Genomic DNA, 288,358 nt, shown 5'->3' with positions numbered 1-288,358 from the left:
GGTATAGTGCCTGTGTATAGTGCCTGTGTATAGTGCCTGTGTATAGTACCTTTGTATAGTGCCTGGGTATAGTACCTGTGTATAGTGCCTGTGTATAGTACCTGGGTATAGTGCCTGTGTATAGTACATGTGTATAGTACCTGTGTATAGTGCCTGGGTATAGTACCTGTGTATAGTGCTGTGTTATAGTACCTGTGTATATGCCTGTGTATAGTACCTGTGTATAGTACCTGTGTATAGTGCATGTGTATAGTGCATGTATATAGTACCTGTGTATAGTACCTGTGTATAGTACCTGTGTATAGTGCCTGTGTATAGTACCTGTGTATATGCCTGTGTATAGTACCTGTGTATAGTGCATGTGTATAGTACCTGTGTATAGTACCTGTGTATAGTGCCTGTGTATAGTGCCTGTGTATAGTACCTGTGTATAGTACCTGTGTATAGTGCCTGTGTATAGTACCTGTGTATATTGCCTGTGTATAGTACCTGTGTATAGTGCATGTGTATAGTACCTGTGTATAGTGCCTGTGTATAGTACCTGTGTATAGTGCCTGTGTATAGTGCCTGTGTATATTGCCTGTGTATAGTGCCTGTGTATAGTGCATGTGTATAGTGCCTGTGTATAGTACCTGTGTATATTGCCTGTGTATAGTACCTGTGTATAGTGCATGTGTATAGTGCCTGTGTATAGTGCCTGTGTATAGTGCCTGTGATAGTACCTGTGTATAGTGCCTGTGTATAGTACCTTGGTATAGTACCTGGGTATAGTACCTGTGTATAGTGCCTGGGTATAGTGCCTTGGTATAGTGCCTGTGTATAGTGCTGGGTATAGTGCCTGGGTATTAGTACCTGTGTATAGTGCCTGTGTATAGTGCCTGTGTATAGTGCCTGGGTATAGTGCCTGGGTATAGTGCTGTGTATAGTGCCTGGGTATAGTGCCTGGGTATAGTACCTGTGTATAGTGCTTGTATATAGTGCCTGTGTATAGTGCCTGTGTATAGTGCCTGTGTATAGTGCCTGTGTATAGTGCCTGGGTATAGTGCCTGTGTATAGTGCCTGGGTATAGTGCCTGGGTATAGTACCGTGTATAGTGCCTGTGTATAGTGCCTGTGTATAGTGCCTGTGTATAGTTGCCTGTGTATAGTGCCTGTGTATAGTGCCTGGGTATAGTGCCTGGGTATAGTGCCTGGGTATAGTGCCTGGGTATAGTACCTGTGTATTCAGTGTGCCTGTGTATAGTGCCTGTGTATAGTGCCTGTGTATAGTGCCTGGCGTATAGTACTGTGTATAGTACCTGTGTATAGTGCCTGTGTATAGCCTGGTATAGTACCTGTGTATAGTGCCTGGGTATAGTACCTGGGTATAGTGCCTGTGTATAGTACCTGGGTATAGTGCCTGTGTATAGTGCCTGTGTATAGTACCAGGGTGTAGTACCTGGGTATAGTACCTGTGTAAAGTGCCTGGGTATAGTGCCTGTGTATAGTACCTGGTTATAGTACCTGTGTATAGACCTGGGTATAGTACCTGTGTATAGTGCCTGTGTATAGTACCTGGGTATTGTTACCTGTGTATAGCCCTGTGTATAGTACCTGGTTAGTGCTGGTATAGTGCCTGTGTATAGTACCTATGTATAGTACCTGGGTATAGTGCCTGTGTATAGTGCCCGTGTATAGTACCTGTGTATAGTGCCTGTGTATAGTGCCCGTGTATAGTGCCAGGGTGTAGTACCTGGTATAGTACCTGTGTAAAGTCCCTGGGTATAGTGCCTGTGTATAGTACCTGTGTATAGACCTGGGTATAGTACCTGTGTATAGTAATGTGTATAGTGCCTGTGTATAGTACCTGGGTCTAGTACCTGTGTATAGCGCTGTGTATAGTGCCTGTGTATAGTACCTGGGTATAGTGCCTTGGGTATAGTGCCTGTGAATAGTACCTATGTATAGTACCTGGGTATAGTACCTGGGTATTTTTAACCTGTGTATAGTGCCGGGTATAGTGCCCGTGTATAGTACCTGGGTAATAGTACCTGGATATAGTGCATGTGTATAGTACCTGTGTATGTACCTGGGTATAGTGCCTGTGTATAGTACCTGGTTATAGTACCCGTGTATAGTGCCTGTGTATAGTACCTGGTTATAGTAGCTGTGTATAGTGCCTGGGTATAGTACCTGTGTATAGTAAATGTGTATAGTGCCTGTGAAAAGTACCTGTGTATAGTACCTTGTATAGTGCCTGGGTATAGTACCTGGGTATAGTACCTGTGTATAGTACCTGTGTATAGTACCTGTGTATAGTGCCCGTGTATAGTACCTGTGTATAGTTCCTGTGTACTGTATAGTACCTATGTATAGTGCCCTTGTATAGTACCTGTGTATAGTGCCTGTGTACTGTATAGTACCTGAGTATAGTGCCCGTGTATAGTACCTGTGTATAGTGCCTCTGTATAGTACCTGGGTATAGTGCCTGTGTATAGTGCCTGTGTATAGTGCCCGGGTATAGTGCCTGTGTATAGTACCTGTGTATAGTACCCGTGTATAGTGCCCGGGTATAGTGCCTGTGTATAGTACCTGTGTATAGTACCTGTGTATAGTGCCTGTGTATAGTGCCTGTGTAAATTGCCTGTGTATAGTACCTGTGTATAGTGCCTGTGTATAGTACCTGTGTATATTGCCTGTGTATAGTACCTGTGTATAGTACCTGTGTATAGTACCTGCGTATAGTACCTGTGTATAGTGCCTGTGTATAGTGCCTGTGTATAGTACCTGTGTATAGTGCCTGTGTATAGTACCTGTGTATAGTGCCTGTGTATAGTGCCTGTGTATAGTACCTGTGTATAGTACCTGTGTATAGTACCTGTGTATAGTACCTGTGTATATTGCCTGTGTATAGTACCTGTGTATAGTGCCTGTGTATAGTACCTGTGTTTAGTGCCTGTGTATAGTACCTGTGTATATTGCTTGTGTATAGTGCCTGGGTATAGTGCCTGGGTATAGTGCATGTGTATAGTGCTGTGTATAGTGCCTGTGTATAGTACCTTTGTATAGTGCCTGGTATAGTACCTGTATAGTGCCTGTGTATGTACCTGGGTATAGTGCCTGTGTATAGTACATGTGTATAGTACCTGTGTATAGTGCCTGGGTATAGTACCTGTGTATAGTGCCTGTGGTATAGTACCTGTGTATATTGCCTGTGTATAGACCTGTGTATAGTACTGTGTATAGTGCATGTGTATAGTACCTGTGTATAGTACCTGTGTATAGTGCCTGTGTATAGTACCTGTGTATATTGCCTGTGTATAGTACCTGTGTATAGTGCATTGTGTATAGTGCCTGTGTATAGTGCCTGTGTATAGTACCTGTGTATAGTACCTGTGTATAGTACCTGTGTATAGTGCATGTGTATAGTGCCTGTGTATAGTGCCTGGGTATAGTACCTGTGTATAGTACCTGTGTATAGTGCCTGTGTATAGTGCCTGGGTATAGTACCTGTGTATAGTGCCTGGGTATAGTACCTGTGTATAGTACCTGTGTATAGTGCCTGTGTATAGTGCCTGGGTATAGTACCTGTGTATAGTGCCTGGGTATAGTACCTGGGTATAGTACCTGTGTATAGTACCTGGGTATAGTGCCTGTGTATAGTACCAGGGTGTAGTACCTGGGTATAGTACCTGTGTAAAGTGCCTGGGTATAGTGCCTGTGTATAGTACCTGGTTATAGTACCTGTGTATAGACCTGGGTATAGTACCTGTGTATAGTGCCTGTGTATAGTACCTGGGTATTGTACCTGTGTATAGCGCCTGTGTATAGTACCTGGGTATAGTGCTTGGGTATAGTGCCTGTGTATAGTACCTATGTATAGTACCTGGGTATAGTGCCTGTGTATAGTGCCCGTGTATAGTACCTGTGTATAGTACCTGTGTATAGTGCCCGTGTATAGTGCCCGTGTATAGTGCCAGGGTGTAGTACCTGGGTATAGTACCTGTGTAAAGTGCCTGGGTATAGTGCCTGTGTATAGTACCTGTGTATAGACCTGGGTATAGTACCTGTGTATAGTAAATGTGTATAGTGCCTGTGTATAGTACCTGGGTCTAGTACCTGTGTATAGCGCTTGTGTATAGTGCCTGCGTATAGTACCTGGGTATAGTGCTTGGGTATAGTGCCTGTGAATAGTACCTATGTATAGTACCTGGGTATAGTACCTGTGTATAGTACCTGGGTATAGTGCCTGGGTATAGTGCCCGTGTATAGTACCTGGGAATAGTACCTGGATATAGTGCATGTGTATAGTACCTGTGTATAGTACCTGGGTATAGTGCCTGTGTATAGTACCTGGTTATAGTACCCGTGTATAGTGCCTGTGTATAGTACCTGGTTATAGTAGCTGTGTATAGTGCCTGGGTATAGTACCTGTGTATAGTAAATGTGTATAGTGCCTGTGAAAAGTACCTGTGTATAGTACCTTTGTATAGTGCCTGGGTATAGTACCTGGGTATAGTACCTGTGTATAGTACCTGTGTATAGTGCCCGTGTATAGTACCTGTGTATAGTGCCTGTGTACTGTATAGTACCTGTGTATAGTGCCCTTGTATAGTACCTGTGTATAGTGCCTGTGTACTGTATAGTACCTGTGTATAGTGCCTGTGTATAGTACCTGTGTATAGTGCCTGTGTATAGTACCTGGGTATAGTGCCTGTGTATAGTGCCTGTGTATAGTGCCTGTGTATAGTGCCTGTGTATAGTGCCTGTGTATAGTGCCTGTGTATAGTGCCTGTGTATAGTGCCTGTGTATAGTACCTGTGTATAGTACCTGTGTATAGTACCTGTGTATAGTGCCTCTGTATAGTACCTGTGTATAGTGCCTCTGTATAGTACCTGGGTATAGTGCCTCTGTATAGTACCTGGGTATAGTGCCTGTGTATAGTGCCTGTGTATAGTGCCTGTGTATAGTGCCTGTGTATAGTACCTGTGTATAGTACCTGTGTATAGTGCCTGGGTATAGTACCTGGGTATAGTGCCTGGGTATAGTGCCTGGGTATAGTGCCCGTGTATAGTACCTGTGTATAGTGCACGGGTATAGTACCTGGGTATAGTGTCTGTGTATAGTACCTGTGTATAGTGCCTGGGTATAGTGTCTGTGTATAGTGCCTGTGTATAGTGCCTGGGTATAGTACCTGGGTATAGTGCCTGGGTATAGTACCTGTGTATAGTGCCTGTGTATAGTACCTAGTTATAGTACCTGTGTATAGTGGCTGGGTATAGTACCTGTGTATAGTAAATGTGTATAGTGCCTGTGTATAGTACCTGGGTATAGCACCTGTGTATAGCGCCTGTGTATAGTGCCTGTGTAGAGTACCTGGGTATAGTACCTGGGTATAGTGCTTGGGTATAGTGCCTGTGTATAGTACCTGTGTATAGTGCCTTTGTATAGTACCTGGGTATACTACCCGGGTATAGTGCCTGTGTATAGTGCCTGTGTATAGTACCTGGGTATAGTGCCTGTGTATAGTACCTGTGTATAGTGCCTGTGTATAGTGCCTGGGTATAGTGCCTGTGTATAGTACCTGGGTATAGTGCCTGTGTATAGTGCCCATGTATAGTACCTGGGTATAGTGCCCGTGTATAGAACCTGTGTATAGTACCTGTGTATAGTGCCTGGGTATAGTACCTGTGTATTGTGCCTGGGTATAGTACCTGTGTATAGTTCCTGGGTATAGTACCTTTATATAGAACCTGTGTATAGTACCTGTGTATAGTGCCTGAGTATAGCACCTGTGTATAGCGCCTTTGTATAGTGCCTGTGTATAGTACCTGGGTATAGTGCTTGGGTATAGTGCCTGTGTATAGTACCTATGTATAGTACCTGGGTATAGTACCTGGGTATAGTGCCTGTGTATAGTGCCTGTGTATAGTGCCTGGGTATAGTACCTGGGTATAGTACCTGGGTATAGTGCCTGTGTATAGTGCCCATGTATAGTACCAGGGTGTAGTACCTGGGTATAGTACCTGTGTAAAGTGCCTGTGTATAATACCTGGTTATAGTACCTGTGTATAGACCTGGGTATAGTACCTGTGTATAGTAAATGTGTATAGTGCCTGTGTATAGTACCTGGGTATAGTACCTGTGTATAGCGCCTGTGTATAGTGCCTGTGTATAGTACCTGGGTATAGTGCTTGGGTATAGTGCCTGTGTATAGTACCTATGTATAGTACCTGGGTATAGTACCTGGGTATTTTACCTGGGTATAGTACCTGTGTATAGTGCCTGTGTATAGTGCCTGGGTATAGTACCTGGGTATAGTACCTGGGTATAGTTCTTGTGTATAGTACCTGGGTATAGTGCCTGTGTATAGTACCTGTGTATAGTACCTGTGTATAGTGCCTGTGTATAGTGCCTGTGTATAGTGCCTGTGTATAGTAAATGTGTATAGTGCCTGTGTATAGTACCTGTATATAGTACCTGTGTATAGTGTGTAAATGTGTATAGTGCCTGTGTATAGTGCCTGTGTATAGTACCTGTATATAGTACCTGTGTATAGTGCCTGTGTATAGTGCCTGTGTATAGTGCCTGTGTATAGTACCTGTGTATAGTGCCTGTGTATAGTGCCTGTGTATAGTGCCTGTGTATAGTGCCTGTTTATATTGCCTGTGTATAGTACCTGTGTATAGTACCTGTGTATATTGCCTGTGTATAGTACCTGTGTATAGTACCTGTGTATAGTGCCTGTGTATAGTGCCTGTGTATAGTGCCTGTGTATAGTAAATGTGTATAGTGCCTGTGTATAGTGCCTGTGTATAGTACCTGGGTATAGTGCCTGTGTATAGTGCCTGGGTATAGTGCCTGTGTATAGTGCCTGTGTATAGTGCCTGTGTATAGTGCCTGTGTATAGTACCTGTGTATAGTGCCTGTGTATAGTACCCGTGTATAGTACCTGTGTATAGCACCCGTGTATAGTGCCCGGGTATAGTGCCTGTGTATAGTACCTGTGTATAGTACCTGTGTATAGTGCCTGTGTATAGTACCTGTGTAAATTGCCTGTGTATAGTACCCGTGTATAGTACCTGTGTATAGTACCCGTGTATAGTGCCCGGGTATAGTGCCTGTGTATAGTACCTGTGTATAGTACCTGTGTATAGTGCCTGTGTATAGTACCTGTGTATATTGCCTGTGTATAGTACCTGTGTATAGTGCCTGTGTATAGTACCTGTGTATATTGCCTGTGTATAGTACCTGTGTATAGTACCTGTGTATAGTACCTGTGTATATTGCCTGTGTATAGTGCCTGTGTATAGTACCTGTGTATAGTGCCTGTGTATAGTACCTGTGTATAGTGCCTGTGTATAGTACCTGTGTATAGTACCTGTGTATAGTACCTGTGTATATTGCTTGTGTATAGTGCCTGGGTATAGTGCCTGGGTATAGTGCCTGTGTATAGTGCCTGTGTATAGTGCCTGTGTATAGTACCTGTGTATAGTACCTTTGTATAGTGCCTGGGTATAGTACCTGTGTATAGTGCCTGTGTATAGTACCTGGGTATAGTGCCTGTGTATAGTACATGTGTATAGTACCAGTGTATAGTGCCTGGGTATAGTACCTGTGTATAGTGCCTGTGTATAGTACCTGTGTATATTGCCTGTGTATAGTACCTGTGTATAGTACCTGTGTATAGTGCCTGGGTATAGTGCCTGTGTATAGTGCCTGGGTATAGTACCTGGGTATAATACCCGTGTATAGTGCCTGGGTATAGTACCTGTGTATAGTGCCTGTGTATAGTGCCTGTGTATAGTGCCTGTGTATAGTGCCTGGGTATAGTGCCTGGGTATAGTGCCTGTGTATAGTGCCTGGGTATAGTGCCTGGGTATAGTGCCTGTGTATAGTGCCTGTGTATAGTGCCTGTGTTTAGTTCCTGGGTATAGTACCTGTGTATAGTGCCTGGGGTATAGTGCCTGGGTATACTGGTAGGCCTGGTAGTACCTTTAGTGCCTGGGTATAGTACCTGGGTATAGTGCCTGTGTATAGTGCCTGTGTATAGTACCTGGGTATAGTACCTGTGTATAGTGCCTGGGTATAGTACCTGTGTATAGTGCCTGGGTATAGTACCTGGGTATAGTACCTGTGTATAGTGCCTGTGTATAGTGCTTGGGTATAGTGCCTGTGTATAGTGCCTGGGTATAGTGCCTGGGTATAGTACCTGTGTATAGTGCCTGGGTATAGTACCTGGGTATAGTGCCTGTGTATAGTGCCTGTGTATAGTACCTGGGTATAGTACCTGTGTATAGTGCCTGTGTATAGTGCCTGGGTATAGTACCTGTGTATAGTACCTGTGTATAGTGCCTGGGTATAGTACCTGTGTATAGTACCTGTGTATAGTGCCTGTGTATAGTGCCTGGGTATAGTACCTGTGTATAGTACCTGTGTATAGTACCTGTGTATAGTGCCTGTGTATAGTACCTGGGTATAGTGCCTGTGTATAGTACCTGGGTATAGTACCTGGGTATAGTACCTGGGTATAGTGCCTGTGTATAGTGCCTGTGTATAGTACCTGTGTATAGTGCCTGTGTATAGTGCCTGTGTATAGTACCTGTGTATAGTGCCTGTGTATAGTACCTGGGTATAGTGCCTGTGTATAGTACCTGGGTATAGTACCTGTGTATAGTACCTGTGTATAGTACCTGTGTATAGTGCCTGTGTATAGTACCTGGGTATAGTGCCTGGGTATAGTACCTGGGTATAGTACCTGGGTATAGTACCTGGGTATAGTACCTGGGTATAGTGCCTGTGTATAGTACCTGTGTATAGTACCTGGGTATAGTGCCTGTGTATAGTACCTGGGTATAGTACCTGGGTATAGTACCTGGGTATAGTGCCTGTGTATAGTACCTGGGTATAGTGCCTGGGTATAGTGCCTGGGTATAGTGCCTGTGTATAGTACCTGGGTATAGTGCCTGGGTATAGTACCTGGGTATAGTACCTGGGTATAGTGCCTGTGTATAGTACCTGGGTATAGTGCCTGGGTATAGTGCCTGTGTATAGTGCCTGGGTATAGTGCCTGTGTATAGTGCCTGGGTATAGTACCTGGGTATAGTGCCTGTGTATAGTACCTGGGTATAGTGCCTGGGTATAGTACCTGGGTATAGTACCTGGGTATAGTGCCTGTGTATAGTACCTGTGTATAGTGCCTGTGTATAGTACCTGTGTATAGTGCCTGTGGGAGTGGGATAAAATCTGTAGCAAAAGTTGGTTCTGAGGTAAAGTTCACAGTCTGCAGATTCTTCTTTTCAGTCATCATTTCTGCACTTGCTTCAGTTTGTAATGTCTCCCAAGCCCTGTCTGCATCTGTGCTTTGATTGGTCAGTTTTACTGTCTGTCAAGAAAGATGTGCTCTGGTTGGACAATCCACAAGAAGATCCAATCAGATTTGGAAAACAGCGCAGAAATGCAGTGTGGTTTTTTTATTGTTTGTTTTTTTTAATGTGCCCAGCAGGTTTGGGGAGGCCTAGCCTCGAACCTTATTGAAAATCTGCCTATGCTCCCAGCATTAGAAAATGGAGGAGGCTCCACCCACTCTCTAATTCAGCAGCCCGGAATACTGTTCCACTGCCTCAGGTAAGTGCTGCTGTTCATAGTAAGATTGTGAGGCCTGTCTGTCTGGGACATGAACCTGGTGTTCTGCAATATGGTGATTTCTCAGGGGCCTGATTACAGCCTGTCTTATTAGAAGCAGATAAGGTACATGTAGGTGTCCTGTTCTGCAGTATACTGAGCTCTGGCTAATTGCTTATTCACCTGAAACCAGTAGCCCTAATGGATATAGGTAACTGGGCTTGCAGGCAATGTGTTCCTATGCTGACCTGCAGTATACTGAGCTCTGGCTAATTACTTGCTTACCTGGAACCAGTAGCCCTAATGGATATAGGTAACTGGGCTTGCAGGCAATGTGTTCCTATGCTGACCTGCAGTATACTGAGCTCTGGCTAATTGCTTATTCACCTGAAACCAGTAGCCCTAATGGATATAGGTAACTGGGCTTGCAGGTAAGGTGTTCCTATGCTGACCTGCAGTATACTGAGCTCTGGCTAATTACTTGCTTACCTGGAACCAGTAGCCCTAATGGATATAGGTAACTGGGCTTGCAGGTAATGTGTTCCTATGCTGACCTGCAGTATACTGAGCTCTGGCTAATTACTTACTCAGCTGAAACCAGTAGCCCTAATGGATATAGGTAACTGGGCTTGCAGGTAATGTGTTCCTATGCTGACCTGCAGTATACTGAGCTCTGGCTAATTACTTACTCAGCTGAAACCAGTAGCCCTAATGGATATAGGTAACTGGGCTTGCAGGTAATGTGTTCCTATGCTGACCTGCAGTATACTGAGCTCTGGCTAATTGTTTACTCACCTGGAACCAGTAGCCCTAATGGATATAGGTAACTGGGCTTGCAGGTAATGTGTTCCTATGCTGACCTGCAGTATACTGAGCTCTGGCTAATTACTTACTCAGCTGAAACCAGTAGCCCTAATGGATATAGGTAACTGGGCTTGCAGGCAATGTGTTCTTATGCTGACCTGCAGTATACTGAGCTCTGGCTAATTGCTTACTCACCTGAAACCAGTAGCCCTAATGGATATAGCATACCCCCCAACTGTCCCGCTTTTCGCGGGACAGTCCCGCTTTTTATGGCGCATCCCGCTGTCCCGGATAGTTCCATGAATGTCCCGCATTGCGGGACATTCATGGAACTATCCAGCACAGCGGGATGCGCTGGCTGTAGCCGGATGTTCACGCTTCGACTCCGGCTTCTTTATGCCTCTCCTTGCGCTGCGCGACAGTCCCTTTTATAAGGTTGCGCCTGTGGGTGTGACGTCATTACGCACGGGGCGCAACCTTATAAAAGGGCCTGTCGCGCAGCGCAAGGAGAGGCATAAAGAAATGGAGTCGAATCGCCTATGGGAGGTACAGGGGGGGAAATGTGTATTGTGGGCTACTGTGTATAGGGGGCACTGTGTATAGGGGGCTACTGTGTATAGGGGGCTACTGTGTATAGGGGGCTACTGTGTATAGGGGGCACTGTGTATTGGGGGGCTACTGTGTATGGGGGCTACTGTGTATAGGGGGAACTGTGTATTGGGGGGACACTGTGTATAGGGGGCACTGTGTATTGGGGGCTAGTGTGTATAGGGGCACTGTGTATGGGGGGGCTACTGTGTATGGGGGGGCTACTGTGTATGGGGGGCTACTGTGTATGGGGGGCTACTGTGTATGGGGGGCTACTGTGTATGGGGGGCTACTGTGTATGGGGGCTACTGTGTATGGGGGGCTACTGTGTATTGGGGGCTACTGTGTATAGTGGGCTACTGTGTATGGGGGGCTACTGTGTATGGGGGGCTACTGTGTATGGGGGGGGCTACTGTGTATGGGGGGGCTACTGTGTATGGGGGGGCTACTGTGTATGGGGGGCTACTGTGTATGGGGGGGCTACTGTGTATAGGGGGCACTGTGTATTGTGGGCTACTGTGTATGGGGGGCTACTGTGTATGGGGGGCACTGTGTATTGGGGCCACTGTGTATTGGGGGCTACTGTGTATGGGGGGCAAAACTGGTACATAGTTATAACTGACTGCCTTCTCTCTATATTTGTATTTTATATGTAGGAGTTGCTATATTGTTTTCCTTAGGTAGTACAGTATGAGGGAATAGCACATTTTCGTCTGCTCCCGCCTTTTGATCTATATAAAAGGAGTATTTTTTTTTTAAATGGGGTGTGGTAATTGGGGCGTGGCCACAAAAGGGGGCGTGGTCAAAAATTTGCCGCGCTGCGCGCGCCGAATCTTTTTGTCCCTCTTTTCATTTTTCAAATGTTGGGAGGTATGATATAGGTAACTGGGCTTGCAGGCAAGGTGTTCCTATGCTGTCTTGCATTGAGGCAGTGTAAAGAATGTGTATTCAGACATCTGGTCACTGGATGTTTTAGGAATTGTCCTAGGCAAGGGCTAGTTGTGTGCCTAGTATGGTAGGATTGTCGGTTTATCAATATTATTTTTTTAAGCTGCAGTTTCAGGTAATTGAGTCCGACAACCAGTAGAGTATCAGACTGGCCTGTGTTCTGATGCTACAGATGCATAGCTATAGATATCCATTGCTTGTTAGCCAGACCTATATAGGCACTTCTGGCAGTGGGATTTGCCAGTATGAATGGTACAGACTGAAAGCTGCTTATTCATGATACAGGACTTGTTGTGTGTGTGCAGACCAGATAGGTAACTGGTTTAGACTTCAGATGATGGAAGCATCTGGTGAGTGGTGGCTCTTGCCTCTTCTTATATATCAGAGCCCTCCTGAGCCACCAGCAGTAGTGGAATCTGCTTCTTGAAGCTACATTCCAGTTTATTTTACCTTTGCCTCTGGCTATAATGTCTAGAACCTTAGTAACTTGTCGTATCATAGGCTTCACCTTGCTTAAGGTGTTACAGTTGTTACATGGCAGTTCTGCCCAAGCTTTTACCTTCATTGTAGGTTTTCATTTTGAAGATAGATATAATTCTTAAGTTGCTAGTAATGCTATTTTGTGGAGCTCCCAACAGGATGTTTGGAGGAGTTTTGTCATTCAAGACTGATCTTTTCACAGTGTTGTTACCCTGCCTGCATATGTTGTACCTAGGTTGCACAGTTAAAGGGCTCTCTGTCCAGATAACTTTCGATATAGGCCACTTGGTGGTTTTTTTTCTTGTTCATGGGGTTTTAACTCTTTTACTGCCAAGCACGTATGGCATACGTGCTGGCAGTAAAAGGGCTTAAACGCCAACGACGTGTCTCATACGTCGTTGGTGTTTAAGCGCTGCCCTCTGCAGCGGCGGCATGTGCCGCCGCTGCAGAGGGCTTCTAACAATGACAGCCCCCCTGGGCAATGTGCCAGGGGGGCTGTCATCAGGGTCCTGCGAGCCGATCGCAGGACCCTCCAGGAAGCAGCAGACGCGATCGCATCGCGTCTGCTGCTTCCTGCTTCCTCCCTCTCCCCCAACGCCGGCCCAAATGAGGAAGGAGGCGATCGGTCTTCAGGAACAGGTAAGGAGTTTTTTTTTTTCTTGCATTTACACACTTTTACACACTTATACACACATTTACATACATTTATACACACTTACATACATTTACACACACTTACAGCACACATTTTAGCATTTTTTTTTTTTTTTTCATTTTTCACACTTTTATACACTTATTTACACTCATATACACACTTACACACTATCACACAACTTTTACACATGTACACACATGTATACACAAACACTTTGGTTTTTTTTTTGTTTTGCTTTTTTGTTTTTTTTTTCATTTTACCACTTTGTTTTTATTTTCTTTTACCTAAAAACTGTTTATTTTGACAGCGTAACTATTGGATCAGATATTCTGGCCATTAATTACACTGTCATGTAACTTATTTTGTTGTTTCACTGATTTGCACAATTTTTGTGGTTTTATCACATTTTATCCCTATATAAGTGTTCCTGATCTGTTTTTAGCGTAGCTTTGCCAGGTGTAACTTTGGTGTACAAAAATAACTTTACCTATTTTGAATTCATCAGAATGTGTACTTTCCAAAAATATATGATTTTCTGGGGGTCACTGTATAGTTAGGGGGGGTTACTGCACATAATACACTGACAGGGGGCTCTGTGTGCAAAAGCTGAGTTGGCAGGCGAGAAATCCTTATGCGCTATTTTCATTTTGGGTTCAGTACATACCGCAGACTTTGGTATATCTATGCATATTGGGCATCAAACTGTTCAGTAGGCCTCTGGTGTTCCTATTTGGGGTGACTTGCCTTTGTACGCAAGAAATTGTGTGAGATAAATGCGGCAAATTGCAACATTTTTAGGCGATTTTCTGAAATGTCATAAAAACCGATAACTTTAGGAAAGCTTTGCGGCTTGGTACTTTGGTGTAGAAAGGACTCTTTACCCTTGTTGGATTTGTCAGAATGTGTACTTTCCAAAAATATATGGTTTTGTGGGGGTCTCTGTATAGTTAGGGGAAGTTTTGGCACATAATACACTGACAGGGGGCTCTGTGTGCAAAAGCTGAGCTGGCAGGCGAGAAATCCTTATGCGCTATTTTCATTTAGGGTTCAGTACATACCGCAGACTTTGGTATATCTATGCATATTGGGCATCAAACTGTTCAGTAGGCCTCTGGTGTTCCTATTTGGGGTGACTTGCCTTTGTACGCAAGAAATTGTGTGAGATAAATGCGACAAATTGCAACATTTTTAGGCGATTTTCTGAAATGTCATAAAAACCAATAACTTTAGGAAAGCTCTGCAGATTGGTACTTTGGTGTAGAAAGGACTCTTTACCCTTGTTGGATTTGTCAGAATGTGTACTTTCCAAAAATATATGGTTTTGTGGGGGATCTGTATAGTTAGGGGAAGTTTTGGCACATAATACACTGACAGGGGGCTCTGTGTGCAAAAGCTGAGTTGGCAGGCGAGAAATCCTTATGCGCTATTTTCATTTTGGGTTCAGTACATACCGCAGACTTTGGTATATCTATGCATATTGGGCATCAAACTGTTCAGTAGGCCTCTGGTGTTCCTATTTGGGGTGACTTGCCTTTGTACGCAAGAAATTGTGTGAGATAAATGCGGCAAATTGCAACATTTTTAGGCGATTTTCTGAAATGTCATAAAAACCGATAACTTTAGGAAAGCTTTGCGGCTTGGTACTTTGGTGTAGAAAGGACTCTTTACCCTTGTTGGATTTGTCAGAATGTGTACTTTCCAAAAATATATGGTTTTGTGGGGGATCTGTATAGTTAGGGGAAGTTTTGGCACATAATACACTGACAGGGGGCTCTGTGTGCAAAAGCTGAGCTGGCAGGCGAGAAATCCTTATGCGCTATTTTCATTTAGGGTTCAGTACATACCGCAGACTTTGGTATATCTATGCATATTGGGCATCAAACTGTTCAGTAGGCCTCTGGTGTTCCTATTTGGGGTGATTTGTCTTTATCTGATCTTTATCAAGAAATTGTGAGAGATAAATGCGGCAAATTGCAACATTTTTATGCGATTTTCGAAATGTCATATAAATCTGCAAACTTAGGAAAGCTTTACAGCTTGGTACTTTGTAGCAATAAGAAATATTTACCCATTATAGATTCGGGGGGATGTGTATTTTCCAAAAATATATGGCTTTCTGGGGTGAATGTACTTTTTTTGTAGCTTTATCTCACATATAATGATGTAAATGTGTTGATTTTGCAGGAGCTGAAATGACAGAAATGACAGTATATATGGGGGTATGTTCACATTCGGGCCCCTACATGCCACATACTTGGGTAAACCTATACATATTGGGCATCAAACTGTTCAGTGGACCCCTGGTGTTCAAATTCAGGGTGTTTTATCTTGGTACCTAATGCTATGTGGGAGATAAGATGCTGCAAAGTGGAAGCTTTGAGGGGATTTTTGGAAATGTCATCAAAATTGCTAACTTTAGAAAAGCTGTGCGGCTTGGTACTTTGGAGTAGAAAGACATGGGTACCCATTTTAGATTCGGGGGAATGTGTACTTTCCAAAAATATATGACTTTCTGGGGTGAGCATACTTTTTTTACTAGCTTTATTCCACATATAATGATGTAAATGTGTTGATTTTGCAGAAGCTGAAATGACAGAAATGACAGTTCATATGGGGTATGTTCACATTGGGGCCCCTACATGCCACATACTTAGGTAAACCTATACATATTGGGCATCAAACTGTTCAGTGGACCCCTGGCGTTCAAATTCAGGGTGTTTTATCTTGGTACCTAATGCTATGTGGGAGATAAGATGCTTCAAAGTGGAAGCTTTGAGGGGATTTTTGGAAATGTCATCAAAATTGCTAACTTTAGAAAAGCTGTGCAGCTTGGTACTTTGGAGTAGAAAGACATGGGTACCCATTTTAGATTCGGGGGAATGTGTACTTTCCAAAAATATATGACTTTCTGGGGTGAGCGTACTTTTTACTAGCTTCATCCCACATATAATGATGTAAATGTATTGATTTTGCAGAAGCTGAAATGACAGAAATGACAGTTCATATGGGGTATGTTCACATTGGGGCCCCTACATGCCACATACTTAGGTAAACCTATACATATTGGGCATCAAACTGTTCAGTGGACCCCAGGCATTCATATTTAGGGTGTTTTATTTGGTTACTTTATGACCTGTAGGAGATAAGATACTATAGACTGGAAGCTTTGAAGCGATTTTTAAAAAAAATCACAAATTTTGATAAAAACCAATAACTTTAGGAAAGCATTGCGACTTGATAGTTTGGAGTAGACAGACAGCTGTGCCTATTCTGTATTCCCCAGAATCTGTTCTTTCCAAAAATGTACAATTTTCTGGGATAAACCTTCTGTTAGTGGAATTTTGGCCTTGAAATCCAAAGTATGCAGTTTTTTTGGAGCAGTGCTTTGGGAATTTGGTAGTGTACTGCTGGGAGTTTTTGACCTATACAAGTGAGAAATCTCCATAAAACTATATATATTTGGTATTGGCACGTTCAGGAGACATGGGACTTTCCAAATCAGTTGTATATTCGTGCATAAAATAATTTTTGTTTCTAGTATGTGTGATTATATTATGGAAAATTTGATATTTTTTGCATTTTTAGACATTTAGAAGCCTATATCTTGTTACAGAATTGGAATTACACAAAAATTCTACCATATTTTGAAAGCTTAGGTTGTTCTGAAAAAAACGATATATTGTTTTCCTTGGTAAACTAAAAGTCCCCCCGAGGAAAGGCCCCTAAAGTGAAACAGTACAAAATGTTCAAAAACTGTCTGGCAATACAAGTTTCGCTTTGACCAAAATGGCTGGCAGTAAAAGGGTTAACAGTATGTGATGCTCTGTAATGGTTTTTCTTATGAAGCTCGGTCACTCCAGTACTGGGGTTTAGAATACATTCTGGGGTCAATTACAGTTGGTCATCTGTCCCAATAAAGCCCAATATGATTGATTAGCAGCCATTCTGACATTGCTGGTATAACCAAAAATTTAATCCAGTCCCAGGATCAGCTTGATTTATGTTTTTTTTATCGTATAGGATGGCTGATTTTGTAAGGTGTACATGTTCTTATAGGTACTGTAGGATGAAGGCAGAATGGCTTTTTGTGCATGGGTCTGGGCATCTGCCTAGGTGCTACAGCCTGTTTCATGGCTCATGTGATTGCCTTTTAAGCATCTCCGGGGTTATTTTATTTTGGACAAAGTAGACCTTTCTCAAGGTTGCTATGGTCTGTCATCCAACAATTTTTCTTTGTCATATATAGTTGGTCTGGGTGCCATGGGGCTTATCTTGCTGGAAATGACGCTAGTACTGGGGTTTCCATTGTTATTCCCACACATAGGATTCTACACTGTGTAGATGCTACTCACCCCAGGTGCCTGTGATTTTGTTCTTTGGGATCAGTTTCAGTTAGAACAGATCTGATTGATAGACAGATGTCTACCTTCAGTATTATTGTACATACCTCATGTGTATCTCATAGTGCCCTGTATGCCTTGTTAAAATGTCTATAGGATCATACATATTCAAGGCCTGTGTTGGGGTTCTCCCTTCTACTAAGTGTCTCTTACAAGTGCCGTGTGATCTGCACTGAAACTAAACATACATGTGGTTTATACCTCCTTGTGAGTAGGGAGTAAGTATTTCACACTTCATTGGTGTTACCATATGCAGCTGTGTCGTGATGTCTCTTACTTCTGTAAGTGTCAGGCTGTTATGTTTAATGGACTCTCTTTCAGGGCGTCACCTTTGACAATATTTACCCTATGTTTTCCTCTTTCTGGTGGTTTGCTAGTACCTCTTATTCTGGGGTATAGGGTCTATACTGTAGGATTATTCTTATCTTAGTCTTATTCTGGCTTCCACTTGAATTTGTTGTGTTATGTTCACTTAGAGATTATATATTTTGTTAGGTTTTTGTTAACAATTTTCTTGATTGCATTATACTGAGGGCTATAAGTGAGAATACATAAGGACTCAGGATAATTTTTGTATGCTTTACTTTGACTAGGGCTAACTTCATTTTGTTGTATTTCTTTACTACTTGAAGGAAAAAGGAAACTCTTGGTATTTTCGGTTCTATACCTTTTAAAGAGATTAGACCTTTTAGTAGCTGCTGCTCTCTTAAATGCTTCATGTAAGATTTTCGACATAACCTCTATTTTTGAGTCTATAGAAAAGATCTTATGATTTTTGTAAACAATCTTTTTCCTTGGAACAAACGCACCTTAGGCATGAGTGACTATATGGAATGTTGTGTATCAGGTGTTGGTGGTGACAAGATTTTGCATTTAACAGTGTATTCACAGAACAATCTTTCCTGGAAACTGTGTTGGTAATATGCCCATTATCAATAATATAAATAGTGTGATATCTAAATAGTTAATGGAGTTTACATTAATCTCTGAGGTGAATTTTAGATTATAATTATTAGTATTTATAGTTGTGATGAAATCAGTGAACTGATGCCAGACCATATTAGAATGATATTGTCTATGAAACCACCATAATACTAAATATGATTGAAATGTATATTATCCTCATTATAAATATGTTGTTTCTCAAACCAACCTAAAAGAAAAGCTGGCAAATGAGGGGGCAAATTTAGCACCCATAGCCATTCTGCAGCATTTCAAATAATATTTCTTAGCAAAATAAAAGAAATTGTGAGTTAATAGGTACTGGATAAACTGTAAGATAAACCTGATGAAATTGTTTTCGTACGTGCTATAGTGAAGTAAGTGATATTCTAAGGCCTAATTTGTGAGGTATACAGGAATATAATGAAACCACGTTAATAGAGGCCCATTTAAAGTTGTCTTTTTGCCACTGAATGTTAAGTACATGTAACAAATGACCACTATCTCTCAGATAGCTTGGGAGTCTTAGAACTAAGGGTTGCAAAAAATGGTCTATGTATTCACAGAGCTTTTCTCCTATAGAGCCAATGCCAGCAATAATCGGTTGCCCTAGGGGTGGCCTTTCTTTTTTTTATATATTTTTGGTAGGTAGTAGAAGATAGCTATTTTGGGTGTGTCAGTTTTAAGAAATGAAATTAGTTTTTCATCAATAATATTAAATTTAAGAACTTCTTGTAATAGTATGTCTAATTGTGATTCAAAGGGAATTGGATTTTTTTTTCCAATATCTTATAAGCTTCTTTATCAGAGAGTAGTCTATGTGCTTCAGTATAACAATTTGACCCCCTTTATCTGCTCTTCTTTTTACAATATCTTTATCATTCTCTAAGTTTTTGAAAGCTCTTTTTTCTTTTTGTGTAAGGTTATCTTTATTTAAGCAGAAAGGGATTTTTTTTTACATTAAATTTTCATGTATTAATGTTAATTCTAATTCTACATTTCTTTGAAACCTATTTATTGTATGATTTCTTATGTGTACTGGATAAAAATTAGATTTGGATTTAAATTTATCTTTAGTCATAGTTTGGCTAACTCCAAATCTTTGGTAAATTCTGTTTTTCTGCCCCAATGTCCTGCTGAGGGTACCATATCTAATAATAATATATATATTTAATTAACGTATTCTTTAAAACCCTAATAAAGTACAATAAATACCTTCCACTATTTCAGCAACTAAATCTGGACTCCTGCGCTTAATATCTGACCATATCCGCTGGAGAAGTCTGAGGTCCATTCGGAGGGCAAAACGATGTTCCAACCTCCGCATCAGCCTGCGGAGGATTGCCCTCTTCCTTTCATGGACCCCTACAATCCCCAGCGGCTGCCTGTAATAGGATTCGCGCAGGAGGTAGCGGCAGATGTAGCGCCTCTCCTCCGGTCAGAGCTCTGATACCCCAGGCATGTTGGCTCTCTGTGTCACTGCAGGCTCTGAGACAAAATGGCCGCAAGTTGCACCTATCACCCTATAGTACCATGATAATGCCATTATTTTCGTACACATACTTGAATAAATCACACTGCAAAGTCCATATTTTATTGCCAAAAGCACATTAACTGTACTTTTCTATAATTACCACCTGCCTCAAGTAGGTGTTAATTTTCGCTTAGCCTAATGCGATATTTCGCGCGCCTAAGTGTTTGTGAATCATGCGTTAGTATTCTTCTCTGCGCGCTAATTAACGCATGCGTTAAAATTACTGCATGTGGTTGCGCGAAAATTAACACATACAATGTGCGACTTAACGCACGCAGTAATACTGTAGTGAATCGCGCACTGTGTTCCTATGCCGACCTGCAGTATGCTGAGCTCTGGCTACTTGCTTATTCACCTGACCTGCAGTATACTGAGCTCTGGCTAATTGCTTACTCAGCTGAAACCAGTAGCCCTAATGGATATCCCTCGCAACCCTGGCCCTCACGTTTTCTCTGCCTAACCTCCTCCTTTGAACTCCAGCAGTGGACAAATGCTCCGACTCATAAGGATGGCCACTTTCTGGATTTAGTCTTTACTAAAAATCTGTCCCTGTCTGATTTTAACAGTGTCCCCTTCCCCTTCTCTGACCATCACCTGGTTACATTTTATGTGTCTCACTCTCCTTCCCAACCTGCTCCTTCCCCCACTGTATTAATTAGAAATACATGCGACGTAGATCTCCCGGCCTTAGCTTCCTCTTTCAGGTCCAGTCTCTCCTCCTTTGATGAGATATCTGACCCTGATACCCTGGTTAGCAAGTGCAACAGTATACTTGCCTCCACCATTGACCTATTTGCGCCCCATCAGCCTAAGCGTACTTGGGTGCAAAACCCACGCCCCTGGCTGAATGTGAGCACCAAATTCTTACGCTCCTGTACGAGGTCTGCGGAACGTATGTGGAGGAAATCCCGTACGCAAGCAGACTTTATCCATTATAAATTCCTATTGGCCTGCCTCAATTCTGCCCTGTCGAAGGCTAAACAGGAATACTATAACACCCTTATAAATAACAATAAATCCAATCCGCGACGCCTGTTTTCTATTTTCAATACCCTTCTGCGTCCCTCACAGACCGCATTACCTCACCCTATGCACTCTCCCCAGGACTTTGCTGATTTCTTCATGAACAAAGTGGAGTCCATCCGCAATCAGATTCCCCCCTCTACTAATACGAACCAGCTCCTCCTTCTTCAGCCCCCCTCTGCATGTCTTAACTCTTTTGGTCCCGTAACTGTCTCCGAAGTCTCCCACCTTCTTTTGTCGGCCCCGCTCACCACTTGCTCTCTTGACCCTATGCCTTCCTCTCTGCTTAAACACTGCATTCCTGAACTTACTCCGGCTCTTACTTACATCTTTAACTCTTGTCTGACCTCTGGAAGCTTCCCCTCTTCCTTCAAACAGGCCTGTGTCAAGCCCATCCTAAAAAAGGCCACGCTGGACCAGTCCTGTCTCTCTAACTACTGTCCTGTCTCGCTTCTACCGCTTGCCTCCAAAATCTTAGAGCATATTGTCTTCTCCCGTATTACTAACTTTCTCAATGACCATAATTTATTAGACCCCCTGCAATCTGGTTTTCGGCCTGCGCACTCTACTGAGACAGCGTTGTGCAGAGTTACAAACGATCTTCAGGTTGCCAAAGCCAAAGGTCACTTTTCCATACTAATCCTCCTAGATCTATCGGCTGCGTTTGATACGGTTGACCACTCCCTCCTGATGCAAATTCTGCATTCGATTGGTCTCCGCAGTCAGGCTGCATCCTGGATCTCTTCTTATCTCTCTAACCGGTCATTCACTGTCTCCTATGCTAATAAAACCTCATCTCCAGTTCCTCTAAATGTGGGGGTACCTCAAGGCTCTGTACTTGGGCCGTTGTTGTTCTCCCTCTACACGCTGTCTTTTGGAGATCTTATCCGTTCATTTGGCTTCAAATACCATCTGTATGCTGATGATATCCAAATTTATCTGTCGACCCCTCCATTAACAGCTGAAACTGAGACTCAAATCTCTAACTGCCTCCTGGCCATCTCTAACTGGATGAACCAACGCCACCTCAAACTCAACCTAACAAAAACTGAACTAATGATCTTTTCGCCTAAGCCTGGTCCTACCCCCCCTTTTCTATCTGTATTGATGGCACCCTCATCAACCCCGTCGATTCGGCGCGTTGTTTGGGGGTGATCTTTGACTCCAGTCTCTCCTTTTCTAACCACATTAACACCACTGTCAAAACCTGTCACTTTTTCTTACACAATATTGCCAAAATTCGTCCCTTTCTTTCTACTGCAACAGCTAGGCTGCTCATGCATGCTCTCATCCTGTCACGACTGGACTACTGCAACCTGCTATTAACCGGCCTCCCTAACTTCCATCTTTCCCCCCTACAGTCTATATTAAACACTGCTGCCAGAATTCTCTTCCTCTCACCCAGGAGAGTTCAAGCCCTTCCCCTGCTAAAGTCCTTATCATGGCTTCCTATTAAACAAAGAATATCTTACAAACTTCTTCTCCTAACCTTCAAAGCCCCCCATTCCTCTGCTCCTCACTACATCTCGTCCCTTGTGTCTCCGAATGTTCCCGGCCGACTCCTTTGTTCCTCGCAGAGCAATCATTTGGTTGCGCCCCCCACTACTACTGCGGTTTCCCGCCTTAAACCTTTCTGCCCTGCTGCCCCTTACATTTGGAATGCCCTCCCTGATTGCCTCCGGAGAGAATCCTCCCCCAGTCTTTATAAAACTAAGGTTAAAGACTACCTTTTGGAGCACTCGCCCAGCACCTGATCTGGGAACTGGCACTTATATTGTAGTGTCACCCACTGTGACCTACAGCACTTATATTTGCCTATTTGTGTCTGTTAGTTACCCTCCCATATAGATTGTAAGCTCTACGGGGCAGGGACCTCCTTCCTCTTGTGTCCTCGACTCTTAACTTATTGCAACTGTATCTTGTATTTATTTGTATTTATTGTTATACTTTGTATTTATTTATTATCTTAATAACCCCCTGTTTGTATTAATGTATTCTACTGTACAGCGCTGCGTACACAAGTAGCGCTTTATAAATAAAGATATACATACATACATACATACATATAGGTAACTGGGCTTGCAGGTAATGTGTTCCTATTCTGACCTGTAGTATATTGAGCTCTGGATAATTGCTTATTCACTCATTATATATTTGTTAGGTTTTTGTTAACAATTTTCTTGATTGCATTATACTGAGGGCTATAAGTGAGAATACATGATAAGGACTCAGGATAATTTTTGTATGCTTTACTTTGACTAGGGCTAATTTTATTTTGTTGTATTTCTTTACTACTTGAAGGAAAAAGGAAACTCTTGGTATTTTCGGTTCTATACCTATTAAAGAGATTAGACCTTTTAGTAGCTGCTGCTCTCTTAAATGCTTCATGTAAGATTTTGGACATAACCTCTATTTTTGATTCTATAGAAAAGATCTTATAATTTTTGTAAACAATCTTTTTCCTTGGAACAAACGCACCTTAGGCATGAGTGACTATATGGAATGTTGTGTATCAGGTGTTGGTGGTGACAAGATTTCGCATTTAATAGTGACTTAGCAGAACAATCTTTCCTGAAAACTGTGTTGGTAATATGCCCATTATCAATAATATAAATAGTGTGATATCTAAATAGTTAATGGAGTTTACATTACTGAGCTCTGGCTAATTGCTTGCTCACCTGGAACCAGTAGCCCTAATGGATATAGGTAACTGGGCTTGCAGATAACGTGTTCCTATGCTGACCTGCAGTATACTGAGCTCTAGCTAATTGCTTATTCACTTGAAACCAGTAGCCCTAATGGATATAGGTAACTGGGCTTGTAGGTAATGTGTTCCTATGCTGACCTGCAGTATACTGAGCTCTAGCTAATTGCTTATTCACTTGACACCAGTAGCCCTAAGGGTTATATATATCTGGGCTTGCAGGCAAGGTGTTCCTATGCTGTCTTGCATTGAGGCAATGTAGACCATATCTATTTAGATATCTGGTCACTGGATGTTTTAGGAATTTTCCTAGGCAAGGGCTAGTTGTGTGCCTAGTATGGTAGGATTGTTGGTTTATCAGTATTATTTTTTAAGCTGCAGTTTCAGGTAATTCAGTCTGTCAACCAGTACAGTATTAGACATTGGGAATGTTATTGTATGGCCTGCGTTCTGATAGTACAGATGCATAGCTATAGATATCCATTGCTTGTTAATTAGACTGACCCATATAAGCACTTCTGGCAGTGAGATTTGCCTGTATGGATGGTACAGACTGAAAGCTGCTTGTTCATGATACAGGGATTTTTGTGTTTTTGCATACCAGATAGGTAACTGGTTTAGACTTGATGATGGAAGCATCTGGTGAGTGGTGACCCTTGCCTCTTCTTATATATCAGAGCCCTCCTGAGCCGCCATCAGTATTAGAATCTGCTTCTTGCAGCTACATTCCTGTTTATTTTACCTTATGTATTGCCTCTGGCTATAATGTCTAGAACCTTAGTAACTTGTCGTATCATAGTCTTCACCTTGCTTAAGGTGTTATTATTATTAACATTTATTTATAAAGCGCCAACATATCCCGCAGCGCTGTACAATAAGTGGGTTCCATACATTGGACATACAGAGTAACTTTTAGGGCTCTGGCACACGGGGGAGATTAGTCGCCCGCGATAAAACTCCCTGTTCGCGGGCGACTAATCTCCCCGAGTTGCCTACCCCTGCCATCCCACCGGCGAACATGTAAGTCGCCGGCGGCATGGAAGACGCGGCGGCGCGATTTCGCGCAAATCGCCGAAAAAGACTCGCGAGTCTTTTTCGGCGATTCCCTGAAATTGCCCGCCGCGTCTGCCATCCCGCCGGGACGCGGCGGGCAATTTCAGGGAATCGCCGAAAAAGACTCGCGAGTCTTTTTCGGCGATTTGCGCAAAATCGCGCCGCCGCGTCTTCCATACCGCCGTCGACTTACATGTTCGCCGGTGGGATGGCAGGGGTAGGCAACTCGGGGAGATTAGTCGCCCGCGAACAGGGAGTTTTATCGCGGGCGACTAATCTCCCCCGTGTGCCAGAGCCCTTAAAGCAATCAATAACCGATACAAGAGGTGAAGAGAGCCCTGCCAAAAAGAGCTTACAATCTACAAGGAGAAAGGGCTGAGACACAAGGTGTGGGAATGGGCATGACCAGAGTTGTGAGAGGTGGGGCACAGGGTATTGCTAAACTATATTAGGGTAAGCTTCTCTAAATAAATGTGTTTTTAGAGATCTCTTGAAGGCAGAGAGATTGGGAGAAAGTCTGATAGTTTGTGGGAGCGAATTCCAGAGAAGGGGGGCAGCCCTTGCAAAGTCTTGAATGCGAGCGTGTGAGGGGGGAATGAGAGAGGAGTTGAGGAGCAGGTCAGTAGAGGAGCGTAACAAGCGGGTTGGATGGTACCTAGAGATGAGTTCAGAGATGTAGGGTAGGGCGGAGTTATGGACTGCTTTAAATGTGAGGGTCATTAGTTTGAATTTTATCCTGGATTGTAGGGGAAGCCAGTGCAGGGATTGGCAGAGCGGCATGGCAGAGGGATTGGCAGAGCGGCACGGCAGAGGAGGAGCAGTTGGAGAGGTGTATGAGCCGGACAGCAGTATTCATTATGGACTGGAGAGGGGACAGTCTTTGGAGGGGAAGGCCAATTAATAGGGAGTTACAGTAGTCCAGGCGAGATATTATAAGAGAGTTTATAAGAATTTTGGCAGAAACTTGGGTGATGAAGGATCGTATTTTGGAGATATTTCTTAGGTGAAAGTGACATGATTTGATAAGTGATTGGATATGAGGAGTGAAGGACAGGGCAGAATCAAGGATAACCCCAAGGCACCGACCGGGCCTGGGAAGATGGGGTGATGGTAGCATTGTTAACTGTTATAGATACCTTGGGAACAATGTGAGCGTTGGATGGGGGAAAGAGAACCAGTTCAGTTTTAGAGAGGTTTAATTTAAGGTAATGTTGGGACATCCAAGTGGATATAGCGGCCAGGCAGGAAGAGACGCAAGTTAGAAGCTCTGGGTTGAGATCAGGAGAGGAAAGATAGATCTGAGTATCGTCAGCATAGAGGTGGTACTGAAAGCCAAAAGAACTGATTAGTTTGCCAAGTGAGGAGGTATAGAGAGAAAATAGTAAGGGGCCCAGCACAGAGCCTTGGGGAACCCCGACAGAAAGAGGCAGGTGAGAAGGTGATTCCCCATTATAAGAGACACTGAAGGATCGATCTGAGAGAAAAGATGAAAACCAGGATAAGGCAGTGTCACGAAGGCCAAGAGAGCAGAGAGTCTGAAGGAGAAGAGGGTGATCCACAGTGTCAAAAGCAGCAGAGAGATCGAGAAGTATTAGTAGCGTGTAGTGTTTTTTGCCTTTAGCCGAAAGGAGGTCATTTGTTAGTCGGGTTAGAGCAGTTTCGGTGGAGTGTTGTTGTCTAAAACCAGATTGTAGGGGATCCAGGAGGTTATTGTCAGAGAGGAATAGCATCACTCGGTTGTAAACTAGGCGCTCAAGCAGTTTGGAGATGAATGGGAGCAGAGAAATAGGTCGGAGGTTAGTAGGATTGGAGGGATCAAGGGAGGGTTTTTTCAGAATAGGGGTTACAAGTGCATGTTTCAGTTGGGAGGGAAAGATTCCAGTAGAGAGCGAGAGATTGAATAGATGAGTTAAGGATTTGATAAGATAGGGGTTGGCATTACGTAGAAGTTTGGTAGGAATGGGATCAAGCGGGCAGGTAGTAAGGTGGGAGGAAGACAACAGTTTTGAGACTTCCTCTTCAGTCACTGGGGAGAAGGAGCCAAGAAGAGACTGGGTATCATGTAGGGAGGGAGGGGAATGGTTATGGGGATTAAGTTGTGCAATGTCACTTCGGATGGTGTCAATTTTATTTTTAAAGTGGTCTGTGATAGCTTGAGCAGTGACTGAAGCACACGGAGGGGGTGGAGAAGGGGACAGCAGAGAGTTAAAGTGAGAGAAGAGTTGTGCAGGTTTTTTAGAGAGGGAATTAATGAGTGCAGTGAAGTAGGTTTGTTTAGCTTGGCAGAGGGTGGTATTATAGGAGAGCAGAGCAGATTTGTAGCTGCAGAAATCTGAGCAGTGTGCCAGGGTTGGAGCGGTTTGGGCCTCATGCATTTTGTCTTGGCAGGAGCAAGCTCATTAAGGGCAGTGGCGAGTGTGCTGTAGTAGACAGAGGTAGCCTGATTAGGACAAGAGACAGTTTGGATGTTAGAATGAGTCAAAGGAAGAAGAGAGATGTGACGTGTTTATGGATTGCAGGTCTTGGTATGTGTATGTTTGGGGGACAGCAGAGGGTGTAAAGGGAGTTAGTGAGAATTGAAATGTGAGCAGATTGTGATCAGAGAGGGGGAAAGGGGAGTTGGTGAAGTTGGAGGTAGAACAACATTTTGTAAATATAAGATCCAGGGAGTTTCCATTAGAGTGAGAGGGGGAGTCAGAGCACAGAGATACCCCAAAGGAGGATGTTAGTGAAAGGAGTTTAGAGGTAGCAGGGGCATTAGGATTGTTAACAGGTATGTTAAAGTCACCTAGTACAATGGATGGGGAGTCAGAGGAAAGGAAGTAAGAAAGCCAGGCAGAAAAGTTGTCAAAGAATTGTGAGGTCGGTCCAGGAGGTCGGTATATGGGTGCAATGCAAAGCGAAGCAGGGGAGAAGAGCCTAATAGAGTGAACCTCAAATGAGGAAAATAAAAGAGAAGGAGGAGGTGGAAGGACTTTAAATGAATAGCGGGGGGAGAGAAGGAGTCCTACCCCACCCCTGCCCTGTTTCCAGGTCTGGGAGTGTGAGTAAGGTATAGCCCCCCAAAGGGCAGAGCAGCAGGTGAGGCAGTGTCAGTAGGGGAAAGCCAGGTCTCAGTTATTGCAAATAAGTTAAGTGATTTAGCGATGAAAAGGCCCCAGCTTTTATCTTTATTGTAGGTTCAAATTTTGAAGAGATTATTGTTAGGTCGCTGGCAATGCTATTTTGTGGAACTCCCAACAGGATGTTTGGAGGAGTTTTGTCTGTTCATTCAAGACTGATCTTTTCACAGTGTTGTTATCCTCTCTGCATATGTTGTACCTAGGTTGCATGGTTAAAGGGCTCTCTGTCAAGGTAACTTCTCATATAGGCCACTCGTGGGTTTTTTTCTTGTTCATGGGTTTTTCACAGTATGTGATGCTCTATAAGGGTTTTTCTTATGAAGCTCGGTCACTCCAGGACTGGGGTTTAGAATACATGCTGGGGTCGATTACACTTGATCATCTGTCCCAATAAAGCTCCAGTATGATGGGCTAGCAGCCATTCTGACATTGCTGGTATTACCAAGAATTTAATCCAGTCCCAGGATAAGCTTGATTTATGGTGGAAGACCAATCATGTTGTAATTGCCTAGACAAAACCTTTACACAGACTTGGAGTATTTCAAATAAATGATGATTATTGTCAACTTCTTCAAAAATTGGTTTTGCCACCCAGAGCCTTTCTCTGTTTTGGGAACACTATTTTAAAGCGTTTCTGACAAATCTTTTAAAATTATTTTTATCATTTATTATTTCAGCCAGGACAGAATGTGCTGGGTGTTTGGCATCAATCCAACAAGCTTCTTCTCCTCAGGTGATCTTCTATATTTATCAAGTAGAAGATCAACATTTTGATTGCAGGTTTGTGCACTCCACCATAGATAATTGGTTATGGCACTAATCCAATGTTATATAACCTTAGTTTAATTGGATGACAAATTGTGAATAGTTAAAAATACCTGGATTACAGGTATATCTCATATTAGAGAAGAAAATGGTATCCACCATTAGGCACATTTTATCAAAAATAAGTTACATTTATATATTTATACAGAACAGGAGACATCATACTCATAGTTTAACTCTTTTACTGCCAAGCACGTATCTCATACGTGCTGGCAGTAAAAGGGCTTAAACGCCAACGACGTGTCTCATACGTCGTTGGCCTTTAAGCGCTGCTCTCTGCAGCGGCGGCATGTGCCGCCGCTGCAGAGAGCTTCTAACAATGACAGCCCCCCCTGGGCAATGTGCCAGGGGGGCTGTCATGAGGGTCCTGCGATCGATCGGGTTGCAGGACCCTCCAGGAAGCAGCAGATGCGATCACATCGCGTCTGCTGCTTCCTGCTTCCTCCTTCCCCCCCAGCGCCGGCCCAACTGAGCAAGGAGCGATCGGGTCTTCAGGACTTTTATTTTTCTTGCATTTACACACCATTTACACACTTAGACACACATTTACATACATTTATACACAATTACATTCATTTACACACACTTACAGCACACATTTTAGCATTTTTTTTTTTGGTTTTTTTTTTTTTTTCATTTTTCACACTTTTATACACTTATTTACACTCATATACACACTTACACACTATCACACAACTTTTACACATGTACACACATGTATACACAAACACTTTGGTTTTTTTTTTGTTTTGCTTTTTTGTTTTTTTTTTTTCATTTTACCACTTTGTTTTTATTTTCTTTTACCTAAAAACTGTTTATTTTGACAGCGTGACTATTGGATCAGATATTCTGGCCACTAATTACACTGTCATGTAACTTATTTTGTTGTTTCACAGATTTGCACAATTTTTGTGGTTTTATCACATTTTATCCCTCTATAAGTGTTCCTGATCTGTTTTTAGCGTAGCTTTGCCAGGTGTAACTTTGGTGTACAAAAATAACTTTGCCTATTTTGAATTCATCAGAATGTGTACTTTCCAAAAATATATGGTTTTCTGGGGGTCACTGTATAGTTAGGGGAAGTTTTGGCACATAATACACTGACAGGGGGCTCTGTGTGCAAAAGCTGAGCTGGCAGGCGAGAAATCCTTAAGCGCTATTTTCATTTTGGGTTCAGTACATACCGCAGACTTTGGTATATCTATGCATATTGGGCATCAAACTGTTCAGTAGGCCTCTGGTGTTCCTTTTTGGGGTGATTTGTCTTTATCTGATCTTTATCAAGAAATTGTGAGAGATAAATGCAGCAAATTGCAACATTTTTATGCGATTTTCGAAATGTCATATAAATCTGCAAACTTAGGAAAGCTTTACAGCTTGGTACTTTGAAGCAAGAAGATTACCCATTATAGATTCAGGGGGATGTGTACTTTCCAAAAATATATGGCTTTCTGGGGTGAATGTACTTTTTTTGTAGCATTATCCCACATAAAGGATGTAAATGTGTTGATTTTGCAGGAGCTGAAATGATAGATCATATGGGGGTATGTTCCCATTGGGGCCCCTACATGCCACATACTTAGGTAAACCTATACATATTGGGCATCAAACTGTTCAGTGGACCCCTGGCGTTCAAATTTAGGGTGTTTTATCTTGGTACCTAACACTATGTGGGAGATAAGATGCTTCAAAGTGGAAGCTTTGAGGGGATTTTTGGAAATGTCATCAAAATTGCTAACTTTAGAAAAGCTGTGCGGCTTGGTACTTTGGAGTAGAAAGACATGGGTACCCATTTTAGATTCAGGGGAATGTGTACTTTCCAAAAATATATGACTTCCGGGGGGGTAAGCGTACTTTTTTGTAGCTTTATCCCACATATAATGATGTAAATGTGTTGATTTTGCAGGAGCTGAAATGACAGAAATGACAGTATATATGGGGGTATGTTCACATTGGGGCCTCTACATGCCACATACTTAGGTAAACCTATACATATTGGGCATCAAACTGTTCAGTGGACCCCAGGCATTCATATTTAGGGTGTTTTATTTGGTTTCTTTATGACCTGTAGGAGATAAGATACTATAGGCTGGAAGCTTTGAAGCGATTTTTTAAAAAAATCACAAATTTTGATAAAAACCAATAACTTTAGGAAAGCATTGCGACTTGATAGTTTGGAGTAGACACACAGTTGTGCCTATTCTGTATTCCCCAGAATCTGTTCTTTCCAAAAATGTACAATTTTCTGGGATAAACCTTCTGTTAGTGGAATTTTGGCCTTGAAATCCAAAGTATGCAGTTTTTTGGAGCAGTGCTTTGGGAATTTGGTAATGTACTGCTGGGAGTTTTTGACCTATACAAGTGAGAAATCTCCATAAAACTATATATATTTGGTATTGGCATGTTCAGGAGACATGGGACTTTCCAAATCAGTTGTATATTTGTGCATAAAATAATTTTTGTTTCTAGTATGTGTGATTATATTATGGAAAATTTGATTTTTTTTGCATTTTTAGACATTTAGAAGCCTATATCTTGTTACAGAATTGGAATTACACAAAAATTCTACCATATTTTGAAAGCTTAGGTTGTTCTGAAAAAAACGATATATAGTTTCCTTGGTAAACTAAAAGTCCCCCCGAGGAAAGGCCCCTAAAGTGAAACAGTGCAAAATGTTCAAAAACTGTCTGGCAATACAAGTTCCGCTTTGTCCAAAACGGCTGGCAGTAAAAGGGTATTATTGCATGCGTTAAGACGCATATCGCTAAATAACGCATGATCGCATTGCTTTAATTTGCACATAGAAATAATACTAACGCATGATTCACAAAAACATATAAGCGTTAGATGCGCTAAATATCGCATTAATCTGTGCGAATATTAACACCTACTTGGGGGAGGCAGTACTTAAAGAAAATTGCGGTTCATTGCTTTTGGCAACACAGTGGGATTTATTCAAGTATGTGTTGGCCTTAATATCTTATAAGCTTCTTTATCAGAGAGTTGTCTATGTGCTTCAGTGAAATAATCTTTTTTTATTTAGTATAACAATTTGACCCCCTTTATCTGCTCTTCTTATTACAATATCTTTATCGTTCTTTAAGTTTTTTTAAAGCTCTTTTTTCTTTTTGTCTACGGTTATCTTTCCTTTTAGCAGAAAGAGATTTATGTTTACATTTCAAATTTTCATGTAGTAATGTTAGTTCTAATTCTACATTTCTTTGAAACATATTTATGGTATGATCTGTGATGTGTACTGGATAAAAATTAGATTTTGATCTAAATTTATCTTTAGACATAGTTTGGCTAACTCCAACTCTTCCTGCATTAGGATCAACTTCTCTCTGTAATTGCTCAAGTTGTAAAACCATTTTCATTTCATGGAAACTGGACACATTAGGCTGTAGAAAGATGGGGTTAGCTTTGTTAGTTCCATTTTTCTCTTTGTCAACTTCATCAATATTATCATCAGAAAAATATTTTCTCAATAATAATTTGCGTACAAATCTATTAATGTCAAAAAGATCAAAGTCTTTAACTGGGCAAAAAGTGAGACCTTTTTCTAGGATGCTTGTTTCTTCTGGACATAGGATTTTCTCAGAGAGATTCAGAACCATTTTCTCCTTCTTTCTCTCAGGGGGAATTTCGATGTCCTGGTGTCTTCCTCTTCCTCTCCAGATTAGTTTTTTCCATTTGGACCAAGTGCTTTGTCCATTTTTTTGCAGAAGATGTAGATTTGGATCTCATGTCATCCTCAGAGAAGATTTCTTTCATATGTGTTTCTCTAGTAACCTGTAAAGAAAGAGGAGAGGAGGAGCAGCCACTGGTATCTGATTCATTGTTACTTTCAAAACTGTCAGTACCCGAAAAGCTGACTCTTTTGTCTTTAGTTGTTTTCAAGATAGATTTATGTGCAAAGTTTCTATTTTTTCCAGTATCTCTTTTGTTTATCCATAAACTGTGTCAAGTTGTAAATAGTATTCATATCATAGTCCTTTTTTTATCTTTCTTAAATCTGTTGGTCTTTTTATCCATTATTTCTTTTTCCATTTTATCAATTTTTTTAGTTAGGGTGTCAGAAAATGTTAAATAATCAGAGTGTTCTATAAAGTCAATAAGAGTTTCTTTTAGTTTGGAAATGTGTACTTTAATTTTTCATATACCTGTTGTTTTTTATCAACCAAAAGATTTGTTAATCTCAAGGAACATTCTGACAGAATTTTATTCCATTGCTCCATAAATTCAAGATCAAAAGAAGTGAAGTAGGATATTTTTTTATCTTAATCCTGAGGCCGCTAGGGATCATATGTAGAGATATGTATTTTTCAATGGTAGCTATCTCCCACCATGAACGTAGTTCTTTAAGGGATAATGGGCCCGATTCACTAAAGTCCGAAATAAGGAGTGCTATTTATAGCATGCGTTAAAAATCTTATCACTTCTTATTTTTCGCTCGATTCACTAAAAGGACACTTGTCATAATTAAGAAGCGATGTTCTTGGCGTTATTTATCTTGCGACATGTTTTCAAGCAATATATTACGCAGCGCACAACATATTACGCAGCACGTTGCTTGAAAATATGTCGGCGCAAGATAAATAACGCCAAGAACATCGCTTCTTAATTATGACAAGTGTCCTTTTAGTGAATCGAGCGAAAAATAAGAAGTGATAAGATTTTTAACGCATGCTATAAATAGCACTCCTTATTTCGGACTTTAGTGAATCAGGCCCAATGTCTCTAATGAGTTCAAGTATTCACACAATGTGGGAACAGAGTTATATGGCTCTTGTGAGAAAATTCTATCAAATTTTTGTTTCCGAGTGGCATTTTCCATAATTAAGCAATAAGAGATCAACAAAGAAAGATGTATATGTATATGCAAAAAGATACACTTAATAATAAACCCTGTATAATAAGAGAAAATCTTAGAATATGCCTCATGGTTAGAATATCAAATACAGGTATAGAACCCATTATCCAGAATGCTCTGGACCAAGGGTATTCCGGATAAGGGGTCTTTCTGTAATTTGGATCTCCATATCTTAAGTCTACTAAAGAATCAATAAAACATGAATTAAACCCTATGGGATTGTTTTGAATCCAATAAGGATTATTTATATCTTAGTTGGGATCAAGTACAGGTACTGTTTTATTATTACAGAGAAAAGGGAATCATTTAACCATGAAATAAACCCAATAGGGCTGTTCTGCCCCAATAAGGGGTAATTATATCTTAGTTGGGATCAAGTACAGGTACTGTTTTATTATTACAGAGAAAAGGGAATCATTTAACCATTAAATAAACCCAATAGGGCTGTTCTGCCCCAATAAGGGGTAATTATATCTTAGTTGGGATCAAGTACAGGTACTGTTTTATTATTACAGAGAAAAAGGAAATCAGTTTTAAAATTCTGAATTATTTGATTAAAATGGAGTCTATGGGAGACAGGCATTCCATAATTCGGAGCCTTCTGGATAACGGGTTTCCAGATAAGGAATCCCATACCTGTAAAGTAATGTAAAGTGTTCAAAAATAGCTGCCAGAAAATAAAGTAAAAAAGTTATTAGAAAGTAAAAAAAAAAGTGAAAGGTAAAAATAGTGAGCACTATTTAATATAGTACAGAAAGACTTATTTAGTGTGATGACATGCACGCTCAGGCGCCATTTTAATTAGGAATATATGTATGTAGACAGATTATAAATCAATAATTGCACTCACCAATAGTTTGAGGCATCCGGGTGTATATACCCCAGATCTTATGTGTTAGAAGCAGTTCAAATCTTGATCTGTTATAAGTAAGTTTATATAGCTATAGGCTATGATCAAGCTGAAAAATTATATAACATCCATAGTAACACAAAAAGTCATCACAGCTATAGCAAATGATGTAGAAATCTTACTCTTGGTTAAGGTGGGTCCGGGTGCTCATGTCCCAGACCTTCAGCTTAAGGATCCAATCAAACATATCAAATCAAACACTACATTAATTGTAATACTAGATATGTATGTATGTACTGTATATCTTTATTTATAAAGTGCTACTTATGTACGCAGCGCTGTACAGTAGAATCCATTAATACTAACAGGGGGTTATTAAGATAATAATAGATAAATACACAGTATAACAATAAATACAAATAAATGCAAGATACAGTTGCAATAAGTTAAGAGGATGGAGGTCCCTGCCCCGTAGAGCTTACAATCTAGATGGGAGGGTAACTTACAGACACAAATAGGCAAATATAAGTGTTGTACATCATAGCGGGTGTCATTACAATAGAAGTGCTAGTTCCCAGATCAGGTACTGGGTGAGTGCTCCAAAATGTGATCTACTTACCTGTAAAAAATGCAACAAACAATATAAAGGTCAAACGAGTACTGAAAGAACATATCCAAGATCTTAAACATTACAAATGAAAAATACAATACAGCAGTAGCTAAACATTTTTCTGAATGTTCTAGCAGATTCCATCATACCTAACAGTAGTAGGAATTGACAAAGTGACTCCAGACTCTTGTGGAGGAAACACAACTAATATGAGAGATACCTGTAATCCAACATACATAGCCTTTTTTAACTATTCACAATTTGTCATATAATTAAACTTAATTGTATGTACATTGTGATTGGCCAATGCTTGGTAGATGCAATTGGCTACTTTGGCTTTAAATACTGTGTGTCCTAAAATTGTAATTCAGCCTATGATTAAGTACCCTCTAGGTAGGAAACGTGTAAGGCTTCTTTTTGGCTTTTTATGTATGAATTAAATAAACTTTAAACAATTTTATTAACAATAAGCTGCTTTTGATATTTTTGTGGAAAACCGGATGTGCCTACCAGCATTTATCTACTTGTTATTTCCTATCAAATTGGCCATTATTTTGCTTTTTGGTTTTGAAGGAGTTGAAAACCACACTGGATATAGATAATTTTGGCGAATATGTTGAGTATCTGCCTGGATGAATTCTTGATGAACGCTGAAGCAATTTTTGGCCACTCCTGTGTGGACATCCATTTACAAAACACTTGGGCATTATGATCAATTAGAACTGAAAAAATGCAATTGAAAGATATGCAATAAAATTGATGCACTAGTGTTATCATACTACAGCTGTCAAGGAAAAGTGGAAACAAGATTATGGTCACAAGTAATCATAGTCCAAGCATAAGAAAGTCTCTGAAACACCAACTGCACAAATACAATTTGTATCACACTGTGTTGCTATAGATGATCTTCTTTACTGGAGAGATAACTATTTGGCCTATTGTGGTGAGACAGTGAGAAGGAGAAGGAAAGACATTTTGGGATTTAACTGCCAATAGATTAGCCACAATAGTGCAAGCTAGAACACTATATTTATTGTGCAGAAAGCTTTACCATACCTGAGTAACAGCCCTAGAAGCCCCCTCTGTTTGTTTAAGATAGCAGCTGCCATTTTAGCTTGGTCTCAATAGCTTACATGCCGAATCTCTCTCTCTATATAAAAAATGTATGCTGAATCTCTTTCTCTGTAAAAAAATCATGCTGAATCTCACTCTCTCTCTCTCTCTCTCTAACAAAGAATACACATGGACACCATTAAGTGGGGTGGAGTTTGGCTACAGCTTTATTAGAGGATACATCATCAATAGTCCTTGCCATGTATTTCACCTTAACCAAACTTTTAACAAACTGTATAGCTGTTTTATAACAGAATGCTAGCCACTGGGAATGAAGTGGGCATGTGGAAGACATCAAATAACACCATAGATTAAATGGCCAAGGACTATCACCCGCCATTTGCTGTTACAAACTACTAACACATTTTTTTAAACAATAAGAATAAACAGTGCTTTATTGAAATTTATATATGTAGCTGACTGAACTTAAATGTCATAAGACAAATGTGCCTGAAACAGGGAGGTGGGGAAGGAGAGGAGGCTCCGGACACCCCAGGCAGAAGGAGGGGGGCACAGTGCGGGCGTGAGTAATGCGGGTGCTTTTTCACTGGAAAACAAACTGGTTGAGTTAACCCTATTATGCACGGAGGGAATTGAGTAGTTACTTTGCTCCACAGTCCCTTCACGCTTTCATTAGGCATTTCAGGGCTGTCTAAAAAAATGTATGCTGAATGTCTCTCTCTCTGTAAAAAAATGTTGTCTCTCTCTCTCTCTCTCTCTCTCTAAAATAATTATGCTGAATCTCTCTCTCTATTAAACATTAATGCTGAGCCTCTATCACTCTTTCAAATCAAATGAGCTTTAAGGGCGGGACCAAATACATTTAGCATTGCCAAAGCAGGTAGAGGGTGTAATGGGTCGGGTTAGGGGGTCAGTATATGGAAATTGTGGGGTTTAAGGGCTGGGCTTATGGGGTCAGTATATGGGGACAGGGGAAAGTCCTGTCTCTCTCAGTCTATGAGTGTCAGTTATGTATTGTGCTGCCATTGTTACTGTCAGTGTCTCTTCTCCCAGTAGGATGCGGAGTTACTCTCTCTCTCTCTATGTAAAAAAAGTATGCTGAATCTCTCATCAAAATTTCACCATAAGCATCACCATATGCAGTAATTACTTGGTAACACATAGGGCCACTGTCAAATATAATAGACTCGAGTCTAACTGTTTTATAACAGAATGCCGGCCACTGGGAATGCAGTGGGCATGTGGAAGACATCAAATAACACCATAGATTAAATGGCCAAGGACTATCACCTGCCATTTGCTGTGACAAAATATTTACACTTTTTTTTTAAACAATAAGAATAAACAGTGCTTTACTGGAATTTATATATGTAGCTGACTGAAATTATATGTCATAAGACAAATATGCCTGAAATAGGGAGGTGGGGAAGGAGAGGTGGCTCCGGACACCCCAGGCAGAAGGAGGGGGGGCGCAGTGCGGGAGTGAGTAATGCGGGTGCTTTTTCACTGGAAAACAAACTGGTTGAGTTAACCCTATTATGCACAGAGGGAATTGAGTAGTTACTTTGCTCCACAGTCCCTTCACGCTTTCATTAGGCATTTCAGTGAAGTCTAAAAAAATGTATGCTGAATCTCTCTCTTTCTCTCTGTAAAAAAATGTCTCTCTTCTCTCTCTAAAATAATTATGCTGAATCTCTCTCTCTATAAAACATTAATGCTGAGTCTCTATCACTCTTTCAAATCAAATGAGCTTTAATGGCGGGACCAAATACATTTAGCATTGCCAAAGCAGGTAGAGGGTATAATGGGTGGAGTTAGGGGGTCAGTATATGGAAATTGGGGGGTTTAAGGGGTGGGGTTATGGGGTCAGTATATGGGGACAGGGGAAAGTCATGTTTCTCTCAGTCTATGACTGTCAGTGTCTCTTCTCCCAGTAGGATGTGGAGTTACTCTCTCTCTTTCTCTGTAAAAAAAGTATGCTGAATCTCTCACCAAAATTTCACCATAAGCATCACCATATGCAGTAATTACATGGTAACACATAGGGCCACTGTCAAATATAATAGACTCAAGTCTAAATGTTTTATAACAGAATGCCAGCCACTGGGAATGCAGTGGGCATGTGGAAGACATCAAATAACACCATAGATTAAATGGCCAAGGACTATCACCTGCCATTTGTTGTGACAAAATATTTACACTTTTTTTTTAACAATAAGAATAAACAGTGCTTTACTGGAATTTATATATGTAGCTGACCAAACTTAAATGTCATAAGACAAATATGCCTGAAACAGGGAGGTGGGGTGAGTAAGGCAGCTGCTTTTTCACAGGAAAATGAGCTGGGTGAATTAACCCTATTATGCACAGAGGGAATTGAGTAGTAACTTGGCTCTACAGTCCCTTTGCACTTTCATTAGGCATTTCAGCACTTTCTAAACAAATGTATGCTGAATCTCTCTCTCTCTCTCTCTCTGTAAAAAAAAATTGTCTTGCAAAACTTCAGGGAAAATCCATCATGAAAAAATTTGTTGCGCATCAAAAAAGTCACGGTCACATAAAAAAATTACGGTTGTGTCAAAAATAGGTGCGTGACAAAAAACTTGACAAATGTGTTTTGCTGATTTTCCTGCCGTTTCACGAATTTTCCTGCCATTTCACAAATTTTTCAGCAAAACAGGATAGGTTTGCTCATCACTAACTGGTACTTGTTCATAGGCAGTGAATAAGTTATATGCTATTGTTTCTCCTACTTCATGTACTTTCCCAAGTTGCACCACTCCTGCTTCTTTTCATAAGAGCATGTTTAGCAATGCAAACAATTTCTGAATTTGTTTTTATATCTTCAGTGATGAAGCCTTCAGGAACCTCCTTTTTAAAAGGGTCTAGGGGGTCAGAAATGATTGCCTTTCACTGTATATAATGTATTTGAAGCTAAAGTTTCCACTTTCTCTCACTGTATTTAATCTATTTTAGGTGTCACTTCTTCAGCCCCTCACTTTATCATGTCTTTAGCATCTGGAGTTATTCTTTATAGAAGTCAATGTACCATTATTTACAAGTGAATATTGCCTGTATATATCTATGCTTTAGAAAAACCTAAAGCCACCATAAATTATTGAGAGGCAGTATAGGCAGATTTACCTGTGCACGCACTCACTAGAATTCAGGACAGTACCATGGAGTTCCTTGGAGTTCAGGTAACTGAATTTTAGCAGAGGTGTCAAAGAGTTGCCATATTGTAACCTGCCCATTGTTCTTCTGATTGGCTGCTGGCGGGGAGGGAGGGGGTGAAATCACTTCAAATTGTAGCACAGCAGTAAAGAGAGCCTGAAGTTTATCAAAGCAGAATTCACATGGCTGAGGGCACCCGGAAAACTAAGAAAATGGCTAGCACCATGTCAAATGTCAAAACTAAATATAAAAAAATAACTTTGCTCTTTTAAAAAACAAATGTACAATGTATATTAGCTATTTAAGGACTCTTTAATGAACTGATATTACTATTTTATATATTATTATTTAATATTTACCACTTCTTGGTGGGTGAATATTCTCAGTATTTTCATAACTACTTTAGATATGTGGCCGATATGTTTCTGATTTGACAAGTACAATTAACAAATTACAAGAATTTTTAGAGTACATACCACTACAAAATTTACTTTAGAATTCCATCCCACTACATTGCATTTCCTTGATGTTGATATAATTTATGAGAATAATGAATTTATTACCACTGTATATCGAAATAATTTTGTATAGTCAAAAAGTTTTTATCCCCTGGGTCTATTGACCGGTTTACCAAAAAGCCAGTTTTTGCGGGTACGTCGCATAACCTCCAATGATGTACTATATGATAGTGAGGCAGATAAAATGATGCTCAAATTTGTGGGAAAGGGTTATGATGTGGCATCCCTTAAGGCAATTAAAGAGCAGGTGAAATCTTTCCCAAGGGAGGAATTACTACTGGAGAAGGCAAAAAATAAGAATAAAAAATGTCAACAACCTGTATTTGTAACCACCTATGATAACAATGCCGGATTAATTAAAAAAATCAGTGTTAGAATATTGGGGTGTTCTGAAAGCAGACCCTAAGCTGGGAAAATTGTTTAATAATCCCCCAATGTTTTTATATAAGAAAGGAAAAACAGTGGGTGATTTGGTAAAAAATTGGAACATGTTAAAATAAGGGAGGGTCAGGACACTAAGGGGTTGATTTACTAACCCACGAATCCGAATCCGAATTGGAAAAATTCTGATTGGAAAACGAACATTTTGCGACTTTTTCGTATTTTTTCATAGCCGTTACGACTTTTTCGTAAATTGTCGCAAATTTTTTGTAGCCGTTACAATTTGCTCGTATCTTGTTGCGACTTTTTCATATTGAGCGCTCGTAAACTGCGGCCAAAACTTTCAGACTTTCAGATTTTGGAAGCCTCCCATAGGACTCAATAGCACTCTGCAGCTCCAACCCGGCCCAAGGAAAGTCTCCCATAGGGCTCAATGGCACTCTGCAGCTCCAACTCGGCCCAAGGAAAGCCTCCCACAGGGCTCAATGGCACTCTGCAGCTCCAACCCGGCCCAAGGGAAGTCTCCCATAGGGCTCAATGGCACTCTGCAGCTCCAACCCGGCCCAAGGGAAGTCTCCCATAGGGCTCAATGGCACTCTGCAGCTCCAACCCGGCCCAAGGGAAGTCTCCCATAGGACTCAATGGCACTCTGCAGCTCCAACCTGGCCCAAGGAAAGCCTCCCATAGGGCTCAATGGCACTCTGCAGCTCCAACCCGGCCCAAGGAAAGTCTCCCGTAGGGCTCAATGGCACTCTGCAGCTCCAACCCGGCCCAAGGAAAGTCTCCCATAGGGCTCAATGGCACTCTGCAGCTCCAACCCGGCCCAAGGAAAGCCTCCCATAGGGCTCAATGGCACTCTGCAGCTCCAACACGGCCCAAGGAAAGTCTCCCGTAGGGCTCAATGGCACTCTGCAGCTCCAACCCGGCCCAAGGAAAGTCTCCCATAGGGCTCAATGGCACTCTGCAGCTCCAACCCGGCCCAAGGAAAGCCTCCCATAGGGCTCAATGGCACTCTGCAGCTCCAACCCGGCCCAAGGAAAGCCTCCCATAGGGCTCAATGGCACTCTGCAGCTCCAACCCGGCCCAAGGAAAGCCTCCCATAGGGCTCAATGGCACTCTGCAGCTCCAACCCGGCCCAAGGAAAGTCTCCCATAGGGCTCAATGGCACTCTGCAGCTCCAACCTGGCCCAAGGAAAGTCTCCCATAGGGCTCAATGGCACTCTGCAGCTCCAACCTGGCCCAAGGAAAGTCTCCCATAGGGCTCAATGGCACTCTGCAGCTCCAACCCGGCCCAAGGAAAGTCTCCCATAGGGCTCAATGGCACTCTGCAGCTCCAACCTGGCCCAAGGAAAGTCTCCCATAGGGCTCAATGGCACTCTGCAGCTCCAACCCGGCCCAAGGAAAGTCTCCCATAGGGCTCAATGGCACTCTGCAGCTCCAACCCGGCCCAAGGAAAGTCTCCCATAGGGCTCAATGGCACTCTACAGCTCCAACCCGGCCCAAGGAAAGTATCCCATAGGACTCAATGGCACTCTGCAGTTCCAACCCGGCCCAAGGTAAGTCTCCCATAGGGCTCAATGGCACTCTGCAGCTCCAACCTGGCCCAAGAAAAGTCACGATACTGAAGCATGAATGAATCCGAAACTTTCGTACACGGTGCGAAGGCTACAAAAAAGTCGCGACAATTCGCGCAAGTCGTAACGGCTACGAAAAAGTCGCGTCATTTTGCGAAAAAGTCGTAACGGCTACGAAAAAATCGCGACAATTTCCGAAAAACTCGCAAAATACCGATCATTACGAAAAAAACCCCATTCGGACGCTTTTCGGACGTTCGTGGATTAGTAAATGTGCCCCTAAGAGAATTCTCTTACAAAAAGAGTGTTATTGGATCTGGGCCTTAAAAACTAAACATCCTAGAGGTCTGAATGAAATATGCATTATGTCATGCTTTTTATGACTTTATGATGGGATTATGCTCGTTAATTATGTATATCCTTTTCTGCAGATATAATAAATTTTGAATGAGGAATTGTGCAAGTACTTCAGGGACAGGTAACCCTTCTTTTCATTGTCTAGGGTTAGTTATTTGGGAACATTTGTTGCCTTTAGACCCTGGGGATTGGTTGTTGTGTACAATGTTATACAAGGTTACTTGTGTGGTTAATATTAAGTAACAATAATATGTGCCAAATGTTGTACAGTACCTTCTGGGAAAATGCTTCAAGTTAATGTAAATAGGGATGTATATAAGGACATATTTTCAAGATTTTTCTAATTTTTTACAGAATTGATTGCTACCATGGATTTGATTTTTTCATGGATTTTTGATTAATGGACTACTGCTCTTTCCTACTGAAAAATGTCATGAATCACATTTTTGCACATTTTATTGTTTTTTTTAAAGAAACAAGCTTTAAGGGGTTACTATTTGATCTTGTTGATTGCACTAGTTTGTATGCTTGATGAAGGGGTACGCCCCCGAAACGTTGCTGTTTTTGCTTGAAAAAACAAAGGGGGGCTCAGTAGAAGATCAACATTTCGATTGCAGGTTTGTGTGCTCCACCATAGATAATTGGTTATGGCACTATTCCAATGTTAAATAACCTTACATTTTTCTTTTATTGCTTGCAGCAAGAAGCTTCTAGTGTAAATTCTTGCACAATGCCACACATTGAATTGGTGATCATTTTTTTATATTTTGTTTCCATTAATTTATGTTGGGAGCTGTGTCTATCAGGTGCAACAATTTTAACTTTTACTTTTTAACGAGATTATGTAGACATTTGGTAAAAGCTTCACAATCTATTTGTCCAGAAGATTTTCCAAAACCAAACTGTTCAATATTGAAGACAATTGTTTTCTTAGCTATTATGTCCATCACGGTATATGTACCAAATTTTGCAGAATGACCATGGCTATTAAATTGGCCATCACCTGTCAATACCATTGGTTTGTTCATCAATTTTTTTTTTACATCATCCTTTTCCTTTTTCCATTGATGAGCCATTGCTGGGAAGATGTATTTTCTCTGGATAAAAAGTTGTATGTGAGATGAATGGAATATTCAACAACTTAAAAATATCATTGATTTGTGATAAGTAGCACCACTACGAATAACAGGGGCAGCAATTTCAAGATTTCCTATTGCAGTTTTACCAAAGGAGGGCTGTGAGTTCCATATCAGAGAATTATGACCATCTAAACTTGTTAGTCGAACACTTAACATACTGCCATCCAAAGATTTGTTTTATCTCAACTATTGGAGCCTGGCACGGTGGGTCAATTTTGTGTTGGCAGCACACTAGATGCAATAGATCATTCAATTTATCTTCGTAAATAATAATTTTTTATTTTATTTTATTACTTTGGCTTCAAGTGTCTGTTTCTCCTCTGTTTGAAATGTATCATTTTTACTACTATTTCCACCTGATGATAGTTCTTGAACATAAAATATAGATTTTTTTGCTTCTATAACTGATGGAGACAACTTAACAAGTGATTCTTTTAAAGGAACAGTAACATCAAAAAAAAAGGGTGTGTTTGCCTCAGAAAGACTACTATAGTTTAAATAAGTAAGCTGCTGTGTAGACATGGGGGCAGCCATTCAAGCTGGAAGAAAGGAGAAAAGGCACAGGTTACATAGCAGATAACTAGTAAAAAAGGGGGTTTATCTGTTATCTGCTAAGTAACCTGTGCCTTTTCTCCTTTGAATGGCTGCCCCCATGGCTACACAGCAGCTTACTTATTTAAACTATAGTAGTCTTTCTGAGGCAAACACACCAGTTGTAGCAATGCAGGGCAACAGTACATTATATTGTAATTACTTTTATACACTTTCATTTTTTGGTGTTACTGTTCCTTTAAACTGGCAGAAATTTCCCCTCTAATTGGTGAAATTACACACTGGATATAGATAAATTTGGTGAATATGTGGTGAGTATCTGTCTGGATGAATTCTTGATGAACGCTGAAGGAATTTTTGGCCACTCCTGTGTGGACATCCATTTACAAAACACTTGATCATTATGATGAATTAGAACTGAAAAAAGGCAATTGAAAGATATGCAATAAGAGATGCACTAGTGTTATCATACTACAGCTGTCAAGGAAAAGTGGGAACAAAATTTTGGTCACAAGTAATCATAGTCCAAGCAAAAGAAAGTCACAAATAGTCTCTGAAACTCCAACTGCACAAATACAATTTAGGACACTGTGTTGATATAGATGATCTCATTTAATAGAGAGATAATTATTTGGCCTATTGTAGTGAGACAGTGAGAGAAGACAGGAGAAGGAAATACATTTTGGGATTTTACTGCCAATAGATTAGCCACAATAGTACAAGCTAGAATGCTATATTTATTCTGCAGAAAGCTTTACCATACCTGAGTAACAGCCCTAGAAGCTTACTCTGTTTATTTAAGATAGCAGCAGCCATTTTAGCTTGATCTCAATAGCTTACATGCCGAATCTCACTCTCTATAAAAATGTATGTTGAATCTCTCTTTGTAAAAAATGTATGCTGACTCTCTCTCTCAAAGAATACACATGGACACCATTAAGTGGGGTGGAGTTTGGCTACAGATTTATTATAGGATCCAAAATCGATAGTTCTTGCCATGTATTTCACCTTTACCAAACATTTAACAAACTGTATAGCTGTTTTATAACAGAATACCAGCTACTGGGAACACAGTGGGCATGTGGAAGACATCAAATAACACCATAGATTAAATGGCCAAGGACTATCACCCGCCATTTGTTTTGACAAACTAATTACACTTTTTTTACAATCAGAATAAACAGTGCTTTACTGGAATTTATATATGTAGCTGACCGAACTTAAATGGCATAAGACAAATATGCCTGAAACAGGGAGGTGGGGAAGGAGAGGAGGCTCTGGATACCCCAGGCAGAAGGAGCGGGAGTAAAGCGGGTGCTTTTTCACTGGAAATCAAACTGGGTGAGTTAACCCTATTATGCACGGAGGGAATTGAGTAGTAACTTGGCTCCACAGTCCCTTCACGCTTTCATTAAGCATTTCAGCGCTTTCTAAAAAAAGTATTCTAAATCTCTCTCTCTATAAAACATTTATGCTGAGTCTCTCTCTCTCTCTCCTTCAAATCAAATCAAATCAAATCAAATGAGCTTTATTGGCAGTACCAAATACATTTAGCATTGCCAAAGCAGGTAGAGGGTGTAATGGGTGGGGTTAGGGGGTCAGTATATGGAAATTGGGGGATTTAAGGGGTGGGGTTATGGGGTCAGTATATGGGGACAGGGGAAAGTCCTGTCTCTCAGTCTATGACAGTCTGTTATGTATTGTGTTGCCATTGCTACTGTGGTGTCTCTTCTTCCAGTAGGATGCAGAGTTTTCTCTCTTCTATAGATGGGAAGTCTGGGATGTGATGGGAGAGTCTCTGGGAGTGGGTGTCTCTCAGTGCTGAGTATTTGGGGCAGTGTAGCAGGAAGGGGGCCTCATCCTCTACTGCCTCCTGGTCATACCGCTGGCACAGCCGGCTCTCCCTGGGTCTGTAGGTTTGTCGGTGCCGTCCCAGTTCAAACTCTAGGCTGTGGGCATTCAGTCTGTACTAGCTCAGGATCTGTCTGTCTTTGGGGTTCTGTAGCTTTTCCAGGTATGGGGCCAGTCTGTATTCCCTCCCTAGTGATTGGTAGATAACAAGCTTCTGGGAGTTTGTTATCTCATCTCTCCAATCACAGACATATTGCTCCTTAGATTGGTTTGTAGTGTTAGTGTTTGTATTACTTGACCTTTTGTCAGTTGGTGGGAGGCTTGGGTGGGCAGGGTATAGATGAGTTCCTTAGGGGCACAGGGCTTTCCCGAGGTCTCATTGTGCAAAAAGGCTTTATGATGGTAGGTCATGGCGTTACTGTGTGTAAGTGTGCCCAGTATGAGAGCGCCCTCTTCTGTATGACAAACAGTAGGGGAAATCTGCCCAGCTCAGCCTGACAGGCACTGTTTGAGGTGCTGCTTTGGACCTGGAGGAGGTGCTTGCAGAATTCCAGATGGAATATTTCTGTTGGGCTAGAGTCCCATTTGGGTTGGTCTGGGTAGGTGTAAAAAAATTTATGCTGAATCTCTTTCTCTGTAAAAAAAAATTATGCTGAATCTCTCACTAAAATTTCACTATAAGCATCATCACATGCAGTAATTACATGGGTGCCACTGTCAAATATGATAAACTTGAGTTTAACACGATGGCACAAATTTATTAAAATTTAGATCCCCACTCTTGGGATAGCAAGGAGCAAACAAATCATGGAGCTTTGGGTAGTAAATGAGCTCCCTAAGGTTATATTGAGAAACCATCCTCGTAGTTGCTGTACTTCAGCTCCCAAAATGTTTTAACTGTTAATAAGCTGGAGATCATTTTTTTTCATAACAACATTGGCTACATTAATGGAAGATGCATTATAGATCATTTTTGAACATTAGTAAATGGTCTTCCGGTGGGAGTTGTAGTCTGCTAAACTATAATTTTAGGGAACCTGTTACCCACACTTGTGTAAAGTAAATGTCCATTTCAAATTAAACATGCAACCTAAATTATTTTTATTTGATCCATAAACTCTTATAAAGAAATGTAAAAGTCTCAGCTGTCATATATTGCCTTCCCTGCCTCTATGCATCAGGCAGTTACAGTCACTTTACAATGGGCATTTCCTAAATGTCACTGCACTCCTCACATTCCCCTTCCCTCCTCACCATCTATAACTGTGTAGCCTAGGCATTGGCATGGCAATTGGTCCCCCATTCTGGCGCATAAACAAGATTTTGGGATCATTCAAAGCTTGCCTTAATAACAGTGTGCACAAAATGGTGGCTCACTGTATGAGCTAATTGTGGATTATAAGACTGAAGGAAGCTCTAAATAATTATTTAGTGTAAGAAGTATTTATTTTGCTTGAAAAACACAATAGAAACAAATTTGGAATTTATTTATTGGGTTGACAGTTATAGTTACATAGTTACATAGTTACATAGGGTTGAAAAAAGACCTGTGTCCATCAAGTTCAACCCATCCAAGTAAACCCAGCACACCTAACCCACACCTACCAATCTATACTCACATACATAAACTATAAATACAACCACTAGTACTAACTGTAGATATTAGTATCACAATAGCCTTGGATATTCTGATTGATCAAGAACTCATCCAGGCCCCTCTTAAAGGCATTAACAGAATCTGCCATTACCACATCACTAGGAAGGGCATTCCATAACCTCACTGCCCTCACCGTGAGGAACCCCCTACCCAACATCCCCCGGCAGGGCATTCCCCAACCTCACTGCCCTCACCGTGAAAAACCACCTACGCTGCTTCAAATGGAAGCTCCGTTCCTCTAATCTAAAGGGGTGACCTCTGGTGCGTTGATTGTTTTTATGGGAAAAAAGAACATCCCCCAACTGCCTATAATCCCCTCTAATGTACTTGTACAGAGTAATCATGTCCCCTCGCAAGCGCCTCTTTTCCAGAGAAAACAACCCCAACCTCGACAGTCTAACCTCATAGTTTAAATCTTCCATCCCCTTAACCAGTTTAGTTGCACGTCTCTGCACTCTCTCCACTCTCTCCAGCTCATTAATATCCTTCTTAAGGACTGGAGCCCAAAACTGCCCCCCATACTCAAGGTGAGGCCTTACCAGGGACCTATAAAGGGGCAAAATTATGTTCTCATCCCTTGAGTCAATGCCCTTTTTTATACAAGACAGCACTTTATTTGCTTTAGTAGCCACAGAATGACACTGCCTGGAATTAGACAACTTGTTATCAACAAAAACCCCTAGATCCTTCTCCATTAAGGATACCCCCAACACACTACCATTCAGTAGATAGTTTGCGTTTATATTATTTCTACCAAAGTGCATAACTTTGCACTTATCAACATTGAACCTCATTTTCCAGTTTGCTGCCCAGTTATCTAATTTTGTCAAATCGCTCTGCAAAGCGGCAGCATCCTGCATGGAACTTATAGTTTTGCACAATTTAGTGTCATCAGCAAAAATAGAAACAATACTGTCTATGCCCACCTCCAGGTCATTAATAAACAAGTTAAACAGCAAAGGCCCAAGGACTGACCCCTGCGGTACTCCACTAACCACACTGGTCCAATTAGAAAATGTTCCATTTACAACCACTCTTTGTACTCTATCCTTCAGCCAGTTCTCTATCCAATTACAAATATTATGTTCTAGGCCAATATTCCTTAATTTGATCATTAACCTTCTGTGAGGTACTGTATCAAACGCTTTAGCAAAGTCCAAGTAGATGACATCAACTGCCCTTCCAGCATCAAGGTTCCTACTCACCTCCTCATGTTATGGGCAAATTGTTTCAACAGGCATGGAGTCACAGTGAATATCCACATTTTGGCATTGGCTAATTGTTTAGCGAAATTTCCATAAAAATCTGTCACGCGTCAAATAAAAAGGTTGTGAATGGGCGCGGTCGGGTCAAAAATAGGCGCAGTCACGTAAAAAAAAAAGATTTAGAACTAGTGAGTAAAGAGGGACATTGCCCTTTGTATCCCAAAAAGAGTTTTTTTTACAAGTACATTGACAGGGTTCATGTAACAGGGTTCTGTATAAATTATATTAACACCGTAAAAGTCACAAAAATTATTATACACTGTCCATTGAATATCTTAGCAGCCACATAGTGGCTCACTCACTAGTTCTAAATCTTTTTTTAATGACACTCAAATGAGAGTTCCTATAATACACATGCATAACAAAAACAAGAAATTGGAAAAATCCAAAGAATTTGCACCAGTAAAACCAGAATACAAAATGGTAACAGGTATAGGACCCCTTTTCCAGAAACCAATTATATATACAACTATAATTCTAAATTTTTATAAATAATTCCTTTTTTTTTTCTTTAAGAATTAAACAGCACCTTGTACTTGTTTCTAACTTAGATATCATTAATCTTTATTGAAGGTAAAACCATCCTATTGGGTTTATTTCATGCTTAAACTATTTAAATTGACTTAAAAGTATGGGGGATCCAAATTATGGAAAGATCCCTTATTTAGAGGTCCCCAGGTCCTAATCGTTCTGTATAACAGTTCCATACCTGTACATAATAGCTACAAATACAACTTTGGAAAAAAAATTCCCAGAAATAATGAATAAACCAAACTCAGATTTCAAACAAGACTACCCAAGGTGGGTGATTACAATAAGGGACACATTTACTAAGCTATTCTGAGATAAAGACAAATTTTTCATACTTCTAGATAATTTCAAGATTTAAGAATGGGTTTTTGCCAGAACTCAATTTTAAATATTCAAAATTATTTAGGAAGACATATTCAAGTTATACATAATTTAGAGAGATGAAGATTTTTTTTTTCAAAGAAATTCTATTTACTTTCACAAGTCACCCCCCCTCACTCCTAATATTACTTTCTAAATGCCTTGGACTGAGAAAAGAAATCTATATCACTCCTATTGCATAATGCAAAATGTCTTGTTGTTTTACTTTTCTCCACTGCTAAGGATTTTTTTTTATCTGGCCCAAATGTTCCCTTATTCTTTCCTGTAGTGATTTATTAGTACAATCCACATACTGCTTCTGACTTCAAACAGGTAACTAGATAAATGACTGTAGAGGTATTACAATTGATGCCGTCCCTGATCTTAAAGGTCTTATTTGTAACAGTTGATTTAAATTCTTTAGAAATTTTTTATATGTTGACAATTTACACACCTATGAATACCACATTTAAAGCACGCTGAAGTCTGAAGAAAATTATTTTTATTTACTGCAAAGGCTTCCCCAGAGGCATCACAAATGATAATGGGAACACTTTTATATGGAATGCCTTGGTGAGTTTTTATAACATATTTATCAAAATGTGAGTTTAGAGCTTAAAATATGAAAACTCCCCCATGTTCTATTCATTCCTATAGGATTTTTAGAAGCGTATTTATCAATGGGTGAAATTTAGAACTCACCATTCGATTAATACACTTTAAAAAACTGAAAGGAATGAAAAGAATATTGGGTGAATTTTTATGTATTAAGCTCTAAATTCACATTTTTATAAATCTACCCCTTACTGGCACATTCATTAAAGTATGATTGAAGTTTGGGATTCATTAAAGATTCAGCATTGTGACTTTCCTTGGACTGGGTTGGAGCTGCAGAGTGCCATTGAGCCCTATGGGAGACTTCCCTTGGGCCGGGTTGGAGCTGCAGAGTGCCATTGATCCCTATGGGAGACTTCCCTTGGGCTGGGTTGGAGCTGCAGAGTGCCATTGAGTCCTATGGGAGACTTTCCTTGGGCCGGGTTGGAGCTGCAGAGTGCCATTGAGCCCTATGGGAGACTTTCCTTGGGCCGGGTTGGAGCTGCAGAGTGCCATTGAGCCCTATGGGAGACTTTCCTTGGGCCGGGTTGGAGCTGCAGAGTGCCATTGAGCCCTATGGGTGACTTTCCTTGGGCCGGGTTGGAGCTGCAGAGTGCCATTGAGCCCTATGGGAGACTTTCCTTGGGCCGGGTTGGAGCTGCAGAGTGCCATTGAGTCCTATGGGAGACTTTCCTTGGGCCGGGTTGGAGCTGCAGAGTGCCATTGAGCCCTATGGGAGACTTTCCTTGGGCCGGGTTGGAGCTGCAGAGTGCCATTGAGCCCTATGGGAGACTTTCCTTGGGCCGGGTTGGAGAAGCAGAGTGCCATTGAGCCCTATGGGTGACTTTCCTTGGACCGGGTTGGAGCTGCAGAGTGCCATTGAGCCCTATGGGAGACTTTCCTTGGGCCGGGTTGGAGCTGCAGAGTGCCATTGAGCCCTATGGGTGACTTTCCTTGGGCCGGGTTGGAGCTGCAGAGTGCCATTGAGCCCTATGGGTGACTTTCCTTGGACTGGGTTGGAGCTGCAGAGTGCCATTGAGCCCTATGGGAGACTTCCCTTGGGCCGGGTTGGAGCTGCAGAGTGCCATTGATCCCTATGGGAGACTTCCCTTGGGCTGGGTTGGAGCTGCAGAGTGCCATTGAGCCCTATGGGAGACTTTCCTTGGGCCGGGTTGGAGCTGCAGAGTGCCATTGAGCCCTATGGGTGACTTTCCTTGGGCCGGGTTGGAGCTGCAGAGTGCCATTGAGCCCTATGGGTGACTTTCCTTGGGCCGGGTTGGAGCTGCAGTGTGCCATTGAGCCCTATGGGAGACTTTCCTTGGGCCGGGTTGGAGCTGCAGAGTGCCATTGAGCCCTATGGGTGACTTTCCTTGGGCCGGGTTGGAGCTGCAGAGTGCCATTGAGCCCTATGGGAGACTTTCCTTGGGCCGGGTTGGAGCTGCAGTGTGCCATTGAGCCCTATGGGTGACTTTCCTTGGGCCGGGTTGGAGCTGCAGTGTGCCATTGAGCCCTATGGGAGACTTCCCTTGGGCCGGGTTGGAGCTGCAGAGTGCCATTGAGCCCTATGGGAGACTTTCCTTGGGCCTGGTTGGAGCTGCAGAGTGCCATTGAGCCCTATGGGAGACTTCCCTTGGCCGGGTTGGAGCTGCAGAGTGCCATTGAGCCCTATGGGAGACTTTCCTTGGGCCGGGTTGGAGCTGCAGAGTGCCATTGAGCCCTATGGGAGACTTTCCTTGGGCCGGGTTGGAGCTGCAGAGTGCCATTGAGCCCTATGGGAGACTTTCCTTGGGCCGGGTTGGAGCTGCAGAGTGCCATTGAGCCCTATGGGAGACTTTCCTTGGGCCGGGTTGGAGCTGCAGAGTGCCATTGAGCCCTATGGGAGACTTTCCTTGGGCCGGGTTGGAGCTGCAGAGTGCCATTGAGCCCTATGGGAGGCTTTCCTTGGGCCGGGTTGGAGCTGCAGAGTGCCATTGAGCCCTATGGGAGACTTTCCTTGGGCCGGGTTGGAGCTGCAGAGTGCCATTGAGCCCTATAGGAGGCTTCAAAAAAACATGCACAGAAGGATCAAAGTCAGAAACGTTTTCCTGCCATTTATGATCGCTCGGATACAAAAATTTTGTGACTTTCCGATCACCAATATGATAATATCATGACTATTATGATTTTTTCGTAAGCATTTTCATGACATTTTTGATCATCCCCATTTTGGGATTCAAACTCATACTTTGATGAATCTGCCCCCTAGTGTCTATATATGTGAAAATAGGTGATTCATTATCCACAATATAGTGAACCACATCATATGAATTTTAAAAAAGAAAACCATAGATATAAAGGTACAGTATATACACATATATTTTGCAGGTAGTAAATGTTCCTTGAATATTCCATGTCATTCCTCTCTCCGTGCCCATACTGGGTGCTAAATATAAAAGAAAACTATAAATACATATACTGCACAAGGACATGGGTCATTATATAAAAATAATACTAAGGTTATTACCTGAGCTGGATATCACATCTGTTGGTGTAGTACTTGTCTTGAGAGTAGAGAGAGCTGAACATAAAAGAAAAAATATAAATACATAATGGATGGGGCATATTGATCAGTCTTTTTTATTTTCTACAATTTAATTTTTTTTTGTGTTAAAAGTCATGCATTTGAATAACTGTTACAAACTATGAATGTAAAACTTTGATGTAAAAGCTTGCAAGGTCATAAAAAACTCAATGGGAGCTTTCACAATTCTAACTAATAGTATTTTAGTATTTAGTATTTTATTCGATCATGTTTTTTTCATTCAGATTTTTTCTAAAATAAGGTGACTTTTGTATTTCTTTACGTTTAATAGTTGCTCCAGTGAAAGACTTATTTTAACTTTTTTATTCTTGTACATTATTTTTATTTTATGTTTTGGAATTATTCTAGTTTCTCTCTGGTAAATTTACATAAACATGTATTCTTGGTCAGGGAATATTTTCTGGCACATGTATGTATTGAAAAAAACTTGAAAACTCAATAATTTAAAAAAAATTGAAAACAACTGGAATACAGCAAAACTACATTCTAAAATTCATTTTCAATACTTTCAACTACTATAGTTCTCAAAAACATAAATTAAAAACTCCCACAGGCTTATACATGAACTAGCCAGAATTTGAATGCTGTTTTTTTTTTTTTTTTTAGTTTTTTTGCACTTAATAAATCTCGTAAATTTGAGTGTCAGAAATTCAAATTTGTGATTTTTTTACAGAAAAAACTAGAATTGCAGTAAAAAGTAGAATTTGAATTTTCATGTAAATTTGCCCCTTACTCATTTTTAACTTGTGTGTGTAATTTTACTTACCAGAACCTTATTATAGAAAAAGGTTTACTGTGCAACAAAACAGCTAAAAATCTGAATGTGATAATTCCCCAGCTAAAACTTGCCGAGATCAAGTAGAAGCCAATGAAAGGTATCCCTTTCCTGCAGGATCCTTCTTTTGCTTCAAAAATGTATAGGTTTTGGATTTTTGATGCTTTTTTGTGAGAATTCAAAAAAGTAGAGGTTTCAGCGCCACAATTCAAAAACTTTTCTGTGACTTTTTCCCATCATAGATTTTTCAGTTTGACATTTTTAAAGATAAAAAAATTCAAATAAACCCATTTCCATGAATGTCTGACATTTATCTAAAAATCTGAACTAAATAAGCATGTGGGAAAAAGTCACAGAAAAGTCATAAAAACTGTGACTTTTTGTATTGTTGAACAAAAGTCAGCGTCAAAAACCCAAAAACCTCTAAAGATTCGAAGTAAAGAAAGATCTTGCAGTTGTAAGCATATGCCATTGACTTCTATATGATCTCAAAAAGTGTTTTTGGATTCGGAAGAGTTTTGAAAAGTTGCAACTAGTGATGAATGAATCTGTCCCGTTTTGGCCAAAAAATTGCGCAATGACTGTAATATTTGTGAAAAATCCGTAAAGTACGTTTGATGCACAAATTTTTTGGAACATTTTTTCCATGACTACCCCTTTTTTTGCTCTTATTTTGATGTCACCACACCTATTTTGATGTGACAACCACAACTTTTTTTTACCTGCAACTAATATTTCCAGGGCAAATTTTCATGGGAGTTTTATGAAACAATTCGCCAATGGCAAAATGCAGAAATTTGCTGCAATCTATACCTGGCAAAAAAAAATTCACTCAGCATTAGTTGCAACTTGTTTTTTGGCTACTTTTAGTGCTAAAAAAATCTGCATGATTTTGTTGTACGTGGCACAATTTTTCATACACTGCATGACTTTTTCGTACGCTTGCACGAAAAAATCGGAAAGGTTTTAGCTCTGTTTACAATTGTACAGTACAAAAATTCTGTGACTTTTGGATCGCCAATATGATATCGTGACTAATACGATTTTTTAAATTTTCGTTTCCAATCTGAGTATTTCCCATTCGGAATTTGAACTCGTGATTTGATAAATCTGCCCCATAATCAAATATATAATCATCTTGTAGTAAGATACACATTTACTGTAAGGGCTCAGTTAGGAAATCTATATTGGTCATCCTTGTCTAAAACAAGACACATCATAATAATACGTATGTAATAATGTACAGTCATATCCTTTAAAACGTGGGCAGTCGGTAGGGTAGTCTCCCAGAAGGTCACCCAAACATTATATACTTGTATGTTCACTTGTGCTAGGGCCAAAAATAGTGAAAGCAAAGTAAAACCAAGCTGAATAAAATCAAAATATGAAATTTCAGGGATGATTTCTCAACAGTCGAGTTTGATTTCTTTTTCTCCATTTTTTGTGTTAAAAAACTTGAAATCAAGTTATGGTAGAAAACTCAAATGTGTGGTATTTAATTAAGTGCAAAAAAACCCAAAAACTCCAATGTAAAACTTTGCCATCAAAAAGTTGGTGAGTTTCTATAGAAGTCAATGGTCATAGGCAAAGTTTAGCCACATGTTCAATTCGATGTTATGAGTTTTGTTCAAATTTATAAATTAAAAAATTTGAGTATTTGAGGGTTTTTTTATTTGCACGAGTATCACATTAATAAATAAGTGAGCATTCGATGGGAGTGTGAGTTTAATCTATTTAGAAAAACAAATTCAAATTCACAAAGGTGTAGTAACCAAGCTCTGACACATCTGGCTCATGTCATGATATGTATCTTACTACAAGCTTTTTGATTTTATAGATTGCAGTTCTCATATTGATAATGATATATGCGTTACACCTATACATCATATTCTTGATGGGGGCTCATATAACACACTGTTTAATGTTTTTGTTTTATCACAGATTGCTTCAGTTGTATTTAGGTAGATATTTTTGTTTCAGATCACTTGATTGTTGGGGTGGGTTTGTATCAGGTAAAATATAAGGGAAATATAAATGCAGATACTGTGCAAAGATAAGGTTGATTAAAAAGAATTTAATATAAGGTGATTACCAGTGCCGGATGTCGCAGCTGATGACGTGCTACTTGTGTTTAGAGTAGAGAGAGCTGAAAATAACAGAAAACTATTAATACATACCGTATATTGCACAAGAACATCATTACAAGAGTTATTAACAGCACAGAGTTCCTCTAGTTGTCACGGATAAAGAGATTATTTAAGCTTTTTAATTCTTATACTTCTTAATTTGTGATCTGGAAGATATTTGAGTTTCTCTGTCGCAAATCTGCAACTTACAGCTTCAGTTTCAAATCTGGGTCACTGATATTGATGAGCGAATTTTCGCATTTGTTCATTGCGCATAAAAAAATTGAAATCCCACCAAAATAGGTGCGGTCATGTCAAATTGGTCACGTAAAAATGAGAGAGGTTGCGTCAAAATAGGCACAATTGTGCAAAAAACCCGCGTGACGCAAACTGGTTCCGCACACATTTTTTGGTAGTTTTGTGAATTCTTTGGCAAAGCCAAATGAGAAAGATTGGCTCATCACTACTCACTGATCTCAGCAACAAAAAAGACTTATTTTTGAAAATGTTTCCTTTGCTATTTTTATTTTTTTGCTTGGTCTACTAAGGCCTTCTATTCTGACTTCATAACCACTGGCACATGTAGGAGCTGTTTGGCCATAAAGTTATTTTTACCAATCATAAAGCAGACTTACTGCCTAATTATCTGGTTTAATCATCATACACAGCTACGTGCACCACAGACCACTGAAAGTTGACCCAATCTCTTTTAACCTTCTTGACTCTCCCTAAGTGTTAGGGTTTACACAGAGCCCGGTTGCAGGAATGAGCACCGAAGTGTGGAAGCCTGAGTGGGCTGTCTAATTAGCGCGGAAACACAGCGGTTAATAGCCGAGCACTGCCGCGTGAAATAGCCAAGTGCAGCGCGTGAAATAGCGGAATGGGAGCCAAACAGAGGGAAGGAATCAGGGTAACTGGCAATGGAGTAACAGTTACTCTCTAACAGGAGCCAAACAACATGCAGCAACTTGTAACTACAAGTAACAAATTGCACTGGCATCTTGCCAATGAGTGGGAGGGCTACATATAGCCTCTCCTCCTGATTGGCCAGTTGCATCCCAGCACCTTAACTCCTGCAGTGCTGGACAGAAAGGTGCCTAACACTAAGGGACTAAGAATCAATGAAATGTTTACTAAAATTTAAACTGGGAAATTCAGAAGAATTTCCAGCAGTTTGAAAGATCTGTGAGTGTGAGCAGTGCTTTGAGAAGTCATTCTCAGGGTGTTAGCTTTCCTTCTATCTCCATTCTAGTGAACAACCTTGGGCAGCCTGGTATGAATTGGATGTTTGGTTTATTTGCTATTTCTGGTCATTTTCTTTCTATTTTGTATGTGTAGATGTGGAGTAAATTTTTGGTCTCTAGTTTTACTGGCAATTATTATTTAGTCTTTTTCCATTACTTCTGTTTTGCATTTGTTCAGCTATAGGAATTTATTTGCGAGAATAAGAAAACTCATTTCTGCATCCTATACAATGGCCCTTGGCTATAGCTTTAATATTAAACCCCTCTATATAAATGACAGGAGATTTATTATCAACTGTATATTGATCCATGTGATGTGAAGTTTAAAAAACAATATTGAGTGATAAACATGCAAGAAAGATATAAATATTTATAATATTATATATACTTTACAAGGGCATGGGATATGTAAAAAAAAATACATATAAAGTTATTACCAGTGCCGGATGTCCCAGCTGCTGCTAGAGTTGCTGTATTGACTGCTGAGCATAAAAGAAAAAAGTAATAATAATTAGGATAAGCGAATCTGTCCCATTTAGTTTTGCCGAAAAAGTCACGAAACGTTAGAAAAATCTGCGAAATGGCCAAAAATCTGTGAAATGTGTTTGGTGTGTGACTTTTTCGTCACCCGCATCTTTTTTTTTTTTTACGCCGGAACAAATTTTTTCGTTGTAAAATTTTCTCGTGTTTCAGGGAATCAGGGCAGTAAATCCTGTGAGCTTTAGGGTTCTGATGCTCTGACAGGCTTGTGGCTAATCTGTAGGGATTCCTCACAGTATCTTATTCCTAATTTTCCTACTTTCACTTCATATATTGCTCAAGTACAAAGAAAATAAAAAAGAAATATAAGGTTATTACCAGTGCCGGATGTCCCAGCTGTTGATGTAGCGCTTGTCACTGAAGCAGTGAGTGCTGAACAAAAAAGAAAAATATAAATACAGATATTGCACAAGGACATATGTAAAACAATTAAAATGTCTAAAAAATCTTAAACCTCCTTAAGTTGCACCTAAAGGGAATTATTGTATCTTTTTAACTTCTATCTGTCTATGGAAAATTTACAATGTGTTAAGTGTTATCTGGGCCAAAAAGCTTGAATTAAGGAGAAAAAACCATACTAACATTGATAAATAATCCTCTTAAGGGCTGATTTATCAAAGTTTTTCATAATTTGTGAAAAAGCAAACAAAAAACCCAACAAGAATAGACAATACAAAAAATATTCTTCAGACCCCCAAAGTCAGTACTTATTGCAGTGAAATTTTTAAAAAGTCACCAGAAGAAACTGTACAAGTTAAAACTAGTGAGTTTGTATAAAAGTCAACTATTGAGATTTTCAGCCACATTGAACATGAACATGAAAATGTTGTTCTCAACTTTTTTTCTTATTATTTACCGTACAATTTTCTAAAATCTATTGCTTTCTAGTGATTGGCAAAATTATTCACCAGGCATGGATTCATAGCGAATTTCCATGTTTTGTCTTTGGCGGATTTTTTCACTTAGCGGGGAAGATAATTTGCCATAGAGAAATTTACTGCAAGACAAACTATTTTCACCTGCGTCAAAATAAATTGGCACACATAAAAAAGACAATTATTTTGACAGTCGTCATTTTTGCCGTTTCACAAAATTTTTTGGTAATTATTTTTAAGGATTTGCAAATTTTTTGTGAAGCTAAATGGGACAGATTCGCTCATCACTGGACCTTGCAAACACAACTGTCACTTTCATTTCAATGCACCAAAGCACCTTACTCTTCTTTGGATACGCCAATGATTTGCAGCCTTTTGAGCCCAGATATTTTCTTATTTCAGCCAAGAAATCAGGGCAGTAAATCTTGTGAGCTTTAGGGTTCTGATGCTCTGACATGTCTGTGGCTAATCTGTAGGGATTCCCCACAGTATCTTATTCCTAATTTTCCTATTTTCACTTCATATATTTCTCAAGAACAAAGAAAATGCTAAATAAATATAAGGTTATTACCAGTGCCGGATGTCCCAGCTGTTGATGTAGCGCTTGTCACTGGAGCAGTGAGTGTTGAACGAAAAAGAAAAATATAAATACAGATATTGCATAAGGACAAATGTAAATAAACAATAAAAATGTCTAGAAAATGTTAAACGTTCCTTCAGTTGCACCTTAAGAGAATTATTGTATCTTTTTAACTTGTATCTGTCTATGGAAAATTTAAAATGTCCAACTTTAAGCGCTATCTTGGCCAAAAGCTTGAATAAAGGAAAAATTACTAACACTGATAAATAATCCTCTTAAGGGCTGATTTATCAAAGTTTTTTTCATAATTCATGAAAAAGCAAGCAAAAAAAAACAACAACAAGAATAGACAATACAAAAAATATTCTTCAGACCCCCAAAGTCCGTACTTATTGCAGTAAAAAAAAATTTAAAAAGTCACCAGAAGAAACTGTGCAAGTTAAAGCTAGTGAGTTTGTATAAAAGTCAACTATTGAGATTTTCAGCCATATTGAAAATGAACATGAAAATGTTGTTCTCAGCTTTTTTTCTTATTATTTACTGTACAATTTTCTAAAATCTACTTCTTTCTAGTGATTAGAAATTATTCACCAGGCATGGATTCATAGCGAATTTCCATGTTTTGTCTTTGGCGGATTTTTTCACTTAATGGGCAAGAAAATTAGCTGCAAGACAAAATATTGTTGCCTGCATCAAAAAATAAATTTGCTCACATCAAAAAACAGATAATTATTTTGACACTTGTCATTTTCCCCATTTTACAAAATTTTGGGGTTTTAAGGGTTTGCAAATTTTTTGCCGAAACTAAATGGGGACAGATTTAACCCTTTCCCTGGCAACGATGTACGGCGCTGCAGGGAAAGGCTTTATGTGCTTACAGGCGTGCCTTTTGGCATGTACTTTTTACTAGCTTTATCCCACATATAATGATGTAAATGTGTTGATTTTGCAGGAGCTGAAATGACAGAAATGATAGATCATATGGGGGTATGTTCACATTGGGGCCCCTACATGCCACATACTTAGCTAAACCTATACATATTGGGCATCAAACTGTTCAATGGACCCCTGGCGTTCATATTTAGGGTGTTTTATTTGGTTACTTTATGACCTGTAGGAGATAAGATACTATAGACTGGAAGCTTTGAAGCGATTTTTTAAAAACATCACAAATTTTTATAAAAACCTATAATTTTAGGAAAGCATTGTGACTTGATAGTTTGGAGTAGACAGACGGTTCTACCTATTCTGTATTCACCAGAATCTGTTCTTTCCAGAAATATGTAATTTTCTGGGATAAACCTTCTGTTAGTGGAAGTTTTGGCCTTGAAATGTAAAGTACGCAGCTTTCTGGAGCAGTGCTTTGGAAATTTGGTAGTGTACTGCTGGGAGTTTTTGACCTATACAAGTGAGAAATCTCCATAAAACTATATATATTTGGCATTGGCACATTCAGGAGACATGGGACTTTCCAAATCAGTTGTATTGTTGAGCATAAAAGAATTATTGTTTCTGGTATGTGTGTTTATATTATTTATATTATTAACATTTTTTAGACATTTAGAGGCCTATATCTTGTTACAGAATTGGAATTACACTAAAATTCTACCATATTTTGAAAGCTTAGATTGTCCTGAAAAAAAACCAATATATTGTTTTCCTGGGTAAACTAAAAGTCCCCCTGAGGAAAGGCCCCTAAAGTGCATAATGTTCAAAAACTGTCTGGCAGTAGAAGTTCCACTTTGTTCCAAAACAACTGGCAGTGAAAGGGTTAGTCATCACTAGACCTTGCAAACACAACTGTCACTTTCATTTCTCTGCACCAAAGCACCTTACTCTTCTTTGCAGACACCAATGGTTTGCAGCCTTTTCAGCCCAGATATTTGGGGAATCAGGGAAGTAAATCCTGTGAGCTTTAGGGTTCTGATGCTCTAACATGTTTGTGGCTAATCTGTAGGAATCCCCGCCAGGATCGTATTCCTAATTTTCCTATTTTCACTTCATATATTGCTCAAGTACAAAGAAAATGAAATATAACTATAAGGTTATTACCAGTGCTGGATGTCCCAGCTGTTGATATAGCGCTTGTCACTGGAGCAGTGAGTGCTGAACAAAAACAGAAAAATATAAAAACATATATTGCACAAGGACATATGTAAATTAACAAATAGAATAAATGAAAAGTGCTAAATGTTCCTTCAGTTGCACCTAAAGAGAATTATTGTATCTTTTTAACTTGTATCTGTCTTTAGAAAATCTGGGTCAAAAACTTAAATTAAGGAAAAATAATACTAACATTGATAAAACAAAACAATCCTTTTAAGGGCTAATTTATTAAAAGTCAAGTTGCCAATTTTTTCACAATTTGAGAAAAAGCACCGCAACCCCCCCCCCAAAAATAGACAATATAAAAAATATTCTTCAGTCAGTATTTATTACTGTAAAACCAGAAAAAACTCTGCAAGTAAAATACAAGTTTGTATAACAGGCAACATTTGAGATTTTTTTAGCCACATTTAAAAGGACCATGAAAATATTATTCTCCCTGAAGTGCAATTTTTTACTTTTTTTAATATTGTACAATCTTGCAAAATCTACTACAGGTATGGGATCCCTTATCCGGAAACCCGTTATCCAGAAAGTTCCAAATTACGGAATGCCCGTCTCCCATAGACTCCATTTTAATCAAATAATTCAGAATTTTAAAACTGATTTTCTTTTTCTTTGTATTAATAAAACAGTACCTGTAATTGATCCCAACTAAGATATAATTACCCCTTATTGGGGCAGAACAGCCCCATTGGGTTTATTTAATGGTTAAATGATTCCCTTTTCTCTGTAATAATAAAACAGTACCTGTACTTGATCCCAACTAAGATATAATTACCCCTTATTGGGGCAGAACAGCCCTATTGGGTTTATTTAATGGTAAAATGATTCCCTTTTCTCTGTAATAATAAAACAGTACCTGTACTTGATCCCAACTAAGATATAATTACCCCTTATTGGGGGCAGAACAGCCCTATTGGGTTTATTTCATGGTTAAATGATTCCCTTTTCTCTGTAATAATAAAACAGTACCTGTACTTGATCCCAACTAAGATATAATTACCCCTTATTGGGGCAGAACAGCCCTATTGGGTTTATTTCATGGTTAAATGATTCCCCTTTCTCTGTAATAATAAAACAGTACCTGTACTTGATCCCAACTAAGATATAATTACCCCTTATTGGGGGCAGAACAGCCCTATTGGGTTTATTTAATGGTTAAATGATTCCCTTTTCTCTGTAATAATAAAACAGTACCTGTACTTGATCCCAACTAAGATATAATTAATCATTATTGGATGCAAAACAATCCTATTGGGTTTATTTAATGTTTTATTGATTTTTTAGTAGACTTAAGGTATGGAGATCCAGAATACGGAAAGCCCCCTTATCCGGAATACCCTTGGTCCCGAGCATTCTGGATAACGGGTCCTATAGCTGTACTTGATTTGCAGCCCAGATGTTTTCTTATTTCAGCTTAGAAATCAGGGCAGTAAATCCTGTGAGCTTTAGGGTTCTGATGCTCTGACAGGCTTGTGGCTAATCTGTAGGGATTCCCCACAGTATCTTATTCCCACCTTATTGTCACTTTATATATCGCTCAAGTACAAAATAAATATAAGGTTATTACCGGTGCCGGATGTCCCAGCTGCTGACATACCGCTTGTCACTGGAGCAGTGAGTGCTAAACAAAAAAGAAAAATATTAAGACATATATTGCACAAGGACATATGTAAATAAACAATTAGAATGTATTAACCCTGTAAGTGCCATAGATCATAGAATCTATGTTCTGTGGATAAAAGGTCTGAAGTTTCACAGACTGTAGATTCTACAGTCTGCTGCACTTCTGGCTTTGGGAGCGTAAGAGTGGATTTTATAGCCGCTCCTTCATTCTCTGCTCATTCCCCAGTTGCCCCTGTGGCACGATCACTCAGGGGAAAAGGTAGGCAGGTGGTTACTACATGCCTGTCCTTTTCTGCTCTCCTGCCTCCTTCACAGTGTGTCCATTCACACGCACACAAAATGTACACAACACGCATATTGCCTTTTTTTGCCATTTTTGTACACACACACAATATTGAGTTTTTAGGGGTTTTTTGGCTTAAGTTTTTTTTATTGCCATTGCGGATAGTGTATTCACTAACCGGACTGCACAATACCTTTTAGTATATTATTTTGGTGCTTTTTTTCTATTTTTTGCATTTTCAGTTATGCATAGGTGGTGGTGTTCGCTTGATTTTTTCCGTAACCTTATTTGCCTAAGCCAAGATACTCAAACTGTGATTCTGACTGCAGATTACACTAGGTGGAAAAAAACATTGATTTTAGTGATTTTATTGCATTTCTCTTTGTTCTTGGTTACTTATCTTTGTCTATGGAAATTTTGTCTGCTATATATTGATTTGGGTGCCTCTGTACCCCACATAGTTTGGTAAATCTATGCATATAGGGCATCAAACTGTTCAGTAGACCCCTGACATTCATAGAGTGTTTAGAGTGTTTTATATTGCTATGTTACACAATGTGGGGTACATCATGGGGTAAAATGCAAGCTTTGTGATGATTTGCAGAAATTTCATAAAAACTGTTATGTTTGGCATAGCTTTGTAGTTTGCAGAAGAAATATGTATTTACCCATTTTTCTTTTGTCAGAATGTGTACTTTCAGAAAATGTATGATTTTTCTATGGTCTCTGTACTGTCTTATGGCACATAATATACATGCCGGGAGCTTATATTACAATGTATGCACTTTGAATGCACTAACTTTTAGGGTCTCTAAATGCAAAAAGCATCCGTGATCCTATGCACAATGGGCATCAAACTGTTCATTGCACCCTTGGCTTTCATATTTAGGATGTATTTTCTTGGTACCAAATGTGGGCGATAAGGTGCTTGAAAGTGGAAGGTTTGATGCCATTTTCAGGCATTTCATCACAACTGCCAATTTTTGGAAAGCATTGCGACTCTGTAGTTTGGAGTAGAAAGACATGAGGGCCCATTTTTAATTCACTTGAATGTGTACTTTCCAAATATATATGGTTTTGTAGGGTCAATGCATTTGTGTTTTTACCCCACAAAAATTCAGTAAATGTGTAGAATTTTGAGTAGCTAAAAAGATCTTTCGGGCAACCCTTGGCTTTCATATTTAGGATGTTTTTTCTTGGTACCTAATGTTATGTGAGAGATATGATGCTTGAAAGTGGAAGCTTTGTGGCCATTTTTTAGAATTTCCATAATTGTATATAGCAACTGCTAAATTCAGGAAAGTATTGCTGTTTGGTACTTAGGAGTTTGAAGACATGGTTACCCATTTTGGATTCGGCAGAATGTGTACTTTTCAAAAACATATGGTTTCCTGGAGTAAACATAATGTTCCAGGATTTTTGGATTTTTGCTGTAATGCCATTTGGGTAATTTACTGCTGGGAGTTTTTGATCTATAGAAGTCAGCAATCTCCTTAAAACTATATATCTCAGGTATTGGCACATTCAGGAGACACGAGGCTTTCCAAATCATTTGAATTTTTGTCCATAGAATAAAATATGTTTGTGGTATAAATTCCTATATCATGAAAAGTTTGCCTACCTAAATTGAACCCCCCCAGTAAATGTCCCTAAAATGAGAGGGTACAAAATGTTTATAAAACATCTGCCACTGGGGGGAACCAAAATGTGAATTTTTGCTGGCACTCAAAGGGTTAAAAGTGCTAAATGGTCCTTGAGTTGTTGCACCTATTGAAAATTATTCTATATCTTTAACTTGTATCCATCTTTGACAAATTTAAAAAATACACCTTCAAACGCTCTGAGTAAAAAAAACTTGAATTAAGGAAAAAAATACTAATATTGATAAATAAGAGGATTTATTAATATTAGTATTGGCAGGTTTTTTTCACAGAATAGGTGCAAATATTTGATGCACAATTTTTTTTAACACAAGCAACAATTTTTTGTGTCATTTTTCCAAGTTTTTAAAATTTTTCACCATGTTTTGTGAATTTTTCTGCAATGCTAAATAGGACAGATTCGCTCATCTCTAATTTTTAGATTTTTAGCCATATTGAAAATGAACATGAAAATGTTATTCTCTCTGAAGTGTAATTTTTTTTTTTACTTCTTCAATATTTATTGCACAATTTTCTAAAATCTAATTCTTGATTTGCAGACTTTAGAGCCCAGATATTTTTTTACTTCAGCTTTAGTTCTGATGATCTGACAGGCTCGTGGCTAGTCTGTAGGGATACCCCACAGTCTCATTCCTAATTTTCCTATTTTTACTTCATATATTGCTCAAGTACAAAGAAGATGAATGTCCCTGGGCACGTGCAGGTTCAGTAGCCAGACAGATCTTCAGTGAAAATATTGTGCTTTATTTTTTATCACATGCAGAAAAATCAGTTTATGCAATACAAACATTTACCAGCAGGGGGACAACCATAACCCTGCACACACATTCCTGGAGCTCTAGAACTGCCTCTTACAAAGGCTTAACACAGACTCCCAAAAGAAACCAGTCTGCAGTTTTATAGCCTCCAAACTGCTCTATGCTGCCCCTGGTGGTCAGCATCAACTCTATAAATATTCATTCAGAGAGGCAACCCACCCTTTTAGGAAGTGGCTTCTCTGAGAGCTCCAGGTAAGTGCTTTATTAAACTTTACTTTATGCATGCAATTGCAATGTTCTGTATAGAAAACAAAGTAGTTTTATGCACACACATTTATATACACTTGTGGAAAACATAGCTATATATAAGCAGCTGTTTCAGCACCATTTAAAACATACTTCCAGCACAGCTGAGGCACACGTTTCAAACAAAGTAGGCCTCAGTTTGTTGTTTCTACTTTTAACACATATATACCACATATACATATACACAGATTATACATATAGCTATTTACACAAATAATAAATTACTGAATTAATGAATTATATATAAATTAATATATATAATATAAATTCACTCCATCACAATGAAATATAACTATAAGGTTATTACCAGGGCCGGATGTCCCAGCTGTTGATGTAGCGCTTGTCACTGGAGCAGTGAGTGCTGAACAAAATAGAAAAATATAATTACATATATTGCACAAGGACATATGTAAATTAACAATTAGAATATGTAAAAAGTCATACATGTTCCTTGAGTTGCACCTAAAGAGAATTATTGTATCTTTTTCACTTGTATCTGTCTTTAGAAAATGTTAAGTGATATCTGGGTCAAAAAATTAAATTCAGGAAAAAAATACTAACATTGGGCGTCTATTTTTCTCAATATGTTTAAGTTTTTAAAAAAAAATTTAATTTTTCGGCGAAGCTAAATGGGACAGATTTGCTCATCTCGTTTGAGATTTTTAGACATATTGAAAATGAACATAAAAATTTTATTCTTCCTGAAGTGCAATTGTTTTACTCCAATATTCATTGCACAATTTTCTAAAATCTACTACAGGTATAGGACCCATTATCCAGAATGCTTGGGACCAAGGGTATTCTGGATAAGGGGTCTTTCTGTAATTTGGATCTCCATAACTTAAGTCTACTAAAAAATCAATAAAATATTAAACCCAATAGGATTGTTTTGCATCTAATAAGTATTATTTAAATTTAGTTAGGATCAAGTACAGGTACTGTTTTATTATTACAGAGAAAAGGGAATCATTTAACCATGAAATAAACCCAATAGGGCTGTTCTGCCCCCAATAAGGGGTAATTATATCTTAGTTGGGATCAAGTACAGGTACTGTTTTATTATTACAGAGAAAAGGGAATCATTTAACCATGAAATAAACCCAATAGGGCTGTTCTGCCCCCAATAAGGGGTAATTATATCTTAGTTGGGATCAAGTACAGGTACTGTTTTATTATTACAGAGAAAAGGGAATCATTTAACCATGAAATAAACCCAATAGGGCTGTTCTGCCCCCAATAAGGGGTAATTATATCTTAGTTGGGATCAAGTACAGGTACTGTTTTATTATTACAGAGAAAAGGGAATCATTTAACCATTAAATAAACCCAATAGGGCTGTTCTGCCCCCAATAAGGGGTAATTATATCTTAGTTGGGATCAAGTACAGGTACTGTTTTATTATTACAGAGAAAAGAGAATCATTTAACCATTAAATAAACCCAATAGGGCTGTTCTGCCCCAATAAGGGGTAATTATATCTTAGTTGGGATCAAGTACAGGTACTGTTTTATTATTACAGAGAAAAGAGAATCATTTAACCATTAAATAAACCCAATAGGGCTGTTCTGCCCCAATAAGGGGTAATTATATCTTAGTTGGGATCAAGTACAGGTACTGTTTTATTATTACAGAGAAAAGGGAATCATTTAACCATTAAATAAACCCAATAGGGCTGTTCTGCCCCCAATAAGGGGTAATTATATCTTAGTTGGGATCAAGTACAGGTACTGTTTTATTATTACAGAGAAAAGAGAATCATTTAACCATTAAATAAACCCAATAGGGCTGTTCTGCCCCAATAAGGGGTAATTATATCTTAGTTGGGATCAAGTACAGGTACTGTTTTATTATTACAGAGAAAAGGGAATCATTTAACCATGAAATAAACCCAATAGGGCTGTTCTGACCCCAATAAGGGGTAATTATATCTTAGTTGGAATCAAGTACAGGTACTGTTTTATTACTTCAGAGAAAAAGGGAATCAGTTTAAAAATTCTGAATTATTTGATTAAAATGGAGTCTATGGGAGACGTGCTTTCCGTAACTCGGAGCTTTCTGGATAACGGGTTTCCGGATAAGGGGTCCGATACCTGTACAAATATAGGACCCATTATCCAGAGTGCTTGGGACCAAGGGTATTCTGGATAAGGGGTCTTTCTGTAATTTGGATCTCCATACCTTAAGTCTACTTAAGAATTAATAAAACATTAAACCCTATGGGATTGTTTTGCATCCAATAAGGATTATTTATATCTTAGTTGGGATCAATTACAGGTACTGTTTTATTATTACAGAGAAAAAGGAAATCAGTTTTAAAATTCTGAATTGATTAAATTGAGTCTATGGGAGACAGGCATTCCATAATTCAGAGCTTTCTGGATAACAGGTTTCCAGATAAGGGAAATAATACCTGTACTTGGTTTGAAGTCATTTGAGCCCAAATATTGTTTTACTTCAGCTTTAGGGTTTTGATGGTCTATCATGTTTGTGGCTAATCTGTAGGGATTCCCCACAGTATCTTATTCCTAATTTTCCTATTTTAACTTCATATATTGCTCAAGTACAAAGAAGTTGAAATATAACTATAAGGTTATTACCAGTGCTGGATGTCCCAGCTGTTGATGTAGCGCTTGTCACTGGAGCAGTGAGTGTTGAACATAAAAGAAAATATAAATACATATATGGCACAAGGACATATGTCAATTAACAATAGGACTATAATAAAAGTGCTAAATATTCCTTGAGTTGCACCTAAAGCAAATTATTGTATCTTTTTAACTTATATCTGTGTTTAAAAAATGTACAATGTACAAGTGCTTTAAGTGCTATCTGGGTCAAAAAATTTAACTAAGGCAAGAAATACTAACATTGATAAATAATTTTTTAAGGGCTGATTTATCAAAATTCAAGTTGCCAACTTTTTCACAATTCAAGAAAAAACATGGCAAAAATATACAAAAATATTCTACAAACCCCCAACAAATTCAGTATTAAAGTAAAATCAGCAAAGAGTAACAAGAAAAACTCTGCAAGTTAAAGCTAGTTAGTTTGTCTAAAAGCCAACATTTGAGTACTGATAAGCAAAATTTTTTGGCAGGCATGGATTTGCATTGAATTTTGCCATGGGCTGGTTTTTTCACAGACTAGGCATAAAAATTTGGTGCAAAAAAAAATTTTTTTTTACACGAGCATCAATTTTCTTTGTACAATTTTACAAAGTCTACTACATGATTTGCAGCCCAGATGTTTTCCTATTTCAGCCTAGAAATCAGGGCGGTAAATCCTGTGAGCTTTAGGGTTCTGATGATCTGACAGGCTTGTGGCTAATCTGTAGGGATTCCCCACAGTATCTTATTCCCACTTTATTGTCACTTTATATATCGCTCAAGTACAAAATAAATATAAGGTTATTACCGGTGCCGGATGTCCCCGCTGCTGACGTACCGCTTGTCACTGGAGTAGTGAGTGCTGATCATAAAATAAAAATATTAATACATATATTGCACAAGGACATATGTAAATAAACTATTATAATGTATTAACCCTGTAAGTGTCACAGATCGTAGAATCTATGTTCTGTGGATAAAAGAACTGAAGTTCCACAGACTGTAGATTCTACGGTCTGCTGCACTTCTGGCTTTGGGAGCGTAGGAGCAGTTATTAAAGCCGCTCCTTCATTCCCCACTCATTCCCCAGCCCCTAGACAACAAGGCGGGGAACAATCACTCAGGGGCCCCATAGGAAAAGGTAGGCAGGTAGTTACTACATGCCTATCTTTTTCTGCTCTGCCGCCTCCCCCCCAGTGTGTGCACTCACACACGGATCCTGCAAAGAAGAGGTTCGTCCAGTTCCTGGGTCCCTCCTGCGTCCCTCCTGCGATCTTCAGCCTGCTTCTCCCCAGGTTATTGTCACTTATACACACATACATTTTGGGGGGGTTTACACATAATAGCACTCACACTGACTTTCACACGCACACACATGTACACAACACACATTTTGCCATTTTTGTACACAACACACATTTTGCCATTTTTTGCCATTTTTGTATACACGCACACATTTTTGGGTTTTTTGCATTCATTTTTTTTATTGCCATTGCGGATAGCCTATTCTCTAACCGCACCGTACAATACCTTTAGTATATTTTCGTGCTTTTTTTAATTGCATTTTCAGTTATGCAGAGGTGGTGTTGTTCACTTGATTTTGTCTGTAATCTAATTTGCCTAAGACAAGATACTCATACTGTGATTCTGACTGCACATTACACTAGGTGAAAAAAAACATTGATTTTAGTGATTTTATTGCATTTCTCATTGTTCTTGGTTACTTGTATTTGTCCATGGAAATTTTGTCTGCTAAATATTGATTTGGGTGCCCCTGTACCCCACATAGTTTGGTAAATCTATGCATATTGGGTATCAAACTGTTCAGTAGACCCCTGACATTCTACTGTGTTTAGAGTGTTTTATATTGCTATATGCAATATGCAATTATGCAATGTGGGGTACATCATGGGGTAAAATGCAAACTTTGTGATGATTTGCAGAAATTTCATAAAAACTGTTATGTTTGGCATAGATTTGTAGTTTGCAGTAGAAATATGTATTTACCCATTTTTCTTTTGTCAGGATGTGTACTTTCAGAAAATGTATGTTTTTTTTTTATAGGGTCTTCGTACTGTTAGGGGGGTCTTATGGCACATAATATACATGCCGGGAGCTTATTTTGCAATGTATGCACTAACTAACTTTTAGGGTCTCTCAATGCAAGAAACATCAGTGATCCTATGCACAATGGGCATCAAACTGTTCAGTGGACTTTTGGCTTTCATACTTAGGGGCTGATTTACTAACCCACGAATCCGACCCGAATTGGAAAAGTTCCGACTTGAAAACAAACATTTTGCGACTTTTTCGTATGTTTTGCGATTTTTTCGGCGTCTTTACGAATTTTTCGTTACCAATACGATTTTTGCGTAAAAACGTGAGTTTTTCGTAGCCTTTACGAAAGTTGCGTAAAATCTTGCGATTTTTCCGTAGCGTTAAAACTTTCGCGTAAGTTTTAACGCTACGAAAAAAGCGCAACTTTTTGCGCAAGTTTTAACGCTACGAAAAATCGCAAGATTTTACGCAACTTTCGTAATGGCTACGAAAAACTCGCGTTTTTACGCAAAAATCGTATTGGTAACGGAAAATTCGTGAAGACGCCGAAAAAAATCACAAAAAATACGAAAAAATCGCAAAATACCGATCTTTACGAAAAAAACGCAATCGGACTCATTTCGACCCGTTCGTGGGTTAGTAAATCAGCCCCTTAGGGTCTGATTTACTAATCCACGAATCCGAATCCGAATGGGAAAAATTCGGATTGGAAAACAAACATTTTGTGACTTTTTCATATTTTTTTGCGAGTTTTTCATAGCCGTTACGACTTGCGCGAATTGTCACGACTTTTCTATAGCCACTACAAATTTCGTGAATTGTCGCAACTTTTTCATAGCCATTATGACTTAAGTGAATTGTTGCGACTTTTTCATTGCCAGTACGACTTTCGCGAATTGTCGCGACTTTCATATTGAGCTCTCGAAAAAGTCGCAAAATACCGATCATTACGAAAAAAACGCATTCAGACGCTTTTCAGATACTTTCACATTTCAGATACTTTGGTGATCCTATGCACAATGGGCATCAAACTGTTCAGCGGACCCTTGGCTTTCATATTTAGGATGTTTTTTCTTGGTACCTAATGTTATGTGAGATATGATGCTTGAAAGTGGAAGCTTTGTGGCCATTTTTTAGCAACTGCTAAATTCAGTAAAGCATTACTGTTTGGTACTTCGGAGTTGGAAGACATAGTTACCCATTTTAGATTTGGCAGAATGTGTACTTTTCAAAAATATATGGTTTCCTGGGGTAAACCTAATGTTCCAGGATTTTTAGCTTTGGAACCTAAAGTATGCCGGAGTTTTTGATCTATAGAAGTCAGAAATCTCCATAAAACTACACATCTCAGGTATTGGCACGTTCAGGAGACATGAGGCTTTCCAAATCAGTTGAATTTTTGTCCATAAAATAAAATATGTTTGTGGTATAAATTCTTATCATGAAAAAAATATTATTTTTATTTTGAAAAAAACCTCACATTTGGAAAGCTTTGGTTCCTCTAAAAAAAAAAGACAAATAGTTTGCCTACCTAAACTTAAACCCCCCCCCCCTCAGTAAATGCCCCTAAAATGAGAGAGCACAAAATGTTTATAAAACATCTGCCACTGAGGGGAAACAAAATGCGATTTTTTGCTGACACAAAAAAATGTTAAAAGTGCTAAATGTTCCTTGAGTTGCACCTATTGAGAATTATTCTATATCTTTAACTTGTATCCATCTTTGACAAATTTAAAATATACACCTTCAAACGCGAGTAAAAAAAATCTTGAATTAAGGAAAAAATGCTAATATTGATTATCATTAGTATTTTTTTCTTTCATTCAAGTTTAAAAGTTTTTAGTTCATAGTTTTTAAGGGCTGATTTATCAAAATTCAACTTTTTCAATTTTTTCACCATTCTTGAAAAAGCACAGCAAATAAATATATACAAAAATATTCTGCAAACCCCCAAGAACTTCAGTATTTTTTACAGTAAAATCAGCAAAAAGTCACTAGAAAAAAACTCTGCTAGTAAGTTTGTAAAAAAGCCAACGTTTAAGTACTGATAAGCAACATTTTTCAGCATGCATGGATTTTCGTTGAATTTCACAATTGGTAAATTTTTTTTGTAGAATGGGTGCAAAAATTTCATGCACAAATTATTTTTTGTAACAAGAGCAACAATTTTTTGTGTCATTTTTCCAAGTTTCGCAAATTTTTTGGCGGAGCTAAATGGGAAAGATTCGCTAATCTCGAGTTTTTAGATTTTTAGCTATATTGAAGATGAACATGAAAATGTTTTTCTCCCTGAAGTGTTATTACTAGTAGTTTTTACTACTTCAATATTTATTGTACAATTTTCTAAAATCTACTTCTTGATTTACAGGTGTTTGCAGATATCTTGATGATCTTGATGATCTGACATGTTTATGGCTAATCTGTAGGGATTCCCCACAGTATCTTATTCCTAATTTTCCTATTTTTACTTCATATATTGCTCAAGTACAAAGAAGATGAAATATAACTATAAGGTTATTACCAGTGCCGGATGTCCCAGCTGTTGATGTAGCGCTTGTCACTGGAGCATTGAGTGCTGAACAAAAAAGAAAAATATAGTTATATATATTGCACAAGGACATATGTATATTGACAATTAGAATATATAAAAAGTCATAAATGTTCCTTGAGTTGCACCTAAAGGGAATTATTGTATCTTTTTAACTTGTATCTGTCTTCAAAAAATTTACAATGTACAACTTTAAGTTCTATCTGTGTCAAAAAATTAAAATGAGGGAAAAAAATAATAACATTGATAAATTATTCTTTTAAGGGCTGATTTATCAAAATTTAAGTTGCCAACATTTTCACAATTCAAGAAAATGCATGGCAAAAAATATACAAAAATAGAAACCCCCAACAAATTCAGTATTAAAGTAAAATCGGCAAAAAATCACCAGAAAAAACTCTGCAAGTAAAAGCTAGTAAGTTTATAGAAAAGCCAACATTTGATTTCTGTTAAGCAAAATTTTCATCAGGCATGGATTAGCATTGAATTTCGCCATCGCCAGATTTTTTCACAGAATGGGCATAAAAATTTGATGCACAAATTTTTTTTTACACGAGCAACAATTTTGAATGCATAATTTTTCCGCGTTTTGCAAATTGTGCCATATCTTGAATTTTTTCAAAGTTTTGTGAATTTTTCGGTGAAGCTAAATAAGGACAGATTTGCTCATCTCATTTGAGATTTGTAGCCATATTGAAAATGAACATGAAAATGTTATTCTTCCTGAGGTTAGTGCTGGGCGGTATACCGATTTAACCGGTATACCGTTTTTTTTTTTAAAAAAACGATATGAATTTTAAACATACCGCAATACCGGTATGCGTGCCTCCTGCTATTTTTTTCCAAGTATATCCGGGTTGCGCCCGTGCGTAAGTGACGTCAGCGCGCATGTGACGTCAGCACGCATGCGACGTCGCTAGGACGCATCGCTGGAGCTGGAGGAACCACAAGCTGAGTAAGTTGTGCTGAAGTTGTGGTTGGGGGGGGGCTCTGGCCACCAATATTATGTATTTTTTATTTATATACCGTCAAATACCGTGATGCCGATATAATTTTGAAAAATACCGTGATATAAATTTTTGGTCATACGCCCAGCTCTACCTGAGGTGCAATTTTTTTACTCCAATATTTATTGCACAATTTTCTAAAATCTACTACTTGATTAGTAGTTGTTTGAGCCCAGATATTTTTTTACTTCAGCTTTAGGGTTCTGATGATCTACAGAAAGGTTATTACCAGTGCTGGATGTCCCAGCTGTTGATCTAGCGCTTGTCACTGGAGCAGTGAGTGCTGAATAAAAAAGAAAAATATAAATACAGATATTGCACAAGGACATATGTAAATTAAAAGTGCTAAATGTTCCTTGAGTTGCACCTAAAGAGAATTATTGTATCTTTTTAATTTGTATCTGTCTTTAAAAAATTTACAATGTACAACTTTAAGTTCTATCTGGGTCAAAAAATTGAATTAAGGAAAAAAAATACTAACAGTGATAAATAATCCTTTTAAGGGCTGATTTATCAAAACTCAAGTTGCCAATTTTTTCACAATTTGGGAAAAAGCACGGCCAAAAAACCAATAGACAATATAAGAAATTTTCTTAAGATGTTCAAAGTCAGTATTTATTATAATAAAACCAGAAAGACCCTGCAAGTAAAAGCTAGAGAGCTTGGATTAAAGGCACCATTTGAGATTTTCAGCCACATTAAAATGGAACATGAAAATGTTATTCTCCCTGAAGTGCAATTTCTTTTACTTTTTCAATATTTATTGTACAGTTTTCTAATATCTAATAATTGACTTGCAGCCATTTGTGCCCAGATATTTGCTTATTTCAGCCTAGAAATCAGGGCAGTAAATCCTGTGAGCTTTAGGGTTCTGATGATCTGATATATTTGTGGCTAATCTGTAGGGATTCCCCACAGTATCTTATTCCTAATTTTCCTATTTTCACTTCATATATTGCTCAAGTACAAAGAAGATGAAATATAACTATAAGGTTATTACCAGTGCCGGATGTCCCCGCTGTTGATGTAGCGCTTGTCACTGGAGCAGTGAGTGCTGAACAAAAAAGAAAAATATAAATACAGATATTGCACAAGGACTTAAGTAAAGAAACAATTAAAATGTCTTAAAAGTGTTAAACGTTTCTTGAGTTGCACCTAAAGAGAATATTGTATCTTTTTATTCCTCTTAAAGAAGAATGAAAGGTTAATATAAATTAAAAGTAAGTCTAAAGGCATTCTTTGTAAGTGCTTACTGCATATCTAAATTCCCAGATCCCTGCTTGCTTCTCTGAGATATGGTGCTGGCATCCTACAGCAGTGTGAAGCCTACAGTGACATCCTGAAATCTCCCCCCCCTTCCTGTAGGTGCCAGCGGCAGCCTTCCTATTCTCTGAGCATGTGTCTAACTTGATCCTGTCTCCTGTTCTGAGCTACACATGCCCACCAGCCAATCAGAAGCAGATCTGCCAGAGGGGAGGGGGGGAGGGAATGAAACACATGTGCAGTATGAAGCAAGGAGGGAAAGGAAGGGAGAAGACCTTTTTAGAGATGGCTGCCTGTTCTAGAAAATGTGAAGTGTGACAATATTTGATTAGGTGAGCCAAAAGTGTGGTGTTACTAAACAATAGGAGGGCTATTGGCCACTATGCTTTTGACATTTTGACTTGCATTCTCCTTTAAGGGCTGATTTATCAAAATTCAAGTTGCCAATTTTTTCACAATTCGAGAAAAAGCACGGCAAAAAGACATTAAATGTAAAGGCATTAAAATGTATGAAAAGTGCTAAATGTTCCTTGAGTTGTCCAACCTAAACAGAGTTATTTTAGCTTTTAATTTTTACAACTCATATACATTATCTTTATTTAATTTTTTGAAATTGTTTGAGTTTTTTATTGGCAAATTGCTACCTGGGTCATTAATCCTAGCAACCAAAAATGTAGTCTCGCTTAGAGAATGTTTCTTTTTTTGTTGTTGTTGCTTGTTCTACTGAGGGCATCTTTCATTCTGACTTCCAAGCGACTGGCACATGTAGCCATTGTTTCAGTATAAATAACATTTAAAATAATCTTAACTACTTTAAAGAAGACTTTACTATTTACTGCATAATCGTCAGTTTTAATCACAAAATCATGTTTAAATAACGTAACTAAGGAATTTCTGATGAAATAAACAAAAAAATCCATACATTTCATGCATTGTACATGATTTGACAACATTTAAATTTTCAAATTTTCTGCAAAATCTTGTTTATGTAACTTAACTGCAAGAAATAAACTAAGGGGCCCATTTACTAATGTTCAGATTTTATTAGTTTTTCCTAGCTCTTTTTTTTGCACAAAAAACATGAATTATAATATTTTCTGTAATCCATGAAGAATTTGTGATTTATTAAACAAAAAATCTATGAATGAAAAAAATCCCCAAACCTCATCAATTAAAAGCTGTTAATAAAGCCAATAATTAAGCAAACTGTAATGATCGATCTTTGCTCTGTGGTTTTCATTTATTGGCAACACATGAAATTCTAATGAAAATAATTTTGTAGTACAGGTATAGGACCCGTTATCCAGAATGCTCGGGACCAAGGGTATTCCGGATAAGGGGTCTTTCCGTAATTTGGATCTCCATACCTTAAGTCTGCTAAAAAAAAAAATCAATAAAACGTTAATTAAACCCAATAGGGCTGTTCTGCCCCCAATAAGGGGTAATTATATCTTAGTTGGGATCAAGTACAGGTACTGTTTTATTATTACAGAGAAAAGGGAATCATTTAACCATTAAATAAACCCAATAGGGCTGTTCTGCCCCAATAAGGGGTAATTATATCTTAGTTGGGATCAAGTACAGATACTGTTTTATTATTACAGAGAAAAGGGAATCATTTAACCATTAAATAAACCCAATAGGGCTGTTCTGCCCCCAATAAGGGGTAATTATATCTTAGTTGGGATCAAGTACAGGTACTGTTTTATTATTACAGAGAAAAGGGAATCATTTAACCATTACATAAACCCAATAGGGCTGTTCTGCCCCAATAAGGGGTAATTATATCTTAGTTGGGATCAAGTACAGGTACTGTTTTATTATTACAGAGAAAAGGGAATCATTTAACCATTACATAAACCCAATAGGGCTGTTCTGCCCCAATAAGGGGTAATTATATCTTAGTTGGGATCAAGTACAGGTACTGTTTTATTATTACAGAGAAAAGGGAATCATTTAACCATTACATAAACCCAATAGGGCTGTTCTGCCCCAATAAGGGGTAATTATATCTTAGTTGGGATCAAGTACAGGTACTGTTTTATTATTACAGAGAAAAGGGAATCATTTAACCATGAAATAAACCCAATAGGGCTGTTCTGCCCCCAATAAGGGGTAATTATATCTTAGTTGGGATCAAGTACAGGTACTGTTTTATTATTACAGAGAAAAGGGAATCATTTAACCATGAAATAAACCCAATAGGGCTGTTCTGCCCCAATAAGGGGTAATTATATCTTAGTTGGGATCAAGTACAGGTACTGTTTTATTATTACAGAGAAAAGGGAATCATTTAACCATTAAATAAACCCAATAGGGCTGTTCTGCCCCAATAAGGGGTAATTATATCTTAGTTGGGATCAAGTACAGGTACTGTTTTATTATTACAGAGAAAAGGGAATCATTTAACCATTACATAAACCCAATAGGGCTGTTCTGCCCCAATAAGGGGTAATTATATCTTAGTTGGGATCAAGTACAGGTACTGTTTTATTATTACAGAGAAAAGGGAATCATTTAACCATTACATAAACCCAATAGGGCTGTTCTGCCCCAATAAGGGGTAATTATATCTTAGTTGGGATCAAGTACAGGTACTGTTTTATTATTACAGAGAAAAGGGAATCATTTAACCATTACATAAACCCAATAGGGCTGTTCTGCCCCAATAAGGGGTAATTATATCTTAGTTGGGATCAAGTACAGGTACTGTTTTATTATTACAGAGAAAAGGGAATCATTTAACCATGAAATAAACCCAATAGGGCTGTTCTGCCCCCAATAAGGGGTAATTATATCTTAGTTGGGATCAAGTACAGGTACTGTTTTATTATTACAGAGAAAAGGGAATCATTTAACCATGAAATAAACCCAATAGGGCTGTTCTGCCCCAATAAGGGGTAATTATATCTTAGTTGGGATCAAGTACAGGTACTGTTTTATTATTACAGAGAAAAGGGAATCATTTAACCATTACATAAACCCAATAGGGCTGTTCTGCCCCAATAAGGGGTAATTATATCTTAGTTGGGATCAAGTACAGGTACTGTTTTATTATTACAGAGAAAAGGGAATCATTTAACCATTAAATAAACCCAATAGGGCTGTTCTGCCCCCAATAAGGGGTAATTATATCTTAGTTGGGATCAAGTACAGGTACTGTTTTATTATTACAGAGAAAAGGGAATCATTTAACCATTACATAAACCCAATAGGGCTGTTCTGCCCCAATAAGGGGTAATTATATCTTAGTTGGGATCAAGTACAGGTACTGTTTTATTATTACAGAGAAAAGGGAATCATTTAACCATGAAATAAACCCAATAGGGCTGTTCTGCCCCCAATAAGGGGTAATTATATCTTAGTTGGGATCAAGTACAGGTACTGTTTTATTATTACAGAGAAAAGGGAATCATTTAACCATGAAATAAACCCAATAGGGCTGTTCTGCCCCAATAAGGGGTAATTATATCTTAGTTGGGATCAAGTACAGGTACTGTTTTATTATTACAGAGAAAAGGGAATCATTTAACCATTACATAAACCCAATAGGGCTGTTCTGCCCCAATAAGGGGTAATTATATCTTAGTTGGGATCAAGTACAGGTACTGTTTTATTATTAGAGAGAAAAGGGAATCATTTAACCATGAAATAAACCCAATAGGGCTGTTCTGCCCCCAATAAGGGGTAATTATATCTTAGTTGGGATCAAGTACAGGTACTGTTTTATTATTACAGAGAAACGCAAACCATAAAAACCTCTAAAACCATGAAGCAAAGAAAGACCATTAAAATTTGCCTAGTTCAGCTCCCATTGACAAAGTTGTCATGGTTTTTTTTTTTGCACTAAAAAACAAGATTCATTGAATTGAATGAAACCTGAACATTAGCAAATGGGCCCCATGAATAGCTTCTAAGATAAAAAGTTGCATTCGTTTTTTAGGCGCTTGCATTTTTCTTCTCTACCTTGAATTTTGATAAATAGGCTTCTTACTGTCATGTAATGAAATATGCAGATTAACATATTTTGTAACGTATATTTATATGTAAATATTTGTCAAAATCATGTCCAATATTGGGGCAGATTTATCAAGGTGTAAAATTCCTCCACTTTCTATCTCTATTCATCCTTTGAGTTGTATTTATCAATGAGTTCACCTTGTCCTATCAAATTGGTTGTGGTCAGATAAAAATAGTCAATTTTCCATCACTTTGAGAATTTTTCTGAAGTTTTGTGACTTTTTTTGGCGAAATGGGATAGATTCGCTCATCAATATTGATAAATCTGCCCCATTGTCTTGTATTGTAAATACATGAACCCTACAAGGACATGGGCAATAAAAATAACTAAATATAAAGGTTATTACCAGTGCCAGATGTCCCTGCTGTTGATGAGGCTCTTTTCTCCTCTGTTGTGAATCCTAACCAAATATAAATTCCTGCAGTATATACATAAACATTTTTCTTATGTATTCATTTCTTTTCTATTGAGATCATCTTCCATTTTATTTTCCAAAACACTGGTGTAAGTGTATTTTTGTTTGCTCTATAAAAGTGAACTTTACCATTTACTGCATAATTTACTATAATCTGCTGCTTTCAAGCACAACTGTCACTTTCATGTCACTGCACCAAAGCGCCTGATTCTTCTTTGCAGACACCAATGATTTGCTGCCTTTGAGCCCAGATATTCAGGGAATCAGGGCAGTAAATCCTGTGAGCTTTAGGGTTCTGATGCTCTGACAGGCTTGTGGCTAATCTGTAGGGATTCCCCACAGTATCTTATTCCCACCTTATTGTCACTTTATATATCTCTCAAGTACAAAATAAATATAAGGTTATTACCGGTGCCGGATGTCCCCGCTGCTGACGTACCGCTTGTCATTGGAGTAGTGGTTTCTGATAAAATAAAAAAAACTGTTACTTGCTGTAAATTCCACAGGGACAAACATATCTACAAACTGTAGTTGAAGTGCACACTGCTACTTGGGGTTTGATACCTAAAGAGAGTTATTTTAGCTTTTTAATTCATATCTGTTATATTTATTTTAGGTTTCTGGAATTATTTGAGTTGTAATGTGACTTTCAGTCAATGCTGGTTTTGCAGTGCCTTATAATAACCCTTAAGCAGGGAAGATCTGTGCCCCCAAAGATGCCCCAGTAGCCCCCCATGTTCTTTTCTGCTGATTCCCAGCCCATACCCTGTGCTGCTGTCACTCTGCTCTCTTACAAACAGGGCCGGATTTATAAGCCGGGTGCCCCGAGGCCGCCCCCTGTCTGTCGCCATCTCCGCCCCTCCCGGGCATGCGCATGCGCGACCGGCGCACGCACCACCCCCCCATGCACACACTCGCAATCGTGCATGCGCAGTCTTTTCAATCGCATACGGAGCAGTGGGGGAGAGGTCCCCATTGCTCCGTATATGACAAAAAACTTTAATATTTTGGTGCAGCGGGGTGGCATGCCGCCCCCCAATTTGTGCCGCCCTAGGCCCGGGCCTTTGTGGCCTTTCCACAAATCCGGGCCTGCTTACAAATGTCGTTCTTTTTGCAACTTCAAATTTTATTTCCAGTTTTTATTTCTGAAAAGCAGGTGTCATTACTGACAGACCAGTTCCAGCCTACATATCTCCCCTATCTCACCCTAACTGATGAGTGGATTTTTTCAGCAGACATGTATTCACAGCGAATTTCCGAATTTCGCATTGGTGAATTGTTTTGCAAGACTTCTGTGCAAATTTGGCACAAAAAATGTCAGAGGGTAACAAAAGGTTAAAATCTTATGTGTAATTATATTTTTTCACTAATAGGTAGCAGCAGAGAGTTTTCATATAGTTTTTAAAGGAACAGTAACACCAAAAAATGTATATATTTTAAAGAAATTAAACTATAATGTACTGCTGCCCTGCACTGGTAAAAGTTGTGTGTTTGCTTCAGAAACATTACTAGAGTTTATATAAACCCTGCTGTGTAGCCATGGGGGCAGACATTTAAAAGAAGAAAAGGCACAGGTTATATAGCAGCTAACAGAAACCCTGTAGAATACATTGGTATCTTATCTGTTATCTGCTATGTAACCTGTGCCTTTTCTCCTTTTTTCCAGCATGAATGGCTTCCCCCGGGGCTACACAGCGGGGTATTTATATAAACTATAGTAGGGTTTCTGTAGCAAACACCCCAGCTGTACCGGTGCAGGAATGGCTGCCCCCGGGGCTACACAGCGGGGTATTTATATAAACTATAGTAGGGTTTCTGTAGCAAACACCCCAGCTGTACCAGTGCAGGAATGGCTGCCCCCGGGGCTACACAGCGGGGTATTTATATAAACTATAGTAGGGTTTCTGTAGCAAACCCCCCAGCTGTACCAGTGCAGGAATGGCTGCCCCTGGGGCTACACAGCGGGGTATTTATATAAACTATAGTAGGGTTTCTGTAGCAAACACCCCAGCTGTACCAGTGCAGGAACGGCTGCCCCCGGGGCTACACAGCGGGGTATTTATATAAACTATAGTAGTGTTCCTGAAGCAAACACCCCAGTTTTACCATTTCAGGTAGATTATATTTCAATTACTTTAGCACACTCAAGGATGAAATCCAAAGGGTTTAAAAGGAAGACAGGAGTGGATGTGGTCCTCCCATTATGGTTTTTTTTTGTAGAGCAAATTTTGTTTTGTTGGGTTAAAGATATATTTTGTAGTCACAAAAATAACTTGGAAACAAAAATTCAATCAATACATATAGAATTTTCTAAATATTTTCCAAGAAACATTCTTCTTTAATATGCAGATTGTTTATAACATCTATTTTTATCCCATCTATCTACCCTAGGGAAACCCAGCAGCTTCAGTTGCATCAACTATTAATCCCACATACAATAACCAAGTAAAAAGGACAAGGAAAAGTTCATTGCCATTTATAGATGTAACTTTACCTGTAGTTGCTGGTTGCTGTAGTGCGGGTACTAAAAGAGTAAGAAAAAAGTGTTAATTTAATGTTAACAGAGCCCTAGGCACTAAGTACTTGAGCCTAAGGAGGCAGTATTACAGGCCAGCATAAGCCTGGATATCAGTTACCAGTAGCTACTGTGCATTCAGGCAATTAGCTGTTTTAAGAGTGCTAGGATTTTTTATTCTTATTCTACTAATTTAAAAATAGAGAAAATTGTAGAAAAGAGGGAAAAATCCAAAGGGAATAAAAGCAATACAGAAGTGGATTTGGCCCTCTTTGGCCAATGGGAACAACCTGAGATTCCAGACCAGAAGAAACTAACACAAGGCTGCCACCTTTGCCGGAGGCTAAAACCGAACAAAGGGGGTGGGGCAGATGGTATTGGGGGTGGGGCAGGGATGTTGTATGATGGCGGTCATAATGATGTCAGTGGGATAAGGATGCAGAAGTGGGGGGGTTATTGAATAACTTAGATGCAATTGGCTTGATTTCTGTCTAGCTCAACTGGAGAGAAAGTTTTGAACTGGGCAGCCCTTTGAAAAATTGCAATTTCTGGTTTAAAACCGTACGGGTGGGAGCCCTCTCTCTATCTCTATTCTGCCTGATGAGTAAATCCAATCCTTTAATTAAAGGTAAAGGATCTATTATACAGAAGCCGTCAGGTTTATGCAGGACAGGGGCAGTTTGTGCCACAGCTCCTCCTTGGGTACCCAAGTGGGAGTTCAAGATACAGAAAAATGATTGGCTGCTGAATTTCTATATTTGAGTTTTCAAGTTTTTTAGGTTCTCAGATATCTGAGTTTAGTTTGGAACTAGTTGAAATAGTGGGACGGGTGCTATTAAACCCCCCCAAAAACGTTGCTAAATCTACACTTGGTCAAGTGTAATATTCTTTTTCTCCCAGACTGAGGCCATTGATTGAGTGAGTTTCTTGTAGTTTTTAAATTACTTGCCTTTCTCTTCTGCCTCAGATGGGGGTCACTGACCCCTTTGGCTAAAAAAACTAATTGCTTGCTAATTGCCCTCTCCAATTCCTCTCCATGTTCTCATTTAAACCACTGGCAGACAGCTGGAACTCCCTCCCTGAGACAGACACGCTAAATAACCATAAAAAAAATTGCAAATGATCTCCGACTATCATTGAATTAAACTAAAAAGTTAATTTAAAAGTGAACAAATAGGACAGAAATAAAAGAAACAGAATGGTGGAACCCAGAAATAATGGCACAAACAAAAAGATCAAAGGGAACACAGAATGAAAGATCATAAGAAAGAATGAAAACATTCTCATTATCTGTATATTTATTATGTTTTGTTCAATCCTTAACATTTCTGTCTCCAATGTGAAATGATCTGCATATTCAAGATGGTTTGATTCCTGAGAAATATGGTATTAGCCGCACTTTATCCTGCCGTATAAACAATACAGGAATGGGATCCGGATACTTGATGGTTACATAAGCTACATAAATATACACAGTCATAGCCAAAATTGCTGGCACCCCAGAGATTTTTCCAGAAAATAAAGTATTTCTCACAGAAACATATTGCAGTAGCACATGTTTTGCTATACACATGTTTATTCCCTTTGTGTGTATTGGAACAGAACAAAAAAAGGGAGGGAAAAAAGCAAATTGGACATAATGTCACACAAAACTCCAAAAATGGGCTGGATAAAATTATTGGCGCCCTTTCAAAATTGTGGGTAAATAAGATTGTTTCAAACATGTGATGCTCCTTTAACCCTTTCACTGCAAAGACCGTAGGTACTACGTCGTTTTAAAAAAAAGCAGTTACCTGCCAACACCGTAGTACCTACGTTCTTTCTGGCAGAGCGCTTCTCTCTGCATCGGCGGCAAAAGACGCCGGTGCAGAGACACAGATGTGCCCCCAACCCCTTCGGCAAGGAGCCGAGCGGGTTGGGGGGATGGCCCTGCAATGCGATTGCCGCAGGACCATCCTACAAGCAGCAGATGCGATTGCATCACATCTGCTGCTTGTACTGCTTCCTGCTTCCCCCTGAGCCGCCTCCCACCTACTTCCTCCAGACGACTGCAAGATTGTTGGAGCAGGGAATCGATCTGATCTTCAGGACAGGTAAGTGTGAGTTTATTTTTATTTATACACACTTTTACACACACTTGCACACATTTATATACATTTATACACACATACAACACAATTTAGCACAGGTTTTTTTGTTTTTTTTCCCCCCACTTTGCACACTTATTTACACTTATATACACTCATATACACTAATATACACACTGTCACACAACTTTTACATGTGCACATGTATACACAAACTCACAAAAACTTTAAAAAAAAAAAAATTTCCATTTAACGTTTTTTTTTTTAATTTCCCCCAAAAACTGTTTATTTTGACAGCGTGACTATTGGATCAGATATTCTAACCACTAATTACATTGTCATGTGACTTATTTTGTTGTTTCATTGATTTGCACAATTTTTGTGGTTTTATTGCATTTTTATCCCTATATTAGTATTCCTGATCTGTTTTTAGCGTAGCTTTGCCAGGTGTAACTTTGGTGTACAACAATAACTTTACCTATTTTGAATTCATCAGAATGTGTACTTTCCAAACATATATGGTTTTCTGGGGGTCTCGGTATAGTTTAGGGGGGTTACTGCACATAATACACTGACAGGGGGCTCTGTGTGCAAAAGCTGAGTTGGCAGACGAGAAATCCATATGCGCTATTTTCATTTTGGGTTCAGTACACACCGCAGACTTTGGTATATCTATGCATATTGGGCATCAAACTGTTCAGTAGGCCTCTGGTGTTCCTATTTGGGGTGACGTGCCTTTGTACACAAGAAATTGTGTGAGATAAATGAGGCAAACTGCAACATTTTTATGTGATTTTCTGAAAAGTCATAAAAACCACTAACTTTAGGAAAGCTTTGCAGCTTGGTACTTTGGTGTAGAAAAGACTCTTTACCCTTGTTGGATTTGTCAGAATGTGTACTTTCCAAAAATATATGGTTTTTAGGGGTCACCCTACATTTCTGCAGCTTCTACACCTCATAAAACTGCTGTGTGTTTATGACTTAGGTAAAGATAAGCCATGAAATTAGTGTGCACAAGGTATATTTGGGGGTCTCTAAGTGCCATGTGCTTTGATAAACCTATGTACAGTGGGCATCAAACTGTTCAGTAGACCTCTGGGGTTCATATTTAGGGGGTCTTATCTTGGTACCTAATGACCTGTATGCTGCATAGTTGAAGTTTTGAGGTGATTTTTGGAAATGCCATAAAAATCGTCAAACTTATGAAAGCTTTATGGCTTGGTACTTTGGAGTTGAAAGACATGGGTACCCATTTTAGATTCGGGGGAATGTGTACTTTCCAAAAATATATGACTTTCTGGGGTGAGCGTACTTTTTACTAGCATTATCCCACATATAATGATATAAATGTGTTGATTTTGCAGAAGCTGAAATGACAGAAATGATAGATCATATTGGGGTATGTTCACATTGGGGCCCCTACATGCCACATACTTAGGTAAACCTATACATATTGGGCATCAAACTGTTCAGTGGGCCCCTGGCGTTCATGTTTAGGGTGTTTTATCTTGGTACCTAATGCTATGTGGGAGATAAGATGCTGGAAACTGGAAGCTTTGAGTGGATTTTTGGAAATGTTATCAAAATTGCCAACTTTAGGAAAGCTTTGCAGCTTGGTACTTTGGAGTAGAAAGACATGGGTACCCATTTTAGATTCGGGTGAATGTGTACTTTCCAAAAATGTATGACTTGCTGGGGTGAATGTACTTTTTACTAGCATTATCCCACATATAATGATATAAATGTGTTGATTTTGCAGAAGCTGAAATGACAGAAATGATAGATCATATTGGGGTATGTTCACATTGGGGCCCCTACATGCCACATACTTAGGTAAACCTATACATATTGGGCATCAAATTGTTCAGTGGGCCCCTGGCGTTCATATTTAGGGTGTTTTATTTGGTTACTTTTTGACCTTTAGGAGTTAAGATACTATAGACTGAAAGCTTTGAAGCGATTTCTAAATTTTTTTACAAATTTTGATAAAAACCAATAATTTTAGGAAAGCATTGTGACTTGATAGTTTGGAGTAGACACACAGTTGTGCCTATTCTGGATTCCCCAAAAGCTGTTCTTTCTAAAAATGTAAATTTTCTGGGATAAACTTTCTGTTAGCGGAATTTTGGGCCTTAAAATCTAAAGTATGCAGCTTTCTGGAGCAGTGCTTTGGAAATTTGGTAGTTTACTGCTGGAGGGTTTTGACCTATACAAGTGAGAAATCTCCATAAAACTATATATATTTGGTATTGGCACGTTCAGGAGACATGGGACTTTCCAAATCAGTTGTATTTTCATGCATAAAATATTTTTTGTTTCTGGTATATGTGTTTATATTATGGAAAATATGATTTTTTTTCATTTTTTTTACAAAATTGGAATTACACAAAAATTCAACCATATTTTAAAAGCTTAGGTTGTCCTGAAAAAAAACCCAATATATTGTTTTCCTGGGTAAACTAAAAGTCCCCCCGAGGAAAGGCCCCTAAAGTCAAACAGTGCAAAATGTTGAAAAACTGTCTGGCAGTAGAAGTTCCACTTTGTACAAAACGACTGGCAGTGAAAGGGTTAAACTGATCTGGGGCAAGTAACAGGTGTGGGCAATATAAAAATCACACCTGAAAGCAGATAAAAAGGATAAAAATTCAACAATCTCAATGTTACAAGTCCATCTCCAGAGATCTAGATTTGCCTTTGTCCACAGCACGCAACATTATCAAGAAGTTTGCAACACATTTTTTGAAAATATTTCTGGGGTGCCAACAATTTGGCCCAAGACTGTATTGGATTCATAATAGATTTTTTAACAGATTAAGAACTGAAATGTCTTTTTCCGGAAAACCCCAGGTCCCAAACATTCTGGATAAAAGATCCCATACCATAAACATTTTCTTTCTACAGCCAAACATTTCAAGAGTACAGTACGAAGAAAATGTGATAGCAAGGAAGCATCACCGAATGTCCTGATTTATTCTGAATTCATAACATCATATGATTTAAAAGTCATTTCTATCCAACACTAAGGGGGGGATTTACTAACCCACAAATGCTCCGAGCGTATTTTTGGCGACTTTTTCGTTTTTTGCGCAACTTTTTCATACTTTGTGACAAAAATGTATTGTCGCACCGAGTACAAAAGTTTTAGTTTCATTCAAGCTTCATTATCATGACTTTCCTTGGGCCAGGTTTGAGCTGCAGAGTGCCATTGAGCCCTATGGGAGACTTTCTTTGGGCCGGGTTGGAGCTGCAGAGTGCCATTGAGCCCTATGGGAGACTTTCCTTGGGCCGGGTTGGAGCTGCAGAGTGCCATTGAGCCCTATGGGAGGCTTTCCTTGGGCCGGATTGGAGCTGCAGAGTGCCATTGAGCCCTATGGGAGACTTTCCTTGGGCCGGGTTGGAGCTGCAGAGTGCCATTGAGCCCTATGGGAGACTTTCCTTGGGCCGGATTGGAGCTGCAGAGTGCCATTGAGCCCTATGGGAGGCTTTCCTTGGGCCGGATTGGAGCTGCAGAGTGCCATTGAGCCCTATGGGAGACTTTCCTTGGGCCGGGTTGGAGCTGCAGAGTGCCATTGAGCCCTATGGGAGACTTTCCTTGGGCCGGGTTGGAGCTGCAGAGTGCCATTGAGCCCTATGGGAGACTCTCCTTGTGCCGGGTTGGAGCTGCAGGGTGCCATTGAGCCCTATGGGGGGCTTTCCTTGGGCCGGGTTGGAGCTGCAGAGTGCCATAGAGCCCTATGGGAGACTTTCCTTTGGCCGGGTTGGAGCTGCAGACTGCCATTGAGCCCTATGGGAGGCTTTCCTTGGGCCGGGTTGGAGCTGCAGAGTGCCATTGAGCCCTATAGGAGACTTCCCTTGGGCCGGGTTGGAGCTGCAGAGTGCCATTGAGCCCTATGGGAGACTTTCTTTGGGTCGGGTTGGAGCTGCAGAGTGCTGTTGAGCCCTATGGGAGGCTTCCAAAAAAAGTTTTATTGCATATTACGATCGTTTGGTACGAAAATGTTGTGACTTTCTGATCGCCAATACGATATTATCATGACTAATACAATGTTTTCATAAGCATTTTTGTGATATTTGCGATCTCAAAAAATTATTGTATCTAATCCGAATTTGTCCCATTCGAGATTCGAACTCATGTTTTCATGAATGTGCCCCTTAGTGGTCAAACAGAAAATACAATTATAACTTACACAATCTGGCGGCTGAATCAGTTTACAGAATGAACCAAATAACAAGTAACATTTTTGCTTTGTTTTTGCCATATTTTGTTGGCGTTTCCAAGGATTCTGGCTGAATGTTCTACCTAGCGGTACAGATATTAGCGGCTCCTAAATATACAAAGCTGTTATACATACCTTCAATTTGTAATCTGTCTACTCTGAAAGCCCATCGCCCAGGATAGTTAGTGTTACTTGAGCTTGTCCAATTGAAAGAAGATCCACTTGTATTTAATTGATAATATCCTGCAGCATTTCCACTGAGCAACGCAGCCTGTTGGGGAAATTATCACATTAAGAGGGGAATGTACTATTAACACTGTTTTATTTCATTTTTAAGAAACCACATTAAAAGCCTTTTGCACAAATGGTCATTTATCGAAAGATCTGAACTGAAAAAAGCATGAACAAAAAAAGTAGCAGAAAAGTTGTGAAAACCACAACTTTTACAACTTGTTGCGCGATAACTGACTTTTTTTGTATTTCTGCACAAATGGCAGCATCTAAATACCTGTACTTGTCCCCTATAGGGTTCTATTGTGTAAGGATCTTATAGGGGTTTAAATCCCTACAATTCCTTATTTCACTGTTACTGGGCAGATGCCCATGTATCTATTTTGCTGTAACACAGCTCATGTTATTGGCTTATGTGTCTTATGACCACTTCCTGCCTACTGGAATACAGTGTATATATATATATATATATATATATATATATATATATATATATATATATGTATATATGTGTATATGTGTATATGTGTATATGTGTATATATATATATATATATATATATATATATATATATAATATATATATATATATATATATATATATATAATATATATATATATATATATATATATATATATATACATACAATCAGGCAGTTCTCCCTCCTGGACCACCCCCCCAACCCTGGACCACTCCCTTCCATATATAAACCGAAGCCCAGCAGCCATTTTACATTCTGCCTGTGTGTGTTTGAAGAGATAGTGTAGTGAGAGAAGCTGTGCAGGGATTTGAGGGAGAGTTTAGGTAGCTTTGCTGGGTCTGACTAGTGATCTGCTTTCTACTGCTCTGTATTAGCAGCACATAGGGAGAGAGCTGTGCAGAGATTTGAGGGACAGTTTAGGTAGCTTTGCTGAGTCTGACTAGTGATCTGCTTTCTACTGCTCTGTATGTAGCTGCTGTGGGCAGCTGTCCTGTGCTGATAATCTGCTGTAACCCAATAGTCCTTGTAAGGACTGCTTTTATTTTCTGATTACTTTTACTCTTCTTTTCATTGTGTACTGCAGCTCCATCTGTGTGTTGGAGACAGGTGTGCTGCTCCAAATAGTGCAATAACCATAAACATAATTTTTTTTATTTGTCTTTTTTTTACTTTGCTACTGTAATTTATAGTGCCCAGTGCTATTAGTCTAGCTGTGTTGGGGACTGGTGTGCTGCTCCTAGTAGTTCCCCCCCAGCACCACCAGAGATCACTTTTGTTTTATTATTATTTTTTTTTTCATCTATCTTATTAGATATTAGATATAGATATTTAGATATTTATTTAGACATTCTGTCTAAAAATAGTAATTCCGTGTCCAGAAACATCACGCGAGTGACGTTTTTCCACCAGCAATACTACATCCACTACTGTATACTTTGCCATTGCAGGCCTTGTTGCCACTGTCTTTTTCAAGTGCCACCTAGCTGTGTGAGCTTTTGCACATTCTGTCTAAAAATAACAATAATAGTTCCATGTCCAGAAACATCACCCAAGTTGTTGTTGTTTTGTAAAAATAAAAGAAATGCCAGGCAAAGGCAGGCCGCCACGCAGAGGCACTAGGGGCCGTGCTGCTATGATATCCTGTGGCCCTAGGAAATCGACCAGTGTTCCGATGGCACTTACCCTGAACTCCAAAAATGCTGAAGAGGTAGTTGACTGGCTTACACAGCACACCCCATCCTCTACCGTTTCTAACTTTGCCACAACATCCTCATCCTCCTCTGCTATGGGCACCCCACCTACCACTTCCTCCACCATCCTCGCCCCTTCTTCACTGTCAGAGGAGTTGTTTTCACATGAGTTTGTTGAACTGAGTGATGCGCAACCATTATTGCCAGAAGAAGATGAAGGAGATGAGGACGTTACACCAGATATCACAATTCAGGCAGGCAACACAACAGAGATGGACATAAGGTGTGATGAGGTCCCCGCTGCTGCTGTCTTCTGTGAGCTGTCAGAAGAAATTGATGCATCTGAGGAGAATGATGATGAGGAGATTGATGTTTTGTGGGTGCCCACAAGAAGAGAGCAAGAGGAGGATAGTTCAGATGGAGAGACGGAGAGTCAGAGAGGCAGGAGGAGAATAAGACTTAGAAGAAGCAGGGACAGCTCGCAGGGAACAGTAGGGCAACAACATGAATTGGCACCTGTGGTCAGCCAGCCAACGCACCCGCCAACTTCTACTGTTACTGCTAGAAAGCCCACATCAAAAGGCTCAGCAGTGTGGCATTTTTTTAATGTGTGTGCCTCTGACAAAAGCGCTGTAATTTGCAATGAGTGCAGTCAGAAACTGAGTCTTGGGAAGCCCAACACCCACTTAGGTACAACTGCTATGCAAAGGCACATGAACGCCAAACACAAAGCACTATGGGAGCAACACCTCAAAGGCAGCAGCCAAACGCTAAGCCACCCTCCTTCTGCTCCAGCATCTTACTGCGCTACCTCTGCTGTCCTTGACCCATCTCAACCACCCTCCACTCCGCCTTCCACCTTGACCACCAGTTCCTGCTCATCTGCCCCCAGCCAAGTTTCTGTGAGGGCCATGTTTGAGCGTAAGAAACCAATGCCTCAGAGTCATCCCCTTGCCCGGCGTCTGACAGCTGGATTGTCTGCACTCTTAGCCCGCCAGCTTTTACCATACCAGCTGGTGGACTCTGAGGCTTTCCACCAATTTGTAGCAATTGGGACACCGCAGTGGAAGGTACCCAGCCGCAATTTTTTTTCACAGAAGGGAACCACACCTGTACCAGCATGTGCAGAGCCAAATCACTGCATCTCTGTCATTTAGTGTTGGGGCAAAGGTCCATATGACTACTGACACATGGTCCTCCAAGCATGGTCGGGGCAGGTATGTCACCTACACTGCCCACTGGGTGAACCTGGTGATGGCTGGGAAGCAGGGAATGCGTGGTTCAACAGTGGAGTTGGTATCACCACCACGGGTTGCATGTGGGTCTGCCACCACCTCTACTCCTCCTCCTTTGCTCTCTAACTCGTCTTCGAACTCGTCTTCTAACTTGGCTTCTTCCTCGGCTTCTTCCTCCTCTGCTGCTGTGTCCTCCTCCACACCTGTGCACCCCCAGCTCCCCATAGGCTATTCGACGTGCCAGGTACGTCGTTGTCATGCTGTCTTGGGAATGACGTGCCTGGAAAGCAGAAACCATACCGGATCTGCACTCCTGTCATCTCTGCACTCACAGGCTGATCGGTGGCTGACCCCACACCAACTGAAAATCGAAAAAGTGGTGTGTGACAATGGAAGCAATCTGTTGGCAGCACTGAGACTGGGCAATTTAACACATGTGCCCTGCATGGCACATGTTTTAAATTTGATAGTCCAACGGTTTGTCTCGAAGTACCCAGGATTGCAGGACATTCTCAGGCAGTCCAGGAAGGTGTCTGGCCATTTCAGACGTTCCTAAACAGCCATGGCTCGCCTTGCTGACATTCAGCGGCAGCACAAGTTGCCAGTCAGGCGTTTAATTTGCGACAGCCAGACTCGCTGGAATTCCACGCTAATGATGTTTGAACATTTGCTGCAACAACAAAGAGCCGTCAATGAATACCTATTTGACCTGGGTGGTAGGACTGGATTTTTTCCCCCCGTTACTGGGTGCTTATGCGCGACGCCTGCAGGCTGATGCGCCCTTTTCACGAGGTCACAAATATGGTTAGTCGCACCGAAGGCACCATCAGCGACCTAATACCCTTTGCTTTTTTTCTTGAGCGTGCCGTGCGATGAGTGACAGATGACGCTGTAGACCAGCGTGACCAAGAGGATGATTTTTGGGCAGAATCACCAGAACGTTCCCAGGCACCTGCTGCAATGCAGGGAGAGGTGTCAGAAGTGGAGTCAGAGGAGGAAGGTGGCTTTGTGGAGGAGGAAGACCAACAGGAGCAGGCTTCCCAGGGGGCTTGTGGTCACCTTTTGGGGAGCCCTGGTCTTGTACGTGGCTGGGGGAGGAGACGGTGGTGGATGAGGACGTAGTCCTTGATAACGAGGAAGGGGAGATGGATACCTCTGCATCCAACCTTGTGAGAATGGGGTCTTTCATGCTGTCATGCCTGTTGAAGGACCCCCGTATCAAGAGGCTTAAAGGAACAGTAACACCAAAAAATAAAAGAGCTTTAAAGTAATAAAAATATAATGCACTGTTGCCCTGCACTGGTAAAACTGGTGTGTTTGCTACAGTAACACTACTATAATTTATATAATAACCTGCTGCGTAGCCACGGGGGCAGCCATTCAAGCTGGAAAAAAGGAGAAAAGGCACAGGTTACATAGCAGATAACAGATAAGTTCTGTAAAATACAATAGTGTTTTATCTGTTATCTGCTATGAGCCTGTGCCTTTTCTCCTTTGAATGGCTGCCTCCATGGCTACATAGCAGCTTATTTATATAAATTATAGTAGACTTTCTGAAGTAAACACACAACTTTTACCAGTGCAGGGCAGTAGCACATTATATTTTAGTTACTTTTATACACTTTCATTTTTTGGTGTTACTGTTCCTTTAAGGAGAAGGACCTGTACTGGGTGGCAACGCTACTAGACCCTCGATACAAGCATAAAGTGGCAGAAATGTTACCAACGTACCACAAGTCCGAAAGGATGCTGCATTTCCAAACCAGCCTGCAAAACATGTTGTACAATGCTTTTAAGGGTGATGTCACTCCACATGCCAGGGGCAGAGGTGCCGGTAATCCTCCCACGAGCACACCTGCAAGGACAATGCACTTTGGCCACTCCAACGTCAGACATGCAAAGTTTTTTCAGTCCAAGGCAGCGCCAGGACCCTTCTGGATCCACCCTCAGAGAACGCCTCGACCGGCAGGTAGCGGACTACCTGGCATTAACTGCAGATATTGACACTCTGAGGAGCGATGAACCCCTGGACTACTGGGTGCGCAGGCTTGATCTGTGGCCAGAGCTGTCACAATTTGCCATAAATCTCTTGTCTTGCCCTGCCTCAAGTGTCCTCTCAGAAAGGACCTTCAGTGCAGCAGGAGGGATTGTAACTGAGAAGAGAACTCGCCTAGGTCACAAAAGTGTTGATTACCTGACCTTTATTAAAATGAATGAGGCATGGATCTCGGAGGGTTACTGCATGCCGGAAGACTTGTTCTGACTGCCCATGCAGCTGTCCTTCTCTGCACGCCGCTTGACACCACACACAGCTGTCCTTTAGCATCCTCCTCCACCACCGTACAAACTAGGGTGCAAATCCTACTGGTTTAATTTTAAGCCAAACTTTTTGGACAGGTAAATCCTGAATTTTTCTGTCTTCTGTGCTTGGCACGCTATCTTCATTTTTTTGAAAGGTTCTGTCTGGAGCATAGTTGTGATACCATTTATCTAACATATTTTTTCTGTCCTCTGGGCTTCAGTGGCTGCAACAACAAAAATACAAACTTTTTCAACATTTATCTAACATATTTTTTCTGTCCTCTCCTCTGTGCTTCAGTGGCTGCAACAACAAAAAAACATAATTTTTCAGGAATGTACACATTCCTGATTTTTCAGGGTTCTACAACAGCAGCAAAATCGTATCTTTTATGGTCACCACAGGTGATCAATAAAGTAGGACAAAACTGGGCCCACACTGCAGAATCAGTGTTTTTTGGTTCACGTCACTGTACATTGAATTACCTCTGCCTGACCGTGCGCACAAGCACGGTGACTGCTAAACACACCACTACAGAAATATACCCACCGACAGGTGACAAGCAACTAGTAAAAACTATTATTCGCTCACTTGACGGTATCATTAAAGCTTTTTGCGTTTTTTTTTTCGTTCAGTAAACGCAGCGTTTTGTCTTTGCATGTGAACCGGCAGTAACCTTTACACGACTTGATTGGCATGTAGACGCCAGACGTTTTAAAGCAGTTTATTACACAAGTTTAGGAATGTAGTGTGATTTGTGCCCTTTACAGCACAAAACGCAACGCTGTGTCAACAACGTATTTTTGAGAGACATTTTTGCCCTTGTCCAGGTCGTGGCACCCTTTAATCAACTTTAAAATCAGTTTTCTGGCCAGAAATGGCTTTTCTAGGTTTTAAAGTTCGCCTTCCCATTGAAGTCTATGGGGTTCGCAAAGTTTGCGAACGTTCGCACTTTTCGGTGAAAGTTCACGAACGGGTTTGTGAACATTTTTTTGGAGGTTCGCTACATCCCTATTGGGGAATGCCCTGCCGGGGGATGTTGGGTAGGGGGTTCCTCAAGGTGAGGGGGTTGGGGAATGCCCTGCCGGGGGATGTTGGGTAGGGGGTTCCTCAAGGTGAGGGGGTTGGGGAATGCCCTGCCTGGGGATGTTGGGTAGGGGGTTCCTCAAGGTGAGGGGGTTGGGGAATGCCCTTCCAGGGGATGTTGAGTATGGGGTTTCTCACGGTGAGGGCAGTGAGGGGGTTGAGGAATGCCCTGCCGGGGAATGTTGGGTAGGGGGTTCCTCAAGGTGAGGGGGTTGGGGAATGCCCTGCCGGGGGATGTTGGGTAGAGGGTTCCTCACGGTGAGGGCAGTGAGGTTGGGGAATGCCCTGCCGGGGGATGTTCGGTAGGGGGTTCCTCACGGTGAGGGCAGTGAGGGGGTTGGGGAATGCCCTGCCGGGGGATGTTGGGTAGGGGGTTCCTCACGGTGAGGGCAGTGAGGGGGTTGGGGAATGCCCTGCCGGGGGATGTTATTGCCCTGGCTTTATGTTTAGGGTCATTGTCCTGCTGGAAGGGGAACCTCCGCCCCAGTCTCAAGTCTTTTTTGCAGACTCCAAGAGGTTTTTTTCCAAGATTGCCCTGTATTTGGCTCCATCCATCTTCCCATCAACTCTGAGCAGCTTCCCTGTCCCTGCTGAAGAGAAGCCCCCCCAGAGCATGATGCTGCCCCCCCATATGTGACAGTGGGGATGGTGTGTTCAGAGTGATGTGCAGTGTTAGTTTTCCGCCACACATAGCGTTTTGCATTTTGGCCAAAAAGTTCCATTTTGGTCTCATCTGACCAGAGCCCCTTTTCCCACATGTTTGCTGTGTCCCACACATGGCTTGTGGCAAACTGCAAATGGGACTTCTTATGGTTTTCTGTTAACAATGGCTTTCTTCTTGCCACTCTTCCATAAAGGCCAACTTTGTGCAGTGCACGACTAATAGTTGTCGGACAGATTCCCCCCCCGAGCTGTAGATCTCTGCAGCCCCCCCAGAGTCACCATGGGCCTCTTGGCTGCATTTCTGATCAGCACTCTCCTTGTTCAGCCTGTGAGTTTAGGGGGACGGCCGTGCCTTGGTAGGGTTAGAGTTGTGCCATACTCCTTCCATTTCTGAATGATCGGTGGAACAGTGCTCTGTGGGATGTTCAAGGCTTTGGAAATCTTTTTGTAGCCTAAGCCCGCTTTAAATTTCTCAATAACTTTACCCCTGTCCTGTCTGGTGTGTTCTTTGGACTTCATGGTGTTGTTGCTCCCAATATTCTCTTAGACACCCTCTGAGGCCGCCACAGAGCAGCTGTATTTGTACTGACATTAGATTACACACAGGGGCACTCTATTTAGTCATTAGCACTCATCAGGCAATGTCTATGGGCAACTGACTGCACTCAGACCAAAGGGGGCTGAATAATTACGCACACCCCACTTTGCAGTTATTTATTTGTAAAAAATGTTTGGAATCATGTATGATTTTCGTTCCACTTCTCACGTGTACCCCACTTTGTATTGGTCTTTCACGTGGAATTCCAATAAAATTGATTCATGTTTGTGGCTGTAATGTGACAAAATGTGGAAAAGTTCAAGGGGGCCGAATACTTTTGCAAGCCACTGTAACTCCTCACTAGATGTAATCCGTCTCACTCTACTCAACTGGGTATATGGAAGACCTTTAAATACACCCAGGGGGTGACAATAAAATAGTATTACAGTCAGTAGGTTTCTAGTGCATGGTAGTCATAATTTCATTATTTACAATTTTAACTTTAACGTCTAAAAACGCTAATTCCTGCTCGGATTGTTCCGATGTGAATTTAATGCTACCATGCACCTGATTTAGCTCTTGTACCATTAATGCAAACTGTTCTGCTGTTCCATTCCAAAACAAGAAAATGTCATCCACATAGCGCCAATAATAGCGAATGCGCTCATTCCAATTTTTATTACTTAAAATGTTTTTTATAGACTTTGTAATGGTTTATTGTAGGAAACTGTGTATAATTGGTTTTTAAATGTGATACTTTGTATTTATGGTTATATGTTTTACAGATTATGAAGTGTAAAGGACTCCTATGAAGGGGATTGTTGATTCACATAATTGAATGGCTGCTTGGGACTGTTTTGCATTGCAGCCGTGATGGGGTTAATGGGTCACATGGTAGTGTCACATGGTTTGTTAAGGTATTTAGTAAGTAAATTGTTCTCTTGTGTGTATTGCACCTGAAGAAGGGGCCACCCCCGAAAGCTTGTGCCGTTTGTCCATTTCTGCAAATAAATGATTTAAAGGCATTGCCGACAGACTGGAGTGCTTCTTCCCCTTTGCAAAGATACATGGAAAAAAGGGAGCGGCTGTGGAAGTTAAGCACCCTCTGAGAACATGTATGTAAGTGGTGTGCTAAAGATTTTTGTTTACATGTTGTTCTGTGTCAGGAAAGCAGCCTTATGTTAAAAAAAGACAAACGTCCATCACGTTCAACCATAATGCCTATATATAACCTGCCTAACTGCTAGTTGCCCCAGAGGAAGGCAAAAACCCCATCTGAAGCCTCTCTAACTTGCCCCAGAGGGGAAAAAATTCCTTCCTGACTCCAAGATGGCAATCGGACCAGTCCCTGGGGCAACTTGTACTGAGCTATCCCCCCTACCCCTGTATTCCCTCACTTGTACTGAGAGCTATCCCCCCTACCCCTGTATTCCCTCACTTGTACTGAGAGCTATCCCCCCTACCCCTGTATTCCCTCACTTGTACTGAGAGCTATCTCCCCTACCCCTGTATTCCCTCACTTGTACTGAGAGCTATCCCCCCTACCCCTGTATTCCCTCACTTGTACTGAGAGCTATCTCCCATAACCCTGTATTCCCTCACTTGTACTGAGAGCTATCCCCCCTACCCCTGTATTCCCTCACTTGTACTGAGAGCTATCCCCCCTACCCCTGTATTCCCTCACTTGTACTGAGAGCTATCTCCCATACCCCTGTATTCCCTCACTTGTACTGAGAGCTATCTCCCATACCCCTGTATTCCCTCACTTGTACTGAGAGCTATCTCCCATACCCCTGTATTCCCTCACTTGTACTGAGAGCTATCTCCCATACCCCTGTATTCCCTCACTTGTACTGAGAGCTATCCCCCCTACCCCTGTATTCCCTCACTTGTACTGAGAGCTATCTCCCCTACCCCTGTATTCCCTCACTTGTACTGAGAGCTATCCCCCCCCTACCCCTGTATTCCCTCACTTGTACTGAGAGCTATCTCCCATACCCCTGTATTCCCTCACTTGTACTGAGAGCTATCCCCCCTACCCCTGTATTCCCTCACTTGTACTGAGAGCTATCCCCCCTACCCCTGTATTCCCTCACTTGTACTGAGAGCTATCCCCCCTACCCCTGTATTCCCTCACTTGTACTGAGAGCTATCTCCCATACCCCTGTATTCCCTCACTTGTACTGAGAGCTATCTCCCCTACCACTGTATTCCCTCACTTGTACTGAGAGCTATCCCCCCTACCCCTGTATTCCCTCACTTGTACTGAGAACTATCTCCCATACCCCTGTATTCCCTCACTTGTACTGAGAGCTATCTCCCATACCCCTGTATTCCCTCACTTGTACTGAGAGCTATCTCCCATACCCCTGTATTTCCTCACTTGTACTGAGAGCTATCTCCCCTCCCCTTGCCCTTGCAGCTGCTGCCTGGCATTGCTTGCTACAGCCAAGTTTATTATCTACAAGGACTCCAAGCTCCTTCTCCATTATGGATTTGCCTAGTGCAGTCCCATTAAGGGTATACGGGGCTTGCATATTTTTACATCCCAGGTGCATGACCTTACATTTATCCACATTAAATCTCATCTGCCACTTAGCTGCCCAGATTGCCAGTTGGTCAAGATCCTGCTGCAGGGATGTCACATCCTGGATAGAATTGACTGGTCTGCAGAGTTTTGTGTCATCTGCAAACACTGATACATTACTCATAATACCCTCCCCTAAGTCATTTATGAACAAATTAAACAAAAGTGGACCCAGTACAGAACCCTGAGGGACCCCACTGAGAACCTTACTCCAAGTAGAGAATGTGCCATTAACAACCACCCTCTGTACCCGATCCTGTAGCCAGTTTTCTATCCATGTGCAAACGACTTCACTAAGACCAATAGACCTTAGCTTAGAAAGCAGTCGTTTGTGGGGAACGGTATCAAATGCTTTGGCAAAATCCAAATAGATTATATCTACTGCATCCCCACTGTCCAGCTTCTTACTTACCTCATCATAAAAAGCAATTAAATTGGTCTGACATGACCTGTCCTTCATAAAGCCATGCTGATTACTGCTCATAATGCCATTCTCCACTACATAATTTTGTATGTGATTTCTTAACAAGCCTTCAAATAACTTGCCCACCACGGATGTCAAACTTACAGGCCTATAATTGCCATGCTGAGATCTTACTCCTGTTTTAAATATAGGAATGACATTCGCCTTCTTCCAATCCGTAGGTACCATACCTGATGTTTATATAACTATTAATAATATCGCTCTCCTTTAATGCAGAAATTATAACTATAGAAGCTGTGTGTGTGTTTAAGTAAAGCTGCTTGGAATGCCCTGTGCATTAAATAAACATTTATCATTGTACCCAGTAGGGATGAGTGAATTTGTCCTGTTTTGCTTTGCGAAAAAATTTACAAAACTGCTGGGAAATTTACAAAATGGGCAAAATCAGTGAAATGCGGCCACTGCTCGACTTTTTTGATGTGCCCAACTTATTTTTACTTATTCGATGTGACTGACGTGCCCGTCACTTATCTGACAGAACTGCAAATTTTTTTGACGCAACTGCAAGGTTTTTTTTACATGATCGTGACTTTTTCCTTACTTGCCAAATTTTTGAAACACCACAATTTTGCGGCAGGATTTTAAAAAATTTGCCAATGCCAAAATGCGTTACTATCACAGAAAATTCACGCTTGGCAAAAATAATTGCTCATTACTAGTTAAAAAACATTTCAAATATCATAATTACCTCTGCATTAGATGTCCACTGAATATCCGCATAGTTAAAAAGAACAAATGAAATGGTCCCATCTGTGATGAGAACAACCTGGAACGTATTCACCTAGAAAAGAGATAATAGTGGTGAGGTCCCATATTGAGAAACAGTAGAAATAGAGCAGACATATTCCACAATTGTGACAGCGCTGATGCATTAAAAGAAATCATGTAAAGTCATTTTGCAGGCTTGGAGTTTGCTGGGTATTATATACAGTAGTTTCTAGCATTTGGATTCATAATGTATAAATTATATATATAGGGACCCTTTGGGCTAATATGCCCCTATGGCTTTAAACCCTACCATCTCCTATTTCACCTTGTTACTAGAAAAAGACCCATGTTTCTAGTTATTAGCATTCTGTGCCTAATTGGTTTATAGGTAGGCCACTCCCTTGGCACGCTAATATAGTGTTTAGCAAAGGGGTGGATCTTCCTCTTTGGCTGCATCTGTTGATCCAGGTGGAAGTTCCACTGAGTCCGGGTTATGTCTAGCTCTAGTGAAGTCAGGGAACAAGGACCCCGTGAATGAGGAGTAGTAAGAATCAGGATAATATCTATAAAAGCACTTTCTAGGAAAGTTAGATAGAGAGTCTAGTTAGAAAGAGCAGTTTCTGGCTCCAACCAGGAGAGATAGCTGGAGTATTCTCCTATCCAGGCACTGTTGCCTTAGTGTAGGGCCGCAGTTAAAACACAGGTATCCACTTAGTACTTATCCCTGAACCACCATCGGCTGTTTGGGATCCGTGACCGCTAAGGTGCACATCCTAAGGATACAGGATACTTATCCAGACTACTCCCCATGGTGGTGCCGTGCTGTTTGCCTGCCTTTACCCTGCTCACGCTCGGCTGAGGTGGGATAAACCCACTGTGCCCACTCTGCTGTGCCTTTACCTGCATAATCCATATTGTATTGCATAATCCTGTGGGATTATGCATCTGGGAAAATCGGGGAATATCTGGGAAATCAGTTCTGTTCTGTTTTACCGCAAAAGAACCTTCTGGAATGCATTCTTTCATTTACTTTGCACACAGCCTAAGTGAGTTGTAGTTACATAGGGTTGAAAAAAGACCAGAGTCCATCAAATTCAACCCATCCAAGTAAACCCAGCACCCACACCTACCAATCTATACACTCACATACATAAACTATATATACAACCACTAATACTAACTGTAGATATTAGTATCACAATAGCCTTGGATATTCTGCTTGTTCAAGAACTCATCCAGGCCCCTCTTATAGGCATTAACAGAATCTGCCATTACCCCATCACTAGGAAGGGCATTCCCCAACCTCACTGCCCTCACCGTGAGGAACCCCCTACCCAACATCCCCCGGCAGGACATTCCCCAACCTCACTGCCCTCACCGTGAGGAACCCCCTACCCAACATTCCCAGGCAGGACATTCCCCAACCTCACTGCCCTCACCGTGAGGAACCCCCTACCCAACATCCCCCGGCAGGGCATTCCCCAACCCCCACACTGCCCTCACCGTGAGGAACCCCCTACCCAACATCCCCCGGCAGGGCATTCCCCCAACCCCCTCACCGTGAGGAACCCCCTACCCAACATCCCCCGGCAGGGCATTCCCCAACCCCCTCACTGCCCTCACCGTGAGGAACCCCCTACTCAACATCCCCCGGCAGGGCATTCCCCAACCCCCTCACTGCCCTCACCGTGAGGAACCCCCTACCCAACATCCCCTGGCAGGGCATTCCCCAACCCCCTCACTGCCCTCCCCGTGAAGAACCCCCTACCCAACATCCCCCGGCAGGACATTCCCCAACCTCACTGCCCTCACCGTGAGGAACCCCCTACCCAACATCCCCCTGCAGGGCATTCCCCAACCCCCTCACTGCCCTCACCGTGAAAAACCACCTACGCTGCTTCAAATGGAAGCTCCGTTCCTCTAATCTAAAGTGGTGACCTTTGGTGCGTTGATCGTTTTTATGGGAAAAAAGAACATCCCCCATCTGCCTATAATCCCCTCTAATGTACTTGTACAGAGTAATCATGTCCCCTCGCAAGCGCCTCTTTTCCAGCGAAAACAACCCCAACCCTGACAGTCTAACCTCATAGTTTAACCCTTCCATCTCCTTCACCAGTTTAGTTGCAGTCTCTGCACTCTCTCCAGCTCATTAATATCTGGAGCCCGAAACTGCCCCCCATACTCAAGGTGAGGCCTTACCAGGGACCTATAAAGGGGCAAAATTATGTTTCATCCCTTGAGTCAATGCCCTTTTTTATACAAGACAGCATTTTATTTGCTTTAGTAGCCACAGAATGACACTGCCTGGAATTAGACAACTTGTTATCTACAAAAACCCCCAGATCCTTCTCCATTAAGGATACCCCCCACACACTACCATTCAGTAGATAGTTCGCGTTTATATTATTCTACCAAAGGGCAGAACTTTACACTTATCAACATTGAACCTCATTCCCCAGTTTGCTGCCCAGTTTTCCAGCCAAATCGCTCTGCAAAGCGGCACATCCTGCATGGAACTTATAGTTTTGCACAGTTTTGTGTCATCAGCAAAAATAGAAACCGTACTGTCTATGCCCACCTCCAGGTCATTAATAAACAAGTTAAAAAGTAAAGGCCCAAGGACTGACCCCTGTGGTACCCACTAACCACACTGGTCCAATTAGAAAAGGTTCCATTTACCCCACTCTGTGTAATCTATCCTTCAGCCAGTTCTCTATCCAATTACAAATATTATGTTCCAGGCCAATATTCCTTAATTTGATTATTAAACTTCTGTGAGGTACTGTAGTTGCCCTACACACCCCTTGTTTTTTTCATATAGCGAAAGCCCATCCTGTGTGTTAGAGTCCCATGTACCCCATGCTCTAAAATCTATCTAGCTGGTCAGGTCTGTATTCACAGCCAAGAAGGGTTTACATGTATGCACTCCCAATATAGGGGGAGATGGCCCGGCTGAGAAATGAGTATCCACATAAAGAAATGGAGCACTAATTGGGACTTAGTTGCCCTGAGTTGACTCAAACTTTTCATCTGCAGTTTTTTAAATGGGCGCTTAACCTTGTATAAATTCACTCCATATATTGTGCCGGGGTGTTTCAAATATAACTACTCTCCCTACATACTGTGCCGGGGCTATTTTAGCCTGCCTGGGCAAGGGGTGATATTAACTCTAACTATGAAGGTGCGGAACCTTCTCTAACCCATATGTCGGCTGAGCAACGGCTGATAAGCGCCCCCTGTGAACAGTGCAGTGCAGGGCTTTTTTGGTTACTTTGAAACTGCAATAGTTCTATATGAAACCTGTTCACTTGATACTTTGCATGAGTGACTCCTCTCAGCCCTTCTCTCCATTTTATAATTGATCAATTTATGACTAAGCCTGATGGTTCTCTATTGTCTTTGGTAACCGATTCTGTAATCTAATCATTAGTCATGAGCAAATCTGTCCTGTTTCACTGAAAAATTTGCAAGTCTTTTAAAAGATATTTGGAGAACGGTGAAAAATTTGCAAAGTGGTGAAAATGTTTTGTGTCCAAAAAAATTGGCAGACATCCAAAACTTTCTGTGTTCGTCATTTTTTTTTACATTTGTGCAACAATATTTTTGTTGTGTGAATTTTTTCGCCCATTTCACAAAACCATCCGCCAAAAGCGAAATGCAGAAATTCCCCACAAATCCATGCCTGGCAAATTTTTTCACCCATGACTATTGGGCATTTGATTTGAATGCGCTCATATTTGTAGGGGCACCTGCAAACTCTACACATGGCTATTGGCTGAAACTGTATTGCATTGCTTTATGGGATATTTACAAGGATGTTTCATTTCATGACACTGTATATACTGCACACTGATGGCATCACAGTTTTTCTTTGGAGATGTCCAGCTTTGAGATTTAAGCTAAGATGAAGCTACCAAACTCCCCTTTGCCAGTATTAAATAGCAGAACATTTATTGAGATTATGATGCAGAATAGCTTTGAGAAATAACATAAAAGTGATACCTGACTGGCATTTCCTTGATACTGTGGCACCTTGTCCCATGTCGCTATAAACACCCACTGGGCAGAGAACCCTAAACCTGGAAAGTAGGTGTTGATGTCTTGCGTTGCGTTTGCCAGGAGGCTGGGATCAGCGCTCTGCCGGTAGTAAATGTTACCAGATATTGCGGTAGAAATGGCTGCATAAAACGGGACAATAGAGGGTCGACTGAAATCCAGGTATCCTCTGTTGTACAGCTAGAACAGAAAGACAATCATTTATGAAACCCTCGTATTTGTAATCAGTGGGGCTTTAGTTGGAAAAAGATTAGTGATCTCAAGCTATTTTATTTTCTTACTCCAAATACATTAAAGTCAGTGGTGATTTTTCCCACTCCTATCATGCAACTTTTTATATATTTGTGCACCCGTTTTTTTATGCGCAAATTTTTTCTCCGAATACATTAAAATCAATGGGCATTTTTTCTTGCCAATTTTTTTTTCATGTGGCAAATGTGAAATTTTGTGGCAAATCCCTGTCTAGTGTAAAAATTTGCTCATCGCCAACAAAAATTTTAACTAGTGTAATATGGCTCTCCAGAACCCACTGACTAAAACAAGAGGCACGTATTTGCCAGACTAGAAGCCTGGAGACTCAGCTTTGGGATCTCTGAAGTTGCTCTGCTCAGGAAAGAGACCAGAAGCCCCAGATGCCCTTTCCCATCTTTTTCCCTAAGCAACATCAGAACCCTTCTCTGTTTTCCTTCTGAAAGAAAATCTGCCTGTACAGTTACTGACCAGCAGGTGGTGCTGTTACAAAATTTCATTGCATTGGCAGTTAATAAACACTTAAAATAAATAATGAAGCAAATTGCAAAAGTGCTTAGAAAAGCACCCTGGGCAAGTTATCATTACTTCTTTTTAAGGTTTACTTATCCTTTAAAGGTCTATTGGAAGTGCCAGAAGATAACAGTGCAGGGGTATAGCACTTGCCAATGCAGTTTCCAGACAATGTGCCCCAGTCGGGTATCCGTTCCACCCAGTTTAATTACAGCTTAATATCATGAAGCCAAAATGGCACAATAAGCAAGATGGCTGACACAGTACTGGGAATAAGCATTCTCATTGGTCACTTCTCTTGCATCAGTAATGGAATATTTGGTTAACTATTTAAGAGAAATGTGTTGTGCAGTGGGACACTTTTATGCAGGGTCGGACTGGGGGGGGTGAAGGGCCCACTGGGGCCCGCACCCATAGCCTCCCCCCAGGGGTCCCCTTAACCCCCCTCCCTGGGCCCCCACCCGACATCCTTCCCCGAGCGCATAAATTTGACATGTTGGGGCAGGAGCGGTCGGGCAGGGGGAGCGCTGCAAGGTTCGGGTCTGGGATTTTTCCCGGTGTCCCGTCGGCCCAGTCTGACCCGGCTTTTATGGAGGGTTTATATTCCCTTTAAATGGTAACTGCAGTTGCTGCTTTTACCCCAGGGTATCTGTGTATGTTTCCAGAACAATCAATGAGTAGTATATATGTATAACTCACGTAAAAAGAAGAATAGGAGTTTCCAAAAAGAGGGAAGTTGACAGTAAGATCTACCGACACATAACCATCACCTCTTGCGCTTAGACTGTCAGTTGCGTTCCCGTATTCATACAGAACACCTAAATGGATGTGAAGGAGACAATATGACAAACACCATCAACAATGAGAATAGCCTCATCAAAGCGGATCTACACCCTACTGCACTGCACTGCTCAACCAAGCTTTAGTTGTGTCTGGACTACAAAGTCATGTGACATATTATCAAGGTTAAAGGGGAAGTTTACACCTAGAACTTGTTGGTTAAAAATGGGGGACGATCAATAGGACGTGTGTTATATAAATGCATTCTGCCTGTTCTTTACATATTTTTCTAATTGTTTGCCTTTCTACAATTTATTTCAGGGAACTCCCTCAGCTCGGAGTGTATCTCAGTACAAGGTACAGGTATGAGACCTGTTATTCAGAATGCGCGGGACCTGGGGTTTGCTGGATAAGGGATCTCTCTCCATAATCTGTATCTCCGTACCTTAAGGGCCGATTTACTAAAATTTGTTTTTTTCTGCCTTGAAAATCGTAAAAACTCGACATGGTATAAATATGAATTAAATTGTTGTAATGAATGGTTCATATGAAAATTTCGAGTTTACATTTTAAAATCCCAAATTGCTTGAGCTGAAAGTAATGATAACATTTGAAAAATTTGAGTTTAAATCAACGTTCGTTTCCATGAACCCTCTTTATTTTTCCTAAACAGGAATTGATGAGGGGATTAACTTCCCCTTGAAACTGGTTGAAACAGAAAACAATGAGGGGATTAATGTCTCCTTGAAAATATGTCAAGGACAGGCTGTCACTGAAAATTCTATTCCTTTACTATTCTAATCTTCCATAGGGCTCAATGGTACTCATCAGATCAACCTGCCAATTTTTTTTTTTTTTTTTTAAAGTTCACTGAACATTAAAAAAATCAAGAATTATGGGGATATTTTTTGGGTAGATTTCTGAAAAACCCACATTTTTTTAAAAAACTATACCAGAAAAATCGAGTACAGATATAGGACCTGTTAGCCAAAAACTTGTTATCCACAAAATTCTGAATTGCAGGAAGCCCATCTCTCATATTCTCCATTATAATCAAATAATTCTCATTTTTAAAAATGATTTCCATTTTCTCTGTAATAATAAAACAGTACCTGTACTTGATCCCAACTAAGATATAATTACCCCTTATTGGGGGCAGAACAGCCCTATTGGGTTTATTTAATGGTTAAATGATTCCCTTTTCTCTGTAATAATAAAACAGTACCTGTACTTGATCCCAACTAAGATATAATTACCCCTTATTGGGGCAGAACAGCCCTATTGGGTTTATTTCATGGTTAAATGATTCCCTTTTCTCTGTAATAATAAAACAGTACCTGTACTTGATCTCAACTAAGATATAATTACCCCTTATTGGGGCAGAACAGCCCTATTGGGTTTATTTAATGGTTAAATGATTCCCTTTTCTCTGTAATAATAAAACAGTACCTGTACTTGATCCCAACTAAGATATAATTACCCCTTATTGGGGCAGAACAGCCCTATTGGGTTTATTTAATGGTTAAATGATTCCCTTTTCTCTGTAATAATAAAACAGTACCTGTACTTGATCCCAACTAAGATATAATTACCCCTTATTGGGGGCAGAACAGCCCTATTGGGTTTATTTCATGGTTAAATGATTCCCTTTTCTCTGTAATAATAAAACAGTACCTGTACTTGATCCCAACTAAGATATAATTACCCCTTATTGGGGCAGAACAGCCCTATTGGGTTTATTTAATGGTTAAATGATTCCCTTTTCTCTGTAATAATAAAACAGTACCTGTACTTGATCCCAACTAAGATATAATTATGTCTGAACAGTCCTATTGGGTTTAATTACTGTTTAAATTATTTTTTAGTACTCTTAAGGTAAGAGATTAGAATTACAGAAAGACCCCTTATCTGGAAAACCCCAGGTCCCGAGCATTCTGGATAATGGGTCCCATACCTGTAATATATTGGAAATACATAAGCTTTACAATGATAGGGAAGGATAATATTAACTACCTGTTTGATTTATCAGATTGTTCAGAATTGATCAAATGCATCAGGGTAACAGCAAAGACATGGACAATTTGTGACTTCAGTTGTCTGTTACTTTCATGGTTATACTTCTAAAAATCCCATAAGAATTATTAAAAAGGGGGTAAATCTTTCTGTGGTGTGCGCTAATCTTACATTTTAATAAATCTACTGCATTGTCTCGTATTGTAAATATGAAAACCGTACAAGGACAGGGGGGATTATAAGAACTTAATATAAGGTTATTACCAGTGCCGGATGTGGCTCTTTTCTCTGCTGTCATGAGTCCTAAACAAAAAAGATCAAATATAAATTCCTACAGTATATACATATACGTTATTCTAATTTTTTTATTCTCCTGAGATTATTTTAGCATATTTTTGCATTGTTATTGTCATGAACGCACTAGAAGATGTGTCTGACACCGGGACAGGGCAACAAGGGGTTACACTCAGTCACACAGGTTAGACTAACATCCAGCACCCCCAAACACACCACCGCCCTAAATACAACTATTCACTGCCAGCATCTATCATTAACAGGTGATAGAAACCTAATTACCCAGATATATCATACACAAACTTTCCTACTACAGTGAGGGTTAGTTCTACTACTTCCACACACACACCAGCAGCCACGGTTAATTTACATACACACTGTCCTACTGACAGTCCACTAGTTAATTAGTAGTTACACAGAACTGCCCCCCCACTCAACACACATACAGCCCAGTAGTTACAGTACCTAAGCCTGAGCAGTCATACAAGGTCCGTAGGGATCGATACAGAGCCAAAGGACAGTTTATTAAATTTTATATTTAATATTACAAGGGTAAACAGTGAAATTTAAAAAAATGTTACAAAAAGAGACACACATATACAGTATACAAAACAGTCATTAAAATAAAAGGGGATAAAAAACACAGAGAAACCCTACGTACGTTACCGAGTTTAGCTTGTTCCCTCCTGAGGCAAGAGTTTAGGAAAAGTGAATTCACAATCCAACAAAACATGGAGCCCCAAAATATGAGTTAACTAGTACCTGGGTCTGTGTTAACTAGTTAACTAGTACCTGCCCTGCTGGGCTCCTCCCTTATTACAGTATGCATGAGGAGGGAGTGCCCAGGAGCGGATGACCCCCCCTGTAGAGCTGTACTTCTCATGCCAGTTTATGTAATATAATATTGGTACTTGGTATTGGTAGTGGTATTGGTACCCAACATTAATATGAAAGTAGGGGCTTGTTTTAACCCATATGTGGGTGATCAAAATGATACCAAACATGAGGGATGTCTCATGTACCAGTTCCCCCAAAACTATCCCCCCTAACTGGGGGGTAAAGGCAGTCCCTGTTTGGTATCATTGGGAAGCCTGGGGCCTCCTCATAAACCCTATGTGATTTATGCGGATGTCAACCGTAAAGCAGAGGAGATATGGATCCATTGCTATAATCCATATTTTCTGTATGCTGTTCCCCCCTGCAGGTCTAGTCCACACTTTGCCTCTCTTTGATCAACAGATCAAAGAAACCAAAGGCCCCCATCTCCCTGCCCCAACAAATGGCTGGATACGGCTAGTCTGACGAGGTTGCATATTTAATTAAGGGTCTCTACGGGAGACCAGATGGTGATAGGGTTTAATCCTTTGCCATGCCAGGGCAATATGGCCTGGCCTGACAGTTATGTTTACCAGTTTTGTTTCCTCTATAAAAGTGAACTTTGAACCATTTACTACTTTAGCCTACTATCTGCTACTTTCAAGCACAACTGTCACTTTCATGTCACTGCACCAAAGCACCTGATTCTTCTTTGCAGACACCAATGATTTGCTGCCTTTGAGCCCAGATATTCGGGGAATCAGGGCAGTAAATCCTGTGAGCTTTAGGGTTCTGATGCTCTGACAGGCTTGTGGCTAATCTGTAGGGATTCCCCACAGTATCTTATTCCCAGCTTCCTTATTGTCACTTTATATATCGCTCAAGTACAAAATAAATATAATGTTATTACCGGTGCCAGATGTCCCCGCTGCTGACGTACCGCTTGTCATTGGAGTAGTGGTTTCTGATTATAAAATAAAAAAAACTGTTATTAATTGCTGTAAATTCCACAGGGACAAACATAACTACAAACTGTAGTTGAAGTGCACACTGCTACTTGGGATTTATACCTAAAAATAGTTATTTTAGCTATTTAATTCTTAGCTCATGTGACAACTTTGAAGTCCAGGATCATTACTAAGAGAGATGCTGAACCTTTAGGCTGGTCTTATAAATTCAGTATATATAAGTCATTGCTAGCCATATATATTTTAAAGGTTTAGTTCTCTTTGAAATTGTCACACATCAAAAATAAATGTTGTGGTCGTGACAAAATAGGCATGGTTGTGTCAAAAGCTTTTGTATAATAAAATATACGCCTAAGCAGTTTTCCAGTGTTATCTCATGAACAAATTTTAAACGGTTTAAGTGTTATTTGTAAATATAATCGCTATTCGGTGCACTTTTCTGTTGTTCTGATTCCTAAAATAATGTAAAGAAGTCAGTAGAAGTGATGGGATTATAGCCCAGTAGGGGGAATGGAAGCCTGTTACTAGCAAGCCTGATTGGTGCAGGCTATAAATGTCAAATCAGTATGTATTGGTTTTCATTTCCAGTTATAGAATTGCAACATCCAATTAAACACGGCCCTCTCGGAGCCGCCCTCTAACGGGCACATTTTTCCATGCACAACATACATTATCAATAAGGCTTCTCAGAGAACATTGAGAGGCACAAGATGCGGCTACTCTGCATTGTAGGAATGGGCGGGGCAAATAGGGCTACAGTGGGGGGTACAGTGCTGTGTTTTAGAAGGGTGGGCACTCTGGCAGTTCTAACATGGGTACATGGGATTTATTCCCCTTTAATTAACTCGACCATTGACTTCTACAGAATCTCAACTGGTTTTAGGTGGGAGAGTATTTTATTCAAATGTTCAAGATTTTTTTTTACTTGATGATAAATCTTAAAGCATCTAGTTTGAAATACTTAACCACAAATATATTCCAGTTCATGTTCTGGGGCACAGCTTTAATAATGGCATAAGTAGGCAAGTTAGTTGGGGCTAATGATGCAATCCACTAAGGGAGCCCTGGAGTTACCGGCAGGCCTTCATGACACACAAGTGTAAGTGAGTTCTGGAAATATTATTTACAGGATTCCCTTTGAATGTTGTGCCTACAGACACTCACGCTTGGCCCAGATGAATCCCATGCAAAGGGTATTACTATTGCCATGTACTCAAGGGCCACACATACAGGAAGCATGAAATGGCGCCTAACCCATTTATTATTAACCAAAGAGCGAGAACAAATCATGCACTCTCACAGGAACACATGACTGTCCCACCTTATTCATGAAAAGGAGGCAAGTTTGTGACTTGGCTGATGGATCAGCTACAAATATGTCAGAGTGTAACAAAAGGTTAAAATTTCATGTGTAATGTATATTTCCCTTACGTCCCCTTGCGGCAGCAACCATGAGATTACATTCCCCTGTCAGGTAGGACAAGCAGATAGAGAGTTAAATAACCAAACCCCACCTATAAGTAGGAGTTCCTTACCAGCCTCTGATAGTGTTTTTTCTGTCCTATGAGGTAGGTCAAGCGGAATCCTTCTAATTCCTCTTTCTTTTTTTCTTTTAGGTTTTCAAGTGCCAGGTCCCGAGGGGACTTGAGGACCGCTGGATTAGCTGTCCAAGGGGCAGAATATCCAAGGGACGCGTGTGTCCTTAGGTGGAACGGCGCCACTGTAAGGGAAAGCAGCCGAGGGCTGCCCATTACTAAGATGGCGGCCGTGGAGGAAGCGCGCTGCTTGGAGCATGCGCAGATTCAATCGCGCTCCCGGATGATGTCACGCGTGCGCCGATACAGGCGGAAGCGGCGAGGAACAGGGGATTTAAACCTGTATTTTGTTTGGAGCGGTGCCTGGGCTCATACGGCGGTTCTAAGAGAAGCTGAACGGTCCTGCAAGAGTTGTCTCTCCTGCCTAGGCTGCAGCCTTCTGAGTAGGCTGTAAGGTAGTGTAGAGGTTGGTGGGGGCTGTGGTAACAGCTGTGTGGATTAGATCTTACACTCAATTACTTATTATTCTTTTCAGATGTCCACCCCTCCTATTCAGGATACGCCTGCGGTTAAGAGGCACAAAAAATCCAGACACCTACAGTGTAGAGCATGTGATGACATGTTACCGGATGGATATGAGAAAAGATTATGCAAAGACTGTTTGGCTTTTGTGGCACAGAAACAAAGTCCGGATGCAGACTCATCTCTGTGGATTAAGGAGTTTATTAAGACCACGATGAAGGAAATGATGTCCCAATCACGGAGTAGCTCCAGTAACTTTGCTGATCCATCTCAATCACCTATTGAGACAGTTACAATTTCACCTGATCATTCAGGGGAGGATTCTTCGGAGGAGGAGGAGGAGGAGGAGGAGGAGACTTTGGCTTTATTCTCTACAGAAAATACTGCAAAGCTGATTAGGCGTGTCAGATTTACAATGGACTCTTTGGAGGGAACAGAAGCAGACACCTCTTCTCAGACTATAAAAAAAGCTAAAGCTTTTCCTATTCATACCATCATGAAGGATCTCATGAAAAGGGAATGGAAAGATCCAGAGAAAGCGCCTACAATAACTAAAAGACACAAGCTTTTGTTTCCAGTGCAGGAGGAGGAGTCACAGGCCTGGGAGACACCTCCTAAGGTAGACATAGCAATTGCTAGACTTTCCAAAAAGACTTTAATTCCGGTGGAGGACGGATCTGGGTTGAAGGATCCTATGGATCGTAAAGTAGAGTGTGTTCTTAGACGCTACAGCAGTTGCTGCCTGTAAACCAGCTCTGGCAGCATCAGGTGTTGCACGCTCCACTAGATTTTGGCTTAAACAACTTGGTGAGGATGTAGCCAATAAACTTCCTAGAGAAGATTTGTCCAATTCCCTTGCAAGAATCAATATGGCTCTGGACTTTTTATGTGATGCTACTTTAGAGGGAATTAAGTTGTCAGCTAAGGCGATGGCCTTATCCACCGCTGCTAGGAGGGCTCTTTGGCTAAGAACCTGGACAGCTGATGTTGCTTCAAAGAACAGTCTGTGTACCATGGGGTTTGAGCCTGGTCATCTGTTTGGTTCTGAACTAGACAAGTTATTGGAATCCTTGTCAGGTGCCAAGAGTAAACGTCTGCCTCAGGAAAATATGAGGAAGAATAAAAATTCGTTTTTCAGAGCCAAAAGGTCTCCTAAACGTGAGTCGCCCTTTAGGAGGGACAGAAGGAGATCAGATAAGGATTCATTTCGTCCCTTCAGAAAGAATTCTTCTTTCAACAAGGGAGGCGACAAGCCCTCCTTCCAGAAAAAGAAGTCACCCTTCTGACGCCAGAAGCCTTCTTCCAGTTGGAGGAAGACATTTTTTTCTACCAGAATGGGAAGAGACTATAACAGACAGCTGGGTTCTCCAGCTTATAGAAGATGGCTATCGGATAGAGTTCCATCAGTGTCCGCCTCAGAGGTTTCTTCGTACTCCCTTGGCCCAGTCTGCAAAACAATTAGCCCTCGAGGAGGCTATAGAGGGGTTTATTTCTTCAAGGGTCCTCGAGAAGGTTCCTCCCTTAGAGGTATTTCAGGGCACATATTCAAAGGTTTTTTTAGTGCCCAAACCAAATGGTTCCTTCAGAACCATAATAGACTTAAGTTTTGTCAATCGATACATCCGGAAAAAGTCCTTCAGAATGGAGACTATCAAATCAGTGATGAATGTGATATATCGGGGAGACCACATGGTTTCTTTAGATCTCAGGGATGCTTACCTGCATGTGCCATTGTTCCCACCCCACAGGAGATTTCTTCGCATAGCGGTGGTAATCAGAGGCTCTCTTCTACACCTGCAATTCAGAGTCTTACCCTTTGGGATAACAACAGCCCCTCGAGTTTTTACCAAGTTGGTGGTCTCGGTGGTAGCAGTCTTGAGGAAGGATGGGATTTCAGTGGTCCCGTATCTAGACGATTGGCTGATTTCAGCAGTATCAGCCACACTTCTGCAGAAACATTTAACTCAGACTACAGACTTACTCCAAAAACTGGGCTGGATAATAAATTGGGAGAAATCGACCCTTGTTCCATCAAGGGAAATTCAATTTCTGGGCTTTCTCATCAATTCGGCAGAAATGAAAATATACTTACCAGAGGAGAGAATACTCAGGTTGACACATGCTGTTCGCAACATAATAGAGCTCCCACAGATTTCTCTCCGTCTAGCAATGAGAGTCTTAGGTCTGATGACTTCTTCCATAGCCGCAGTGCCGTGGGCAAGGTTTCATATGAGGCCCCTACAGACAGAGATCTTGAAGAGATGGGATTGTTGGTTGTCCTCACTAGAAGACAGAATAATTGTCAGCAGAGAGACAAAACTTCAGCTGGGGTGGTGGCTCCAGAAGAACAGATTATCCAAGGGGTCGACGTTCCAGCAGGTGGAGTGGACTGTCCTTAACACTGATGCTTCCCAGAAAGGATGGGGTGCTCACTTATATGGGAAGACAGCTCAGGGTGCCTGGAGTCCCATGGAGAGTTCAATGTCCTCCAATTTCAGGGAGCTGAGAGCAGTCTTCAAGGCAATTCAGTTTTTTCAGCACCGCCTAAGGGGAACCCATCTAAAGATTGTCAGACAACTCGACAACAGTTGCTTATATCAACAAGCAAGGGGGTACCAGAGCGCCTATCCTAAGTCAGGAGGTCTACAGGATCCTGTCATGGGCAGAAAACAATGTAGTCCAGTTGACAGCAGTCCATATAAGAGGAGAGGACAACATTTTGGCAGACTGCCTGAGCAGGAGATTGTCAGTGCCAGGGGAATGGGCGCTAGACTTCAGGATGTTTCACAAGATCTCTAGTCTATGGGGAGTGCCGGTGATAGATTTGATGGCAACCAGGAGGAATCGCAAGGTGGAGATGTTCTGCTCTCTCAACAAACTGGATCAGCCAGATTACTTGGACGCAATGTCCTTCAGGTGGGACTTTCCCCTGGTGTATGTATTTCCACCAATTCCGATGATTCCAAGAGTGATTCAGAAAATAAAGTTGGATCAAGCAAATGCCATCCTAATAGCTCCCTTCTGGCCCAAGAGAAGCTGGTTTGCACCGTTAATGAGAATGTCCAGACGGAAATTTTGGATTCTTCCCCAGTTTCTGACCCTATTGACCCAGGAGTCTCTATGTTACCAGGATCTTGCGAGACTTCAACTTACAGCTTGGAGACTGATAGGTCCATTTTAACAGAGCAGGACTTATCGCCTGAAGTATTTGATATCCTCATCCATTCCAGGAAGCAGTCCACTAATAGAATCTACTCCAGGAATTGGAGAATATTCAAAAGCTGGTGTTGCAACCATCAAATTAACCATAGACAGCCACCAATCAAATCTGTACTAAAATTCCTTCAAGAAGGGTTCTCCAAGGGGCTGGCTGTTAATACAATCAAGGTACAGATTTCTGCGCTTTCTGCCCTTTTGGATAGGCCGCTCTCTTCATTACCCTTAGTCAAGAGGTTTTTGAAAGCTATATCCAAGATCCGTCCTAGGGTGCTCTACCCTTGTCCAACATGGGATCTCTCGCTAGTTTTAAAGAAACTTTGTGAATCACCTTATGAGCCTCTTCAGGATTGTTCTTTAAAATGTCTCTCCTTCAAAGCTCTCTTTTTGGTGGCTATCACGTCGGCTAAACGTATTGGAGAACTTCAAGCCCTCTCATCCAAGGAACCATACATCTCCTTTTTGCCGGATCGAGTGGTATTGAGAACTCTGCCTGATTTTAGACCTAAGGTGTCTACGGCTGGTAATATTAATCAGGAGATTGTGCTACCGTATGTGAATCAAGGATCTCAAGCTCAAGATAGCCAGCTCGTTCTACTGGATGTGGGGAGAAGTTTAAAGATATACCTTGAACGAACAAAGCCGTTCAGGAGAGAGGAAAATCTATTTCTCAGTTTTGCAGGGAAACAAAAAGGGCTTAAAGCTTCCAGACCCTCTATTGCCAGGTGGATCCGGGAGACTATTCAGATGGCCTATATTAAAGATGTTCTTATTCCACCATTTAAGATAAGAACTCATTCCACGAGGAAAATTTCAACATCCTGGGCAGAGATGGCTGAAGTGTCAATAGACAGCATTTGCCGTGCAGCCACCTGGAGTAATCCTAATACTTTTGTGCAACACTATAGGGTGGACATCGCAGCCTCTCAGGAAGCTTCCTTTGGCAGCAGCATACTCCGGAGGGCGGTGTAACCTCGACCCACCCTAAATTACTCGCTAGTTCTCATGGTTGCTGCTGCAAGGGGACGTAAGGGAAGAAGTAAATTTATACTTACCGTAATTTACATTTCCCTTAGTCCCTGCGGCAGCAAGAATTACCCCCCCATTAAAATTGTTTGAAGCATGATTGTCTGTGTTACTTTTTAAATACTTTTTCAGAGGCTGGTAAGGAACTCCTACTTATAGGTGGGGTTTTGTTATTTAACTCTCTATCTGCTTGTCCTACCTGACAGGGGAATGTAATCTCATGGTTGCTGCCGCAGGGACTAAGGGAAATGTAAATTACGGTAAGTATAAATTTACTTCTTTTCAATAATAGGTGGCAGCAGAGAGTTTTCATACAGTATTTAAGGATGTAATTACTACAAGTTACCACCAGAAGGAGTTGGAGAAAATTCCCCAAAAAAAGGATTAAACCCAAAGGGTTTAAAAGGAAGACAGGAGTGGATGTGGCCCTCCATTATGGGGTTTTTTTGTGCAGCAAATTCTGTTTTGTTGGGTTAAAGATATATTTTGTGATCAGGAAATATATTTTGTAGTTATAAAAATAACTTGGAAACAAAAATTCAATCACCACATGTAGAATTTTCAAAATGTTTTCCATGAAACAATTTTCTTTAATATGCAGTTTGCACAGCAGCTTCAGCTGCATCAACTATTAATCCCACATACAATAACCAAGTAAAAAGGACAAGGAAAAGTTCATTGCCATTTATAGATGTAACTTTACCTGTAGTTGCTGGTTGCTGTAGTGCGGGTACTAAAAGAGTAAGAAAAAAAGTGTTAATTTAATTTTAACAGAGCCCTTGGCACTAAGTACTTGAGCCTAAGGAGGCAGTATTACAGGCCAGCATAAGCCTGGATATCAGTTACCAGTAGCTACCGTGCATTTATTCTTATCCTTCTAATTTAAAAATAGAGAAAATTGTAGAAAAGAGGGAGAAATCCAAAGGATATAAAAGCAATACAGAAGTGGATGTGGCCTCTTTGGCCAATGGGAACAACCTGAGATTCCAGACCAGAAGAAACAAACCCAAGGCTGCCACCTTTGCTGGAGGCTAAAACCAAACAAATGGGGTGGGGCAGATTCTGCCTGATGAGTAAATCCAATCCTTTAATTAAATGTAAGGGATCCATTATACAGAAATCAGTTATCCAGAAAGCTTTGAAATGCAGAAATGCTAAGTTTAAAAAAAATACTAATTGATTGATTTTGTTTTTTTAATTTGTTTCTGTAATAATAACAAATGAACTGTACTTGATGATAACTAAGCCATGTTATTTCTTATAGTTTTTAAATTATTTGCCTTTCTCCTCTGCCTCAGATGGGGGTCCCTGACCCCTTCGGCTAAAAAACCTATTGTTTGTAAAAGCTACAATTTTACTGTTATTGCTACTTTTTATTCTTTATCTTTCTATTCAGTCCCTCTGCAATTCCCCTTTCATGTTCTCATTTAAACCCCTGGCAGACAGCTGGAACCCCATCCCTGAGACATGCTAAGGGCTCTGGCACACGAGGAGATTTGTCGCCGGCGATTTTTAAAAGAGCGATTTGGCGACAAGATGAACGACAAGACGCCAATGCTAAACCAATGGAAATCGCCAGCGTCAAAACATACGAGGCTACTTCAAATCGCCTGCTGTTACAAATCGCACACAGACCCTTTTCTGAGCGACTTGAGTAAACATGTGGCAGGGGAAACTGTTGAGTGGTACCATGGGTAGCAGATCGCCTGGGGCTCAACTCGCATGAAATCTCTTCGTGTGTATTGTCGTGGCGACTTGTCGCCAAAACGCCAGGGGAAAAAACACAGGCGACAAATCTCTGTCACGGGCGACTAATCTCCCCAAGTTGCCATGACCCGCCATCCCACCGGCGAACATGTAAGTTTTGTCGCGGGCGACTAATTTCCCCGTGTGCCAGAGCCCTAAATAACCATAAACAAACAGTTGCAAATGATCTCAGACTATCATTGTCTGAATTAAACAAAGTTATTTCAAAGGTGAACAAATAGGACACAAATAAGAGAAACGGAATGGTGGAACCCAGAAATAATGGCACAAACAAAAATATCAAAGGGAACACAGAATGAAAGATTGATAGGAAAAATGATCTTCCCTTTGTCAATTAACTCCAAATCAGGGCTTAGGAATCGGTAAGATATTTATTGATAAGAAAAGAAGCCGCGGGAGACAAGCTCACAGAAGCCCAGTGGCTGTCTGCTTCAGAGGTTGTCTGAGTTTCAACATGCAAGTGCCAGAGCATATATACCTTCACAATGATTATAATATTTATACATTTCTATATATGTATCTGAGACTAACAGGATGTCTGTTACGGTAAAAGTTAATTATCTAGGGATATGAATATTCTCTTTAGTTGTAAGAATCTGTTACATTGTGATGCATGTCCTCAACCACATGTGAAATATGAACAATAAAGCAGGAAGCTATACACTAAACTTAGCGCAGACAGTTTGACGCTTGTATAGATTCGGGAACTTACATGCAGACTCAAAGTATTAACTCTTTCGTTCTTGTATCAGCTCCCTTATATTTAATTTTTCTAACAAAGATCATAAGAAAGAAGAATGAAAAAATTCTCATTATAGGGTTAATTCACTAAAGGTTCATAAGTTTTATCGCACTTTTTTTGTGTTAAAATTGACACGGAAAAACGTGCAATTCACTAAAGTATTATCACATGCGTTAAGATACATATCGCATGCGTAGTGTGAAATTTAATTAGCGCGCAGAAATAATACTAATGCATGATTCACAAACACTTAGGGGCTGATTTAGAAACCCATGAATCCGAATGGGAAAAATTCCGATAGGAAAACGAACATTTTGCAACTTTTTTGTATTTTTTGCGATTTTTTTCATCGTTGTTACAACTTTTTCGTAAATTGTCGCGACTTTTTCGTAGCCGTTACAGTTTGCTCGTATTTTGTCGCAACTTTTTCACATTGATCGCTCGTAAACTGCGGGCAAACCTTTCAGACTTAGCATGATTTTGGAAGCCTCCCATAGGACTCAATGGCACCCTGCAGCTCCAACCCGGCCCAAGGAAAGTCTCCCATAGGGCTCAATGGCACTCTGCAGCTCCAACCTGGCCCAAGGAAAGTCTCCCATAGGGCTCAATGGCACTCTGCAGCTCCAACCCGACCCAAGGAAAGTCTCCCATAGGGCTCAATGGCACTCTGCAGCTCCAACCCGGCCCAAGGAAAGTCTCCCATGGGGCTCAATGGCACTCTGCAGCTCCAACCCGGCCCAAGGGAAGTCTCCCATAGGGCTCAATGGCACTCTGCAGCTCCAACCCGGCCCAAGGAAAGCCTCCCATAGGGCGCAATGGCACTCTGCAGCTCCAACCCGGCCCAAGGAAAGTCTCCCATAGGGCTCAATGGCACTCTGCAGCTCCAACCCGGCCCAAGGAAAGTCTCCCATAGGGCTCAATGGCACTCTGCAGCTCCAACCCGGCCCAAAGAAAGTCTCCCATAGGGCTCAATGGCACTCTGCAGCTCCAACCCGGCCCAAGGAAAGTCTCCCATAGGGCTCAATGGCACTCTGCAGCTCCAACCTGGCCCAAGGAAAGTCTCCCATAGGGCTCAATGGCACTCTGCAGCTCCAACCCGACCCAAGGAAAGTCTCCCATAGGGCTCAATGGCACTCTGCAGCTCCAACCCGGCCCAAGGAAAGTCTCCCATGGGGCTCAATGGCACTCTGCAGCTCCAACCCGGCCCAAGGGAAGTCTCCCATAGGGCTCAATGGCACTCTGCAGCTCCAATCCGGCCCAAGGAAAGTCTCCCATAGGGCTCAATGGCACTCTGCAGCTCCAACCCCGCCCAAGGAAAGTCTCCCATAGGGCTCAATGGCACTCTGCAGCTCCAACCCGGCCCAAGGAAAGTCTCCCATAGGGCTCAATGGCACTCTGCAGCTCCAACCCGGCCCAAGGAAAGTCTGCCATAGGGCTCAATGGCACTCTGCAGCTCCAACCCGGCCCAAGGAAAGCCTCCCATAGGGCTCAATGGCACTCTGCAGCTCCAACCCGGCCCAAGGAAAGCCTCCCATAGGGCTCAATGGCACTCTGCAGCTCCAACCCGGCCCAAGGAAAGTCTCCCATAGGGCTCAATGGCACTCTGCAGCTCCAACCCGGCCCAAGGAAAGTCTCCCATAGGGCTCAATGGCACTCTGCAGCTCCAACCCGGCCAAAGGAAAGTCTCCCATAGGGCTCAATGGCACTCTGCAGCTCCAACCCGGCCCAAGGGCCACGTTCGTGGATTTGTAAATGTGCCTCTTAGACGCGCTAAATATCACATTGTGCGAATATTAACCCCTACTTGGGGCAGGTGGTAATTATAGAAAAGTACAGTTAATGAGCTTTTGGCAACACAATATGGACTTTGCAGTGGGATTTAATCAAGTCTGTGTTGGCCCCAGAGTGATGCAGCTGCCAGTTTGCTGGGAAATGGGCATTTTCATAAAAGTAGATTTCTGAACGTAATGGCATGGATGGCTGATATGGGCGACTATTTGTGCGTGATACGTTAATTAGCGCGCATTCCATCAAATACCGCATGAAAATAGTCTTTGTGACTTAAATAACGCAAACAGCATCGCGGCTAAATTAACACAAGTATCCTAAGACACGGAAAATTAGTTGCGATAAAATTTTTAGCGCACGCTTTAATTAACGCTCGAAATATCGACCTTTAGTGAATCAACCCGTATCTGTGTACTTATTGTGATTTGTTCAATCCCTAACATTTCTGTCTCCTATGTGAAATGATCTGCATATTCAAGATGGTTTGATTCCTGAGAAATATGGTATTAGCCGCACGTTATCCTGCTGTAAAAACAATACAGGAATGGGATCCGGAAACCTGTTACAGGAAGGCCATCTCCTACTTACAGCTATTCATTTAGAGTTTTATAAAGTGTTTCCTTCTTCCCTGTAATAATAAAACAGTACCTGTACTTGATCCCAACTAAGATATAATTACCCCTTATTGGGGCAGAACAGCCCTATTGGGTTTATTTCATGGTTAAATGATTCCCTTTTCTCTGTAATAATAAAACAGTACCTGTACTTGATCCCAACTAAGATATAATTACCCCTTATTGGGGCAGAACAGCCCTATTGGGTTTATTTCATGGTTAAATGATTCCCTTTTCTCTGTAATAATAAAACAGTACCTGTACTTGATCCCAACTAAGATATAATTACCCCTTATTGGGGCAGAACAGCCCTATTGGGTTTATTTAATGGTTAAATGATTCCCTTTTCTCTGTAATAATAAAACAGTACCTGTACTTGATCCCAACTAAGATATAATTACCCCTTATTGGGGGCAGAACAGCCCTATTGGGTTTATTTCATGGTTAAATGATTCCCTTTTCTCTGTAATAATAAAACAGTACCTGTACTTGATCCCAACTAAGATATAATTACCCCTTATTGGGGCAGAACAGCCCTATTGGGTTTATTTCATGGTTAAATGATTCCCTTTTCTCTGTAATAATAAAACAGTACCTGTACTTGATCCCAACTAAGATATAATTACCCCTTATTGGGGCAGAACAGCCCTATTGGGTTTATTTCATTTTTAAATGATTCCCTTTTCTCTGTAATAATAAAACAGTACCTGTACTTGATCCCAACTAAGATATAATTACCCCTTATTGGGGGCAGAACAGCCCTATTGGGTTTATTTCATGGTTAAATGATTCCCTTTTCTCTGTAATAATAAAACAGTACCTGTACTTGATGGTTACGTAAGATATATAAATACATGTTGGATTCATAATTGATTTTTATCAGATTAAGATCTGAAATGTCTTTTTCCAGAAAACCCCAGGTCCCAGACATTCTGGATAAAAGATCCCATACCTATTTAAATTTTCTTTCTCCATCTTAAAATTTTGAGAGTACAGTATGTAGAAAATGTGATACCAAGGAAACATCACTGAATGTCCTGATTTATCCTGAATTCATCACATCATATGATTTAAAAGTCATTTCTATCCAACACTAAGGGGCAGATTTATCAAATCACGAGTTCTAATCCCGAATGGGAAAAATTGGAAATGAAAATTTCTGAAGATCACAAATATCACAAAAATGCTTGAAAAAAAATCGTATTAGTCATGATAATATCGTAAAATTTTCATACCGAACGATTGTAAACAGCGGCAAAACTGATCTGCTAAAAATACGGAAAAGTCGCACAAGCATCGAAAAAGTCATGGAAAATAAGATCGGACCGCTCAAACAAACGCTCAGAGCGTTCGTGGATAAGTAAATGTGCCCCTAAGTGGTCAAACGGAAAACACAATTGTAATTTACACAATTATAAACTGTTAAATCAGGAAAATGATATCTGGTGGCTGAATCAGTTTGCAGAATGAACCAAATAACAAGTAACATTTTTGCTTTGTTCTTTGCCATATTTTCTGTTGGCGTTTCCAAGGATTCTGGCTGAATGTTCTACCTAGCGGTACAGATATTAGCGGCTCCTAAATATACAAAGCTGTTATACATACCTTCAATTTGTAATCTGTCTACTCTGAAAGCCCACCGCCCAGGATAGTTAGTGTTACTTGAGCTTGTCCAATTGAAAGTAGATCCACTTGTATTTAATATATAATATCCTGCAGCATTTCTGCTGTCCAACCCAGCCTGTTGGGGAAATTATCACATTAAGAGGGGAATGTATTTTCTTTCATTTTTAATAAACCACATAAAAAGCCTTCTGCACAAATGGTCATTTATCAAAAGATCTGAACTGGAAAAAGCAAAGCTAAAAAAATTAGCAAAAAATTTGCAAAAATCACAACTTTTATGACTTGTCACGTGATAACTGTGACTTTTTTGTATTGCTGCACAAATGACAGCATCTAAATACCTGTACTTGTCCCCTATAGGGTTCTATTGTGTAACGATCTTATAGGGGTTTAAATCCCTACAATTCCTTATTTCACTGTTACTGGGCAGATACCCATGTATCTATTTTGCTGTAACACAGCTCATGTTATTGGCTTATGTGCCTTATGACCACTTCCTGCACACTGTAATATAGTGTTTGGCAGGGGGCAGTGTTGGGGCACCTGGGGCCCACCAGGGAACCTTACCTTACCTTTGCCACACACTTTAGTCATAGTTACCCAGACAAACAATTAAGATCACTGCAGAAAATAATTTATGATCACATCATAAATGGATAATTTTAGTGCTAACTTTACACATGCCAGTAAAATGAACGCAGCGAGTAGATATCGGCACATTTACCCCACGCATGTCATAAACCTTTCTTCTTTATGCTTCCCTGCTGCTTGTCCTGTTCTGTCAAAGACATTTACATCTGTTCCTCTATCACTCTGTAACCCTATCCTCACCACTTCTGGCACTTCTGACAGTGTTACACTCCACGTGTGGGGCTTACCTGATGGCACGGGACAAACCTGAATCACTCCGCAGTGGTATTGGGAGAGACTGGGTACCTGGTACTTATTAGCGCAGTGCCACCTAGTGGGATCCGGGAGTGCACCTACGGGTGGCCCCACTAGGAACAATAATAATGCACACACAGTACTTGATAAACAAAATAACTTTTATCTGAAATAAAGGAGAAACTAATACATATAACGCTCCTATCAATGTGGCAATAAGGGCCTCACTAACTAGCTTTTCCAGTGCAAGCTGTCTCACTAACTGTGTAATGTCCTTTAGCTCAGTCCAAAGGAAAGTTTATATAATTTAAATCTTCAAGTGCTCCTTTATTACTTTCACTTTAATGATACTCACTCCAGGAATCTCTTTGGGCGATTCACACAGAATCTTCAGGCGAGTCCAGCACCTACAGTCATGCAGTGCGACTACTAGCCCCTTTAGCTACTCAGATGGGCTCCCCTGCAGGTGTTTGTTCCTCCAGTCAGGACTCCTCACAGGATCTCTGTCTCTCCAGGTACAGGGTCTGCCTTCCCTGTACCAGCCTGTTCCAAAGGCCAACTTCTTCTTGTGCTGCTCCTCTCTCTGAGCCCACGTGCAGCATCTGGAGCTCTGGGACTTTCTCTATTCTCCCCCTGACTTCCTCTCCCAGGCTGCTTTGCAACTTCCTGCAGCCCTGAGCTTGCTGTTCACCTTGTTGCTAGGCAGCAGCTCACAGCACAAAGTCTCAGTGCCGGCTTCCCTACAGGGAACAGCAGCAGGAGGGGGGTAAGTGCAGGGACCCAGCACTACCTCCCTACATTCTCCCCCTGCTTGAATGAGCAACGTCCTTGCTTGCCCTTTCTCACCATTCTTATTCTCCCTAACCTTTGGGGGAGATACACAGGGGAAAGCTTTCTCACTAACTGCCCTGACACTTCCCCTGCCTGAAGGTCTACGCATTCCCAGGCCCAGTCTCTTACTTTTATTGGGGGTGCCAGAGTGCTCAGAGACCATCCTCATGCCACAGGATTTCTCTTCACAAATATCCACTTCACATGGAAAAGATGTCACATATACATCATTGAAGTCTTCATTCCATCCCCAGTCACAGGTGAGGGAAGTATGACCATACCAACCACAGGTGTAACACCTCACCTGATTGCGTCTCTTCCGATACCTCTTTTGGGGTGGCTTCCTCACAGCACAACCAGATGAAATAACTTCTGTAGCTGCAGCATTTTCACGTTACTTTGGACAGTATGGGGATATATGGCCCAACCGACCACAAAGGAAGCACTTTGGTGGGTCACCGCGAGCACCACCTGCTTTAGGAAATAAAGCGGGTCTAGACATAGTTGACCCCTCTTCCTTTTCGGACACACGAGCCTTGAGCTGAGCAACCTGTTTTTTTAACTCAGCAATCTCTTCCGCTTTCTGCGAATCACTGGATGTCTTTTCAGAACTACAACTTTTCTTCTCTCGTCGCAGAACATTTACTTCCTCCTTTCGGATCTCCCGGATCAGCTCCTGATAAGTTGGTTCTTTCTTTCCTCTGTAGAAAGATCTCAACATCACAGCTGTGGGGTCCATAGATAAAGCCCCTCTGAATAACTGTTGTAGCCTCATGGAATTAACATGATCTGTAGCAATGATTCTTCGGCAAACAAGTAATTTTAGCATTTGCTGCAGTTGCTTCAAGTACTTTTTCTTTCTGCATGCAAGACTGAAACTTGTACAACATTTCAATCTCATCTTCCACCGGTCCATATGTATCTTCCAATACTTCTATCAACTTCTCAGGACCATCTTGTGGGCACACCTCTCGTGGAGCTTAATTAGGTCCAATGCAGGCCCTCGCAAACTCTCTTGGATCTTGCGACATAAAGCAGGGCCTGAGCCAGGCCAATCGGTAATAGCGACCAAAGCAACATCTCTCCAGGCCTCAAAGGTGTCTTCACCTGGGGGAGTAGGTTCCATACCTGAGAATATTTTTAGTCTCTTATAATTTCCATTGTATGCCAGCTGTCTCAAATTCTCACCGACTTGGGCCAAGACTTCCACCAGCTGAGCTGCCTCAACAACATCACTTAGAGGTCGGCTCCTCCCAGCAGAGTTCAAACTTTCACATGATGCAGTGTATTTCAACTTTGTCTCAGGTGACACGTCAAACAGCCTTTTAGTCACTGGACTGTGACCAGCAGCAGGTATCTGTGGGGTGCCACTGCACAGGGGATTTGGATTCTTCAGATCGCCTCCCACTTCATCCTCACTGTCACTAAGTTCCTTCTCCTCAGGGACATCCGGTAAGACAATTTGCCAATAACCATGGTCTTCTGCCTTTACACCACGTGCACATGTTTCTCTGTTAATCTCACCAGGACTATCCACAAGCACATTTAAGAGGATGCCATCTGGGTCTCGTCGCAAAGCTACCACTCTAGGTCTATAAATAGATCCATCTGCATCTAGGATCTTGTAAATAAATTCCTCTTTTGTTCTTGGTATCATAGGGCCCACTACAGCAGTCTTTTTGGGGTTTAGGCCCAAACTCTTGCACCAGTCCAGAACACTCTGGGGACTCTCAGTAGATGACGCCATTTTGTTTCACTTTCTGTGCAACCAGGTCCCAGCCGAATCTCAGCAGTGCCTCCAAAATGTAACCCTATCCTCACCACTTCTGGCACTTTTGACAGTGTTACACTCCACGTGTGGCGCTTACCTGATGGCACGGGACAAACCTGAATCACTCCGCAGTGGTATTAGGAGAGACTGGGTACTTGGTAGGGAGCCTGAGATGAACAAGGCTGAGAAGTGTTTGACCCTAGAGGAATCTGTACCTCTGGGGAAGTCGGGGAGCAGGGATCCCATGAATGAGGAACAGTAAGAGCATGTTTGGTTTGTAATATAATGGTGCCAACATGGCACAATCATCTCTGTATTTAAGATAACAGATAGTTGTCAAAGTACCAGGAATCAGCATTCTCATTGGTCAGTTCATTTGCATCTGTAATTAAGGTTTTGGTCAGTAGAATTCTCATTGGTGACTTGTTTTCCATGTGACTTGTTTAATTATGTAATGTTTCCCATCATTATATGGCACAGGAATCAGACATGGAGATAAAGGGACAGACTTGTTCAGTGCTGGGAAACTGTGCTTATTGCTCCCAACTCCAATTGCAGGAACAGAGAACAGGGAGCCGGATTTACTCACATCAGCTGGGATTCTCATTGGGGGATTTCTTGCATTTTAATGGGGGGAAGTTTTATTGGGACTACAGCTCCCAGCATGCCTCAACCTTCATTATATGTTACATTATTCTGGGATTTGTAGTCCAGCAACAGCTGAGTAAGGTTTGGTTGAGCCGCGCTGTGCTGCAGGGTTTAGTTCCCCTTTAATGTAGCTGTTGCCCCTGGGGCACTAAGTACAATTTGCATGTTAGTGCCACAACATGGCCGCCCACACTGGGAGCCCCTCCTGTTGCTGGGGACATAGTGACCCTTGGGAGCATTTTTTGCACACAATGTTATTGTTTCCCCCAAACAATGTGTAGTCTCTATTAGCTGCACTTCCAGTGGGGTAAACAATTTTCCACCGATAGGTGCCCTATAAGAGTTGCATGTATATTGATTTGTGTGGCGAGCAGAGAGTTTCTGGAGCACTCTGCAACTTACACCTGCAATTGTCTGACTGCATGGATTTCCCTATTGGTCTCTGGTTACTATGAATTCATACACAATTGTTCCATTAACAGTGTCCCAGCAGCCTCTTTACTCTATGATGGAGAAAATACAGTACAAATTCCATGTAGGGAGTATCATGGTCAGAATAGAACCCATGCAGCAGTCTGCAGTCAGGTACATGTTATTCTGTGCCAGGGAACCAGCCTTATGTTATATAACTATTAATAATATCGCTCTCCTTTAATGCAGAAATTATATCTATAGAAGCTGTGTGTGTGTTTAAGTAAATCTGCTTGTAATGCCCTGTGCATTAAATAAACATTTACCATTGTACCCAGTAGGGATGAGCGAATTTGTGCTGTTTTGCTTTGCGAAACAATTCACAAAACTGCTGGGAAATTTACAAAATGGAGAAAATCTGTGAAGTGCGGCTTCTGCTCGACTTATTTGCGCAACTTATTCTTATTTGATGTGACTGACGTGCCCGTCACTTATCTGACAGAACTGCAAAAAATGTTGACGCGACCGCAAGTTTTTTTTTCCTTGATCGGGACTTTTTCGTCACTTGCCAAATTTTTAACAAGCCACAATTTCGCGGCAGGATTTAAAAAAAATTGCCAATGCCAAAATGCATAATTTCACAGCAAATTGACGCTTGGCAAAAATAATTGCTCACTACTAGTTAAAACACATTTCAAATATCATAATTACCACTGTATTAGATGTCCACTGAATATCTGCATAGTTAAAAAGAACAAATGAAATGGTCCCATCTGTGATGAGAACAACCTGGAACGTATTCACCTAGAAAAGAGAGGATATCGGTGAGGTTCCATATTGAAAAACAGTAGAAATAGAGCAGACATATTCCACAATTGTCACAGCACTGATGCATTAAAAGAAATCATGTAAAGTCATTTTGCAGGCTTGGAGTTTGCCGGGTATTATATACAGTAGTTCCTAAACAGGATTTGTTTGTAGCATTTGGATTCATAATGTATAATATACTGTATATATATAGGGTTTAAAGCCATAGGGGCATATTAACCCTACCATTTCCTCTTTCTCCTTGTTACTGGGGAAATACCCATGTATCTAGTTTGATATTAATGCATTCTGTGCCTTATTGGCTCACAGGTAGGCCACTCCCTTGGCACGCTAATATAGTGTTTAGCAAAGTGATGGATCTTCCTCTTTGGCTGCATCTGTTGATCCAGGTGAAAGTTCCACTGAGTCCGGGATAAACAGGGCCCCAGTAAAGCCATCTACCCTAGAGGCTACGTCTAGCTCTAGTGAAGTTGGGGAACAGGGACCCTGTGAATGAGTAGTAGTGAGTATCAGGATAATATCTGTAAAAACACTTTCTAGGAAAGTGAGAGTGAATCTAGTTAGAAAGAGCAGTTTCTGGCTCCAACCAGGAGAGATAGCTGGGAATATTCTCCTATACAGACACTGTTGCCTTAGTGTAGGGCCGCAGGTAAGACACCGGTATCAGGTTAGTACTTATCCCTGAACCACCGTCAGCTGTTTAGGATCCGTGACCGCTAAGGTGCACACCCTAAGGATACAGGATACTTATCCTGACTACTCCCCACAGTGGTGCCGTGCTGTTTGGCTGCCTTTACCCTGCCCACACTCGGCTGAGGTGGGATAAACCGGTGGACACCCTCTCTTTCTATCTGTTGTGCCTTTACCTGCCTAATCCATATTGTGAGTATTGTATAACCCTGTGGGTCATTTGTCTGGGAAATAAATCAGTTCTGTTCTGTTTTACCGCAAAAGAACCTTCTGGAATCCATTCTTTCATTTACTTTGCACACAGCCTAAGTGAGTTGTAGTTGCACTACATACCCCTTGATTTTTTCATATAGCGAAAGCCCATCCTGTGTGACCATGCTGGTCAGGTCTGTATTCACGGTCAAGAAGGCTTTACATGTATGCACTCCTAATATAGGGGGAGATGGCCCGGCTGAGAAATGAGTATCCACATAAAGAAATGGAGCACTAATTGGGACTTAGTTGCCCTGAGTTGACTCAAACTTTTCATCTGCAGTTTTTTAAATGGGCGCTTTACCTTGTATATACACCTTGTATAAATTCACTCCATATATTGTGCCAGGGTGTTTCAAATATAACTACTCTCCCTACATACTGTGCCGGGGCTGTTTTAGCCTGCCTGGGCAAGGGGTAATATTAACTCTAACTCTGAAGGTGCGGAACCTTCTGTAACCCATATGTTGGCTGAGCAACGGCAGATAAGCGCCCCCTGTGAACAGTGCGGTGCAGGGCTTTTTTGGTTTCTATGAAACTGCAATAGTTCTATATGAAACCTGTTCACTTGATACTTTGCATGAGTGACTCCTCTCAGCCCTTCTCTCCTTTTTATAATTGACCAATTTATGACTAAGCCTGATGGTTCTCTATTGTCTTTGGTAACTGATTCTGTAATCTAATCATTAGTCATGAGCAAATCTGTCCTGTTTCACTGGAAAATTTGCGAATCTTTTAAAAGATTTGCAAAACGGTGAAAATGTTTTGGGTCCCAAAAAATTGGCAGACGTCCAAACATTTCTGTGTTCATCATTTTTTTTACATGTGCGTGACAATATTTTTGAATTTTTTCACCCTTCTCGCGAAACCATTCGCCAAAAGTGAAATGCAGAAATTCTCCACAAATCCATGCCCATGACTACTGTGTATTTGATTTGAATGCGCTCATATTTGTAGGGGCACCTGCAAACTCTACACATGACTATTGGCTGAAACTGTATTGCATTGCTTTATGTGATATTTACAATGATGTTTCATGACACTGTATATACTGCACACTGATGGCATCACAGGGAGTGGGTTGGAGGCCAATTGACATAATCAAGGGGCTACTTTAGGCTGTAGGATCCTGGTGTGTTTGGGATGTCTTGAGAAAGGTCTTCTTAGCAGGATAGAAACGTTGACAAACTAATAAAAACGTTTATACTCATTCTTAAGTCCCATGAGTGCTCCATTTTTTCAAGTGGATATATATATATAATTTTTCTTTGGAGCTGTCCAGCTTTGAGATTAAAGCTAAGATGAAGCTACCAAACTCCCCATTGCCAGTATTAAATAGCAGAACATTTATTATGAGATTATGATGCAGATTGAGAAATAACATAAAAGTGATACCTGACTGGCATTTCCTTGATACTGTGGCACCTTGTCCCATGTCGCTATAAACACCAACTGGGCAGAGAACCCTAAACCTGGAAAGTAGGTGTTGATGTCTTGCGTTGCGTTTGCCAGGAGGCTGGAATCAGTGCTCTGCCGATAGTAAATGTCACCAGATATTAAGTTATAAATGGCTGCATAAAATGGGACAATAAGGGGTCCATTGAAATTCAGGTATCCTCTGTTGTACAGCTAGAACAGAAAGACATTCATTTATGAAACCCTCGTATTTGTAATCAGTGGGGCTTTAGGCATGAGAGTTGGACAAAGATTAGTGATGAGCGAATCTGTCCTACTTCACTTAGTCGAAAAACGTACAAAACTGATGAAAATTTTGCAAAATGGTAAAAAAATGCGTAATATATGCAACTTTTTTTTCTTACTCCTAATAAATTAAAGTCTGGTTATTTTTCCCTCTCCTACCATGCAACTTTTTATTTACTTGTGCAACTTTTTTGGGGTGGAGCAAACACATTAGTATAAATGCCTAGAAGTCGAAATGCTAATGGTTAATAACTGAGCTTCAGTCACTGCCTGTGGTTTGATTGTGTGCCCTGCACCACAGGAAGCAGAATGTCACAGCTTTGGTGACATCCATTTGCATGTCTGGCAAGTTTAAAGGATAAGTAAACCTGCACAAAAACTAAATGTAAAATTGCTCAGGGTGCTTTTCTAAGCACTTTTGCAATTTGCATTAATTATTTAAATTTTAGTTTTAGAGCTATTTAAGTTTTTATAATGAATTTTGAAACAACAGTGCCACCTGCTGGTCAGTTCCTGTAACTGTACAGACAAAGAGCTGTCCCTTCAGAAGGAAAACAGAGAAGGGTTCTGATGTTGCTCTGCTCAGGAAAGAGACCAGAAGCCCCAGATGCCCTTTCCCATCTCCTCCCTGAGCAACATCAGAACCCTTCTCTGTTTTCCTTCTGAAGGGACATCTCTGTGTCTGTACAGTTACAGGAACTGACCAGCAGGTGATGCTGTTGTTACAAAAATGCATTGCATTGGCAGTTAATAAACACTTAAATAGCTCTGAAACTGAACAAAATCAATAATGATGCAATTTGCAAAAGTGCTAAAAAAAAGCACCCTGAGCAATTTTTCTTTACTTTTTTTAAGGTCTATTGGAAGTGGCAGAAGATAACAGTGCAGGGGTATAGCACTTGCCAATGCAGTTTCCAGACAATGTGCCCCAGTCGGGTATCAGTTCCATCCTGTTTAATTACAGCTTAATATCATGAAGCCAAAATGGCACAATAATCTCAAAGAGCAAAATGGCTGACACAGTGCTGGGAATCAGCATTCTCATTGGTCAGTTCTCTTGCATCTGTAATGACATATTTGGTTAACTTCTTTATTTGTTGCACAGTGGGACACTTTATATTCCCTTTAAATGGTAACTGCAGTTGCTGCTTTTACCCCAGGGTATCTGTGTATGTTTCCAGAACAATCAATATGTATAACTCACGTATAAAGAAGAATAGGTGTTTCCAAAAAGAGGGAACGCGACAGTAAGATCTACCAACACGGAACCATCATAAGTTCTTGTGCTTGGACTGTCAGTTGCGTTCCCGTATTCATACAGAACACCTAAATGGATGTGAAGGAGACAATATGACAAACACCATCAACAATGAGAATAGCCTCATTAAAGCGGATCTACACCCTACTGCACTGCACTGCTCAACCAAGCTTTAGTTGTTTCTGGACTACAAAGTCATGTGACATAATCAAGGTTAAAGGGGTAGTTTACACCTAGAACTTGTTGGTTAATCTTGTTGGACAATCAATAGGACTTGTGTTATATAAATGCATTCTTCCTGTTCTTTACATATTTATCTAATTGTTTGCCTTTCTACAATTTATTTCACGGAACTCCCTCAGCTCGGAGTGTATCTCAGTACAAGGTACAGGTATGAGACCTATAATCTGTATCTCCATACTTTAAGGGGCCTTGAAAACCGTAAAAACTCACATTGGTATAAATATGAATTCAATTTTTGTAGTTATAAAATGTCACAATAATTCTTGATTGGATCGCATGAAAATTTTGAGTTTACATTTGAGTTTACATTGAAAATTTTGCTTACCCCGCCTCTATGCCTTAGGCATTGTCCAACAAACGCCTAAGGCATAGAGGCGGGGCAGGCAAAATATGATTGACAGTTGGGATTTTTAAATGCTTTTATAATGGGTATGGATGTGTTAATAAAAAAATGAGTTTGGAGTTCATATTTAATTTGAAAAGGTCTTTTATTATACAGATTTTTGTTCCTGGGTGACAGGTCCGCTTTAAAAAGATCCGCGAAACTGTGAAAATGTCGTGCGACAAAAAAATTGGCGCCCGCGACTATTCTTTTGTCACCCATGGCTATTATTTTGTTGCACGGCTATTGTTTCGTCGCTCGCGGCTATTATTTTGTCACACGGCTATTGTTTCGTCACTCGCGGCTATTATTTTGTCGCGCGCCTATTGTTTCATCGCCCACGGCTATTATTTTGTCACAAGGCTATTGTTTAGTCACCCGCGGCTATTATTTTGTAGCGCGGCTGTTGTTTTGTCGCCCGGGGCTATAATTTTGTCGCGCGGCTATTGTTTTGTCGCCCGCGGCTATTATTTTGTTGCGCGGCTATTCTTTTGATGCCCACAACTATTCTTTTTTGATGCTGCCGACAATTTTTGGACGTACGGCGAATTTTTTCGGCCGTTTCGCAAAACACGGAAATTCGCCATGAATCCATGCCAGGCGAAACCTTTCGTCCATCACTATTGATAAAGGGATTAACTTCCCCTTGAACCGAGTGAAACAGAAAACAATGAGGGGATTAACTGAAAATGTGTGAAGGACAGGCTGTAACTGACTATTCTTTACTATGCTAATCCTCCATAGGAATTTTTTTTTGTCAAAAAGAGTTAACTAAACATTAATAAATCATAAATTATTTGAGTTTATTTTGGAAAAATAAAGATTTGTTGGCAAAAATGTCCAAAAAACACATTTTTTTCTGAAAAAATACCAGAAAAATTGCATACTGGCAAAAAACCCATTCAGAAATCTCAAAAATATCTACACATAAAACAAAATTACATTTTCTCAAAATAACTTGTAATAATAATAAATAATAAAAATGCCCCTTAATATTAGTAAATTAGCTCCTAGTGTGTGGTCTATGCGCTTTTAGTTGTAAGTGCCATCTGTAATCTGTTTTATAGCGATTAAAATAAATTAAAAACTCAAATACCATATGTTGCGGCTGCTCCTTGTAACCCAATGTGAGCTGAAAAGGAAATGGAAGAGAAAGAAAGGAACAAAAATATGAGTGAATCTGAGATTTTGAATGCATCCTATTAGTCACTCCTACCAGGGCCATATTTATATAGGGTATTTATACAGGACCCATGTCTAGGCTGGCAGCTTTAGGAGGGGTAACCCTCGGGTTCCTATATCCTGGATTCCGTACCAGCTTTGGCCAAGATTTGGCCTTTTTCAGCAGGATTCGGATTTGGCTGAATTTATGCCTCTGGCCGAACTGAATTTGAATTCTTACAATCATGTGACACAAACACGGTAGTTGAAATGTTTTCAACTTTTTCTATTTTACCTTTACTTCGACCAAATCCTAAAATAGTGGATTCGGTGCATACTTATATATAGATCCCCGGCCACTGCCAGAGACTGGAGGGTGTGCAGACGTGATGTCAATTGCACAGGAAGTGATGTCATGCATAAATGGAAGTGACATCATGTGCACAACTGTGCACATACCCCCCAACCGTCCCGCTTTTTGCTGGACTGTCCCGGATTTAATAGCGCATCCCGCTGTCCCGGATAGTTTAAGGAATGTCCCGCATTTCCTGGACAGCGGGATGCGCTGACTCGTTCTTGTGCGGCTCTGCTTCGTTTTTGGCTGCGACAGGCCCTTTTATAAGGTTGCGCCTGACGTCACAAGTACGCACCGGGCGCAACCTTATAAAAGGGCCTGTCACCGCCTCAGAAGAAGCAGAGCCGGAGCGGCGGCGGTGGTGGTGGTGGTGGTGGTCAGTCAACAGGGGCTACTGTCAACGGGGGGCAATTGGGGGCTCTGTGTATAGGGGCTACTGTCAACGGGGGGCAATTGGGGGCTCTGTGTATAGGGGCTACTGTCAATGGGGGCAATTGGGGGCTCTGTGTATGGGGGCTACTGTCAACGGGGGCAATTGGAGGCTCTGTGTATGGGGGCTACTGTCAATGGGGGCAATTGGGGGCTCTGTGTATGGGGGCTACTGTCAATGGGGGCAATTGGGGGCTCTGTCTATGGGGGCACTGTGTATGGGGGCTACTGTCAACAGGGGCAATTGGGGGCTCTGTCTATGGGGGCTACTGTCAACGGAGGCAATTGGGGGCTCTGTCTATGGGGGCACTGTGTATGGGGGGTACTGTCAACGGGGCAATTGGGGGCACTGTCTATGGGGGCACTGTGTATGGGGGGGTACTGTCAACGGGGGCAATTGGGGGCTCTGTCTATGGGGGCACTGTGTATGGGGGGTACTGTCAACGGGGGCAATTGGGGGCACTGTCTATGGGGGCACTGTGTATGGGGGGTACTGTCAACGGGGACAATTGGGGGCTCTGTCTATGGGGGCACTGTGTATGGGGGGTACTGTCAACGGGGGCAATTGGGGGCACTGTGTATGGGGGCTACTTTCTATAGGGGCAATTGGGGGCACTTTATATGGGGGCACTGTGTATGGGGGCTACTGTCTGTGGGGCAATTGGGGGCACTGTGGGGGGATAAAACTGGTACATAGTTTTTCCTTAGCTAGTACAGTATGAAGGTATAACACATTTTGCGTCTGATCCCACCATTTGAACTATATAAAAGGTATATTTTTTGGAAAAAAATGGGGTGTGGCAATTAGGGCGTGGCTACAAAAGTGGGTGTGGTCAAAAAAATTTGCCGCGCTACGCGCACTAAATCTTTTTGTCCCTCTTTTTATTTTTCAAATGTTGGGAGGTATGTGTGCATGATGTCACTTCTGTTAATTGAGGTGAGACTGCACAGCTGTTCTCAAGGTCATGAATAAAGAAAATCAAATGCAACAAAGACAAAGTTATTTTATCATTTTTATATTCTTTTTTTGCCAATGCACAGTATACGTAATAAAACCTGGTGCTGCAAATGCCATTCTTTCTAAGCAAAATCTTCTTAATGGCGTATGGGGTGCAGGCTATAGAAATGTAGGGGCTAGAGCACAAGTTATGAGACTGTGTAAAAATCAGGGGGCACGTCTATATCAAACAGCTCAACCAAACTTCACTCCAGGACTACAAATCCCAGAACAATTTAAAATATAACATTCTAAATGCAAGAGAAGTGACCAATGAGAATGCTGATTCCCAGCACTGTGTCAGGCCCCTTGCTGGTACCTTACATATAGAGATAATGATGGCATTTTTCCCCTCATTATATGGCACAGGAATCAGACATGGGGATAAAGGGACAGACTTGTTCAGTGCTGGGAAACTGTGCTTATTGCTCCCAACTCCAATTGCAGGAACAGAGAACAGGGAGCCGGATTTACTCACATCAGCTGGGATTCTCATTGGGGGATTTCTTGCATTTTAATGCAGTTTTATTGGGCAATATTGCTTTAAGAATACAGCCCTGATGTTGCTGGACTACAGCTCCCAGCATGCCTCACCCTTCATTATATGTTACATTATTCTGGGATTTGTCGTCCGGCAACAGCTGAGTAACGTTTGGTTGAGCCGCGCTGTGCAGCAGCGTTTAGTTCCCCTTTAAAAGTTTCCCTAATTTTATACTGTTTTTTGTGGTCCCACTAATAAGTAATATTGGGATATAAAAATATGCAGCCACTTATACCCTTAAAGGGGACCTGTCACCTTAAGAAATAATTCTAAATTGTTTTTTATTGTGTTTGTCAAGCAAAATAACCTTTACTTACACTATATAAATTATTTAAATCTTATTTTTTTCAGCCTTGGAATTTACAATTGCAGCAAGCAGGCAGGGGCCATTTTGTGGTGTTTTGTTATCAAAGCAGGCATTGCATCCTGCTAAAATCTTGCTTCTGTGCCAGTATGGGGGGACCTGATGCCCATGTCCATGCACTGGTTACATAATTACATGGTGAGGAGGGAGGGGGAATGTGAGGGGCACAGCAACATCTAAGAAGGTCTGAATTCAAAGTGAAAGTAACTGTCTGCCCCGCCCCTATGCCTGCGGGGCAGGCAATATATGATTGACAGCTGGGATTTTTAAAGGCTTTTATAATGGGTATGGATGTGTTAATTAAAAATTGAGTTTGGGTTTCATGTTTGATTTAAAAAATGGCTTTAATTATACAGCTTTTCATGTCTGGGTGACAGGTCCACTTAAAAGGAAATGTAACACTATTTTTTTTCAAGTACCACTATGCGATGATCGCTTGATCGAGCCTAGCCTGACTCCTTCCTATACAGAAAGAAGGCTAGGCTCGATCAATCGATTATCGCATAGTGCTTGCTGGTCCTTCCTTCGCTGTATTGCCGTAGTTCAATTGACAGGAAGCCAAGTTTTAGCAGGTATTTTCTATTAAAGCATTCAACATACTAAGTGGTTTGCAGGATAGGGCAGTTATTGGTGCAGGGTAGAATAGCTTTTTTACTTAAAAATTTTTAGTGTTACTTTTCCTTTAATGGGACTGCACTAGGCAAATCCATAATGGAGAAGGAGCTTGGAGTCCTTGTAGATAATAAACTTGGCTGTAGCAAGCAATGCCAGGCAGCAGCTGCAAGGGCAAACAAGGTTCTGAGCTGTATTAAAAGGGGTATAGATTCACGGGAGGAGGGGGATATTCTTCCCCTTTACAGAGCGCTGGTAAGGCCCCATCTAGAATATGCTGTTCAGTTTTGGTCTCCAGTGCTCAAACGGGACATTATTGAGTTAGAGAGGGTCCAGAGAAGGGCAACTAAGCTGGTAAAGGGTATGGAAAGTCTCAGTTATGGGGAAAGGCTGGCCCATTTAATTTTTATTTTACTATAGACGCTAGATAGGTTGTGGAAAATGCACTAATGTTGGGGAGTACAGAGAGACAGCTTTATCAAATAAAACTTTAGCAAAGTTTTTGCAATCAAAAAAAAAAAACTCACCAAATAGAAGAATCTCTGCAATATAACAAAGGGCCATATTTACACAGGAACAGCAACTCTGGTAGAGATGATCCTGATGCACCTGTGGAACGAGGAAATATTTAGTTTTGTGATATAAATGCTTCAGGGATTAGCATTCCAATAAATGCAACTTTCACTTTGCTTGACAAATGCACATTCCATACGTGGCTCACATGTAATTGTAGCACAAAGGGTTAGGATTACACCTGACTCATTGTTTTTAAATTTCTTTTTAGTAAACTGACATTTTTTAAAGGGGATATAAAACCAACCATAATGCTGTCCCACTGCGCCCCCTAGTTTAACTATTGATGTTGTCAAAAATATCATCATAGCTGCAAGGAAATTCCCCAATGAGAATTCTACTGAGCAACAATGTGACTGTAAGTGCAAGAGAAGTGACCAATGAGAATGCTGATTCCCAGCACTGTGTCAGGCCCCTTGCTGGTACCTTACATATAGAGATAATGATGGCATTTTCCCGTCATTATATGGCACAGGAATCAGACATGGGGATAAAGGGACAGACTTGTTCAGTGCTGGGAAACTGTGCTTATTGCTCCCAACTCCAATTGCAGGAACAGAGAACAGGGAGCCGGATTTACTCACATCAGCTGGGATTCTCATTGGGGGATTTCTTGCATTTTAATGGGGGAAAGTTTTATTGGGCAATATTGCTTTAAGAATACAGCCCTGATGTTGCTGGACTACAGCTCCCAGCATGCCTCACCCTTCATTATATGTTACATTATTCTGGGATTTGTAGTCCGGCAACAGCTGAGTAACGTTTGGTTGAGCCGCGCTGTGCAGTAGGGTTTAGTTACCCTTTAAGCTTAACCTCTTCCTGTACAAACTAACATTTTACTAATACCCCTTACTCTTTAATATATTATAGGAAATTAAACCCAAATCTGTCACTGTTATCTGCTACATATAGTTCATGATTACCATGAAACATAGCTTAGAAATATTGCTGGGTTTCATTACTGTCTTCAGTGTGTATAATAAAGATAAAACTGCATTTTATTGCAGAAATATTGATAGGGAAAAATGTGATGTGCTGATGTATAATCTCTGTAAAATAGATGGATTTGTCAGCATTACATAAACAGGTATAAGATACTTTATATGGAAACCCATTATACAGAAAGTTCCTAATTACCAGAAGGCCATCTGCCATTGAATCCATTATAAGCAAATAATTCTAATTTTTAAAAAATGATTTCCTTTTTCTCTGTAATAATAAAACAGTACCTGTACTTGATCCCAACTAAGATATAATTACCCCTTATTGGGGTAGAACAGCCCTATTGGGTTTATTTAATGGTTAAATGATTCCCTTTTCTCTGTAATAATAAAACAGTACCTGTACTTGATCCCAACTAAGATATAATTACCCCTTATTGGGGCAGAACAGCCCTATTGGGTTTATTTAATGATTAAATGATTCCCTTTTCTCTGTAATAATAAAACAGTACCTGTACTTGATCCCAACTAAGATATAATTACCCCTTATTGGGGCAGAACAGCCCTATTGGGTTTATTTCATGGTTAAATGATTCCCTTTTCTCTGTAATAATAAAACAGTACCTGTACTTGATCCCAACTAAGATATAATTACCCCTTATTGGGGCAGAACAGCCCTATTGGGTTTATTTAATGGTTAAATGATTCCCTTTTCTCTGTAATAATAAAACAGTACCTGTACTTGATCCCAACTAAGATATAATTACCCCTTATTGGGGCAGAACAGCCCTATTGGGTTTATTTAATATTTAAATGATATTTCAGTAGACTTAAGGAATGAAGATCCAAGATCCCTTATCCAGAAAACCCCCAGGTCCCAAGCATTATGGATAACATGTCCCATATACATTTCAACTTTCCCAGTACTTCAGAAATATAAAATGGTGCAAGTGCATGCAAAGAAAAAAATGAATTTACAAGCAAACAGGCAGCGAGGGAATATGCCTGAAACAGAACACATTTGGTCACAATGGCAAGGCAATGCCCATAGGGGCAGATTTCCCAAAACTCGAACTTTTCCCTTTTTATTTTATTTTAAAATTCAAATAAACTCCACGAATGTCTCACATTTACTAAAAAGTCTGAACTGAAAAAGTCAACTTTTGCAAATTATCACACTGTAACCTCTACTTTTTCAAATTGTCGCACAAAAGAACAGTGTCAAAAATCCAAAAACCTCTAAAGATTCAAGCAAAGAAGGATCCTCCAGGGAAGGGAAAGGACACCTGCCATTGGCTTCTACTTGATCTCGGCAAGTTTTAGCTGTTGAATTAAGATTTATAGCTGTTTTGATGCCTAGTAAATATAAAAAAATTGCAATTTGCCCTAAATGTACACTATTTAATGTCCCACTTACTGTACATGGCCACCTTATAGTGGATGTGTTTTTATGGGGGTGCACTGAGCATGCAGAATGCAGGTAGCACTGATTTCTGGGGACCTCATTATTCAATGATGGACATTGATCAGAACTCCCAAAAGCCATTCTATAGGTCAATATTGTGGCAGCACAAATAAATTGTAGTTAGAGAATCTTCTGGGGCTTTTGTAAAGTAGAAGACTATTGGAACGAGGATGGGGATCGAGATAACAAAATAAATGAATTGGGACAGTCTTACCCACAATGCTAATACTTCTACTTAATAATCTTTAAATGGCAAAAAAGTCTGAATGGGTCTATACATATGGATGAATGGAAATAAATCTGTGTTTTCATCAAAACTTCCTCTATCAACACTCATATAAACGAGATAACTTAAATATGTGGATCACAATTGGTATCCTACACCGACAGAATTCAACAAGTGGGTTCCAGAGCTGGTCTTCTGCTTTATGTCCCAGAGGACAAATCTGCAAATGACCAATGTGTGTGGTGGAGATGTCCCATACTCCAAAGATTGTGGAGACACATCTTCAACCTAATTTATGATACCTGAGCATGAGAACTTACTTACTGCCAATCCTTCTAAGCAAACCAAACCATACTATGAAAAATGAACATAGATTCAGCCAAAGAAATGAGCCTACCCCATTATATACACGAGATTAAGAATACATTGTGGTGGGTCATGGAGATGGAGAAACTTACAAAAAGTTTAGAACATATAGTTATACAGACAGGGCAAACCATCTGAACAGAGAATGTATAGGTACCCTAGATCAATTCCCCCCTTCTCTTCCTTTGGCTCTTCCTAAACCACCCTCCTACCTTGGTTAGTTTCTTCTAATTTTTACTTAATTACTTTTAGAAATTTAAAACCAATAATAGCAACTGTGCATAAAAGAATCTAGTAATACTTGCTCTATTAAATTGCCTTTATTAATGTGTATACAACAAATGTACATGGTACAATGTTGATACATCAAAGCACAATTGTAGCTGTGTATATTTTATAAAAAAACAAAATAATTTGAATAAAAGTGCCAGACTTACCAATCTCCTTACTGCTACGCGCTATCAGTATTCTTATAAGTACAGGAATAAACTGCAGCACTGGTTTTAAATGCAGTATATATCCTATCAGTAAATGCTGGTAACCTCCCTTTAGAAGGTGTAAAAACTTGCCAAAAATCCAAGATATCTGAAGACATGAAAATGTGAACAGACAAGAAACACTACATAGATGGTTGGAATGTTCTAGAATTATTAGTTGTAAACTATTTGGATTACTTCAAGCAGCTTGCTTTAGTTTTGTCCATAAAAATGTTCACTAGCGCTTCTCGTAATATAGAAAATTAAATATAAGTTATTTTATTGTCTCAAATATAGTCAATTAACAATTCTGAAATAATTATTTCTCTTCCCTCTCGCAGTCTGTCTCTTAGCAGTCAGAGTCCTCTTTTGATTGACAGGCCTATTACATCTGTTGGCTAAGGTACTCTTGCTAACTCCTTCACAATAACTGACTCTGACACCAATCCTACATGTAGAGAAACATAATTTGTGTCAGAAAGCTGACTCCTACTTCTGCATGAAGAGAAGACAAAGAGAGACGATTGCTGAGAGAGGGAGAGTGAAAAGTAATTTGATTATATCAGAAATAACACAGAAGTTTTTGTTGATCATATGCTGAGGCTGCTTCTGTTCCTATGCTTTTATTAGCCCAATATTTCCCCTTCTGTTGGTAAGGGAGAAGGAACTACGGATTTGGCTCTTAATTGGACTGTAAGTAAGGCTGAAAATATTTTGTTCACTTTCTGGATCTAGTCTTTACCCAAAAGCTGTCTCTTTTTGATCTTCCCCTGCAGGGGGATCTTATCTGAGTACCTAAAGGGGCTGGTAGTCGCACTGCAGGTCTGTAGGTGCCGGACTCACCTGAAGGTTCTGTGTAAAGAATCCACAGATATTTCTAGAGTGAGTATAATTAAAGTGATAGTACTAAAGTAGCACCCTCTCAGGCGCGCTCGGTTCAGATACGCCGAGCGCGTCCTGTACGGCACCCCCCTACCTGCACTTCCGGGTTGGGGAGGTCGGCATACAGACGTGATGTGTCTGGGCAGTCAGCGCGCATATGTGCGGGCGCGCGTGTCAATGCGCACACGTGTACGTGAGTATACGCACGCATGCGGAAACACACACGCTCATGTAGTGCATGCGCTGTAGCCCTTAAAATACGCCACAGAACCATTTTTAGCTTGCTGAGTAATCTGAGCTGATTCTTCACTCGTTACCAAGTGTTTATGCTTCTGATTGCCTGTTGCTGACCTTGCTTCTGTGTTTTGACCTGTTGATCATTTGCTGCCTGCCCTTGACCTTGCATCTGGACCTGACTACGCTTTTGTTTCCTGATTTGGCTTTGACGTTGAACTACACCTCTCAGCAGGAATTTCTTTCGCTCACGCACTCCTGCCACTCCTCCTCTGAGCCAGTCCTGTCTCACTCTCAGGTACTGTGTCTCGTGTGGGAGGTGTAGGAGAGGTTACCTTCCATCATCTCGACTCCTGTTATCCCGCCTGACACACCCGAAGATTTATATAGACTGTTTCCTTTGGACTGAGCTAAAGGACTTTACACAGTTAGTGAGACAGCTTGCGCTGGCAGAGGCAGTTAGTAGGGCCCTTATTGCCACATTGTTAGGAGTATTATGTGTATTAGTTTCTCCTTTTTTCAGATAAGAATGTAAGCGCCACACATGGAATGTAACACTGTCAAAAGAGCCAGAAGCAGTGTGGATAGGGTTACACAGGTTATCTGATCGATATCTATAACCACATTCTTTTCTTCATCATTCAACCTTGCAGACTCAGTGTACTCATGCTCAAATCCCTTACTCAGAACTCTCACATAAGCAAAACCTCTTACCTTCTTCACTCTCCTCTGGACTTTGCTGACTTAGTAGATTCCATCCACAAGCAGATTCCCACCTTTACTAACACAAACTATCTTCTCCTTCCTTAGACCCCCGTCTGTCTGCTTTCATTCTTGTAACTGTCCCCAAAGTCTCCCAACTTCTAATGTCATCCCCACTCACAAACTCTTCTCTTGACCCTTTGCCTTCTTCTCTGTTCAAACACTGTGCTGATGAACTTACTCCAGCTATGCGCAGTATATAGTTTAAAATGTTTATTTTCATTGGATGTAATTTATATCTAGACAAGATCAGGTAATTGTATTAATATTGCTTAAAGGTCAAGGAAAGGCTGGACCCCAAGTCTGCAGTATGTAATAGTGTCCCCCAAGCAAGTAATATGTTTAAATACTTTCATTTTCTTGTGTCTCCAATAGTTTCTTCTATTAATGCTCCATCACGGTCGCCATGTTCCTTTCATCTGTGCATGTGCCAAAATTCCAACCAGTGCACATTTCTTTTGTGTTGATTTGCACTTTACCATGGCAACCTTGTTTGGGTGTTGCGTTGGGTCTTTCTCACACACATGCACATAATGAGCAAACTGGGGCACTAAGTATTATTTGCATGTTAGTGCCACAACATGGCCGCCCACACTGAGAGCTCCTCCTGTTACTGGGGGCATAGTGCCCCTTAGGAGCATTTTCTGCAGAAATTTGTATTGTTTCCTCAAACCAGAATGTGGGCTCTATTAGCTGCACTTCCAGTGGGGTAAACAATTTTCAGCCGATAGGTTGGACAAACTGTTGTGCACTTTTGCCCTCCTGTATGTCATCTGCCCCACAGTCTGGGAAACACAGTCTTAATTGATAGTTAGGGAGTGTCACAGACCATGTAAAATATGAAGTTGTTTATAGCATTCTAATCAATTTTGAACCAGAAGGAATGTTTATTTTTTTTTTAAATGTATGGCTCCATTGTTTGTGACAAGCCATGAACCTGAGATAAGAATCAGAACTTGTGCACTTGCACACAAAACCAGATGGAAAGTGCTGCATAGGCAGAATGCCTTTGAGATGTGCGTAAGAAACACAGAAAGAGCGAGACTGTGTGTTGGAGGAGTCCAGGCTGAGATGCCTTTACTTCAAGGGAACTACCTGTATATTGTTTGGGTTTTTGTCAGAACCCTTATTAGTGACTGGATTCCTACAAAGAGATGCAAATGTTCAGAAACCAGTGAATCCATAATTAGCTGATATGTGTCTGTTGCAGTTGGAACAATGAACATTTCTGTTTGTCTATTAATGTGTCCGGTGTAGGAACCATTGGTGCCCAAATTCCTAGTAGAATCTGTATGTGTTCCGCTTGGAGACCTGTTATTGTCTATATCACTGCAAGGGAGCGGCTGAGAGTGAGAATCGTATGTAACGCGCTTTTAAACAGCGTGAAAACACAAGTGTAACCATTTCAAAAACACCTGCCTATGTGCTAACAAATTCTGCTGCAGAAACACATTTTTAAACTACAATCACTTTTTATTGAGATTTTTTTTTAATTCGAATAAACTCAAAATTTCAAACTCAAATGTTTGCCTATTTATTACAAAAATCTGAATATAAAAAACTGGATTGAATTAAACTAAAATTTAAGTTCTTTTTTATTACCGTATATACTCGAGTATAAGCTGAGTTTTCCAGCACTCAAAATGTGCTAAAAAAGGAACCCTCGGCTTATACTCGAGTCAAGTACCAAATTACCAATCCAACCGGGCAATTCATCCTCTCCAGGCATTGGGTGTGCACCGGCCAGCCGTTGCAATCAGCCATCTCCAGCCCTCGGGAGCCATCGCGCACCACCCCCCCCCAGTGCGCGACGTTTCGTGCGTGACGGCTCCCGATGGCTGGAGATGGCTGGATGCGATGGATGGCCGGTATAAACCTCATTCCAATACAAACTTAACTTGCTTCAGGACATTAACATTTTATAGACCTGCTTGTTACAATTTAGATTAAACAAGCTCCACTGCGGCAAGAGTATCTTTACCTGTAGGGGTTTGTATGGGAGCTGAGGGGCTTGGGGGGAGAATGATATCTGTGGCACTGTTTGGGTAGGGCTAACAAGAGACAAAAAGAGTGTTTTAGGTCTGTGAAAGGATAATAAATGATCTGAAACTTATACTGGTGATGGTCTCCACAATGTTATACCTGACCCACGGATCTAAAGCCTGGAGCAAAGTGTTAATAGCAGAAAATATTTGGAACAGCTGGGAATCCCTCAGTATTTCCTAGTTCGATGGTTAGTATATCAGTGTCTGTGTATCTGCCATTGGGCATTTAGATGGATGGCCGGTTGGACAAGTAATCTGACGCTGCCCTTACTACTTTGCCCTTACTACTCGGACACAAGTTAGTGTGCAGGTGTGTTAAAAGAAAAGGATGCCTAGGCTTATACTCGAGTCAATAGGTTTTTCCGGTTTTCTTAGGTAAAATTAGGTACCTCGGCTTATATTCAGATCGGCTTATACTCGAGTATATACGGTAGTTTTGAGTAACAGCGAAAAAAATAGAAACAAAAAAACCCATGACGGTTACAGCAGTTTCACTTACATTAGGAGCTCACAATTAGCCAGAGGTAGCGATGGGTGAATCTGCCCTGTTTCGCTTCGCCTGAAAATGTGCAAATCTTTGAAAAAAGTTGTCTGGATCATGTATTTGTCACGTGTGTTAAAAAAAATCACATGTGAACATGTTTTTGCTGCGTGTCATTTTCTCTATGCGTGTAACATTTTTATCATCACATTTTTATCATCACATTTTTATCATTATTTGTCATGTGCCGAATTTTTATGCTGCTAATTTTGTTTCGCAAATTAATCAGCCAATCTAAAATGTGGAAATTTGCTGTCCGTTTTTGTGAACCATCTTGAAAAAGGGATTCCCGCTTCCTTTCCCCCGAGTTATGCACAATTGTGTAGGCCTCCTGTATGGCACTCCCTGCAACTCCCGGGACCTTGCTGCCCCTTACACAGTCACACACGCTCATACATGCATTCAGTTTAAAGGGCACGTTAATACTATCATTCTTTTTTTGTTAATACCATCATTTTTTACCCTGTTTAAAGGGCAAGTTAATACCATCATCTTTACAATTTGTAATTGTAGGCAAGTTAATTTATGTTTTACCCTGTTTCATACAGAAATTATACAAATTATTTTACAAGAAAGAGCGCTTACCCCATACACTCACACACTCAACCACACTATTTATTTGTATTACAGGTATCGGACCCCTTATCCGGAAACCCGTTATCCAGAAAGCTCCGAATTACGGAATGCCTGTCTCCCATAGACTCCATTTTAATCAAATAATTCAGAATTTTAACACTGATTTCCTTTTTCTATGTAGAAATAAAACAGAACCTTGTAATTGATCCCAACTAAGATATAATTACCCCTTATTGGGGGCAGAACAGCCCTATTGGGTTTATTTCATGGTTAAATGATTCCCTTTTCTCTGTAATAATAAAACAGTACCTGTACTTGATCCTAACTAAGATATAATTACCCCTTATTGGGGCAGAACAGCCCTATTGGGTTTATTTAATGGTTAAATGATTCCCTTTTCTCTGTAATAATAAAACAGTACCTGTACTTGATCCTAACTAAGATATAATTACCCCTTATTGGGGCAGAACAGCCCTTTTGGGTTTATTTAATGGTTAAATGATTCCCTTTTCTCTGTAATAATAAAACAGTACCTGTACTTGATCCCAACTAAGATATAATTACCCCTTATTGGGGGCAGAACAGCCCTATTGGGTTTATTTAATGGTTAAATGATTCCCTTTTCTCTGTAATAATAAAACAGTACCTGTACTTGATCCCAACTAAGATATAATTAATCCTTATTGGATGCAAAACAATCCTATTGGGTTTCATTAATGTTTTATTGATTTTTTAGTAGACTTAAGGTATTGAGATCCAAATTACAGAAAGACCCATTATCCGGAATACCCTTGGTCCTAAGCATTCTGGATAATGGGCCCTATACCATTATCTAATTAATCACTGATAATCTTTCTACAGTCTCCTTATATTTTAATTGGAAAATTGGATAATATGTCTCAGCATAAAAGTTCATCCTCATCGGATCAAGAAAGTGTAAGTATATTATACAAACTAATTTCTGACAACCATGTTATTTCTTTAAATTAAATATTTTAGCCAAAAATGTTTTTTCTTCTTTTCAAGGTTAATACTGTTCTTGAGCAATTACGTAAAAGGCCTGAGATCTTTAATGCTATAGGCTGCTTTCCCATTAATCCAGGGAAAGGGACAAAAAGGAAATTGTCTGAGGAGACACAGGCAAGAGAAAAGTCATCTGTGGCCAGAGGAAAATTTAGAGAAGACCCTAAGACAGGGATGGGCAGACTGTTTCATTCCGCAGTCGACTGATGACCGCGGAATATGGAAGTGCAGCGTGAATCATGGGCGTCCACAGAAGGGGGCAAGAGGGGGCACTTGCCCCCCCCCCTGGAAAAGTAGCAAAAAAAACAAAAACCTTACTCCGTTTCTGCACTTTCCCCTCAAGCCCGTTTTTGCTGTGCTCCGATTGGATCTTTCTTCTTGTGGATTCACCAATCAGAGCACAGCTTCCTTGACAGACAGTAAAATTGACCAATCAGAGCACAGATGCACACAGGGATCGGGAGATTTTGCAAACTGGAAACAGAAATAAAGACTGAAAAGATGAATCTGCCCCTGTAACTTTACCTAAGAACCAACTCTCAACTTTTGCTGCAGTTTTCATCCCACAGGTACTATACAGTTCTAAAGAATCACTAGCTGACATTAAATTGTTTAATTTATAATCTATCCCCTACCCTAACACATGGAGGGTAAGTTAACTCTTTCCCTCTGAAAAAGCTCATTGTGAGTTTATATATGTGTTGTTGTTTTTTGCACTTACTATTTTTTTTTTTTTTTGTCATTGTTTTGTTCATTTATAGTAAGTTACAGTGGGGCCAATGTTGTGTATCAGTGCCAGTGTTATAGTGCCAGGGCCTGAATATCTGCCATCAGTACCCACTGCTCCTCATGGCATATAATGTGCTGGGTTTGTAACTACGGACTGCATCTCACTGTATATAATGGGGAGTCAGTACCCACTGCCTTTCTTGCTATAAAACTAACATAAACACATCTAAAGGGGTGGTTCACTTTTAAGTTAACCTTTAGTATGTTATAAAATGGCCTATTCCTAGCAACTTTGCAATTGGTCTTCCTAATTAATTTTTTTGAATAATTTGCCTTTCTCTTCTGCCTCTATACAGATTTCAAATGGGGGCCAAAAAATATTGCTCTGCGAGGCTACAATTTTATTATTATTATAATTTTGTATTACTTATTTTTCCAAGTAGGCCCCTTAACTATTCATATTCCCATCTCTTGTTTAAATCACTACCTGGTTGCTAGGGTAAATAAGACCCTAGCAACCAGATAGCTGCTGAAATACCAAATGGAGAGCTGCTGAACAAAAAGCTAAATAACTGAAAAACCATTAAAAATAAAAGTGAATTCGAATGCGAACTACCCCTTTAAGCTAACTGATCCCAAACACAAATGTTTGCAGATCCCCTAACAGAAGTGCGCGTATGAATACTTTTACTACTAATACTAAACATTTTAGGGTAAAAAAAAAAAGCACCCCCACCCGCACTTTTGTACAGTATCCCTGGGAGTCAGTGGGAACGGCAAGAGGTAGTTGGGAGGTTAACTTTTTACGTCAGAAGTGTCACATTAGCTGTAGGTCAGTCTGTGTATGGGCCATATTTAGCCTCCCCTAGTATCATCCTGCAAAAAAAAAAAAAATATATATATATATTTATCTGTTGCAGGATGATGCTAGCTTACTTGCCCCCCCTTGGAAAATTTTCTGCGGACGCCCATGGCGTGAATGTATACATACGTCCGCATCCTCGGCTTGATCGCGGTCCACCAGGAGTCCACGGGGATTGACTGGGGGACCAAGATCAACATATAGGCCACCCCTGCCCTAAGTGAATAAGAAACACTGGTGCCAGTGCGGGATGTGCATGCCAATGACTACGGCCATACAAAGTCTTTCTTGCTATGAAGTTTCCCTAATAAACAGCCATATTCCAGAGGAAACTTTTTGTGTAACTGACAATGAAGAGTATCAGAATGAGGGCGTTAATCGTGGTTGTGCAGAATGGAACTATAAAATGTCCAATTTTTGAATGAGGAAGTTTCCACCCATGGCAACATATATGGGGTAAGTCTCTATACATGTTTTATTAATATTTTATGTAATTATTACTCTATAATATATTTTCATTATTTCCTTATGGTACCAAACTGTAAATTAAATCCTTATGAATGTTGCTTAGTGATGTCATCAATTCAAATTTGAGCTTAGTGATGTCATTTCTGTCACATGAATCACTGAAATTGTTTTATTACAATAAATAAAGGACACACGATTGTTGAACGTGAGGATCTAATACAGTACTTTGGAGTTTCATAACCTGTATAAAATTACTCATCCTTCAGCCTCGAGCTTTTATATAATCATTGAACTCCTCATTGACTTCTAATATCCTCATATTCTACAACAGTGTGTCCTTTATTCATAATATTATTCCCTTAAATAATGTTACTGTATAATGTCATATATTGACATCACTATAATAACCCATCTCAGGATTTACTTCCAAACATTATAGAAACTTTATATATAAATAGCCATTTACTGTTATGTAAAAAGAAATAAATTATATATATATATAGATATATATATATATAGATGTCTTAAATAGTCTAGCAACATCTTTATATATAATAATATTTGCAAATACCATATATCATAATGGCTTAATCACCTTGACATAAAATTAAAGGGGATTTCAAAACTTCGGGTATAATATATATAAATTAGTATATAGAGAAACTTATAAATCTATATACAGGTATAGGACTCATTTTCCAAAATGCTCGGGACCAAGGGTATTCCAGATAAGGGGTCTTTCCATAATTTGGATCTCCATACCTAAAGTCTACTAAAAAATCAATAAAACATCAATTAAACCCAACAGGATTGTTTTGCATCCAATAAGGATTAATTATATCTTAGTTGGGATCAAGTACAGGTACTGTTTTATTATTACAGAGAAAAGGGAATCATTTAACCATTAAATAAACCCAATAGGGCTGTTCTGCCCCAATAAGGGGTAATTATATCTTAGTTGGGATCAAGTACAGGTACTGTTTTATTATTACAGAGAAAAGGGAATCATTTAACCATTAAATAAACCCAATAGGGCTGTTCTGCCCCAATAAGGGGTAATTATATCTTAGTTGGGATCAAGTACAGGTACTGTTTTATTATTACAGAGAAAAGGGAATCATTTAACCATTAAATAAACCCAATAGGGCTGTTCTGCCCCCAATAAGGGGTGATTATATCTTAGTTGGGATCAAGTACAGGTACTGTTTTATTATTACAGAGAAAAGGGAATCATTTAACCATGAAATAAACCCAATAGGGCTGTTCTGCCCCCAATAAGGGGTAATTATATCTTAGTTGGGATCAAGTACAGGTACTGTTTTATTATTACAGAGAAAAGGGAATCATTTAACCATTAAATAAACCCAATAGGGCTGTTCTGCCCCCAATAAGGGGTGATTATATCTTAGTTGGGATCAAGTACAGGTACTGTTTTATTATTACAGAGAAAAGGGAATCATTTAACCATGAAATAAACCCAATAGGGCTGTTCTGCCCCCAATAAGGGGTAATTATATCTTAGTTGGGATCAAGTACAGGTACTGTTTTATTATTACAGAGAAAAGGGAATCATTTAACCATTAAATAAACCCAATAGGGCTGTTCTGCCCCAATAAGGGGTAATTATATCTTAGTTGGGATCAAGTACAGGTATTGTTTTATTATTACAGAGAAAAGGGAATCATTTAACCATTAGAGATGTAGCGAACTGTTCGCCAGCGAACTAATTCACGCGAACATCGGGTGTTCGCGCAAATTCAGGGACTTTTGGCGATGTTCACCACTTTGGGTTCGCCGCGTTTTTTTTTTTGGTGCCGCGTTTTTTTGCTTCGTTTTATCCCCTATGCATATACATAGGAATAGCTTGCGGGTTTTTTTGGCGTTATTTTTTGGCGTTTTGTTTTTTTTTGCATTATTTTTTTGCATTTTTTTTTTTGGCGCTTTTTTTTGGCGTTTTTTTTACAAGTATTTTTCTGAGAAGTTTTTGCCCTTGATCCCCCTCCTGCATGCCACTGTCCAGGTGGTGGCACCCTTTAAACAACTTTAAAATCATTTTTCTGGCCAGAAATGGCTTTTCTAGGTTTTAAAGTTCGCCTTCCCATTGAAATCTATGGGGTTCGCAAAGTTCGCGAATATTCGCAAGTTTTGGCGAAAGTCTGCAAACGGGTTCGCGAACATTTTTGCGCGGGTTCGCTACATGCCTATTAACCATGAAATAAACCCAATAGGGCTGTTCTGCCCCAATAAGGGGTAATTATATCTTAGTTGGGATCAAGTACAGGTACTGTTTTATTATTACAGAGAAAAGGGAATCATTTAACCATGAAATAAACCCAATAGGGCTGTTCTGCCCCCAATAAGGGGTAATTATATCTTAGTTGGGATCAATTACAAGGTACTGTTTTATTACAACAGGGAAAAAGGAAATCGGTTTTAAAATTCTAAATTATTTAAATAAAATGGAGTCAATGGGAGACGGGCTTTCCGTAATTTGGAGCTTTCTGGATAACGGGTTTCCGGATAAGGGATGCCATACCTGTGTATATATATTTTTTTTTCAAATCTAAAAAAATAAAAATATTTTTTGAAGACAATTAAACATTGACATTAGTTATAAAGATGTAATAATTAAATGTTGGTTCCATACATATTTACCATTACTGACTAGCTTTTAGCAAAGCATGACAAATGTTTCATGATTACAAGGCTCTTTTCTGGTCGTTCAACTGTAGCTATATTTTTGGGCATTTCACGGGCAGTGGAGACTAATCATGTTGTATTTGCCTAGACGAGTGTTTTTCAACCTTTTTTGGGCAAAGGCACACTTGTTTCATGAAAAAAATCACGAGGCACACCACCATTAGAAAATGTTAAAAAATCTAACTCTGTGCCTATATTGACTATATATAAAGTAATTCTCTTGAATAGGAATCAAATAAACACAAAGAAAGTATTTTATAATTACTTTATTATATATATATATATTGAGCACAACTTTCCCTTTTTTTGCTATAGCTTATACAGGAGCAGTGGCCAGCTCCTTGTTGTAGCTCCCACCCCTCCCAGCTGCAGTCAGGTGATCCCAGTGGAGCCAATAAAAGGGCAACCATATGGGGGTTTTAACCTTGAAAGCAAGTAAGTTGCAGGTAAAACTTAGTCCCTTGGCTAAATGTATATTGAAGCAGTAGAATTCTTAATGAATCGCATAAGTCAGTGTAGGAACTGGTCAAAAGGGATGACTTTGATGCAGTTGGCCAGCTTGAAGTATATTGCAATATATGGACAAACAATCCCTGTTTTGCTTAAAGGGAAGGGCATTTCTTAGTAGCTTAAATGCACCGAATGTCTTAATGTTCTATATATTGATAATGGGTGAGTGCAGAGGATCTCTTGTTGTTGTTTCTATATATATATATATATATATATATATATACACACAAAAATTTTATATTATATATATATATTATTATTAATTGTTTTCTTACATGTCAGGCTGTCTTGGGGTGCGGCATCCAGGGGTGTCCCGGGATTGTCCTCCGGTGGGGAGTAGGGCGGCTGTGCATGGGCCTTGGCCCCTGGTGGATCTGGTCTGTCGGGGCAGGGCCTGGGCAGTTGCTCCCCCCGGTCGGGTTGTGCCAGGGCAGGATAGTGCTGCCTCTCCTCTCTGGTTTCTCCGCCCTCCTGGATCCGATGCCGGATGACGTCACAGGCAGTGACGATTTCCGGGCATCAGGGAGCCAGGAAGTGGAAGGTGTCCCAGAGGGGACCGGGGGAGTCTTGTCTGCACCTACGGCACACCAGGCAACATCTAGTGTGCCACGGAACAGTGGTTGAAAAACGCTGGCCTAGACAAAACCTTTACACAGTCTTGGAATATTTCAAATACATTATTATCGACAAGCCCTTCAAAAATTGGTTTAGTCTTTTTTCTGTTTTGGGAACACTATTTCAGTGTTTGTGTCCAAATACTAAAGTAGACTTTGAAGGACACATGACAGAAGCCTGTTTTCTGTTGCGGTTGTGTGGTAATGCCGCTAGGATGGTAGGAGCTTTCATAGAGTCCATTCGAAAAGAAAATCTTTTTGGTTTGAAATGCAACACCTTGCTATGGAAGTTCTCCAAGTCACCAGTGTGACAGAATGTTTCTATATGTTACTAATCTTTCAGAATTTTTTTTTTATCAGTTACTTTATCTAGGACAGAATGTGCTGGGTGATTGACCTGAATCCAACAAGCGTGTTTCTTTTCCTCAGGTGTTAAGCGCCGGTATTGTCATTTTTTAGAGATATAAAGGAATGTTTGTTTGCCACATGGTACAAAACTAACTTCCATTTATCAAGTAGAAGATCAACATTTTTATTGCAGGTGTGTGCACTCCACCATAGATGATTGATTATGGCACTAATCCAATGTAATAGATCTTTCTTTTAATATACATTTTCTTGTGTTGCAAGAAGCTTCTAGTTACATAGTTACATAGTTACATAGTGTTGAAAAAAGACCAGAGTCCATCAAGTTCAACCCATCCAAGTAAGCCCAGCACACAATCTACTCCTACCAATCTATACACTCACATACATAAACTATATATATACAACCACTAATACTAACTGTAGGTATTAGTATCACAATAGCCTTGGATATTCTGCTTGTTCAAGAACTCATCCAGGCCCCTCTTAAAGGCATTAACAGAATCTGCCATTACCCCATCACTAGGAAGGGCATTCCCCAACCTCACTGCCCTCACCGTGAGGAACCCCCTACCCAACATCCCCCAGCAGGGCATTCCCCAACCCCCTCACTGCCCTCACTGTGAGGAACCCCCTACCCAACATCCCCCGGCAGGGCATTCCCCAACCCCTCACTGCCCTCACCGTGAGGAACCCCCTACCCAACATCCCCCGGCAGGGCATTCCCCAACCCCCTCACTGCCCTCACCGTGAGGAACCCCCTACCCAACATCCCCCGGCAGGGCATTCCCCAACCACCTCACTGCCCTCACCGTGAGGAACCCCCTACCCAACATCCCCCGGCAGGGCATTCCCCAACCCCCTCACTGCCCTGACCGTGAGGAACCCCCTACCCAACATCCCCCGGCAGGGCATTCCCCAACCACCTCACTGCCCTCACCGTGAGGAACCCCCTACCCAACATCCCCCGGCAGGGTATTCCCTAACCCCCTGACTGCCCTCACCGTGAAAAACCACCTACGCTGCTTCAAATGGAAGCTCCGTTCCTCTAATCTATAGGGGGGGCCTCTGGTGCGTTGATTGTTTTTATGGGAAAAAAGAACATCCCCCATCTGCCTATAATCCCCTCTAATGTACTTGTACAGAGTAATCATGTCCCCTCGCAAGCGCCTCTTTTCCAGAGAAAACAACCCCAACCCTGACAGTCTAACCTCATAGCTTAAATCTTCCATCCCCTTTACCAGTTTAGTTGCAGTCTCTGCACTCTCTCCAGCTCATTAATATCCCTCTTAAGGACTGGAGCCCAAAACTGCCCCCCATACTCAAGGTGAGGCCTTACCAGGGACCTATAAAGGGGCAAAATTATGTTTCATCCCTTGAGTCAATGCCCTTTTTTATACAAGACAGCACTTTATTTGCTTTAGTAGCCACAGAATGGCACTGCCTGGAATTAGACAACTTGTTATCAACAAAAACCCCTAGATCCTTCTCCATTAAGGAGCCCCCCAACACACTCCCATTCAGTAGATAGCTCGCATTTATATTATTTCTACCAAAGTGCATAACTTTGCACTTATCAACATTGAACCTCATTTTCCAGTTTGCACAATGCCACACATTGAACTGGTGATCAATTTTTTTATATTTTGTTTCCATTAATTTATATAGGGAGCTGTGCCGATCAGTTGCAACAATTTTAACTTTTACTTTTTAACAAGATTATGTAGACATTTGGGAAAAGCTTCACACTCCATATGTCCAGAAGTTTTTCCAAAACAGCTTTCCCATACCTGGGTAACAGCCCTAGAAGCTCCCTCTGTTTGTTTTATATAGCAGCTGCCATTTTAGCTTGGTCTCAATAGCTTACATGCCGAATCTCTCTCTATAAAAAATGTATACTTAATCTCTCTCTGTGTAGAAAAAATATACTAGATCTCTCTCTCTATTAAAAAAAATGTATGCTGTCACTCTCTCTGTAAAAAATTATGCTGAATCTCTCTTTCTCTCTGTAAAAATATTATGATGAATCTGTTTCTCTATGAAAAAAAGATGTATGCTGTCTCTCTCTCTCTCTCTCTGTGTGTAAAAAATGTATGCTGAATCTCTCTTTCTCTGTAAAAAAAACATTATGCTGAATCTCTCTCTCTAAAAAAATGTATGTTGTCTCTCTCTCTCTCTCTCTCTGTAAATATATTATTGTGAATCTCTCTCTCTTTCTGTAAAAAAATATTCTGAATTCCTCTCTCTCTCTCTCTGTGTCTCTCTGTAACAGAAATTATGCTGAATCTCTTTCTGTAAAAATGATACTGAATCTTTCTCAATAAAAAGATTTATGCTCTCTCTCCCTCTAAAAAAAGTATGCTGTCTCTCTATATATATATAAATATAAAAAATGTATGCTGTCTCTCCCTCTCTCTGTAACAGAAATTATGCTGAATCTCTCTCTCCCTATCTCTGTAAAAAGATTATGCTAAATCTCTCAATCTCTCTCTCTCTCTCTCACTCTATATATATATATCTATATATATATATATATAATATATTGTAGGGGACCAGAGAACTCTTTCCTCCGGGATGCCCCAGTGCACTGATGGGAGAAAGGAGGCATGCTTAAGTTTGGAGCCAAAAATTAGGGGCCCAGCAGCTTATAAAGGGAGCCCCTGTTGTTTTGCCTGAGTTGAGACAGAGAGATCCAGTAAGCAGTGACTGTGATGCTGATGGGAAGCTTTGCTGAGTTCCAGCTGTAAGAGAGATCTCCTACACTGCGGTTGGATGCCTTTACCCCCTGCGGATCCCAGTGAATGATCCATCTGAGGGAAAGGTATTAAGTCTCCTTTGTATGTCCCCTGGGTGAGGACCAATTTCCTGTTTTAATCCTATATACAGCCCAAATAAGTGAGCCAATAAAGGGTTACATTTTGGAACCACTGCTGAGATGTCTATTGGGAAGCTGGGAATGTTGGATGAAAGCATGGTTGCACATGAAACCCCACAAACGGTTTGTCAGTGGTGTAATGCTTTGGGAATTAACCCACGTAAGGTCCCTGCCATGGGGCCAATGATACACAGAGTGAAAGAAGATTTTATTTATGAGATCCTTGATGGGGAACAAATATTTTACTGCCCAAGAGTGGCTGCATCATGGCGAGATTTCAATGGGGTCCTGCTGAATGTCCTCATAGAGAGCCCCAGTGAGATATTGAGGCTGGAGATAAAGGGCCATGGAGGGTTGTTCTGCCTGACCTGTCTGATGATGCAGATTAGTTAACTACCCATGATGACACCCTTGTTTCCCACTATGTGGGGACCACCGGGGGTGTGCTGCCCAATAAGAACCAAACTGTCCTGATAAGGGTGAGGCCCAGTCTACACTGTGTAAAATATGCCGTCAGCGTAGAAAATTCCTTGGGAAATGTTAGAAGTGCCACGTGATGGGTCATCAGGCCTGGAACTGTAAGACTTACAAAGGCCCAACAGTACAGAAGTCCTACTATGAGCCTTCAATATCTGAAAATGACCTCCTGAAGAAGATGAGGGGTTGAGTCAATTGAAGACCACTGTGGAGAACCCTGTTGGCATGAAAACAGACGCTGGAACACTTGCTAGATCTAAGGGTCTGGGAAAGTGCAGGTCTCCAGGTAATACCCCTATTGAGTGTTGTACTGTTTCTGAGTGTAATGGGGTACGGCAAGCGAGGACATCAGAGAACTCTTTCCCCTATTCCTCAGTCTGTGACATCATCCAGCCTGGTTACAGACTGGGGAGGAATCTGATTGGCCGGATGCCCCAGTGCACTTTTGGAGGCCAAATTTCAGGAGCCCAGCAGCTTATAAAGGGAGCCCATGTTGTTTTGCCTGAGTTGAGACAGAGAGATCCAGTAAGCAGGGATTGGAGGGGCAAATTGCTGCACCAATTTTACATTTCATTTTTTTAATGTTTACTTATCCATTAAGAAACTTTGAACACTAAAGCTACAGCTGCCCCATAGCAGCAATTCCAGGGTAACCACAGTGGCTGCACCAGTAGGGGCAACATATTTGCACCCAAATAATAACATACTATTGCTGTTTTAGTGCCAAACTGATGCTTTCCCCACTAGATATATGTTAGGCCGCAAAGTCCACCCAGTTAGTGAATGATAGCGAATGTAGTTTGTAGTTTTCAGTTTGTTTCTATGTATGGGTTATTATTATTATTATTATTATTATTATTATTATTAATAACATTTATTTATAAAGCGCCAACATATCCCGCAGCGCTGTACAATAAGTGGGTTCCATACATTGGGCATACAGAGTAACATATAAACCAATCAGTAACCGATACAGGAGGGGAAGGGAGCCCTGCCCAAAAGAGCTTACACTCTACATTATTATTATTATTAACATTTATTTATAAAGCGCCAACATACCCCGCAGCGCTGTACAATAAGTGGGTTCCATACATTGGGCATACAGAGTAACATATAAAGCAATCAGTAACCGATACAGGAGGGGAAGGGAGCCCTGCCCAAAAGAGCTTACACTCTACATTATTATTATTATTAACATTTATTTATAAAGCGCCAACATACCCCGCAGCGCTGTACAATAAGTGGGTTCCATACATTGGGCATACAGAGTAACATATAAAGCAATCAGTAACCGATACAGGAGGGGAAGGGAGCCCTGCCCAAAAGAGCTTACACTCTACATTATTATTATTATTAACATTTATTTATAAAGCGCCAACATATCCCGCAGCGCTGTACAATAAGTGGGTTCCATACATTGGACATACAGAGTAACATATAAAGCAATCAGTAACCGATACAAGAGGGGAAGAGGGCATTGATACTGTGGAATGTGAGGAAAAATTCAGCATTTTTGGTAAAAAAACAAAAAACCCAAAACATGTCGTTTGCTTTTGGCCCCTACACTAATGGGTGGATTTATCAGAGTTGCTGTTTGTTTCTTGATTTGATAAATAAATGTAAATGCAAATATACACAAGAATGTCCTTAAGAATCACAAATAGTCATGATCTATCAAAGAAAGAAATTGAGAATGGTTTAAAATAACGTTATTTACTTGTTTTTCAATTGTAAAAATGTATTAACCCAGTAAAAAGAAATACTGATATAAACCATTGATTTTATTGCAAATAAAACATTTTATAACAAACTGATATCAAACTTGCCCGGTGACATTGTAGAGAAAGTTAAAAAAAAAACTGTTTAATTTAATCCCATTTCCATAAATGTTATTTACTAACTAAAGCAAAGAGCAAAATAAATATTGGGACATAGTTACTAAACTTTCCTGACTGTCAAGTAAGTGAATAATAAACTGACAAATATTTCAGGTATCAGTGTGAGCAGCACTATGAGCAGTCAGATTATTTTCAGTGGGGAGTTAGAGCTCAGCATCAGTGTCCGAATATCCCACTATATTTACTGTAGTGACCCACCTTTGCTAGTCTGGTTGGAGATTTGAGTTTGGTTTATTCAATAGTCAATTTAAACAATTAAAACATGAAATGAACCCAATAGGGCTGTTCTGCCCCAATAAGGGGTAATTATATCTTAGTTGGGATCAAGTACAGGTACTGTTTTATTATTACAGAGAAAAGGGAATCATTTAACCATGAAATAAACCCAATAGGGCTGTTCTGCCCCAATAAGGGGTAATTATATCTTAGTTGGGATCAAGTACAGGTACTGTTTTATTATTACAGAGAAAAGGGAATCATTTAACCATGAAATAAACCCAATAGGGCTTTTCTGCCCCAATAAGGGGTAATTATATCTTAGTTGGGATCAAGTACAGGTACTGTTTTATTATTACAGAGAAAAAGGAATCATTTAACCATGAAATAAACCCAATAGGGCTGTTCTGCCCCCAATAAGGGGTAATTATATCTTAGTTGGGATCAAGTACAGATACTGTTTTATTATTACAGAGAAAAGGGAATCATTTAACCATTAAATAAACCCAATAGGGCTGTTCTGCCCCAATAAGGGGTAATTATATCTTAGTTGGGATCAAGTACAGGTACTGTTTTATTATTACAGAGAAAAGGGAATCATTTAACCATGAAATAAACCCAATAGGGCTGTTCTGCCCCCAATAAGGGGTAATTATATCTTAGTTGGGATCAAGTACAGGTACTGTTTTATTATTACAGAGAAAAGGGAATCATTTAACCATGAAATAAACCCAATAGGGCTGTTCTGCCCCAAAAAGGGGTAATTATATCTTAGTTGGGATCAAGTACAGGTACTGTTTTATTATTACAGAGAAAAGGGAATCATTTAACCATGAAATAAACCCAATAGGGCTGTTCTGCCCCAAAAAGGGGTAATTATATCTTAGTTGGGATCAAGTACAGGTACTGTTTTATTATTACAGAGAAAAGGGAATCATTTAACCATGAAATAAACCCAATAGGGCTGTTCTGCCCCCAATAAGGGGTAATTATATCTTAGTTGGGATCAAGTACAGGTACTGTTTTATTATTACAGAGAAAAGGGAATCATTTAACCATTAAATAAACCCAATAGGGCTGTTCTGCCCCCAATAAGGGGTAACTATATCTTAGTAGGGATCAAGTACAAGGTACAGTGAGGCCAGGATCCTGGATGCATCAGGGCAGCAAAACATGAGCATGGATTTGCCAGGATGGGTCACAATCTGGTTTTGTACAAAAGAGGGCCAGATAGTTAGCATGGGAAAGCAGTCAGCCATTTTGACAGGGCAGCAGCTACACAAGATTTCTAAATCTTCTTTTAATGACACTCAAGTGGCAGCAAGTTCCTATAATACAAAAGCATAACAAAAACATTACATTAAGAAAATCTAAATAATGTGCCAGTAAAACCAGAATACAAAACGGTACAGGTATAGCAGCCCATTTCCAGAAACCCATTAGCCAGAAAGTTCCAAATCAAATTACCATAAGGTTATCTCCATTTTTAACTCCTTTGGGTTAAAAAAAATGTAAAAGTAAACACAATGTACTTAAATATTGACTTAGGCAGGGGCTTATATCTCAAAAACAGTTCTGTCATACGGCCAATGGATCTAGGTTTTGAAGTACCTGGGTACAAAAGGCCCAAAGCTGTGTATCAACGCTGGCCAATAACAAACAATGGTTTAAATTAAACATGCACTGCCACGGTCGTGTTCCTATTAAAACCATATGAAAATCTTAGCTTAAATAAGTAGAACAAATCAAATATAAAGAATATAATGTAGTTAAAACATAAACCCACTTCCAAAATATAGGTCTCACCATCACCATCAATAATTCCACCAAAATCCATAATCGATAAATCCCAGAGGAGATTGGCCCAATAAGGATCTTGCCCACTGCACAGGCTTCCACGGGGGCACCATGAATGAAAATGGGAACACTTTTATATGGAAACCCTTGGTGCGTTCTAAATTTGTATCTATTTATGTGATAATAGGGGATTCATTATCCACAATATAGTGAACCATGTCATATGGAAAAAGAAAACATAGATATAAAGAGATTTACACAAATATTTTGCAGGTAGTAAATGTTCCTTGAATATTCCAGGTTGACACGCCTCTCTCCGTGCCTATACTGGGTGCTAGATATAAAATAAAAATATAAATACATATACTGCACAAGGACATGGGTCATTATATAAAAATAATACTAAGGTTATTACCTGAGCCAGATGTCACAGCCGTTGGTGTATTACTGGCCTTGAGAGTAGAGAGAGCTGAACATAAAAGAAAAAACATAATTACATACTGTATGGGGGATATTGATCAGTGTTGTTTTTTATGGAATTTGAATTTTTTGTAGTAAAATTCATTCATTTAAATAACGGTTAAAAAAAATGCAAGTTTTTGACTTAAACGGAAAATATGTAAAAACCATGAATGTAAAACTTCAGTATCTAAAAGGTTGCAAAGTCATGTAGAAGTCAATGGGAGCTTGCCCAGGCATGATTTTAATGCTTTAGAAAATTGAGTTTTTCTAGTTTTTTTTCAGAGATTTGTGACCCATTAAAATCAACTCAAAAATTACAAATTTGAGGTAATCAAGTTTTTTTTTACTGTTTTATTTGATCATGTTTTTTTTTTTATTTGGGTGTTTTAATGAATAAGGTCACATTTGTATTTTTTAAATTTTGATAAAAATTGTAATCAATAATAAGGGGCACAGTTACTAAAATTAGTTTTTTTCTGGCCTTGAAAGTTGTATAAAGTCAACATGGTATAAACTCGAATTAAACTCGATCATTTATAAAATGTCACGATAATGCTTGACTCATTCATATGAACATGTTGAGTTTACATGATAAAATCCCCAATTTTTTGAGTCGAAAGTACTATGAAAACTCAAAAAATTCAAGTTTAAACAGATATTCGTTTCCATGAATCCTCTTTATTTTTCCTGAGCAGGAAGTGCTCCAGCAGCCATTTTAGGAGCATTGGCGCTCTTCAAAAACAATAATGTGTTTAAGTTTTATTTGAAACTGGGTGGAACTGAAAACAATGATGGGATTAAGTTCCTCTTGAAAACGGCTGACTTTATCTTATAATTGCTCAGTAAATGTGCCACTGATAGTTACCCCAGCTAAAGATTAGAGATGTAGCGAACTGTCCGCCGGCGAACTAATTCGCGCGAACATCGGGTGTTCGCGAACGCGCAAGTTCGCGAACTTCCCGCATATGTTCGCAATTTGGGTTCACCGCACAACCACACATGGCGTTTTTCAGCCTAGTACTGGTATAAGCAAATCCCGTTTCCATGGTGCCAATAGCGCGAAATAGCAAAAAACGCCGCATATTTCTGCTAGGTCTGCCCGTTTTTACGCAACGCTTTTTCAACAAAGTACTTTTTAGAGAAGTTTTTGCCCTTGATCCCCCTCCTGCATGCCCCTGTCCAGGTCGTGGCACCCTTTAAACAAATTTAAAATCAGTTTTCTGGCCAGAAATGGCTTTTCTAGGTTTTAAAGTTCACCTTCCCATTGAAGTCTATGGGGTTCGCAAAGTTCGCGAATATTCGCACTTTTTGGCGTAAGTACGTGAACGTGTTCATGAACTTTTTTTTTTAGGTACTTATTTTAGCTTTTTTATTCTTGTACATTATTTTTATTTCATGTTTTGGGATTATTCAAGTTATGAAAATTGATAAATAAGCCCATTTAAGTACTAACTGAGCTCTGACACATTTGGAGCAGATTTATCCAAATGATTGATTAAAGCCCACTATAGAAAAACTCTTCTTAATTTCACCCATTGATAAATATGCCAATAAAAATCCCATAGGAATAAATAAACAAATCATTAATGTCGAGGAGACTGCCTTATACAGATAAAACCTTTTGATTGCTTATAGAAATAAAGTAAAATGTGGGCGAGTTTTTATAAATTAAGCTTCAAACTCACATTTTGATGTAGCGAACCCGCGCAAAAATGTTCGCGAACCTGTTCGCGGACTTTTGCCAAAACTCACAAATATTCGCGAACTTTGCGAACCCCATAGACTTCAATGGGAAGGCGAACTTTAAAACCTAGAAAAGCCATTTCTGGCCAGAAAACTGATTTTAAAGTTGTTTAAAGGGTGCCACCACCTGGACAGGGGCATGCAGGAGGGGGATCAAGGGCAAAAACTTCTCTGAAAAATACTTGTAAAAAAAACGCAAAAAAAAAATGCCAAAAATAAAATATGCCAAAAAATAACGCAAAAAAAAAAAACCCCACAAGCTATTCCTATGTATATGCATAGGCGATAAAACGAAGCGAAAAAACACGGCGGAAAAACCAAGGCGAAAAAATGCGGCGAACTCAAGTGGCGAACATCGGCCAAAGTGGCGAACATCGGGCGAATTAGTTCGCCGGCGAACAGTTCGCTACATCTCTATTAATCTGTCCCATTTAGCTTAAGTCATGATATGTATCTTACTAGAAGCTCTTTGATTTTATAGATTGCAGATCTCATATTGATAATGATATAGGGGCAGATTTATCAACATGTGAGTTTAGAGCTTAAGACATAGAACCTCACCCATGTTCTAATCATTGCTATGGGATTTTTAGAAGCATATTTATCAAAACTCACCATTTGATAAATACACTTCTAAAAATCTGATAGAAATGAACAGAACAAGGGTGAGTTTTTAAGTATTGACCTCTTTACTCAGATTTTTATATATCTGTCCCTTTAGCCTATTGTTTCACCTATGCATTATATTCCTGATGGGGGCTCATATAACACACTGTTTAATGTTTTTGTTTTATCACAGATTGCTACAGTTGTATTTAGGTAGATGTTTTTGTTTCCGATCACTTGATTGTTGGGGCGGGTTTGTTTGAGGTAGTGATGAGCGAATTTGTCCCGTTTCGCTTCCCTGAATTTTTCGCGAAACGGCGAAAAAATTCGCGAAACTAATCTGTCGCGTGGCGTAATTTTTTTTCGTCGCGCGGCGTAAATTTTGTTGCGGCGTAATTTCTCGGCGTAATTTCTGCACGCGGAGAAATAAGTTGTGCGCCCTAGTTTTCCGTTGCAGCGCGAAAATCGGCGCACACGTCAAAAATTGCCCGCGCGCAACTAAAATTGGGCGTTCGCGGCAAAAATTACTCGCTCGCAACAAAATTTGGCCGCGCGGCAAAAACAACCGCGCAACAAAGATTTTTTGTTGTCGTGCGACAAAATTCTGCCGCACGGCGAATTTTCGCCGCCGTTTCGCGAAACATTTCGCCGGCGGCGAAACGCGAAAGTTCGCCGCAAATCTAACACTGGCGAATTTTTTCGCTCAATCCCTAGTTTGAGGTAAAATATAAGGGAAATATAAATACAGAGCAAGGATGAGGTTAATGAAGAAGAATTTAATATAAGGTTATTACCAGTGCCGGATGTCGCAGCTGATGACGTGTTACTTGTGTTTAGAGTAGAGAGAGCTGAAAATAACAGAAAACTATTAATACATACCGTATATTGCACAAGAACATCATTACAAGAGTTATTAACAGCACAGAGTTCCTTAAGCTGTCCCAGATAAATGATTATTTTAGCTTTTTAATTCTTATACTTTTTTATTTTATGTTTTGGAAAATATTTGAGTTTATCTGTTGCAAATCTGCAACTTACAGCTTCAGATCTGTGTCACTGATAGTGATAAGCATTTTTTTTTTTTTGCCAGACACGGATTCACAGTGAATTTCCACATTTCCCCATTGGCAAATTGTTTTGCAAAACTTACCCAAAATAGGCATGGTTGTGTCAAAATGGGTACAATTGCATCAAAAAAAGCTGCGTACAACAAAATGGTTGCGCAAATTTTTCATCCTTTCATGAATTTTTCGGTGAAACAGGAGAGATTCACTCATCACTAGTCGCTGATCTCGCCAACCAAAAACTTATTTTTGGAAATGTTTTTTTGCTGTTCTTATTTTTTTTAGCTTAGTCTACTGAGACCTTCCATTTTATCATTGAAACCACTGGCACATGAAGGTGCTGTTTGGCCATAAAGTTATTTTTACCAATCTTAAATCAGACTTACTTACTGCCTAATCATCTGATTTAATCACCATACACAACTACGTGCACCACAGACCACTGAAAGTTGACCCAATCTTTTTTAACCTTCTTGACTCTCCATAGTGGACTAAGAATCAATGAAATGTTTACTAAAATTTAAACTGGAAAATACCAAAGAATTTCCAGCAGTTTGAATGATCTGTGAGCAGTGCTTTGAGAAGTCATTCTTCTTTTTCTTTTTTTTTTTTTAAGTCATTCTCTGGGTGTTAGCTTTCCTCCTATCTCCATTGTAAAAAACCACTTTGGGCAGCCTGATTTGAATTGAATGTTTGTTTTATTAATAATTTCTGGTCATTTTCTTTCTATTTTTTATGTGTAGATCTAGGGGCTGATTTACTAAGACACAAATTCGAATCCGAATTGGAAAAATTCGGATTGGAAAATGAACATTTTGCGACTTTTTCTTATTTTTTGCAATTTTTCAGCATCTTTACGACTTGCGCGAAAAGACGCGAATTTTTCGTAGCCGTTACGATTTGCTCGTATCTTGTTGTGACTTTTTCGTATTGAGCGCTCGTAAGCGGTGGGCCAAACTTTCAGACTTAGCAGGGTTTCGGAAGCCTCCCATAGGGCTCAATGGCACTCTGCAGCTCCAACCCGGCCCAAGGAAAGTCTCCCATAGGGCTCAATGGCACTCTGCAGCTCCAACCCGGCCCAAGGAAAGTCTCCCATAGGGCTCAATGGCACTCTGCAGCTCCAACCCGGCCCAAGGAAAGTCTCCCATAGGGCTCAATGGCACTCTGCAGCTCCAACCCGGCCCAAGGAAAGTCTCCCATAGGGCTCAATGGCACTCTGCAGCTCCAACCCGGCCCAAGGAAAGTCTCCCATAGGGCTCAATGGCACTCTGCAGCTCCAACCCGGCCCAAGGAAAGTCTCCCATAGGGCTCAATGGCACTCTGCAGCTCCAACCCAGCCCAAGGAAAGTCTCCCATAGGGCTCAATGGCACTCTGCAGCTCCAACCCGGCCCAAGGAAAGTCTCCCATAGGGCTCAATGGCACCCTGCAGCTCCAACCCGGCCCAAGGGAAGTCTCCAATAGGGCTCAATAGCACTCTGCAGCTCCAACCCGGCCCAAGGAAAGTCTCCCATAGGGCTCAATGGCACTCTGCAGCTCCAACCTGGCCCAAGGAAAGTCTCCAATAGGGCTCAATAGCACTCTGCAGCTCCAACCCGGCCCAAGGAAAGTCTCCCATAGGGCTCAATGGCACTCTGCAGCTCCAACCCGGCCCAAGGAAAGTCTCCCATAGGGCTCAATGGCACTCTGCAGCTCCAACCCGGCCCAAGGAAAGTCTCCCATAGGGCTCAATGGCACCCTGCAGCTCCAACCCGGCCCAAGGGAAGTCTCCAATAGGGCTCAATAGCACTCTGCAGCTCCAACCCGGCCCAAGGAAAGTCTCCCATAGGGCTCAATGGCACTCTGCAGCTCCAACCTGGCCCAAGGAAAGTCTCCAATAGGGCTCAATAGCACTCTGCAGCTCCAACCCGGCCCAAGGAAAGTCTCCCATAGGGCTCAATGGCACTCTGCAGCTCCAACCCGGCCCAAGGAAAGTCTCCCATAGGGCTCAATGGCACTCTGCAGCTCCAACCCGGCCCAAGGAAAGTCTCCCATAGGGCTCAATGGCACTCTGCAGCTCCAACCCGGCCCAAGGAAAGTCTCCCATAGGGCTCAATGGCACTCTGCAGCTCCAACCCGGCCCAAGGAAAGTCTCCCATAGGGCTCAATGGCACTCTGCAGCTCCAACCCGGCCCAAGGAAAGTCTCCCATAGGGCTCAATGGCACCCTGCAGCTCCAACCTGGCCCAAGGAAAGTCTCCCATAGGGCTCAATGGCACTCTGCAGCTCCAACCTGGCCCAAGGAAAGTCTCCCATAGGGCTCAATGGCACTCTGCAGCTCCAACCCGGCCCAAGGAAAGTCTCCCATAGGGCTCAATGGCACTCTGCAGCTCCAACCTGGCCCAAGGAAAGTCTCCCATAGGGCTCAATGGCACTCTGCAGCTCCAACCCGGCCCAAGGGAAGCCTCCCATAGGACTCAATGGCACCCTGCAGCTCCAACCTGGCCCAAGAAAAGTCACCATACTGAAGCTTGAATGAGTCCGAAACTTTCGTACTCGGCGCGAAAGCTGCGTAAAAGTCGCGACTTTTTGTGCAATTTGTAAAGACGCCGAAAAAGTCGCGACAATTTCCGAAAAAAACGCGAATACCGATCATTACGAAAAAAACGCAATCGGACGCATTCGGCCCGTTCGTGAGTAAGTAAATGGGCCCCCTAGAGTACATTTTTGGTCTCTAGTTTTACTGGTAAATATTATTTAGGCTTTTTCCATTTCCTAGTCCTGTTTTGCATTTGTTCAACTATAGGAATTTATTTAACAAAAACAGAAAACTGAGTTCTGCATCCAATATAATGGCTTTAATATTAAACCCCATAGTTTCCTCTATAGAAATTACAGTAGGAGATGGATTGTCAACTGTATATTGATCCATGTGATGTTAAGTTTAAAAAAGAAAATTATATATAAATATCTGTTGAAATGTTTTACAGGTAGCAAGTACTGAGTCCCCTTCCTCAATAAAATTGGGTGATAAACATGTAAGAAAGATAGAAATAGATATACAGGTATAGGACCCATTATCCAGAATTTTCAGGACCAAGGGTATTCCGGATAAGGGGTCTTTCCGTAATTTGGAACTCAATACCTTAAGTCTACTAGAAAATCAATAAAACATTAATTAAACCCAATAGGATTGTTTTGCATCCAATAAGGATTAATTATATCTTAGTTGGAATCAATTACAAGTTCTGTTTTATTTCTACATAGAAAAAGGAAATCAGTTTTAAAATTTTGAATTATTTGATTAAAATGGAGTCTATGGGAGACGGGCATTCTGTAATTCGGAGCTTTCTGGATAACGGGTTTCCGGATAAGGGGTCCCATACCTGTACTTTACAAAGACATAGGAATTATAAAAAAAATATAAATATAAGGTTATTACCAGTGCCAGATGTCCCAGTTGCTGCTTGAGTTGCTGAGCATAAAAAAAAAAAAAACAATACATAGATTACACAAGGATATACCTAATTAAAAATATAAAATGAATGTATTGAAAGAGTGGAGTGTTCCTTGAGGTGTCCCAGCTAAAAAGATGTTTTTTAGTTTGTCAATTTATATCACTGGAGCAGTGAGTATTGATCAAAAAAGAAAAATATATTGAATAATATTGAACAAGGACATTTTATAAAGAAACAATTAAAATGTTTTAAGAGAATTATTGTAGCTTTGTATTTTGGCAAATGTAAAATGTACAACTTCAAACACTCACTGGGGGAAAAAACTTGAATTGAAAAAATACTAACATTGATAAATAATCCCCTTAAGGACTGATTTATTAAAATTCAAGTTGGCAATTTTTTCATAATTTGAGAAAAAGCACCGCAAAAACAAACAAGAATAGACAATATAAAAAATATTCTTCAGACCCCAAACTCAGTATTTATTACAGTAAAACCAGCAAGAAGTCACCAGAAAAAGCCCTGCAAATAAGTTAGCGAGTTTGTATAAACGTCAACATTTGAGATTTTTAGCCATATTGAAAATGAATATGAAAATGTTATTCTTCCAGAAGTGAATTTTTTTTTAATATTTATTGTACAATTGTGCAAAATCTACAACTTGATTTGCATCCCAGATATTTTCTTATTTGAGCCTAGAAATCAGGGCAGTAAATCCTGTGAGCTTTAGGGTTCTGATGCTCTGACATGTTTGTGGCTAATCTGTAGGGATTCCCCACAGTATCTTATTCCTAATTTTCCTATTTTCACTTCATATATTGCTCAGGTACAAAGAAGATGAAATATAACTATAAGGTTATTACCAGTGCTGGATGTCCCAGCTGTTGATGTAGCGCTTGTCACTGGAGCAGTGAGTGCTGAACAAAAAAATAATAATAATAAAAAAAATATATATATATAACTATATATAAATACCTATATTGCACAAGGACATTTGTAAAGAAAATGTATTAAAAGTGCTAAATGTTCTTTGAGTTGCACCTAAAGGGAATTATTGTATAATAATCCTCTTAAGGGCAGATTTATCAAATTTTTTCATATGTTGAGATAAAGCAAGCAAAAAAAACCCCCAAAACACAATAATAGACGATAAAAAAAATTTCTTTAGACCCCCAAAGTCAGTACTTATTGCAGTAAAACAAAAAAAAAGTCACCAGAAGAAACTGTGCAAGTTAAAGCTAGCGAGTCAACTATTTTCAGCCATATTGAAAATGAACATGAAAATGTTGTTCTCAGCTTTTTTTCTTATTATTTACTGTACAATTTTCTAAAATCTACTGCTTTCTAGTGATGGGCATGGAGTCACAGCAAATTTCCATGTTTTGCCTTTGGCAGATTTTTTCACTTAATGGGCAAGACAAAAAAAATCAACGCTTGTCATTTTCACCATTTTGCAACATTTTTTTGAGTATTTTTAAGGATTTGCAAATATTTTGCCGAAGCTAAATGGGACAGATTTGCTCATCACTAGACCTTGCAAACACAACATATCATTGCACAAATGCACACTGTTCCTCTTTGCAGACACTAATGATTTGCTGCCTTTGAGCCCAGATACTCAGGGAATCAGGGAAATAAATCTTGTGAGCTTTAGGGTTCTGATGATTTGACATGTTTGTAGCTAATCTGTAGGGATTCCCCACAGTATCTTATTCCTAATTTTCCCATTTTCACTTCATATATTGCTCAAGTACAAAGAAGATGAAATATAACTATAAGGTTATTACCAGTGTCGGATGTCCCAGCTGTTGATGTAGCGCTTGTCACTGGAGCAGTGAGTGCTGAAAAAAAAGAAAAATATAATTACATATATTGCACAAGGACATATGTACAGAAACAATTAAAATGTCTAAAAAATGTGAAGCACCTAAAGGGAATTATTGTATCTTTTTAACTTGTATCTGTCTATGGAAAATTCAAAATGTCCAACTTTAAGCGCTATCTGGGCCAAAAAGCTTGAATTAAGGAAAAAAATGACTAACATTGATAAATAATCCTCTTAAGGGCTGATTTTCATAATTCAAGAAAAAACAAGCAAAAAAACCCAATAAAAAAATATTCTTCAGACCCACAAAGTCAGTACTTATTGCAGTAAAATGAAAAAAGGCACCAAAAGAAACTGTGCAAGTTAAAGCTAGTGAGTTTGTATAAAAGTCAGCTATTGAGATTTTCAGCCATATTGAACATGAACATGTTGCTCTCAGCTTTTTTTTCTTATTATTTACCATACAATTTTACTACTGCTCTCTAGTGATGGGCGAAATTATTCACCAGGCATGGATTCACAGCGAATTTCCATGTTTTGCCTTTGGAGGATTTTTTCACTTAAGGAGCAAGACACAAGACAAGATATTGTCGCCTGTATAAAAAAAAAACATTGGCGCACATAAAAAAAACACAATTATTTTGATGCTCGTTATTCGCTGTTTCACAAAATTTTTGTGAATATTTTTAAGGATTTGCTAATTTTTTGCTGAAGCTAAATGGGACAGCATTGCTCATCACTAGACCTTGCACAACTGTCACTTTCATTTCACTGCAACAAAGCACCATAGTCTTCTTTGTAGACACCGATGATTTGCAGCCTTTTGAGTCCAGATATTTTCTTATTTCAGCCTAGAAATCAGGGCAGTAAATCCTGTGAGCTTTAGGGTTCTGATGCTCTGACAGGCTTGTGGCTAATCTGTAGGGATTCCCCCACAGCATCTTATTCCTAATTTTCCTACTTTCACTTCATATTTTGCTCAAGTACAAAGAAGATGAAATATAACTATAAGGTTATTACCAGCGCAATCTTTTACTTTTTCAATATTTATTCTGCAATTCTCTAAAATCTATTACTTGATTCGCAGCTGTTTGAGAGATATTGTCTTACTTCAACTTTAGGGTTTTGATAGTGTGACATGCTCATGGCTAATCTGTAGGGATTCCCCCACAGTATCTTATTCCTAATTTTCCTATTTTTACTTCATATATTGCTCAAGTACAAAGAAGATGAAATATAACTATAAGGTTATTACCAGTGCCGGATGTCCCAGCTGTTGATGTAGCGCTTGTCACTGGAGCAGTGAGTGTTGAACAAAAAAGAAAAATATAATTATATATATTGCACAAGGACATATGTAAACAAATGATTAAAATGTATTAAAAAAGCTAAATGTTCCTTGAGTTGCACCTAAAGGGAATTATTGTATCTTTTTAACTTGTATCTGTCTATGGAAAATTTAAAATGTCTTTAATCTGGGCCAAAAAGCTTGAATTGAGAAAAAAATACTAACATTGAGAAATAATCCTCTTAATGGCTGATTTATCAAAATTCAAGTTGGCAATTTTTCACAATCCGAGAAAAAGTACGGCAAAAAAACAAGAATAGACAATAAAAAAATATTCTTTAGATGCCTTAAGTCAGTATTTAATTACAGTAAAACTAGAAAAAACTCTGCAACTAAAAGCTAGCAAGTTTGTATAAAAGGCAACATTTGAGATTTTTAGCCACATTGAAAAGGACCATGAAAAGGTTATTCTCCCTGAAGTGCAAATTTATTGTATAATTTTGCAAAATCTACTACTTCATTTGTAACCATTTGAGCCCAGATGTTTTCTTATTTCAGCCTAGAAATCAGGGAAGTAAATCTTGTGAGGTTTAGGGTTCTGATGATCTTATTCCTAATTTTTCTACTTTCACTTTATATATTGCTCAAGTACAAAGAAAATGAAGTAAATATAAGGGGGGCGGAGCTAACTGCCGAACGAGATTGAAGCAGGGTGAAAGAGCTCCTGAGCAGTGAACTCTGAACGGGACCCAGAACCTACATATACCAATGGGAAAACACAATAAACAGAAAGAACAAGGGGGAGAGGAGGGTAGGAAACACAAACCTTCTGAATCCCAACCACTTCTAAAGCAATTCTTCGTGTTGGCAGAATCGGAACAGGCATCACAAGGAGCCAAGATGGTGCCGCATCCCACTAAATGCTCTGCAATGGAGTCAGATAACCAATCGGTGGGTTCAGAACTGTCTACTTTATCATACCTAAAATCACTCCCGACTAAATCTGACATGTGGGATATGCTGGCACAAATACAAAGTACAGTAAAGGAAGAAGTAGCAGGCATAAAATCTGAGATTGCCGCATTAAACTTACGAGTCACAGACATTGAACATAGAAACGATTCTGTAGAAAATGTAATAGAAGCGTTGACACAAGTGAACGCCCACCATGTTAAGGTGATAAACAGTTTGCAACGCAGACTAGATGATAATAGATAATAGAGGGAGACGGAACAATCTCCGCATTAGAGGCCTACCCGAACTGCCAGAAGGGAGCAACCTGCAAGACTCTATAACAGAACTTTTTTAACAAATACTTAACCTAACCTCCACCCACACGATAGAAATGGAGAGAGTACAAAGAGCCCTCAAGCCTAGAGGTCTCCCTACAGACAACCCAAGGTATGTGATATGCTGCCTGACACGGTTTAAAATAAAAGAAGAGATATTAGCTAAAGCAAGGAAACAACAACCACAATTCTGCAAAGCTTGTGGTATAGAAGAACCAGATACTAGATACTACCAATCGCCACAAATTCCAGATCTGCCAAAGAAAGACTCATGGTTGGTGGTCACAACACCTAAAAACAAGAGGAAAAACCTGAGACAAACGCCGTAAAAAATACTGACTCCAATATGTAAACTTTAAATCTTATACAAGATATCAAGCGATGCTCCTATTGATAAGTATGACAGAAGTTAGAATATATATGGTTCTGGTAAAAGGTATCACAATTTTAGTGGTTTAATTTGTTGTAACACCTATGACTTTCTTTCAATCGACACAGCCCCCCCCCCCCCCCCCCAGGGGTACCAACAGGTCTATCCTGACGAATATTAGTCCTATAGAGGTCCCAATCTATATAACCCCATATGTTTGGAAAACAGTACTAATAATAACTTACTATTCAACTGTATTTGGAAAGTTCTGATGTATATAGTTTTTGCCCCATGGAAACTGGTCTATTTTACTGAAAGAGTTAATACAACTGTTTTAATAATGCAAGTGTTCCAAATCACCACTTAACTCAAAACTATACTTACCTTCAATATGTCTAATGTAATTAATATATGTTCACTTAATGCCAATGGGTTAAACCTGCCAGAGAAAAGAAGTAAAATTATTAGAGAAATGTCTAGAAATAAAGGGGACATTGTTATGCTACAAGAAACATATTTTAAAAGTTCTAATTTATTTCTTCAGAAACTTAGAGATTACCCCACATGGTATTATAGCAATCATCCTCTAAACAAGGTCAAAGGATTGGCAATAGGCCTACATAAATCCCTAGACTTCTAACTATTGGAAAAAATACGAGATATAGAAGGAAGGTATGTAGTTGTTAGGAATACTATGTCAAACTAAATGCACACTAGCGTGAGTATATCTACCAAATACCAACCAAACAGGATATCTAATTAAATTCTTAAATAAGATAGAACATCCGATCATAGATAATCCTAAGGGACATACGTATGTGCCCCACTCAGCCCTCAATAAGGTTAAAAAGAAAATTTGTGAATGTCAATTAGTTGACACCTGGAGATTTATGCACAACTCAGAGAGACTACACATTCTATTCTGCTGCAAAGAATGTGTACTCGAGAATATACTATATCTTTATATCTCAATTTCACTTAGACATGGTGAAATCTGCAAAAATACATAATATTTTATGGTCCGTCCATGCAATGACCCAACTCCAGATATGCCTGGCTAAAAGACCATTAACAGCCTGGAGATGGAGGCTAAATGACACACTCCTAGATGACCATGATTGTATGAAAGAAATAGAACAATCTATCTCTGATTACAAAGAAGGGTTAAAAAAATGACATAAAATCCCCACTGACTAGATGGTTAGCCCTTAAGTGTGTAATAAGAGGGATATTAATAAAACATGGTACTCGAATTAAAAGGGAAAGATCCAAATGGACAAATGTTCTTATAGAAAAAATTCACAACCTAGAAATTAAACATAAACAAAACCAAAATGAGGATATCCTTAAACCATTAACTGAAGCCAGACTGGAGTTACATACATATGTTAATGCTCGGACTAAATATTTTCTCTCCAGACTGAGACATGGAAATAAATCAGGGAAAATACTCGCAAGAGCCTTAAGGGTCAAGCAAACAAGCAAACTCCCGAGGACATATTCACATGGCACCACAAAAGATAGAGGAAACATTTAAAACATATTACGAGAAACTATATAACTTACACCAATCAGAAAATCACAATAGGAGGGCAAAAGACGAATCAACACAAAAATATCTAGAGAAAAACATCCCTCCAATTATCCCCAAAGAAAAAGCAAAATTGCTAGAAGAACCAATAAGCCTAGGAGAAATAGGTGATGCTATAAAATCACTAAAACTAAACAAAGCTCCAGGCCCAGATGGCTATACGGCTAAATTCTATAAACAATGCACAACATAAGTCATCCCCTTTTTGGGCCCACTATTTAACACTCTGGCAGTCGACACCCCTCCTAATAAAGAATTTCTGTTAGCTCATATGTCGATCATCCCGAAACAGGAAAGACCACACCATATGTAACAATTACAGGCCAATTTTGCTCCTTAACTTAGACCTAAAGTTATAGGCTAAAACCTCTACTGCAACAGGTAATACACCGAGATCAAGTGGGATTTGTACTAGGAAGAGAGGCCAAAGAAAATACTAACAAGGTAATTGATTGGATCTGGAGCCACAAACTAAAAAAGCCCTCCATATTACTTTCAACAGATGCAGAAAATGCCTTTGATCGAATTGATTGGGGGTTCTTAAGTAGAGCATTGAAAGCAATAGGTGTCCCAAAACTCTTTCGATCCAAAATAATGGCATTATACATGGTACCCTCTGCACAAATAAGGGCAAATGGGCTCCTATCTGACCCACTTGACATTAGAAATGGAACTAGACAAGGGTGCCCTCTATCCCCGCTTTTATACGTGATTTGCATGGAATTTCTCTTGATAGGAATTCGCAATAAGCCAGATATCCAAGGCCTTATAATAGAGGAAAATGAGTATAAAGCAGCTGCATTTAGAGATGACCTCCTATTAATCCTGACAAACCCAATAATATCACTACCTAATGTACTAAAAGAACTAAACCTATACGGCTTATGCTCAAACTACAAGATAAACATGGACAAGTCTGAAGCCCTACCTATAATTATGCCCTCCCCATTACTAGCCAATTTACAAGACAGCTTTAAGTTTAAATGGCAAGATACGGCCATTACATACTTGGGAATACAAATTACCCCTGACCCAAAACAATTATTTGGGAAAAACTACCCACCATTACTGACAGAAGTAAAAAGCCTACTTACATCTTGGGCAATGAAAAGAATAACCTGGACAGGGAAAATCAATACCATAACAATGTCGATATTACCAAAATTGTTTAGCACTTTACCTATTCCCATTAGTAAAAGTTACTTTAAAGAAGTGAATTCAGCTCTAGACTTATACATATGGAATAAAGGAAGAAACAGGATTAACAGAGAAACATTATACAGACCAAAACTAAGAGGGGGTTTAGGAATGCCAGATTTAGAAACATATTACCAATCCAGTATTTTAGCAAAGATCTTATAATATACTAAACAAACTTCCAAAGTCCAATGGAAAATATTAGAAAATGCATGGCTAAAAGGAAGGCTGGGTTCAGTAATATGGATCAAAAAACATAACCTCCATCCTGAAAAGAAATCACATATTTTGATACAAAACTGTATAGAAATATGGCATAAGCTTAATGACAAACTTAATCTAGCACCATACCCATCATCTCTAATTCCCTTGATAAACATTGAAGAATTCCCACCTGGTTGTATAGACGGAGGTTATTCGATGGCCTTTGGACTCTCCTATCCAATTATTAGACACTTCATTCCGACAAAAGGAGATCCAATACCCAAAGCAATAAAAAAATGAAGAACAATGGGTACAAAGAGAAATGGAGAATTAAGCAAGTCAACAACTTTATACAGTTATTGAAAATAGACAGAAAAATGAATAAAGAACTAACCAGCTTTGAAAAAATATGCTCGCTAGAAGTCGACATCAGGCATACCCTAGCACTATTCTATAAAATAATACGTGATTGTAAATATACAAATCTACCTCAATGTTCTAAATCTTGGGAAAGAGAATTAGGGACCACATTCTCAGAGGAAAACTGGGAAAAAATATTTTGTATAACTGCTAAGTGCTCTATAAGCAATAGATTCCAAGAATACTCGTATAAACTCTTAACAAGATGGTATAGGACACCAGCTCTACTCTATAAATTTAAAACAATGACGTCAGACACGTGCTGGAGATGTAAGGCGGGAACAGGCAACTTAACACATATCTGGTACACCTGTCCCAAAATTACTGGTCCCAAGTAAGAGAAAAATGTACAATAATAATAAAAGAACAAATATCTTTAGAAATACAAGCACTAATTCTCTTTCACAAGTATGAGCCAAAGGAATACACCAAAAAATACTTACTACTCCAATTACTAATAGCAGCTAAAGCCTTAATCCCTATGAACTGGAAGAAAAAGCAACCTCCAACAATTGAGGGATGGTTTCAATTAATAAATGAAATATGCCTGATGGAAGACTTAACCTCATCATTACATAATACATACCTGGATTTCGCAGCTGTATGGTTACTGTGGAAAGAGTTTATTGGCAAAGAAACAGGTGGGAGAGTCCAAGAACCCATAGGCTGACAAGAGACCTAAAGAGATAAGGAAAAAAAAGGGTAAAAAAAGTGAGCACTTACCTATAAACATAACAAGCAGTAGGTAAAAACGTGAAAAAGAAATAAAACACAACTCAAAAAAAAATAAAAAACATAGACACTACGCAAAGGTCTTAAATCAAATGAAAAAGAGCAATACTTTGGTTTTTGTTTGTATTTTATTCTATTCTTTATTCTTTCCTTCCTTTATATATGTTTAATACTTTAGTATTTTGATGTGTATAATGATGAATGATGACACTAATGACCAACTGTAAATGCATATGCTTTATTTGAAAAGAAATTGTATACACTTTGTACCACGAAATAAAACCTTGAATACAAAAAAAAGAAAAGTAAATTTAAGGTTATTACCAGTGCAGGATGTCCCAGCTGTTGATGTAGCGCTTGTCACTGGAGCAGTGATTGTTGAACAAAAAAGAAAAATATAAATACATATAGGACATATGTAAATAAACAATTATAATGTATTAACCCGTTAAGTGCCACAGATCATAGAATCTATGTTCTGTGGATAAAAGGACTGAAGTTCCACAGACTCTAGATCTACGGTCTGCTGCACTTCTGGGTTTGGGACCGTAAGAGCGGCTGTTACAGCCGCTCCTTCATTCCCCAGTCCCTAGACATTGAGGTGGGGAATGAGTGGCCCCTGGGGCGTGATCACTCAGGGGCCCCATAGGAAAAGGTAGGCAGGTAGTTACTACATGCCTGTCTTTTTCTGTTCTCCTGCCTCCCCCCCAGCATGTCCACTCACCGGATCCTGCAAAGAAGAGGCTTGTCCAGTTCCTGGGTCCCTCCTGTGTCCCTCCTGCGATCTTCAGCCTGCTTGTCCTCAGGTTATTTTCACTTACACACACATAAATTTTGGGGCATTTCACACATTCACAGCACTCACATTGACTTTCACATGCATGCACACAACACACATTTTGCCGAGTGTACCCACACTTGTTTTTTTTATAACATCGTTTTTTTTTGCCTGGAAAAAAATGTTTTATTGCCATTGCGGATAGCGTATTCACTAACCGCACTGCACAATACCTTTAGTATATTATGTTGGTGCTTTTATTACATTTTCTTTGACTTTGGTGCATTTTTAGTTATTTTATTGCATTTTCAGTTATGCAAAGTTGTTGTTTGCTTGATTTTGTCCATAACCTAATTTGCCTAAGCCAAGATACTCAAGATACTGTGATTCTGACTGCAGATTACACTAGGTGGAAAAAAAACCTTGATTTTGGTTGTTTTTTAGGATTTTAGCGATTTTATTGCATTTTGCTTTGTTCTTTGTTACTCGTCTTCGCTAATGGAAATTTAGTCTGCTATATATTGATTTGGGTGCCTCTGTACACCATATAGTTGGTTAATGTATACATATACGGCATGAAACTGTTCAGTAGACCCCGACCTGAAAATTCATATGCATTTTGTTAATCTGGTTAACTCCGTATGCCACATAGTTTGGTAAATATATGCATACTGGGCATCAAAATGTTTAGTAGACCCATGGAATTCATATTTATAATGATTTATGTTCATATGTTATGAAATGTGGGGTACATAATGGTGCAAAATGCAAGCTTTGTAATGATTTGCAGAAATTTCATAAAAACTTATGTTTAGCATAGCTTTGTAGTTTGGTAGTTTGCAGTAGAAAGATGTATTTACCCTTTTTTCATTTGTCAGAATGTGTACTTTCGGAAAATGTATTGTTTTTCTTTGGTCTCTGTACTTTTAGGGGGGTCGAATGGCACGCTACACATGCCGGGAGCTTATATTGCAACGCATGCACTTTGTATGCACTTTCTATGTACTAACTTCCATTTGGGGTCTCTAAATGCCAGATACATCAGTGATCCTATGCACAATGGGCATCAAAGTGTTCAGTCGATGCTTGGCTTTCATATTTAAGATGTGTTTTCTTGGTACCAAATGTTATGTGGGAGATAAGGTGCTTGAAAGTGGAAGGTTTGATGCTATTTTCATGTATTTCATCACATCCACCAATTTTTGGAAAGCATTGCAACTCTGTAGTTTGGAGTAGAAAGAAATGAGTGCCCATATTGAATTCACCTGAATGTGTACTTTCCGAAAATATATGGTTTTGTAGGGTTTATGTATTTATTTGTGTTTTTACCCCACAAAAATGCAGTAAATGTGTAGAATTATCAGTAGCTAAAGAGATCTCTATGGTAATTTCTATGCACTAACTTCCTTTTAGGGTCTCTAAATTTCAGATACATTGGTGATCCTATGCACAATGGGCATCAAACTGTTCAGTGGACCCTTGGCTTTCATATTTAAGATGTTTTTTTTCTTGGTACCTAATGTTATGTGAGAGATATGATACTTAATTGATGCTTAATTATGTTGGGTTGAAAACCCCAACATACTGTTCTTCGACTTTAGCTTATTCTTCCGCTTCTTCCGCTTCTTCTTATTCTTAGCACCCCCATTTTTATTAACACCAGGGTCACTAGGGGACTGCATTTTTAGGTTTTAAAAAGTGGGTGGAGTCACCCACAGCCAATCAGACTTCACGTATTGAATTTTATTGGTTTAAATTTTAATTGCTGCCGTTCTTTAACTATTAATCCTAGGGTAGACTCTAGGTAGAAAAAGTGGGCGGAGCCACCAACCACTAATCACAATTCACCTATTGACTTTTATTGGTTTAAATTTTAATTTCTGCCGTTCTTTAACTATTAATCCTAGGGTCCCTAAACTTCACAGAATTAGTCACTGGGTAACTGCAGTTCCAGGTTAGAAAAAGGGGGTAGAGCCACCAACCGCCAATCAGATGTCATTGACTTCTTCAATATTTATTGCACAGTTTTCTAAAATCTACTACTTGATTTGTAGTTGTTTTGAGCCCAGATATTTTTTTAATTCAGCTTTAGGGTTTTGATATACTTCCCCACAGTATCTTATTCCCAGCTTCCTAATTTTCACTTTATATATTGCTCAAGTACAAAGAAGATGAAATATAACTATAAGGTTATTACCAGTGCCGGATGTCCCAGCTGTTGATGTATCGTTTGTCACTGGAGCAGTGAGTGCTGAACAAAAAAGAAAAATATAATTACATATATTGCACAAGGACATATGTAAATTAACAATTAGAATATATTAAAAGTGCTAAATGTTCCTTGAGTTGCATGTAAAGAGAATTATTGTATCTTTTTAACTTGTATCTGTCTTTAGAAAATTTACAATGTACAACTTTAAGTTCTATCTGGGTCAAAAAAATTGAATTAATGAAAACAAAATACTAATATTGATAAATAATCCTTTTAATGGCTGATTTATAAAAATTCAAGTTGGTAATTCTTTTTCAAAATTTGAGAAAAAATACGGCAAAAATATATAAACAAAAATATTTTACAAACCCCCAGCAAATTCAGTATTTATTACAGTAAAATCAGCAAAAAGTCACCAGAAAACACTCTGCAAGTAAAAGCTAGTAAGTTTGTATAAAAGCCAGCATTTGAGTACTGATGAGCAAATTTTTTTGTCAGGCATGGATTTACATTGAATTTTGCCATGGTCAGATTTTTTGCAAAATGGGCACAAAAATTTGATGCACAATTTTTTTTTGACATGAACAACAATTTTTTTTGTGCGTCATGTTTCACATTTTGCAAATTTTTCGCCATATGTTGAATTTTTGTGAATTTTTCGGCGAAGCTAATTGGGACAGATTTGCTCATTTCTGCATTTGAGATTTTTAGCCATATTGAAAATGAACATCAAAATGTTATTCTCCCTGAAGTGCAATTTTTTTTACTCGTTAAATATTTATTGCACAATTTTCTAAAATCTACTACTTGATTTGTAGTCGTTTGAGCCCGGATATTTTTTCAAAAGAAGATGAAATATAACTATAAGGTTATTACCAGTGCTGGATGTCCCAGCTGTTGATGTAGCGCTTGTCACTGGAGCAGTGAGTGCTGAACAAAAAAGAAAAATATAATTATATATATTGCACAAGGACATATGTAAATTAACAATTAGAATATATTAAAAGTGCTAAATGTTCCTTGAATTGCATGTAAAGAGAATTATTGTATCTTTTTAACTTGTATCTGTCTGAAAATTTACAATGTACAACTTTAAGTTCTATCTGGGTCAAAAAAATTGAATTAATGAAAACAAAATACTAATATTGATAAATAATCCTTTTAATGGCTGATTTATAAAAATTCAACTTGGAAATTTTTTCACAATTCGAGAAAAAGTACGGCAAAAAAATTTATACAAAAATATTCTGCAAACCCCACAACAAATTCAGTATTTATTACAGTAAAATCAGCAAAAAGTCACCAGAAAAAACTCTACAAGTAAAAGCTAGTAAGTTTGTATAAAAGGCATGGATTTACATTGAATTTTGTTATGGGCAGATTTTTTCGCGAAATGGGCACAAAAATTTGATGCACAAATTTTTTTTCACACAAGCAACTATTTTTTTTATGCCTCAATGTTCTGCGTTTTGGAAATTTTTCTCCATATGTTTAACTTTTTCAAAGTTTTGGAAATTTTTCGGTGAAGCTAAACAGGATAGATTCGCTCATCTCTACATTTGAGATTTTTAGCCATATTGAAGATGAACATGAAAATGTTATTCTCCCTGAAGTGCAATTTTTTTACTTCTTCAATATTTATTGCACAATTTTCTAAAATCTGCTACTTGATTTGCAGTCGTTTGAGTCAAGATATTGTTTCACTTCAACTTTAGGGTTTTGATAGTGTGACATGCTCATGGCTAATCTGTAGGGATTCCCCACAGTATCTTATTCCTAATTTTCCCTTTTTTACTTCATATATTGCTCAGGTACAAAGAAGATGAAATATAACTATAAGGTTATTACCAGTGCTGGATGTCCCAGCTGTTGATGTAGCGCTTGTCACTGGAGCAGTGAGTGCTGAATAAAAAAGAAAAATATAATTATATATATTGCACAAGGACATATGTAAATTAATATTTAGAATATATTAAAAGTGCTAAATGTTCCTTGAGTTGCACCTAAAGAGAATTATTGTATCTTTTTAACTTGTATCTTTAGGAAATTTACCATGTACAACTTTAAGTTCTATCTGGGTCAAAAAATGTAATTAATAAAAACAAAATACTAATATTGATAAATAATCCTATTAAGTGCTGATTTATCAAAATTCAAGTTGGAAATTTTTTCACAATTCCAGAAAAAGTACGGCCAAATAATTTATACAAAAAATATTCTGCAAACCCCCAACAAATTCAGTTTTTATTACAGTAAAATCAGCAAAAAGTCACCAGAAAAAACTCTGCTAGTAAAAGCTAGTAAGTTTGTATAAAAGTCAGCATTTCAGTACTGATAATCAAAATTTTTCAGCAGGCATGGATTTACGTTGAATTTTGCCATGGGTAGATTTTTTGCAAAATGGGCACAAAAAATTGATGCACAAAATTTTTTTTGACACGAGCAACAACTTTTTCCATGCGTAATGTTTTTCAACATATGTTGAATTTTTCGGCGAAGCTAAATGGGACAGATTCGCTCATATCTACATTTGAGATTTTTAGCCATATTGAAAATGAACATGAAAATGTTATTCTCCCTGAAGTGCAATTTTGTTACTCCTTCAGCATTTATTGCACAAGTTTCTAAAATCCACTAATTGATTTGTAGTCGTTTGAGCCCAGATATTTTTTTACTTCAACTTTAGGGTTTTGATAGTGTGACATGCTCATGGCTAATCTGTAGGGATTTCCCACAGTATCTTATTCCTAATTTTCCCATTTTCACTTTATATATCGCTCAAGTATAAAATAAATATAAGGTTATTACCAGTGCCAGATGTCCCCGCTGTTGGTGTACCGCTTGTCACTGGAGCAGTGAGTGCTGAACAAAAAGAAAAATATATATATAAATATACATATATTGCACAAGGACATATGTAAAGAAAAAATTAATATGTCTAAAAAGTGCTAAACGTTCCTTGAGTTGCATCTAAAGAGAATTATTGTATCTTTTTAATCCTCTTTAGGGCTGATTTTTCACATGATTTTTTCATATTTCTCAAGTATAAAGAAAATGCAAAACAAATAAAAGGTTATTACCAGTGCCCGATGCCCCCACTGTTGATGAACCACTTGTCACTGGAGTGGTCAGTGCTGAACAATAAAAAAAAAACTATAAATACATATATTACAGAAGGACTTACGTAAAGAAAAAATTAAAATGTCTTAAAAGTGTTAAACATTCCTTGAGTTGCACCTTAAGAGAATATTGTATCTTTTTAATCCTCTTAAGGGCTGATTTATCAAAATTCAAATTGGCAATTTTTTTCACAATTCGAGAAAAAGTACGGCCAAATGACCCCCCCCCAAGATTCTACTATTTAAAAAATATTCTTCAGACCCCCAAATAGTCAGTATTTATTATAGTAAACCCAGCAAAAAGTCACCAGAAAAATCCTACAAGTAAAAGAGAGTTTGTGTAACATGTGTCACCATTTGAGAATATCAGACACATTGAAACTGTTATTATCCCTAAAGTGCAATTTTTTAATTTATTTTCACAATTTTGCTAAATCTACTACTTGATTTGCAGCTGTTTGAGCCCAGATATTTTCTTATTTAAGCCTAGAAGTCACAGAAGTAAATCCTGTGAGCTTTAGGGTTCTGATGATCTGACATGATCTAATCCAGTGCTGTCCAACTGGCGGCCCCCCTCTGTGTGGCCCCCCACCTGTCTGGCTGCTTTGATGGCTTACTCTTGTGAAAGCTTTAAATGGTATCAGTACTGAGATTAACTGCCCCCCCCTGCATGGTTCTTACCTCAGATTCAGGCTGTAATCAGGCTGTATTGTTTAAATATGTAATCCCCTGTGTTGTTCACACCTTTTATTCTCTGCATTGTTCACCCCCTGCAGTGTTCACACCTCAGGCTCAGGCTGTAATCACCCATATTGTTCCCCTGTTCACACCTCAGGAGCAGTAGAAACCCACAAATAATCCCTGCACACTACAAAAAGAACATATACTAAGGTGGTACTGCAATTAAAAAGTTTTTTAATATATAGTTATTGTGCAGACTGTAGGAGCATTGCCAGCATTGTGTCACTGTATGCTGCCTGTGTGTGCCATACACACAGGCAGGGTAGGGCAAGCAGAGTATGGCACACACAGGCAGGGTAGGGAAAGCAGAGTATGGCACACAGGCAGAGTAGGGCAGGCAGAGTATGGCACATGGGTGTGGTTTCAAGTGGGTGCAGTTTCAAAAAGGGGAGTGGTCAAAACTGGCTTCCATTATCGGCCCTCCACCACGTAGGTCGGAAAAATTCCGGCCCTCGGTACCACAGAAGTTGGACAGCACTGATCTAATCTGTAGGGATTATCCCCAGTATTTTATTCTTAATTTTCCCATTTCCCTTTATATATTGCTCAAGTACAAAGAAAATAAAAGATCAATATAAGGTTATTACCAGTGCCGGATGTCCCAGCTGTTGATGTATAAATACATAAATTGCATAAGAACATATGTAAAGAAGCGATTAAAATGTATGAAAAGTGTTAAATGTTCCATGAGTTGTCCAACCTAAACAGAGTTATTTTAGCTTTTAATTTTTACAATTTATATAAATAATTGTTGTTTAATGTTTGTAAATTATTTGAGTTTCTCATTGGCAAATTGCTACCTGGGTCACTAATCCCAGCAACCAGAAATGTATTCTCATTTATAGAATGTCTCCTTTTTTTTTGCTTGTTCTACTGAGGCCATCTTTCATTCTGACTGTCAAGCCATTAGCACATTGTAATAAAAGGTGCCTTACCGGCACAGCGGGGATGCCCGCCGCGCCGTCTGCTCCCTGCGCGCGCACTTCCACATTTTAAAGGCGCATGCGCGTTGACGTCATGACGTCAGCGCGCAAAGGCGCGAAATTCAAGCTATTTAAAGGGCCATTTACATTAGACTCATTGCCCGTGATAGGTTTATTCCTGGTGCCTGAATTTGTGCTTAAAGCTTTTGTTTGTTCCTGTTTTTGACCCTGCCTGGCTTTGATGATTCTGATTATCTATATCCTGATCCGTGCCTGTCCTTGACTACCGTTTTGCCTCATCCTTCTGATTGATTATCCGGTTTTGACCCATTTGCCTGCCTGACGATCCTAGTTATCTGCCCGCCTCGACTCAGCCTGTCTGACCTATCTGTACCGTGACCATTGGCCTTAAGACTTTCTACAGTCGTGCCCCATTGCTAGCCAGAACTCCTGCTCTGCACCTCTCGTATAAGTCCAGGTGGCATCCGAGTAGCTGAGGGCTCCTCCCAAAGCCAAAGGTGGTCACGCTACTGGTGAAGCACGAGCCGAGACCAGGGTGCTTGGCACTTGTTCTGGTATTGGGTGCCGACCGTGACACACATTTAGCCATTGCTTCGGTATAAAGGCATTAAAATCATCTTAGCTACTTTAACGAAGACTTTAGTATTTACTGCATAATCGTCAGTTTTAATCACAAAATCTTGTTTAAATAACATAACTGCAAGGAAGAAACTAAGGGGCCTAGTTACTAATATTCAGATTTTGTTAGTTTTTCTTAGCTAGTTTTTTGCACAAAAAAAACATGGATTATACTATTTTCTTTAATCCACAAAGAATTTGTGATTTTTACCCCCAAAACCGTGTCAATTAAAAGCTGCTGATTTCATGTAAAATACAATAGGTGCTGAACTAAGCAAACTGTAATGATCTTTCTTTGCTCTGTGGTTTTCGTTTATTGGCAACACTTGAAAATTCTAATGGAAATGATTTTGTGGTACGAGGATTCTTTTCATGCATTTCTCATGATTTGACAACGGTTAAATTTAAACGTTTTCTGCAATTCAAATTTTTTTTGCACTTTTTTAACTCCCACATTCAAATTAAGGTTTAAAAAAAACTCAAATGTTGGATGTTTATTTATTCATATTAAGTGCAAAAATATCTGAAAACTCAAATGTAAAACTTTGGCATCTGAAAACTTGAGTTCATATAGAAATCAATGGGAGAATTTTTCAATTCAAGCTTTTCAAGTGTTTTGTATTCGTTCCAGAATTTGCAGACCCTTTGCTAATGATAGGTAGAGTATATATTCTATACATTCAATATTTTTTTTTAAGGTATAATTTGATCAAGTTTTATACTTGAACTTTTTAATGAGCGACTATTCGAGTGTGGAAATTTTTTTCGTAAAAATCTTTGTGTGCTTGCAAATGAACAAAAATAGAAACCTCTAAAATCATAAAGCAAAGAAAGATCATTACAATTCGCCTAGTTCAGCTCCCATTGACCTCTTCACAAAATTTTCATTTTATTTTTTTTGCACAAAAAAACAAGATTCATGGAATCAAATGAAACCTGAACATTAGTAAATGGTCTGCATAAATAAAATAGCATCTAAGATAAAAAGTTGCTTGAGGTTTTTGAGCCCTTGCATTTTTTTTTCTACCTTGAATTTTGTATATACTCGAGTTTGGGGATGTTCTTTTTGGGGATGTTCTTTTTTCCCATAAAAACAATCAACGCACCAGAGGTCACCCCTTTAGATTAGAGGAAAGGAGTTTCCATTTGAAGCAGCGTAGGTGGTTTTTCACGGTGAGGGCAGTGAGGTTATGGAATGCCCTTCCTAGTGATGGGGTAATGGCAGATTCTGTTAATGCCTTTAAGAGGGGCCTGGATGAGTTCTTGATCAATCAGAATATCCAAGGCTATTGTGATACTAATATCTACAGTTAGTACTAGTGGTTGTATTTATAGTTTATGTATGTGAGTGTATAGATTGGTAGGTGTGGGTTAGGTGTGCTGGGTTTACTTGGATGGGTTGAACTTGATGGACACAGGTCTTTTTTCAACCCTATGTAACTATGTAACTAACTATATTGTTTATAAGCCGATCCGAATATAAGCCTGGGTACCTAATTTTACCTAAGAAAACCGGAAAAACTTATTGACTCGAGTATAAGCCTACGGTGTCACCAGTAGGGCTGGTATGAGCAAGCCAGCACATGAAGCATAAGAAGTACAACAGGATAATCTTGTTACACATATTGCTTGAGAACTGATAAAACAATAAGCTAGAGAATAGAAATGTTGAGAATAAACTGAAGGGTACCGTATATATACCTGTATACACCAGCAACAAACACCAGTTTGCTGTTTGTAAAGGGTGGCCCTGCCCTTGACGAGACAATACATAAATAGCCCCCTTTATGTGTAGCTTTCAGCTAGGCATTAAGGGCAATTTTGCAATTCTCAAACAATTTGCACTGATAAAGGTGTAGCACAAACATACCCAATAGTAACTCATCATAATTTGATTAAAAGCATAAAAGCCTTGAGGGAAGCACTTATACCTTATTAACAGGGATTATCACCCATAGGCTTGGTCCACACCTCCAAATGGGTCATATATAGTGATATGCACTTGCTGTAACTTGTACAGCTTCACTCCGATGCTCAGTCGGCTCACCGCTGCGGGTTGAAGCTTGGCTCATTGTTGCTTGTGCCCCCCCATTGTGTGCATGCGCATGGAAGTGCATGAGCGCTTGCGTACGTGCACATTCCGGGGGGGGTGCAAGATGAATGCCGGATTGTGCTTTGGATATTACCTGACTCGAGTATAAGCCAAGGTTTCCTTTTTCAGCATGTTTTCGCTGCTGAAAAACTCGGCTTATACTCGAGTATATACGGTAAATAGGCTTACTGTTATGTAATGAAATATGCAGATTAACATATTATGTAAATATTTATGTCAAAATCATGTCTAATATTGGGGCAGATTTCTCAAGGTGTGAAATTAGAGCCACAGTAAAATTTCTCCACTTTCTATTTCTATTCATCCCTTTGAGTTGTATTGTGCTCTAACAGGTGTAAGTTAGAGTTCACCTATTTTATAAACGCTTCTAAAAATCCCATAAGAATAATTAGAAAGTGGGTGATTTTTTCTGTGGTGTGCATTAATCTCACATTTTGATTAGCGAAGAGCGAAATTTTTTTGGTAGACATGGATTTGCAGTGAATTTCCACATGTTGCCATTGGAGGTTTTTTATGTGCAAAATGGGCGTCAAAATAAGTATGGGAATCATACAAGGACACGGGCAATTAAGCGGATGTCAAAATAAAAAGTTGTGTCAAATTGATTGTGGACACTTCAAAATGGATGCAGTCACGTCAAATTGGCCCCGGTCACATAAAAATAGTCAAGCGTGTCACATTCGAGAATTTGTTTTCCGTTGCTTTGAGAATTTTTCTGAAGTTTTGTGAACTCATCCTTAATTTTGATAAACCTGCACCATTGTCTCATATTGTAAATATGTGAACCATACAAGGACAGGGGGCGATAAAAAGAACATAAATGTGAGTGTATTGCTTCCTCTATAAAAGTGAACTTTTTATTTACTGCATAATTTACTATAACAACTGTTACTTTCATGTCACTGCACCAAAGCGCCTGATTCTTCTTTGCAGACACCAATGATTTGCTGCCTTTGAGCCCAGATATTCGGGGAATCAGGGCAGTAAATCCTGTGAGCTTTAGGGTTCTGATGCTCTGACAGGCTTGTGGCTAATCTGTAGGGATTCCCCACAGTATCTTATTCCCACCTTATTGTCACTTTATATATCGCTCAAGTACAAAATAAATATAAGGTTATTACCGGTGCCGGATGTCCCCGCTGCTGACGTACTGCTTGTCACTGGAGTAGTGAGAGCTGATTATAAAATAAAAAAAAAACTGTTATTACTTGCTGTAAATTCCTTTCTCTTACAAATGTCATTCTTTTTGCAACTTTCCATTTCATTACCAGTTTTTATGATTAGATTATTTCTGAAAACCAGGTGAAATTTTTGACCACTCAGGTCCAGCCTACATATCTCTCCCTAACTAGTTTCTGTTTGTGCATTTCACATTGGCAAATAGTTTCGCAGTGAAAATTCACCACCAAAAATTTGTCAAAAAAATGTAAAAAAAAAAACCAAACCCCAACAAAATGCGGTTACGTAAACAAAAAATGTCACATGACAGTGAAGTCATGCGACACCTGCATTTTACACACAACTTTTTGCGTAGAAGGCGACAGGCAGAGGATTTGGGAAAGTAACAGACCACTGAAGTCACATATTAGCCCATGTCTTTGCACAAACGATGGCTTTGGAGAACTGTTACCCCACTAAATTTGATCAATCCCTTTTAGGAATGGGCAGGGCAAATAGGGCTACAGTGGGGGGTACAGTACTGTGTTTAAGAAGGGTGGGCACTCTGGCAGTGCTAACATGGCTACATGGGATTTATACTCCCGCACCTTAGGGCCTATTCACTAAAGTGCATTAAAACGAGCGCTATTTATAGCATGCGGTAATAATTTTATCGTGTCTTAATGCACGATTCACTAAAAGGATACTTGTGTTAATTTAGTCGCGATGCTGTTTGTGTTATTTAAGTCACAAAGACTATTTTTTTGTGGTATTTGGCAGAACGCGCGCTAAAGAACCCATCGTACGCAAATAGTTGCCGCATGCGAAAAAATGCATGCCATATTAGCCATACACGCCATTACATTTGTAAAACTACTGTACTGAAAATGCCTGTTTCCCTGCAAACTGGCGGCTGCATCATAATATGGAGTGTGTTTTTGGCACGAGGCAACAATTTGTGCACGATGCGTTCATTAGTGCGTGTTGCGTCAAATACCGCATGAAAATTGTATTTGCGACTTAAATAACGCAGTCTATATTTTAACGCAAGTATCCTTTTAGTGAATCGTGCATTAAGACGCGAAAAATTAGAAGCGCTAAAATTTTTAATGCATGCTATAAATAGCGCTCGTTTTAATGCACTTTAGTGAATCAGCCCTTAAGTGGTCAAATGGAAAATACGGTTTACAATAATAACTGTTACAATTATAAACTGTTAAATCAGGTTCCTAAATATACAAAGCTGTTATACATACCTACAGGTTGTACTTTGCCTACCATGAAAGCCCACCGCCCAGGATAGTTAACGTTGCTTGATGTTGTCCAATTGAAAACAGATCCTACTGTGTTTAAATGATAAACTTGGGTTCCGTTGTTCCAATAAGCCTGTTAGGGAAATGATCACATTTTAAGAAACCACATAAAAAGCCTTTTGCGCAAATGTTCATTTATCAAAAGGTCTGAACTGAAAAAAGCATGAACGAAAAAAGTAGCGGAAAAGTCATGAAAACCGTTACTTTTATGACGTGTCGCATGATAACTGACTTTTTTGTATTGTTGCACAAATGACAGCATCTAAATACCTGTACTTGTCCCCTATAGGGTTCTATTGTGTAAGCACCTTATAGGGGTTTAAATCCCTACAATTCCTTAATTCACGGTTACTGGGCAGATACCCATGTATCTATTTTGCTGTAACATAGCTCATGTTATTGGCTTATGTGCCTTATGACCACTTCCTGCACACTGTAATATAGTGTTTGGCAGGGGGCAGTGTTGGACTGGGGCACCTGGGGCCCACCAGAGAACCTTACCGCAGGGGCCCACTCACCACTTTGACCACTGCCCCCCACCTTACTTTCTACATCATAGGGTCGATAAGCGGTATAGCACACTTTTTGTATTAAAATTGATGCAAAAAAAGCGTGATTCACTACAGTATTATCACATGCTTTAAGTTGCATATCGCGTGAGTTAAATTTCACGATACCGCGTGAAAAGTACAGTTAATGAGCTTTTGGCAACACAATATGGACTTTGCAGTGGGATTTATTCAGTCTGTGTTGGCGCCAGAGTGATGCAGCCACCAGTTTGCAGGGAAATGGGCATTTTCAGAACAGTAGTTTTCCGAAAGTAATGGCGTATATGGTTAATATGGCGTGCGTTTTTTCGCACACAACGACTATTTGTGTGTGATGCGTTGATCAGCGCGCATTCCATCAAATACCATACGAAAATAGTCTTCGCGACTTAAATAATGCAAACAGCATCGCATGTAAATTAGCGCAAGTAATATCATAATTACCTGTGCATTATTTGTCCATTGAATATCCGCATAGTTAAAAAGAACAAATGAAATGGTCCCATTTGTGATGAGAACAACCTGGAACGTATTCACCTAGAAAAGAGATAATAGTGGTGAGGTCCCATATTGAGAAACAGTAGAAATAGAGCAGACATATTCCACAATTGTGACGGCGCTGATGCATTAAAAGAAATCATGTAAAGTCATTTTGCAGGCTTGGCGTTTGCTGGGTATTATATACAGTAATTTCTAGCATTTTGATTCATAATGTATAAATGATATATATAGGGACCCTTAGGGCTAATATGCCCCCATGGCTTTAAACCCTACCATTTCCTATTTCACCTTGTTACTAGAAAAAGACCCATGTTTCTAGTTATTAGCATTCTGTGCCTAATTGGTTAATAGGTAGACCACTCCCTTGGCACGCTTATATAATGTTTAGCAAAGGGGTGAATCTTCCTCTTTGGCTGCATCTGTTGATCCAGGTGGAAGTTCCACTGAGTCCGGGATCAACAAGGCCCCAGTAAAGCCATCTACCCTAGAGGTTATGTCTAGCTCTAGTGAAGTTGGGGAACACGGATCCCGTGAATGAGGAGTAGTGAGTATCAGGATAATATCTGTAAAAGCACTTTCTAGGAAAGTTAGATAGAGAGTCTAGTTAGAAAGAGCAGTTTCTGGCTCCAACCAGGAGAGATTAGCTGGGAGTATTCTCCTATACAGGCACTGTTGCCTTAAAGGAAAAGTAACACTAACATTTTCATTTTTTAAGTAAAAAATCTATTCTACCCTGCCCCAATAATTGCCCTATCCTGCAAACCACTTAGTATTTTGAATGCTTTATGAGCAAACACCTGCTAAAACCTGGCTTCCAATCATTTGACGTAAGGAGATACGGTGAAGGAAGGAGGAGCATCCACTACGCGATGATCGATATCACACAGATATCGGGTTAGTACTTATCCCTGAACCACCGTCGGCTGTTTGGGATCTGTGACCGCTAAGGTGTACATCCTAAGGATACAGGATACTTATCCAGACTACTCCCCACAGTGGTGCCGTGCTGTTTGGCTGCCTTTACCCTGCCCACACTCGGCTGAGGTGGGATAAATCTGATGGTCTTCTATTGTCTTTGGTAACTGATTCTGTACTCTCTTCTCTCTTCTCCGGTTTTGTGGCCATTAATGATAAGCAAATCTGTCCCATTTCATCGAAAAAAAACTTGTGAAACGTTGAAAAATTTGCAAAATGGTGAAAAAAGTGTGTGTAAAAAATACTTGGGCGTGTCCAAAAATGGCTCTGTTTGTAACTTTTTTGACATGCATAAGGCATGTCAAAAAACTTACAAACTCATAAAAATATTTTCACTTATTCGTAAGTCCCACGAGTGCTCCATTTTTTAAGTGGATATATATACATATAATTTTTCTTTGGAGCTGTCCAGCTTTGAGATTTAAGCTAAGATGAAGCTACCAAACTCCCCTTTGCCAGTATTAAATAGCAGAACAGTTATTATTGAGATTATGATGCAGAATAGCTTTGAGAAATAACATAAAAGTGATACCTGACTGGCAGTTCCTGGATACCGTGGCACCTTGTCCCATGTCGCTATAAACACCCACTGGGCAGAGAACCCTAAACCTGGAAAGTAGGTGTTGATGTCTTGCGTTGCGTTTGCCAGGAGGCTGGGATCAGCGCTCTGCCGGTAGTAAATGTCACCATATATTACGTTATAAACGTCTGCATAAAACGGGGCAATAACGGGTCCATTGAAATCCAGGTATCCGTTGTTGCTCAGCTAGAACAGAAAGACAATCATTTATGAAACCCTCGTATTTGTAATCAGTGGGGCTTTAGTTGGACAAAGATTAGTGATGAGCGAATCTGCCCTATTTCACTTAGCTGAAAAACTTGCAAAACTGATGAAAATTAGCCAAATGGTAAAAAAATGTGTGAAATGCGTACGCAACGTTTTCTACGTGTGCAACTTTTTTTGTGCATACTACTTTTTTTCTTACTCCAAATACATTAAAGTCAGTGGTTATTTTCCCCACTCCTACCATGCAACTTTTCTTATGCTCAACTTTTTTCTCCAAATACATTAAAATCAATGGGCATTTTTTCTTGACAAATTTTTTTCATGTGGCAAATGTGGTAAAATGGTAAAAAAAAGTGCAACTTTTTTTAACTAAAGCTATTTTTTTCTTATTCCAAATACATTAAAGTCAGTGCTTATGTTTCCCACTCCTACCATGGGACTTTTTATTTATTTGTGTAACTTTTTTTTAGGAGCAACTTTTTTTCTCCAAATGCGTTAAAGTCAGCGGGCATTTTTTTATTGGCAAATGTTCCCCCCAGTCGTGTGATAAAATTCACCAATGGTGAAATGTTGAATTTTGCTGCAAATCCCTGTCTGGTGAAAATATTCGCTCATCACCACCAAAAATTTTACTAGTGTAATATGGCTCTCCAGAATCCACTGACTAAAACAAGAGGCACGTATTTGCCAGACTAGAAGCCTGGAGACTCAGCTTTGGGATCTCTGAAGATGGGCCAATTGGTGAGGCCTTAGTTTAAATGCCTAGAAGTCTAAATGCTAATGGCGGAGTGCCCTGTACCACAGGAAGCAAAATGTCCCAGCTTTCCATTTTCAAGTTTGAAGGATAAGTAAAACTTAAAAAAAAACTAAATGTACAATTGCTCATGGTGTTTTGCAATTTGCATTAATTATTTTTTTTTTTAGTTTCAGAGCTATTTAATTTTTTATTAACTTTCAATATAATAAAACAGCGCCACCTGCTGGTCAGTTCCTATAACTGTTCAGACAAAGAGATATCCCTTCAGAAGGAAAACAGAGAAGGGTTCTGATGTTGCTCTGCTCAGGAAAGAGACCAGAAGCCTCAGATGCCCTTTCCCATCTCCTCCCTGAGCAACATCAGAACCCTTCTCTGTTTTCCTTCTGAAGGGATATCTCTTTGTCTGAACAGTTATAGGAACTGACCAGCAGGTGGCGCTGTTGTTACAAATATTCATTGCATTGTCAGTTAATAAACACTTTATAAGCAAATTGTAAAAGTGCTTAGAAAAGCACCCTGAGCAATATTTCTTTTAAAGGTTTACTTATCCTTTCAAGGTCTATTGGAAGTGGCAGAAGATAACAGTGCAGGGGTATAGCACTTGCCAATGCAGTTTCCATACAATGTGCCCCAGTCGGGTATCAGTTCCACCCTGTTTAATTACAGCTTAATATCGTGAAGCCAAAATGACACAATAATCTCAAAGAGCAAGATGGCTGACACAGTGCTGGGAATCAGCATTCTCATTGGTCAGTTCTCTTACATCTGTAATGACATATTTGGGTAACTTCTTCATTTGTTGCACAGTGGGACACTTTTTATGGAGGGTTTATATTCCCTTTAAATGGTAACTGCAGTTGCTGCTTTTACCCCAGGGTATCTGTGTATGTTTCCAGAACAATCAATGAGTAGTATATATGTGTAACTCACGTAAAAAGAAGAATAGGAGTTTCCCCCAAACGGGAAGTTGATAGTAGGATTTACCAACACGGAACCATCATCATCTCTTGTGCTTAGACTGTCAGTTGCGTTCCCGTATTCATACAGAACACCTAAATGGATGTGAAGGAGACAATATGACAAACACCATCAACAATGAGAACAGCCTCATTAAAGCGGATCTACACCCTACTGCACTGCACTGCTCAACCAAGCTTTAGTTGTGTCTGGACTACAAAGTCATGTGACATATTATCAAGGTTAAAGGGTTAGTTTACACCTAGAACTTGTTGGTTAAAAGTGGGGGTCGATCAATAGGACGTGTGTTATATAAATGCATTCTGCCTGTTCTTTACATATTTTTCTATTTGTTTGCCTTTCTACAATTTATTTCAGGGAACTCCCTCAGCTCGGAGTGTATCTCAGTACAAGGTACAGGTATGAGACCCGTTATTCAGAATGCGCGGGACCTGGGGTTTGCTGGCCAAGGGATTTATCTCTGTAATTTGTATCTCCGTAGCTTAAGGGGCTGATAATCGTAAAAACTCAACATGGTATCAATATAAATTAAATTGTTGTAGTTATAAAATGTCACGATTGATTGGTTGGCATGAAAATTTTGAGTTTATATTTGAAAATCTCAAATTGTTTGAACTGAAAGTAATGTTAAAACTTGAAAAATTTGAGTTTAAATCAAAGTTCCTTCTTTATTTTTTGTAAACAGGAATTGATTAGGAGATTAACTTCCCCATGAAAATGTGTGAAATAGAAAACAATGATGGAATTAACTTCCCCTTGAAACGGTAAAATAAAACAATGATGGGATTAATGTCTCCTTGAAAATGTGTCAAGGATGGACAGGTTGTCACTGACGATTCTATTTCCCTACTAGTCTAAGGGGCACATTTACTAAGAGACGAATTCGAATCCGAATTGGAAAAATCCGATTGGAAAACGAACATTTTGCGACTTTTTCGTATTTTTTGCGATTTTTTCGGCGCCTTTCCGATTTGCGCGAAAAACGCGAGTTTTTCGTAGCCATTCAGAAAGTTGCGCAAAATCTGGCGATTTTTTTGTAGCGTTAAAACTTGCGCGAAAAGTCGCGCCTTTTTCGTAAAGTTAAAACTTAAAAGGCGCAAGTTTTAACGCTACAAAAAAATCGCCAGATTTTGCGCAACTTTCGGAATGGCTACGAAAAACTCGCGTTTTTTCGCACAAATCATATTGGTAACGAAAAAGTCGCGACAATTTTCCGAAAAATTCCGATCATTACGAAAAAAACGCAATCGGACGCATTCGGCCGGATCGTGAGTAAGTAAATCGGCCCCTAAGCCTCCATAGGACTCAATGGTACTCGACAGATCAAACCTGTTGAATTTTCGTTTTACAAAAAAAGTTAACTAAATATTAATAAATCATGAATTTTGTGAGTTATTTTAAAAAAAATAATAATTTTTTGGGTAAATTTCTGAAAACCCCACATTTTTGAGAAATGATATCAAAGAAACTGAGCACTGGCAAAAACTCATTCTTAAATCTTTAAAATATCTAGAAGTAAAAGATTAACAATCTTTTACTTCTAGATATTTTCAAGATTTAAGAATGAGTTTTTGCCAGTGCTCAGTTTCTTTGATATCATTTCTCAAAAATGTGGGGTTTTCAGAAATTTACCCAAATTTGCTGAAAACTCAATGGTTAGTAATTGGGCCCCTAAGAGTGATATACTAGAGCAGTGGTTCTCAACCTTCCTAATGCCGCAACCCTTTAATACAGTTCCTCATGTTGTGGTGACCCCCAACCATAAAATTACTCCTAAGACCATTGGAAATATGTGTTTTCCTGGGGTCTTAGGTGACCCCTGTGAAAGGGTCGTTCGACCCCCAAAGGGGTCCCGACCCACAGGTTGAGAACCGCTGTACTAGAGCAATCTGACAGGGTGGGTTTCAAACAACAAAGACTTCTTGATTCCTAAGAAAACAATTTATTTTGGACCACACACAGATCCTGAAACTTTCAAGCCCACATCTGACACTTTTGTGGACTGCACATCCAAATGGTAATGCTTTAGGAAGGTATTTGCAGAACTCCAGGAGGCTGCTTTACATACTTCTTCCAACGGGACTTCCACCTGAAATGCCCATGAAGCACTAATTGCCTTAGTGGAGTGTGGGTTTATGCTCTTTGGAAAACATGTTCCATTCTCTTGATAAGATCGCTTGATGCAGTCAATAATCCACCTGCTTATTGTGGAGGTAGTGGCTTCCTATTACTGGCAGGAATTACAAACAGTTTAGCTGATTTTCTCCAAGCCTTTGTTCTATTTAAATATATCAACAGACATCTGACCATGTTTAACTTGTGCCATTGTCTCTCCTGTTCTGACTCCAATAGGAAAAAATGATGGCAAGACAATCTCTGTGTTCATGTGTTACTCTGTAACCACCTTAGGTAGAAAACCAGGCACTGTTTGTCAGGAACTATGGGGATTCGAACCCTGGACTGTATGCGGAACTCTGGGTGCACATACTTGCTGAGCCACAGGGGGCTCTTTGAGCTATATGGGATCGGTTGCCCTTGTGTCCCTTCTGCCTTTTTACCGGTTTCCCTATCGTTATTGGTCATCACAGGTGTGGCTGCTTTAGTAATTACCGGACTATATAAACCCTCTCCAGACTACACCCAGTGCTTGATCATCGCTCCCGCTTAGCCTGGTCTTGCCACCTGATTCCTGATACCTTCTGATTCCGTGTTCCCTGCTTGTGCCCTGCCTGGTCCCTTTTGTTGACTTCCCTGGTTTGACTTCTGCCTGACTCCTGACTTGCTGGAACCCTGTCTGGACTGACCTGTGCCTGATATACGGATGTGCTTGAACTCTGCCTGGACTGACCTGAATATTCGCGAACTTTGCGAATCCCATAGACTTCAATGGGAAGGCGAACTTTAAAACCTAGAAAAGCCATTTCTGGCCAGAAAACTGATTTTAAAGTTGTTTAAAGGGTGCCACAACCTGGACAGTTACATGCAGGAGGGGGATCAAGGGCAAAAACTTCTCTGAAAAATACTTGTAAAAAAAACGCCAAAAAAACCGCAAAAAATTAACGCAAAAAAAACCCACAAGCTAAAACGCGGCGGAAAAACCAAGGCAAAAAAATGAGGCGCCAAAAAAAACATGGCGAACATCGGCAAAAGTCCGCGAATTTGCGCGAACGCGAACACCAGATGTTCGCGCGAATTAGTTCGCTACATCTCTACCTGCTGGCCTCTTGCCAGAGGCCAGGCCTGACACTGTTAGAAACCGGACTTTATCAGCCTGCAAAATACTGTAAAGCTGCTTTGATGACAGAGCTTTCAAGTCATTCACTCTATGAGAAGATGTGACTGCTACCAGAAAAACCGTCTTCAAAGTCAATAACATGCCAGGAATTGATTCCAATGGCTCAAAAGGACTCAGAGTTAAGTTCTCCAATACCAGAGGTAAACTCCATGAAGACCTGGTTGGAGGGCCCCTGCAAAAAAATTTGGCCACTCTGGGGCTATTAGCCCACTGGACCCCTGTTATGGCTGAGTTGGCTGAGGTCTACAGTTTTAATGTCCAAATCCAAAATATTGAAAACACGATAACCTAAATGATACTAGATATGTATATAAATGTATATAATAATTGAATGCTCCTATTTATAAAATACGGTGTGTACCAATCCAAATGATCGGTCCGGGTGTGAAAACCCTGGACCCGTCGCTAGTACTGTTAAGGAACACAAAAGTTAAATATAGTCAGCACAGGTCAGAATAGCTCACCGGAATCCCTGGCTGGTCCGGGTGCTCGGGGCCCTGAACCCGTAGCTAAGGGGAAATCCAACTTCAAACACGATGAATACCAAGCACTCAGGACTCCGGGAGTCTGGAGTGCTTGGTGTTCATCGTGTTTAATGTCCGAATGCTTAAATTGCTGTCTAAACTGTCTTGGTGAAAATCAAGGACTTGACATACAGTTACCCTTTCCGGAGTGACTTCTTTCTTGAGTAACCAAGATACAAAGGTTTTCCAGACTCTTTCATAAGTCTTATTAGTATTGGGTTTCCTGGATGCTAACATAGTGTTAACTTCCGCCGAGGAAAACCCCTCCTGCCTCAGCCTGTTCCTTTCAATCTCCAGGCCTTTAGATGTAACTTCTGAGGGCAAGGATGTCTGAGTCCTCCCTGGGTCAATAGGTCTGACCTTATGGCAATGTTAGTGGTTTATCCGCAACAAACAAATTCAACAACGGCGCCAATCTGGAATTGATGCTATTACATTGGCCTCCTCTGTTTTGATCTTCCTTAGAACTTTCTGAATGAGTGGAAATGGAGGGAAGATGTATAACAGATGTCAACTCCAGCTCTGACTCAAAGCATCTGTCACTTACGCTTGTGGACACTGGAAATGGGAGTAGAATTTGTCTACTTTCTGATTCCCCATACTACCATTAAATCCTTCTCTGGCTGACCCCACTTCCTGGTAATGTGTAGAAAAACTTCCTGATTACCTCCTTGCTTTTTTATATACATGACCATTGCCACATTGTCTGATCTGACCCGAAGAGCAGAACCTCTGACACTGTGATCTAAGCTTGGCAGTGCTCTTTTCACTGCTCTGAGTTCTAGAACATTGGCTGGCAGTAGAGACTCTTCTGCATTCCAGGTGCCCTGCAGATACGTCTGATCCAGGTGAGCTCCCCAGCTTAGGGGACTGGAGTCTGTTGTCAAAGACTTCCACTCTATTTGCTTCAATGAATTCCTTCTGGTTAGACTCTGTTCCATCAACCACCACCTCATTTCCTGTTTCACTTGTGGTGTTATTCCTATGTTCTGATCCCAATCCGGATCGGACTTCCTCCATTGCCTCAGAAAATATTGCTGCAACGGTCTCACAGGCCATCTGGCCCACTTCAGCATAGGGATTGTGGAGTTTAAAAGACCTAATGCACTGCTCATTTCTCCAGCTGTTGTTTTGGATTTTCTTAGTAGTTTCCGCAATACAGAATCTGCAGAATCTGGCCCCCAAATACACTAAATCCTGTGTTGGGAAAAGTTGACTTTTCTGCATATTTATTTCCCAACCATGAGATTGAAGAAACTGAAAGACAAAGTCTCTGTGACTTGCTAGCATATCTGGATTCTTTTCTTTAAAAAGTATGTCGTCTAGATAATGCTAAATCTGTATTCCAAATTTCCTTACTTCTGCTATTAGGACTTGCAGGACCTTTGTAAATACTCTTGGTGAAATCACTAACCCAAATGGAAGGCATGTGAATTGGAAATGTGCCTCTTTCCCTACCACACATCTCAGAAACTTTTGATGAGTCTCTACCACTGGTATATGCAGATATACCTCCTTTAAATCCAGGGACAACATCTAATCTTCTTGTTCTATCTGTGCTATGATAGACTGAATTGATTCCATCTTGAAACCTTCCACCTTCAAATATGAGTTTATTGGCCTCAGATCTAACACCGGCCAAAAATCTCCTGTCTTTTTCTTCAGCAAAAAATGCTTTGAGTTCACACTTTTTCCCATGAACTGCTTCTGAACCGGTATCACTGCTGCATCCCGGATCAACTGTTGAATATAATCCATCATGATCTTCCTCTTCTGCCCGTGACGCGGAACTTTCAATAATTGAAAAAGACTGCATCTTGGAACTTCCTCGAATTCCAGATAATATCCTCTTTCCAATGTCTGTAATACCCATTGGTCTTTTATTGACCTTGTCCAGACCTCCACAAATCTTTCTAATCTTCTGGGCATATATGAGGACTGGACTGCCCTGATTTCAGAAAGGTTTCTTAGATGGTCCAGTACCCTCCTGCCCCTATGCCCTTGTCATTTTTCCTGTCCTCGCAGGTGGTAGGATAGGAAGTAGGTTTTAAGGGCTTTTCAGGCTCTAAAGATTTTTATTTTTTTGCTCACAAAGTCCCATAATGGGACTTATCACTTGGGGAGTTTGCCTCTCTCCCTGAAAGGGTTGATAAAAAGTTCTCCTTGTAGAGGAGTCATATCAGCCGGAGACCCCGTTTTTAACCAGCCCAGGGTCAAGGTCCAGCGCACATTGGGACTAGGGATGTAGCGAACCTCAAAAAAAAGTTCGCGAATATTCGCAAACTTTGCGAACCCCATAGACTTCAATGGGAAGGTGAACTTTAAAACCTAGAAAAGCCATTTCTGGCCAGAAAACTGATTTTAAAGTTGTTTAAAGGGTGCCACGACCTGGACAGTGGCATGCAGGAGGGGGATCAAGGGCAAAAATTTCTCTAAAAAATACTTTGTTGACACAGCGTTGAGTAAAACCGCAAAGGCAGCTGGCAGATGTAGCGGAAATACGCTGCGTTTTTTGCTATTTCACACTATTAGCGCCATGGAAATGGGATTTGCTTACACCAGTACTAGGCTGAAAAACGCCATGTGTGGCTTCTGCAGCGTTTTTAGGCTGAGAAAAACGCAGAGAAAAAACGCAGTGGAAAAAAAACGCAGTAAACCCAAATTGCGAACATACGCGAAAAGTTCGCGAACGTCCGAACTTGCGAACACCCGATGTTCGCGCGAGTTTGCTACATCTCTAATTGGGACTAATCCCGTGAAAGACGCTGTGTTATTACAAACAAATGAGTTTTACTTATTAAATAAGTCAGCATTTAATATCCAAGTTTATTCAATTCATAAAATCAAACAAGGATTCACAAACTTGAAAATTGATAAATAAGTCCATTAGGATTGTTTTTCCCCCTATAATGATTACTTAAAGCACTGTTTTATTATTACAGACAAAAAGGAAATAATTTTTGAAAGTTTGAATTATTTGATTAAAATGTGAGGCTGACAAATTCAAGTTTTCACAAATTGAGTAAAAGTACAGGAAAAAATATATACAAAAATATTCTACAAACAACCAACAAATTCAGTATTTATTACAGTAAAATCAGCAAAAAGTCACCAGAAAAATCTCTGCAAGTAAAAGCTAGTAAGTTTGTATAAAAGCCAACATTTGAGTACTGATAAGCAAAATTTTGCAGCAGGCATGAATGCGCGTTGAGTTTTGCCATTGGCAGATTTTTTCTAAAAATGGGCACAAAAATTTGATTCATAATTTTTTTTCATATTTATTTCTTCATATATTGCTCAAGCATAAAGAAGATGAAATATAACAAAAATGTCATTACCAGTGCCGGATGTCCCAGCTGTTGATGTAGCGTTTGTCACTGGAGCAGTGAGTGCTGAACAAAAAAGAAAAATATAATTATATACATTGCACAAGGACATATGTAAATTAACAATTAGAATATATTAAAACTGCTAAATGTTCATTGATTTGCATATAAAGTTAATTATTGTATCTTTTTAACTTGTATCTGTCTTTAGAAAATTTACAATGTGCACCTTTAAGTTCTATCTGGGTCAAAAAAATTGAATTCATGAAAACAAAATACTAATACAGGTATCGGACCCCTTATCCGGAAACCCGTTATCCAGAAAGCTCCGAATTACGGAAAGCCCGTCTCCCATAGACTCCATTTTAATCAAATAATTCAGAATTTTAAAGCTGATTTCCTTTTTCTATGTAGAAATAAAACAGAACCTTGTAATTGATTCCAACTAAGATATAATTACCCCTTATTGGGGCAGAACAGCCCTATTGGGTTTATTTAATGGTTAAATGATTCCCTTTTCTCTGTAATAATAAAACAGTACCTGTACTTGATCCCAACTAAGATATAATTACCCCTTATTGGGGCAGAACAGCCCTATTGGGTTTATTTAATGGTTAAATAATTCCCTTTTCTCTGTAATAATAAAACAGTACCTGTACTTGATCCCAACTAAGATATAATTACCCCTTATTGGGGCAGAACAGCCCTATTGGGTTTATTTAATGGTTAAATGATTCCCTTTTCTCTGTAATAATAAAACAGTACCTGTACTTGATCCCAACTAAGATATAATTACCCCTTATTGGGGCAGAACAGCCCTATTGGGTTTATTTCATGGTTAAATGATTCCCTTTTCTCTGTAATAATAAAACAGTACCTGTACTTGATCCCAACTAAGATATAATTACCCCTTATTGGGGGCAGAACAGCCCTATTGGGTTTATTTAATGGTTAAATGATTCCCTTTTCTCTGTAATAATAAAACAGTACCTGTACTTGATCCCAACTAAGATATAATTACCCCTTATTGGGGCAGAACAGCCCTATTGGGTTTATTTAATGGTTAAATGATTCTCTTTTCTCTGTAATAATAAAACAGTACCTGTACTTGATCCCAACTAAGATATAATTACCCCTTATTGGGGGCAGAACAGCCCTATTGGGTTTATTTAATGGTTAAATGATTCCCTTTTCTCTGTAATAATAAAACAGTACCTGTACTTGATCCCAACTAAGATATAATTACCCCTTATTGGGGTAGAACAGCCCTATTGGGTTTATTTAATGGTTAAATGATTCCCTTTTCTCTGTAATAATAAAACATTACCTGTACTTGATCCCAACTAAGATATAATTAATCCTTATTGGGGCAGAACAGCCCTATTGGATTTAATTAATGTTTTATTGATTTTTTAGTAGACTTAAGGTATTGAGATCAAAATTACAGAAAGACCCCTTATCCGTAAGTTTGTATAAAAGCCAACATTTGAGTACTGATAAGCAAAATTTTTCGTCAGACATGGATTTACATTGAATTTCCACATGGGCAGTTTTTTTCGCAAAATGGGCACAAAAATTTGATGTACAAAATTTTTTTTGACACGAGCAACAATTTTTTGTGCGTCATGTTTCACATTTTGCTAATTTTGCGCGATATGTTTAATTTTTGTGAATTTTTAATAGAAACTAAATGGGACAGATTCGTTCATCTCAACATTTGAGATTTTTAGCCATATTGAAAATAAACATTAAAATGTTATTCTCCCTGAAGTGAAATTTAGTTACTCCTTCAGCATTTATTAAGTTTCTAAAATCCACTAACGGATTTGTAGTCGTTTGAGCCCAGATATTTTTTTACTTCAACTTTAGGGTTTTGATAGTGTGACATGCTCATGGCTAATCTGTAGGGATTCCCCACAGTATCTTATTCCGAATTTTCCTATTTTTACTTCATATATTGCTCAAGTACAAAGAAGATGAATCATAACTATAAGGTTATTACCAGTGCCGGATGTCCCAGCTGTTGATGTAGCGCTTGTCACTGGATCATTGAGTGCTGAACAAAAAAGAAAAATATAATTACATATATTGCACAAGGACATATGTAAATTAACAATTAGGGGCACACTTACAAAAGCACAAATGCTTGAGCGTCAATGCGAATGCTCCGAGCGTAGTTTCGCCTATTTATTTTGGGCGTCCGTACGACTTCTTTGTACGGCACTCGACTTTTTCGTATGGCGCATGACTTTTTCGGACGTTTGCACGATAAAATCGGAAAGGTTTTACCATTATTATAATTGTTCGGTACGAAAATTTTGTGGCTTTCGGATCGCCAATACGATATTATCGTGACGAATACGATTTTTTGTAAGCATTTTCGTGATATTTGTGATCTTCAAAAATATTCATTTAAAGTACAATTTTTTCCCATTAGTGATTTGGATTCATGGATTTGTAAATGTGCCCCTTAGAATATATTAAAAGTGCTAAATGTTCCTTGAGTTGCATGTAAAGAGAAATATTGTATCTTTTTAACTTGTATCTCTCTTTAGAAAGTTTACAATGTGCAACTTTAAGTTCTATCTTGGTCAAAAAATTGAATTAATAAAAACAAAATACTAATATTGACAAATAATCCTTTTAAGTGCTGATTTATCAAAATTCAAGTTGGCAATTTTTTTCACAATTCGAGAAAAAGTACGGCAAAAAAATGTATACAAAAATATTCCGCAAACCCCAACAAATTTAGAATCTACAGTATTATAGTAAAATCAGCAAAAAGACACCAGAAAGCACTTTGCAAGTAAAAGCTAGTAAGTTGTATAAGCCAACATTTGAGTACTGATAAGCAAAATTTTTCATCAGGCATGGATTTACATTGAATTTCGCCCTGAGAAGGTATTTTTTTTTTAAAAATGGGCACAAAAATTTGATGAACAAAACTTTTTTTGACATGAGCGACAATTTTTTTTTGAAATTTTGGCCATATTGAAAATAAACATGAAAAAGGAATTCTCCCTGAAGTGTAATTTTCTTACTCCTTCAGCATTTAATGCACAAATGTCTAAACCCACTAACTGATTTGTAGTCGTTTGAGCCCAGATATTTTTTTACTTTAACTTTAGGGTTTTTATAGTGTGACATGCTCATGGCTAATCTGTAGGGATTCCCCACAGTATCCTATTCCTAATTTTCCCATTTTCACTTTATATATTGCTCAAGTACAAATAAAATGAAAAATAACTATAAGGTTATTACCAGTGCCGGATGTCCCAGCTGTTGATGTAGCGCTTGTCAGTGGAGCAGTGAGTGCTGAACAAAAAAGAAAAATATAATTACATATATTGCACAAGGACATATGTAAATTAACAATTAGGGGCACACTTACAAAAGCAGGAACGCTCGAGCGTTCATGCAAATTCTCCGAGCGTATTTTCACTGATTTTTTCGTGCGTCCGTATGACTTTTTCGTACGGCGCACGACTTTTTTGGACGTTTGCACAAAAAAAATTCGTGATTTGGATTCATGGATTTGTAAATGTGCCCCTTAGAATATATTAAAAGTGCTAAATGTTCCTTGAGTTGCATGTAAAGAGAATTATTGTATCTTTTTAACTTGTATCTGTCTTTAGAAAATTTACAATGTAAAACTTTAAGTTCTATCTGGGTCAAAAAATTGAATTAATGAAAACAAAATACTAATATTGATAAATAATCCTTTTAAGTGCTGATTTATCAAAATGCAAGTTGCCAATTTTTTTCACAATTCGAGAAAAAGTATGGCAAAAATATATTAAAAAAATTAACAAACCCCCAACAAGTTCAGTATTTATTACAGTAAAATGAGAACAAAGTCACCAGAAAACTCTGCAAGTAAAAGCTACTAAGTTTGTATAAAAGCCAAAGTTTGAATACTGATAAGCAAAATTTTTAGTCAGGCATGGATTTGCATTGAATTTCACCACGGGCAGGTTTTTTGCAAAATGGGAACAATAATTTGATGCACAAAAATTTTTTAACACGAGCAACAATTTTTTTTCCGTCATGTTTCCACATTTTGCTAATTTTTCACCATATGTTGAGTTTTTGTGAATTTTTCATCAATGCTAAATGGGACAGATTCACTCATCTCTACATTTGAGATTTTTAGCCATATTGAAAATAAACATAAAAATTTTATCCTCCCTGAAGTGTAATTTTCTTACTCTTTCAGCATTTATTGCACAAGTTTCTAAAATCCACTAATTGATTTGTAGTCATTTCAGCCCAGATTTTTTTTCCTTCAACTTTAGAGTTTTGATAGTGTGACAAGCTCATGGCTAATCTGTAGGGATTCCCCACAGTATCTTATTCCTAATTTTCCTATTTTCACTTCATATATTGCTCAAGTACAAAGAAGATGAAATATAAATATAAGGTTATTACCAGTGCCGGATGTCCCAGCTGTTGATGTAGCGCTTGTCACTGGAGCAGTGAGTGCTGAACAAAAAAGAAATATAAAATTATATATATTGCACAAGGACATATGTAGATTAACAATTAGAATATAGAAAAAGTGCTAAATGTTCCTTGAGTTGCATTTAAAGAGAATTATTGTATCTTTTTAAAGGAGAAGGAAAGGCAAAATCTAAGAAGCACACTATTAAATAGTACTACTATCGCTGTGTAAAATCGCTATATTCCTGGCTTGCCTAATGAAAGATTTACAGAGATACTCAAACTAGAACTAACATGCTTGTTTCAGTGAACGGCGCCACCATCTTATCCAGCGTGTCTGAATGGGCTGAAAAGCAGAAGCCGGCTCCCTGCTCCTGTCACAAAGTTTCTGCAACTCCACAAACCCCCCCATAAACAATCAGCGCTCACAGCACCAGCCGGAACCCCCCCTTCCCGCTCCTCCTGCTGCTGCTTGTGAGAGAACTCGGCAACACTGTCGCCATGGCAACTGGACGCTTCTCCTCTCTGCCTATGCGCTGCCTGTAGAAACGAGTCCTCAAGTCTTGGAAAAAGCGAGGCTTTATTTGAATCAGCGTTTTTTTTTCTCTGTTTGGCTTCTGATCTTCTTAACGGGTGAAGTATGGGGAGACTTAAGAGCACTATTGAGACAACCGAAGGTATGCCTGCAGATTGGGATTAACTCTTTATTAACCTTTCCTTCTCCTTTAACTTGTATCTGTCTTTAGAAAATTTACAATGTACCACAAGTTCTATCTGGGTCAAAAAATTGAATCAATGAAAACAAAATACTAATATTGATAAATAATCCTTTTAAGGGCTGATTTATCAAAATTCAAGTTGGCAATTTTTTTCACAATTCGAGAAAAAGGACGGCAAAAAATATATATACAAAAATATTCCGCAAACCCCAACAAATTCAGTATTTATTACAGTAAAATCAGCAAAAAGTCACCAGAAAATACTCTGCAAGTAAAAGCTAGTAAGTTTGTATAAAAGCCAGCATTTGAGTACTGATAAGCAAAATTTTTTATCAGGCTTGGATTTACATTGACTTTTGCCATGGGCAGGTATTTTTTTGGAAAATGGGCACAAAAATTTGATGCACAATTTTTTTTGACACGAGCAACAAATTTTTTTGTGTCATGTTTCCACATTTTTCAAACTTTTTCGCCATATGTTGAGTTTTTGTGAATTTTTCATCAATGCTAAATGGGACATATTCGCTCATCTCTACATTTGAGATTTTTAGCCATATTGAAAATAAACATAAAAATGTTATCCTCCCTGAAATGTAATTTTCTTACTCCTTCAGCATTTATTGCACAAGTTTCTAAAATCTACTAATTGATTTGTAGTCGTTTTAGCCCAGATATTTTTTACTTCAACTTTAGGGTTTTGATAGTGTGACATGCTCATGGCTAATCTGTAGGGATTCCCCACAGTATCTTATTCCTAATTTTCCTATTTTCACTTCATATATTGCTCAAGTACAAAGAAGTCGAAATATAACTATAAGGTTATTACCAGTGCCGGATGTCCCAGCTGTTGATGTAACGCTTGTCACTGGAGCAGTGAGTGCTGAACAAAAGAGAAAAATATAATTACATATATTGCACAAGGACATATGTAAATTAACAATTAGAATATATTAAAAGTGCTAAATGTTTCTTGAGTTGCATGTAAAGAGAATTATTGTATCTTTTTAACTTGTATCTGTCTTTAGAAAATTTACAATGTGCAACTTTAAGTTCTATCTGGGTCAAAAAAAAATTAATTAATTAGAATAAAATACTAATATTGATAAATAATCCTTTTAATGGCTGATTTATACAAATTTAAGTTGGTAATTCTTTTTCAAAATTCGAGAAAAAGTACGGCAAAAATATATAAACAAAAATATTTTACAAACCCCCAGCAAATTCAGTATTTATTACAGTAAAATCAGCAAAAAGTCACCAGAAAGCACTCTGCAAGTAAAAGCTAGTAAGTTTGTATAAAAGCCCATATTTGAGTACTGATAAGCAAAATGTTTCATCAGGCATGGATTTACATTGAATGTCCTCATAGGCAAGTATTTTTTAGAAAATAGGCACAAAAATTTGATGCACAAAATATTTTTTGACACGAGCAACAAATATTTTTGTGCGTCATGTTTCCACATTTGGCAAATTTTTCGCCATATGTTGAAATTTTGTGAATTTTTCATCAAAGCTAAATGGGACAGATTCGCTGATCTCTACATTTGAAGTTTTTAGCCATATTGAAAATAAACATGAAAATTTTATTCACTCTGAAGTGTAATTTTCTTACTCCTTCAGCATTTATTGCACAAATGTCTAAAATCCACTAATTAATTTCTAGTTGTTTGAGCCCAAATATTTTTTTACTTCAACTTTAGGGTTTTGATAGTGTGACATGCTCATGGCTAATCTGTAGGGATTCCCCACAGTATCTTAGTCCTAATTTTCCTATTTTTACTTCATATATTGCTCAAGTACAAAGAAGATAAAATATAACTATAAGGTTATTACCAGTGCTGGATGTCCCAGCTGTTGATGTAGCGCTTGTCACTGAAGCAGTGAGTGCTGAACAAAAAAGAAAAATATAATTACATATATTGCACAAGGACATATGTAAATTAACAATTAGAATATATTAAAAGGGGTATATATTTTTTGTGCATCATGTTTCCACATTTGCTAATTTTTTCCATATGTTTAATTTTTGTGACTTTTCATCAAAGCTAATTGGGACAGATTCGCTCATCTCTACATTTGAAATTTTTAGCTATTTTGAAAATAAACATGAAAATGTTATTCTCCCTGAAGTGCAATTTTGTTACTATTTCAGCTTTTATTGCACAAGTTTCTAAAATCCACTAATTGATTTGTAGTCGTTTGAGCCCAGATATTTTTTTACTTCAACTTTAGGGTTTTGATAGTGTGACATGCTCATGGCAAATCTGTAGGGATTCCCCACAGTATCCTATTCCTAATTTTCCTATTTTTACTTCATATATTGCTCAAGTACAAAGAAGATAAAATATAACTATAAGGTTATTACCAGTGCTGGATGTCCCAGCTGTTGATGTAGCGCTTGTCACTGGAGCAGTGAGTGCTGAACAAAAAAGAAAATTATAATTACATATATTGCACAAGGACATATGTAAATTAACAATTAGAATATATTAAAAGTTCTAAATGTTCCTTGAGTTGCATGTAAAGAGAATTATTGTATCTTTTTAACTTATATCTGTCTTTAGAGAATTTACAATGTACAACTTTAAGTTCTATCTGGGTCAAAAATTGAATCTGTCAGGGGTATTCTGTGGTGAGTGAGGAAAGGTAAGGCGAGTCCTTCAGGCAAGGGCTGTTATAAGATGGAGGAGGCGTGGACAGGACGTAGTGGGCGTAGACAAGATGAGACAGCAAGGGACGGAGTGGGTGTAGATCAGACGGGAACAGCAGGGGACGGAGCGGGCGTAGATCAGACGGGAACAGCAAGGGACGGAGCGGGCGTAGATCAGACGGGAACAGCAAGGGACGGAGCGGGCGTAGATCAGACAGGAACAGCAAGGGACGGAGCGGGCGTAGATCAGACAGGAACAGCAAGGGACGGAGCGGGCGTAGATCAGACAGGTACAGCAAGGAACGGAGCGGGCGTAGATCAGACGGGAACAGCAAGGGACAGAGTGAAACAAGGCAAGATCAGGCAGAACAGAACGGAGCAGACAAAGTCAAGAACAAGAGTGAAGACTGAGGAGAGGAATGAGGAACAAGGAGTGAAAAAAGAGCAAGACAATGGGCAAGGAAGCAAGAGAACAAGGCTAAGAAGAACAAAGAGAAGAAGTAGGACAAAGGAGCCAGAACAGGAACACCAGCTAGGGGCAGGCTACAGTGCTAAATGATTAATGTTCAGGCACTGATTGTGAGGAGGGCTGGGCTTATATAGGGCAGAGTCAGCCCTGATTGGCTGACCCCACCTAGCCAATAAGGCTGCTGAGGTAATGTAATGAAGCCCAGGACACTGGTGAAAGGGATTACATAGCAAACCCCTCTCATCAGCTGATCTCCTGGCTCAACAGTTAGGGAGAGCAGCCAAGAACCACCAGGTCCCGGGATCAGTCCCCAGCAGAGCCTTACAGAATCAATTAAAATAAAATACTAATATTGATAAATAACCCCTTAAGTGCTGATTTATCAAAATTCAGGTTTGCAATTTTTTTCACAATTTGAGAAAAAGTACGGCAAAAAAAGTATACAAAAATATTCCGCTACCCCCATCAAATTTAGTATTTATTACAGTAAAATCAGCAAAAATCACCAGAAAACACCCTGCAAGTAAAAGCTAGTAAGTTTGTATAAAAGCCCATATTTGAGTACTGATAAGCAAAATTTTTCATCAGGCATGGATTTTCATTGACTTTCGCCATGGCCAGGTTTTTTCGCAAAATGGGCACAAAAATTTGATGTCCAAATTTCTTTTTGACACGAGCAACATTTTTTTGTGTGTCATGTTTCACATTTTGCTAATTTTACGAGATATGTTGAATTTTTGTGAATTTTTCATCGAAACTAAATGCGGCAGATTCGCTGATCTCTACATTTGAAATGTTTAGCCATATTGAAAATAAACATGAAAAAGTTATTCTCCCTAAAGTGTAATTTTCTTACTCCTTCAGCATTTATTGCACAAATGTCTAAAAGCCACTAATTGATGTGTAGTTGTTTGAGCCCAGATATTTTTTTACTTCAACTTTAAGGTTTTGATAGTGTGACATGCTCATGGCAAATCTGTAGGGATTCCCCACAGTATATTATTCCTAATTTTCCTATTTTTACTTCATATATTGCTCAAGTACAAAGAAGATGAATCATAACTATAAGGTTATTACCAGTGCTGGATGTCCCAGCTGTTGATGTAGCGCTTGTCATTGGAGCAGTGAGTGCTGAACAAAGAAGAAAAATATAATTACATATATTGCACAAGGACATATGTAAATTAACAATTAGAATATATTAAAAGTGCTAAATGTTCCTTGAGTTGCATGTAAAGAGAATTATTGTATCTTTTTAACTTGTATCTGTCTTTAGAAAATTTACAATGTACAACTTTAAGTTCTATCTGGGTCAAAAAATTGAATTAATGAAAACAAAATACTAATATTGATAAATAATCCTTTTAAGTGCTGATTTATCAAAATGCAAGTTGGCAATGTTTTTCACAATTTGAGAAAAAGTACGGCAAAAAAATATATACAAAAATATTCCGCAAACCCCAACAAATATTTATTACAGTAAAATCAGCAAAAAGTCACCAGAAAACACTCTGCAAGTAAAAGCTACTAAGTTTGTATAAAAGCCAACATTTCAGTACTGATAAGCAAAATTTTTCGTCAGGCTTGGATTTCCATTGACTTTCGCCATGGGCAGGTATTTTTTTGGAAAATGGGCACAAAAATTTGATGCACAAAATTTTTTTTGAAACCAGCAAGAAATGTATTTGTACGTCATGTTACGACATGTTACAAATTTTTCGCCATATGTTGAAATTTTGTAAATTTTTCATCAAATCTAAATGGGACAGATTCGCTGATCTCTACATTTGAAATGTTTAGCCATATTTAAGATAAACATGAAAATTTTATTCACAAGTTTGTATAAATGCCCATACTTGATTACTGATGAGCAAAATTTTTCATCAGGCATGGATTTGTATTGACTTTCGCCATGGCCAGATTTTTTCGTAAAATGGGCACAAAAATTTGATGTACAAATTTTTCTTTGACACGAGCAACATTTTTGTGTGTGTCATGTTTCACATTTTGCTATGAGATATGTTGAATTTTTGTGAATTTTTTCATCGAAACTAAATGCGGCAGATTCGCTGATCTCTACATTTGAAATGTTTACCCATATTGAAAATAAACATGAAAAAGTTATTCACTCTGAAGTGTAATTTTCTTACTCCTTCAGCATTTATTGCACAAATGTCTAAAATTCACTAATTAATTTCTAGTTGTTTGAGCCCAAATATTTTTTTACTTCAACTTTATGGTTTTGATAGTGTGACATGCTCATGGCTAATCTGTACGGATTCCCCACAGTATCTTATTTTTAATTTTCCTATTTTTACTTCATATATTGCTCAAGTACAAAGAAAATAAAATATGTCTATAAGGTTATTACCAGTGCTGGATGTCCCAGCTATTGATGTAGCGCTTGTCACTGGAGCAGTGAGTGCTGAACAAAAAAGAAAAATCTAATTACATATATTGCACAAGGACATATGTAAATTAACAATTAGAATATATTAAAAGTGGTATATATTTTTTGTGCGTCATGTTTCCACATTTTGCTAATTTTTTCCATATGTTGAATTTTTGTGAATTTTTCATCAAAACTAAATGGGACAGATTCACTGATCTCTACATTTGAAATTTTTAGCTATTTTGAAAATAAACATGAAAATATTATTCTCCCTGAAGTGCAATTTTGTTACTATTTCAGCATTTATTGCACAAGTTTCTAAAATCCACTAATTGATTTGTAGTCGTTTGAGCCCAGATATTTTTTTACTTCAACTTTAGGGTTTTCATAGTGTGACATGCTCATGGCTAATCTGTAGGGATTCCCCACAGTATCTTATTCCTAATTTTCCTATTTTTACTTCATATATTGCTCAAGTACAATAAAGTTGAAATATAACTATAAGGTTATTACCAGTGCTGGATGTCCCAGCTATTGATGTAGCGCTTGTCACTGGAGCATTGAGTGCTGAACAAAAAAGAAAAATATAATTATATATATATTGCACAAGGACATATGTAAATTAACAATTAGAATATATTAAAAGTTCTAAATGTTCCTTGAGTTGCATGTAAAGAGAATTATTGTATCTTTTTAACTTGTATCTGTCTTTAGAGAATTTACAATGTACAACTTTAAGTTCTATCTGGGTCAAAAATTGAATTAATTAAAATAAAATACTAATATTGATAAATAACCCCTTAAGGGCTGATTTATCAAAATTCAAGTTGGCAATTTTTTCACAATTCGAGAAAAATTACAGCAAAAAATATATACAAAAATATTCCGCAAACCCCCAACAAATTCAGTATTTATTATAGTAAAATCAGCAAAAAGTCACCAGAAAACACTCTGCAAGTAAAAGCTAGTAAGTTTGTATAAAAGCCAACATTTGAGTACTGAATGAATTTTTCATCAAAGCTAAATGGGACAGATTCGCTGATCTTTACATTTGAAATTTTTGCCATATTGAAAATAAACATGAAAATGTTATTCTCTCTGAAGTGTAATTTTCTTACTCCTTCAGCTTTTATTGCACAAATTTCTAAAATCCACTAATTGGTTTTTAGTCGTTTGAGCCCAGATATTTTTTTTACTTCAACTTTAGGGTTTTGATAGTGTGACATGCTCATGGCTAATCTGTAGGGATTCCCCACAGTATCTTAGTCCTAATTTTCCTATTTTTACTTCATGTATTGCTCAAGTACAAAGAAGATGAAATAACTATAAGGTTTTTACAAGTGCTGGATGTCCCAGCTATTGATATAGCGCTTGTCACTAGGGATGTAGCGAACATCGCCAAAAATGTTCACGGACCCGTTCGCGGACTTTCGGCAAACTCGCGAATATTCGCGAACTTTGCGAACCCCATAGACTTCAATGGGAAGGCGAACTTTAAAACCTAGAAAAGCCATTTCTGGCCAGAAAACTGATTTTAAAGTTGTTTAAAGGGTGCCACGACCTGGACAGTGGCATGCAGGAGGGGGATCAAGCAAAAATTTCTCTGAAAAATACTTTGTAAAAAAAACGCCAAAAAATAACGCAAAATAAAACGCCAAAAAATAATGCCAAAAAAAACCCGCCAAAATAAACGCGGCAAACCCAAAATGGCGAACATCGCCGAAAGTTCGCGAATTTGTGGACTTGCGAACACTCGATGTTCGCGCGAATTAGTTCGCCGGCGAACAGTTCGCTACATCTCTACTTGTCACTGGAGCATTGAGTGCTGAACAAAAAAGAAAAATATAATTATATATATTGCACAAGGACATATGTAAATTAACAATTAGAATATATTAAAAGTGCTAAATGTTCCTTGAGTTGCATGTAAAGAGAATTATTGTTTATTTTTAACTTGTATTTGTCTTTAGAAAATTTACAATGTACAACTTAAGTTCTATCTGGGTCAAAAAATTGAATTAATGAAAACAAAATACTAATATTGATAAATAACCCCTTAAGTGCTGATTTATCAAAATTCAGGTTTGCAATTTTTTTCACAATTCGAGAAAAAGTACGGCAAAAAAAGTATACAAAAATATTTCGCTACCCCCATCAAATTTAGTATTTATTACAGTAAAATCAGCAAAAATCACCAGAAAACACTCTGCAAGTAAAAGCTAGTAAGTTTGTATAAATGCCCATATTTGAGTACTGATAAGCAAAATTTTTCATCAGGCATGGATTTGCATTGACTTTCGCCATGGCCAGATTTTGTCGTAAAATGGGCACAAAAATTTGATGTACAAATTTTTCTTTGACACGAGCAACATTTTTGTGTGTGTCATGTTTCACAGTTTGCTAATTTTACGAGATATGTTGAATTTTTGTGAATTTTTCATCGAAACTAAATGCGGCAGATTCGCTGATCTCTACATTTGAAATGTTTAGCCATATTGAAAATAAACATGAAAAAGTTATTCTCCCTAAAGTGTAATTTTCTTACTCCTTCAGCATTTATTGCACAAATGTCTAAAATTCACTAATTAATTTCTAATTGTTTGAGCCCAAATATTTTTTTACTTCAACTTTAGGGTTTTGATAGTGTGACATGCTCATGGCTAATCTGTAGGGATTCCCCACAGTATATTATTCCTAATTTTCCTATTTTTACTTCATATATTGCTCAAGTACAAAGAAGATAAAATTTGTCTATAAGGTTATTACCAGTGCTGGATGTCCCAGCTGTTGATGTAGCACTTGTCACTGAAGCAGTGAGTGCTGAACAAAAAAGAAAAATATAATTACATAAATTGCTCAAGGACATATGTAAATTAACAATTAGAATATATTTAAAGTGGTATATATTTTTTGTGCGTCATGTTTCCACATCTTGCTAATTTTTTCCATATGTTGAATTTTTGTGAATTTTTCATCAAAGCTAAATGGGACAGATTCGCTCATCTCTACATTTGAAATGTTTAGCTATTTTGAAAAGAAACATGAAAATGTTATTCTCCCTGAAGTGCAATTTTGTTACTATTTCAGCATTTATTGCACAAGTTTCTAAAATCCACTAATTGATTTGTAGTCGTTTGAGCCCAGATATTTTTTTACTTCAACTTTAGGGTTTTGATAGTGTGACATGCTCATGGCTAATCTGTAGGGATTCCCCACAGTATCTTATTCCTAATTTTCCTACTTTCACTTCATATATTGCTCAAGTACAATAAAGATGAAATATAACTATAAGGTTTTTACCAGTGCTGGATGTCCCAGTTATTGATGTAGCGCTTGTCACTGGAGCATTGAGTGCTGAACAAAAAAAAAATTTATTACATATATTGCACAAGGACATATGTAAATTCACAATTACAGTATATTTAAAGTGCGAAATGTTCCATGAGTTGCATGTAAAGAGAATTATTGTAGCTTTTTAACTTGTATTTGTCTTTAGAAAATTTACAATGTACAACTTTAAGTTCTATCTGGGTCGAAAAATTGAATTAATGAAAACAAAATACTAATATTGATAAATAATCCTTTTAAGAGCTGATTTATCAAAGTTCAAGTTGGCAATTTTTTTCACAATTCGAGAAAAAGTATGGCGAAAAAATGTATACAACAATATTCTGCAAACCCCAACAAATTCAGTATTTATTACAGTAAAATCAGCAAAAAGTCACCAGAAAGCACTCTGCAAGTAAAAGCTAGTAAGTTTGTATAAAAGCCCATATTTGAGTACTGATAAGCAAAATGTTTCATCAGGCTTGGATTTACATTGAATTTTGCCATGGGCAGGTATTTTTTTGGAAAATGGGCACAAAAATTTGATGCACAAAATTTTTTTTGATACCAGCAAAAAAAATTTTTGTGCGTCGTTTCCACATTTTGCAAATTTTTCGCCATATGTTGAAATTTTGTGAATTTTTCATCAAAGCTAAATGGGACAGATTCGCTCATCTCTACATTTGAAATTTTTAGCTATTTTGAAAATAAACATGAAAATGTTATTCTCCCTAAAGTGCAATTTTGTTACTATTTCAGCATTTATTGCACAAGTTTCTAAAATCCACTAATTGATTTGTAGTCGTTTGAGCCCAGATATTTTTTTACTTCAACTTTAGGGTTTTCATAGTGTGACATGCTCATGGCTAATCTGTAGGGATTCCCCACAGTATCTTATTCCTAATTTTCCTATTTTTACTTCATATATTGCTCAAGTACAATAAAGATGAAATATAACTATAAGGTTATTACCAGTGCTGGATGTCCCAGCTATTGATGTAGCGCTTGTCACTGAAGCAGTGAGTGCTGAACAAAAAAGAAAATTATAATTACATATATTGCACAAGGACATATGTAAATTAACAATTAGAATATATTAAAAGTTCTAAATGTTCCTTGAGTTGCATGTAAAGAGAATTATTGTATGTTTTTAACTTATATCTGTCTTTAGAGACTTTACAATGTACAACTTTAAGTTCTATCTGGGTCAAAAATTGAATCAATTAAAATAAAATACTAATATTGATAAATAACCCCTTAAGGGCTGATTTATCAAAATTCAAGTTGGCAATTTTTTCACAATTCGAGAAAAAGTACAGCATAAAATATATACAAAAATATTCCGCAAACCCCCAACAAATTCAGTATTTATTATAGTAAAATCAGCAAAAAGTCACCAGAAAACACTCTGCAAGTAAAAGCTAGTAAGTTTGTATAAAAGCCAACATTTGTGTACTGAATGAATTTTTCATCAAAGCTAAATGGGACAGATTCGCTGATCTCTACATTTGAAATTTTTAGCCATATTGAAAATAAACATGAAAATGTTATTCTCTCTGAAGTGTAATTTTCTTACTCTTTTAGCTTTTATTGCACAAATTTCTAAAATCCACTAATTGGTTTTTAGTCGTTTGAGCCCAGATTTTTTTTTACTTCAACTTTAGGGTTTTGATAGTGTGACATGCTCATGGCTAATCTGTAGGGATTCCCCACAGTATCTTAGTCCTAATTTTCCTATTTTTACTTTATGTATTGCTCAAGTACAAAGAAGTTGAAATATAACTATAAGGTTTTTACCAGTGCTGGATGTCCCAGCTATTGATGTAGCGCTTGTCACTGGAGCAGTGAGTGCTGAACAAAAAATAAAAATATAATTATATATATATTGCACAAGGACATATGTAAATTAACAATTAGAATATATTAAAAGTGCTAAATGTTCCTTGAGTTGCATGTAAAGAGAATTATTGTTTATTTTTAACTTGTATCTGTCTTTAGAAAATTTACAATGTACAACTTAAGTTCTATCTGGGTCAAAAAATTGAATTAATGAAAACAAAATACTAATATTGATAAATAACCCCTTAAGTGCTGATTTATCAAAATTCAGGTTTGCAATTTTTTTCACAATTCGAGAAAAAGTACGGCAAAAAAAGTATACAAAAATATTCCGCTACCCCCATCAAATTTAGTATTTATTACAGTAAAATCAGCAAAAATCACCAGAAAACACTCTGCAAGTAAAAGCTAGTAAGTTTGTATAAAAGCCAACATTTCAGTACTGATAAGCAAAATTTTTCGTCAGGCTTGGATTTCCATTGACTTTCGCCATGGGCAGGTATTTTTTTGGAAAATGGGCACAAAAATTTGATGCACAAAATTTTTTTTGAAACCAGCAAGAAATGTATTTGTGCGTCATGTTACGACATGTTACAAATTTTTCGCCATATGTTGAAATTTTGTGAATTTTTCATCAAATCTAAATGGGACAGATTCGCTGATCTCTACATTTGAAATGTTTAGCCATATTTAAGATAAACATGAAAATTTTATTCACAAGTTTGTATAAATGCCCATACTTGATTACTGATAAGCAAAATTTTTCATCAGGCAAGAATTTGTATTGACTTTCGCCATGGCCAGATTTTTTCGTAAAATGGGTACAAAAATTTGATGAACAAATTTTTCTTTGACACGAGCAACATTTTTGTGTGTATCATGTTTCACATTTTGCTAATTTTACGAGATATGTTGAATTTTTGTGAATTTTTTAATCGAAACTAAATGCGGCAGATTCGCTGATCTCTACATTTGAAATGTTTAGCCATATTGAAAATAAACATGAAAAAGTTATTCACTCTGAAGTGTAATTTTCTTACTCCTTCAGCATTTATTGCACAAATGTCTAAAATTCACTAATTAATTTCTAGTTGTTTGAGCCCAAATATTTTTTTACTTCAACTTTAGGGTTTTGATAGTGTGACATGCTCATGGCTAATCTGTAGGGATTCCCCACAGTATCTTATTCCTAATTTTCCTATTTTTACTTCATATATTGCTCAAGTACAAAGAAGATAAAATATGTCTATAAAGTTATTACCAGTGCTGGATGTCCCAGCTGTTGATGTAGCGCTTGTCACTGGAGCATTGAGTGCTGAACAAAAAAGAAAATTATAATTACATATATTGCACAAGGACATATGTAAATTAACAATTAGAATATATTAAAAGTTCTAAATGTTCCTTGAGTTGCATGTAAAGAGAATTATTGTATCTTTTTAACTTATATCTGTCTTTAGAGAATTTACAATGTACAACTTTAAGTTCTATCTGGGTCAAAAATTGAATCAATTAAAATAAAATACTAATATTGATAAATAACCCCTTAAGGGCTGATTTATCAAAATTCAAGTTGGCAATTTTTTCACAATTCGAGAAAAAGTACAGCAAAAAATATAAACAAAAATATTCCGCAAACCCCCAACAAATTCAGTATTTATTATAGTAAAATCAGCAAAATGTCACCAGAAAACACTCTGCAAGTAAAAGCTAGTAAGTTTGTATAAAAGCCAACATTTCAGTACTGATAAGCAAAATTTTTCATCAGGCTTGGATTTACATTGAATTTCGCCATGGGCAGGTATTTTTTTGGAAAATGGGCACAAAAATTTGATGCACAAAATTTTTTTTGATACCAGCAAGAAATGTATTTGTGCGTCATGTTTCCACATGTTACAAATTTTTCACCATATGTTGAAATTTTGTGAATTTTTCATCAAATCTAAATGGGACAGATTCGCTGATCTCTACATTTGAAATGTTTAGCCATATTTAAGATAAACATTAAAATTTTATTCACTCTGAAGTGTAATTTATTTACTCCTTCAGCATTTATTGCACAAATGTCTAAAATCCACTAATTAATTTCTAGTTGTTTGAGCCCAAATATTTTGTTACTTCAACTTTAGGGTTTTTATAATGTGACATGCTCATGGCTAATCTGTAGGGATTCCCCACAGTATCTTATTCCTAATTTTCCTATTTTTACTTCATATATTGCTCAAGTACAAAGAAGATAAAATATGTCTATAAAGTTAATACCAGTGCTGGATGTCCCAGCTATTGATGTAGCGCTTGTCACTGGAGCAGTGAGTGCTGAACAAAAAAGAAAAATATAATTACATATAATGCACAAGGACATATGTAAATTAACAATTAGAATATATTAAAAGTGGTATATATTTTTTGTGCGTCATGTTTCCACATTTTGCTAATTTTTTCCATATGTTTAATTTTTGTGAATTTTTCATCAAAGCTAAATGGGACAGATTCGCTCATCTCTACATTTGAAATTTTTAGCTATTTTGAAAATAAACATGAAAATGTTATTCTCCCTAAAGTGCAATTTTGTTACTATTTCAGCATTTATTGCACAAGTTTCTAAAATCCACTAATTGATTTGTAGTCGTTTGAGCCCAGATATTTTTTTACTTCAACTTTAGGGTTTTCATAGTGTGACATGCTCATGGCTAATCTGTAGGGATTCCCCACAGTATATTATTCCTAATTTTCCTATTTTTACTTCATAATTTGCTCAAGTACAATAAAGATGAAATATAACTATAAGGTTATTACCAGTGCTGGATGTCCCAGCTGTTGATGTAGCGCTTGTCACTGGAGCATTGAGTGCTAAATAAAAAAAAATAAATTATTACATATATTGCACAAGGACATATGTAAATTAACAATTAGAATATATTTAAAGTGCTAAATGTTCCTTGAGTTGCATGTAAAGAGAATTATTGTATCTTTTTAACTTGTATCTGTCTTTAGAAAATTTACAATGTACAACTTTAAGTTCTATCTGGGTCAAAAAATGTAATTGATGAAAACAAAATACTAATATTGATAAATAATCCTTTTAAGGGCTGATTTATCAAAATGCAAGTTGGCAATTTTTTTCACAATTTGAGAGAAAGTCTGGCAAAAAAATATATACAAAAATATTCCGCAAACCCCAACAAATATTTATTACAGTAAAATCAGCAAAAAGTCACCAGAAAACACTCTGCAAGTAAAAGCTAGTAAGTTTGTATAAAAGCCAACATTTCAGTACTGATAAGCAAAATTTTTCGTCAGGCTTGGATTTACATTGAATTTCGCCATGGGCAGGCATTTTTTTGGAAAATGGGCACAAAAATTTGATGCACAAAAATTTTTTTGATACCAGCAAGAAATTTATTTGTGCGTCATGTTTCCACATGTTACAAATTTTTCACCATATGTTGAAATTTTGTGAATTTTTCATCAAATCTAAATGGGACAGATTCGCTGATCTCTACATTTGAAATGTTTAGCCATATTTAAGATAAACATGAAAATTTTATTCACTCTGAAGTGTCTAAAATCCACTACTTAATTTCTAGTTGTTTGAGCCCAAATATTTTTTTACTTCAACTTTAGGGTTTTGATAGTGTGACATGCTCATGGCTAATCTGTAGGGATTCCCCCACAGTATCTTATTCCTAATTTTCCTATTTTTACTTCATATATTGCTCAAGTAGAAAGAAGATAAAATATGTCTATAAGGTTATTACCAGTGCTGGATGTCCCAGCTATTGATGAAGCGCTTGTCACTGGAGCAGTGAGTGCTGAACAAAAAAGAAAAATATAATTACATATAATGCACAAGGACATATGTAAATTAACAATTAGAATATATTAAAAGTGGTATATATTTTTTGTGCGTCATGTTTCCACATTTTGCTAATTTTTTCCATATGTTGAATTTTTGTGAAGTTTTCATCAAAGCTAAATGGGACAGATTCGCTCATCTCTACATTTGAAATTTTTAGCTATTTTGAAAATAAACATGAAAATGTTTTTCTCCGTGAAGTGCAATTTTGTTACTATTTCAGCATTTATTGCACAAGTTTCTAAAATCCACTAATTGATTTGTAGTCATTTGAGCCCAGATATTTTTTTACTTCAACTTTAGGGTTTTGATAGTGTGACATGCTCATGGCTAATCTGTAGGGATTCCCGCGGCTATTATTTCGTCGCCCGCAGCTATTCTTTTGTCGCACGGCTATTGTTTCGTCGCGCGCGGCTCTTGTTTCATCGCGCGGCTTTTGTTTCATCGCGCGGCTCTTGTTTCGTCGCTCGCGGCTATTATTTTGTCGCGCGCTATTGTTTTGACAATTTTTGGACATGCGGCGAATTTTTCGGCGGCGAAATTTTTCATCCGTTTCGCGAAACAATCCGCCAATGGCGAAAAGTGGAAATTCGCCGCAAATCCATCCCTGGCGAAACTTTTCGCCCATCACTATATATTGCACAAGGACATATGTAAATTAACAATTAGAATATATTTAAAGTGCTAAATGTTCCTTGAGTTGCATGTAAAGAGAATTATTGTAGCTGTTTAACTTGTATTTGTCTTTAGAAAATTTACAATGTACAACTTTAAGTTCTATCTGGGTCAAAAAACTGAATTAATGAAAACAAAATACTAATATTGATAAATAATCCTTTTAAGAGCTGATTTATCAAAGTTCAAGTTGGCAATTTTTTTCACAATTCGAGAAAAAGTATGGCGAAATAATGTATACAAAAATATTCTGCAAACCCCAACAAATTCAGTATTTATTACAGTAAAATCAGCAAAAAGTCACCAGAAAGCACTCTGCAAGTAAAAGCTAGTAAGTTTGTATAAAAGCCCATATTTGAGTACTGATAAGCAAAATGTTTCATCAGGCATGGATTTACATTGAATTTCGCCATGGGCAGGTATTTTTTTTGAAAATGGGCACAAAAATTTGATACACAAAATTTTTTTTGATACCAGCAAGAAATTTTTTTGTGCGTCGTTTCAACATTTTGCAAATTTTTAACCATATGTTGAAATTTTGTGAATTTTTCATTAAAGCTAAATGGGACAGATTCGCTGATCTCTACATTTGAAATTTTTAGCCATATTGAAAATAAACATGAAAATGTTATTCTCTCTGAAGTGTAATTTTCTTATTCCTTTAGCTTTTATTGCACAAATTTCTAAAATCCACTAATTAATTTCTAGTTGTTTGAGCCCAAATATTTTTTTACTTCAACTTTAGGGTTTTTATAGTGTGACATGCTCATGGCTAATCTGTAGGGATTCCCCACAGTATCTTATTCCTAATTTTCCTATTTTTGCTTCATATATTGCTCAAGTACAAAGAAGATAAAATATGTCTATAAGATTATTACCAGTGCCGGATGTCCCAGCTGTTGATGTACCGCTTGTCACTGGAGCATTGAGTGCTGAACAAAAAAGAAAAATATAATTACATATATTGCACAAGGACATATGTAAATTAACAATTAGAATATATTAAAAGTGGTATATATTTTTTGTGCGTCATGTTTCCACATTTTGCTAATTTTTTCCATATGTTGAATTTTTCATCAAAGCTAAATGGGACAGATTCGCTCATCTCTACATTTTAAATTTTTAGCTATTTTGAAAATAAACATGAAAATGTTATTCTCCCTGAAGTGCAATTTTGTTACTATTTCAGCATTTATTGCACAAGTTTCTAAAATCCACTAATTGATTTGTAGTCGTTTGAGCCCAGATATTTTTTTACTTCAACTTTAGGGTTTTCATAGTGTGACATGCTCATGGCTAATCTGTAGGGATTCCCCACAGTATCTTAGTCCTAATTTTCCTATTTTTACTTCATATATTGCTCAAGTACAATAAAGATGAAATATAACTATAAGGTTATTACCAGTGCTGGATGTCCCAGCTGTTGATGTAGCACTTGTCACTGAAGCAGTGAGTGCTGAACAAAATAGAAAAATATAATTACATATATTGCACAAGGACATATGTAAATTAACAATTAGAATATATTAAAAGTTCTAAATGTTCCTTGAGTTGCATGTAAAGAGAATTATTGTATCTTTTTAACTTGTATTTGTCTTTAGAGGATTTACAATGTACAACTTTAAGTTCTATCTGGGTCAAAAATTGAATTAATTAAAATAAAATACTAATATTGATAAATTACCCCTTAGGGGCTGATTTATCAAAATTCAAGTTGGCAATTTTTTCACAATTCGAGAAAAAGTACAGCAGAAAATATATTCCGCAAACCCCCAACAAATTCAGAATTTATAATAGTAAAATCAGCAAAAAGTCACCAGAAAACACTCTGCAAGTAAAAGCTAGTAAGTTTGTAGAAAAGCCAACATTTGAGTACTGATAAGCAAAATTTTTCATCAGGCTTGGATTTACATTGAATTTCGCCATAGGCAAGTATATTTTAGAAAATAGGCACAAAAATTTGATGCACAAAATATTTTTTTGACACGAGCAACAAATATTTTTGTGTGTCATGTTTCCATATTTGGCAAATTTTTCACCATATGTTGAAATTTTGTGAATTTTTCATCAAAGCTAAATGGGACAGATTCGTTGATCTCTACATTTGAAGTTTTTAGCCATATTGAAAATAAACATGAAAATGTTATTCTCCCTGAAGTGTAATTTTCTTACTCCTTCAGCATTTATTGCACACATTTCTAAAAATCTGCAAATTGATTTGTAGTCGTTTGAGCCCAGATATTTTTTAACTTCAACTTTAGAGTTTTGATAGTGTGACATGCTCATGGCTAATCTGTAGGGATTCCCCACAGTATCTTATTCCTAATTTTCCTATTTTTACTTCATATATTGCTCAAGTACAATAAAGATGAAATATAACTATAAGGTCATTACCAGTGCTGGATGTCCCAGTTATTGATGTAGCGCTTGTCACTGGAGTAGTGAGTGCTGAACAAAAAAAAAATTTATTACATATATTGCACAAGGACATTTATAAATTAACAATTACAATATATTAAAAGTTCTAAATGTTCCTTGAGTTGCATGTAAAGAGAATTATTGTAGCTTTTTAACTTGTATTTGTCTTTAGAAAGTTTACAATGTACAACTTTAAGTTCTATCTGGGTCATAAAATTGAATTAATTAAAACAAAATACTAATATTGATAAATAATCCTTTTAAGGGCTGATTTATCAAAGTTCAAGTTGGCAATTTTTTTCACAATTCGAGAAAAAGTATGGCGAAAAAATGTATACAAAAATATTCTGCAAACCCCAACAAATTCAGTATTTATTACAGTAAAATCAGCAAAAAGTCACCAGAAAGCCCTCTGCAAGTAAAAGCTAGTAAGTTTGTATAAAAGCCCATATTTGAGTACTGATAAGCAAAATGTTTCATCAGGATTGGATTTACATTGAATTTCACCATGGGCAGGTATTTTTTTGGAAAATGGGCACAAAAATTTGATGCACAAAATTTTTTTTTATACCAGCAAGAAATTTTTTTGTGCGTCGTTTCCACATTTTGCAAATTTTTCGCCATATGTTGAAATTTTGTGAATTTTTCATCAAAGCTAAATGGGACAGATTAGCTGATCTCTACATTTGAAATTTTTAGCCATATTGAAAATAAACATGAAAATGTTATTCTCTCTGAAGTGTAATTTTCTTACTCCTTTAGCTTTTATTACACAAATTTCTAAAATCCACTAATTGGCTTTTAGTCGTTTGAGCCCAGATTTTTTTTTACTTCAACTGTAGGGTTTTGATAGTGTTACATGCTCATGGCTAATCTGTAGGTATTCCCCACAGTATCTTAGTCCTAATTTTCCTACTTTCACTTCATATATTGCTCAAGTACAAAGAAGATAAAATATTTACATGGGGGCAACAAAGACAATGAATTTTAGGAAGGCAAATTTTAGCTCCTTAAGGGCAGCGCTTCAGGGCATAGATTGGGGCATTATGTTTTCTGATAAAAACACAGAGCAGAAATGGTTGTCATTTAAAATGATATTAAATCATTACTGTTCTCAATTTATTCCATTAATAAGAAAAAGTAGAAGTGTTAAGAATCCCCCTATGTGGCTTAACTCTGAGGTAAAGAAGTTAATAGGGAGAAAAAGGAAAGCTTTTAAGAAATATAAGTCAGAGGGGACAGTAGATGCGTTTAATGATTATAAACACTATAACAAGTGTTGTAAAACAGCAATCCGGAAGGCAAAGATAGAAAATGAGGAGCGCATCGCGGCCGAGGCCAAGACTAACCCCAAAAAGTTTTTTAAGTATATTAATAGTAAAAAGATGCAGGTTGAGGGTGTGGCCCCATTGAGTTATAGTAACAATATGGTTACAGCGGATACAGAAAAGGCAGATGTGCTTAACCAGTTCTTTTCTTCTGTGTATACAGTAGAGGAGCCAGTGGGCCAAGTCCCACCCAATAGCTGCACTGTTGCCTCAGCTCCAACTACACAGTGGTTGGCACAGGATATGGTGCTTAAAGGGTTACACACGATAAATGTAAACAAGGCACCTGGGCCAGATGGAATACACCCTCGGGTACTGAGAGAGCTAGGGGCAGAATTGCAGTGGCCCTTGTTTCTGATATTCTCAGACTCTCTTTCATCAGGTATGGTACCTAGGGATTGGAAGAAGGCGAATGTCATTCCCATATTTAAAAAGGGAGTAAGATCTCAGCCTGGCAATTATAGGCCTGTAAGTTTGACATCCGTGGTGGGCAAGTTATTTGAAGGCTTGTTAAGGGATCACATTCAAAATTATGTAGTGGAGAATGGCATTATGAGCAGTAATCAGCATGGCTTTATGAAGGACAGGTCATGTCAGACCAATTTAATTGCTTTTTATGATGAGGTAAGTAAGAAGCTGGACAGTGGGGATGCAGTAGATATCATCTATTTGGATTTTGCGAAAGCATTTGATACTGTTCCCCACAAACGACTGCTTTCTAAGCTAAGGTCTATTGGTCTTAGTGAAGTCGTTTGCACATGGATAGAAAACTGGCTACAGGATCGGGTACAGAGGGTGGTTGTTAATGGTACATTCTCTACTTGGAATAAGGTCCTCAGTGGGGTCCCTCAGGGTTCTGTACTGGGTCCACTTTTGTTTAATTTGTTCATAAATGACTTAGGGGAGGGTATTATGAGTAATGTATCAGTGTTTGCAGATGACACAAAACTCTGCAGACCAGTCAATTCTATCCAGGATGTGACATCCCTGCAGCAGGATCTTGACCAACTGGCAATCTGGGCAGCTAAGTGGCAGATGAGATTTAATGTGGATAAATGTAAGGTCATGCACCTGGGATGTAAAAACATGCAAGCCCCGTATACCCTTAATGGGACTGCACTAGGCAAATCCATAATGGAGAAGGACCTTGGAGTCCTTGTAGATAATAAACTTGGCTGTAGCAAGCAATGCCAGGCAGCAGCTGCAAGGGCAAACAAGGTTTTGAGCTGTATTAAAAGGGGTATAGATTCACGGGAGGAGGGGGTTATTCTTCCCCTTTACAGAGCGCTGGTAAGGCCCCATCTAGAATATGCTGTTCAGTTTTGGTCTCCAGTGCTCAAACGGGACATTACTGAGTTAGAGAGGGTCCAGAGAAGGGCAACTAAGCTGGTAAAGGGTATGGAAAGTTTCAGTTATGAAGAAAGACTGGCCAAGTTGGGTCTGTTTACACTGGAGAAGAGGTGCTTAAGAGGTGACATGATAACTATGTATAAATATATAAAGGGATCATATAATAACCTTTCTAATGTTTTATTTACCAGTAGGTCCTTCCAACGGACACGAGGGCACCCACTCCGTTTAGAAGAAGGGAGGTTCCATTTAAACATTCGGAAAGGATTTTTTACAGTGAGAGCTGTGAGGTTCTGGAATTCCCTCCCCGAATCAGTCGTGCTGGCTGATACATTATATAACTTTAAGAAGGGGCTGGATGGATTCTTAGCAAGTGAGGGAATACAGGGTTATGGGAGATAGCTCTTAGTACTAGTTGATCCAGGGACTGGTCCGATTGCCATCTTGGAGTCAGGAAGGAATTTTTTCCCCTCTGTGGCAAATTAGAGAGGCTTCAGATGGGGTTTTTTGCCTTCCTCTGGATCAACTAGTAGTTGGGCAGGTTATATATAGGCATTATGGTTGAACTTGATGGACGTATGTCTTTTTTCAACCCAACTTACTATGTTACTATGTATGTCTATAAGGTTATTACCAGTGCTGGATGTCCCAGCTGTTGATGTAGCGCTTGTCACTGGAGCAGTGAGTGCTGAACAAAAAAGAAAAATATAATTACATATAATGCAGAAGGACATATGTAAATTAACAATTAGAATATATTAAAAGTGGTATATATTTTTTTTGCCACATGTTTCCAATTTTTTCCATATGTTGAATTTTTATGAATTTTTCATCAATGCTAAATGGGACAGATTCGCTCATCTCTACATTTGAAATTTTTAGCTATTTTGAAAATAAACCTGAAAATGATATTCTCCCTGAAGTGCAATTTTGTTACTATTTCAGCATTTATTGCACAAGTTTCTAAAATCCACTAATTGATTTGTAGTCGTTTGAGCCCAGATAATTTTTTACTTCAACTTTAAGGTTTTAATAGTGTGACATGCTCATGGCTAATCTGTAGGGATTCCCCACAGTATCTTATTCCTAATTTTCCTATTTTTACTTCATATATTGCTCAAGTACAAAGAAGATAAAATATAACTATAAGGTTATTACCAGTGCTGGATGTCCCAGCTGTTGATGTAGCGCTTGTCACTGGAGCAGTGAGTGCTGAACAAAAAAGAAAAATATAATTACATATATTGCACAAGGACATATGTAAATTAACAATTAGAATATATTAAAAGTGCTAAATGTTCCTTGAGTTGCATGTAAAGAGAATTATTGTTTATTTTTAACTTGTATCTGTCTTTAGAAAATTTACAATGTACAACTTTAAGTTCTATCTGGGTCAAAAAATTGAATTAATGAAAACAAAATACTAATATTGATAAATAACCCCTTAAGTGCTGATTTATCAAAATTCAGGTTTGCAAATTTTTTCACAATTCGAGAAAAAGTACGGCGAAAAAAGTATACAAAAATATTCCGCTACCCCCATCAAATTCAGTATTTATTACAGTAAAATCAGCAAAAATCAACAGAAAACACTCTGCAAGTAAAAGCTAGTAAGTTTGTATAAAAGCCCATATTTGAGTACTGATAAGCAAAATTTTTCATCAGGCATGGATTTTCATTGACTTTCGCCATGGCCGGGTTTTTTCGCAAAATGGGCACAAAAATTTGATGTACAAATTTCTTTTTGACACGAGCAACATTTTTTTGTGTGTCATGTTTCACATTTTGCTAATTTTACGAGATATGTTGAATTTTTGTGAATTTTTAATCGAAACTAAATGCGGCAGATTCGCTGATCTCTACATTTGAAATGTTTAGCCATATTGAAAATAAACATGAAAAAGCTATTCTCCCTAAAGTGAAATTTTCTTACTCCTTCAGCATTTATTGCACAAATGTCTAAAATTCACTAATTAATTTCTAGTTGTTTGAGCCCAAATATTTTTTTACTTCAACTTTAGGGTTTTGATAGTGTGACATGCTCATGGCTAATCTGTAGGGATTCCCCACAGTATATTATTCCTAATTTTCCTATTTTTACTTCATATATTGCTCAAGTACAAAGAAGATGAATCATAACTATAAGGTTATTACCAGTGCTGGATGTCCCAGCTATTGATGTAGCGCTTGTCATTGGAGCAGTGAGTGCTGAACAAAAAAGAAAAATATAATTACATACATTGCACAAGGACATATGTAAATTAACAATTAGAATATATTAAAAGAGCTAAATGTTCCTTGAGTTGTATGTAAAGAGAATTATTTTATCTTTTTAACTTGTATCTGTCTTTAGAAAATTTACAATGTACAACTTTAAGTTCTATCTGGGTCGAAAAATTGAATTAATAAAAACAAAATACTAATATTGATAAATAATCCTTTTAAGTGCTGATTTATCAAAATGCAAGTTGGCAATATTTTTCACAATTTGAGAAAAAGTACGGCAAAAAAATATATACAAAAATATTCCGCAAACCCCAACAAATATTTTTATTACAGTAAAATCAGCAAAAAGTCACCAGAAAACACTCTGCAAGTAAAAGCTAGTAAGTTTGTATAAAAGCCAACATTTCAGTACTGATAAGCAAAATTTTTCGTCAGGCTTGGATTTCCATTGACTTTCGCCATGGGCAGGTATTTTTTTGGAAAATGGGCACAAAAATTTGATGCACAAATTTTTTTTTGATACCAGCAAGAAATTTATTTGTGCGTCATGTTTCCACATGTTACAAATTTTTCACCATATCTTGAAATTTTGTGAATTTTTCATCAAATCTAAATGGGACAGATTCGCTGATCTCTACATTTGAAATGTTTAGCCATATTTAAGATAAACATCAAAATTTTATTCACTCTGAAGTGTAATTTTCTTACTCCTTCAGCATTTATTGCACAAATGTCTAAAATCCACTAATTAATTTCTAGTTATTTGAGCCCAAATATTTTTTTACTTCAACTTTAGGGTTTTGATAGTGTGACATGCCCATGGCTAATCTGTAGGGATTCCCCACAGTATCTTAGTCCTAATTTTCCTATTTTTACTTCATATATTGCTCAAGTACAATAAAGATGAAATATAACTATACGGTTATTACCAGTGCTGGATGTCCCAGCTGTTGATGTAGCACTTGTCACTGAAGCAGTGAGTGCTGAACAAAAAAGAAAAATATAATTACATATATTGCACAAGGACATATATATATTAACAATTAGAATATATTTAAAGTTCTAAATGTTCCTCTAGTTGCATGTAAAGAGAATTATTGTATCTTTTTAACTTATATCTGTCTTTAGAGAATTTACAATGTACAACTTTAAGTTCTATCTGGGTAAAAAATTGAATTAATTAAAATAAAATACTAATATTGATAAATAACCCCTTAAGGGCTGATTTATCAAAATTCAAGTTGGCAATTTTTTCACAATTCAAGAAAAAGTACAGCAAAAAATATATACAAAAATATTCCGCAAACCCCCAACAAATTCAGTATTTATAATAGTAAAATCAGCAAAAAGTCACCAGAAAACACTCTGCAAGTAAAAGCTAGTAAGTTTGTATAAAAGCCAACATTTGAGTACTGATAAGCAAAATTTTTCATCAGGCTTGGATTTACATTGAATTTCGCCATAGGCAAGTATTTTTTAGAAAATAGGCACAAAAATTTGATGCACAAAATATTTTTTGACACGAGCAACAAATATTTTTGTGTGTCATGTTTTTACATTTGGCAAATTTTTCGCCATATGTTTAAATTTTGTGAATTTTTCATCAAAGCTAAATGGGACAGATTCGCTGATCTCTACATTTGAAGTTTTTAGCCATATTGAAAATAAACATGAAAATGTTATTCTCCCTGAAGTGTAATTTTCTTACTCCTTCAGCATTTATTGCACACATTTCTAAAATCTGCAAATTGATTTGTAGTCATTTGAGCCCAGATATTTTTTTACTTCAACTTTAGGGTTTTGATAGTGTGACATGCTCATGGCTAATCTGTAGGGATTCCCCACAGTATCTTATTCCTAATTTTCCTATTTTTACTTCATATATTGCTCAAGTACAATAAAGATGAAATATAACTATAAGGTTATTACCAGTGCTGGATGTCCCAGTTATTGATGTAGCGCTTGTCACTGGAGCATTGAGTGCTGAACAAAAAAAAATGTATTACATATATTGCACAAGGACATATGTAAATTAACAATTACAATATATTTAAAGTGCTAAATGTTCCTTGAGTTGCATGTAAAGAGAATTATTGTTTATTTTTAACTTGTATCTGTCTTTAGAAAATTTACAATGTACAACTTTAAGTTCTATCTGGGTCAAAAAATTGAATTAATGAAAACAAAATACTAATATTGATAAATAATCCTTTTAAGGGCTGATTTATCAAAGTTCATGTTGGCAATTTTTTTCACAATTCGAGAAAAAGTATGGGGAAAAAATGTATACAAAAATATTCCGCAAGCCCCCAACAAATTCAGTATTTATTATAGTAAAATCAGCAAAAAGTCACCAGAAAGCACTCTGCAATTAAAAGCTAGTAAGTTTATATAAAAGCCAACATTTGAGTACTGATAAGCAAAATTTTTAATCCGGCTTGGATTTACATTGAATTTTGCCATAGGCAAGTATTTTTTAGAAAATGGGCACAAAATTTGATGCACAAAATATTTTTTGACACGAGCAACAAATATTTTTGTGCGTCATGTTTCCACATTTTGCAAATTTTTCGCCATATGTTTAAATTTTGTGAATTTTTCATCAAAGCTAAATGGGACAGATTCGCTGATCTCTACATTTGAAATTTTTAGCCATATTGAAAATAAACATGAAAATGTTATCCTCTCTGAAGTGTAATTTTCTTACTGCTTCAGCTTTTATTGCACAAATTTCTGCAATCCACTAATTGGTTTTTAGTCGTTTGAGCCCAGATATTTTTTTTACTTCAACTTTAGGGTTTTGATAGTGTGACATGCTCATGGCTAATCTGTAGGGATTCCCCACAGTATCTTAGTCTGAATTTTCCTATTGTTACTTCATATATTGCTCAAGTACAATAAAGATGAAATATAACTATAAGGTTATTACCAGTGCTGGATGTCCCAGCTATTGATGTAGCACTTGTCACTGAAGCAGTGAGTGCTGAACAAAAAAGAAAAATATAATTATATATATTGCACAAGGACATATGTAAATTAACAATTAGAATATATTAAAAGTTCTAAATGTTCCTTGAATTGCATGTAAAGAGAATTATTGTATCTTTTTAACTTATATCTGTCTTTAGAGAATTTACAATGTACAACTTTAAGTTCTATCTGGGTCAAAAATTGAATTAATTAAAATAAAATACTAATATCGATAAATAACCCTTTAAGGGCTGATTTATCAAAATTCAAGTTGGCAATTTTTTCACAATTTGAGAAAAAGTACAGCAAAAAATATATACAAAAATATTCCGCAAACCCCCAACAAATTCAGTATTTATTATAGTAAAATCAGCAAAAAGTCACCAGAAAACACTCTGCAATTAAAAGCTAGTAAGTTTATATAAAAGCCAACATTTGAGTACTGATAAGCAAAATTTTTAATCCGGCTTGGATTTGCATTGAATTTTGCCATAGGCAAGTATTTTTTAGAAAATGGGCACAAAATTTGATGCACAAAATATTTTTTGACACGAGCAACAAATATTTTTGTGTGTCATGTTTCCACATTTTGCAAATTTTTCGCCATATGTTTAAATTTTGTGAATTTTTCATCAAAGCTAAATGGGACAGATTCGCTGATCTCTACATTTGAAATTTTTAGCCATATTGAAAATAAACATGAAAATGTTATCCTCTCTGAAGTGTAATTTTCTTACTGCTTCAGCTTTTATTGCACAAATTTCTACAATCCACTAATTGGTTTTTAGTCGTTTGAGCCCAGATATTTTTTTTACTTCAACTTTAGGGTTTTGATAGTGTGACATGCTCATGGCTAATCTGTAGGGATTCCCCACAGTATATTATTCCTAATTTTCCTTTTTTCACTTTATATATTGCTCAAGTACAAAGAAGATGAAATATAACTATAAGGTTATTACCAGTGCTGGATGTCCCAGCTATTGATGAAGCGCTTGTCACTGGAGCATTGAGTGCTGAACAAAAAAGAAAAATATAATTACATATATTGCACAAGGACATATGTAAATTAACAATTAGAATATATTAAAAGTGCTAAATGTTCCTTGAGTTGCATGTAAAGGGAATTATTGTATCTTTTTAACTTGTATCTGTCTTTAGAAAATTTACAATGTACAACTTTAAGTTCTATCTGGGTCAAAAAATTGAATTAATGAAAACAAAATACTAATATTGATAAATAATCCTTTTAAGTGCTGATTTATCAAAATTCAAGTTGGCAATTTTTTTCACAATTCGAGAAAAAGTACGGCAAGAAAATGTATACAAAAAATATTCTGCAAACCCCAACAAATTCAGTATTTATTACAGTAAAATCAGCAAAAGGTCACCAGAAAGCACTCTGCAATTAAAAGCTAGTAAGTTTGTAGAAAAGCCAACATTTGAGTACTGATAAGCAAAATTTTTCGTCAGGCTTGGATTTCCATTGACTTTCGCCATGGGCAGGTATTTTTTTGGAAAATGGGCACAAAAATTTGATGCACAAAATTTTTTTTGAAACCACCAAGAAATGTATTTGTGTGTCATGTTACGACATGTTACAAATTTTTCGCCATATGTTGAAATTTTGTAAATTTTTCATCAAATCTAAATGGGACAGATTCGCTGATCTCTACATTTGAAATGTTTAGCCATATTTAAGATAAACATGAAAATTTTATTCACAAGTTTGTATAAATGCCCATACTTGATTACTGATAAGCAAAATTTTTCATCAGGCATGGATTTGTATTGACTTTCGCCATGGCCAGATTTTTTCGTAAAATGGGCACAAAAATTTGATGTACAAATTTTTCTTTGACACGAGCAACATTTTTGTGTGTGTCATGTTTCACATTTTGCTAATTTTATGAGATATGTTGAATTTTTGTGAATTTTTTGATCGAAACTAAATGCGGCAGATTCTCTGATCTCTACATTTGAAATGTTTAGCCATATTGAAAATAAACATGAAAAAGTTATTCACTCTGAAGTGTAATTTTCTTACTCCTTCAGCATTTATTGCACAAATGTCTAAAATTCACTAATTAATTTCTAGTTGTTTGAGCCCAAATATTTTTTTACTTCAACTTTAGGGTTTTGATAGTGTGACATGCTCATGGCTAATCTGTACGGATTCCCCACAGTATCTTATTTTTAATTTTCCTATTGTTACTTCATATATTGCTCAAGTACAATAAAGATGAAATATAACTATAAGGTTATTACCAGTGCTGGATGTCCCAGCTGTTGATGTAGCGCTTGTCACTGAAGCAGTGAGTGCTGAACAAAAAAGAAAAATATAATTATATATATTGCACAAGGACATATGTAAATTAACAATTAGAATATATTAAAAGTTCTAAATGTTCCTTGAATTGCATGTAAAGAGAATTATTGTATCTTTTTAACTTGTATTTGTCTTTAGAAAATTTACAATGTACAACTTTAAGTTCTATCTGGGTCAAAAAAAATTGAATTAATAAAAACAAAATACTAATATTGATAAATAATCCTTTTAAGGGCTGATTCTAACAATTAGAATATATTAAAAGTGGTATATATTTTTTGTGCGTCATGTTTCCACATTTTGCTAATTTTTTCCATATGTTGAATTTTTGTGAATTTTTCATCAAAGCTAAATGGGACAGATTCGCTCATCTCTACATTTGAAATTTTTAGCTATTTTGAAAATAAACATGAAAATGTTATTCTCCCTGAAGTGCAATTTTGTTACTATTTCAGCATTTATTGCACAAGTTTCTAAAATCCACTAATTGATTTGTAGTCGTTTGAGCCCAGATATTTTTTTACTTCAACTTTAGGGTTTTCATAGTGTGACATGCTCATGGCTAATCTGTAGGGATTCCCCACAGTATCTTATTCCTAATTTTCCTATTTTTACTTCATATATTGCTCAAGTACAATAAAGTTGAAATATAACTATAAGGTTATTACCAGTGCTGGATGTCCCAGCTGTTGATGTACCGCTTGTCACTGGAGCAGTGAGTGCTGAACAAAAAAGAAAAATATAATTACATATATTGCACAAGGACATATGTAAATTAACAATTAGAATATATTAAAAGTTCTAAATGTTCCTTGAGTTGCATGTAAAGAGAATTATTGTATCTTTTTAACTTGTATTTGTCTTTAGAAAATTTACAATGTACAACTTTAAGTTCTATCTGGGTCGAAAAATTAAATTAATGAAAACAAAATACTAATATTGGCAATTTTTTTCACAATTCGAGAAAAAGTACGGCAAAAAAATATATACAAAAATATTCCGCAAACCCCAACAAATTCAGTATTTATTACAGTAAAATCAGCAAAAAGTCACCAGAAAACACTCTGCAAGGAAAAGCTACTAAGTTTGTATAAAAGTCAACATTTGAGTACTGATAAGCAAAATTTTTTGTCAGGCTTGGATTTCCATTGACTTTCGCCATGGGCAGGTATTGTTTTGGAAAATGGGCAGAAAAATTTGATGCACAAAATTTTTTTTGACACGACAACAAATTTTTGTGTGTGTCATATTTCCATATTTTGCAAATTTTTCACCATATGTTGAAATTTTGTGAATTTTTCAGCAAAGCTAAATGGGACAGATTCGATGATCTCTACATTTGAAATTTTTAGCCATATTTAAAATAAACATGAAAATGTTGTTCTCTCTGTAGCTTAATTTTCTTTTTTTTTATCATTAATTTTTTTATTGTTTCATAGCAGTCAGTTAAACATTTTACGTTACATACATCAGGTTGCATTTTTTTTCTCAATTGCTAACATTTAAGAAATATTGTCATGATGTTACATATTTTAGCTGTGCGTTACATTGCGATCTTTTCTTTTTTTTTTTTTTTGTCCTAGCACAAAGCATTATGTCAGATCTAGCAAGTGAAAATAACAAATTGCTAAATTTTTCAGCAGGCATGGATTTGCTTTGAATTTTGCCATTGGCAGATTTATTTTCACAGAATGGGCACAAAAATTTGATGCACAAAATTATTTTCGCACAAGCAACACATTTTTTTCGTGCCTCAATGTTCTGCATTTTGCAAATTGTTCGCCAAAATACTAATATTGATAAATAATCCTTTTAGGGGTTGATTTATCAATATTCAAGTTGGCAATTTTTTCACAATTCGAGATAAAACAGGGCAAAAAGACCCCCCAAAATTCTACTTTTTAAAAAGTATTCTTTAGACCCCCAAATAGTCAGTATTTATTACAGTAAAAAAGTCACCCAGCAAAAAGTCACCAGAAAAACCCTGTAAGTGAAAGCTAGTGAGTTTGTGTAAGATGTGTCAACATTTAAGAATATCAGACACATTGAAAATGAACAGGAAACTGTTATTCTCCCTAAAGTGTGAGGTTTTTTTTAAAACTTTTTTTATTATTTATTGTACAATTTTGCAAAACCTACTATTTGATTTGCAGCTGTTTGAGCCCAGATATTCTTATTTCAGTCTAGAAATCACAGAAGTAAATCTTGTGAGTTTTAGGGTTCTGATGATCTGACATGTTTGTGGCTAATATGTAGAGATTCCCCACAGTATCATATTCCTAATTTTCTCATTTTCACTTTATATATTGCTCAAGTACAAAGAAAATAAAAGATAAATATAAGGTTATTACCAGTGCCGGATGTCCCAGCTGTTGATGTTTAAATAAAAATACATAAATTGTATAAGAACATATGTAAAGAAGCAATCAAAATTAATAAAAAGTGCTAAATGTTCCTTGAGTTGTCCAACCTAAACAGTGTTATTTTAGCTTTTAATTTTTAAAATGTATATATATTATTTTCATTTAATGTTTTGAAACCATTTGGGTTTCTCATTGGAAAATTGCTATCTGGTTTACTAATCAACAATCAAAAATGTATTCTCATTTAGAGAATGTTTCCTTTTTTTTTGCTTGTTCTACTGAGGCCATCTTTCATTCTGACTATTAAGCCACTGGCACATGTAGCCATTGCTTTGGTATAATGGCATTAAAATAATCTTACCTACTATGAAGAAGACTTTACTATTTACTGCATAATCGGTTTTAATCACAAAATCTTGTTTATATATATATATATAATAACATAACTGCAAGGATGAAACTAAGGGGCCCATTTACTAATGTTCAAATTTTGTTCGTTTTTCCTAGCTGTTTTTTTGCACAAAAAACATGGATTATACTATTTTCTTTAATCCACAAAGAATTTGTGATTTACTAAACAAAATATCCATGAATGAAAAAAAATCCCAAACCTTGTCGATTAAAAGCTGTTGATTTCATGTAAAACACAATAGGAGCTGAACTAAGCAAACTGTAAATGATCTTTCTTTGCTCTGTGGTTTTATTTATTGGCAACACATGAAAATTTGAATGGAAATTATTTTGTGGTACGAGGATTCTTTTCATGCATTTTTCATGATTTGACAACGTTTAAATTTTCAAATTTTCTGCAATTCAAATTTTTCTGCACAAAAACTCCCAAATTCAAATTAAGGTGTCCAACTCAAATGTTTAATTTTTAGTTATTTATATTAAGTGTAAAAATATCTGAAAAACTCAAATATAAAACATCTAAGAACTTGTGATTTCATATAGAAATCAATGGGAGAATGTTTCAGTTCAAGCTTTTCGAGTGTTTTGGATTCATTCCAGAATTTACAGACCCTTTGCTAATGATTCATTCCAGAATTTACAGACCCTTTGCTAATGATAGGTAGAATACAAATTCTATACATTCAAGTTTTTTTTCAAGGTATAATTTGATCAAGTTTTTTATACTTGAACTTTTTTAATAAGCAACTATTCGAGTGTGGAAAAATGTATTCAAACTAAAGATCTGAAGAGGTTTTTGAAAACTTGAATAAACTCATTTTCTTTAAAACCAGGAATGCCAAATTATTTATTAAAAGATCCAAACAGAAAAAGCATGAATGAAAAAATGCAAAAAAAGATTCCACGTAAACCAGAAAACCAACGAAAAAATTGTTTTCGTAAAAATCTTTGTGCGCTTTCAAATGAACAAAAACCATAAAAACCTCTAAAACCACGAAGCAAAGAAACATCATTACAATTTGCCTACTTCAGCTTCCATTGACTTCTTCACAAATTTTTCATTGATTTTTTTTTGCACGAAAAAACAAGATACATGGAATTGAATGAAACCTGAACATTAGTAATGGGCCCTATAAATAAAATAGCGCCTAAGATAAAAAGTTGCATTAGTTTTTTAGGCGCTTGCATTTTTCTTCTCTACTTTGAATTTTGATAAATAGCCTTCTTACTGTTATGTAATGAAATATGCAGACTAACATATTTTGTAACATATATTTAGTAGTAATTATTCATTCATCATGTCCAATATTGGGGCAGATTTATCAAGGTGTGAAATTAGAGCCACAGTAAAATTCCTCCACTTTTTATTTCTATTCATCCTTTGAGTTGTATTTATCAACGATATCACCTTGCACCTAAAGAGAATTATTTTAACTTTTTAACTTGTATCCGTCTTTGGCAAATTTAAAATGTACAACTTCAAGGACATATGTAAATAAACAATTGAAATGTATTAAAAGTACTTAAAGAGACAACTTAAAGAGCTATCTGGGTCAAAAACTTGAATTAAGGGAAAAAATATACTAACATTGATAAATTATTGTCTTAAGGGCTGATTTATCTAAATTCAACTTTCCAGTTTTTTAACAATTCGAAAAAAATTATGGCAAAAAAACCCAAGAATATAAACAAAAATATTCTTCAGACCCCAAAGTCAGTATTTATTACGGTAATACAAGGAAAAAGTCACCAGAAGAAACTGTGCAAGTAAAAGCTAGCGATTTGTATAAAAGTCAACTATTGAGATTTTCAGCCATATTGAAAATAAACATAAAATACTATTCTCCCTGAAATGCAATTTTTTACTTTACTATTTATGGCACAATTTTCTAAAATCTACTACTTTCAAGCACAACTGTCACTTTCATGTCACTGCACCAAAGCACCTGATTCTTCTTTGCAGACACCAATGATTTGCTGCCTTTGAGCCCAGATATTCGGGGAATCAGGGCAGTAAATCCTGTGAGCTTTAGGGTTCTGATGCTCTGACAGGCTTGTGGCTAATCTGTAGGGATTCCCCACAGAATCTTATTCCCACCTTATTGTCACTTTATATATCGCTCAAGTACAAAATAAATATAAGGTTATTACCGGTGCTGGATGTCCCCGCTGCTGACGTACCGCTTGTCACTGGAGCAGTGGTTTCTGATCATAAAATAAAAAAACTGTTATTACTTGCTGTAAATTCCACAGGGACAAACATAACTAAAATGTAGTTGAAGTGCACACTGCTATTTGGGTTTTCATTCCGAAAGAGAATTATTTTAGCTTTTTAATTCATATTTGTTATATTTATTTTAGGTTTCTGGAATTATTTGAGTTGTAACGTGACTTTCAGTCAATGCTGGTTTTGCAGTACCTTATAATAACCCTTTAGCAGGGAAGGCCTGTGCCCCCAAAGATGCCCCCAGTAGCCCCATTTTCTTTTCTGCTGATCGTCTTTGCCGCTGTCACTCTGCACTCTTACAAATGTCATTCTTTTTGCCACTTTACATTTTATTACCAGTTTTAATAATTAGATTATTTCTGAAAAGCAGGATTTGCAGCGAATTTCCACATTTCGCATTGGCGAATTGTTTCGGAAGACTTCTGTGAATATTTGCCATGAAAAAAATTTGTTGTGAGTAAGAAAAACATCAAAATAGGCATTGTCGCATAAACTAAAAATGTGCATGACAGTAAAGTTGTGCAACACCCTCGTTTTGTAAATTTTCCCCCTTTTCGCGAATGTTTCTGTAGTTTCGCTAATTTTTCACCGAAGCGAAACAGGACAGATTCACTCATCACTAAGCCTAAACCCTAATAAAGATACACACAACTTCTTGCTTGGAAGGCAACAGGTAAGCGTTCAACTTGGATCATGAAACCAACCAGGCCAGAGGATTGGGAAAGTAACAGACCACTGAAGTCACATATTTGCTCATGTGTTTGCACAAATGATGGCTTTGGAGAACTGTTACCCCACTAAATTTGATCGATCCTATTTTTTGAGTATTAAATCCTGCCTCTAGATTGTGCTAGAATGCAAAAACTTGCAAGCAAAACACAATAGAAAACGCTGTACCATACACCAGTGTTCTTTCATGAACAAATTTTAAACGGTTTAAATGTAATTTGTAAATATAATTGCTACTCTTTGCACTTTGATTCCTAAAATAATATAAGGAAGTCAGTAGAAGTGACTAGATTATAGCCCAGTAGGGGGAATGGAAGTCTGTTACTAGCGAGCCTGATTGGTGCAGATTATAAATGTCAAATCAGTAAGCTGGGATCAAGTACAGGTACTGTTTTATTATTACAGAGAAAAGGGAATCATTTAACCATGAAATAAACCCAATAGGGCTGTTCTGCCCCAATAAGGGGTAATTATATCTTAGTTGGGATCAAGTACAGGTACTGTTTTATTATTACAGAGAAAAGGGAATCATTTAACCATTAAATAAACCCAATAGGGCCGTTCTGCCCCCAATAAGGGGTAATTATATCTTAGTTGGGATCAAGTACAGGTACTGTTTTATTATTACAGAGAAAATACCTTTATTGATTTGTCATGAAAAAAAATCTTGATCGCAATACAATTGAATGGTTTGAGTCTGTAAAATCCCAAATAGAAAAATCCTCCGCTAATAAAATAGTGTAAGTTTTCAAGATACCCCTCCCATTCACTTCTACAGAACCTTTTGCAGGTTTCTGTTTCAGGATTTAAAAAACTCACATTTACAGATATTAGAATTCATGATTTTTTGATGCATTCTCTTAAATATTTGAGTTTTAAGGGCTGATTTACTAAAATTCATTTTTTTTCTGGCCTTCAAAGTCATACAAACTCGACATGGTATAAATTCGAATTAAACTCGATCATTGTTGTATTTCACGATAATGCTGTTACTGGTTGTATGAAAATTTTGAGTTTCGGTTTTGAAAATCACACATTTTTTGAGCTAGTATTTTTTAAACTTTTTTTCACTTGAAAATGGGTGAAATAGAAAACAATGATAGAATTCACTTCCCCTTGAATATGTGTGAATTGTAAAACAATAATGGGAGTACCATCCCCTTAAAAGTGGGTGAAATAGAAAACAATGAGGGGATTAACTGAAAATGTGTGAAGGACAGACTGTCACTGACTATTTCCTCTACTATTCTATCTTTTTTTGTCAGAAAGAGTTAACTAAACATTAATAAATCATAAATTATTTGAGTTTATTTTGAAAAATAAAGATTTGTTGGCAAAAATTTCCAAAAAACAGATTATTATTACAAAATGAAATTTTCTCAAAATAGTTTGGTAAAAATGCCCCTTAATATTAGTCCTAGGGGCACATTTACTAACCCACGAACGGGCCGAATGCGTCCGATTGCGTTTTTTTCGTAATGATCGGTAATTTTGCGATTTTTTCCGGCGTCTTTACGATTCTTGCATAATAACGCGAGTTTTTCAGCATCTTTACGATTTTTGCGTAAAAACGCGAGTTTTTCGTAGCCATTACGAAAGTTGCGCAAAGTCGCGATTTTTTCGTAGCGTTAAAACTTGCGCGAAACGTCGCGCCTTTTAAGTTTTAACGCTACAAAAAAGGTGCGACTTTACGCGCAAGTGTTAACGCTACGAAAAAATCGCGACTTTGCGCAACTTTCATGATGGCTACGAAAAACTCACGTTTTTACGCAAAAATCGTAAAGACGCCGAAAAAAATCGCAAAAAATACGAAAAAGTCGCAAAATGTTCGTTTCCAATCGGAATTTTTCCAATTCGGATTCGAAATCGTGTCTTAGTAAATCAGCCCCCTAGTGTGTGGTCTATGCGCTTTCAGTTGTAAGTGCCATCTGTAATCTGTTTTATAGTAATTAAAATAAATTAAAAACTCAAATACCATATGTTGCGGCTGCTCCTTGTAACCCAATGTGAGCTGAAAAGGAAATGGAAGAGAAAGAAAGGAACAAAAATATGAGTGAATCTGAGATTTTGAATGCATCCTATTCGTCACTCCTACCAGGGCCATATTTATATAGGGTATTTATACAGGGCCCATGCCTAGGCCGGCAGCATTAGGGGGGGGACCCTCGGGTGCCTATATCCTGGATTTGGTACGGGATTTGGCCAAGATTTGGGCTTTTTCAGCAGGATTTAGATTTGGCTGAATCTATGCCTCTGTCCGAACTGAATTCGAATTCTTACAATCATTTTGTCACACAAACACGGTAGTTGAACTTTTTTCGCCTTTTTCTATTTTACCTTTATTATGCATATACAAATTGGGATCCGGTGTTCGACCAAATCCTAAAATAGTGGATACGGTGCATACCTATATATAGATCCCCAGCCACCGCTAGAGACTTTCAGTGGATCACGTGGCAGAGCTGGAGGGTGGGCAGATGTGATGTCAATTGCACAGGAAGTGATGTCATGCATAAATGGAAGTGACATCATGTGCACAACTGCGCATGATGTCACTTCTGTTAACTGGGGGTGAGATACAGTAGCAGCACTGTTTACAGAGCCATGAATGAAGAAAATCAAACACAATAAAGACAGAAAGTTATTTTATCATCTTTTTCTTTTTTGCCAATGCACAGTATACGTAATAAAACCTGGTGCTGCAAATGCCATTCTTTCTAAGCAAAATCTTTGTTTTCTGAACCATAGTGAATCTCCTTAATGGCGTATGGGGTGCAGGCTATAGAAATTTAAGGGCTACAGCACAAATTATGAGACTGTGTAAAAATCAGGGGGCACGTCTATATCAAACAGCTCAACCAAACTTCACTCAGCTATTCCAGGACTACAAATCCCAGAACAATTTAACATATAACATTCTAAATGCAAAAGAAGTGACCAATGAGAATGCTGATTCCCAGCACTGTGTCAGGCCCCTTGCTGGTACCTTACATATAGAGATAATGATGGCATTTTTCCCGTCATTATATGGCACAGGAATCAGACATGGGGATAAAGGGACAGACTTGTTCAGTGCTGGGAAACTGTGCTTATTGCTCCCAACTCCAATTGCAGGAACAGAGAACAGGGAGCCGGATTTACTCACATCAGCTGGGATTCTCATTGGGGGATTTCTTGCATTTTAATGCAGCCATTGGCCCGGGAGAGTTGGGGGAATTTTCAGGAAAAGTTTTATTGTGCGATATTATTGTTTGACTACAGCTCTAATAATGCCTAAGCCTTTATTGTATGTTACATTATTCTGGGATTTATAGTCCGGCAACAGCTGAGTAACGTTTGGTTGAGCCGCGCTGTGCAGCAGGGTTTAGTTCCCCTTTAAAAGTTTCCCTAATTTTATACTGTTTTTTTGTGGTCCCACTAATATATAATATATATTATTGTGATATAAAAATATGCAAGCCCCATATACCCTTAATGGGACTGCACTAGGCAAATCCATAATGGAGAAGGACCTTGGAGTCCTTGTAGATAATAAACTTGGCTGTAGCAAGCAATGCCAGGCAGCAGCTGCAAGGGCAAACAGGGTATTGAGCTGTATTAAAAGGGGTATAGATTCACGGGAGGAGGGGGTTATTATTCCCCTTTACAGAGCGCTGGTAAGGCCCCATCTAGAATATGCTGTTCAGTTTTGGTCTCCAGTGCTCAAACGGGACATTATTGAGTTAGAGAGGGTCCAGAGAAGGGCAACTAAGCTGGTAAAGGGTATGGAAAGTCTCAGTTATGGGGAAAGGCTGGCCCATTTAAGTTTTATTTTACTATAGACACTAGATAAGTCATCCTCCTTGGGTAGATAGTATGGGTCTTGCTATGCAAGATGTGGAAAATGGACTAATGTTGGGGAGTTTTCAAATAAAACTTTAGCAAAGTTTTTACAATCAACATAGGAAAACTCACCAAACAGAAGAATCTTTGCAATATAACAAAGTGCCATATTTACACAGGAACAGCAACACTGGTAGAGATGATCCTGATGCACCTGTGGAACGAGGAAATATTTAGTTTTGTGATATAAATGCTCCAGGGTTTAGCGTTCCAATAAATGCAACTTTCACTTTGCTTGACAAATGTACATTCCATACGTGGCTCACATGTAATTGTAGCACAAAGGATTCAAATAACAACTGACTAAAAATTTCTTTTTAGTAAACTGACATGTTTTAAAGGGGATATAAACCCAACCATAACGCTGTCCCACTGCGCCCCCTAGTTTTGCTATAGAAGTTGTCGAAAAACATAATTATAGATGCAAGGAAATTCCCCAATGAGAATTCTACTGAGCAACAATCTGATTATAAGTGCAAGAGAAGTGACCAATGAGAATGCTGATTCCCAGCACTGTGTCAGGCCCCTTGCTGGTACCTTACATATAGAGATAATGATGGCATTTTCCCGTCATTATATGGCACAGGAATCAGACATGGGGATAAAGGGACAGACTTGTTCAGTGCTGGGAAACTGTGCTTATTGCTCCCAACTCCAATTGCAGGAACAGAGAACAGGGAGCCGGATTTACTCACATCAGCTGGGATTCTCATTGGGGGATTTCTTGCATTTTAATGGGGATTTGGGGGAAAGTTTTTTAGTGCAATATTGCTTTAAGAATACAACCCTGATGTTACTGGACTACAGCTCCCAGCATGCCTCACCCTTTATTATATGTTACATTATTCTGGGATTTGTAGTCCAGCAACAACTGAGTAATGTTTGGTTGAGCCGCGCTGTGCAGCAGGGTTTAGTTCCCCTTTAAGCTTAACCCCTTTCTATACAAACTAACATTTTACTAATAGCCCTTACTCTTTTATATATTATAGGGAATTAAACACAAATCTGTCACTGTAATCTGCTACATATAGTTCATGATTACCATGAAACATAGTTTAGAAATATTGCTGGGTTGCATTACTGTCTTTTGTGTGGATAATAAAGATAAAACTGCATTTTATTGTAGATTCTAAGCAGAAATATTGATAGGGAAAAAAATGTGATGTGCTGATGTATAATCTCTATAAAATAGATGGATTTGTCAGCATTACATATACAGGTAAAGCATACATTATATGGAAACCTGTTATCCAGAAAGTTCCGAATTACCAGAAGGCCATCTGCCATTGACTCCATTATAAGCAAATAATTCTAATTTTTAAAAATTATTTCCTTTTCCTCCTGTAATAATAAAACAAAACCTTGTAGTTGATCATAACTAAGAAATAATTAATCCTTATTGGGGGCAGAACAGCCCTATTGGGTTTATTTAATGGTTAAATGATTCCCTTTTCTCTGTAATAATAAAACAGTACCTGTACTTGATCCCAACTAAGATATAATTACCCCTTATTGGGGGCAGAACAGCCCTATTGGGTTTATTTAATGGTTAAATGATTCCCTTTTCTCTGTAATAATAAAACAGTACCTGTACTTGATCCCAACTAAGATATAATTACCCCTTATTGGGGGCAGAACAGCCCTATTGGGTTTATTTAATGGTTAAATGATTCCCTTTTCTCTGTAATAATAAAACAGTACCTGTACTTGATCCCAACTAAGATATAATTAATTCTTAATGGAGGAAAAACAATCCCATTGGGTTTATTCAAAACCCCAGGTCTCGAGCATTCTGGATAACAGGTCCCATACCTGTATTTTATCCCAACTATATCTTCTGGGGCTCTTGTAAAGTAGAAGACTATTGGAATGAGGATGGGGATTGAGATAACAAAATAAATGAATTGGGACAGTCTTACCCAGAATGCTAATACTTTGGGGCTGATTTACTTACCCACGAACGGGTCGAATGGAGTCCGATTGCGTTTTTTTCGTAATGATCGGTACTTTGCGATTTTTTCGGATTCTTTACGAATTTTTCGGATCCAATACGATTTTTGCGTAAAAACGCGAGTTTTCCTATCCATTACGAAAGTTGCGTAAAAAGTTGCGCATTTTGCGTAGCGTTAAAACTTACGCGAAAAGTTGCGCATTTTTCGCGTAAGTTTTAACGCTACGAAAAATGCGCAACTTTTTACGCAACTTTCGTAATGGATACGAAAAACTCGCGTTTTTACGCAAAAATCGTATTGGTAACGAAAAATTCGTACAGAATCCGAAAAAATCGCAAAACATACGAAAAAGTCGCAAAATGTTCGTTTTCAAGTCGGAACTTTTCCAATTCGGGTCGGATTCGTGGGTTAGTAAATCAGCCCCTTTGAGTTTCTACTTAATAATCATTTGTATAAAAAAAAGGTAAATTTATCATTTTACCATTTACCATTATTCATGTAGATTTACTGAATCTTACTGAATGATTATCTGAAACCAAAGATAGGGAAGAGCATGCAAATGCTTAAATGGCAAACAAGTCTGAATGTGAAAGATATTATATAAAGGGAAACTAAAGCCTAAAAAACAATATGGCTAGAAATGTTTAGCTATGAGTTTTGAGCCCTTGTACCAGCCCAAAGTCACCAACGCTCTATAGAAATAAAGCCCCATGCCCCTGAAGATGCCCACAGTAGCTCTCCATATTTTGCCCAACTACTGCACATGCTCAGTCTGCTCTTGGCTGATGTCAGTGACCTGAGCTTAGGGATCGACTCACAATATTCCTCTTTCCTATGCCGGCTTGCTCTAGTCACTGCCTGTTCCCTATTAAACATGCATACAAGCCAACCAATCACAGTCCTGTCTGGCTGCTCCCTATAAAACTCCAGTCCTGCTCTGGCACTTTGAGCTTGGGGCGAGACTTTAGCTGAATCCTTATTGTGTGACTTTTCTTTCCACCTTCTTAGAAAGTATGGAAACATTGACAGAACTTAAAGAAACTGAATTCAGCGCAATTATTTTAAAGCTTTAAATTCTTAATTAAACATAAAACTAGGTTGATTCTATTACTTATATACCATAGAGTGAAAACAACATAGGCTCCCACATAGGGACATACACAACAAAAAACACAAATTATTGTATACAAAGCAAAGTCAATGGAGATTCCTGCACTGACCGGTTATTATATAGAGAACACAAGCTATGGCTAAAGTTTCAGTTACTTTCTGCCATGAATAAAGCTTTTGGAACCTTTTAAATCTGCTGCCCTGGTGCTTGATGAGTGCGTGCTCAACTGTTTGGATTTTTGACTTGGACAACTAATCTCCCTGAAATTTTCCACTGGCAACAAAGATAATAGTTGACTGCGGCAGGCAGGGCTATGACAGATTTGGAGATTGGTTGCCCTCAATAAGTCTCTATGTCGGCTACATCTCTTCGGTTTTGCCAAGTAGCCTGAAGTTCCTTCCAAAAGCATTTTCAGATTATACCCCCATGGTAAAGGAGATTTATTCTGGGTGACTAATTCCCATGTCTGCCATAACCCTAAAGGGATGCAATCTTAAAGGAGAAGGAAAGAAAAAAAATGATATACCTATTTTTGATTAGGGCATCAGCCCCTGTCTTGAACCGCTACATTAAGAAGTTAGCCTCTGCTTGGGGATCGGCGCACCATGCCTGAGAAAATTCTCCCTTGTTCAGTCTTTGGCGCCGACATTTTCAAAATGCATTACGTCACTTCCCCCTTCGGCCGCTTCTAATGCGCATGCGCCGCTTCGTGAACCCGGTGACGTAGGAGAACTGACTGGCGCGCTCGTCTGTCAAGCAGTCATATTTGCGCAGTGAGTTTTGGGGCAGAAGGGTTTAAAGCGCCCTGATCTTTAGCATTGGCAATTGAGAGGGGCTTTTTGGTTCTGAGCAGTATCAGTAATTAAGAATTTAGAAATAAATGTTATATGCCTTTGACTAGCAGCTTGGTTCTGTAGCACCACTCCATTGACACTGTCTATGCTGCGTATGTGTATATATTGTAGATAGCACACCCAGTAATTAATTTGATGCTCTCCCCTGATCCCCTGAAATTTTTAATAAATAATTTTAATTATTTTTGATACTGTTTTTTATGTGGGATGTCTGGTGGATGTGGGATAGTGGAACTGTGGCTGGGGATGTGGGACTGTGGCTGTAGGATGGCTGGGGATGAGGGACTGTGGCTGTGGGATAGTGGGACTGTGGGATGGCTGCGGATGTGGAACTCTGGCTGTGGGATGGCTGCGGATGTGGAACTCTGGCTGTGGGATGGCTGCAGATGTGGAACTCTGGCTGTGGGATGGCTGGGGATGTGGGACTCTGGCTGTGGGATGGCTGCGGATGTGGGACTGTGGCTGTGGGATGGCTGGGGATGTGGGACTCTGGCTGTGGGATGGCTGGGGATGTGGGACTCTGGCTGTGGGATGGCTGGGGATGTGGGACTCTGGCTGTGGGATGGCTGGTGGATGTGGGACTCTGGCTGTGGGATGGCTGGTGATGTGGGACTGTGGCTGTGGGATGGCTGGGGATGTGGGACTCTGGCTGTGGGATGGCTGCGGATGTGGAACTCTGGCTGTGGGATGGCTGGGGATGTGGGACTCTGGCTGTGGGATGGCTGCGGATGTGGGACTGTGGCTGTGGGATGGCTGGGGATGTGGGACTCTGGCTGTGGGATGGCTGGGGATGTGGGACTCTGGCTGTGGGATGGCTGGGGATGTGGGACTCTGGCTGTGGGATGGCTGGGGATGTGGGACTCTGGCTGTGGGATGGCTGGGGAGGTGGGACTCTGGCTGTCGGATGGCTGGTGGATGTGGGACTCTGGCTGTGGGATGGCTGGTGGATGTGGGACTGTGGCTGTGGGATGGCTGGGGATGTGGGACTCTGGCTGTCAGATGGCTGGTGGATGTGGGACTCTGGCTGTGGGATGGCTGGTGGATGTGGGACTCTGGCTGTGGGATGGCTGCGGATGTGGGACTCTGGCTGTCAGATGGCTGGTGGATGTGGGACTCTGGCTGTGGGATGGCTGGGGATGTGGGACTCTGGCTGTGGGATGGCTGCGGATGTGGGACTCTGGCTGTCAGATGGCTGGTGGATGTGGGACTCTGGCTGTGGGATGGCTGGGGATGTGGGACTCTGGCTGTGGGATGGCTGGTGGATGTGGGACTCTGGCTGTGGGATGGCTGGTGGATGTGGGACTCTGGCTGTGGGATGGCTGGGGATGTGGGACTCTGGCTGTGGGATGGCTGGGGATGTGGGACTCTGGCTGTGGGATGGCTGGGGATGAGGGACTGTGGCTGTGGGATAGTGGGACTGTGGGATGGCTGGTGGATGTGGGACTCTGGCTGTGGGATGGCTGGGGATGTGGGACTGTGGCTGTGGGATGGCTGCGGATGTGGGACTCTGGCTGTGGGATGGCTGGGGATGTGGGACTGTGGCTGTGGGATGGCTGCGGATGTGGGACTGTGGCTGTGGGATGGCTGGGGATGTGGGACTCTGGCTGTGGGATGGCTGCGGATGTGGGACTGTGGCTGTGGGATGGCTGGGGATGAGGGACTGTGGCTGTGGGATAGTGGGACTGTGGGATGGCTGGTGGATGTGGGACTGTGGCTGTGGGATGGCTGGTGATGTGGGACTCTGGCTGTGGGATGGCTGGTGATGTGGGACTGTGGCTGTGAGATGGCTGCGGATGTGGGACTGTGGCTGTGGGATGGCTGCGGATGTGGGACTGTGGCTGTGGGATGGCTGCGGATGTGGGACTGTGGCTGTGGGATGGCTGCGGATGTGGGACTGTGGCTGTGGGATAGCTGGGGACAGGGCCACCATCAGAAATCACGGGGCCCCTCACAAGATTTTCTGGGCCCCCCTCCCACCAGTACAAAGGACTCACAGACATGAGACATTGGTAGCCAGAAGGGCCCGCCCTAATACATGGTAGACAGCAGTGCCCCCAGTACATTGGTAGCCAGCAGTGCCCCCCCTAGTACACTGGTAGCCAGCAGGGCCAACCTAGTACATTGGTAGCCAGCGCCCCCCCCCCAGTATATACACACTACAGGCTTGGCCAGAAAATCTAAACATTGCCCCTGAGAGTGACCAGCACACCTCATGCACTTATCTAATAGCCAGAATTACTACTATATGTGATGAGCATGAAAAATATTGCAGAATGAGAACTGTGCAGAAGTTAAAAAGATTACAGTCCTATTCATTGTGCCTGAAACTAATCCTAATAAATCAATTACAAAGCAGTAATATAAGACAGTAAATAGCATTTTACTCAGTCTGTAATGCAGTTTCAAGTTGGCACAGGAAAGTCTTTCTGCTCTATCCAACTCGATTTCAGCACAGCAAATGCAGCCAGAGGCACTGTGCAGGACTAGAAAAAACACAGGAGCATTCTGATTGGACAGTAGAGTGAAGTGGGCGGGGCTAAGGGGGGTCAAACATTTCTTCAGAGACTGCAGATCTTGAAAGGAAAAAAAAAACGGAGTTCTCTGCTGCGCACTGAGCATGTCTGTGCCCGGGACAATCTGTGTCAGTGAGACAGGAAGTCTCATGTTGTTTTTAGACTTTCCTTGTCCTTTAAAGCTGTACCATTGTGCCCCCTAATTTTCTACTGAAGTTAACAAAGAAATGTAATTACACCAAGAAAAACAGTTCACCAATGAGAATATTGGGTACCAAAAGCTTAGATATAGGTTAAATCCAGAGTGCTGGCCAAATTCAGAGACCATTATTAGGAGGTTTTCCAAGGCCTGGTACAGCAGCATGTTGTCAGCATGAAGTGCCCGATTTCCTCAAAGTGCCCGATATCCAATTACTGTATATGTGTATGTGGGTTTTGCTACAGACACAACAACTGCCCCTGGATATGTCCCCACCAAAGGCGGCTGCCCATATTTTCCTGGGAGTCACTGATATTCTAGCAGATACATATTAAAATGAATTTTTGTGTTCTGGCATCGTTTTCATTTCAAGGTGTTTTTACATCATAAATTAAGAATAGGGTTTTTTTTCTTTCATTCAAAAGAATTTCAATTCCTACTCACTGGAGATGTCAGTGGCAAGTTCTGCTGGTTTTTCAGGTATCAGTTTATGTCTCTTTGTATCATTACCCTAATTAGGGCTGGTTTTACAAGTACTAAGAAATGTGTGACTTTCAAAAGACCTGCGACTTTCTTCCCATATTGTGCAGAAGTGTTTAGTCTCCCCTAGTCATATAGTGAAATATACTATGGGGCAGATTTATCAAAACACGAGTTTGAATCCCGAATGGGAAAAATTCGGATTGGAAATGATAATTTCTGAAGATCGCAAATATCACGAAAATGCTTACGAAAAAAATGTATTAGTCATGATAATATCGTATTGGCGTTCCGAAATTTCCATACCGAACCATAGCAAACAGCGGCAGAGCCTTTCTGAATTTTTCGCGCCGCGCAACTTTGTCGTGCGGAAAAGGCGCACGAGCGCGAAAAAGTTGGCGAGAATACGCTCGGAGCGTTTGGGTCTTTGTAAATCTCCCCCTATGGGTTGCTTGTTGGGCATTTGCAAATGCTTGGCATTCTGTTAACACCTAGTTATCAAATATGGCCTTTATATGATAACTAGGGATATGACACAATCTCCCGCAAACCTTCAACTTAAGCCCCTTATTATATTCTTAATCAAGTAAACTACCAGAAGAATTTAGGATCCATATTTCACTGGTTTGGATGAATTTGTAGCTACAGAGTATTGGAAAAGATGTTTATCAGAGCTGGGCCCTAGGCACGTGCTTCTTCTGCCTACCCCTGATTCCGGCTCTGAGGCTTATTATAACATCAAGATACACTACTGCAATTTTCAATATATTTTTGTGTGACATGTTAACGGTTAATCTCCATTTATAATATATCTAAAATTACCGTAACATATGTTAAAAATGTGGATCACAATTGGTATCTTACTCCACCAAAATTCAACGAGCTGGTCTTCTGCTTTATGTCCCAGAGGACAAATCTGCAAATGACCAACGTGTGTGGTGGAGATGTCCCATACTCCAAGGATTGTGGAGAGACATCTTCAACCTAATTAATGATACCCGAGCGATAGAACTTACTGCCAGCAAACCAAACCATACTATGAAAAATGAACATATATTCAGTGCTTAACTATGTTTGCCAAAGAAATGAGCCTACCCCATTATATACACGAGATTAAGAATAGATTGTGGTGGGTCATGGAGATGGAGAAACTTACAAAAAGTTTAGAACATATAGTTATACAGACAGGGCAAACCATCTGAACAGAGAATGTATAGGTACCCTAGATCAATTCCCCCCTTCTCTTCCTTTGCCTCTTCCTAAACCACCCTCCTACCTTGGTTAGTTTCTTCTAATTTTTATTTTTGTTACCTTTAGAAATTTAAAACCAGTAATAGCAACTGTGCATAAAAGAATCTAGTAATACTTGCCCTTTTAAATTGCCTTTATTAATGTGTATACAACAAATGTACATGGTACAATGTTGTTACATCAAAGCATAATTGTTGCTGTGTATTTTTTATAAAAAACAAAACAATGAATAAAAGTGCCAGACTTACCAATCTCCTTACTGCTACGCGCTATCAGTATTCTTATAAGTACAGGAATAAACTGCAGCACTGGTTTTAAATGAAGTTTTTTCTTTCTATATCCTATCAGTAAATGCTGGTAACCTCCCTTTGAAAGGCGTGGAAACTTGCCAAAAATCCAAGATACCTGAAGTCATGAAAATGTGAACAGACAAGAAATACTACATAGATGGTTCGAATGTTCTAGAATTTAGTAGTTGTAAGCTATTTGGATTACATCTAGCAGCTTGCTTTAGTTTTATCCATAAAAATGTTCACCAGGGCTACTCATAATAATGAAAATTTAATATAAGCGTTGATAATTGTCTCAAATATAGTCAATTAACAATTCTGAAATAATTGTTTGTTTCTCTTCCCTCTCACAGTCGCACACATGTCTGGCCACGGGGGGAGGTGCGCACAAGGGACAAGTTACAAGTTGTCTGCAGTGTCGGCACATCCAGGTACGCATGGACACACATCCAGAATATGTTTAAAGAATATGTGCCTACTTCCCACAACATCCACTTGAATGGTAGGCGCGCACGCAAGCGAACACAGCGTCCGCCCATGGAGGGGGGGGGGTGCGTACAAGGTGAGCCAACTGCTAGAAAAAATGTGTATAACGTGTATATGAATGGCCCAGATAACTGGGAAGATATATGCCTTTTGGAACCGAGCTGCTCGGGAGGTATATGTCGCTATTTCGTCTGTCCCCCAGAACAGGAATTACATAGGACCATTCTATTGGTTGGTAATGTATGTAGGTTTCTGCATTTTTATCCCTTTTTATTTTATAACTGTTTGCAACTTTGTATGTCATTTTTGTAAACTTAACTGTTTTTATATAATATATGCACTGTCCACTTTGGATTAATAAATATAAAATTTAATACGTTTTTCTTTGCTGCTCTAAATTAACCTTTTTGCCTTAAGTGGTGTGTGTATGTTAAATGCTTTTTAACCCCTTGCTAGTAAGAAGGAAAGTGTGTCTGCTTAACCCTTTGTTTGCTTGCGGGAAAGTTGTGTGTTGTCTAACTTGCATTGTCTGTGGGAGTGTCTGTGAGAGTGCTTAGCTAGGAAGTTTAGGGTGACTTACTTCTGTGAAGCGTCAGTGTGCAATAGACCATCTAGACTTGGGTGATTGCGGCCTTTAAAATGCAGTGGTGGCAGTTTTTAAGTTTAGGCGGGTTGGGACTGTTTGGGTGTGACTGCACAGGTTGTCGAAAAACTTTATAGTTAATGTGTTGACCCTTACAGCTGCACGCCTGGTCACGTACGTCTGAGGTGGCGGTTTGTGGCAGGCAGCTAAACATCGACCAGGGTATCCAAGGTAACTTTGGGTCCCATTAGCCCTTGGCTATAGTACATTTGCCTGCTTGTTTATCTGGGGTGGGGCATATTAATAGAGGGAGGTCTGGCCTCTGTTACTACCAGGTATTTCAATATTCTCCATATGTTGGTTCAAGAATAACTTTTGAAATGGTAAAGTGAATTATTTGCTATGTAAACAGTGTCATTTAGAAATAAAAGGGTTGCAAATGTTTCTTTTAATTCTGCTTACACCCAGCCAATCTGTGCTACTGCTGCTCATCCAGTCATGGTCCCTTAAACTTTAATTATTAACTACTTACGGAATACTGGGGTATCACAAGGTAAACTATCAAAAGTGTCCCTGTTGCTGTGCCTACTGAATTGACACCCCTGCAAATCATCTTTTGTGATTTTAACGGTCATATAGATGATCCTTTATAGCCTCCCTTTCTCAGTCTTACCTCCTCAATTGACCTCCAGCATCAGACAGACACATCAACCCTTAAGAAAGGGCAATTTCTGAATCTAGGCAATGAAAATCAGAAACAGAAGCAGGCTTAAGGCTGAGACCTGCTGTTGAGCCTGCTTCTGTTCCTATGATTTTATTAGCCCAATATTTCCCCTTCTGTTGGTAAGGGAGAAGGAACTACGGTTTTGGCTCTTAACAGTTTTCCTTTTCCCCTTTCTGTTCATCATCTTCACACTCCCTAACTTCACCTTCTCCTTTCCCAACTTTACTAGTTTGGAATAAACATGCTATAGACCTGTCTGCCCTAGGCCACTCTCTCAGTCTCTTCTTGCTTAGTGATACAGGTGTAGGGAGGTAGTGCTGGGCCTGGAGGAGCAGGCACTGAGACTGTGTCTGTATGTTGTAAGCAGCTGCCTAGCAACCAGCTGAACAGCAAGCTTCAGGAAGTTGCAAAGCAGCCTGGGAGCCACCAAAAGGAAAAGGAAGCTGGAAAGCCTGACAGAGGAAGTCAGGGGGAGGAGAAAGAAAGCTCCAGAGCTCAGGAAGCTGAATGTGGGCTCAGAGAGCTGAGCAGCACCAGAGAAAGCTGGCCTTTGGAACAGGCTGGTACAGGGAAGGCAGACCCTGTACCTGGAGAGACAGAGATCCTGTGAGGAGTCATGACTGGAGGAACAAACACCTGCAGGGGGAGCCCATCTGAGTAGCTAAAGGGGCTAGTAGTCACACTGTGTGTCTGTAGGTGCCGGACTCACCTGAAGGTTCTGTGTAAAGCATCCACAGAGATCCCTGGAGTGAGTACAATTAAAGTGATAGTACTAAAGGAGTGCTCGAAGATTAATTTAGACTGTTTCCTTTGGACGGAGTGAAAGCTTTCGCTGGCAAAGGTAGTTAGTAAGGCCCTGATTGCCACTCTGTTAGGAGTGTTATGTGCATTAGTTTCCCCTTTATTTCAGATAAAAAGTTATTTCATTTATCAAGTACTGTGTGTGCATTATCATTGTTCCTAGTGGGGCCCCCGAAGGTGCACTCCCGGATCCCAGTAGGTGGAGGCACTGCACTAATAAGTACCAGGTACCCAGTCTCTCCCAATACCACTGGGGAGTGATTCAGGTTTGTCCCGTGCCATCAGGTAAGTGCCTCACGTGGAGTGTAACACAAAAGAGCCAGAAGCAGTGTGGATAGGGTTACACAGGTTATCTGATCGATATCTATAACCACATTATTTTCTTCATCATTCAATCATACTCATGCTCAAATCCCTTACCCAGAACTCACTCTCACATAAGCAAAACCTCTTACCTTCTTCATTTTCCTCTGGACTTTGCTGACTTAGTAGAATCCATCCACAAGCAGATTCCCACCTTTACTAACACAAACTATCTTCTCCTTCCTTAGACCCCCGTCTATCTGCCTTCATTCTTGTAACTGTCCCCAAAGTCTCCCAATTTCTAGGGCCATATTTATTACATTATGAATTACATTACATTCATTATATTCATATAGGGCTCAATGGCACTCTGCAGCTCCAACCTGGCCCAAGGAAAGTCTCCCATAGGGCTCAATGGCACTCTGCAGCTCCAACCCGGCCCAAGGAAAGCCTCCCATAGGGCTCAATGGCACTCTGCAGCTCCAACCCGGCCCAAGGAAAGTCTCCCATAGGGCTCAATGGCACTCTGCAGCTCCAACCCGGCCCAAGGAAAGTCTCCCATAGGGCTCAATGGCACTCTGCAGCTCCAACCCGGCCCAAGGAAAGCCCCCCATAGGGCTCAATGGCACTCTGCAGCTCCAACCCGGCCCAAGGAAAGTCTCCCATAGGGCTCAATGGCACTCTGCAGCTCCAACCTGGCCCAAGGAAAGTCTCCCATAGGGCTCAATGGCACTCTGCAGCTCCAACCCGGCCCAAGGAAAGTCTCCCATAGGGCTCAATGGCACTCTGCAGCTCCAACCTGGCCCAAGGGAAGTCTCCCATAGGGCTCAATGGCACTCTGCAGCTCCAACCTGGCCCAAGGAAAGTCTCCCATAGGGCTCAATGGCACTCTGCAGCTCCAACCCGGCTCAAGGAAAGTCTCCCATAGGGCTCAATGGCACTCTGCAGCTCCAACCCGGCCCAAGGAAAGCCTCCCATAGGGCTCAATGGCACTCTGCAGCTCCAACCCAGCCCAAGGAAAGTCTCCCACAGGGCTCAATGGCACTCTGCAGCTCCAACCCGGCCCAAGGAAAGTCTCCCATAGGGCTCAATGGCACTCTGCAGCTCCAACCTGGCCCAAGGAAAGTCACCCATAGGGCTCAATGGCACTCTGCAGCTCCAACCTGGCCCAAGGAAAGTCACCATACCGAAGCTTGAATGAATCCAAAATTTTCTTACTCATTGCGACAATTATGATATTTCTGCACAAATTGTTGCACAAATTGTCACAAAGTCCAAAAAAGTTGCGCAAATTATCGAAAATATCGCAGAAAATACACAAAAGTTGTAAATACAAATTTTTTGTAATCGGACCTGTCTTACTGAACTGAATATGCCCCCTAATGTCATCCCCACTCACAAACTCTTCTCTTTACCCTTTGCCTTCTTCTCTGTTCCAACACTGTGCTGATGAACTTACTCCAGCTATGCGCAGCTCGTATGTAGTTTAAAATGTTTATTTTCATCGGATGTAATTTATATCTAGACAAGATCAGGTAATTGTATTAATATTGCTTAAAGGACAAGAAAGGGTTTGACCCAAAGTCTGCAGTGTGTAATAATGTACCCTAAGCAAGTAATATGTTAAAATACTTCCGTTTCCTTCTGCCTCCAATACTTTCTTCTATTAATGCTCCATCGTGGTTGCCATGTTCCTTCTGCCGATGTCACTAAGATGGCCATGCTGAATGATCTGTGCCAAAATTCCAATCAGTGCACATTTCTTTTGTGTTGATTTGCGCATCACCATGGCAACCTTGTTTGGGTGTTGCGATTGGTGTGCTCTTACTGAAGGCGGGGCTTTGCAGGGGTCAGTGCTTGTGAGCACTCCTTCTCCCAGAGTACATGGTGAACTCACAAGTATTATTTATGTGCACACCCCGCCAAGTGATTCTACATTCTGCTCATGCTCAATAGTCTTGGTCTTGGAGAAGGAAAGGTGATTCATGGGAATGATACTTAGTGCCCCAGTTTGCTCATTATGTGCATGCATGTGAAAGTGCCCCAGCTCTTCAGGGCCAACAGCTACATTAAAGGGGTACTAAACCCTGCTGGGTGCACTGCTCAACCAGCATGTGAAAAGAACAACATGCAAAATAATATCTTCCAATGAGAATCCCAGCTGATCAACTGATTGGAACCTTTTAATTAAAATGCAAAAGAACTGACCAATGAGAATACTGATTCCCAGTACTTTGGCAGCTATCTTGCTGTTATCCTACATACAGAGATGATTGTGCCATTTTGGCTTCATCATATTCCACTGAAATCATGGGAATAAAGAACAGACTTTAGTTGAGTTAAAATTCTCATTGGAGGATAATTTTGCATATAAATTTAGCTGTTGGCCCTGGGTCTTTCTCACCCACATGCACATAATGAGCAAACTGGGGCACTAAGTATCATTTGCAATTGGTCTTCCTAATTCATTTTTTTATAGTTTGTATTTATCTATTATTATCTTAATAACCCCCTGTTTGTATTAATGTATTCTAATGTACAGCGCTGCGTATTGGTAGGTAGTAGCATCTTACAGAACAGGCAGTACTTACAACAAATGGTCACAATGACTCTCTACCCGCAGGGCACAATGGGTTAACTCCCTGCTTTCAGGAATATGCTTCCAGTGGAACCTGGGTGATCACTATCTAACCCTAGGTCTGTACACTGTTACCCTACTCTGGGTAGTATTATACCCGGGATAATAATCCCTCTACAATTCCTTGTCGGAAGCTGCTCAATAAATAGCCCTGCCTGTCTATCACACCTAGTGTGACCTATAACAGGGGCTGGCTATTCTATCTGCGCCTACCTATTCCCAGATTCAACAATATCTCCCTACCTGCTTGTTCAGGCAGAGAGCTTCACAAAATGGCCTCCAGCCTCATGGTTGCTCAGCCTTTTATACAACTTGGTTGAATGAGTCTCATGACTGGGCTGTTAATATTGGGGGTATACATTGTTTCGGAGGGACAGGGGCAATAGAAAAGGAGGAGGAGTGTGTCTGTTCATTAAGCAGGAATTAAAAGCAAATATTAAGGAGGAAGTGATGGGGTTAACAGAGGGAGCTGAATCCTTATGGGTTGAGCTTCTCACAGATTGGTAGATTCCTTACTAACTAATTGTAGGGGTATGCTATAGACCCCCTAATGTAAGCGAAGAGGAGGAGGCCCAGCTCCTGTTGCAAATAGAAAAGGCTGCTAGTTTGGGGCAAGTGATAATAATGGGGGATTTTAATTACCCTGATATTGACTGGGGCAATAGTACTGCCAGGACAGTAAATGGGAACAAGTTTATAAACTTGCTGCATGACAACTTTATGTCACAGGTTGTTGAGGAGCCAACCAGGAACCATGCTATACTGGATCTAGTGATCTCTAATGACCCAGAACGTATAGCAAATGTGTGAGTGGTTGAACCCCTGGGTAATAGTGACCATAATGTTATTTCATTTGATGTTTGGTGCAGGAAACAAATTTACACGGGGGCAACAAAGACACTGAATTTTAGGAAGGCAAATTTTAGCTCCTTAAGGGCAGCGCTTCAGGGCATAGATTGGGGCATTATGTTTTCTGATAAAAACACAGAGCAGAAATGGTTGTCATTTAAAATGATATTAAATCATTACTGTTTTCAATTCATTCCATTAATAAGAAAAAGTAGAAGTGTTAAGAATCACCCTATGTGGCTTAACTCTGAGGTAAAGAAGTTAATAGGGAAAAAAAGGAAAGCTTTTAAGAAATATAAGTCAGAGGGGACAGTAGCTGCGTTTAATGAATATAAACACTATAACAAGTGTGTAAAACAGCAATCCGGAAGGCAAAGATAGAAAATGAGGAGCGCATCGCGGCCGAGGCCAAGACTAACCCCAAAAAGTTTTTTAAGTATATTAATAGTAAAAAGATGCAGGTTGAGGGTGTGGCCCCATTGAGTTATAATAACAATATGGTTACAGCGGATACAGAAAAGGCAGATGTGCTTAACCAGTTCTTTTCTTCTGTGTATACAGTAGGGGAGCCAGTGGGCCAAGTCCCACCCAATAGCTGCACTGTTGCCTCAGCTCCAACTACACAGTGGTTGGCACAGGATATGGTGCTTAAAGGGTTACACACGATAAATGTAAACAAGGCACCTGGGCCAGATGGAATACACCCTCGGGTACTGAGAGAGCTAGGGGCAGAATTGCAGTGGCCCTTGTTTCTGATATTCTCAGACTCTCTTTCATCAGGTATGGTACCTAGGGATTGGAAGAAGGCGAATGTCACTCCCATATTTAAAAAGGGAGTAAGATCTCAGCCTGGCAATTATAGGCCTGTAAGTCTGACATCCGTGGTGGGCAAGTTATTTGAAGGGACTGGCCCGATTGCCATCTTGGAGTCAGGAAGGAATTTTTTCCCCTCTGGGGCAAATTAGAGAGGCTTCAGATGGGGTTTTTGCCTTCCTCTGGATAAACTAGTAGTTAGGCAGGTTATATATAGGCATTATGGTTGAACTTGATGGACGTATGTCTTTTTTCAACCCAACTTACTATGTTACTATGTTACAACAGTGCCACCTTATGGCCAAACTGTGGAACTGCAAAAGGTCACTTTATGACCTAGGAAAAAGGGACTTACTTCCCATTACATTAAGGACCTTTTATAGCTGTCCATATAACTAGGGGACCACAGAGTTATAAAAGGTACAATTTACCAGCTCCCTTCAAGTGCTTACCAGGTAACTGTAGATCCTAAGAAGTGAATGATCATCTCCTGTCAACCCAATAAATAATTCCCAATACTTTACTATTGTGTTTTTCAAGCAAAATAAATGCTGCTTATACTAAATAATTATTTAGCCCTTCCTTACTTCAGTCTTATAATCCACAATTAGTTTATACAGCGAGCCACCATTTTGTGCATCCTGTTATTAATATACTGTTGGCCCCAGAGTGATGCAGCCTCCAGTTTGCAGGAAAATGGTCATTTTCAGAACAGAAGTTTTCCAAAAGTAATGGTGTGTATGGCTAATATGGCGTGCGTTTTTTTGAAGGCGTGTGTTGTGTCAAATACCGCATGAAAATAGTCTTCATGACTTAAATAACGCAAACAGCATCACGTCTAAATTAACACAAGTATCCTTTTAGTGAATCGTGCATTAAGACGTGAAAAATAAGACGCAATAAAAATTTTAACGCATGCTATAAATAGCGCTCGCTTTATCGACCTTTAGTGAATCGGCCCTTATTGCTGTTGAATGCCAAACTGTGCTTTCCCCACTAGATAAATGTTAGCCACAAAGTCCACCCAGTTAATGACTGATAGCGAATGTAGTTTGCAGTTTGTATCTATGTATGGGTTGCATTGATACTGTGAAATGTGAGGAAATATTCTGCATTGTTGGTAAAAAAAAACATGGCCATTTGCTTTTGGCCCCTACACTAATGGGCGGATTTTTCAGAATTCAAGTTGCTTTTTTTTTTCTTGATTTCATAAAAAAATTGAATGCAAATATACACAAGAATGTCCTTAAGAATCACAAATAGTCAAGATCTATCAAAGAAAGAAAATGAGAATGGTTTAAAATATCGTTATTTACTTGTTTATTTCCCAGTTTATTAAAATAGTTGAGATTTTTCAATTGTAAAAATGTATTAACCCAATAAGAATACTGATATAAACCATTGATTTTATTGCAAATAAAACATTTTACAACAAATTGATATCAAACTTGCCTAGTGACATTGTAGAGAAAGTTAAAAAAAAAAAAATTTGTTTAATTTAATCCCATTTCCATAAATGTTATTTACAGGTATCGGACCCCTTATCCAGAAACCCATTATCCAGAAAGTTCTGAATTACTGAAATGCCATCTCCCATAGACTCCATTTTAATCAAATAATTAACATTTTTAAAAATGGTTTCCTTTTTCTCTGTAAGAACAGCCCTATTGGGTTTATTTCATGGTTAAATGATTCCCTTTTCTCTGTAATAATAAAACAGTACCTGTACTTGATCCCAACTAAGATATAATTACCCCTTATTGGGGCAGAACAGCCCTATTGGGTTTATTTAATGGTTAAATGATTCCCTTTTCTCTGTAATAATAAAACAGTACCTGTACTTGATCCCAACTAAGATATAATTACCCCTTATTGGGGGCAGAACAGCCCTATTGGGTTTATTTAATGGTTAAATGATTCCCTTTTCTCTGTAATAATAAAACAGTACCTGTACTTGATCCCAACTAAGATATAATTACCCCTTATTGGGGGCAGAACAGCCCTATTGGGTTTATTTCATGGTTAAATGATTCCCTTTTCTCTGTAATAATAAAACAGTACCTGTACTTGATCCCAACTAAGATATAATTACCCCTTATTGGGGGCGGAACAGTCCTATTGGGTTTATTTAATGGTTAAATGATTCCCTTTTCTCTGTAATAATAAAACAGTACCTGTACTTGATCCCAACTAATATATAATTACCCCTTATTGGGGGCAGAACAGCCCTATTGGGTTTATTTCATGGTTAAATGATTCCCTTTTCTCTGTAATAATAAAACAGTACCTGTACTTGATCCCAACTAAGATATAATTACCCCTTATTGGGGGCAGAACAGCCCTATTGGGTTTATTTAATGGTTAAATGATTCCCTTTTCTCTGTAATAATAAAACAGTACCTGTACTTGATCCCAACTAAGATATAATTACCCCTTATTGGGGGCAGAACAGCCCTATTGGGTTTATTTAATGGTTAAATGATTCCCTTTTCTCTGTAATAATAAAACAGTACCTGTACTTGATCCCAACTAAGATATAATTACCCCTTATTGGGGGCAGAACAGCCCTATTGGGTTTATTTAATGGTTAAATGATTCCCTTTTCTCAGTCTGCCGGGTATGGTGGTAAGGTATTGGACAGTACTAGACCATTGTGGCAACCCCTAAGGTGGGTACCCACGGTGATGTTGGATATAGTCAGTTACTTCCCCAGGGCTTGGTCCTTTGTGGATTGTTTGTTTAAGAATAGTGGTGTAGATAATACAACGCTATGCATACTCACTGAGCCAGATGCAAGCAGTTAGTGGTATGGCTGCCATTTGGAAGGGCTGACTGGCAGAGGGCCTTACCTATTGTTACCCATTCTTACAATGTTGTACTATGTTAATCAATGGTATTAACAAAGTAAATTGTGGTTTATATATACAGTATATACAATATTCAATGTTTTACATGGCTGTTGTAATGAATAAAGCTGTGGCCATAACATCCAATTAAAGGTGATGTCACGCATGGTAATTTAGTGATGGTTAAAGGGAGCGAGCAATGGGCCCTACCCCTGGTCATGTTTTATCATTACAGCATTTTTCTTTCTATTATAAACAAAAACAACTTTATCTTTTCCTTATGCAAAAGGTTTTTGTTTATAATATACTGTCCCTGGAGTTTTCTAAATCTTCCTTTAATGACACTCAAATGGCAGCAAGTTCCTATAATACAAATGTGTAACAAAAACAATAAACTGAGAAAATCCAAATAATGTGCCAGTAAAACCAGAATACAAAATGGTCCAGGTATGGAAGCCCTTTTCCAGAAAGTTCCAAATCAAACTACAGGAAGGCTATCTCCCTTTTTAACTCCTTTGGGTAAAAAAAAACAAATGTAAAAATAAACACAATGGACTTAAATATTGACTTAGGACGAGGCTTATATCTCAAAAACAGTTCTGTCATATGGCCAATGTATCTAGGTTCTGAAGTACCTGGGTACAAAAGGCAAGTCCAAAGCTGTGCATCAACGCTGGCCAATAACAAACAATGGTTTAAATTAAACATGCACTGCCACGGTTGTGTTCCTATCAAAACCATATCAAAAACAAATCAAAAATAAAGAATATAATGTAGGTAAAACATAAACCCACTTCCAAAATGTAGGTCTCACTATCATCATTAGGGATGTAGCGAACATCGCCAAAAATGTTTGCGAACCCGTTCGCGGACTTTCGCCAAAACTTTGCGAACCCCATAGACTTCAATGGGAAGGCGAACTTTAAAACCTAGAAAAGCCATTTCTGGCCAGAAAACTGATTTTAAAGTTGTTTAAAGGGTGCCACGACCTGGACAGTGACATGCAGGAGGGGGATCAAGGGCAAAAATTTCTCTGAAAAATACTTTGTAAAAAAAACGCCCAAAAAACCGCCAAAAAAACCCGCCAAAAAAACCCGCAAGCTATTCCTATGTATACGCAAAGGCGGAAAAACGAAGCGAAAAAACTGAGGTGAAAAAACGCGGCGAACCCAAAAAGCGAATTAGTTCGCCGGCGAACAGTTCGCTACATCTCTAATCACCATCAATAATTCCATTAATAGAGTCCATAAATCCCAGAGGATACTGGCCCAATGAGGATCTTGCCCAATGCACAGGCTTCCATGGGGGGCACCATGAATGAAAATGGGAACTTTTTTATGGAACCCCTTGGTGGGTTCTAGGGGCATCTAAATTAGTGTCTATATATGTAATAATAGGGGATTCATTATTATTAATTATCCACAATATAGTGAACCATGTCACATGAAGTTAAAAAAAGAAAAACATAGATATAAAGAGATATACACAAATATTTTGCAGGTAGTAAATGCTCCTTGAATATTCCAGGTTGTCACTCCTCTCTCCATGACTATACTGGGTGCTAAAAATAAAATAAAAATATAAATACATATACTGCACAAGGACATTTTATAAAAATAATACTAAGGTTATTACCTGAGCCGGATGTCACAGCTGTCGATGTATTACTGGCCTTGAGAGTAGAGAGAGCTGAACATAAAATAAAAAATATAAATACATACTGTATGGGTGATACTGATAGTGTTGTATTTTTGGGCAATTTGAATTTTTTGTGGTAAAATTCATTCATTTGATGGTTAAAAAAATGTAAGTTTTTGAGAATTGTTAAAAAGAAAATATGTAAAAACCGTGAATGTAAAACTTCAAAATCTAAAGTCCTGGAGAAGTCAATGGGAGCTTGCCTAGGCGCAATTATAACTATTTAGAAAATTGTGTTTTTCGAATTTTTTCAGAGATTTGTGACCCAGTAAAATCAACTCAAAAATTACAAATACGATTTTTCTTTACTGTTTTATTGGATTAAACAGGAATTGCTCCAGCGACCATTTTAGGAGCATTGGAGAACAACGTGTAAGTTTCACTTGAAACTGAAAACAATGATGGGATTAAGTTCCTCTTGAAAATGGCTGACTTTATCTTATAATTGCTTAGTAAATGTGCCACTGATAGTTACCCCAGCTAAAGATACTTGTTTTAGCTTTTTTATGTTTGTACAGGTATCCAGAATGCACAGGACCTAGGGTTTTCCAGATAAGGGATCTTTCCGTAATTTGGATCTCCATAACTTAAGTCTGCTAAAAATCATTTAAATATTGAACAAATCCAATAGGCTTGTTCTGCCCCCAAATAAGGGGTAATTATATCTTAGTTGGGATCAAGTACAGGTACTGTTTTATTATTACAGAGAAAAGGGAATCATTTAACCATTAAATAAACCCAATAGGGCTGTTCTGCCCCAATAAGGGGTAATTATATCTTAGTTGGGATCAAGTACAGGTACTGTTTTATTATTACAGAGAAAAGGGAATCATTTAACCATTAAATAAACCCAATAGGGCTGTTCTGCCCCAATAAGGGGTAATTATATCTTAGTTGGGATCAAGTACAGGTACTGTTTTATTATTACAGAGAAAAGGGAATCATTTAACCATGAAATAAACCCAATAGGGCTGTTCTGCCCCAATAAGGGGTAATTATATCTTAGTTGGGATCAAGTACAGGTACTGTTTTATTAATACAGAAAAAAAGAAATAATTTTTAAAAATTAGAATTATTATAATGGAATCTATGGGAGAACTTCGGAATTCGGAACTTTCTGGATAATGGGTTTCCAGATAAGGGATCCCATACCTGTACATTATTTTTATTTTATGTTTTTTAATTATACAAGTTATGAAAATTGATAAATAAGACTATTTAAATACTAACTGAGCTCTGACACATTTGGAGCAGATTTATCCAAATGTGTGCTTAGAGCCCACTATAGAAAAACTCACCCATGTTCTATTCAATCCTATGGTATTTTTTAGGCAAATTTATCAAATGGTGAGTTCCTACTTTCACCCATTAAAAATATGCTTCTAAAAATAGGAATAAGTAAAATGTGGGTGAGTTTTTATGTATTAAGCTTCAAACATTTTCACATTTTTAATAATCTGTCCCATTTGGCTCATGTCATGATATGTATCTTACTAGAAGCTCTTTTATTTTATAGATTGCAGTTCTCATATTGGCAACGATATATACGCTAAGGGGCAGATTTATCAAAATGTGAGTAAAGAGCTTAATACATCCCTTGATCCATTCATTTCTATGGAATTTTCAAAAGCGTATTTATGAATGGGTCAAAGTTAGAACTCACCATTTGATAAATACACTTCTAGAAATCCCATAGCAATGAACAGAACAAGGGATGTATTAAGCTGTTTACTCACATTTTAATAATCTGCCCCTTAGCCTATTGTTACACCTATGCATTATATTCGTTATGGGAGCTTATGTAACACACTTTTTAATGCTCTTTTTATCACAGATTGCTTTAGTTGTATTTAGGTAGATGTTTTTGTTTCTGTTTACTTGATTGTTGGGGGGGTTGTTTGAGGTAAAATATAAGGAAAATATAAATACAGATACTGTGCAAGGATGTGGGTAATCAGAAAGAAAAAATAGGTTATTACCAGTGCCAGATGCCGCAGCTGATGACGTGTTACTTGTGTTTAGAGTAGAGAAAGCTGAACATAACAGAAAACTATTAATACATACTGTATATTGCACAAGAACATAATTACAATAGTTATTAAAAGTGCAGAATTCTTTACGTTGTCCCAGATAAAGAGATTATTTTTTCTTTTTAATTCTTATACTTTTTTATTTTATGCTTTGGAAAGTATTTGAGTTTCTCTTTCACAAATCTGCAACTTACAGCTTCAGATCTGGGTCACTGATAGTGATGAGTAATTTTTTTTTTTCGCTAGGCATGGATTCACAGTGAATTGGCGAATTGTTTCGCGAAACTTCCCCGAAATAGGCATGGTTGCGTCAAAATGGGTGCAGTTATGTCAACATAGTCATGGTCGCATCAAAATGGGGGAGTCGTGTCAAAATAGACACAGTCCTGTCAAAAAAATCTGCGCACGACAAAATGGTTTACCAAATTTTTTCACCCTTTCATGAATTTTTCAGCAAAATGGGAGAGATTTGCTGATCATTAGTCACTGATCGAGCAACCAAAACCCAATTTTTGGAAATGTTTTCTTTGCTGTTCTTATTTTTTTAGCTTAGTCTACTGAGACCTTCCATTCTATCATCGAAACCACTGGCACGTGTAGGTGCTGTTTGGCCATAAAGTTATTTTTATCAATCTTAAATCAGACTTACTGCCTAATCATCTGGTTTGATCATCATACAACTACGTGCACCACAGACCACTGAAAGTTGACCCAATCTTTTTTAACCTTCTTGACTCTCCATAGTGGACTAAGAATCAATGAAAGGTTTACTAAAATTGAAACTGGGAAATCCCAAAGAATTTCCAGCAGTTTGCAAAATCTGTGAGCAGTGCTTTGAGAAGTCATTCTTGGGGTGTTAGCTTTCCTTCTATCTCCGTTGTAAAGAACCACCTTGGGCAGCCTGGTTTGAATTGGATGTTTGGTTTATTCATTATTTCTGATCATTTTCTTTCTATTTTGTATGTGTAGATGTGGAGAACATTTTTGATCTCTAGTTTTACTGTCAACTGTTATTTAGGCTTTTTCCATTTCTTGGTTCTGTTTGCGTTTGTTCAACTATAGGAATTTATTTGAGAGAATCAGAAAACTCTGAGTTCTGAATCCTATACAATGGCACTTATCCTGTGGCCTATAGCTTTAATATTAAACCCCATGGTTTCCTCTATATAAATTACAAAAGGTGATATACAGTATGTAGAATTTTTTTTACAGGTAGCAAGTATTCCTCAACAATAGTGGGTGATAAACATGCAAGAATGATGGAAATATATGTACTTTACAAGGACAAAAATAATAAATTTAAGGTTATTACCAGTGCTGGATGTCCCAGTTGCTGCTTGAGTTGCTGTAGTGACTGCTGAGCCTAAAAAAAGTAATACCAATACATAGATTACACAAGGATATACCTAATTGAAAATGTAAAATGCATGTATTAAAAGAGTGAAGTGTTCCTTGAGTTGTCCCAGCTAAAAAGATACTTTTTAGTTTTTCCAATTTATATCACTGGAGCAGTGAGTGCTGAACAAAACAGAAAAGTATAAATACATATATTGCACAAGGACTTATGTAAATAAACAATTAAAATGTATTAAATGAGAATTATTGTAGCTTTTTAACTTTTATCTGTCTTTGGCCAATTTAAAATGTACAACTTCAAACACTCACTGGATGAAAAAACTTGAATTAAGGAAAAAAAATACTAACATTGATAAATAATCCCCTTAAGGTCTGATTTATTAAAATTCAAGCTGGCAATTTTTTTCATAATTCAAGAAAAATCACGGCAAAACAAAAAATAAGAATAGACAATATAAAAATATTCTTCAGATCACCAAATAGTCAGTATTTATTACAGAGAAACCAGAAAAAAACTCTCAAATAGAAGCTAGTGAGTTTGTATAAAAGTCAACATTTGAAATTTTCAACCAGATTGAAAATGAACATGAAAAAGTTATTCTCCCTGAAGTGCAATTTTTTTTACTTTTTTAAAATTTATTGCACAATTTTCTAAAATCTACTACTTGATTCACAGCCATTTGAGCCCAGATATGTTTTGAGCTTTAGGGTTTTGATAATCTGACATGCTCATGGCTAATCTGTAGGGATTCCCCACAGTATCTTATTCCTACTTTTCCTATTTTCACTTCATATATTGCTTAGGTGCAAAGAAATTAAAAAATAAATTATTACCAGTGCCGGATGTCCCTGCTGTTGCTGTACCGCTTGTCACTGGAGCATGAAAAATATAAATACATATATTGCACAAGGACATATGTAAAGAAATAATTAACATTTATTAAACACAATTAACATTCCTTGAATTGCACCTAAAGAGAATTATTTTAACTTTTTCACTTGTATCCGTCTTTGGCAAAAATGTACAACTTCAAGGACTTATGTAAATAAACAATTAAAATATATTAAAAGTGCTAAAGAGACAACTTCAAGAGCTATCTGCGTCAAAAAACTTGAATTAAGGGAAAAAATATACTAACATTGATAAATAATTGTCTTAAGGGCTGGTTTATCCAAATTCAACGGTTCAATTTTTTTACAGTTCGAGAAAAAGTACGGCAAAAAAACCCTCAAGAATATACACAAAAATATTCTTCAGACCCCAATTCAGTATTTATTAAAGTAATACAAGGAAAAAGTCACCAGAAGAAACTGTGCAAGTAAAAGCTAGCGAGTTTGTAAAAGTCAACTATTGAGATTTTCAGCCATATTGAAAATGAACATGGAAATGTTATTCTCCCTGAAGTGTAATTTTTAACTTTTTTAATATTTATTGCACAATTTTCTAAAATCTACTATTTGATTTGCAGTTGTGTGAGCCCAGATATTTTCTTACTTCAGCTTTAGGGTTTTGATGCTCTGACAGGCTTGTAGCTAATCTGTAGGGATTCCCCACAGTATCTTATTCCTAATTCTCCCATTTTCACTTCATATATTGCTCAAGTACAAAAAAATTAAAAAATAAATATAAGGTTATTACCAGTGCCGGATGTCCCTGCTGCTGATGTACCATTTGTTACTGGAGCAGTGAGTGCTGAACAGAAAAGAAAAATATAAATACATATATTGCACAAGGACATATGTAAAGAAACAAGTACGATGTATTAAAAGTGCTAAATGTTCCTAAAGAGAATTATTATATCTTTTTAACTTGTATCCATCTTTGACAAATGTCAAATATACAAGTTAAAGTTCTATCTTGGTAAAAATTGAATTAAGCAAAAAAATACTAACATTGATAAATAATAACATTCAAGGGCCTGATTTGGAAGTCATATAAACTCAACATGGTATAAATTTGAATTAAACTTGTTCATTGTTTTACTTATAAAATGTCACGTTAATGCTTGAATCATTCATACTAAAATTTCAGGTTTACATTCAAGCCGAAATAATCACTAAAACATGAAAAGTTTGAGTTTAAATAGATGTTCATTTCCATGAATCCTCTTAATTTTTTTTCAAACAGGATTGCTCCAGCAGCCATTTTAGGAGCATTGGCACTCATTTTTGGAAAACAGTAATGTGATTATGTTTCGCTTAAACTGGGTGAAATAGAAAACAATAAAGGGATTAACTTCCCCTTGAAACTGAGTGAAACAGAAACCAATGAGGGGAGTAACTTCTCCTTGAAACTGAGTGAAACAGAAACCAATGAAGGGATTAACTTCTCTTTGAAACTGAGTGAAACAGAAACCAATGAATGGATTAACTTCTCTTTGAAACTGAGTGAAACAGAAACCAATGAAGGGATTAACTTCTCTTTGAAACTGAGTGAATCAGAAACCAATGAGGGGATTAACTTCTCTTTGAAACTGAGTGAAACAGAAACCAGTGAGGGGATTAACTTCTGCTTGAAAATGTGCCAAGGACAGGCTGTCACTGACTTTTCTATTTTTCTACTATTCTAAGCCTCCATAGGACTCAATGGTACTTGACAGATTAAGCCTTAACAGTTCACTAAACATTAATAAATCACGAATTATGGGAGTTATTTTTGAAAAAACAATATCAGAAAGATAGAGTACTGGCAAAAACCCTTTAGTAAGTCTCAAAAATATTTCTCGAAATTGTTCTCCACATTATATCTTATTCCCAATTTTCCTATTTTCTCTTCATATATTGCTCAAGTATAAAGAAGATGAAAAATAAATATAAGGTTATTACCAGTGCCAGATGTCCCAGCTGCTGACGTACCATTTGTCACTGGAGCAGTGAGTGTTGAACAAAAAAGAAAAATATAAATACATATATTGCATAAGGACATATGTAAAGAAACAAGTACGATGTATTAAAAGTGCTAAATGTTCCTAAAGAGAATTATTATATCTTTTTAACTTGTATCCATCTTTGACAAATGTCAAATATACAAGTTAAAGTTCTATCTTGGTAAAAAAAAATTGAATTAAGCAAAAAAATACTAACATTGATAAATAATAACATTCAAGGGCCTGATTTGGAAGTCATATAAACTCAACATGGTATAAATTTGAATTAAACTTGTTCATTGTTTTACTTATAAAATGTCACGTTAATGCTTGAATCATTCATACTAAAATTTCAGGTTTACATTCAAGCTGAAATAATCACTAAAACATGAAAAGTTTGAGTTTAAATAGATGTTCATTTCCATGAATCCTCTTAATTTTTTTTCAAACAGGATTGCTCCAGCAGCCATTTTAGGAGCATTGGCACTCATTTTTGGAAAACAGTAATGTGATTATGTTTCGCTTAAACTGGGTGAAATAGAAAACAATAAAGGGATTAACTTCCCCTTGAAACTGAGTGAAACAGAAACCAATGAGGGGAGTAACTTCTCCTTGAAACTGAGTGAAACAGAAACCAATGAGGGGAGTAACTTCTCCTTGAAACTGAGTGAAACAGAAACCAATGAAGGGATTAACTTCTCTTTGAAACTGAGTGAAACAGAAACCAATGAATGGATTAACTTCTCTTTGAAACTGAGTGAAACAGAAACCAATGAAGGGATTAACTTCTCTTTGAAACTGAGTGAATCAGAAACCAATGAGGGGATTAACTTCTCTTTGAAACTGAGTGAAACAGAAACCAGTGAGGGGATTAACTTCTCCTTGAAAATGTGCCAAGGACAGGCTGTCACTGACTTTTCTATTTTTCTACTATTCTAAGCCTCCATAGGACTCAATGGTACTTGACAGATTAAGCCTTAACAGTTCACTAAACATTAATAAATCACGAATTATGGGAGTTATTTTTGAAAAAACAATATCAGAAAGATAGAGTACTGGCAAAAACCCTTTAGTAAGTCTCAAAAATATTTCTCGAAATTGTTCTCCACATTATATCTTATTCCCAATTTTCCTATTTTCTCTTCATATATTGCTCAAGTATAAAGAAGATGAAAAATAAATATAAGGTTATTACCAGTGCCAGATGTCCCAGCTGCTGACGTACCATTTGTCACTGGAGCAGTGAGTGTTGAACAAAAAAGAAAAATATAAATACATATATTGCACAAGGACATATGTAAAGAAACAAGTACGATGTATTAAAAGTGCTAAATGTTCCTAAAGAGAATTATTATATCTTTTTAACTTGTATCCATCTTTGACAAATGTCAAATATACAAGTTAAAGTTCTATCTTGGTAAAAAAAATTGAATTAAGCAAAAAAATACTAACATTGATAAATAATAACATTCAAGGGCCTGATTTGGAAGTCATATAAACTCAACATGGTATAAATTTTAATTAAACTTGTTCATTGTTTTACTTATAAAATGTCACGTTAATGCTTGAATCATTCATACTAAAATTTCAGGTTTACATTCAAGCCGAAATAATCACTAAAACATGAAAAGTTTGAGTTTAAATAGATGTTCATTTCCATGAATCCTCTTAATTTTTTTTGAACAGGAATTGCTCCAGCAGCCATTTTAGGAGCATTGGCACTCATTTTTGGAAAACAGTAATGTGATTATGTTTCGCTTAAACTGGGTGAAATAGAAAACAATAAAGGGATTAACTTCCCCTTGAAACTGAGTGAAACAGAAACCAATGAGGGGAGTAACTTCTCCTTGAAACTGAGTGAAACAGAAACCAATGTGGGGAGTAACTTCTCCTTGAAACTGAGTGAAACAGAAACCAATGAGGGGAGTAACTTCTCCTTGAAACTGAGTGAAACAGAAACCAATGAGGGGATTAACTTCTCTTTGAAACTGAGTGAAACAGAAACCAGTGAGGGGATTAACTTCTCCTTGAAAATGTGCCAAGGACAGGCTGTCACTGACTTTTCTATTTTTCTACTATTCTAAGCCTCCATAGGACTCAATGGTACTTGACAGATTAAGCCTTAACAGTTCACTAAACATTAATAAATCACGAATTATGGGAGTTATTTTTGAAAAAACAATATCAGAAAGATAGAGTACTGGCAAAAACCCTTTAGTAAGTCTCAAAAATATTTCTCGAAATTGTTCTCCACATTATATCTTATTCCCAATTTTCCTATTTTCTCTTCATATATTGCTCAAGTATAAAGAAGATGAAAAATAAATATAAGGTTATTACCAGTGCCAGATGTCCCAGCTGCTGACGTACCATTTGTCACTGGAGCAGTGAGTGTTGAACAAAAAAGAAAAATATAAATACATATATTGCACAAGGACATATGTAAAAAAACAATTAAAATGTATTAAAAGTGCTAATTGTTCCTTCAGTTGTAGCTAAAGGGAATTATTGTATCTTTTTAACTTGTATCTGTCTTTGGCAAATGTAAAATGTACAACTTTAAGCGCTATCTGGGTCAAAAAAACTTGAATTAAGGAAAAAAAATACTAACATCCCCCTAAAGGCTGATTTATCAAAATTCAAGGGCCTGATTTACTAAAATTCATTTTTTTCTAGAGTTGAAATTAGTATAAACTCAACATGATGTGAATTCAAATTAAACTCGATCATTGTTTTATTTATAAAATCTCACGTTAATGCTTGAATCTTTCGTATGAAAATTTTGAGTTTACATTTTAAAAATCCTGAATTTTTCAAGCCGAATTTATCATTAAAACTCAAAAACTGTGGGTTTAAATGGACCTGCACCCAAAAAGAATTATTTTAGCTTGTAGCCCGCGGGCCGCCAGTTGGACAGCACTGAAATACAGGTACTGTTTTATTATTACAGAGAAAAGGGAATCATTTAACCATTAAATAAACCCAATAGGGCTGTTCTGCCCCCAATAAGGGGTAATTATATCTTAGTTGGGATCAAGTACAGGTACTGTTTTATTATTACAGAGAAAAGGGAATCATTTAACCATTAAATAAACCCAATAGGGCTGTTCAGCCCCCAATAAGGGGTAATTATATCTTAGTTGGGATCAAGTACAGGTACTGTTTTATTATTACAGAGAAAAGGGAATCATTTAACCATTAAATAAACCCAATAGGGCTGTTCTGCCCCCAATAAGGGGTAATTATATCTTAGTTGGGATCAAGTACAGGTACTGTTTTATTATTACAGAGAAAAGGGAATCATTTAACCATGAAATAAACTCAATAGGGCTGTTCTGCCCCCAATAAGGGGTAATTATATCTTAGTTGGGATCAAGTACAGGTACTGTTTTATTATTACAGAGAAAAGGGAATCATTCAACCATTAAATAAACCCAATAGGGCTGTTCTGCCCCAATAAGGGGTAATTATATCTTAGTTGGGATCAAGTACAGGTACTGTTTTATTATTACAGAGAAAAGGGAATCATTTAACCATTAAATAAACCCAATAGGGCTGTTCTGCCCCAATAAGGGGTAATTATATCTTAGTTGGGATCAAGTACAGGTACTGTTTTATTATTACAGAGAAAAGGGAATCATTCAACCATTAAATAAACCCAATAGGGCTGTTCTGCCCCCAATAAGGGGTAATTATATCTTAGTTGGGATCAAGTACAGGTACTGTTTTATTACTACAGAGAAAAAGTTTTAAAATTCTGAATTATTTGATTAAAATGGAGTCTATGGGAGATGGGCTTTCCGTAATTCAGAGCTTTCTGGATAACGGGTTTCAGGATAAGGGATCCCATACCTGTACTAACAATGATAAATTGTCTTAAGGGCTGATTTATCAAAATTGAACTTTGCAATTTTTTTTACAATTCGAGAAAAAGTATGGCAAAAAAAACCAAGAATATACACAAAAATATTCTTCAGACCCCAAAGTCAGTATTTATTACAGAATTACACAAGAAAAAAGTCACCAGAAGAAACTGTGCAAGTAAAAGCTAGCGAGTTTGTATAAAAGTCAACTATTGAGATTTTCAGCCACATTGAAAATAAACATAAAAATATTATTCTCCCTGAAGAGCAATTTTTTACTTTACTATTTAGGGCACACTTTTTAAAAATCTGCTACTTTCAAGCACAACTGTCACTTTCATGTCACTGCAACAAAGCACCTGATTTTCTTTGCAGACACCAATGATTTGCTGCCTTTGAGCCCAGATTTTAAAAAAGAAAAATATAATTACATATATTGCACAAGGACATATGTAAATAAACAATTAAAATGTATTAAAAGTGCTAAATGTTCCTTGAGTTGCACTTAAATTTATTGTATCTTTTTAACTTGTATCCATCAATGTCAAATATACTGTACAGCTTTAAGTTCTATCTGGGTCAAAAAACTTGAACTAAGGAAAAATATACTAACATTGATAAATAATCCCCTTAAGGGCTGATTTATCAAAATTCAATGGCCTGATTTACAAAAATGCATTTTTTTCTGGTCTGGAAAGTCATATAAACTCAACATGGTATAAATTTGAATTAAACTTGTTCATTGTTTTACTTATAAAATGTCACGTTAATGCTTGAATCATTCATACAAAAATTTAAAGTTTACATTCAAGCCAAAATTATCATTAAAACTTGAAAAGTTTGAGTTAAAATAGATGTTCATTTCCATGAATCCTCTTTATTTTTTTTCAAACAGGAATTGCTCCAGCAGCCATTTTAGGAGCATTGGCACTTATTTTTGGAAAACAGTAATGTGTTTGTTTCACTTTAAATGGGTGAAATAGAAAACAATAAGGGGGTTAACTTCCCCTTGAAACTGAGTGAAACAGAAACCAATGAGGGGATTAACTTTTCCTTGAAAATGTGCCAAGGACAGGCTGTCACTGACTTTTCTATTCCTCTACTATTCTAGGCCTCCATAGGACTCAATGGTACTTGACAGATTAAGGGGCTGATTTACTTACACACGAACGGGTTGAATGGAGTCCGATTGCGTTTTTTTCGTAATGATCGGTACTTTGCGATTTTTTCGTATGTTTTGCGATTTTTTCGGATTCTTTACGAATTTTTCGTTACCAATATGATTTTTGCGTAAAAACGCGAGTTTTCCTATCCATTACGAAAGTTGCGTAAAAAGTTGCGCATTTTGCGTAGCGTTAAAACTTACGTGAAAAGTTGCGCATTTTTCGCGTAAGTTTTAACGCTACGAAAAATGCGCAACTTTTTACGCAACTTTCGTAATGGATACGAAAAACTCGCGTTTTTACGCAAAAATCGTATTGGTAACGAAAAATTCGTACAGAATCCGAAAAAATCGCAAAACATACGAAAAAGTCGCGAAATGTTCGTTTTCAAGTCGGAACTTTTCCAATTCGGGTCGGATTCGTGGGTTAGTAAATCAGCCCCTAAGCCTGTCGAATTTTTTTTGACAAAAAAAAGTTCACTAAATATTAATAAATCACGAATTTTGGGAGTTATTTTTGAAAAAACAATATCAGAAAAATTGAGAGCTTGCAAAAACCCTTTAGTAAGTCTCAAAAATATTTCTCGAAAGTGCTCTCCACATTATATCTTATTCCCAATTTTCTCATTTTCACTTCATATATTGCTCAAGTACAAAGAAGATGAAATATAACTATAAGGTTATTACCAGTGCCGGATGTCCCAGCTGTTGATGTAGCGCTTGTCACTGGAGCAGTGAGTGTTGAACAAAAAAGAAAAATATAATTACATATATTGCACAAGGACATATGTAAAGAAACGAGTAGAATGTATTAAAAGTGCTAAATGTTTCTTGAGTTACATCTAATGAGAATTATTTTAACTTGTATCCTTCTTTAACAAATGTAAAATGTACAACTTTAAGTTCTATCTGGTTCAAAAAATTGGACTTAAGGAAAAAAATACTAACATTGATAAATAATTCCCTTAAGGGCTGATTTATCAAAATTCAAGGGCCTGATTTACTAAAATTCATTTTTTTTCTGGTCTTAAAAGTCATATAAATTCGACATGGTATAAATTAAAATTAAACTTGATTATTGTTTTATATATAAAATGTCATGTTAATACTTGAATCTTTCGTATTAAAATTTCGAGTTACATTCAAAAATCCAGAGTTTTTCGAGACTAAATAATCGTTAAAACTCAAAAACTGTGAGCTTAAATGGACGTTCATTTCCATGAATCCTCTTTATTTTTCCCAAACAGGAAGTGCTCCAGCAGCCATTTTAGGAGCATTGCACTCATTTTTGGAAAACAATAATGTGTTAAAGTTTCACTAGAAATTGGGTGAAATAGAAAACAATGATGGGATTAACTTCCCCTTGAAAATTTGTCAAGTACACACTGTCACTGACTATTCAATTCCTTTACTATTCTAAGCCTCCATAGGACTCAATGGTAATTAACAGGTTAAGCCTGACACATTTTTTTTACCCAAAAAAGTACACTAAGGGGGAGATTTACTAATTCACAAACGGACCAAAAGCATCCGAATGCGTTTTTTTTTCGTAATGATCGGTATTTTTGCGACTTTTTTCGTCGCCGTCACGACTTTTTCGTATGTTCCGCAACTCAATGGTAATTAACAGGTTAAGCCTGACAAATTTTTTTTTACCAAAAAAAGTACACTAAGGGGAAGATTTACTAATCCATGAACGGAGCGAAAGCATCCGAATGAGTTTTTTCGTAATGATCGGTATTTTTGCGACTTTTTCATCGCTGTTCTTCTTCGTATGTTCCGCGACTTTTTCATCGCCGTCGCGACTTTTTCGTATATTTTCCTCAACTTTTCCGTCGATTAAATAATCGTGCAAAATACGATAAAGTCGTGGTGGCGATGAAAAAGTCGCGCCAAATACAAAAAATCGTGACGGCGGCGAAATTTTTTTTTCGTTTCCAATCCGATTTTTTCCCTTTCGAGATTCGGATTTGTGGATTAGTAAATCTCCCCCTAAATGTTAATAAATAACAAATTATGGGAGTTATTTCCAAAAGAACAATATCAGAAAAATATCTCAAAAATATTTCTCAAAAGTATTCCCCACAGTATCTTATTGCCAATTTTCCCATTTTCAATTCATATATTGCTCAAGTACAAAGAAGATGAAATATAACTATAAGGTTATTACCAGTGCTGGATGTCCCAGCTGTTGATGTATCACTTGTCACTGTAGTACTTTGTGCTGAACAAAAAAGAAAAATATAAATACAGATATTGCACAAGGACATATGTAAGGAAACAAATTAAAATATATTAAAATTGTTCCTTGAGTTACAGCTAAAGAGAATTATTGTATCTTTTTTGACTTGTATCTGTCTATGGCAAATTTGAAATGTACAACTGTAACCACTATCTGGGTCAAAAAACTTGAATTAAGGAAAAAAAAGATAAAAACATTTATCAATAATCCCCTTAGGATTTGATTTATCAAAATTCAAGTTTTGCAAATTTTTTACACAAGAATATTCTTCAGATCTTTGGAAAAGTTGGCAGAAAAAACTCTAGGGTTGTAAACCCAACCATAACGCTGTCCCACAGCTCCCCCTAGCTTTGCTATAGAAGGTGCCAAAAACATAATTATAGATGCAAGGAAATTCCCCAATGAGAATTCTACTGAGCAACAATGTGACTGTAAGTGCAAGAGAAGTGACCAATGAGAATGCTGATTCCCAGCACTGTGTCAGGCCCCTTGCTGGTACCTTACATATAGAGATAATGATGGCATTTTTCCCGTCATTATATGGCACAGGAATCAGACATGGGGATAAAGGGACAGACTTGTTCAGTGCTGGGAAACTGTGCTTATTGCTCCCAACTCCAATTGCAGGAACAGAGAACAGGGAGCCGGATTTACTCACATCAGCTGGGATTCTCATTGGGTGATTTCTTGCATTTTAATGCAGTTTTATTGGGCAATATTGCTTTAAGAATACAACCCTGATGTTGCTGGACTACAGCTCCCAGTAGTAACGATCCTGGGGGTGCTGGATGTCGCCCTAGGCATTACGGCTGCATCATGGCAAACAGGTGCACTAAGTATCATTTGCATGTTAGTGTCACTCCAACTTGCAGCGCAGCAGTAAAGTGTGCCTGAGTCTGAGCTTTCAGCCAGCGCTACACATTAGAACTGCTTTCAGCTAACCTATTCTTTCTCCTACTCTCATGTAACTGGAGGAGTCCCAAGCCGGACTTGGATTTCTTACTATTGAGTGCTATTCTGATACCTACTGGGAGCTGCTATCTTTCTCCCTTCCCATTGATCTGCTGATTGGCTGCTGGGGGTGAGGGGGCGGATATCACTCCAACTTTCAGCTCAGCAGTAAAGTGTGCCTGAGTCTGAGCTTTCAGAAGGAGCCAGCGCTACACATTAGAACTGCTTTCAGCTAACCTATTGTTTCTCCTACTCCCATGTAACTGGAGGAGTCCCAAGCCGGACTTGGATTTCTTACTATTGAGTGCTATTCTGATACCTACTGGGAGCTGCTATCTTGCTCCCTTCCCATTGTTCTGCTGATCGGCTGCTGGGGGGGGGATATGACTCCAACTTGCAGCGCAGCAGTAAAGTGTGAGTGAAGTTTATCAGAGCACAGGTCACATGGCTGTGGCACCCTGGGAAATGAAGAATATGGCTAGCCCCATGGGAAAAACAGATTACAATGCAGGATTCTGCTGGAGAAGCTCTATTAACTGATGGGTTTTGAAAAAAAAAAATTACCATGAGAGTATCCCTTATAGGGAAGAGATGCCATTATTTAATGATCTTAAATTTTTACTCAGGATGTTATTATCTATATTTTTACAGATACAAATGATTTATGACATCATGAAGTGTGAATAACATGGAAAGCATGGACATATAAGTGCCATGGGCAAGCTGTTATATTCATTCTAATTTGAGTATGTATTTATTTCAATGTATAGGGATGATTCACTAAAGGTCGATAAGCGTTATGGCATACTTTTTTGCGTTAAAATTATAGTATTATCGCATGCAATAATTATATACAAGTCTCATATCGCGTGCATTAAATAACGCACAACCAAAAGTGTTAATTTTAACACATTGCATTAATTCTTGCGCAGAAATAACACTAACGCATGATTCACAAACACTTAGACGCGCTAAATATCACATTTGTCTGTGCGAAAATTAACCCCTACTTGGGGCAGGTGGTAATTATAGAAAAGTACAGTTCATGAGCTTTTGGCAACACAATATGGACTTTGCAGTGGGATTTATTCAGTCTGTGTTGGCTCCAGAGTGACGCAGCCACCAGTTTGCAGGGAAATGGGCATTTTCAGAAAAGTAGTTTTACTAACGTAATGGAGTGTATGGCTAATATGGCGCGCGTTTTTTCGCACGCGGTGAGTTTGTGTGCGCTGCATTAATTAGCGCACCTTGTGTCAAATACCGCATGAAAATAGTCTTCGCGACTTAAATAACGCAAAAAGCATCACGTCTAAATTAGCGCAAGTAAATGAAAGTAGTGAATCGTGCGTTAAGACGGGAAAAATGAGACGCAATAAAATTTTTAATGCATGCTATAAATTGCGCTAGTTTTAACGCTGCTTAGTGAATCAGCCCTTATGTATCCTAATTGTACTTCAGTTTTTGTGTTTTAATTATATTTAGTGATTGTGTCTCATAGGTCATTGTGAACAATAGATGGCGCTGTTTTACTGACTTTAAAAGAAAGTTTAGTGACTGTTTCAGCTTGAAACAGTGCCAGAGAATGACTTGAAATGTCAGTTTGTTCTCAATCTGAGCCATGGGATAATAAAGGCTTTTTAATCATACATCAGGTGCTGCCCATTGATGAACTGAATACATATTTTTTTCTTATTAATTATTATTCTGCTGCAGTGTCGGACTGGCCTGCTGGGAGACCATGACTTTTCCCGGTGGGCCCTAACCTTAGTGGGCCCTTTGCTTTTTCTTTAGCACAGAACATTAATTCTTTCTTAACTTTCCCATGTTTTGCATGTGTTTTACTTATTTCCAGCAGTGGGAAAGATAGGAAAGAGTTAGTCTTTTCCCTATTCCCATCACAGACTCCTAAACGGAGGCCAAATGTATAAGCAGGAGAATCCATGGGGGGGTTGTTAATTATACAGGATATTTAAGTGTTTAGCAATTTTAAGCATGAAATGAACCATACCCCAGTATCTAAATATATCAGTTGTAATATAACTTTCACTGAATGTTGTTGCAGGTATTGATGTGGCTTGAAATGTAAAAGCAGTGGTAGACTTACATATAGGAGATCTGATAGCATCCTAAGAATGCAGAAATATAGATTTTTTTTTATTCAGAAACCTGAATTTCAGGAAGTCCATTTAAGTTATTTGAAAGCTTGTTATGGGATCACATACAAAATTATGTAGTGGAGAATGCCATTATGAGCAGTAATCAGCATGGCTTTATGAAGGACAGGTCATGTCAGACCAATTTAATTGCTTTTTATGATGAGGTAAGTAAGAAGCTGGACAGTGGGGATGCAGTAGATATCATCTATTTGGATTTAGCCAAAGTGTTTGATACCGTTCCCCACAAACGACTGCTTTCTAAGCTAAGGTCTATTGGTCTTAGTGAAGTTGTTCATACATGGATAGAAAACTGGCTACAGGATTAAATACCTGAGATGTACTGTAAACATTTGCACCCACATGTTCCCCTAATGGCAAATCCATAATGGAGAAGGACCTTGGAGTCCTTGTAGATAATAAACTTGGCTGTAGCAAGCAATGCCAGGCAGCAGCTGCAAGGGCAAACAAGGTTTTGAGCTGTATTAAAAGGGGTATAGATTCACGGGAGGAGGGGGTTATTCTTCCCCTTTACAGAGCGCTGGTAAGGCCCCATCTAGAATATGCTGTTCAGTTCTGGTCTCTAGTAGTGAGTGAATTTTTTCTGCAGGCATGGATTCGCAGAAAATTTCATCATTTCGCCATTGGCAAATTGCTTTGTGAAACTTCTGTGAAAATTCACCGCTGAAAAATTAGTCGCGTCCAATTGGGCACTACCAAACCAAAATGGGCGCAGTCATGCCACAAAAAGACGCAGGTGACAAAAAAATTGCATGACAAACACGTTTCATGGATTGTCTTCTTCATTTCTCGAATTTTAGGGTAAAATGGAATGGAACGGATTCACTCATCACTAGTCTCCAGTGCTCAAACGGGACATTACTGAGTTAGAGAGGGTCCAGAGAAGGGCAACTAAGCTGGTAAAGGGTATGGGAAGTCTCAGTTATGGGGAAAGGCTGGCCCAGTTGGGTCTGTTTACACTGGAGAAGAGGCGCTTAAGGGGGGATATGATAACTATGTATAAATATATAAGGGGATCATATAATAACCTCTCTAATGCTTTATTTACCAGTAGGGCCTTCCAACGGACACGAGGGCACCCACTCCGTTTAGAAGAAGGGAGGTTCCATTTAAATATTCAGACAGGGTTTGTTACTGTGAGAGCTGTGAGGGTGTGGGATTTCCCCCCTGAATCAGTGGTACTGGCTGATACATTGCTTTTTAAAAAGTGAGGAAATACAGGGTTATTGAAAATCTCTCTTAATACAAGTTGATCCAGTTGATTCCCCCTCTGAGGCAAATTGGAGAGGCTTCAGAAGGGTTTTTTCTCGTCATCTGGATCAGCTAGTGGTTAGGCAGGCTTTATATAGACATTAAAGGTTGAACTTGATAGTCATGAGTCTTTTTTTCATGCTAACTTACTATGTTACTATGTTAATCAATTTTATGCCAAAAAAATAAATGAAAAAACTCCAATACCATTTGTTTGAGCTGCTCCTCCTAACACAAGGTAAGCTGGAAAGAAAATGGAGATAAAAAGATAGGAACAAAAATGTGAGTGAACATGAATTTCTGAATGCATCCCATTCCCCACTCCTACCTCACCCCAAATATATTGCACGGAATAAAGAAAAACACAGAAATACATATTTATAATCTACATCTATGTTTTTAATGGGACAAGTTACCATATTGTATGAACCATCACAGGCCCACCCAGACTCCGTATTAAAGACAATGGATCTGCAATCAGGGCAGTCACGCTACTTGTATGGATTAGAAGTCTCCATTGATTTTTATATTACTTGTAACCTTACTGCAGAAACCATTTCAAATGTGAGACAGGATCCCTAAAGAGCCAGGTTTATTATATAAAATGAGGATGTGTCTTTATGTAGATGTTAGAAAGCCATATGTTAAACCTTAGCTCTTAAGTTTAATTTTACCATAGACTCCTTGGGTAGATAGTATGGGTCTTTTTGATTCCCCCCCACTATCATGCAAGAAGTTTTAACTGGAAAAATAATGCATATATTCTCATCCTCATTAGATCCCCATGCATCATGGCTACAAGTATCTTAGGATACTGGGCAGTACAGAGAACCAGCTTTGTTTTGTTATAGTTTAGAAGATAAAGTTATTAAATGAACCATAAGCAAATGTTTTGCAATAAAAATAACTCACTAAGCAGAAAAATCTTTGCAGTATAACGAAGGTCCATAGTAACACAGGAACAGCAACACAGATTGACAGAGATGCACCTGAGGAACAAGGAAATATGTAAGTATCTCACATGCAGGAACTTTCCTGACTGCCTACATATATTATGATATAAATACTTCAGTGGGCAGTTCCAGGAAATTCAACTTTGAGCTTGCATAACAAATACACATTCCACACGTGGCTCACAAGTACAGGTATGGTATCCTATTATCCAGAAATCCATTATCCAGAAAGCTCTGAATTACAGGAAGGCTGTCTCCTGTAGACTCCATTTTAATTAAATAATTCAAATAGTTAAACCCAATAAAAAGGAAAAAAAATAATATTTATTTCATTTTTAAATGATTCCCTTTTCTCTGTAATAATAAAACAGTATCTGTACTTGATCCCAACTAAGATATAATTACCCCTTATTGGGGGCAGAACAGCCCTATTGGGTTTATTTAATGGTTAAATGATTCCCTTTTCTCTGTAATAATAAAACAGTACCTGTACTTGATCCCAACTAAGATATAATTACCCCTTATTGGGGGCAGAACAGCCCTATTGGGTTTATTTAATGGTTAAATGATTCCCTTTTCTCTGTAATAATAAAACAGTACCTGTACTTGATCCCAACTAAGATATAATTACCCCTTATTGGGGCAGAACAGCCCTATTGGGCTTATTTAATGGTTAAATGATTCCCTTTTCTCTGTAATAATAAAACAGTACCTGTACTTGATCCCAACTAAGATATAATTACCCCTTATTGGGGCAGAACAGCCCTATTGGGTTTATTTCATGGTTAAATGATTCCCTTTTCTCTGTAATAATAAAACAGTACCTGTACTTGATCCCAACTAAGATATAATTACCCCTTATTGGGGGCAGAACAGCCCTATTGGGTTTATTTCATGGTTAAATGATTCCCTTTTCTCTGTAATAATAAAACAGTATCTGTACTTGATCCCAACTAAGATATAATTACCCCTTATTGGGGGCAGAACAGCCCTATTGGGTTTATTTAATGGTTAAATGATTCCCCTTTCTCTGTAATAATAAAACAGTACCTGTACTTGATCCCAACTAAGATATAATTACCCCTTATTGGAGGCAGAACAGCCCTATTGGGTTTATTTCATGGTTAAATGATTCCCTTTTCTCTGTAATAATAAAACAGTACCTGTACTTGATCCCAACTAAGATATAATTACCCCTTATTGGGGGCAGAACAGCCCTATTGGGTTTATTTCATGGTTAAATGATTCCCTTTTCTCTGTAATAATAAAACAGTACCTGTACTTGATCCCAACTAAGATATAATTACCCCTTATTGGAGGCAGAACAATCCTATTGGGTTTATTTAATGAGTAAATATAAAACAATGAGGGGATTAACTTCCCCTTGAAAATGTGCCAAGGACAGGCTGTCACTGACTTGTCTATTCCTCTACTATTCTAAGCCTCCATAGGACTCAATGGTACTCGACAGTTCAAACTTGCTGAATATTTATAACTAAATATTAATAAATCATGAATTATTCATAAATCTCGAAAATTACTAGAAGTAAAATAAAATTTGACTTTTTCTCAAAATTGCTTAGTAAATGTTACATCAAAGCATCACAGTTTCTGTGTATTTGATAAAAAAAAGTTACTAAAATAAATGAATTGAAATGAATTTGCCGGACTTACCAATCTCCTTACTGCTATCCTTATAAGTACAGGGATTCACTGCAGCACTGGCTTGAAAAGCACTTTGGCTTCTTATGTGCTATCAATAGAGGGTGGTAACTCCCCCATTAGGGGGCGTGGACAGAATATAAAAAAATACCATGTAGATGGCTGGAATGTACTAGAATAAAGTAGTTGTAAGCTATTTGGATTGCTTCTGGCAACTGACTAGAGGCGTTAGGCTTGTCCGTATAAATGTCTACATGGGTATATAAGGGTCATGTCATTGTTTTAAGTATATTCAAATAACAATTCTGAAGTATTTAAGTTACTCACTTCCTTCACACCCTCAATCTGTTTCTTACTCGTGAGCCACAGCCAAATGTAAAAAGACTTGGGGAGCAACACAAGCACCATAAAAGTTCATGGAGGAGCCAAATAAGGGCTGTGATTGGCTATTAGGCAGCCTCTATGCATCCTATCAGCTTACAGGGGCTTTATTTGGTAGGAAATCTTGTTTTTATTCAACCAAAACTTGCCCCCAAGTCAGGAATTCAAAAATAACTCCCTGGTTTGGGGGCACTGAGAGCAACACCCAAGGGGTTGGGGAGCGACATGTTGCCCCTGAGCCACTGGTTGGGGATCACGGATGTAGAGTGACATAATTTGTGTTGGAGTCAGTTGTTTTTAAAGGTTGAGTTCTAACAGAGCCTAGAAGAACTGATGTACTAAATGGGTTGTTCACCTTTAAATTAACTCTTAGGAGCACATTTATTAAAGTAGGAATTTTCAAACTAACCATGAAAATTTCTGATGTGCGTTAATTGCGCAAAAATTTGTATCGTGGTCATATGAAAATATTGTGGTACGATCCGAAAGTTACGAAATTTTCATATCCAAACGATCGGAAATGGCGGGCAAACCTTTCTGACTTTGATCCTTCAGTGCATGATTTTGGAAGCCTCCCATAGGGCTCAATGGCACTCTGCAGCTCCAACCCGGCCCAAGGAAAGTCTCCCATAGGGCTCAATGGCACTCTGCAGCTCCAACCCGGCCCAAGGAAAGTCTCCCATAGGGCTCAATGGCACTCTGCAGCTCCAACCCGGCCCAAGGAAAGTCTCCCATAGGGCTCAATGGCACTCTGCAGCTCCAACCCGGCCCAAGGAAAGCCTCCCATAGGGCTCAATGGCACTCTGCAGCTCCAACCCGGCCCAAGGAAAGTCTCCCATAGGGCTCAATGGCACTCTGCAGCTCCAACCCGGCCCAAGGAAAGTCTCCCATAGGGCTCAATGGCACTCTGCAGCTCCAACCCGGCCCAAGGAAAGTCTCCCATAGGGCTCAATGGCACTCTGCAGCTCCAACCCGGCCCAAGGAAAGTCTCCCATAGGAATCAATGGCACTCTGCAGCTCCAACCCGACCCAAGGAAAGTCTCCCATAGGGCTCAATGGCACTCTGCAGCTCCAACCCGGCCCAAGGAAAGCCTCCCATAGGGCTCAATGGCACTCTGCAGCTCCAACCTGGCCCAAGGAAAGTCTCCCATAGGGCTCAATGGCACTCTGCAGCTCCAACCCGGCCCAAGGAAAGTCTCCCATAGGGCTCAATGGCACTCTGCAGCTCCAACCCGGCCCAAGGAAAGTCTCCCATAGGGCTCAATGGCACTCTGCAGCTCCAACCCGGCCCAAGGAAAGTCTCCCATAGGAATCAATGGCACTCTGCAGCTCCAACCTGGCCCAAGGAAAGTCTCCCATAGGAATCAATGGCACTCTGCAGCTCCAACCTGGCCCAAGGAAAGTCTCCCATAGGGCTCAATGGCACTCTGCAGCTCCAACCCGGCCCAAGGAAAGTCTCCCATAGGAATCAATGGCACTCTGCAGCTCCAACCTGGCCCAAGGAAAGTCTCCCATAGGGCTCAATGGCACTCTGCAGCTCCAACCTGGCCCAAGGAAAGTCTCCCATAGGGCTCAATGGCACTCTGCAGCTCCAACCCGGCCCAAGGAAAGTCTCCCATAGGAATCAATGGCACTCTGCAGCTCCAACCTGGCCCAAGGAAAGTCTCCCATAGGGCTCAATGGCACTCTGCAGCTCCAACCTGGCCCAAGGAAAGTCTCCCCTAGGGCTCAATGGCACTCTGCAGCTCCAACCCGGCCCAAGGAAAGTCTCCCCTAGGGCTCAATGGCACTCTGCAGCTCCAACCCGGCCCAAGGAAAGTCTCCCATAGGAATCAATGGCACTCTGCAGCTCCAACCTGGCCCAAGGAAAGTCTCCCATAGGGCTCAATGGCACTCTGCAGCTCCAACCTGGCCCAAGGAAAGTCTCCCCTAGGGCTCAATGGCACTCTGCAGCTCCAACCCGGCCCAAGGAAAGTCTCCCATAGGGCTCAATGGCACTCTGCAGCTCCAACCCGGCCCAAGGAAAGTCTCCCATAGGGCTCAATGGCACTCTGCAGCTCCAACCTGGCCCAAGGAAAGTCTCCCATTGGGCTCAATGGCATTTTGCATGTCATGCCATGTTTTATATACTGATCTTGTTGAATCAGCCTATAGGTTCAGTATATCTATAGTAGTAATGATCCAGGCCTTCAAAGTTGTTACAAGGGGCCACCATATTGGATTCCTACTTAGAGTTTAGTTGAGCTTTAGAGTGAGATCCAGCCTCTGTTACTGCCAGGCTGTTTAATATCCTTCACATATGTTTATGAAATGGACCAATTGGCTTTACTTTCTGTCAGATGGGCCTGTTGGGACCTTGAACAATCCCAGTGCACATTATGCAAAATGGAACAACTGGCAGAGGGCTGCTCCGCACCAGTACCAAGTGCAAGTAAAAGAACCTGGGATTACTAAGCCAGTTGCTGTAAAGGGGGGTTCACCATTAGGTCAAATTTTAGTATGTTATAGAAAGGTCAGTTCTAAGCAACTTTTCAATTGGTCTTCATTATTTGTTTTTCATAGTTTTTAAACGATTTACCTTCTTCATCTTCTAACTCTTAGCAGCCTTCAAATGGGGGTCACTGACCCCTGAGCTAAGTTACATTTTAAGTGTTATGGTTACTTTATATTACTAAATTTTCTATTCAGGTCCACTCCTATTCATATATTCATATATTTCATTCAAACCACTCCCTGGTTGCTAAGGTAATTTGGACCCTAGCAACCAAATAGCTGCTGGAACTCTAGACTGGAGAGCTGCCTAACAAAACCTGAAATGATAAAAAATGAAGACCAATTGCAAATAATCTCAGATTATTACTCTTTACATCATTCTAAAAGTTAACTCAAAATTGGACAACCCCTTAAACTGCCCTCTGATCCACCAGATTTACTTACCTGACAACAAGGGTTGGTTATGAAAGGTTGGGCACAACTGCAGGATGGCCAGCGACAGAAAATAACAGCATTTATGGAAACAGAACTGCTATTGTAGCCTGCCTAAATGGCACCTGTCTCCCAGACATAAATAAGTATAAAATGAAACATGAAACCCAAATTCTTTTTGCTTATTATAAAATACCTTTAAAAATATCAGCTGTCAACATACATACATCATACATTTCCTACACTGCCTCTGGGATACAGGTTGGGCAGGCAGTTACTTTCAGTTTCCATTCTGCACTTTCTAGATGCCAATGCACTCCTCATATTCCTTCTACCTCCCTATGCTCTATAATTGTGTAGTCTTTGCACGATATACAGTAGGCATCGGGTC

General features: G+C 38.8%; 1 protein-coding gene and 1 long non-coding RNA gene across 51 annotated transcripts; both read right to left on the bottom strand.

Annotated features, from left to right (window-relative positions):
• Window positions 1-52,216: 52,216 nt before the first annotated feature.
• Window positions 52,217-284,803, bottom strand: LOC108645188 (putative GPI-anchored protein pfl2). 50 transcript variants are annotated; one of them, XM_031905234.1, is made up of 66 exons: window positions 284,674-284,771; window positions 282,959-283,035; window positions 282,254-282,289; window positions 277,599-277,652; window positions 276,116-276,154; window positions 272,744-272,782; window positions 271,599-271,637; window positions 270,363-270,401; window positions 269,176-269,229; window positions 268,371-268,409; window positions 267,493-267,543; window positions 234,087-234,140; window positions 232,781-232,834; window positions 231,781-231,834; window positions 229,781-229,834; window positions 223,924-223,977; window positions 222,932-222,985; window positions 222,408-222,461; window positions 220,757-220,810; window positions 219,795-219,848; window positions 219,261-219,314; window positions 218,260-218,313; window positions 216,957-217,010; window positions 216,132-216,185; window positions 214,599-214,652; window positions 213,637-213,657; window positions 213,171-213,203; window positions 208,687-208,740; window positions 207,148-207,201; window positions 203,165-203,218; window positions 201,175-201,228; window positions 193,970-194,091; window positions 192,028-192,261; window positions 190,464-190,556; window positions 189,415-189,544; window positions 188,122-188,175; window positions 182,546-182,599; window positions 182,274-182,327; window positions 181,314-181,367; window positions 179,451-179,504; window positions 131,491-131,612; window positions 129,981-130,214; window positions 127,527-127,619; window positions 122,249-122,384; window positions 116,436-116,465; window positions 109,376-109,429; window positions 107,620-107,658; window positions 105,262-105,380; window positions 103,747-103,980; window positions 99,725-99,817; window positions 88,378-88,513; window positions 81,918-81,947; window positions 79,833-79,886; window positions 74,725-74,778; window positions 73,954-74,007; window positions 68,920-68,973; window positions 68,103-68,141; window positions 65,813-65,866; window positions 62,442-62,495; window positions 60,815-60,868; window positions 58,754-58,807; window positions 57,626-57,679; window positions 57,205-57,249; window positions 55,490-55,543; window positions 52,545-52,598; window positions 52,217-52,463 (listed from the first exon to the last, which is right to left on the bottom strand). In XM_031905234.1, exons 2-66 carry the CDS (start codon window positions 282,993-282,995, stop codon window positions 52,351-52,353), a joined length of 4,413 nt encoding a protein of 1,470 aa, XP_031761094.1. In that variant the 5' UTR covers window positions 282,996-283,035; window positions 284,674-284,771; the 3' UTR covers window positions 52,217-52,350. The 50 variants fall into 50 exon arrangements, with proteins under 50 accessions (XP_031761094.1, XP_031761098.1, XP_031761093.1 ...); XM_031905238.1 differs by lacking the exons at window positions 203,165-203,218; window positions 208,687-208,740 and adding exons at window positions 205,591-205,644; window positions 208,155-208,208; XM_031905233.1 differs by lacking the exon at window positions 208,687-208,740 and adding an exon at window positions 208,155-208,208.
• LOC116412028 lies at window positions 176,387-177,438 on the bottom strand. The gene is made up of 3 exons (XR_004223481.1): window positions 177,200-177,438; window positions 176,800-176,838; window positions 176,387-176,421 (listed from the first exon to the last, which is right to left on the bottom strand). It is a non-coding gene; the product is annotated as an uncharacterized LOC116412028 (long non-coding RNA).
• Window positions 284,804-288,358: the final 3,555 nt, after the last annotated feature.

This window comes from Xenopus tropicalis, chromosome 7 (genome assembly GCF_000004195.4).
Source record: "Xenopus tropicalis strain Nigerian chromosome 7, UCB_Xtro_10.0, whole genome shotgun sequence".
In the NCBI taxonomy this organism is placed as follows: domain Eukaryota; kingdom Metazoa; phylum Chordata; class Amphibia; order Anura; family Pipidae; genus Xenopus; species Xenopus tropicalis.
This window is presented reverse-complemented; position numbering and strand designations above follow the sequence as displayed.

Bases quoted from the DNA above. Each gene is read 5' to 3' on its own strand.
- LOC108645188 (XM_031905234.1), bottom strand. From the start codon at position 282,995: ATGGACCTTCGTTATACTGCAAAGATTTTTCTGCTTA. The intron at 222,986-223,923 runs GTAATGACCTTA...TATTTTGTTCAG, and splicing joins AACTGGGACATCCAGCACTG to CACTCACTGCTTCAGTGACA. The intron at 194,092-201,174 runs GTAATGACATTT...ACATCCATTTAG, and splicing joins AGCTGGGACATCCGGCACTG to GTGTTCTGTATGAATACGGG.